This window comes from Chlorocebus sabaeus, chromosome 13, assembly GCF_047675955.1.
Source record: "Chlorocebus sabaeus isolate Y175 chromosome 13, mChlSab1.0.hap1, whole genome shotgun sequence".
Classification (NCBI taxonomy): domain Eukaryota; kingdom Metazoa; phylum Chordata; class Mammalia; order Primates; family Cercopithecidae; genus Chlorocebus; species Chlorocebus sabaeus.
In genome coordinates this window covers 49,329,810-49,575,514 of record NC_132916.1, presented here as the reverse complement: position 1 = coordinate 49,575,514, position 245,705 = coordinate 49,329,810, and the positions used below count along the sequence as shown (strand labels likewise).

At 40.2% G+C, this 245,705-nt stretch overlaps 2 protein-coding genes and 2 long non-coding RNA genes across 7 annotated transcripts; 3 read left to right on the top strand and 1 right to left on the bottom strand.

Annotated features, from left to right (window-relative positions):
* Window positions 1-76,232: 76,232 nt before the first annotated feature.
* Window positions 76,233-84,095, top strand: LOC140713162 (uncharacterized). The gene is made up of 2 exons (XR_012095037.1): window positions 76,233-76,953; window positions 83,030-84,095. It is a non-coding gene; the product is annotated as an uncharacterized lncRNA (long non-coding RNA).
* A 1,817-nt stretch (window positions 84,096-85,912) lies between these two features.
* Window positions 85,913-112,375, top strand: HDDC2 (HD domain containing 2). Its single transcript, XM_008007159.3, has 6 exons — window positions 85,913-86,049; window positions 87,231-87,352; window positions 89,072-89,174; window positions 95,990-96,058; window positions 111,021-111,159; window positions 112,018-112,375. The coding sequence occupies exons 1-6, from the start codon at window positions 85,966-85,968 to the stop codon at window positions 112,113-112,115; spliced, it is 615 nt and encodes a 204-aa protein (XP_008005350.1). The 5' UTR covers window positions 85,913-85,965; the 3' UTR covers window positions 112,116-112,375.
* A 12,306-nt stretch (window positions 112,376-124,681) lies between these two features.
* TPD52L1 (TPD52 like 1) lies at window positions 124,682-236,430 on the bottom strand. 4 transcript variants are annotated; one of them, XM_008007162.3, is made up of 7 exons: window positions 236,229-236,430; window positions 160,673-160,788; window positions 151,624-151,772; window positions 138,547-138,648; window positions 134,355-134,393; window positions 130,907-130,967; window positions 124,682-125,341 (listed from the first exon to the last, which is right to left on the bottom strand). In XM_008007162.3, the coding sequence occupies exons 1-7, from the start codon at window positions 236,245-236,247 to the stop codon at window positions 125,213-125,215; spliced, it is 615 nt and encodes a 204-aa protein (XP_008005353.2). In that variant the 5' UTR covers window positions 236,248-236,430; the 3' UTR covers window positions 124,682-125,212. The 4 variants fall into 4 exon arrangements, with proteins under 4 accessions (XP_008005353.2, XP_008005356.2, XP_008005358.2 ...); XM_008007165.3 differs by lacking the exon at window positions 134,355-134,393 and having other exon boundaries at window positions 236,229-236,429; XM_008007167.3 differs by lacking the exon at window positions 130,907-130,967 and having other exon boundaries at window positions 236,229-236,427.
* On the top strand, window positions 195,854-206,416 carry LOC140713161 (uncharacterized). Its single transcript, XR_012095036.1, has 2 exons — window positions 195,854-195,954; window positions 205,777-206,416. It is a non-coding gene; the product is annotated as an uncharacterized lncRNA (long non-coding RNA).
* Window positions 236,431-245,705: the final 9,275 nt, after the last annotated feature.

Genomic DNA, 245,705 nt, shown 5'->3' with positions numbered 1-245,705 from the left:
CAGGACACTGGGCTGGGCTTTATGAGAGCACAACAGAAATGAAATTAGAAAAGTTGGGGAGAAATGTTTTTAAAAACTTTCCCTCCAATTCCCATCTCTCCTGTGAAATAGGTTGGAAAAATATTTTTCTTCCTTGCTTATATGGCACCTGAACTTTCAATCTCTGATTACCAAAAATTAAAATTTTCTGGAAAAAAATCACGTTTTATATAACCTACTTTTGTTCTTCAAACTAAAAAAATCATTTTAGATTTGCTTTAAAATTACTAAAACTTATATTTTGTATGTATTCCAACTTTCTTAAATGGTCAAGGATCTTTAAAACATTTATTTCCTGCTTCTAGAATTTCAAAAAATCTTATCTTACTCTTAGACTTACTCAATATGCATATATATGAGAGCATTTAAAGCAAATAATATTTGACAAATTAATGATGTTTTAGAGCATCTCCAGTTCATTACCTTTTACTCCAAGAATGTCAAGTTCTTGAGAGCAGAAATTTTCATCTGTTTTGTTTCCTGCTATATCTCCAAGGCCTGGAACAGTGAATGCACAGCACATAGTAGGTGCTCAGTAAATTATGTGTTAATGGAAGGGATGACTGCTCACTTTGGGAGAACAGGGTTGGGATTTTGCTAACATTTTTACTCTCACTATCCTGCCGTCACATGTAGTTGAATGTGGAGTGGATACTCTTTCCTGCTGATATAATGATTCCGACTTTCAACTCCTGTAAAAGATTTATATTTGGCTTTAAACAGAAATAAGTGTGAAAATATTCTCAAAGGCGTGAACTCAAAAGGAAGAAAAAAAAACCTTTTCCCAACCTGTTATTTACCTTAATCTCCTTTAGAGTGAGTCTTTGCGCTCCTCAGTCCCTTAAGCACTTTCTAAAGATGAACTAGATCAGATTCAGGAAGATGAAAGGAAGTCAAAGCCTCAGATTAAAAAACTAGCTAACGCCCAAATCGTGGCGCTGGGCTGCAGTGTGTACATGCAGGATAACAGCAAGTTACTCTTAAGAAGCTAAAAGACGTTTGCTTGTTGGGTCTTATTGTGGCTTTCTTTCCTCCTTTGTTCCTTCTCTCTCCTCCCTTACTTTTCTTTCATCCCCCCTTCTTTTCTCCCTCTTTTCAATCTTTCATCCTGATCTCAGGGCTTTCTAAGAAAATTAGAACCTTTTGGGCAGGGCATTTCTTCCCATATGTTGTATTCCACTGTAAGACACACACATAGAAATCAGTACTGGATTACTTTTCTCTGGAATTTACTTTTAGAAAAAAAAGAATGATTTTTTGTTAAAAGGCTAATGTCAGGATTTTTTTCCTCCAAAAACAACTTTCAAATTTATCTTTAGAGTGATACACGCTTAGGCCAAAAAATCTATCTTTTCCTTTCTTCTATAACCATATCTACACTTCCTGAACAGCAAGAATTAGTTTTCATAATTTGGAAATACAAATTTATATAGTTCTTCAACAGTTTACAAATATCCCATTTTAATCCTCACAATAACCCTATACAATTATAACTCAATACAAGGAAAGAAAATCTTGTTACTACCCCATAGAGAAGTCTCTGCATTTCGCTCATATTTATTAAAGCAAAATGCATCTTGAAAATCACATCTGATGTTCATTGAAATTTCTGTGGTAGTTAGATGTGGGTATGAACTAGGAAATGTGCTTTCTTTGAATTCTGTAGCTCTTCTACTCATTTCTTTATATTCTTTTTATTTCTTAACCATATGTTTTTGTATTGTATTAATGAAAAACTGTGGGATCCCTTGCCGGGGGGATTAGACTTGAGGGAACTTGTTCTGTGTTTAGGGAGGGAGAGGGAATGTTTTCTGCCACATCTTTCTATTGTGCCATCACGTTTCTCGGTGCCAATTCTGGGAAGGGTATGAATTGGTCATAATTGTTTCTATTATAACAAGAATACACTTTCTTTATTACCAACAATATTTTTATTTGTTTAAATGTGGCAAGGTTTATGTTATTTGATCGTGTTAAATTTAATGAATATTATTATGCCTTGAGAAACAAATTTTAGCAAAATGTATAGAAATTATTTCTAAATTCTTTAAATATAAAATGTTAATGAGAATCCACTCAGTGCTGAGACACAAGGTGAGTACTTAAATGAGGTTGAAAAACTTTCAGTTCTTTTTGGAGGGTTATGATTGTATTTAAATTCCTGTGATCCCTCAAGTAGTTCCTTCTGCTGTTCTTCCCTATTTTTCTCTGTCCTTACCTCTCCTTTTCAGGGTAATTTGAGAAGGCGAGTAAAGGAAAAGAAACATTATTCTAATTCTTCACTAAAATTCCATCCACATTTCACTCCCTACTAATCTCCCAAAGAGAACAGCGTTAGCTCAGTCCCTGTTTTCACCAGGACATCTCTGTGATGCTATTTGACCTCTTGCTTTCCAGATGTCATTGGAAGTGAAACCATATGTGGTTTTCTAATGACTCAGATTCAGCCCCTCTTACATGAGAAGTCAGCCTGAGCAGCATGGGGGCCCGTATCCCTCATAAGAAAAGGAACATGAGATAAAACTCAGTCACTCCTCTGCTTCGCCCAAGAAGAAAGGGAGGGGAGTTGCGCCACATCTTGTGGGGTGGCAAAATATTTCTCCTCCAGGGTAAACATTGCGCATCCTCTTTCTCAGGGCCAGCAGCCTCCGTTGTTTGTTGTTGCTGTTGTTTGTGTTTAACATAGCCAGCTACAAGCTTCTGCTGACAGCAAGAGCTTCCAGGGAGGCTATGGAATTTTCAGTACTGCGAAGACACTGGCCTGTGAGATACTGAGATCTGGTTTACAGTAAAGCCCCATATTCTTCTATTTATTCCTTTACTCTTTAGAAAGTTCATACCAAAGCAGCTAGCTCACTGCTTGGTTTTTTAAAAAAAACTTTTTTGAACACCAGTCTCTCACATCTCCACAGTTTCTTTTGTGCTTTTAGCCCCTCATTAGTCTCACCACCTGGTCAAATCATAGGCACTTCCTTCTATTCTTTCTCCTTGATGGAATGTTTCAAAGTCATTACCCCTTTGTGTTTTCCCACCATTTTCTTTGTGTTTTCCCACCATTTTTGTGTCTACTGTTTTTCAAAGTGACTTTATTTTTTGTAGATATAGGGTCTTGCTATGTTGCCCAGGCTGGTCTCAAACTCTTGGCCTCAAGTGATCCTCCCACCTCAGCCTCCTAAAGTGCTGACATTACAGGGGTGAGCCACCACAACCTGCCAGGAGTGACTTTTTACTTTTTAGTCTATTGTTTACAATGGTTTTTATGATTATATTAATTACTTACCTTCCCTTTTTCTCTGCATAGCTCAACACTGATCAATGATGGTGGTCTTCAGCCCTTATTACAGTTCCACCAGCCTTTGACTGTTTTTTCCTTGGCTTTTCAATTACACATGGGACTCAAGGCCTAAGCTGACCCTCATCTCATCTTCCCAGTCAAAGTTGCTGCAAGATCTTGCTAATAAAACATTGGCTAAGCAATGCGCTATCACGCAGTGTCATCTTTTTATTTAACACAACTTGGCTTTTCTAGCCATTTTGTTGTTTTATTGCTTCCAGATTAGCTGTCTCTTTGAAAAAGATCTTTCCTGACTTCCCCAAAGAAACAAAACAGTGTTCTAGGAAAAGCAGTGTGAAAACTCATGTTCTGATTTCACTCCTCAATGATTCACTGAGTGTACCACCATGTTAGAGGCATAAGGATGTTGCTGAATCATCTTCAGAGACTGGATTCTCTTGCTGAGGAAATTCTCGTGTCAAAGTAACAAAAGATACAATGATCTGTTTAGTTCATAAACTCATTTGTTCCCCCTACTCTTTCAAGACAACTCATGAAAATATTGGACAACATTTCATCCCATAATACATTATATCCCACCACACCACTCAACACCACAAACCCATCTTAATGTGGGGATTCTCTTGAATCAAGAAGAGTTCCACAAAGTAAATGGGCAGGTTCCTATGACCCATGTCTATCAGGTAGACTTTTTAAGACAAGGAGCCAACCAATATCCTTTCCCTCCACCTTCTTTCTTAAAGTGAGAACTATTCCTCTCTGGGCCACCTGGCCCATGTTGAATGATCCTCTGAGATAAGTTGACCCTTTTCACAAGATGTCAAACCAGGAGTGCTTAGATGATAAACTGGAGTGGGAAGTATAATAGGAAGAGAGCTTTCACAGAAATTGGAGGGATTTCCATTAGTAAGAGGTGAAATACCCTGTTTTGTCTCTGGTTTAAATTTAAGTTTACTGCCAAAGGTCACATGATGCAACAAGTCGTGCAGGCAGTCTTAAAGTTGCCCAAGGGACAGAGCTTATTCTCTATGAAGTGATGTCCAGGCAAAATGCCCTTTAGAAGCTTGCGGTTTCCACAGCAAGAGGCTGAATTGTGTTGCTGTCTGTAATTCCAGCTCATAAAAGCGTGCAAAAAGATTATCCAAATCCTAGAGTTAAGGAACTATATTAAAGACAGATTTCCTTTGAACATCAGTGGCCAAAATGATGAAGAAGATGAGAGAAGACAGAGGTAGAGAAGAATCAAAATTTCTATCTACACATTATGTGTCTTTAAGATTAAATCATTATTGTTATTCCATTCTACTTTTGTACTCAGCAGATAACTTTTGATCATGTCTGCAAAGAGACCAAAACCTGCAACCTGAAATATGGCAAATTAGCTAAGAACCAGATATTCCTGTTACTATAGAAATCATTCTGATGTTGTCATTGTCTGATATTTTCACTAGAGTCTTGAGATACTCTTCAACTGGAGCCAGTACAAAATCTTTGGTTGTTTGGTAACACCTATTATAGTTCTAATTGGAAATATCCTTCAACATAGTATTTTCACCTTTGAGAATTTGCCCTAAGTATAAGTATACTTACAATATTGAAATAACATATGTTCAAGATTACTCATAAGTGAAAAATACAAAATATATTCTGATATATCTATTTAAAGAAATAGCATACAGCTGCAAAAAATGGCAAAATGCATCACTTATTAGTGTGAAAAAATTTCATATTGGTAAATGAAAAATGTCAAAGGAAAGAACAGTGAGTATAGTATAGTATGTTTAAGAGAGGGAGGGAGGGAAGGAGGGAAGAAGGCAGGCAGGGAGGGAGGAAGGAAGGAAGGGAAAATAAGAAAGGAGGGAAGGGAAAGAAAAAAGGAAATCAATCAAAGGAAGGAGGGAGGAATGAATGGAGAGAAAAAGGAAGAAGGGAAGGAAGGGGGAGAAAATGAAGGGATAAAAGAATAACATTTACTTGTATAATCAGTAAATATCTCCGGAAGACTTGTCTCTTGGGATAGCAACTGTCAGCTGGGGTCATGTACTTTGTAGCTTTTAAATATTTTGAAATGTTTTGTACCTTAAAACAATGTTAAGCCAAGTGAATATATTACTTGTTTTAATATAAACGTGAGAAAGTTGCCCTACTTCCCTGTTTCCCATTAAGGAGCTGGGAATGGGCTGTGGCATTTAGTCTAATACAGAATAAAGCATGAATATGAAAATGGGTATTTTTTACTTTCATCTTGATAATTAGACTGTCTTTTTTTTCTTTCTTTCTTTTTTTTTTTTTTTTTTTACAAGGTCTCACTGCGTTGCTCAGGCTGAATTGTCCCACCTCAGCTTCCCCAGTAACTGGACGTAGCCACCACACTGGCTCACGCTGCCATTTGTCATGCAGTGGAATAGGTGGAGTGGGGGGTATGGGCATTTGAAAATGTGTTTGAAGAAGCAGCTTCAAATGTCCTTCCCTTTGTTTTGTCTGAGTGGTAAATAGTACAGGCAGTCAATCAGCAAAGATACTAATAAGCTGAAGAAGTGACAGTAAAGAAGAAGTAAACAGCAAATTAGTGGTTTAAAAATTCTTATAAGAGGTAATCATGTAAAACTTGAAGCTTAGATAGTCTGAAAATAAGGCACGTATCTGCATCTATGTGCAACTGAGTATAAATTGAATCAACTTCTCCTGTAATTCTTTTTTTAATATGCCTATGATGCCATGCAGCACTGTGATATCTTTATCTATCTACACATTTTTCTGCAATGTGAAACCCTGGAAGGCAAGATCGCCATTCTGGTCCCTTGTGGATATCAGTGCTGAGCTCAGCTTCTGATTCATGGCAGTCAATTAATAAATGATTGTTGCCTGAATAACTGAGCCCCAAAACGATATTACAAGTTTAATATCAGTAAAGGATTTAATGCTTTCTAACATGAAGATACCAGAGTAAGTGTTTACAGTATTCTTCCACTAAATTCCTTTTACGAAGGCAACTACATGTTTCTAAGAAGTAAAAATGTCTAACACTATAGCAAGATTTATTTATGTACTTGGTAGCAAGTATATTTTAAAATGCAAATATTTGATCTGTAAATTTTTAAAATATAAGCAGTAAAAAACATGTAAGCTTGATGAGTTTTTTGCTTTAAATTTCAGCAATTGAAATTGAACATGAACATGTTGCCATTTATTTGTCAACTGATGTCACTTTACACTTTATTTGACACACTTACTGAAATGATTTAACAAATATAGAAAGAAAAGAGAGTTACCAGAGACAATGCTAGTAGTCACACTCTTTCTATAGTATAGCGGCTGTGTTCTCAATGTTTTTATTGTACGTTTAACTCAAAAACCACAGAAGAGTTTTTCTGATCGACTAAATTTATAGTTTAAAAAAAGGAAAATATTAAAAACCGTCTATACTCTTCTGTTTTTGCTAATTGGGTATAATCTCAAACATAAATTAGCATTTGAGGCTTCATTAAATAAATATCTCTTTCTTAATTTAGCTGGTCTAGAAGTTTAGTTCTTTAAATTGAAAGTTTGAATTTAAAAAATATATATATAAAGTCAGGAGTGATTGTTTGAGTATGGGTTTTTTCCCCTATCTTATTCTTTCTTCCTTTTCTTGTCTTTTAAGACAAAATAGTCTTTTCTATTCCTGGTCTTTTAGAGTTGCTGATTTTTGTATAACCCAGAGATGGATTTAAATGTAGACTGTATGAACTTCATTCCTGAGGGAGGGCTTATGATTTTGTGAGAAATGCCCCCGGAAAGGGGCCAGGGAGACTGATGGAGAAGAGTTTGGGAGGCAAGAATGGCTTTCCGTGTGTGCTTTGCAGCCAGACTGCCTAAGTTCCTCTAGTCACGTGGCCCTGGACAAGTTCTTCAACCTCTCTAGACTTAATTTAAAACTTCATAAAATGAGGAAAGGGCTATGTGTCTTCCATTCTAAGACATTGTTAATTGTAAATGCACCATTAATTTATATTTAACTAAGAAAGCAGAATTCAATGACTCCTCTGTTTTGGAAGATGCATCCTAATTTCAGAGATGTCAGCATGTGTGTAGGGTGCATATTAGATCCCTAAAATGTAGTAAAGATACGTACCTCGTAGAATTGTGAGGATTAAATGATCGAATAAATGTGAAGAGTTAGCACACCTCAGAGTGAAATAAGTGCCCAATTACTATTAACTATTGCTATTATTATCCTAAACTTGATTCATGATTTGTCTTTGAAGTAGAGTCTGATTGGACTGAAAGCAATCTGGAACACTGGCAAGGGGCAGAAGGAGATTGAAATGTAAAACACATAGAATGGAGACAGATTTCATGTCTCTTGAGTCTAAGCTCATTTGTAGCCATATATGTATCCACTCATAGATGGTTATGGAGATAGTCACAAGGTTTAAACTATAGAGTAATTCTTATACTGAAGTTCTACCAGTGTTGATGCTATTGCTGCAAATGGGGATTTTTTCCTTCTCACTTGTCATTTCCTAAAGAGTTACTTAAATGTCCGTAATGGTGACAGAAAATCAAATTTTAAACATTATTGTGATTTTTATATAGGCTCAAAGTTATATAGAAACAAAATATATAAGAGAATGAAGTTAATCTAGGTAAAAGCATTATAAAATAACCAAATAATTGCAACAGAAAATAATAACAAGCCCCATTATACCACCATAATTTTGTGCTTGATTAAAATAAAACAAATCTGTGAATTAATGGAGTTAGTTTTCTTAAACAGCTCATGCTTTTTTTTTGTTTTTTTGACACAGCAATTTTGTGGGGCTTTAAAATTTTTTATTGATACATAATAGATGTACATATTTTGGAAGTACATGCTTTCACTTAATAAATTCATGTGATTTATAAAGATCAAATCAGTGTAACTGGGATACCCATCACCTTAAATGTTTGTCTTTTCTTTATTGAGTAGGTTATACTTTTCATTTTTTCAAAAACTCCTCAGGTTCAAACTGCTTAATACATATATCAGTAAGGACAAAGGTGTATTTATCATATTTATGTTATTTTAATCAAACATAAAATGTTGCATAAATTACTTTTTTCATATAATGATATTAAAAAAATAAATAATGAAGTCCCAAGTTTCCTGGGATTCAGAGCGCTTGCATTCAAGTTCTGCTACCTGATTATGCTATTTAATCTTTCTTAAGTTTGCTTCTTTAGCCCTCTCTATCGCAAACTTTAGAATTCAAGAGTTTAAAGTGAGAAAATATGATTTATCTGAATAAATGGCCCAGGGCCAGGTTTATGTAAGAACGTATTAAATGTTTTTGTCCAAATAAGGTCTCGGGCTTTGAAACTTCCTTTGGTAAAGATGAGTGCTATTTATTCCAGCTAAGAAAATTCTTCCCCATTTATCCAGTGTCCATGAGGGTGTCATATGTGTGTGATGCTTTAAGAATCCTAGCTCAGGAACAGAAGTTAACACTCCACACCCCATGCTTACTTGCCAAATACACTGTTTTGTTTTATTCCAAGTTGAAACATTTCCCAGTGGTCTCGAAGTTATTTCCACTGACATTTTTGAGATGGCTTGCTTTCTGCCCATTTTGCTGTCATCTGGGGGTTAAGGTCCATGCTTGGCATTTTTCTTCCTCATAAAGCCACGTAGCAGTTTCAAGGGTAGACGATGTTCTCTTTTATTTGGTACCGTTGGCTTTAGGGAAGCCCGAAGGACCATCTGCTCCATCAGAGTCACACGCAGAGGGTTCTGCTCCTGCCTTTGGAAGTTGGCTTCCTGAGCTGCTGAACGAGCCAGTCCTGCTGACCTACTCTCAGATATCACAGGCACCGGCTGTGTCTGACAGAGACCTTTCTGCAAGTACACATGCAGGTCTGCTCTGTAAAGACTTTATCATTTGCAGATTATTGCACAGAGTGGCTACGAGCTGTGGTGTGATCCTGTCACAGACAGAGTCGGGTCGCGTTTTCAGAACAGCAGGATACAGGTACACCTGTAAACTTATACTTACCAGATTTCAAAAGAAAAAGAAAAATCCATGCTGTTCCATGAAAACCGGGCTCAAATAAACTTAGTCACTGATCTGTGAAGTAAATAATCTGATGGTAATGCATCAGTTGATGCTTCGGCCTGGATTTTTAGGCACAAATGAAAGCCAGGGCAAATAATTTTTAATTTACCGTTATTTCCCTTGATAGTTCAACAAAGTTCTTATGCTAGGAAGTTTTATAAAACTACTTTCTGAGTGTCCTTTGACATTTCCCTGATGATACAAAAAGTCAATATTTAAGAGCTCAAATATCAATATTGACAGAAATATGATTATTTAAATAAGAACACAAATAGTAAAGTAATTTTATATGATACTCCTATATATTAGTATTTTTAAAACTCTTTGGAGCAGAGATGAACTTAACATATGCTAAGTATTAGACATTAAAACATTAGACATCACCCACAAGTTGCTTTGGGCTTTCTCCTTTTATATCCTAGTCATTTAAAAAACTTAAGAGTTTGTGGTCATCCAAATTTCCTTACAGATTTAAACTAGGAAAATGCTTATGCTTCATACAAAGCAGACTTCTTCCTCATTTTCATAGAAGTGTATGGAGTTGCAAGAAGACTTTCCTCTTAGGTACTGGAGAAACTTCTTGAATATTATTTGAATTTATTTTTAAAAATTCTTTTATAACTTTAGATTTTATTTGTTTTTTTTTCATCTTTTCCTCTCACCTCCATTGTATTTAGCTATCTAGTTTTTAAAATATGTACAAAATATCAAACCTGCAAACATACTACCAAACCAGACCAAACAATTACCCATGACGGATGATTTTCCTTATATAATTTCTCCCTTATTTTTTCATTCTCTAATTTGTCTGTCTTTCCTTGCTTATTAGTTGTCTTCTCTTTTCTCTTAATAATAGTGTTTTGATTCCATCATTTAGTTTTTCTAAGAATGTTTATGGTGTCAATCTTCTTCCTAAACCATTTTCTTTGGTGGGTAAATCACCATTCTTTGATATTCTAGTTCTAGAGGCTTCTCATTATGTTTTAACATAACCTATACCCTCGTCCATGCCATTCAAACATTTCTGTATTCCCCATGACTTTTCTCCCCAAAACTCTTACCATATATAACCCTGCTAGTCTCGGGGGCTCTGTGTTTTGTTCTTTGATTTATAATCATTAGACATCCTTCTGATTTCAATTTTCTCAGGATTTCTATTGGGATATTTCCTATCTTCTTAGGACTTCTCAGAATGTATTTAGCATTTTTCTCTTTCAAATTCAAGTTTATTTACATAATTTTCCCTCAAGGTAGCTAGCTGCCTGGGTTATTTTCCATATTTAGGTTTCAATAGCCAGCTATTCATCTGTCTGCCAATGTTATTTCACCACCTTGCCCCTTTCCCTTTTTTTTCCCCCCTTTGGGGGAGAATCAACTCTTTCATCAACATTCCCAGTGAGAAAGTTGAAACACCTCTTTTCACAATGTCCTTTCCCCCTAATTCAAATGGTAGCAAGAACAATAACTCAAAGTCCTTGTAAAGGGAAACTCGGAACCCATTATCTACAGCCTTTTGCTTCCCTAAGGGGAAAATCATTAGGATCCTTCAAAATCTATTCACCCTACCTGTCCAGCAGGCAATAAAACTTCTCAAGATGCCACACTTGAAATTAAAGATAAACTTGTACATATAACCATAAGCATATAGATAAATGAGAAAGAATTTAAATAGAAAAAAGAAAAAATGTAAAACCTTATCTAAACAAGACTTGCCATGTGATTGGCAGGCAGAATATTGTTTTCATGAAGTCTTTTTTTTTAACGTGAATCTGTATAGACCACAAGTATTCTCTTTATCACTTGAGATTTAATAGCATGCTTTGAAAACATGTTTTTAGTTCTGACACAGATTTTGTATGAGAATAATAACAATAAAGGAAAATTATACTATAAAAAGTAAAATCTTTTGTCTAAATACTAAAAGACATTCAAAATAATTTACCCTTGCAAATTTTTAATTTTTTTACAGTCTTTTTACATACTATCTCACAAATTTCCTTAACAACTTTGTGATGCAATGGGGGTCATTATTATTATCCTCCAAACGTTTTAAATAATACAAGAAGCGAAAACCCTATAGGACTTGTCATGCATCACAAAGGAATTTGAGCTGGAACCTGAACAAGTTCTGCTGCAAGTAAATCCAAGGCTCTCTTCACTCTGGGACTGGGGTAGGATGCTGGCCTTTTCGTTCTTATTCCAGTTTTAAGTCGGCATTTCCAGGTGCAAATTCTCTCTTTTCCCCTAACTAGCTATTGATACTTTGGAAGAGAACTTCACCTCTCTCTGTTTCACTTTCTTCCCTCACAAAATTAGCAGGTGCTTCTCAGTGGTTTCTCTGTTCCTTTTGGCCTTCGACGTCTCAAATGCAATACAACCAGTGTTTGTCTCTGAATACCAATAACTTTTATCATTTGGCCTCGGTTCTATTTTTGCGATTAATTACTCATCTCATGCCCATATCATAGATTCTATTTTACTTTATTCCATTTCTTTTCCTGACCTTGGTTCTTGCTTGGAATACATGTTAAGATTTACTTCCACAAATATGAATTGAACTACATACATAGTAGCTACCTCAGATGATGCGCTACGTACCAAGGTGACAGATCTGAACAAGGAACATTTCTCCCCATCAAGTTGAGACAACTATCCAGGTATGAAGCACATCAGCTCTGCTTTCCCCTCTACTTTTCTGCTGGTCCCCAGCTGAGAGGGTGCATTTCCTCTCACCATACTCCTCTTTCCATAGCTTATCAAGCTCAATAGATCCCTTATATATTTATTTATTTATTTATTTATTTATTTATTTATTTATTTGAGATGGGTTCTTGCTCTGTTGCCCAGGCTGAAGTACAGTGGTGTGATCATGGTTCACACCTTGAACCCCTGGCTCCAGCCATCCTCCCTCCTAGGCCTCCTTAAGAGCTGGGGTTATAGGCTTATGCCACCTTGCCCAGCTAGGCCCCCTTAAATTCACCCTCAAGCACAATCCTTCTCATCAGGGAATCTGCCCCACTGCTTTTTATTATCTTTTCCCTTCTCTCACATGTTCTTCCACATTTTCACTTCAGGATGTCTTCCCTGTTCAACTGGTGATTCACAGTTTCTAATACTCCCAGCTTGCTGACCCAAACCGCCTTTTTGCCTGAGTAGTAAATGTTTGTGCTGAGTCCAGGAGGAATGGATAATTGCTTATAAAAGTGAGCAAATGGGGAAAGTAGATGTCACAGCAATGCCGACCTTCTTGTTTTGTTTTTGTAGAGATGGGGATCTTGCTCTGTTGCCCAGGCTGGTCTCCAATTATTGACCTTAAGCTATCGTCTCACTTTGGTCTCCCAAAGTGCTGTGGTTACAGACATGAGTCACTGTGCCTGGCCCCAATTTTCTTTTTGTTATCTGACTGCCGTGGCAGTGCAGTGTGGAGAATGAGCAGTTTCATATCAGAACTAGAATTCCTCCATGGAAAGTGTTCCCAAGAGAACTGGACTTCTGAGGATGTGAGTTCAAGTCTCAGCTCTGAGATTTTCTTCACTAATGACCTTGGGGCAAATGACTTCTTAACATTTCTGTAACATAGGAGTGTTAAAAGCATACATGTTGAATTGCTTGTTGAGGTGTGGCTCAAACAAGCTATTTTACATGGAAGTGTTTTATGAGGGGAGCTAAAGGTATTAGTCTCTGAAAGCAGCATGGGGGTGCTGAGTATCTGGAAGATGGGGAAAGGAGCAAGAGGTAGGAGAGAGATTCCGAAAGGGAGGTAAAAGAAGCACAAAGACCAATTCTGCATATTCTGTAGTTTTGCACAGGAGCTCCCTGTAGCCCACAACCACAGAAGTTGCTGCCTTAGCTCCTGCTGCCTGAAATAAAACATCCTGACTCACTGAAAGGCAGCAAGTTGCCCAGTTCAGACAGATTCAAGGAAAGGGGACTTGCAGCAACATCATCTTAATTCATGTTCACAATAGGGGAGAATTTTCCTTCTTCAACCCTGTCCAGTGTTCTCTTCCAATTCCATCTCCTATAGTGAAAATAAAAGAAAAAGAAAAGGGAGTCATAGTTCTATATCCCCATGTTCTGTCTCTCCTTCTCATGAAGTTTATATTTGTCCATTTTCACATTGCTATGAAGAACACCACGTGAGATGGGGTAAATTGTAAAGAAAGGGAGTTTAATTGATTCACAGTTCTACATGGCTGGGGAGGCCTCAGGAAACTTACAATGATGGTGGAAGGGGAAGCAGGTACGTCTTACATGGTGGCAGGCTAGAGAGAGCGAATATAAAGGAGGAACTGTGGAACACTTATAAAACCAACAAACCTTGTGAGAACTCACTATCACAAGAACAGCATGGAGGAAACCACCTCCACGATCCAATCACCGCCCACCTAGTCCCTCCCTTAACACTTGGAGGTTATAATTGGAGATGAGATTCTGGTGGACACAGAGCTAAACCGTATTAAAGTTGTACATGGGGAGTCCTTTTCAAATAACCATCTTCAGAAGAAGCATCTGAGGGGAATGCAGTGGTTACATCATACCCCTTTGAATTTCTTTTACCTTTGGTCCCTTTCTTCCCTTTGATCTTCAGTGGTCATCCTAAAGAACTTCAATGTGGTTGTCCTTTTATCCCCTTCTTGATTGTCTGATTCTCTCTACTGACTCAGCCGTTCCTTACCAGATGGGACTATTTACCTCACACTTTGTCTCTTTCACGTCCACTGAAATTTGATAGGTTTGCTCTCTCCATTCTAAAAACTTTTTTTTGCCAAAGCATCTTTTCTAGCTTTTTTTTTCTTTAAATTTTTTTTATTTAAACTTCAACCAACATAATGCTGTTTCGCCCTCCCCTGCCCCTGGCAACCATCATTGTACTCTCCGTTTCTGTGAGTTTAATGTTGTTTTTAGATTCCACATATGAGTGAGATCATGCAATGTTTGTCTTCTGTGCCTGGCTTATTTCACTTAGCATAATGTCCACCAGCTTCACCCACATGACCTACCACAGTTATATTTTTCTAACTAAAACAATCAAAAGTCTCACTCGTCCGATTTACATTTTGCAGCATTTCTTTAGCTTCTTGTGGCTGCAGTTTGATTTCTGAATAGTCTGGACACAGACAGTTTTTTATCTGTGACCTACTTGTAATAATAGTATTGCAAAATCAAACCAGAAGTTCTCTTCTTTTTTTCCAGAAAAACTTTCCTAAGCCATCATCTATTACTCTTCTCTTAAAACTGACCTCATAGGCTCTTTTCTGTCCATGGAAATGTCTGTCAGAATTACAGCAAATGCCAGTAAACCAAAGTTTCTAGTTGTTATCTATGTATAGGTGTCACCTACCTCTTTTGTAGGTCTCACTTGTATTTTATAGAGTAGTGGAGTTTCTTATCCCCTTCGTAGCACTAAATTAATCCATATTTATCTTTGCTTATCTCACTTTCTTTCCAGGGATTTTAGAGAAATCAACTTGTTCAGTAGCAGCCATTATTCAGCACCAACTGTATGCAAGGCACAGTTCTCTGTGTCAAGAATAGAGATGTACAGCATAGTCTTGCCTTCTAGAAAATTATAACCTAGCTGAAGAATCAGATCCTGAATAAGCTATATGATACAAACAGAATACTTAATTGGAAATTCAGACTCCTGGGAACCATTTCATTCCAGTTCTGTCCCTAACTTAATTTTGAAAATTTAATGAAGGGTTTCTTCTATGTTCTGTGGAATCTAATCATCACCCCAGTAACAAGGATTTTTGAGACTGACTTGTGTTCAGAAGAATTAGGGTGCACCTGAGGGGTGTGGAAACCAGATTACAGTAAGGCTGTGCTTAAAAGGATAAATAATCTTAAATAAACTGACAATGATCAATTGAATTATTATGTATGTCTTGTTTATTTTACTAGCTCCTGAAGGAACGTTTATAGTTTACTTACTAGTAGTAAATATATGTGTATATGAAAGAATCCTATGAAAATATATATGAATATGTGCATTGTGTGTATGCTTATATTCACGTTGGAAAGTAATTAACAGGATTTTGTTATTTAAAATGGATCGTTCAAAACACTAGCCTTCTCCCAGGGGTAGGAGTCACTGATATTTGGCCAAACATCCCCTGGTTTATGTCGCAGAGGGCATCTGAGTATTGACGAAAATGGGAAATTGAGCATAAGGGCAGTCAAAAGGGACTGTCTGAGGTTAGAGAGCAGGTGAGGGTCAGAGCCAGGAATAGCCCACAGCAGGATTCCTGAGCGATAATCAGGCAGCCTGACCTCCTGCAGGGTCGCCCATGGAGACAATTGCAGGCGAGTTTATCAGTCCTCATGCCCTCCAGCCTCTCTTGAAAGAGGGGCTGTGGGCAGCAGGAGGAGGGCAGGACCCAAGGCCTGGAGTTACGTGAAGGCGATGGCTGCACTTCTTCTGCCTGGGCATCCCCACCCCCCGGGTGTAGTCAGCAGCAAAAGTCGGCCCTGGCTGTTCCTACGCCTTGACCGCGTACGTTCTGGTCAAGAATCGTCCGGCGGCCCTCTGTTGCTGGCTCTTTGCCTAAGAGCAGTGGGAGGTGCACAAGCCAGCCTGGTGGGAAGACAGGACAGACGTGCGCCTCCCTTTCAACCCTCGCTGCCCTATCAGTCACTGGGTGACAGACGCATTGTTCTCCCGAGAGGCCGGCAGCTGGACGGGGCGCGCCGGCCACCCACACTCTCAGTCGGTGCGAGGGGCTGCGCATCCCCCAGCGGCACAGCCGGGAGGGGGCCTCGACTAAGTCCCGGGCGCTCCCTCAACGTTTAACAACGCCAGCTAGGAGTGTCTGTCGGTGACGTGAATGAATGAAGCTGGCTGGCTGTGCGGGGAGGCCTTTATTTTTTTGCCATGAGGCAGGAGCCTGGGAGCTGTCCCCGTGGGACCGGAAAGCAGCAAGAATGTCTGCAGGAGGGAGAAGCGAGTGCAGCTGCAGATAAAGCTCCAGCGCCTGTTAACACTTCTTGGGACAGGGCAGGGCTTGTCCTCTTCTTACCTGGCACGGAAAGACAAAGACAACCCAAATGACTTTGGAAGGTTCATGTTACCTCGTTTGTCACTTTGCAAGGAAACAATTGGCCTCACAGCAATGGAATCTGCAGTTTCCTCCAGGCAGGAGCTTTTCAGTGTGACTCATGCTCACTTTTCCCGGGAGGGAAGGACCCCGAGTGAAGGAAATTTAATTAACTTTGTAAAAAATGGACGCTTAAATTACATTAGGCAAATGCATTTCTAAATGCCTGCCGAAATTTCCTCTTCCAATCACTTAAAATAATACATGTCAAAAACTGAACTTAGTATTTTCTCTCCTCTCACTGATTTCTCTGCACAACTTACTAACAAAAATATTACCATAGTCATCCGGATTTGCAGATCTGAGGTCCTCTTGCCTTTGCTCTCTACCCTGTCTGGCACATCCTACCTGCTATGAAATCCCTTCCTTTACTTCTTCACACCGTTTTTCACAGTGGTCTTTTCCTTTACGTTTTCATGGACACTGTCCTAGCTTAAGCAATGATCTCTCTTCCCCTCACATACAATTGCCACGGGGAAGTCTGTTTTCTCTGGGTCCCCAAGGCCTCCTGTCCTCCAGTCCAGGGGACGTGTTGCTGCCATCTTGTCATACGCTGATCATCTCAATGGTGTGGCAAGATTTTCTATTCTCTATAGCAAAATGTGCAACTCCTTCATCTGACATTCAAGGTTCTACAAGACCTTTATTGACTAACTTTATTTGCCTTTTCTCTATTCAAACTTCTTGCTTCAGTCAAAATAACTACCAAAAATTCCCTGAAAATGCCTCATCATTTTTCTGCCTCTGTACGGTGTGCTCCATAAGACACCTTTCCCCTGTCTATTGAAATTGTATCCATCCTTCAAAGTCCAGGCCAAGTGTCCCTTTAACTATGAATACATTCCCAATCTCTCAGAGAAAAAGTCACATTTCTTCCCTAGAAATACCTAACACTTGCTTACATTGGTTAGGTACTTCTAGGGAAATTATTTCACGTGGTTAATAATTCGTCTATATATCTTATCTCTCCACATCTCCTCTGACATACCCTGAAAAAGGCAAATGAAATGATTAGTTGCTTGCTTAATTGATGCAGCCTTGAAAATACTCATGAAGTGCCTATGAAATCTCCAATAATGTTTGAAACTATTTGTTTATGAATGAGCTTAGAGCAAACTAGGGCACATTTTAAAGTGTCAAAGTAATTATCACATCTGTTCCCCAGCTCCTCTCAGTGTTGACCTTGGCTTTCTTCCTGCCACACCTACTTCTGACCAAGGGCATGCATTTGTGTAGTCCGTAGCCATGGAAAGACTAAGGAGATCAGCTAATATTGGAATACTGGGCTTAGTGGTGCAAGGCAGAAGACAAATGAACTAACCAAACACAAGTAACAAGGGTTTATGGTATGGTCTATAAGCAAAAACATTTAAATCTCAAAGTAGAAACATTTAGGGATACTGAAAAGTCTCTTCAGCTATTAGATTTTATTTAATACAAGCAAAGTAAAAACATGAATGCCTCAATATGAAATGGCTGAACAAAATTTCCAAAGATTGATGTTCTCCCAGAAATGATCATTTTGGGTTAATTTGCTTACCTGAACTTAGAGATAAGACAAAATCTAGAAGTCTCTCTTCAAAATGTGTTGTAACCAGAAAGCTCTGCAAACCAATGTGGAACTAAATGGTGTTTTTTCTGAGTTTAGACTGTCTGTGTGCTTTCTGGGCTAGAAGGTCAAACTTGAGTGATATGTGAAGGAGAGAGGAAGAAGCAGTGCTGCGCAGTGGCCACGGTGATAACCGTGGTCTCCGGGTCAAAGGTGATGGGAATGCTCCATAGAGAGGGGAGCTGTAAGTAAGGCTTTGCAGAAGAGGAGTGAGTGGTTTGACTAAAACAAATAGAGAAACATGCTCTGAGGGCATATCAAGTAGGTTTGCACTGCTAGAGATGAAGGCATGGCCTTGGGTGTGGGAAGAGATAAGAGAGATTAAGTAGAGTGGAGTCATTGAAAAATATTAGAATGGACACTTGGTTATTTTAATTTTACTGGAGCAGTAAGTCATAAAACTTTCTGTAAAAAGACCTAATCACATTCAACCACATCCACTGATGACTATTAACAAAAGTGTGTGAAGAGATAGATGAACTAAACAGATATGCCAAAATTTAAGGAGATACCCCTGGTTCTTTGGAGACATGGAATTTTGTTTGAAGCTTTTATTAGAAAAACATATGCAATTTCAGTAAAATCAAATGTCAGAGCATTATAGAAAATATCTTCATTTTATGCCCCAGGATTGCTGCTGTTAACAGATGCGGGTGCCTACAAAGAGTTCTTCTGCATAAGCAAAGATATATGTCTCTACCATTTGCATGCAAATAGAATCATACTATACATACTTCTCTGAAACTTGCTTTCACACTTTTAAAATATGAGAACAACTTTGTAAACTTGTACATAACAATTTTGCTGTCATTAAAGAAATGATAAAATGAAATTGTATTGAATGAATACTCTGTAGTTCATTTAATTGCAGATTAAGGTGGTACTTTTCTAGGTTTTGCTTTCCAACATTAGGAAAACAATTACAACTTGTATGTTCTTTTCAGTAACATCCATCAAATAGTACAATAAAAATAGGCCTTCATTCCTCTTAGAGGTTTTATTTTTTTCTTTCATGAATAAAAAATAAAAAGAATATAAAAATACATTTGAAGAACAGTTGAGACTAGTGCTAAACAGGTAAACATCAGTAGACATAAATAAGTTTATCATTTTTTAAAGTTAATTAACTTAGGAAAAGCTGATTTAAAAGTGGTAAGACCACTCCAGGATACACAAACCTTCAAAATGTGTGAACTAATGGTGAGAAATTATCATTTTTATCCAGTGAGTTTTCAAACAATTTACAGCACAGACAAAATTCGAAAGAAATTTATAAAAACCTAGTTATATAAGCTAAGCAGATGTAGCTGTCTGAAAATTAGTAGTGCTTTGCTTAATCAAAATTCTTTAAAAAGCGTGGAAGATTAAGAACTGTCCCAGCAGTCACAAAAATGATCAAAACACCCTATAATTTTTATTAATAATGCAAGATGAACATAATACTTACTGGGGAAAATTATAAGTATGTGGAAAAACAGAAATTACAATTATTAAATTTGACCAGCTTATCAGTTTACCAGCTATGAAGTATCTCCTTAAATCAGAATAGCTCAGTGTGGTTGCCACGTGGACTGATTACAACTGCTACAGAGAAAACCTGACATACATCTCACTTACTACTGTTCTGGAGTAGCAAACCAGATGGTGAGCATCGTTTATATCTCAGATGTCCCAAAAGATGTAAATGTACAACCTTGTATTGCTAGAATAGGAGATAGGGGTGTGTACCACAAGGAAGCAAGGAGAGAGATATGATAAATTGATTCTTCTTTTTATTTTTTATCTTCTTCTTTTTCTCCCCCTCCTCCTCTCCCTCCCTGTTCTCCTCTTTCTCTTCCTCCTTCTCCTCCTCCTTCTCCTCCTCCTCCTTCTTCTTCCTCTTCTTTCTCTCATAACCCCTCTGTCTCCCTCTCTCCCTTTGGAGAATAAGAGTATATACGAATTGTTTGTTACTTTTTTTTTTTTTCCTTTGAGTCAGTCTCTTTCTATCACCCAGGTTGGAGTACAGTGGCATGATCTTGGCTCACTGTAGCCTCCGCCTCCTGGGTTCAGTGATTCTCCTGCCTCAGCCTCCCAAGTAGCTGGAATTACAGGTCTATGCTACCATGCCTGGCTAATTTTTGTATTTTTAGTAGAGATGGGGTTTCACCATGTTGGCCAGGCTGGTCTTGAACTCTTGACCTCAAGTGATCCACCCCCCTCGGCCTCCCAAAGTTCTGGGATTACAGGCATGAGTCATGGGGTTCAGCCTGTTCATTATTGTTGATCCTTAAAATTAATAATTCCTTTACAACATTTCTTTTTAAAAACTGTAACCACTTGTCATTTTAGTCATTTCTTTATCCTCATTTTGTTTGGTCTCTACATCTCAGAATGTCTCCTTGCCAAGCCAGCCAAACCTAGAAATTTGGTTTCTTCAATCTGACTCCTATAAGAAAGGTTACAATATCGCTTCATCCCACCAGGCTGGCTGCAATCCAAAAGACAGACAATAGCAAACGTTGATGATCATGTGTATAAACTCTCATCCATTGCTGATGGAAATGTAAAATTGTGCAGTGACTTTGGAAAACAGTCTGGCAATTTTTAAAATGTTGAGCAAAAATTTACAAATGTTGAACAAAAATTTACAAATGACCACTCCTAAGTATCTACCCAAGAGAAATAAAAACATGTTCTCATAAATACTCATACACATGTTCATAGCAGCACTATTTATGGTCCAAAAAGTGGAGTCAATTCAAATGCAAATAAACTGATAAATGGATAAACAACATGTAGTATGTCAATACAAAAGAATATTATTTAGCAATAAAAAGAAACGAAGTACTCACACATGCAACTACATGGATGAACACGGGTGAAACTTAACAACATTATGCTGAGTGAAAGAAGTCAGATACAAACACACCCACTATATAAATGCACACACATATATATATATGATTCTATTTATATGAAATGTCCCATAAAGGTAAATCCATATAGACAGAAAGTGGACTAAGGGTTGCCTGGAGCTGGGAATGGAGAGTGGTTGCTGATAGACAGAAGGGCTGTTTTGAGGGTGATGGAAATATTTTAAAATTGAATTGTGGTATTGGTTGCATAACTCCGTAAAACGTGAATTTATATTATGCAAATTATATCTCACGAAGCTGAATGAAAGAGAGAAAAAATTGACAGAAAGAGAAAGAAAGAAAAGAAAAAGAGATAAAGAAAAGGAAGAGAGAAAGGAGGGAAGAAAGGACGAAGGGAAGAAAGGCAGGAAGAAGGAGCAGCTTGAGTAAAACATCTCTCTAAGGTAGAGCGCGTTGCCTTATAAGCAGTATGTACGATGCACTTAACAACCACAAGTCTCCTATTTCTGGAAAAATGAGCAAGTTATGCACAGGGCTAAGGAAGTTCACAGGCTGAAATGGGTGGAAAAAACAATCTTTCCTTTCATCTATTTTTGTAAAAGTAGCAGAAGCTATAAACGTCTTCTCTTTCCTGGGTTGATAATTTTATCCCTCATGACCTGTCTTTAGCCCCAGGGAAGGAAGTCATTTAATTGGAGCCCTGAGGATGGAGAGGTCCTTGTAGCTCTCTCACACTCTCCTTGTCAGCACACAGCCCCTCACTTGCTCCATCTTCTCTCACCTGCTTCCTGCGTTCATCGTGCCAATCAATGGCAAGAGAGGACAGAAGAATTAGTTGTTGGAGTGGAGATCCAACACCATGGGCTGACCCAGGGGTCTGGGAGCAGTTTATTTGTTTGCTACCATTTCCTCAGAGCTGACAGGCAGCCCTTTCTTCTGAAATCACTCTTGGGCCACCAGCATACTTTGACAGCAAATGTACACAGCTGGGAGGCAGCCAGACGCGTCCTACGTACTTACTACGCGTTGTCCTAGAAACAAATGAAGGACTGTGTGGTTGTTTCGCTTCCTGGCAGTGCCCTGCCAAGATGCTGCTGCTGGGAACATTCTAAGTATATGCAAGGTCAGGACAGGGCCCATTCTCAAGCTAACAAAACCAGTAAAGAAGTAACATCTGAAAACTCTGGTGTCCTTAGAATTAAACACACACACACTTGTTCAAGTCTATACAGGGACAAACTTGTTCTTTGTGACCAATTCTTGTGCACACTGAAAACCTCCAGTAGAATGCAATACACAGTTTATATGCTAACGATGTCACCTTTCAGCCAGAGCAGTGTTTTCTCTTGTGAAGAACAATTTCCAAAAGGATGTGTTTCTTTTTCACAGCAAGTCAAATATCAGACTACGTGTTTCAGAGGAATTGAGAGGTGGGGGATATCAGGCTTTTCCAGATAACTGACTGCTTACCTTCTCATCTTTTGAACCAAATATAGAGATTTATTTAAAGATGCAGATACTGGAAGCTCCATGAATGTAAATGAGCTCATTAGTAAGTGGGAACCTAACCTGTCACCCACCCCCAGGGGAGGACTGCCGAGTGACAGTCAGAGGCTTGAGAATGCCAGTACATTCAGAGCAATCACAACATAGCGAGGAACATCCTAGAAGGCGGTATGCTTGATTTGCATAGAAACTGCATAGGGTGTGTGCCCAAGCCAGACTCTGAGGGCCACGTCAGCCATCCTGGAGGAAGGAGCATGGGATACAGACGTACTCAAGTGACTCCAGTCTGTAGAAGAAGCACCTTTATTTGCTCTACATACTCCTTCAACCACTGCCTCCATTTATCTAATCTTCTGCAGAGCAAAATTGCTAGAGTGTTCTTTCAGTGGTAGCTGCTTCCTTCACCTGTTTACTTTCCACTTCATTCTATCTACTATTTGTTCTTAGCAATCTACTGATCCACTCTCACAAAAGTTGCTAGTGACCTCCTTAGTGTCAAATCCAAAGAATATTGTTTTGACCTCATCCAACTCAGTTTTTTAACAGCATTTGACAGTGGAGTACCACCCTCTTCTTGTAACACTCTTCTCTAGGATTTAGGGCTACTCCACCTCACTAGATTTTTCTTCTACCCCAGTGGCTCTTCATTCTCAGTTTCTGCTATTTGTGTTTCTCTTGTACCTGAACCCTACATTTCAGAGTTCATTGGCTGTCTACCCTGGGTGCTTTCTTTCCCTCTTTAAGTGATCTCATTTACCTTTTTTTTTTTTTTTTTTTCCCGACACAGAGTCTCACTCTGTTGTCCAGGCTGGAATGCAGTGGCATAATCTCGGCTCACTGTAACCTCCATCTCCTGGGTTCAAGAAATTCTCCTTCCTCAACCTCCTGAGTAGCTGCGATTACAGACGTTTGCCACCACACTTGGCTGATTTTTGTATTTTCAGTGGAGACGGGGTTTCGCCATGTTGGTCAGGCTTGTCTCGAACCCCTGACCTCAGGTGATCCGCTCACCTCGGCCTCCCAAAGTGCTGGGATTACAGGCGTGAGCCACCGTGCCTGGCAGATCTCATTTATTCTTATGACTTTTAATATCATCTGAATACTAACAACTCCAGCATTTATTCATTGTAATCTTTAGCTCTTCCCTAATCTCAATGGGCATATCCAAATTCTTATTTGATATCACCTATTGGCTTATCCTCTGGGCAACTCAAATTTTATGTGGCCAATATGGGACTCTCTACTCTCACCCCACTACCAAATCTGCACCAGCCCCAGTTTTCCTCATTGCAGTGGCTATCCCAGGAGCATAACACCAAGCTCACCAAGTGAGGTTGCAGAAAAGTGTCCTGCAGAGGGGTAGGGGGTCTGAACTCCAACCCGCACATTCCTTAATGGACTATATGCTCTGGAGCAGGATAGCTTGCACTTGCCTAGAAGAAGGAAGCTTTTTTACACTGGCACCTCTCCAACAAGCTGAGTGCCCAAGAGGTTGTATCTGCCCAGAAGAGACAACATATTTATCCCCACAGAGGATCTGTGTAGGCGAGCTACAGTGCTGCCATCCACCCAGTTACCAAGGATGGAAACTTAGGGTCACCCTTGGCACCTACCACATCAACTAGCAAGTCCTGTTAATCCCACCTCATCTCCGCAGCCACTACCTTAGTTCGCACCACCATCGTGCAGACTATGACACACACCTCAACAGATTCCCTACTTTCACATGGTCTCTTCTGATGCATTATTTACAAAGTAGCCAAATTAGTTGTTTAACAACAAAATCAGATGTTATTATCTCTTTTCTTCCTTGCATCAAACCTTTTAACCTTCCCCATCATCCTTAGAGTTGAGTTCGATTACCTTGACTGACAAAGCCTTCCAGGGTCTGCGTCTGCCCCACTTCTCTAACCTCCTCCCTTTATGTTCTCTTCTGTCCCCTCCCTCATTTATGCACCAGCAACAACGGCCTTTTGTCAGTTCTTAGAAAGGGTAAGCCACTTTACCACTTCAAGGCCATAGTACTTGCTTTTCCTCTGCCTGAAACATCCTTCCCCAGCTTTCCACAGAGCTGGCTCCTTCTCACCCTTGAGGTTTCAACTTAATCTCTCTAACAATCTAAAATGAGTCACTCTTTTAATGTCCCATTCCAATACCTTGTTTATTTTTTTCATAGAACCACAAACAATCTCTAGTTAATACATCTATTTGTTTATTATCTGCTTTCTACACTAGAGTACAAGTTCCTGAGGACAGATCCCTTGCCTATCCTGTGTTCCATCAAAACTTCTGGGCTGAAACTTTCTGGATGGTAGCCAGCACTTAGTATGTACTTAATGAATGAGCAAATGAATTAGTCTATGTTTGGAAAGATAAAGAAGCTGTCCAAGCGAGGCAGTGTTAGGGTCAGGTTCAAGTGAAAGAAACAAGTGCAGAAACTCAGTAAATAGAACGCACAGCTGTTTGAGGAGGGTCATTGGCCTGTTTGGGTAGATAAGTAAGGTTAAAATGTAAATTATGTAAATTGTAGCGGGAGAGTAATCTAAAATTGGCAGACAGGGCCACTGTGTCTCCAACTGAATTAGAGAGAAGTTCTGTAAGAGGCATAAGAAGGCTACCTTCCTAGAGCTAAGTGCCTCTTGATATCCATACACAACTGGGATCTTCTGACTGGACTATCTATCAATTGGTCTTTGACACAGTTTCAAAACAGTAATAGAACACAGCAGGAGAATATTTCCTGATGATGACAGCATAGTTGGAGCATTCAAGTCACTCATTCTGAGGTTAAATTTCCAAGTGTATTTTTCTCTTAGATTTAATTTCAGGTTGAGAGAACAGTTCCAAATGTAATACAGATCCATTATATGGATACAATGGTGGAATCTATTTTCCTGTTTCACTACTTATTTGTCAGCCATGAATCTTGAGCAAGACAGTTAACATCTCTGACATGGTCATCTTGTTCGTAGATAGGGAGGAGTTAATGATGGTATCTCAGGGATTGGGAGAGTAGCAGGATACCTATACATACTTAAATTATCCAAAAGAAGGTAAATGTGTATTGTTTGCACCATGTGTAGAAATGTAAAAAGGGAAAAAGGAATAAATATAGATATTTTCTTGTATTGATATAGAATACCTCTGGAAAAATACACAATAAATTAGTGACAGTAATTGCCTCCGTGGTGGGGACTGGGGACAGAGGTGAGAGAAAAGATTTTCATAGTATACATGTCCTTTCCTACTTGCTACTCTTCTTTCTTTTCTTTGCCCATTCCTGTCCTTCTTATTGCCAATAATGGCTAATGTAAAGCATATCACTCTTCTGCATATATTACTCTTCTCCCTGACTCTACCGCTGTGTCAGAACTGGGACTTCTACTTCACAGAAAATATAGAGATGATATTCAGATACGTCTCAGTTTTATGATCATATCACTTGCCTTGGCATTTGATTTTACTTTGATTTCTGCCATTTCCGAGGATAATCTCACCTGCTCTCTCTCTCTCCTCTCTTTATTTGTATTTCTGTCTCTGTGTCTCTTTTTGTACGTTCTTGGTGGTATTGAAGTATCCTCGTATTTTTCTTATCCTGAAAAAAACCATTCCTTAGCCTAGACCTTGTTAGCTGCCATTTTCCTTCTCTTTTCCTCTTTATAGCTACATTTCTTAAAGAGTTTTCTGTATTTTCTCTCTCAACTTTATCATTAATATTCACATTTTGCCCCACTGGATTTGATTTCCTGCACTCCCCTGAAACAGTGTTTCCCAAGCTCACTAAAGGTCTCCTTTGTTATTAAACCCAATGAACATATTTTCTATCTTTATCTTATTTGACCTCTGCCAGATATATTGTCTGACCAAAGTCTGCTTCTTTCTTTCCATATTTTTCTTCTGTGGCTTCCATAAAGCCTTCTTCCTTTTCCTCACCCTTGTCTGAGTGGGGAGTTTATCTTACTTGTTCTCATAAAAATCTATGTGTACACCTAGTATGTAATCATCTATGGACATGAACATGTATTTCCTCCATTAGACTGTGATATTCTGAAGACAGGAACTGTGTCATTTCAGTTTTTGAATCCTTAGTGTCTAGGACAGTGACTTCATCAATAAATGTTGTTTTATAGAATGTTAAATGAAAGAGAAAATTTTCTTTTCCAACTTCAGTTTTAATGCTGTGACAGGAACAGCTTCTTGCCTCTAATATCCTTTCTCCTTCTTTTTCTTTATAATGGAAACTTAACTGTGTTCAGCTGTAAAATTACATTTCCCAGCCTCTCTGGTTTGGCCATACAATGAGGCTCAGGGTAACGGGAGGAAAACAAAAGTACCTCCAGAAGGCACTTTAGAAAGGAGGAGCACATCTTCTTTCCTTATTGTTTCTTCTACTGTGGAGTGAATAGTTACAGCTCTATCAGCCCTCTTGTGACCTTTAGAACAGAAGGCAGAACAGCAAGAAATAAGTCTAGGTCTGTGAGATTTTTGTAGAGTTCTATGGTTTGAATGTTTGTACCCTCTCAAACTTATGTTAAATTTTGATTTCCTTTGTAACAGTATTAAAAGGTAGGACCTTTAAGAGGTAATTAGACTGTGAGGGCTCTGCCCTCATGAATAGATTAATGCTGTTATCTATCTCAGAAGTGGATTCCAAAAGGATAAGTTTGGCTCTCTGTTCTCAATCTCTCTCTCTCTCTCTCTCTTTTATCTCTTTTTTCTTTTTCTCTCTCTCATTTTCTTTCTCTCTCTCCCTCTCTCCTGCCCTTTCCTTCTGTCTCCCTCCCTCTCATCCCACTCTTTGCCCTTCCTCCCTAGGATGATGTAGTAAGAAGGCCCTTGCAAGATGCCAGCCCCTCAGCCTCGTACTTCCCAGCCTCCAGAACCATGAGCCAACACATTTTTTGTTCATTATAAATTACTCAGTCTGTTCTATTCTGTTACAGCAGTACAAAATGGGTAAAGACAGGGTTACCACACCGGACCTGTAAAAAATACCCCTCAACTTTTAAAATATAAGATAATATGCCAGGTACTATGGCACATTCCTATAATCTCAGCTACTCAGGAAGCTGAGGCAGGAAGATGGCTTGAACCCAATAGTTTAAGGTTGCAGTGAGCTGTGATTACTCCACTGCCCTCTAGCCTGGGGAGCAGAGAGAGGCCCCGTCTCCTATTTAAAAAACAGAAAAAGTAGGATAATAGACATTTAAACTGTTTAAGTCACTCTCAGTAGATCTCTATTACTGACAGCTGAACTTAATTCTAACCTATACACATCCTAAAATAAAGGTTCTTAACATAAGTTAGCACACCTGAGTGCTAGAGAATCAAGTCTCTAGTTCACTTACACATAGGGGTAGATTTAGGTGAAACACAGAAGTTGGATGACCAGTAGCATGTTTGATGGCCACGGCTTCATGGGTTTGTCCAGAGCAGAGGGCTCTCGTAGGGAAAAAGTGGGAGTTTAGCAGATTAAGATGTGGTTGTTATTTAGGAACCAATTTTTGAGGGTAAAAGTGACTTGATTAAATCTAGATTATTCAAGAAGTGATTGGATTGAACAGGCCAGTTAATTCAGTCCAAATGGCTATCTTCTTTTAAATAAACCTTCAGCTGGATTTTCTGCAAGTTGATAATTCGAAGACCAAATGAAATTTGTTCATAAAACAGGACAATCCAACAGCAATGGAGCATGTCACTGGGGTCTAGGGAGTGCATTAGTTCTAATTATGGAGCTAACAGGAATGGCTGGAGGAACACCATGGATCTAAAAGGCATGGACCACAACAGGTAGAGAGGCAGTCTAGGTAGTGACTAATATTTTAATGTCTTAGAAAAGCCTGCCTTGATTTATCTTCAGGAGCATTCAAAATATTTTGCAACCATAATTTTAAAATATGTTTTGAAATAATTTGAATACCTGAATGTATGTGAAAGAGTCCAGACTCATGTATTTACATGGCAAAGTTTGATAAGGCAGAATTTTTCCCATATAGGCATGCAATTGATTTAACTATAGGCTTGACCCATGGAATTCTCTTGTAAACTGACAGCCATGAGAAAACCCATTCTTGTAGTAGAGCCCCGCTCCTGGAAATAGAGCAGCACTTCTTGCCCTTTCTCACAGTCCTCTTGGCTGCAGGAAAACAAGAATGCTCTTTGTCAAGGCATACCCAGGAGGAGCATTTTAGGGCTCAATTTTCTCATGGTGTATTCAAATAAAAAGGAATGAAGATAATTTAATTTGAACTATGTCCAAGTGTTTCTGGTATCATCCCTGTGCTGTGGCATGTTTCTAAAGCAAATAAGATAGTAAGAAATCAAATATGAAGAAATTCAGATGAGTGTTTCATGTCCTAAAAAATGGGCATTTATAGAGCTTACCATGGCTTTTCTCTTATCCCTTCTTTTCTGAAATAAAATGCTTCATGACTTGGTTTCCTGACAAAGAAACAAGCAGAGATGACTACCAGATCATATTCATAACCTCAACCTATCTCAATATATCATGTAGCATTTCTTCAGTAGTCCTGCTATTTAGCTTCCTTCCAGACACAGTAAATGAATCACGAATTGAAGGAGATCTTAGTTGCATAAAGAGGACCCAGGTTACCGCCCACACAGACTAAGCCTGCAGGACCCTGCACTGGAATCTGCAAAGTAAGGGTGTTCAGTGTCCTGAAGTTATCCCATCCAGGATACTCCACAGGAGGTGGAGCTTCCTCAGAACCTGGCCTAGCAACTTACTGCTGCTCTTGGCTCTGATCCAAGGTGGTACTCTAGTTGGAGGCAGCACATAGTAGGCATTCAGTGAAGCTGAAACAATGAAGGATATGTGAAGTTTTTAGTTTCAATTAGTTTTTAGTTAACACTTTGCTAGATTATCTGGATAAAATGATTTTTGTTTATTTTTCATTTCAACCCATATATTCACCAGTTAAAATCTCTATAACCAGTACTGGTCTAATGCTAGTGACTGCACACTATTTTTAAAGGAACACATGAAGCATTGTAAATTTTGCTGACTGTAACTTCCACACTATTCACATATTAAGAAGGCTAAAATAACAGGTTATGTACTCAGACTACCTAAGATCTAATCCTACATCTGTTACTAATTGTAACAGTATAATATAAAGTTGATGAGGGAACTTTTTGATAAGGGAAAGTTATTTTGCCCAACTGGGCTTCTTTCCTCATTTGTAACAAATGGGAATAAAAATAATAGTGCCTACTGATAGGTAGCAAGTACTCAGTAGACGTGATTATACGTAGCAGAAGCTATCAAATATGCAGGATGGAAATTTAACTGCTACACACTGAAAAAAAATCCAATGTTACAATAAATGTCTGTGAATGAGCTTTAGGCTTTGGAGTAAAAGTAATTTGGCCTGCTGCAAAAATATTATGGTTATAATTACAAAGTAATAGGATGGACTAGAAAAAAAAATTAAGGTCTATGCAGAAATTTACACATAAAAGGGCTGTTGACCCTCAAAGCTGTGAACTTATGAGACATTTCTATACATTTATTCAAATTCTACTATTGTTGCTGAAAATGTTCTTGATTCTTCCTGTTCAGGAAAGGCCATCAGAGACAATTTATAGGCTGCAGGCAAAAATTAATCAAATCCATTTTTGTTTCCCATCGCATCTGATATTGATTTGTGACTATTCTCCAAAATCATATTTAGCTTTAAAAAGTTGTTAACACTAATAGAAATCTAAAGAATAAATAACTGACCCTGAAAGCGATCACATTTAGCCTTAAACAGAATTGTTAACACTAATAGAAGTCCAAAGAATAAATAGATGACCCAGAAAGCAATCATTTTTAGCCCTGAACAGAACTGCTAACACTATGAGAAGTCCAAAGAATGAATAACACCCTGGAAGCAATGAACACATTTATTCCTCACTCATTCTTTTGCACATATTTATTTCAATGCGTTACTAAAGTTGATTTTACAATAGCAACCCCACTGCTTTAAGTCAATTATTTCTTCCAGTGACTGTTTCAACGAGGATGTGTACACGTTCCTGCGTGTGTTTAATTAAATAAAAGCAATTCAAATTGGTTTACAGATACACCTCTGATTGAAAGGGTCCACAACGATGCCACTGCTGAGAGTGTCACAAGAAAATTGTGGTAAGCATAGTCTTTGTTTTTAATAAAAGTGATGTCCTAGATCTTGGTGAAGTAGACATTATTTATATCACAATGTTATTGTGTCCAGAATTGGTGGGTTCTTGGTCTCGCTGACTTCAAGAATGAAGCTGTGGACACTCGTGGTGAGTGTCACAGCTCTTAAAGATGATGTGTCTGGAGTTTGTTCCTTCTTCCCGGTGGGTTCCTGGTCTTGCTGGCTTCAGGAGTGAAGCTGCAGACCTTCGTGGTGAGTGTTACAGCTCATAAAGGCAGCGTGGACCCAAAGAGTGAGCAGCAGCAAAATTCACCGCTAAGAGCAAAAGAACAAAGCACCCACAGTGTGGAAGGCTACTGAGGCATGTTGCCGCTACTCGGGCAGCCTGCTTTTATTCCCTTATCTGGCCCCACCCACATCCTGCTGATTGGTCCATTTTACAGAGAGTTGATTGGTCCATTTTGACAGACTGATTGGTGCATTTACAATCCTCTAGCTAGACATAAAAGTTCTCCAAGTCCCCACTAGGTTAGCTAGATACAGAGTACTGATTGGTGTATTTACAAACCCTGAGCTAGACACAGAGTGCTGATTGGTGTGTTTACGATCCCTTAGCTAGACATAAAAGTTCCCCAAGTCCCCACCAGACTCAGGAGCCCAGATGGCCTTACCCAGTGGATCCCGCGCTGGGGCTGCAGGCTGAGCTGCCCGCTAGTCCCCAGCCACGCCTGCACTCCATCATGGAGCAGGATCAAGGAAAAAAGGCAGAAGGAAATCATCAGGCAGATGCTGAGGGCTGGCGAGAACTCAAGTGCAGCGCCAGTGGGCCGGCAGCTGCTGGCTCAGGTGCTAAGCCCCTCACTGCCCTGGGCTGGCAGCTCAGGCCGGCTGCTAGGAATGCAGGGCCCACAGAGCCCTCGCCCACAGCCGCACCCGTGGTAACTGGCACTGGCCTGGATGCCCACTGCTCGCAGTCCCTGTTCCCGCACGCACCTCTCCCTCCACACCTCCCCGCAAGCAGAGGGACCCGGCTCCGACCTCGGCCAGCCCAGAGAGGGGCTCCCACAGTGCAGTGGTGGGCTGAAGGGCTCCTCAAGCACTGCCAGAGTGGATGCCCAGGCCAAGGAGGCTCCCAGAGCCAGGGCTGCTAGCACGTTGTCACCTCTCATTATTTTTAAGATCCCCGTAGTATTAGTTCCTAGGCCTGCCATGACAAAGGACCACAAACTGGGTAGCTTAAACCAACAGAAATTTATTGTTTCACAGTTCTGGATGCAAGAAGCCCAAAATCAAGGTGTTGGCAGGGTCTTCCTCCTGAAGGCTCTAGGGAAGGAGGCTTCTTTGCCTCTTCATGCCTTCTGGTGGCTTCCACCAGTTCTTGCCATTTCTTGGCTTGGAGATGCATCACTCCAATCTCTGCCTCCATTTCCACACCATTCTACCTGTATGTCTGTGTCTACATTTCCCTTTTCATCTCATAAGGATACTAGTCATATTCAATTAAGGTCTCACCCTACTCTAGTATGACTTCACCTTACCTTCATTTCCTCTGCAATGACCCTATTTCCAATTAAAGTCACATTCACAGATATCAGAGGTTAGGATTTCAACATAAAACTTTGGTCAATGCAATTCAACACTTTATGAGTCAACTTATTAAAGCTATAGGCTCCAGTTATTCAATCAAACACTAATATAGATGTTGCTGTGAAGGTAGGTGTTGTTAAAGTCTGTAATAGTTTGGTTTGTGTAGAAAGATTATCCTAGATAATCTGTGTTGGCCTGATTCAAGTAATTAAAAAGCCTTAAGAACAGAACTTAGGCTTCCTTGAGGAAGAGATTCTGCTTCTGGACTGCAGTGTTAGCCCCTGCTTGAGAGTTTCTGTTGGCCCTTCCTGAGGGTCTGCTGTACAGATTTCAGACTTTTGTAGCCAGCTGCCACAATCACATAAGCCAATTTTCCTTGCAATAAATCAACATATATCCATATATATTTACATTATTTCTAAATATATTTTATTAAAAATACAAATGTGAATTTATTATATATTCATATTAACTATGCCTATTGATTACTAGTTCTGTTTCTTTGGTGGAATCCTAACTGATACAATATGTAAAGCAGTTAATACACTTCTTGACATCAAGATTTCCTCATTTAGAAATCATTTGCTGACACCTGCACTATTACTTCCAGTATGGTCTAGGGATTATGTGCATGGGCTCTGGATTTAGGCAGTCTGGGCTCAAAGCCTGGCTCCACTGCTTACCAGTTCTGTCACCTTATGCAAAGTATTCATTGCCTCAGTTTCCATATCTGTATGACGGTGAATAATAATATCATTTTATAGAGCAAATAAAACTTGTTAATATTTAAAGCAATTAATGCCTGCTAATAACTTATTATAGAACCAATAGTTTGTTGCAGCCAAACTCATACTGGCTCAGGAAAGCCAACTGTGATCATCCCTACTCAACACTACACTTAAATCACAAGCATTCTTATACACCAGTAACAGACAAACAGAGAGCCAAATCAGGAATGAACTTCCATTCACAATTGCTTCAAAGGGAATAAAATACCTAGGAATCCAACTTACAAGGGATGTAAAGGACCTCTTCAAGGAGAACTACAAACCACTGCTCAGTGAAATAAAAGAGGACACAAACAAATGGAAGAACATACCATGCTCATGGATAGGAAGAATCAATATCATGAAAATGGCCATACTGCCCAAGGTAATTTATAGATTCAATGCCATCCCCATCAAGCTACCAATGAACTTCTTCACAGAATTGGAAAAAACTGCTTTAAAGTTCATATGGAACCAAAAAAGAGCCCGCATCTCCAAGACAATCCTAAGTCAAAAGAACAAAGCTGGAGGCATCACGCTACCTGACTTCAAACTATACTACAAGGCTACAGTAACCAAAACAGCGTGGTACTGGTACCAAAACAGAGATATAGACCAATGGAACAGAACAGAGTCCTCAGAAATAATACCACACATCTACAGCAATCTGATCTTTGACAAACCTGAGAGAAACAAGAAATGGGGAAAGGATTCCCTATTTAATAAATGGTGCTGGGATAATTGGCTAGCCATAAGTAGAAAGCTGAAACTGGATCCTTTCCTTACTCCTTATACGAAAATTAATTCAAGATGGATTAGAGACTTAAATGTTAGACCTAATACCATAAAAATCCTAGAGGAAAACCTAGGTAGTACCATTCAGGACATAGGCATGGGCAAAGACTTCATGTCTAAAACACCAAAAGCAATGGCAGCAAAAGCCAAAATTGACAAATGGGATCTCATTAAACTAAAGAGCTTCTGCACAGCAAAAGAAACTACCATCAGAGTGAACAGGCAACCTACAGAATGGGAGAAAATTTTTGCAATCTACTCATCTGACAAAGGGCTAATATCCAGAACCTACAAAGAACTCAAACAAATTTACAAGAAAAAAACAAACAACCCCATCAAAAAGTGGGCAAAGGATATGAACAGACATTTCTCAAAAGAAGACATTCATACAGCCAACAGACACATGAAAAAATGCTCATCATCACTGGCCATCAGAGAAATGCAAATCAAAACCACAATGAGATACCATCTCACACCAGTAGAATGGCGATCATTCAAAAGTCAGGAAACAACAGGTGCTGGAGAGGATGTGGAGAAATAGGAACACTTTTACACTGTTGGTGGGATTGTAAACTAGTTCAACCATTATGGAAAACAGTATGGCGATTCCTCAAGGATCTAGAACTAGATGTACCATATGACCCAGCCATCCCATTACTGGGTATATACCCAAAGGATTATAAATTATGCTGCTATAAAGACACATGCACACGTATGTTTATTGCAGCACTATTCACAATAGCAAAGACTTGGAATCAACCCAAATGTCCATCAGTGACAGATTGGATTAAGAAAATGTGGCACGTATACACCATGGAATACTATGCAGCCATAAAAAAGGATGAGTTTGTGTCCTTTGTAGGGACATGGATGCAGCTGGAAACCATCATTCTTAGCAAACTATCACAAGAACAGAAAACCAAACACCGCATGTTCTCACTCATAGGTGGGAACTGAACAATGAGATCACTTGGACTCGGGAAGGGGAATATCACACACCGGGGCCTATCATGGGGAGGGGGGAGGGGGGAGGGATTGCATTGGGAGTTATACCTGATGTATATGATGAGTTGATGGGTGCAGCACACCAACATGGCACAAGTATACATATGTAACAAACCTGCACGTTGTGCACATGTACCCTACAACTTAAAGTATAATAATAATAAATAAATTTAAAAAAAAAAACAAAAAAAACAAAAAAAAAACTTTCAAGAACTTTGGTAGCCTGAAGGTGGCTATGGTGGGAATATTTACACTATGGAAATTGGCAAGCACAGCAAGTTAGGGCCTCTTTTTTCTTTTTCCAGCTCTATTACCAGCATAACATTGTTTATACCAGTGTCTGATAGAAAGTTAGCTCTCTGTAAATAGTAGTGATTATAACAGGTAAATTGCAATAGGAAAAAAAAAGTGGGTAAGATTCATTCCTATCCTCAATAAAAGTGATTACTAATAGTCCATATGGCCCCTTTGTACAAAAGGGACTCTTCCTTCAAGACATTTCACTAATATATGACAGGAAATCTTCATATTAAATTAAATCTATATTATAGGTGGTGGCACCGAGTTATGTGGTGCATGACCTAGACAACTAACTACACTCAGTGTTCCTACAAGAAACTACCCCCACAGTCGCTATTTCATTTTCCATCCTGTTTTAAAGGTAATTTTTTCCACTCAGTAACTATGTGAGTTGTTCCCCTATTTTCATTTAATCCTCAAAAATAATGTCACTCTTGTGAATAAACTGCTTGAAAATACATCTCTTACGAAATAAAATATTTTCGATTCCAGGACATTTTGAAACATCTTTTCAGTGGTGAAAAGGACGTCAGCAAGGGGATCTGAAAGAGAAATAAACAGTCACTGGAAACACACGCTGAAGGCAGGGATTGGGGCACATATTAATAAAATAGCTTGAGTAAAATTGGGTAATGCACAAGAACAGCAAAAAAAAAAAAAAAAAACCAAAAAAAAAACACACACACACACACACACAATGATGAGGAATTCATCAGTGAAGGGCTCGCGGAATGTTCTGAGAATAATTCTTCCTTGCTAACGCTCTCCAGTTTGCATTAAGATGCCCAGCAGTTCATCCTCCAGTCTGAGCCAGGCCGGTTACACAGGCTGCAAAGTTTCTTAGGCCCTCGATGACGATCCTGGACAGACACCCTGAACACAGCCTCCCTGGTACATTCTTAGTGCACTCACAGAATCTGCTGCTTCCCAGGTCTTTTAGATGTGAAATGAAAGCCCAAGGGCTGCATTAACAAGGAGCAAAAACACATGCAACCAAAGCCAGCAGTTATGGCGAAGCATCCCGGATTCCCATGAGAAAGTCTCTGGATCTAGTTCCTCTACGTCACATGAGTGTGCAAACAGGAGACTACAAGAGTTTAAAAATACTGGGACTGCTGGAGATTTCCCTGGCCATATATAGTTCATTTGTTTCACAGTAAGTTCAAAAGAGACAGGAGAGGGAGGGAGACAAAGAAGGCAACGGGCACTCAGCTTGAGTGAGCTGGGAACCTGAATACAATACTGTGCCACCTTCCTTCACGCCCCCGCCCCGCACTCCCACCCCCAGCCCCCAAGGCTCCCTTGAGCTTGTTTTCTCTCAAGGAAGCTGCAGCCAAGGTACTCCTCCGCCATCCCTGGACATCTGCTTGGCTTGTCTATTTTCTGCTACAGGCAGAGGACAGGAAGGAAGAGTTTGTTTCCTGTAAATAGAGGGAGAGAAAATTACAGCTATTATTGTTTTGACAACGGAAGCCCTCCCTGAAACTTGTACCACGGTTCTTTCCTGACAGGCAGCAGGTCTAAGTTGCCGACTCTCGGCAAAAATTCCTCCCGAGGGGTCCCCGAGGAAAGCTGAAAGCCTTGATGGCTTTGCATTAGATGTCTAATGGCATAAGATGTAATTCTGGGCAATCTTGATATTGGGCTGTGGAAATGGAATGCAGCCTGTGTTTTGATGAATGTTTTGATACAAGCCTCTCCTACTCCAAGTGAGCATGCTGGATCCTGACCCTTAAACACACATGCAGGTTTATGCAAACACACACCCCAGGGTGGAAAATGCCTTGATAAGGCAAATTATTTATGTTTGTCTTTTTAAAATCTCCCCCTGTTCACTGCTCTTCCAAACTTTATTTCTTTTGAAGATTCCTCAACTTTTTACACTAAATATAGATACACACATATTCAATATGAAGCTACAAAATTACCACTATATACAGGGTATCCTACCTTCTACTTTCAATATTTGATGTGTTCACATGTTGTTGGGAATGTATTTGACCATGATCCTCAGATATACATTTGTAATTTTTATACGTTTTAAATTCGTCTTTTACCTGATTGGTATTGGATATCTAAAAAGAAAGGAGGCAAGGAGCTAAGCACTGCTATTGAGTTGGGAAACAGGAAAACCTACTGTTAGTACTGTGTTCACTTACTAACAAGAATGAGATTTGTTACTCCAAGGGATGATTATCTCCTACTGGTGGAGAAGTAAACTTAATTTTGATGATTGAAACAGGATTCTTTTTTTAATCAAATATATTAAGCAGGGGTTGTTTAGATTTCTTTGATGAACTTGCAACAATAATAGAACTCCTGACATAGGATTAATGAGATTATTTTTATTATTGGCTATCTGGACACACCACCCTTTGGTTGTCCTCACTCACTGGCTGCTCCTTTGTAGTATTGATTGCTGGTATCTTATCCTCTGCTCTATCTCCAGATGATAGTATGTCTGAAAGCTCAATGCTGGTCCCCCCTCACTGTTCCATCTAGACCTATGGCTTCAATATCTATATGGTTTCCCAGTTTGTGACTCCAAGCTTCACCTGACACCTGAATTCCAGGCTCTTAGAAGCTACAGCATATCTGACACATCCACTTGGCTGTCTAATGGACATCTCAAACTTGACATGCCTACAACCAGACTCTTGTTTCCCCATCTCCAAAGCTGCATCCCATCTCAATAATTGCTACTGCCATTCACATAGCTACACAATCAGGAAATCATCCCTAATTCTTCTTTCCCCGTATCCCCCTATCCAATCTACCAGCAATTTCTCTTAACTCCACTGCCAGCCTGCATCCTCCATTTATCTGTCTTTCTCCAACCCCACTGCTACTATCCTAATCTAAGCCGCCATTGTCTTTTACCTGGACTACTGCAGTAGCCCCCATCTGATAGCTCCACTTAGATGCTTGCACATCCGAAATCCTTCTACACAGAGCAGCTAGAGTCGTCTTTTGAAAATGTGAATGGGGACATGTAATGTCCTTACTTAAAGCCCTTCAATGGCTTCCCATCAAACCTCAGAATAAAATCCAAACACCTCACCTTGACCTAGTCCTGCCCCTCATTATGTCTTCTGCATAACATAACCCCTTTTACTCACACACGTTATCCATCTTTCTCTTCTCCAGAGAGTCTCTCTCTCCCTAGAACCTCTGCTGAGAATGCTCTTCCCATGGAATTGTATGTCCTTGGCTCCTTTTGATACTCAGGTCTGAGATTAGATCTCATCTTCTAAGAGAAGCCTAATGCTTTTCTCAATTCTTTCTACCATTGAACTTATCACTACTTGGTGATTTCTTATTTATTTACTTGTTTGTTTTCATTTCCCTGCAACCGTATCATAAGCTTATGTGAGCAGAGGCCTTGTCTTCATGTCCAATGTTGCAGCCTAAGTGCCTAGAAGAGCCCCCCCGCCACCCCACATGCAGTGATGCTCAATGACTGTTGAATAAATGACAGAACCAATAAACATACTACTAGGATCCCTGATCTGTTCTGGGATACCTGGAAAGACTTTCTTAAAGAAATGTTGTCTGAATGGAATTCTGAATGATGTATGGTAATTCATGGGAAGAATTCAGGGAGGAAAACAGGAGAGAAAAGTGTTCTAGACAGAGGAAATAATAGGTGCAAAAATCTGGAGTTCAGAGGAGCAAAGTGTATGCGTTACACTTTCACGATAAGAAGGTACCATGTTTGGAGTGCGAGGAGGAGGACAGTAGTGTAAGCTGAAACTTACAGAAGTATTCTGGACTTCTAGGCGAAGTTAAAGATTTCAGGCTTTACTTTGAGGACTTTGGAAAACCATTGCACATTTGAACAGGCAGGTGGCATACTATTTGCTCTCTAAAAATTTGCCTTTGACTGCAGTATGAAAAAGAGAATGGGGTGGAAGTCAGTGTGGCTGTTGTCCTTCCTGCCATTAGATGGCTGCTGCAGTAATCCAGAGGAAAGATCGTAGTGATTTGGACTAAACTACTGGTGAAGGAGATGAAGAACTTAAAATAGATTCCAGAGACATTTAGGAAGTAAAATAAAATAGTGGTGTTTAATTAGATAAAAGTAGAATAGTGAAGATGGAGAGAGATGGAGATGTTAAGCTTGAAACACAGGTTTTTGACTTGGATGGAGGGTGGCACTATTCCTGGAGGCAGGGACATGAAAGAGAATTGGAATGACAAAAAGTATCACCAGGCCGGATGCAGTGGCTCATGCCTGTAATCCCAGCACTTTGGGAGGCTGAGGCGGGTGGATCACAAAGTCAGGAAGTCAAGACCATCCTGGCTAACACGGTAAAAGCCCATCTCTACTAAAAACACAAAAGCAAAATTAGCTGGGTGTGGTGGCAGGCATCTGTAGTCCCAGCTACTCCGGAGGCTGAGGTGGGAGAATGGTCTGAACTCAGGAGTCAGAGCTTGCAGTGAGCTGAGATCGTGCCACTGCACTCCAGCCTGGGCAACAGAGCAAGACTCTGTCTCAAAAATAATAATAATAAAAAATATATACATATATATGTGTGTGTGTATATGTGTGTGTGTGTGTGTGTATATATATATATATCACCAGCTAGGTTTTCTGTATGTTCAGTTTGACTGTCTTTAAGATAGCCAATTGGAGATGTAGAGGCAGACAGTGTGATTCATCAGTAGACACTCAAAGAAAAAGTATGTTGGGAAGGAGGTATAAATTCAAGAACACAGTGTATAGCCTATGAACACTTCGATAACAAAAACCACTTTGTATTGTTTATTTTTTCCATAAAGTTCAACACAAAAATATAAGCTACCGTAACTACTGCAAATAGTAAATACGTATGAAAGCAAATGGTACAGATCATTTTGAAGAAGGAAAATAAATATTCATTGGGAAAGTGTCTTATTTAAAAGATAGTTTTTAAATGATTGATAGGAAGATCATATATTTAAAAGAATTTTTTTAATTTATTTTTTTGAGAGAGAATCTCACTCTGTCACCCACGCAGGACTGCAGTGGTGTAATCTTTGCTCATTGCAACCTCCACTTCCCAGGTTCAAAAGATTCTCATGCCTCAGCCTCCCAAACAGCTAGGACCACAGGCACACACCACCATGCCCTGCTAATTTTTTGTATTTTTAGTAGAGATGGGGGTTTCATCATGTTGACCTGGCTGGTCTCGAACTCCTGACCTCCAGTGATCCACTTGCCTAGGCCTCCAAAAGTGCTGGGATTACAGGCATGAGTCACTGTGCATGGTCTATTTTAAGTTTTCTATGAACATTCTTTCTGCCAAAATTTGAAATTGGTTAAAAATTGCCACATTAAAAACTCCCCCAAAGTCAAATATGGGGGTTCACACCTGTAATCCCAGCACTTTAGGAGGCTGAGTTGGGCAGATCACTGGAGGTCAGGAGTTCGAGACCAGCCTGGTCAACATGGTAAAACCCTGTTTCCACTAAAAGTACAAAAATTGGCCGTGCACAGTGGTGCATACCTGTTGTCCCAGCTACTTGGGAGGTTGAGGCAAGAGAATCTCTTGAACCCGGGAGGTAGAGGTTGCAGTGAGCTGAGATCGCACTATTGTACTCCAGCCTAGGCGATACAGCAAGACTCCCACTCAAAAAAAAAAAAAAATTCCCCCAAAGACAACTTTGTTCACGGGCAAGTTTACTACAGTATCAAAATTAGGTTAGTAAAGAGAAAAATATATGCCAAATAAAAATATTTGCTATAATCTATCACAACTGTCTCTGGGTTGAAGAATCATAATGAAAGAGAACATTTTCCTCACTTCCAACGTAGTGCACAAAGTAGTCATTGTCCACCTTACAATTCTGACTAATCCTCTATGTTACTTAAAACACATACATTGATTACAGTAGGAGAGTAGGAGTGCGTGAGCTTATTGTGCTTGAATTTGAATTGTTGTAAGTGAGACAGAAACCTGAGTGTGAAGGTGTGACAGAAGATACAGGAAGGGTCATAAGTGTGAGGATGTCTATTTCATGAACGTGAACTACAATATTACTTTCCTAGGGTTGCCATACAAAATACCACAATCTGGGTGGCTTAAAATATCAGAAATGTATTCTCTCTCCAGTCTGGAGGGTTGAAGTCCAATGTCAAGGTGGTAGCAGGGCCACACTCCCTCCAAATCCTCTAAGGGAGAATCATTCCTTACCTCTTATATCCCCAGGCATTCCTTGGCTTGTGGCAGCATAACTCCAACGTGTATGCATCATCACATGGCTGTCTTCCCTCTGTGTCTCTGTGTCTTTGTGTCTTCATATAGCATTTTCCTCCCTGTTTCTGTTCTCTCTTTTTATAAGAACGCCAGTCATATTGGATTAGGGCCCACCCTAACCAAGTATGACCTCATCTTAATTTATTACATCTGCAAGTAACCTGTTTCCAAACAAATTCACATTCACAGACACCAGGGTTTAAAACTTTAATATTTCTTTGGGGTGGATGACCAAAATTCAACCTATAACATGAACCATGGATTCTAATGGAAATGTGTGTGTGAAGTTACAAGTGTGGGCTGAGCGTATGAGTGTGTGTGAGTTTTTGTGTGAATGAGTGTGCACATAGTAAAGAACTATAACCAAGTAACCAATTCGTTGATCTCTAATCTGCTTCCAGGTTCTTGCTTTCAGTGGTTGCTCGGCTAGCTTTTATGCTGTCCCATGACTCCATTCACAATGAGTAATGGATCGTTTCCGGGCCCTCACTCCCACTTTTAATGAATACCAATGCTAATTAACTGACAGTAACATGTAGCTGCTCTTGGCTGCATGCATCTCTCACTGAGGTCATAATGGCTGTTGGTAATGTAATTTATTACTGTGTAAGGCACACTCTGGGACTCTCAATGTGAAGACCATTTTTGCAAGTGCCAAAGCATTGCAAAGCAGGCCTTTCATGGTAAGCTAATATGTTCCATAGCTTCTGGGCCTTGGCATAATGACGCATCAAAGTCACTATGGTTCTACAGGAATCCTGTAAAGATTTCCAACCACAGTACCATCTGTTGGGAAGGACAGAAGACCACTGTTTGAAGAAGGACTATTGCTTAGATCCTGGAATCAGAAACAGCAGCAGAACGTCCTAAATGATCAGAACACCACATACCATTATTATTATTATTGTTGTTTGCCTTAGAATTATTTTGACAGTGACAAAATTGCATCTCAAGGAGAAAAAACAACATCAAAGCAATACCAAGAATTTCTGTTTAGGAGAATAGAAGGCACTCAAGCCCTTGTATGTCCTACAACGAGGTCACTCGGGCAGCCTGCTTGAGGACCCAACTCTGTACTCCCCGTGAACTTTACCAAATTAGCTTTACACAACGCAGCCATCTTGCTTCTCTAGAGGATCAAAGTAGCTGGACCCAGGCCCAGTGTTCTGCTGATAACCAGTCACAGGATACGTTTGCACCCTGTTCTGCTCCTAGTACACCATGCTGCAGATTCCTCTGTATTTCCAAGTTTATATCCATACAGGGAACTTGGGTTCACATATTTCCTTCTATTATCTGAACTAATCTGGTGACCTGAGATCATTTATGTACCCTACACTCTTGTTACAACGATCTGGAACTATGTAACTATTTTTTTCTCATGTATGGGGCTACTGTTCCCAACCAAGTCCTTTTATCCTTCTTATAATAACTTTTGTAATAGTAACAGCACCTCCTTGTAACACTTAAAATGCTTGTCTCACAAGGGCAGCCTGACAAGGGAAAGTATGTCAATACAATTTTTAAATGACAGCTGAATAGTGAAAAATCACAAGACTATCTAGTCAAAGTAATAACTAACAATAACAGTGAGAAAGATATATTACCAAAAAAATTTTAAAAATTGGAGAGAATAATATGAGTTAGGATGGAATTTTAGCTGCTCAACAATGGGCATCATTGGTTGATGTGCCACACTTGGCCCACTATATGAATACATAGTAACTGTGACCATAAAATATTGAAACTGACTTTAAAAAAATGCCAGAACTTAAACATCCAAATTATTTTCCTCAACCCTGAAATCCTGTGGTTTTTCCAATGCTACTACATTTATCTAAAAGCCTTGTGAAACTGCTCTTTTAGAAACACTGTTGAATTGAGTTTGTGAAAACTAAGAACAAAAAGCAGACTCATTACTTTGTAGTCACATCTTAAATTTGTCATCAAAGTGTTTAATCATCTTGATTACTCATCATATTCAGAGAGTTGGTTCCAAGTAACCTTGAAAAATCAAGCCAGACCTCTTTGAATGAACATTTACTGTCATATTTTTAACTTTATTAGATATTCTTAATAACACAAGTGATGTATGCTCAGTACAGGTCAAAGACATGTATAAGTAAAAAATAATAATCTCCATTTTCTTTCCTTTTTCTAATCTTGCTCAACTGAGCTAGTATAATATCCATGCTAAAGAATAATAAACAGTTATCTGTATTAACCTGGAGGGATGTCAAGATATATTTTAAATAAAAAATAAAGAATGATATATAGTCAGCACTTCACGTCTACAGGTTCCACATCTGACGATTCAAGCAACCACAAATATTTGGAGAAAAAATAAAATAAAAATGACAATACAATAATAAAAATAATGTAAAGAAGAAAAACAATATTCTGTAACAACTACTTAGAGCATTTACATTGTATTAGTGTTAAAAGTAATCTACAGATGATTTAAAGTATATAGGGAGATGTGTATAGGTTATATGAAAATACTATGCCATTTTATATCAGGGACTTGAGCATTGCAAACTTGGGTATCACACAGGTCCTGAAACCAATCCCTTGTAGATACCAAAGAATGACTGTACACAGTATGACTCCATGTTTTTAAAAAAATTTATCTATACATGTATAGCTCTATAGTATTGATATATCCAATTGTATTCAAACACTGCCCTGTAGATGGACAGTCAGGATATTTGCAATTTGTTGCCTCTACAAGAAATGCTGCCAGAGACTTCCTTAATCATGAGCCTTTATGCCTAGGTGCCTTTATTTCTGTAGAAGATATCCCCTAAGGTAGAATTGCTGTGTCAAAATGTACATACCATTACTCCTAGGAAGAGGAAAAATGCACAGAATTAATAAAACATTACTAAAATTTAATTAATAGAAAAATTAGAAGCCCAATCTGTGTTTCCCTGTGCCCATGACCAGAGAATACTCGTCAGATAATTTAGTGTCTCCAACCATTCAGGAGAGAGAGAATACTCTGAACACTTAACACAATAAGAAAAGTCAAGGTCATTACTGGAGAAAGGTTCTAGTGGGCCTCATAAAGTATATACATACTGAGTACTTCCTCTCTGCCAGGGATAGTCGTAGGTAAAACAGACATAGAAATGGATAAACTGGTCCCTGGTCCCAAGAAGGTTAAGAGTCGGATAGAGGAGACAGACCAGTAATCACATTTATAGTACACTGTGAGAAGAGCTATGACAGAGACATGTACAAGTTGCACTGGAAACCCAGACATGGGTCGCCCACAGTTCTTAAGATTGCCTAATATACATGTCGAGTCACCACATGTGGCCAAGAAAGCACATAGAGCTGAGTTTGCTAAAAAGCTCAGTGATTAAGTACTAAAAACTCAATGATTAAGTCAAGTGGCAAGACACAGGCCAATAAATGATGTAATAGCAAGTTAAAGCTTTACAAGGTTATATTTAAGTTCTTTATTTTGAGAGCCCTAAAGACAGACTTATGTATATTTATAGTGTAACTTTATAATGCTCATATTGGGGATAGGAACAAACACAACTTTCTAACTTGTAAAATCAATTTATTAAATGAAAATTTTTTTGACCCCCAATATATCCACATCCATATAAGAAGAAGACATTGTATAATGGGGTTTGACTGTATTTCTACAATCTTAATAAGCAGAAGTCATTGAAAACACAACTCTTACTTTATGATTTGGTTTTTGTTGACAGGAGTGGATTTCCACATGACACAACAATTACTGTTTAATTTAGCTTTAAAGATGAGCTATAAAATAAAAGAATCCAGGGAATATATTTTTAAATTGATGATGTGTTGGCTTCAAGCATAATCCACTTAAAAGGAAATGGTAAATGATGTGAGTGTAAAGAAGCACTACATAAAACATTTCCATCAATTTTTTTTTTTTTTTTTTTTTTTTTTTAAAGACAGAGTCTCACTCTGTTGCCAGGCTGGGGTGCAGTGGCAAAATCGTGGCTCACTGGAACCTCCTCTGCCTCCCGGGTTCAAGTGATTCTCCTGCCTCAACCTCCTGAGTAGCTGGGATTATAGGCACACACTACCACGCCCAGTTAATTTTTGTGTTTTTAGTAAAGATGGGGTTTCACCATGTTGGCCAGGCTGGTCTTGATCTCTTGACCTGGTGATCCACCTGCCTTGGCCTCCCAAAGTGCTGAGATTACAGGCATGAGCCACGGTGCCCAGCCAATCAATGCTTATTTTTAATCTAAAAATATATACTCTATAAAAGCAAAAATTTAACATCTGGGCTTTTCTTTGGAAAACTCTGGTTTTCTCAACCTCCCTGCCTATGCCCAACAGAGGAGAGGTATTTGCTGGTTTTACATTTGTTTCTATAACATAAAGAATTCTTAAATAGTTTGCTTAAGTGAAATATTGTATACCTTCACTTAGCACCTTCCCACAAAGAAATTAAAAATAAGGGTTTTTTTTTCCCCTGCTAAGGTCATTTTGCAAGGACTACAGTATATCAATGCGTAGCACTTATCTACACACCAGCAAACAATTCCTTCTTCCTTCCATCTCTCCCTTCCTTCCCTCCTGTCTTCCTTGCTTCCTCTTTTTTTCAACAGTATTAACCAGTGACAATTGAATGCTTATCATGGTGCTATCTACACAGATTCCAAAAGCAATCTATTCCATTAAAGGGTTTTATAACACAGTGCAGTATTAGATTGTAAATATACATGATTAAGTTTAGAAGAGTTGAACACTTCTGGTTCAGTGTTGTTTAATAATTGTATCAATAGTATGAATGATTAAATAAAAGTCTGGTTTCCTAGGGACAAAAACTGTTCTTCTGCCTTAGAGGATAAGTTCTGAATCCCAAAAGATCATAGTAAATTGGAAATGTCGTCAGATGAAAATAGATTAAAATCATTGAGAAAAACTGCCTGCTAATTTAGAAGTAGGAAAACTAGACTATTCAAATGAAGTTATTGAGAATAACTTTTTATGTGAAAGAATGACAGAAAAGTATTACTTGCAGTAAATACAAAATTATTATAGTTATGTAGAATAGTCACTTTTTCAGGGTGAACATAATAGTTTGTAGGACCCAGAGGTAGTTATTGCTTGACATTCACTCACAATATTACCAAAGCACACTAATCAGTTGGGATATAGTAATTCAAAGAAACATTGACAAGCTTATAGAAGATTCACAGATATGTCTATATTTGTGATATAAATATTATTAATTTTATTTATAAAGGCATTAAGCAGCCCCTGAGTATATTCACAGCATGACCCCACAGTGCCATTCTCTATCCCCACTGAGGATGGACAAGCAGGTAAAGGAAACAGACAAGGAATAAAAGCTGCCCCTTTGGTTTGAGATCAGATCAATTCCTCATCTTTCTGAAATGTCTGCATGGTCCTTCCTAGAAATGGAAAGGAGCAAAAATCAAAACACTGACTTTAAAGCTAATAAATAAGCAAGCAGCTTGTCAGGAACTGTGAAAGCATAGCTATATTTCTTCCAAATTTTGATTAGAGAAATCTGTATATATGGATTACTTACATATAACAGAGGCTTATAATGTATCTGAGGGAGAGCTTTATGTTTTATTTATTCTTTTGTTTTATAATCTTCCTTCCATCACAATGGGTTTTAAACACTTTTCAAGGATTCTGGGTAGAAGGTAGTGAGAGAGGTATGGTTTTTAAATATTCTTGAGTCCTCTCATAAAGCACAGGCAGAGAAAGTATGATAGCAGAACCATAATCCCTTGCGCAATGTGTGCAGCAAACAGGTGACAAGGTATCCCCTACAAACCCCTAGATACTGGGAGACGAACCACCCACAGCTGCAAGACCGATGTGAGGTCATCCTCAATGAAGGAAGAAGTAAGGTCAACAGGGCATCAGCATCCCTGGGAATAAGAGAACCCAATGAACACTCCCTGGAGGCCCCGTGCCAGCTGAAAGAGTGGCTTAGGTTACTTTTGTTCCACCAAAGTTCCCTTCCAGGACAAAATCCCACAATGAGGAGAAATTGCTAGGGGAGAATCCAAATTGGGCAGGATGTGGCAAAAGGAACAGAAGAAAGATAAGGTCCCAGTATGTTCCATAAAAACAACAGAAAAGGGGACATTAGAGGCCTCAAATTAGAAAAGCTACCCTAACTACCATCCCACTGGAAATGATGGAAAACTCATTTTCCTTAAAAATTAGCATCCAAACAAAAATGAGAGTTGAACTTATACAAAGATATCACATGAGACAGAGAAAGGCAAAACATCCATGCAAACAATTAAAATGAGTCTAAAGGAATACTTACAAAAGATAAAAAGTGTAGTACAATATTTAGCAACCACTTACATGAAACACAAGAAATGATAGAAGACAATAAAGAATAACCAATTAGATTTAAGAAAAACTAAAAAATGTGATAACTGAAGAAAATGAAAATTTGAAAAGAAAGATGACAGAATTTATGAAAGATTTTAAAACAAAAGAAAAATAATATAATAACGTAAGACTAAACTAGAAGGGACACAAGAACAAGTAAATACAATCAATAATACCTTTATGAATTAGATGACCCAACAAACTAGAAATAGAAGGGAACACCCTCAACCTGATGAAAGGCACTGATGAAGAACTCACAGCTAACCATACTTAATGATGAAAGACTAAATGGTTTTCCCCTAAAATAAGAAGTAAGACAGGGACATCTGCTCTTACCACTTCTATTTAACATTGTGCTGGAGGGTTTAGCCGGGCAATTAGGCAAATGAATAGACTAAAAGGTATTCTGATTGGACAAGAAAAAATAAAACTATCTCTATTTGAAGATGACATAGTATAGTATACAGAAAATCTTAAGGAATACATTAAAAAACATGATAGAACTAATATATGAGCATAGTAAAGTTGTATGATACCAATGAGTATACAAAAATCAATTATATTTCTATAGAGTTACAACGAACAATCTAAAAATGAAATTAACAAAAAGCAATCTATTTTATAATACCATCAAAAGAATAAAATGCTCCCAATCAAAATCTGAATGACATGTTTTGCAGAAATAGAAAAAAAATCCTAAAATTCATATGGAACACAAAGACCCTGAATAGCCAACACAATCTTGAAAAAGATGAACAAAGCTGGAGACATCACACTTTCTGATTTCAAAATAGATTGCAAAGTTACAGTAATTAAATCATATGGTACTAGTATAAAGACGAACATGTAGATCAATAGAATCAAATAGCCCAGAAATAAACCATGTATATATAGTCACCTAGTCTTTGACAAAAGTGCAAAGAAAATATAATAAGGAAAAGATAGTCTCTTCAACAAACGGTGCTGGGAAAACTGAATATCCACATGTAAAATAACGAAATTAGATCCTTATCTTACACCATACACAAAAATCAACTCAAAATGGATTAAAGACCTAAATGTAAGACCAGGAATGATAAAACTACCAGAACAAAACATAGGAAAAGTTTCTTGACATTGGTCTTGGCAATGATTTCTTGGATATGACACCAAAAGGACAGACAGACAACAAAAAGCAAAAATAGATATAGGACTACAGCAAAATCAAAAGCTGTGGGAGAGCAAAGGAAACAATCAACAGAATGAAAAGCAATCTATAGAAAAAAAGAATAAAAGAAAATATTTACAAATCATATATCTGATAAGAGGTTAATACCCTAAATATATAAGGTACTACTACAACTCATTAGTAAAAATAAAAAACTCAAAAAATCCCATTTAAAAATGGGCAAAGGACTCTAACGGACATTTTTCCAAAGACATACAAATGGCCAATATGTATGTGGAAAAATGCTGAATATCACTAATCATCAAGGAAATGCAAGCCAAAACCACATTGCAATATAACCTCACACCTTGTTAGGATAGCTATTATCCAAAAAACACAAGATGACAGTGTTGGTGAGGATGTGGAGAACGTTGAAACCCTGTATACTATTGGTGGGAATGCAAAATAGCCACCACGGAAAATATTATGAAGGTTCCTCAATAATTTAAGAATAGAACTACCATATGATCCAGCAATCCCACTTCTGGGTATATATTCAAAAGAAATGAAGTTCGGATCTTAAAGAGGTATCTGCACTACCATGTTTACTGCAACACTATTTACAATAGCCAGGATGTAGAAATAACCTAAATGTCCATTGATGGATAAAAGGATAAAGAAAGTGTGGCAGATGCATACAACGGAATATTATTCAGCATTAAAAAAGAAGGAAATGCTGAAATATGCGACAACATGGATAAACCTGGAAGACATTACGCTAAGTGAAGTAAGCCAAAGAAGGACAAATACTGCATGACTTCACTTACATAAGGCATCTAAAATAATCAAACTCACAGAAGTAGAGAGCAGAACAGTGATTGCCAGAGGCTGAGGGCAGGAAGAAATGGGGAGTGGCTAACCAATGGATATAGAGTTTCAGTTATGCAAGATGAACAACTTCTAGAGATCTGCTATGCAACATACTGTCTATAGTTAGTAATAATGTATTGTACACTTAGAAACCTATTAAGAGGGTAGATCCTGGTAAGTGTTCCTATCACAATAAAATGAAACTTTTTAAAGTTGCTATATCAGCAAATATTTTTGTACTTGAGAATCTAAGTTGAATTCATTAGACACTACTTTCTCTATTTTGTAAGAATATTAATAAACACATATCTGCAAGAATAAATACACTTTTCCTAATTTTGCCCACTTGCAAATTCAAAAAAAAAAAAAAAAAAAACTTAACCAGTGTCAATAAGCTTTCTCAGAGCTTTAACTGAGATTTCTAAATACCATGCCCCACTGAAAATAACCTGTTCTCCCTGGAGAAATGGCCAATTCCAAATCTGCAACAAAACAGTATGACAAGCCTGGAACACCTTGTCATACCAGAATCAAGGTCATGTCAAAAGATGTCAAAATATATCTTAAATAGGCTCCTGCTGGCCAAAGATGGGACATTCTAAACATTACTAAAAATAATATCTGTAATATATCAAATATATGTATATTCATAAGTATATGAAGTATAAAAAACACTGATGGATAACTTCAGAACATGTTCAGTAATCAATTATTATTTTGAAAATTGATGAATAAACAGAAAGAGTCAAGCATTTAAAAGTCAAGCTCTTCCTATATGAATTATACATTAGTTAACCAAATAAGGGGATGTTTTTCTTCATAGAACTATTCCAGCTAAGAAATCATAAAGGAATTCTACAGTCAGATGAGAAGTATGCCAACATTAATAAAGTAATGGATCTAGGAAATACTCATTAATGGTGGCTAGCATGGTGGGAGGGTGGGGTGAATAGAAAGAGAGATTAAGACAGAGAAAAAGAGAGAGGGAGAACTGAACTTAAATACATGGACATATCTATGAGGTAATCTTGCTTAAAAAATAAAATGAATCTGAATATGCTCTAGATTTAACTATCAATCTACAAAAAATACAAGAAACATAGAAACACACACTAAACAACATTTCATGGATGCAATCAACAAAATCCAGACTGCAGGACACTCTACAGTACAAATGACCCAGTTTGTCAACAGAAAATTGCAAGGAAAAGAAAGGAAGATAGAAAAAAGTGGAAGGGGAACCAAGAAGTCAAAGGAGTCTTGAGACACCTATAAAGCAATCTCTATGTATAGACTGTATTTGGATCTTGAACCAAACAAATTGTTAAATACACACACACACACACACATGGCAAACTGCAAAGTGTGAACATTGAATATTTGATGATAAGAAATTTCTTATTTTTAGGCATGAGAATATTATTGTCATTATATATTTTTTGAGTCCCTATCTTTACAGAAACATTCTAAAATATTTATAATTTATATACTGTCTAGATTTTGTTTCAAAATAATCAGCATGAGAGTGAAAATGGGGAGATAGCTGAAACATGATGAGCCATGTGTGGATCACTGTTAACACTAGGTGGCCAGTACATGGGCATTTCTCATACTATTGTCTCCACACTCGGATGTGTTTTAAATTTTGTATAATAAAAAACTTCTAAAAAATAAAATTACTAGAAAATAAAAAATACATTAAATGGCCAAAATATTGCTTACAAGGGTATACAAACGATGAGAAAGCATAATAAAGTTAGACAAACAAATGAAAAACAAGAATGACACAGAAGACAAGCGGGAACAAAGCTTAAAATTATATCATAAGGACCTCCACATAGGCTACTGGTGGGTCATGTATTTGCCCAAAAGTTTTTAGTGGTTAATGTAAAAAGTGAAACTTTTGGCCAGGCATGGTCAGACATGTGCCTGTAATCCCAGCTACTTGGGAGGCTAAAGCGGGAGGATCACCTGAGACCAGGAGGTCAATGCTGCAGTGAGCTATGATTGTGCCACTGCACTCCAGCCTGGGCAACACAGTGAGGCATTGTCTCCAGGAAAAAAAAAAAAAAGTGAAATCTTTGAGTTACAAAGTTTATAATGTCAGATAAATACTAATTGCTCAGAAAAAGTTACTTGCTCAGTAGTTTAAACATGCTTAAAGTTAAGATTCTACCAGAATTTCTCTGGAAGAAGTCTCTTGAAGGGGACATGGTGTGCTCATTCATTCGTACATTCATTCATTCATTCACTCATTCTTTCAGCAAACATTTTTTGAGCACCTAGCACATTCCAAGCTCTATGTTCGAAACTGGAGTCACAATGATGAACATGAAGACAAAATAGACTCCTGCCTTCACAGTGCTCACAGTTCAGTGAAGAAAATGATGAAACAAGGAATTAAGATGAAGCTGTGATAGGCAGAACTCAGGAAGGAGACCTAATCCCAACTAAGGATAAAGGAAGAATTATTCCTTGGAGAAAGCAATAGTTTTCTTATTTGATATATGAATTGAGTGGCAGGAATTAACTAGGAAAGGGTAGTAGGAGGGAAGAAGTTCTCAGACGGTGAGAAAAACCAGGATGTATGGAGAAAGCAGGAAGAATAAGTTAGTGGTGATGAGACTGAGGAGGCGAGCATCAATCCAAATGTGTCCACAACCAACTTCTGATTTTCTCCTAGAATTGGCTCCGCTTCCGGTCTTCTCATGTCAGTAATGACAACTCCATCCTTTTAGTTGCTCAGTCCAAAAATCTCGGGGTCATTTTGGTGCCTGTTTTTTGTGGGGTGGGGTGTGTGTGTGTGTGTGTGTGTGTGTTACAACCAACATTCAATCCTTCAGCAAACCCTATGTGTTCTCAAGTGAATCCAGAATCCAACCCCTTCTCACCACCTCCACTGCTGCAGTCATCCCTTCTCACCTGGATTATTTAAACAGCCCCCTCCCAAGTGATCTTTCTGTTCTATCCTTGATTATCCACCACAATCCCCTAACCCCAGTGGCTGGTGGGATGCTTAATCCAAACATCAATGGCTTCCACGCTCAGAATAAAATCCAAAGTCCTTACAAGGTCCTGTATGTCCCTACACCATTGGGCCCTCACCAGTTTCCTGCTACTCTTCCCCAGCTCGCTAATGGCCTCCTTGCTCTTCTTCAAATGTGCCAAGCACATGTGTCCACTAGAGATAGGATTTGTTCTTGCCAGTCCCCTTGCTTAGAATGCTCTTCTCCTAGATATCCCCAAGCTTTGTTTCTCCTTTCCTCAGGTGTCTGCTTAAATACTTATTTGCAAGTGAAACTTTCTCTAGCCATTGCATATGAAATAGTAATACCCCTTTCCTCGATTTTTCTGTATAGCACTTGCATTAATTGGAGTAGGCCATTTGCTATTGCAACAACTTCAAAATTTCAGTGGTTTAATACAACAAAAGCTTATTTCTTAGTCATGCAACAGTCCAACAGGATGTTTTTTATCAAGCAACATTTCTAAGTAGTTTCTCTTTTAGTAATGATTCAGGTCCCAGGCTCCATTCTTCCATGACTCTTCTATCACTTTGGTTCTCTGAATCCATTGATACTATTTGTTGCATCTGCCATCACATAGGTGAAGAGGAGACAATAGAGGATAACACGGAAGTTCATTTTATCGGCCACACTTAAGAGTGGTACACATCTCTTCTCCCCATATTCCACTGGTTACAGTTACACAGCTGCATTCACTGCAAAAGAAGCTAGAAAATGTAGCCCAGCTCTGTGCCCAGGGGAGAAAAAAGACAGTGTGGTGAACACTTAGCCAATCCTAGTCACAGCCTGTCATTCATTTATGGACACCAAACACTTGTTTTGCTCATCCTGTGATACATAGAACACTTTGCCCTTTTTCCATGGGAGGCAATTCTAGTCCCATTCAGTTACTGTATCCAGCTCAAGTCTGGGTGATGTGAAGTCTTCTCCATAGGGCTCTGTGACCCACAATTTAAATGACAAGTTATCTATGCTTTTCACCTAATATTCAACTGGGAACAGGAATGGGATAATCACAATTTTTTTCCTTTCCTTTGGAGAAAGTAAAGCTTTTAGAGCCTAATTCCTGTTGGTACAAGTATGGGGCCCAAAGATGTTTTCAGTTACAGTCAAAAATTTTGGTTTTTAATCTAGGATCACGCTTTCTTTGGTTATTAATCTTTTCAAAAACTTACTAAGTTTTTGGTTCATTTGCTTCGAATGAGTTCCATATGCAAATAAGGACACTCATCGTTCTTTCTTAGGGATCATTCTCAAGCCTGATTTATTCCCAAGCTTTCTCACCCCATGCCTCTATTTTTCAACATGTTGGCAGTGATCCATGGTTATCTGAAACAATAGGTGGGAAAGCCACATTTTAATTTGATCTTTTCTCTAGTTCTAAGTCATTTTGTTTAATCAAGAAGTTTTACTGGTTCTTTATCTCTCAGAGCCCTTTTTGTTTCTACATCTTGCTGTTGGGTTATTTAGCAACAATTGGTCTTTCCAATGTTTCAGTGCACCAGATTTTAGAACTAAGTTTTTCATTTCTGCTTATAAACAGGTCCTTGTCTCATCTATTAATTGCAATACTTTGTCAAAGGCAGCCAATGGTAGTCAACATACTCCAAACACTGATATCTTCCAATCACTTTCTCCAGAGCTACCAGTTTAGTAGGCACAAGGTTTGTCTTCTAAGTTTTCTTAGGCACTAGCTTTAACAAATGGTGAACCACTGTATAATATGGGTCATCTTAGCTCCTACCTCCCATATCAATGTTAATATTGCCCAGTAACTGACTGCTAGGATAATGCTGCACATTCTAGGTTCTCGGTGATTGCAGCCCCCACTTCCTGGTGCTAATATGTGTATTTGTCAGGGGATATTAACTTTCACAGAAAAAAAAACCTCCAAAATTTAAATGGCCTAACAACATAAAAGTTTACTTCTCACTCCTACAGCAGTCTAAGGTAAGTGTTTTTGGCTAGATGGCTTTTCTTTAGGAGTGATACAGGCTCTTTCTGTATCCAAGCTCTGACATTGTACAGAGCCTCAGAGTCCTTCAATACATTTATCCATCTGACTGGCAGAGAGGGAGAGAGAGAGACAGAGAGAGAGAGAGAGAGTACAGTGGAGGAGGCTTAGACAGGAAGGTTTATGTGGCCCAGGCTAAAAGTTGTGCATATCACTTTAGCCCATCTTTCAGTGGCCTACTACATGGTTTATTATTTAAAATTGAAATTATATATGACAAAACTGCAGAAACTCAATGAAATGATAGACACAAAATTCCAAATGGCAGTTACCTATGGGGATGGGAATGGAAGTGGGTGGGATTTGGAAGGAACACTCAAGGGTCTTGCTAGGGGTTAATAACATTCCATCTCCAAAGTTTGGTCATAGAGATCCAGATGTTTGTATTGTTCATCTTTGTACCTGTCAAATATACTGAAAATATTCTATTGCGAGTGTGTTCAACATTTCTAAAAGCAATTAAATTGAGTAGTACTATGAGGCAGCATCTAATACATATCTAAGAAAGAACACAGACAAAGTGGGGAATATTACCCAGCAGTGAGGGTGTTAGTGTTTGAGCAGTGTAAAATGTCTAATAATTGTTGAGTTCTTATATATAGCAGGCAGTATCTAGAACATCTTATATTTACTAGTTTAATTTTCTGAATGATCCTATGAGGTAGGCACTATTATTTTGCTCATTTTGCAGATCAAGAACCTAAGGTACAAGGTTCAGTGAGCTGTGTAAGGTCACACAGTGGGTTAGTAACAGACTGGAATTTGGATCCAGACCTCCTGGCTTTAGAGTCTATGTCTTTAATTCTCAATATTCCACTCTCTCTGGATCTGCTTAGACAGGCGATGGTGATGGTTGTGCTGTAACAAGGTTGGGAGTCATGCCAGCTATTCACAAGGACCAGACGGGGGAAGGTCAGAAGTCTCATCATTCTTAACTTGCCACAGCCTCCCATTCTCACGGTAAGGCAAGAGCAGCCTGAGAAGGGCAGCTCAGAGATGAGAGCAAGCAGCTGCAAGAGCAAGAGTATCTCTTGAAATGGGCTTAACACATGCCCTCCTGCTACAATCCCATCTCAGGGGACCAGGTCACATGACCCCTCATGGACAGGGACTAGGGAGAGAAGGGCTTCCAGCTGCACCTGCAAGCAGAAGCACTATTGCAGTAGTCAAAACACAGGCAATCTAAACCCCAGTTATAGGGGTGGATATGGGAAGGAAGGACCTAACATGAGATCACAATGACTGATTGGTTATGAGATGGAGCTAAAATCACCAAAAATGAGAGTTTTGAGCCAAAAAAACAGAATAACGGTACTGAGAGAAATATGAAAACCAGAAAGAGATGTTTGCTTTGAGTAGGCTGCTATTGTGCCCCCTTTTTTTGAGGCATGGTGGTATAGCAAAGCTTACAAAATTTAAATAAAATTTCAAGTTCCTGATGTACCACCTTGAAGGTTTCAATGAAGGCTAATGACTCAATATGTAATTTTCCCTATACATTCATGGGGTTTTTTGTTTGTTTGCTTGCTTGTTTTTTGAGACAGGGTCTTACTACGTTGCCTAGGCTGGAGTGCAGTGGTCCGATCTTGGTTTACTGCAACCTCCGTCTCCCAGACTCAAGCCTTCCCCTACATCAGCCTCTGGAGTAGCTAGGATTATAGGCACTCATTACCACACCAGGCTAATTTTTGTATTTTCTGTAGAGACGGGGTTTCTCCATGTTGCTCAGGATAGTCTCAAACTCCTGAGTTCAAGCAATCTGCCCTCCTTGGCCTCCTAAAGTGTTAGGATTACAGAGGTGAGCCACCACGCCTGCCCCACCCAGGTGCTTTTGAGAGATTTTTGTTGCTTGTTGGTATTTGGAAGGGAGTGTATATGTAATCTTCTCATATGCTTTTTCATGGGATGCAATAACTAATGATATGGGCTTCTCAATAAAAATAGTAGTATCTATTGCTTGAGTATTTATTTTGTTCCAAGCATTACATTAAGCACTTTATACACATTCCAGGAATACATGCTGACCATAGCACTGCACAGGTTACTATTGTTCTAATTTTGCTGATGAGGAAATTTCGGCACTGAGGAGTTAAAAATGCTAAGAAACTTGTCCTAAAACACATGACTAGTAAATGGCCAATCCATGCTTTAAGCTCAGGCCCAACTCCAACACACCTTATCCGTGGTTACAAATAGTTTACATTGCTTCTGATTTCACTTTTTTAGTATCTGTATGAAGCTCTTGCTTTTAACTACAAGTTTTTCTCTAAAAATTAGCAGGCGTCCTTTTCACTCACTAGCTATTTAACTGAATTGCTAGTCAACCAGTTTAGTCAGCACCCTGAAGTCCTTCTTTATTTGTGTAAGTCTGTTATTAATTGAACATTTACCATGTGCCAACCTCTTCAATCTGTTGGAGAAATTGAAAACAGGGACTTTCCTTCCATGTCCATAGTTCATTAACTGCAGAGAAACGTATTTTGAGAAATAAAATATAGCACTCTAAAACGATGTGGGCATATCATTACACAGTAAACCAACTGGACCCATATTATAGTAAAAATCTATTCTGGGGTTACCCATTTGATTCCAGTTTGGAGATAAGGCTACACCTTTTACACAAAATGACAGCAAGAACTGGGATGATAATCTAATGTTGTGTATTGTTTCCACCCCCAATCCTTGCAAAGAAACTAAGGCAATAAATTTAAAAATAAAAATAAAAATAAAAATGATATAGTACCTCAATAGATACAAACCAAAAGACAAATAATTGAGATTATTTTTTAGAATTAGTCAGGTAGAAAGCTGTTTTTAAATTGAATCATTCAAGTACTTCAAGTCCCAAATAATTATTTAGGTCCGAATGACACATGTAATTGCCTCAGTTGTCTACCTTGCTTTACCAGTGGAGATTTAGAAAGAGAAGAATTTTTCAGATGAAAGTTTGGGAAATAAAGGCAGAAAGGAAAAGTTACAGACCTGGGTTACTTCATCTTGAACTAGGAACAATAATTCAGTAAGTCCTCAAATACACAAGAGGTTGATGACCACCATTCTCCACCTACACAGAGAACAGAACTAGCATATTACTTGATATGCCAGGGCTACACAAACAAGGCACAGGGAAAGAATTGTCCGTTGATAATAACAAGATTCCTTCCAAACAATGTAGCAAAAGGCAATTCGGTGAGAATTGTCTCTTCCCCGAAGTCTTTAAAAACGAAGAATTTAGGCCAGGTGCAGTGGTTTAATCCTAGCATTCTGGGAGGCCAAAGCAAGAGGATCACTTGAGGCCAGGAGTTCGAGACCAGCCTGGGCAACACTGTAAGACCTTATATCTACAAAAAATTTAAAAATCAGCCAGGTGTCGTGGCACATGCCTGTAGTCCTAACTAGTCAGGAGGCTAAGGATAGAAGATAACTTGAGCCTAAAAGTTTGAGGCTGCAGTGAGCTGTGATCATGCCACTGCATTCCGATGTATGAGACAGAGCCAGACCCTGCCTCTAAAAAAAAAAATAAATTAAGTAGTTAGAATAGTTTAGATTTAGGCATATTTCTTAAAAGCAGGTAAAGGACTTAAAACTAGAGTTTAAATGTTCCTAAAGCAGCATGGGACTAGAGTTTTCTCCCAGATCACAACATTAGCCCTCTCCCTACATCCTTTTATTCCATCAACAGGACTTCTCAAACAGGAGCCAGTTCTGTTCTCAGCCATACCTTAGGCCCTAAGTACGATTCCCTCATGAATATTTGCCACAATGAGCTAGTTACTCCCACCCTTTCCATGTTCTGTCATCTTGAGAAATGAATTCACACTCCAAAATCAATTGTCAGATAGGGATTTTAGATCTAAGTGGCATTAAAACCAAGGAGAAAAAGGATAGTGATTTAACAGTTCTTAGTATTTTTCTCTCCAGCTTTATCTTAAAATTGCACCTCTTAATAATTCAGGATGAATATAGAATACTTAGCAAGCCATTTTATGAATGTTCAGACTTTTGGCATTAAAAATAAAATCAATGTGATAAGGTAAATGGCTTGCTAAGAGATGCGATGACTTAGAAGTAAGTACAATAGCTTACATCTGCCTAGTCTCAACCCAGATAATACTTTAAAAATTGTCTCAGGTTACCAGGAGAACATATCTGGTGACATTGTCCCATTTAATAAGTAATGTATCATTATTCAGAAGCATCACTGAACTAAACTCACATCCTATTATAACGGATCCCAATGTAGCCTTCAAATTAGTCATCCAGAGAAATACACTATGAATTGAAACACTTTTGCATGTGTGGTACAACACAGAAGCTATTTTGTTTCACAAGTACAACATGATGGTTTTTATGGGGGAAGTGAAGAATAATTCATCCAGTGGGGGAGGAATGTAATTAGCTTGAATACAAAGTATGAATTTGGCCAGGACAATAATCCAGTTATTTTTTCTAAAAGACTCCATTATGGATTCTTCCAAGAATTAAACTTAAAATAGTGCCCCCTGTAGAAGATTGTATTCTCATGGTTATTATTATTTTTTTCTTTGTCTTTCAAATATAGCAAGGGAACAGACCCGTAATAGCATTTGCTGAGCATTCATCGTGTGTTAGGCACTTTGCTAAATGTTCTCATTGTTCATGATGCCTATATGCCAGTTTGTACAGCCAAGCTCCTTCTTCATCCTCTGCAAAAACGCCTGCTTTTTGGTCCTCTCTTGAGCCTACAAGTGATCCGCCAGTGATGCAAGGCACTTTCAGAACAGAGATGACAAGAGACCCAAACAGGTCAGGAATAGACTGGACTATTTGGCCAGGAAATTCCACAGTCCCTGGTACCTGGACTGTGGCCTAAAAGGTAAAGTGGGTGCAGGGAGCACAGGCTCCACTGGATGCTGCCCTGCACCCTGCCTGATTCTAAGCCCAGAAGCCAGGAAGTGGAGCCTGGTGCAGGTCCTCATGTGCCTTCTCACCTCCTGCCATGGTCAAAGCCTCGTGTTACCAACTTGAGACTGACTCCAAAGATTTATGCTCTTAACAACTAGGCTAAATAAGCTCCAAAGAACACAATAGGAAAACTGCTAGCTGAACAAGTGATTGCACAAGAGACATGGTACTTGTCCTCTTGGAGTTTCATAGCAAAAGACTTGTATATTATCTATGAAACAAAAGTTTAGGCCAGGCACATTGTCTCATGCCTGTAATCCTAGTATTTTGGGAGGCTGAGGTGGGAGGATCTCTTGAGCCCAGGAGTTAGAGACAGCGGTGAGCTATGATTGCTCTCCAGCCTGGGTGACAGAGTGAGACCCTGACTCAAAATAATAATAATAATAATAATTTAATTTAAAAATAAAAATTTTTTTAAATGCTGGGCTAGAGAAGTAAAATAGCCCTGGCTCTGATTATCACTGGCTTTCATACCTGTGACACTTGGTTAGACTTTCCATGAGGAGCACCTGTGGCTTAGCTATTCGACTAAGACGATTTTTCACAGTACACAGTACAGGCTCCAGCATGCTGGCTTCTCTGCCACAGTTCAGGACTCAGCGTTCTATCCATGATAATCTGTCTCAAACAAGCCCATAGGCAATACTGGGATAACAATATACACAAGAGAAGAATAAACCCAGGTTAGGTTACTTAATCTGCTGTACTCTTTCAGGAACTAAAAATCAGTCTAATCAGCATCAAAAATTATCCTCTGATGATCTCAACAGGGCCTCCTGGTAAAAGGTTAAGGTGTTGAGTCATTGGATTGTATTTAAGTAAAATAACCCCTACGTGTAAGGGAAGTGGAAATTTAGAGTCTTTATTACTCCTTTTACAACAAAAGAAAGAAGTTTTTTGTTTCAACAAAGATTTTATTTTATAATTATAAAAAATGTCATATGCTCTTTGGGAATAATGTTGAAAAATTAATCTCCTAGAGATTTGTTATATCAAATCTCCCTGAGTCCCAAACAATGAAAAATCAACCAAAATCCCACTAACCAAGATCATGACTATAAATATTTTATTGTACTTTTGTAAGCTAAAATCAGTACCAGCCACTCAATTATAGCTTCTCATTTCCACTAATATTTAAATAATTATTCACCCATATTATTAAAAATCTTTGGAAGCATTAATTTTAATAGCTACATAGTATTCAGTCATATACATCTACTTGTTAGTAATTTACTTAACAGTTACTCTGTTAGTCTCATTTTGTTTGGGGCCTTTGTTTCTTCATATTCTTTGGCTTTGCTTTTATTTTCTTTGATGAACGATATTGTATTTATTTTCTTATCTTGCCTGGAATATAATATAGTTAAAACATTTCTATAGGCTGGGTGCAGTGGCTCACGCCTGTAATCCCAGCACTTTGGAAGACAGAGGTGGGCGGATCACAAGGTCAAGAGATTGAGACCATCCTGGCCAACATGGTGGAACCTCGTCTCTACTAAAATTACAAAAATTAGCTGGGCATGGTGACGCACGCTTGTACTCCCAGCTACTTGGGAGGCTGAGGCAGAAGAATTGCTTGAACCCAGGAGGCGGAGATTGTAGTGAGCCAAGATCGTGCCACTGCACTCCAACCTGGACAACAGAGCAAGACTCTGTATCAAAAAAAAAATTCTATAATGAATATACATACATAAAATATAAAAAGAGGATATGAAGTCAAAGAGGTAGACTATTATCAAGGTTCTGCTATACTGCTTTCTAAAATTGTGGATCTAGTTAAACACCATATTCTCATTCCATGTCCCCCACAAGCATGGAATATTATCATTTGTTTGAATATTTGATAACTGAAAGGTAAATGTGGCATTCCATTATTATAACTTGTACTTATAAGGAAAGCAATTTAAATAAATGGAATCATGCCACATTTTTAATTGAAATGTATTAAAAGATCATTTTATCTGATCATTAAAAATATATCCAGCCTGGTCAACACAGTGAAACCCCGTCTCTACTAAAAATACAAAAAATTAGCTGAGCATTGTGGTGGGCATCTGTAATTCCAGCTACTTCGGAGGCTGAGGCAGGAGAATCGCTTGAACCCAGGAGGTGGAGGTTGCAGTGAGCCGAGATTGCACCATTGCACTCCAGCCTGGACAACAAGAGTGAAACTTCATCTCAAAAAAAAAAAAAAAAGCACATCCTGACTTTCAATCAGTGGTAAATACATGATACATACCTCTGAATTTCCTTTGTTCTTAAACATTTTATTTTACTTATTGCTACTTTTTTTCTAAAATAGAGATGAGGTCTCACCATTTTGCCCAGGCTGCTGTCAAACTCCTAGGCTTAGGCAATAATCCTTTCATCTCAACCTCCCAAAGGGTATTGTTACTTTTAAAAATCAGAGTTAGAGATGTCATTGGTTTGGTCCACAGAAAAGGCAGACTTCTTATTGCATATCCAAAATTTGCAACTGAGTTCAAATAATTCCATTTTATAGCTGAAAACTCTATTTTTAGACACCGAAATTTAATTGATTAATAGTCACAGTAGTCTCACACTACGTGGAATTATTGTTTTTTATCCTCAAAACTTGTCTTAATTTTGCTTTACATTTATGGCATTTTATTTTTATTATACATTGTTTTCCAAAGTATTGAATGCTATATTCTTATTTTTTTTAAACTCAAACCTAATTGTTGGTAGGCTTCTACAAGCATTTTGCATTATCATTCAAGCTAATTGTACTTAAAAACAACAAAGAAAACAGGTATGAGGATTACCAGCTTGAAGGCAGACTCACTCCCTAGAAAAGTGTCCACATACCAACTTTAGCAGGATGTGGGATTTTTGCCATTGACTTTTTTCCATTCATGGTCTCACTTGTGAACAGTGTAAGTGAAATGAGCTGGTTGGTGGTCTGCGCCTGTCCGGTCATTGCTGGGAAACCGTCAGGATTACAATGGTCCTTTGTTGGCTGGCTTGGCAGCGATGCCAGGAGCTGAATGGGCCACAGAGACTGAACCAGTTACGACGACTGCTCTGTCCTCTCAAACAACCAGAAGCCCTCCCCATCTCTTAGCCCAACCACCCTGAGATGACAGCATGGATGTGGAGATGCTCCAGTTGCCCCCACCAATATGCTGTACCAAACTGCTCAATGGAAAATTCTGGCTTTCTGATGGTCACTCTCAAATTCAGGAGGAACGCTAATGTCACCAGAAACTTGCAAAAGAATGTAGAAAAGCAAGATAAAAAGTAAATCACACAAAAAAACACGGGTATAATGGTGTGCTAATCAATCTCACTGAAATCGCCTGGTGATTGTTAGCTAAATAGCTGAGAGGAGGGAGAATAAAAGATGAAATAAGAAACAAAAATCAGAAAGAAAAAAAAAAAACAGGGGAAAAAAAAAAAAAAAAAAAAAAAAAAGAAAGCTCCTGGAGGCAGGCAGCCCAAAAGTCTGATCTGACCAATTTAGGTCATAGTGATTTTTTATTTGTTGGTTTTTGTCATATTAGATCTCCGAGAGCCTAGATTTTTAACTTCACATGCAGCCCCTACTGACAGAGAGAAGGAAACTGAAGATTATGAAGCAGGTAGGATAAAAAGATGATTAAATATAAAACAACTTGCTTTCTCTTCTAACAGCTTTCTGCTCACCCAGACTTCTGGTTTTATTTAAAAAGGCACTGCCTTTGGAAACACATAGGGTCTTTTCAATAGGAAAAGATCAAATGATGTTAATCAGGCCATGAGGCCTAATGCTTTAATGCAACTGTCTCTTTACATTATACACATTCCCGCTCTATAAGGGGGAATGATTTTTATCCTAGCATTTCTTTTTTCTCCTCTTCTCTTCCTCCCCCTCCTCCTCCTTCTCTGTCTCTCGCTTTAAATCTTAAGTTTGACCAATCCGTACAGAATATGCTTTATTCTGTAATACTTCCTTTCCAACCCCCAACAAGGAACAATCTATTGTTGTGTCTTACAATGAAGAAAGACAAGATGGTGGGACAATGCGTCCCCCTTCTCTTCTCCACGTTCCTCACATTTTTGGTTGCTCATTTTGGACGACATTTCAGTGCACTGCACGTAGCCCCGGTTTCTGTCTTCTAATCACCTTTTCTCCTGCTCAGCTATGGGTTCTGCCTGATAGATTCAGTTCCATTTAACTACAGATGTAAATGCATTTACAGCTGTTCTCAATAGCTTTTTTTCAGTCAGTCTTTTCTTCAAGAACACAATCATCATAGTTTGAATTCTGTGGCATGTTAAGCCTGAAGTTGCAAAATGATTGTCTTCAGATATTTGACCTGCCACCCTGTTGATGTAGGATTAAACTTCCATAGGAATATAGAGCTATTGGAGCAGTGATTCTGGAAGAGGGGCATGTGGTAAGTAGAGTCACCTGGGGACTTCCTCAGGTTATAATCCCTTTCTCTCCTGAGATGCTAACATCCCTGCTGTAGAGTGCCTCTGTTACAATGGGAATGTGATCTATTTCTTAGGGGCATTAGGATGGAAAAATTCAGAGAACTAGAGAAACGGACTATAAATTCCACAAGATCAGGTAAACTACATATAACTTCCTCGTCTTTTTGTTCCCAAGCCCTCACGGGGACTGGCACATGGCAGATGCTCAAAAAAATCTTAAAGTATTGTCCTGTTTATGAATTAAAATAAAAACTTCAGGGAAACAAATTTTGTTTTAATATAAGAATTATCTAATAGTATGAAGCATTGTCCAAGGTGAGTTATCATGACAGATAGAAACTGGGGGTACTGGTATATCCATAGAGAGTTGACCCGATCTATGGGACTAACAGAAGGGCAGCCAGTTTGTCCCCAGGCCAAGAGAAAACCCTAATATGTTTTATTTCATGGCCATGAAAAGATTCATGATTTGGAGGGCATAAAGAGATGCATGCTGTCATATCATCAGTTTAAATCAGGGAAACAAATCCTTATGCCTTGCTTTCTGAAGATTCTGTTAAATTTGAACTAGAGTTTATTAAATCCTAAAGTTTAAATTTCTATGTATAATAATTTGGAGTTTATTACTAAGAATAATACTTGTACATTTGAAAGTCTCTGCGTACTTGAGTCTCTTTCTCTAGAGCTGGTACATATGAATGCTGGTACATATCAGCACAAAGATGCCTTCAGCCTGCAGACAGCAAAACCTTTTAACCTCACCTCTTTGGCATAGTAATTTGGAAACCAAATTTTGAAATAAGCTTGATAGTGGCGCACAAGAAAAGTCCAACATTTTCTTGAAACATTGGAAGTCTTTTGAGGTTTTGCCCTCTTCCTCTTCCTTTTTCCTGCTCCTGTTGTGTAATTCTGAACGACATTCATCATCCGAGGGAATGGGGTACGGTGATAATCACTTTTTGATATCAATGTGTTGCACAGTCATTTACACTGAACATCTGTGGCCTATTATAAGGAAGTCATAAAGTGGGAAGCCTCAGTGCCCACACAGGGCAAGACCATCAGTGTTGATGTGAAGATATTTTGGTCAAGAGCGCCACCTCTCAGCAGTGAATCAAACTGGCCCCCTGTGGGCCAAAATCCGAGGAACCATTGGCCAGTGGAAGAGTGAATTGTCTAGTCACTAGTATTTTCTCATTGCTCTTCACCCAGTTACTTTTATATTAAATAGTGAGAAAGTGCCTGAGACTGTACATTGTGTCTGTTTTAGTGGAAGCACACAGGAGGTGGATAAACCTGGGCTCTGAAAAATAGCCCTGAGTTTTCCGTGTCAATAGTTTTGCACTATCTGTGAATCCACTACTAAAAGAGGGTAATAGAAAATTCTTAGCTACTTATTTAAAAATGTAGATCCTTACAGAGTAAAACAAGTCTTCAAACTTTATCAAGGTTAAGAATTATTCCTTAGCGTTTTAGAGATCTTTGAGTTCTTCTAAGCCCTTTGTGTTATCGGTGAGGAATGTGGGGTTCAGAGTGGTGCAATGACTTTCTACGACACCCCTGTTGACTCCCCAGCCACTGACTGCTGCCCTCAGGCCCTTTCCTTTGAACCCTTTTCTTTGGATTCTCAGGATTTTACAGCTTAGAGGATACTGGAAAATTGAGACTAAATAAAAACTAATTGTGATATCTTAGATTGTAACTAAATAGATATTTTATCTTTATACATTTGTTGTATGTGGCTAGTGCTAATAAAGTACAAACCTCTCTATCCATAACACACACAAAACACAGATGTTGATTTCTGAATAAACTTATGTAAATCACTGCACATGTCTCTGAATTTATTCATGCAAAAATTTTGAAAAAGCAGTTTTAGATTCTTCTTTATAGGGAGCTTTTAAGTGATTTAAAATATACACCTGTATGTATTAATATGATTTGATGTTCATATAACATTTTCTAAGTAACTTGCCTTTTTATTTATTTATTTATTTTCTGAGACAGGATCTCACTCTGTCACCCAGGCTAGAGTGCAGTGGTGCGATCTCAGCTAACTGCAACCTCTGCCTCCTGGGTTCAAGTGATTCTGCCTCTGCCTCGTGAGTAGCTCGGACTACAGGCATGCACCACCATGCCCAGCTAATTTTTGTGTTTTTAGTGGAGATGGGGTTTCATCATGTTGGCCAGGCTGGTCTCAAACTCATAATCTCAAGTGATCCACCCACCTCGGCCTCCCAAAGTACTGGGATTATAGGTGTGAGCCACTGCACCTGGCCACTTGCCTAACTGACATGTTAGAGGGCAAGTGTGATAATAAGAAAATCTAAACTGCCTTTCTCATTGGATTGTTCTTACCATCAAATTCAATAATGTACTTGAAACTTCTTTGAAACATAAATCAAGTTTAAGTTAGTATTACAATGGCCAGAGCATTTGCTCACCACCATGTAGCATGCCAAGTGGAGGCGGTGTATTTAAAGGTTAAAAGCCAAGCTCTTTGACCTGCCAATTTGGATGGAATCCCAGCTTCACCACTCACTAGCTGTGTGACCTCTGGTGAGTGCTGAACTTGCCTAAGTTCAACATCCTGATGGAATATGAATGTAGTATTATAGATACCTTGTTGGGTTGTTATAAGTACAGTGATGCATGCAAGACACGAAGTGGGAGATCAAGCCCATAACACATCAATGTTAGTTTGTCTTCACATTATGAGATTCCCGGCTCTTGCTTTTCCTATGGTTCTGGGGGATAATCAATCTAGGAGAGTTTGGCCTGTTATCCCTTGAAACATTTACTTAGATCTCCTTTACTTATTTACAGAGCTAAGATGTCACCTCAAATAACATAGAACGAATTAATGTGTCATGAAACAAAAGCATCTTCAGTAAAGATTCAAGAGTTTGAGGGCTAAACCTGAGAATATATATTTTTTATTCTAACTTCCTCACTCTCATCTTCAGAGCTCTGTCCCTTTCAGAAAAATTCTACTTCAAGAGAAGATTTGGTTTCAGGATGTCTCCTGGACTGGAGGGATGTACCTAGTAAGTGTCCCCAATAATTTCAGACCCTTTATAAACTTTATGGATTTCATACATAACTCATTTTTTTTGCATTACAAATAATTTGGTTCATTTACTCTATTTTCCCTTTCTGATTTTGAACTTCACAAAGGGTTAGACTTTTTCTGTCTTTTCTCACTATACCTAATATTTATGTCACATGAATGATTTAAAGATCATTAATGCTCTGACATTATGTAAGCTTGGATTCCTGTTGTGTCTCACATACACTCTCGTTGGGTATCTCTGAAAAGTTTGCTTTAATTCTCTGAATCTCAGCTTTTTTGCTCACAAAATGAAGGCAACCTTACAGAGTGCCGATGAGTTTGGGAAATAATACCTGGAAAGCCCCCAGTATATAAATAAAAGCCTTCAATTAAAGCTCACTATTTTTTACAAATTAAAAAAAAAAATCAGGCTTTGGGGGATTGTTGCAGAAAAAAAAGGCCAAGCGCAGTGGCTCATGCCTGTAATCCCAGGACTTTGGTAGGCTGAGGCAGGATGATCGCTTGCGGCCAGGAATTTGAGATCAGCCTGGAAAACATAGTGGAAACTCATCTCTACAAACAAATTAAAAAGCTCACTATCAGTATTCGTCGTCTTTAAGTTGTCTATTACGGTTATTACCAGTATGATGGCCTTCATCTCTATGCATATGCCTAAGTATTGGCTCAGATTCCCAAGAAAAACATGGGAAAGGAGAAAAAAAAACGGAGGGGCATGTTGAAAGTAGGTCCCTTTTGCTAAACCCAAATCAGCCAACACAGAACAATAAATGTATTCCGTGGTCCAGAAGAGAAGGCCCAGCAGGTTTCGTGAGCCTGATAAAAGAGAACACTAATGAGATGGTGCCACTTAGTGGTCGTCTTGTAATACTACAGGCGGCTACTTAGCAGTGAGGCGTTCACGACCAAAGGGGCCTCCATGTGTTTTCCTTCTTGTCTTTATTGAGTAGGTGAGAAGATAGGCACAATGTTTCCACACTCTTCTCTCTAACCTGCCCTGAGAGGTGCCATGGCCAGCACCCATGATCTGTTTAGCAGCGCTTTGCAACTTTGCATGCTACTCCTATGTCATAGTTAGATCCTCTCTGTGCATATACATTAGCTCATTAGCAACTCGTCAGCAATTAACTATTATATTAATCAATCAAAAATAACAAAGAATGATGAGATTCTTCTTGACATTTGCAAGTTAAAATGTGGCCTTGATCACCATTCAGAATTCTCTTTCCCCAGTCTGAAAAGAAAGGCCGGCAGGGTGGGTGGTGGGGAATGCTTATCATTAATTATGAAAGCATAAGGAACAATGTTTTATCTGATGGTGGCTTCTGAAGCTACTTGCTGAAAATTATCTTTTACACTCAATGGTGTTGAATGAGGAGTCCTAAAGTGCTCTACAGACATTATCTGATGCAGTCCTAAATCCCTAGGAAAGAGAAAATGAGCAGATCTAATTATCCTTGTATTATTCATTCACTTCTTTATAGTAGAATCTATGGAGGGAAACTAAGCCCACCAATAGGGAAAAAAATCCAATAGCCCAAGTATAAAGCCATGTGTGCTTCAACTGTGAGGGGATCTTGTTTTAAAGGTTAGAATTTTAGAATTAGAAGCATTTTTTAAATTAGATGGTCCAGTTCCTTCTTTTATAGATGACAAACAGTTCTATGTTTATCTCACTCAGCTTTTGGTGATTTTGTGTTTTAACCTCGATTGCCATGTTTGGTTTGGTAACAGAATGGTCTGGCTCTATTAACAAGTCAGGCTATAAAACACCTTCTACAATGTGTCATTTATTGGGAGAGAGTGGGCCTGGGAGAGAATTAGAAACAGCTGAAGGCACATACAGGGCCATTGTGGCTCCTGTTTTAAAGGCAGTTTAAAAGCTCAAATGAAGAGAGAATGGGGAGAAACAGAAAGTTAGAAGAGAACAGATGTTGTTCAGCTGTGGCTCTGGCAATAAATGTGCTCTGGCCTTAGAGACAAGGAAGAATCATCTCTGGCAGTGTAACATGCTTTCTCCCTAACTCCCTGCCACCCTAGCCTCACCTGGACATGGGAGAAGAGAGGGACAGGTGTGTCACAATCCTGAATATGCTTGCTTTATAGAAACGTCACAACCTGGCCGAGCACGGTGGCTCATGCCTGTAATCCCAACACTTTGGGAGGTGGAGGTGGGCGGATCACCTGAGGTTAGGAGTTTGAGACCAGCCTGACCAACATGGAGAAACCCCATCTCTACTAAAAATACAAAATTAGCTGGTGTGATGGTGCATGCCTGTAATCCCAGCTACTTGGAAAGCTGAGGCAGGAGAATCGCTTGAACCTGGAAGGTGGAGGTTGTGGTGAGCCAAGATTGTGCCATTGCACTCCACTGTGGGCAACAAGAGCAAAACTCCATCTTAAAAAGAAAAGAAAAGAAAAGTCACAACCCTTGGACCAGTAGCATCTATTTTTATGGAACTTGGGAAACATCTCCCAAATATATTGGTTTTATTCATTAAATGAACTTTTCTTTTTCTTTTTCTTTTTCTTTTTTTTTTTTTTTTTTTTTTTTGAGGCAGAGTCTCACTCTGTTGCCCAGGATGGAGTCCAATGCTGCGATCTCAGCCCACTACAACCTCCGCTTCCCGTGTTCAAGCAATTATCCTGCAATTATCCTGCCTCAGCCTCCCAAGTAGCTGAGATTACAAGTGCCTGCCACCATGGCTGGCTAAGTTTTTGTATTTTTAGTAGAGACACAGTTTTACCATGTTGACCAGGCTGGTATCAAACTCCTGACCTCAGGTGATCCACCCACCTTAGCCTCCCAAAGTGCTGGGATTACAGGAGTGAGCCACTGGGCCTAGCTAAATGAACATTTTTGAGCTCCTGATTTGTGATGCTCTACAAACACCTGATGGTGCACACCTCCTTGCCTTTGGACAAGGTGATTCTGTCCCTGAAATGTGTCTCCTTTCTAAATCCACCACCATCACCATAATTTTCTTATCACCATGTCTAGAGGAGGCCATACTGGGTTCTAGGTTCTGGAGATAAAAGATGGATCAGACACAGTGTCTACCCTTAAGAATCTTTATGTCTAGTATCACCATCATGATAAAACTGCTCGAGAAATCCTCTATGAATCAGAAATGCAGTTCCAAAAAGTGAGAGAATTCTACAACTTTATGGTTTGTCATTTGGTATTTCCACTTTCTAAAGTCAAGTCCCACTTTGAAATGACAAGGGCAGTCATCAAAAATGAAACTTTGCCTAACATATAAGCTAAGAAAATTGTCTTTTCAATTAGGATGAACCAAAGACACACGTATTTCTTGATATGTACTTTATATAGAATAACATTTCTGCTCAGTATTACCTTGCAAGCTCTAAAATATGATTCCTTGGCAAGACAGCCACCTCAGATTCACCCAGTATTTACATGCCAGTATAAAATTCTAGCATAGCTCCTCTCCAATTGAAGTGTTATCCCCACATGGAAGACCCTAATGATTGCCAGAATCTCCACATTTCAATTTTGGAAAATCCAGGAGACCATGCAGGTACTGGAAAATATATAATCCATGGTGTTAACAAAGTTTAAGTCCTGACATAGATGTGGAACATTGGGCAAGTTATTTAACCTTTCTATGCTGTTTCCATACCTGTGGAAAGCAGATAATGCATTCTGCAGGGTTGTATGGATTCAAATGATATGGTAGAGATCCCAGCAAAGGGCCTGGCACAATAGGTGTTGTGTAAAGAAAGATATTATCATTGTCATATAAATACTTCTTGTACTCGCTCCCTGAAACTCTTGGCCACTCCTGCAACTCCTGTCCCTTCAACGAGAGTGCCCAACTATCTTGTACTTTTAGTGCAGCAAACATTGCCATTTTAGTAGCTGCCCTCTTATTTAATTTTTTTCCTTGTGTCAAAATCTGTTACTTGCAATATTCCCCACTTGTTGCCTTTGTTGTTTGCCATTCCCCTTCCTTATTTTCTTCTCTTTTCCACCACACTTCTACACTTCTTGGCTTGCATGCTGACATGGTTTGACTTTTATGACTCTTATAACATTTTAGTGGCTTTATCTTTTCTGGACATCAAACCAAGGGACCACTAAGTGCCAAGTGTCATTTGGGCAAAATTCAAATCCTGTTTTGGTTCGATGGTTTTACTGCTGGATGCTTTAGATTTTTTTTTTCTGTTAGACATAGTTTTAACTCTTCCCCCCCTTTAATTTTCTGGTTTCTATGCCATCCCAGATGCATGATATCACTGGAATTTTGGCCTCTAGGATAACTAAGATTTTGCTGCAAAATATACGTCTACTCTTTAATATTTAGAAATGCACTAGAACAACAACAACAACAGCATTTCCTTTGGTTAGAAGAAGAAATATTCCAAATGATTGGAAACTGAATATTTTCAGAAATTTTTCCTAGTTCTCGTTTCATGTAACTCATTCGGTGTATTACTTAACTTTGCTGCTGTTTTTGAGGAGTAACTATATTCCTTTGTATAACAGGAAAATGCTACTACTGAGTGCATGCCATTGTTTCATTTCTTTTTCTCTGTTTGGAGAAGGATTATGCCACCAGGTCTAAGACACCTGATGATTCATCACATAACAGCTGCCAGAGGCAGTGGCAGACCTCAAAGTCCTCTGTGAAATTCACCTGAAACCCTGCCTTATTCCTTATGATGCATGTAGATAAGCAGAGTCAAACTGTAGCTTTGGTCACTCTGAAAAGATAAAAGTCCAAGTCTATCCCATATAATAAAAATGGGGTTGTAGGGTAGCTAAAGCCTGTTGTACGATTATGAAAATCTGTAGTCTTTGAAGATGGTCATCCATGGAGAATCTCTGAAGTCTCACTAAAACATCGGTGTAAGAGATTATGGACTCAGAAAATTAAAACAAGATAAAACAGTAACGTTGTCTTTATATATGCAGAACCTCTCCACTCTGTAAGTCAGATGTGTCCAGAGGTGGCTCTAACACATCTGTTAATGGTGATTGGTTTCGAGCCTGAAGGCCAAACCGTCCTTGCTTAGCTTCAAGTTAACTGGAAGGAAGACCCGTCTTTTGTAGAGCAAAGTCTTCACCATCACTCTCAGCCACCAGAGACTTGGTTCACTCTGCTGCTGCTCCTTTGAACAGAAAGATTTCCGTTGGCTCTTTAGTGAATGCCTGATTTTACGGGGAAAGTAATATGCACCCTTTGACCTTTTTTTTTTTTTCTGTGCTACAATACTTTGCCACAGGCAAGAAAGTGGCAAAATAGAACAAAGCCCAATCTCTTTCCCTTGAACAAACATTCCTTTTGTAATGTTCCTTTGCTCCCAGACTTAATATCCTACACTTATCTTCTTTGAGCTGAATTTCTCTACTATAACCTAGTTACATAAATGATCAAAGCCATCCTCTAATTCCTCTCATCTTTCCAGTCTCTGTCAGGGGTAAGCTCGAGAGCTTTTCTACACTAATTAAAAGAGGAGATGCTATGTGAAACTTATTTGTTTACCTTATAACTCATTCATTTTAATATAAACATAGCATCAATTTTCTCCTGATTATAATTCATTGATGATGTAAGGAATGTAATTTTAAGCATTTTATTTTTAAACATATAGAGTGCAGTCTCCTAATCTTAGCATTATTGGTGTTTTGTGCTGGATAATTCTTTGTTGCAGAAGGTTGTCATGTGCGCTACAAGAATTTTAACAGCAGCCCTGGCCTCTGCCTCTTATTTGCTCCTCCCCTCCTCTGCCCCATTTCTGTGACAACCAAAAATGTATTCCAATATTGCCAAATGTCCCTTTTGGATAAAAGGAACCTGGGTCGAGAATAACTGATGTAAACCATATTCAACCGTTTTTTATCAAGGAAGATGCAGCAGGCCGGTGCAGCACTTCTTCCTTGCTTAAAGGAAAAAAACAGAACTTGGATTTTTGGTGAGACTTGATCTCTACTCTTTAGTCATCTCCCAGAATGTACTTATGAATTTTTTCTGATAAAATTTCTCAGATCCATCTACCGCTACCTATTTTCTTGCCCAATTCTTCACATAAATAAGTTTACAAAATCCATTTCAGACATGTAATTTCATTGAATTTCCACAACATTAAGAAGTGGGTACTAATAGCCACTGGGGAGTACCAAGTGCCACAAAAAGAAAGATTTGGAAGGAGACAGGCTAGAGCTTCAGTTCTTGCACCGTTTCCTGGCTCTGAAAACTGAGGCCAATTCTTTAGCTTTGGTGCACCTCAGTTTCCTCATCTGAAATGTGGAATCATTAACACCTTGGAGTGATATTGGGAGAATAAAACAAGATGGGAGATGTAACAATGCTTCACACTAACAGAGGCTCAATCAGCTGTACCTTTGATTATTATCACCCTGAGTCCAGAGTTCTGTGTGCTACATCACAGATTCATAGCAGCTTTCCTAATAGTGGCAGATTTTGCCCCTTTTCTGGCCACAGATCACTTTAAGAATCTTCTAAACAAAAAAAATGCTCACAAGCAACACAGTTTGTAGATAATTTCAGGGTATCCACAGGTTCCCCTAAAGTGTATATGGGTCCAAGTAAAGAATCCCTCTAATGAGAGTCTTCTAATTTCAAACATCTTTCCTTCCAATTGACTCAAATACATTGTGCCCAAGCTCCTTCCTTGCTCACTGCTTTAAAGTGGAACCACCTGTGGAAATAAATTGATTCCTATTTCCTCTAACCAAATGCTAGAGGAAGATGCTTGACCAACACATCATTGAAATATGTCTTTGGTTTTGTGAAATAGAAACAGGCTTGCCAATTTCCCTTTCTCAGCAGAAAAGGAAAGGAAGGGTATTTGGTAAAAAGGGATTCAGGACATTCAATATGATTATCCACTGTATTAGTTTCCTATTACTATTGTAACAAATTACCATAAACTTAGCACAAACTTATTATCTTACAGCTCTGGAGGTCAAAATGTGCCTCATTAAGCTAAAATCGAGGGGCAGGCCACACTGCATTCCCTCCTGGAAGCTCTAAGGGACAATCTAATTTTCCTGTCTTTTTCAGCTTTAGAGTCTGCCTGCATTCCTTGGCTTATGGCCCCTTCCATCTTCAAAGCCAGCAATGGTCAGTTGAGTCTTTATCCCATCACATCCCTTTGGCATTCATTCTTCTTCTTCCCTTTTCCACCTTTAAGAACCCTTGAGATTACATCTCACTCATTGGGATAATCCAGGATAATCTCCCTATTTTAAGTTCAGCTGATTAGCAAAGTTAATTCCATTTGCTACCATTCTCCTTTGCCATGTAATATAGAAATATTTACAAGTTCTGGAAAAATTACTGCAGATACCCTTAAGAGGCTACTAGTCTACCTACTAGAGTCAAACATCTTGGTGTCTTTAATGATACAGTAGGAGTAAATCATGTTACAAACCCTGATGTACATATACAGTTTACAAAAGCAAGAAGTTGGCACTGCATTTTGAGTTTTTGCAATAACAATTTATTTTTAGATAGTAATGTCCCCTCCAAAAAACTATATCATCTTTAAATAATGTCCCTCAAAAACTATTTATACTCAATTCATAATTTTTCAGCAACTTGACGTCTTCCAACTTCTGATCAGTTAGGAAACTGGAGAAATTCTTTACAGCTCTCTACACAAAGTTAAGATAACTCACATGCATTTTGCAAAGAAAGTTGCAAATACAGATAGAAATACCCATGGAGACTAAATCAAGCCTGCATGAATCAGGAGGAGCTCAAAGGAAATCAACACATTGCTGGCAAAAGAAGACAAGGCTGCTTAGAAGGAACCATAAGGGTTACACTGCACATTCACCAGTTAGCTTGCAGCCCCATTGCTTCATGGCAGCACTCTCTAGAAAGCCCCTTATTACATCTTTCTGCAAATCCAACATCCTCATCTTCCTTATCCTCCTGGATCTTTTTGGTCATTGCTTTTGTGTTCCTCCAGTGGACTGTCTGACTTTGCTTCTGATTCTTGATCCTTCTTTTTTATCTTTTATCTTTCCATTTTTTAATTTTTAATTTTTTAGAGACAGGTTCTGTTTCCCAAGCTGGAGTGATCATAACTCACTGCAGTTTCAAACTCCTGGCATCAAGTGATCCTCCCATCTAAACCTCCCGAGTAGCTGGGATAAAGTCACAAACCATACCTAGCTTGATATTTCCTTTATTTAGCACCACTTACTATCATAAAAATGGCTTCCAGGTCATTATCCTAACCACGTTTAATACAAGCCCCAATATCCTTGGCATTTATTCGGTTCTTAGTCATATTTAATGTTGTTGCTGAACCAGTCTTCAAAAAAACTATTCCATGCCTTTTTTCTCCTTGTATTAGTCCATTCTTGCATTGCCATAAAGAACTACCTGAGACTAGGTAATTTATAAACAAAAGAGATTTCATTGGTTGTACAGGAAGCATAGATGCAGAAACCTACAATCAGGGTAGAAGGTGAAGGGGAAGCAGGCATCGTCTTCACCTGGTGGAGAAGAGAAAGAGAGCAAAGGGGGAAAGTGCTACACTCCATTAACCAGATCTCATGAGAATTCATTCACTTTCACAAGAACAGCAAGGGGGAAGTCTGCCACCATGATCCAATCACCTCCCACTGAGAAGTGACTACATGTTAACAGCCCTTGCTTGCTCTCGGTGCCTCCTCAGCCTCGGCGTCCACTCTAGTCACGCTTGAGGAGCCCTTCAGCCCACCACTGCGCTGTGGGGGCCCCTCTCTGGGGATGGCCGAGGCTGGAGCCAGCTCCTTCTGCTGGCAGGAAGGTGTGGAGGGAGAGGTGCGGGTAGGAGCCAGGGCTGCACAGCACTCATGGGCTGGTGTGGGTTCTGGGTGGGCGTGGGCTTGGTAGGCCCCGCACTTTTTGTGGCCAGCTGGTGCCTGCTGGGCTTGATCAGGGGACAAGCTCCCTCTGGGCTACCCTAATGCCTGGGCTAGGTGCTGCAAAGTCCTGTGGCAAGTGCCCTTGGGAGGTGAAGCCAGCTGGGCTTCTGGGTTGGGTGGGGACTTGTAGAACTTTTGTGTCTAGCTAAAGGGTTGTAAATGCACCAATCAGCACTCTGTGTCTAGCTAAAGGACTGTAAATGCATCAATCAGCACCCTGTCAAAACGGACCAATCAGCTCTCTGTAAAATGGACCAATCAGCAGGATGTGGGTGGGGTCAGATAAGGGAATAAAAGTAGGCTGCCTGATCCAGCAGCTGCAATCCACTTGGGTCCCCTTCCAAGTTGTGGAAGATTTGTTCTTTGCTGTTCACAATAAATCTCTCAATGCTGCTCACTCTTTGGGTCCGTGCCGCCTTTATGAGCTGTAACACTCACTGCAAAGGTCTGTAGCTTCACTTCTGAAGCCAGCGATACCACGAACCCACTAGGAGGGAAGAACAACTCCAGACAGGAGGGACAAATGACTCCAGATGTGCCGCCTTTAAGAGCTCTAACACTCACTGGGAAGATCTGCAGCTTCACTCCTGAAGCCAGTGAGACCACGAACCCACTGGAAGGAAGAAACTCCGGATGCTTCTGAACATCTGAAGGAACAAACTCTGGTCACACTATCTTTAAGAATGTAACACTCACCACGAGGGTCTGCGGCTTCATTCTTGAAGTCAGCAAGACCAAGAACCCACCAATTCTGTACACATTTTGGTGACCACGAATGGACTATCGCCTATCGCCAAGCGGTGAGACTATCGCCTATCGCCAAACGGTGAGTACCATCGGACCCCTTGTGCTTGCTCTTCTATCCTATTTTTCCTTAGAATTCGGTGGCTAAATACCAGGCATGTGTCAGCCAGTTAAAAGCGATTAGTGCGGCCACTGGACTAAAGACACAGGTGTCAGGCTTTCTGGGAAAGGGCTCTCTAACAACCCCCGACTCTTCGGAGTTGGGATCATTGGTTTGCCTGGAACCGGCTTTTGCTTTTCCTGTATTTCTGGGCTGAGCCAAGGGTCAACAGAGAAGAAAGCCATTCAACTCCGGGGTCCTGACAGCAAGTTGGTTGACCTTGAGGCCATGAGTGGAACTCTCAAAGGCATGTTGGCCAAGCTATGCTCTATTCTATTCTATCTACCCTGACCTTTGCCTCCTGGGTCCTAATGCCTGCCAGACAAACTTCCTCTCACTTCTCTTCTCTGAGGCTAGTCCTGCTTCTAAAAACCACTCCGTCTCTGGTACTTTTCTAGTTTCTCCTGTAAGAATGATTTCTAGTATAAACTCCAGGACTTTGCTACCTTCTTTAGGCACCCGGGCTCGCCAATCAGAAAGACATAATTTTGCCCAAAACCCCGTCATAGGGGGGACTATCTGGAGTTTTAGGATCCCTCCTCAGACAAGCAGGGCTAACAAAAGCTATTCCTGAAGCTAGAATATGGGAAGCCTCAGAAATTTTATCCTTCCTATTCCTATAAGTGTGGACAAAAGGCATCACTCTTCCAACTCTGGAGATCCCTTCCCTCCCTCAGGGTATGGCCCTCCACTTCGTTTTTGGGACCTAACATCTTTACAGGACACGGGTAAGGTTCCAATACTAACAGGAGAATGCTTAGGACTCTTAACAGGTTTTCGAGAATGTGTCAGTAAGGGCCACTAAATCCGATTTTTCTTGGTCCTCCTTGTGGTCTAGGAGGACAGGCAAGGGTGCAGGTTTTTGAGACTGTGTCGGTAAGGGCCACTAAATCCGACTTTCCTTGTTCCTCCTTGTGGGCTGGGAGGAAAACTAGTGTTTCTGCTGCTGCATCAATGAGCTCAACTATTCCGATCAGCAGGGTCCAGGGACCATTGCAGGTTCTTGGGCAAGGGTTGCTGCTGCTTTGGTGAGCGCAACTATTCCGATCAGCAGGGTCCAGGGACCATTGTAGGTTCTTGGGCAGGGGGAGAAAGAAAACAAACCAAAACCACGGGAAGTTCTGTATTTCAGATGGGAAACACTCTAGCATCAACGGGCTCACCCTTGAAACTCATCCTAAGCCATTAAGACCAATTTGACCTGCAAACCCTGAAAAAGAGGCGGCTCATTTTTTTCTGCCTATGGCCTGGCCCCGATATTCTCTCTCTGATGGGGAAAAATGGCCACCTGAGGGAAGTACAAATTACAATACTATCCTGCAGCTTGACCTTTTCTGTAAGAGGGAAGGTAAATGGAGCGAAATATCTTATGTCCAAGCTTTCTTTTCATTGAAGGAGAATACACAACTATGCAAAGCTTGCAATTTACATCCCATAGAAGGACCTCTCAGCTTACCCCCATGTCCTAGCCTCCGTATAGCTCCCCTTCCTATTAATGATAATCTTCCTCTAATCTCCCCTGCCCCAAAGGAAATAAGCAAAGAAATCTCCAAAGGACCACGAAACCTCTGCCCAGGCTATCCGTTATGTGCCCTTCAAGCTGTAGGGGGAGGGGAATTTGGCCCAACCCAGGTACATGTCCCTTTCTCCCTCTCTGATTTAAAGCAGAGCAAGGCAGACCTGGGGAAGTTTTCAGATGATCGTGATTCATACATAGATGTCCTACAGGGTCTAGGGCAAACCTTCAGCCTCGCTTGGAGAGATGTCATGCTACTGTTAGATCAAACCCTGGCCTTTAATGAAAAGAATGCAGCTTTAGCTGCAGCCCGAGAGTTTGGAAATACTTGGTATTTTAGTCAAGTAAATGATAGAATGACAGCCGAAGAAAGGGACAAATTCCCCACCGGTCAGTGGGGATCCCCAGTATGGATCCCCACTGGGGCCTTGACTCCGATCATGGGGACTGCAGTCATAAACATCTGTTGACCTGTGTTCTAGAAGGACTGAGGAGAATTAGGAAGAAGCCTATGAATTATTCAATGATGTCCACCATAACTCAGGGAAAGGAAGAAAATCCTTCTGCCCTCCTTGAGCAGCTACGGGAGGCCTTAAGAAAATATACTCCCTGTCACCTGAATCACTCAAGGGTCAATTGATTCTAAAAGATAAGTTTATTACTCAATCAGCCAAAGATATCAGGAGAAAGCTCCAAAAGCAAGCCCTGGGCCCTGAACAAAATCTGGAGGCATTATTAAACCTGGCAACCTCGGTGTTCTGTAATAGGGACCAAGAGGAACAGGTCCAAAATGAAAAGCGAGATCAGAGAAAGGCCACAGCCTTAGTCATGTCCCTCAGACAAAAAATCCTTGGTGGTTCAGAAAGAACAGAAAATGGAGCAGGCCAATCACCTGGTAGGGCTTGTTATCAGTGTGGTTTACTAGGACACTTTAAAAAAGATTGTCCAATGAGAAACAAGCCACCCCCTCATCCATGTCCACTATGCCAAGGCAATTGCTGGAAGGTGCCACTGCTCCAGAGGACAAAGGTTCTCTGGTTCAGAAGCCCCCAAACAGATGATCCAAAAACAGGACTGAGGGTGCCTGGGGCAAGCGCCAGCTCATGTCATTACCCTCACTGAGCCACGGGTATGCTTAACCACTGAGGGCCAGGAAATTGACTTCCTCCTGGATACTGGTGCAGCCTTCTGAGTGTTAATCTCTTGTCCCGAACAACTATCCTCAAGGTTTGTTACCATCCGAGGAATCCTGGGACAGCCTGTAACCTGGTATTTCTCCCACCTCCTCAGTTGTAATTGGGAGACTTTACTCTTTTCACATGCCTTTCTTGTTATGCCTGAAAGTCCTATACCCTTATTAGGGAGAGACATATTAGCCAAGGCTGGAACTATTATCTACATGAATATGGGGAACAAGTTACCCATTCATTGTCCCCTGCTTGAGGAGGGAATCAACCCTGAAGTCTGGGCATTGGAAGGACAATTCGGTAGGGCAAAAAATGCCCACCCAGTCCAAATCAGGCTAAAAGACCCCACCACTTTTCCTTATCAAAGGCAATATCCCTTAAGACCTGAAGCTCATAAAGGTTTACAGGATATAGTTAAACATTTAAAAGCTCAAGGTTTAGTAAGAAAATGCAGCAGTCCCTGCAACACCCCAATTCTAGGAGTACAAAAACCAAATGGTCAGTGGAGTCTAGTGCAAGATCTTATATTCATCAATGAGTCAGTAATTCCTCTGTATCCAGTTGTACCCAACCCCTATACCTTGTTCTCTCAAATACCAGAGGAAGCAGAATGGTTCACTGTTCTGGACCTCAAGTATGCCTTCTTCTGTATTCCCCTGCACTCTGACTCCCAGTTTCTCTTTGCCTTTGAGGATCCCACAGACCACACATCCCAACTTATGTGGACGGTCTTGCCCCAGGGGTTTAGGGATAGCTCTCACCTGTTTGGTCAGGCACTGACCCAAGATCTAGTCCACTTCTCAAGTCCAGGCACTCTGGTCCTTCAGTATGTGGATGATTTACTTTTGGCTACCGGTTTGGAAGCCTCATGCCAGCAGGCTACTCTAGATCTTTTGAACTTTCTAGCTAATCAAGGGTACAAGGCATCTAGGTCGAAGGCCCAACTTTGCTTACAGCAGGTTAAATATCTAGACCTAATCTTAGCTAGAGGGACCAGGGCCCTCAGCAAGGAATGAATACAGCCTGTACTGGCTTGTCCTCACCCTAAGACATTAAAACAGTTGTGGGAGTTCCTTAGAATCACTGGCTTTTGCCAACTATGGATCCCCAGATACAGTGAGATAGCCAGGTCCCTCTATACTGTAATCAAGGAAACCCAGGGGCAAATACTCATCTAGTAGAGTGGGAACCAGAGGCAGAAACAGCCTTCAAAATCTTAAAGCAGGCCCTAGTACAAGCTCCAGCTTTAAGCCTTCCTACAGGACAAAACTTCTCTTTATAAGTCAGAGAGAGAGCAAGGACAGCTCTTGGAGTCCTTACTCAGACTCGTGGGACAACCCCACAACCAGTGGCATACCTAAGTAAGGAAATTGAGGTAGTAGCAAAAGGCTGGCCTCACTGTTTATGGGTAGTTGCGGTGGTGGCCGTCTTAGTGTCACAGGCTATCAAAACAATACAAGGAAAGCATCTCTCTGTCTGGACTACTCATGATGTAAATGGCATGGTAGGTACCAAAGGAAGTTTATGGTTATCAGACAACCGCCTACTTAGATACCAGGCGCTACTCCTTGAGAGACTGGTGCTTCAAATGCGTACATGCGTGGCCCTCAACCCTGCCACTTTTCTCCCAGAGTATGGGGAACCAATCGAGCATGACTGCCACCAAATTATAGTCCAGACTTATGCTACCCAAGATGATCTCTTAGAAGTCCCCTTAGCTAATCCTGACCCTAACTTATATACCGATGGAAGTTCATTTGTGGAGAATGGGATACGAAGGGCAGGTTATGCCATAGTTAGTGATGTAACTGTACTTGAAAGTAAGCCTCTTCCCCCAGGGACCAGTGCCTGGTTAGCAGAACTAGTGGCACTTACCTGAGCCTTAGAACTGGGAAAGGGAAAAAGAATAAATGTGTATGCAGATAGCAAGTATGCTTATCTAATCCTACATGCCCGTGCTGCAATATGGAAATAAAGGGAGTTCCTAACCTCTGGGGGAACCCCCATTAACTACTACAAGGAAATTATGGAGTTATTGCATGCAGTGCAAAAACCCAAGGAGGTGGCAGTCTTACACTGCCAAAGCCATCAAAATGGAAAAGAGAGGGGAGAACAGCAGCATGAGCAACTGGCAGAGGCAGCAGACAGGAATGAGACGGAAAGTCAGAGAGAGAGAGAGAGAGAGGAAGAAACAGAGAAATAGGAAGGAGTCAGAAAGAGAGAAAGAGAGACAAAGAGGGAGTCAGTAAAAAAGAGAGGAGGAGAGAGACAAAGAGGGAGTCAGAGAGAGAGAAATGAAGAAGTCAAAGAGAAAGAGAGATGGAAGTAGTAAAGAAAAAACAGTGTACCCTATTCCTTTAAAAGCCAGGGTAAAGTTAAAACCTATAATTGATAATTGAAGGCCTTCTCTGTAACCTTAAAACATTCCAATACCGCCTTGTTGTCAGTGTAAACAAGGGCGTAGCCTGAAAGCACTGAGGCCACTGACAACTGGTAGCCTTCCTATCAAAAATCTTTAACCCAGCAGGTTTCCTAATGGGATCTAAATCTGAATGTCCAACCAGACAAAGGAGGAACTCCCTTCAGGACAGGACTATAGATGGTTCCTCCCAGGGGATTAAGGAAAAAGACACAATGGGTATTTAGTAAGTGATAAGGACACTCTTGTAGAAGCAGAATTAGGAAAATTGCCTCATAATTGGTTTGCTCAAACGAGCGAGCTGTTTGCACTCAGCCAAACTTTAAAGTACTTACAGAATCAGGAAAGAGCCATATATACCAATTTTAAGTTAATATGAACTGAACGAGCTCTTATTAATAGCAAAGAATAATTAAAATCCCAAACTTACAAAGTTTTCAACAAAAGTAAAGTTTGCTAAAAGTTAACAGTGTAACATGTGTTATCCTACTACCACACACTTTCTTTCTCATACAGTTTGCAAGAGATAAAGAAATCTATCCTTACTCTACAATCCCAAATAGACTCTTTGGCAGCAGTGACTCTCCAAAACCACCAAGGCCTAGACCTCCTCACTGCTGAGAAAGGAGGACTCTGCACCTTCTTAGGGGAAGAGTGTTGTTTTTACACTAACCAGTGAGGGATAGTATGAGATGCCGCCTGGCATTAACAGGAAAAGGCTTCTGAAATCAGGCAGCGCCTTTCAAATTCTTATACCCACCTCTGGAGTTGAGCAACATGGCTTCTTCCCTTTCTAGGTCCCGTGGCAGCCATCTTGCTGTTGCTTGCCTTTGGACCCTGTATTTTTAATCTCCTTGTTAAATTTGTTTCCTCTAGAATCGAGGCCATCAAGCTACAGATGATCTTATAAATGGAACCCCAAATGAGTTCAACTAACAACTTGTACCGAGGACCCCTGGACCGACCCGCTGGTACTTTCACTGGCCTGGAGAGCTCCCAACTGGAGGACACTACAACTGCAGGGACCTTTCATCACCCCTGTCCAGCAGGAAGTAGCTAGGGCAGTCATCTGCCAAATTCCCAACAGTAGTTGGGGTGTCCTGTTTAGAGGGGGGATTGAGAAGTGACAACATGCTAGCAGCCCTCGCTCGTTCTCAGCGCCTCCTCGGCCTTGGTGTCTGTTCTGGCCACACTTGAGGCGTCCTTCAGCCCACCACTATGCTGCGGGGGCCCCTCTCTGGGGCTGGCTGAGGCCGGAGCTGGTTCCCTCTGCTCCCAGGGAGGTGTGGAGGGAGAGGTGCGGGTGGGAGCTGGGGCTGCACGTGCGCTCACGGGCCAGCATGGGTTCTGGTTGGGCATGGGCTCGGTGGGCCCTGCACTTTTTGCGGCTGGCCGGTGCCAGCTGGACTTGATCAGAGGACAAGCTCCCTCTGGGCTACCAGAGTGCCCAGCCTAGATGATGCAAGGTCCCATGGCAAGTGCCATTGAGAGGTAAAGCTGGCTGGGCTTCTGGGTTGGGTGAAGACTTGGAGAACTTTTGCATCTAGCTAAAGGATTGTAAACGCACCAATCAGCACTCTGTGTCTAGCTAAAGGATTGTAAATTCACCAATCAGCATTCTGTGTCTAGCTAAAGGTTTGTAAACGCACCAATCAGCTCTCTGTGTCTAGCTAATCTGGTAGGGACTTGGAAACCTTTTGCGTCTAACTAAAGGATTGTAAACGCACCAATCAGCACCCTGTCAAAATGGACCAGTCAGCTCTCTGTATAATGGGCCAATCAGCTCTCTGTAAAATGGCCCAATCAGCAGGATGTGGGTGGGTCTAGATAAGGGAATAAAAGCAGGCTGCCTGACCTAGCAGCTGCAAGCTGCTTGGGGTCCCGTTCCATGTTGTGGAAGCTCTGTTCTTTTGCTCTTTGCAATAAATCTTGATGCTGCTCACTCTTTGGGTCTGCCTCTTTGAGCTGTAACACTCACTGTGAAGGTCTGCAGCTTCACTCCTGAAGCCAGCAAGACCATGAACCCACCGGGAGGGACAAACAACTCTGGACAGAAGGAACGAACAACTCCAGATGCGCCGCCTTTACCAGCTGTAACACTCACTGAGAGGGTCCGGTGGCTTCATTCTTGAAGTCAGTGAGACCAAGAACCCACCAATTCTGGACACACCACCAGGACCCTCCTCCAACTTTGAAGATTACAAGTTGACATGATATTTGGTTGGGGTTGCAGAGCCAAACTATATCACTCCTTAAACCTCAAATGCCGCCTCCTCTATTCACAAATATTCTAGCCTCCTTTCTTCCCAGAGGCCTAGCAAGATTGCAGTCCACAGGCCCCCTTTGAAGTTAGATATGACAATGTTACTTATTTTGCCAATGATATGTAGACGATTCCAGAGACAGGCTTTAAGAGTCACAGTGCCACTTTTCTTTTTTTACAATCTTGGCAAAAGAGAGCAAAGAAACCCTCCTAGCTTCCTGAGTGAGGTTAGAGCAAGCAGCATCCTCTAGCTGATCTACAATGGACACTTAGCATGAGAGAGAAATTAACCTTTGAGGTGTTAAACTGCTGAGATACAGGAAATAAGGAGGTTGTTATTATAACATCCCAGCCTATACTTTACTTCCTAAATTGGTGAGAAAATAGAAGCAATCAGAAGATAACTTCTACAACCTCCCATGACCACATCTGTGACTGATTAGTCACCATAAACGCTGTCCTCCTCAATATTTGAATGAATTCTCCATAGTCCTATCTAAAGTCCGTCTTTTATCTTGTACACCAGATGGGAACTACTTTTCCTTACTCAAGGCTGACATTCAAACATTTCTCTCCTTTGTCTTTTATATAATCAATGTTTCCCTTTCTACTAGATGCCCTTCATCAGTAAATAAACATACATAATATCTCCTGTTTTTAAAGAATCTCTCCACTAGTTAACAGCACCTCAACCCCATCTCCAATGTGTTGTAATACTTGCTCCCATTCTCTTCAGAATTACCACACTAGGTTCTGCTTGTCCCACTACACTGAAAACTGCTTTTGTCCGGGTAACCAATAATATGGAATTTACTAAGTCTGCAAGTCAAATCTTGGTCCTGATCTGACATAACATTGACTTGGTTGACTGTATTCCTTCCTTCTTGAAATATTTTTGTACACGGCTTCCAAGATACAACTATCCTACCTACTAATCCTCTTCTACCTCACTGGCTGCTCCGGCTTGATCTCCCAAAGTCTAAATGTTGGGGTTCAGGCCTTGGGTGTCTTTTCTCCTTCATTCACACCCTCTTGCCAGGTTACCTCATCCAGTTTCATGGTTTTACGTTGTCAACTGAAGAATAACGAGGTTCATAAATTTAGAAAGGAGAGCTTTATTTTTCACAAAGAAAAATAAAACTGAGTGTCCAGTATGTGCCAAGCAAGGTGTCTGCCACTGATGGAGCAATGCCCAAGCAGCGGACACCAAGGCCAGGAAGGGGAAGGCTGGACAGAAGGGTCTGAGAAAACCGTGAAAAAATGGAGGAGGGAGATGAGGAATAAGAACAGGAGGAGGAGGAAGAGGAGGGGGAGAAAGGATGAGGGGCAGGAGGAAGAGGGAGAGGAGAAAGCGGAAGGGGGGGAGGAAGAAGAGGATGAGGAGGAGGGAGTTGGAAGGGGAAGAGGAAGGGGGCAGAAGTCAGAAGAAGAGGGGGAGGAGAAAGAGGAAGAACAGTAAGAAGAGGTGGAAGAAAGACAAGGGGGGGAGGAGGAGGGTGGGGAGGAGCTTCGCCGCGGCCTGCTCCGCCCAGCCAGGGTCCGTGGCCGCATGGCTTCGGTCTCCTCTGCGACCTTCTTGGGCCACGGGGCTCGGTCCCTACTGCAGTTCCTGCGGCTGGTGGGGCAGCTCAAGGTGAGCGGGCACCAGGCCCGGAGGCCGCGGCCGAGCGGGTGGGACTGTGGAGCGGCGGAGCTTCCGGCTCCCCGCTGGGCCCGCGGCCTTTCCCCTTCCTGCGCTGGGTCCGCCGCGCCGAATTCGGGAAAGGCCCCAGTCCAGGGGATGTGGCGGCGCCTCGCGGAGGATGGACGGAGGAAGAAGCCGGAGGGGCAGCCGGGCCAGCTGGGACGGCACAAAGTCTGAGCCTAGAGCTCGGAGCCGCGGGGGCCGCGAGCTCCGCCCTGCAGCCGTGCCAGTTCCCAGAGAGTAGCCGGCCTCGCCCTTACTGCACTGAGCTTTTCCGGGGCTCAAGACTCCAGAACCACGTGCGTGTGTGTGTGTGTGTGTGTGTGTGTGTGTGTGTGTGTGTGTAGGGTGGGGGCTGCTTCTGAGCACGGGTGGAAAGAATAGAATCTGTCGGCTCTGCAGATTTTAAGTGGAGCGCTTTACCTCTGTCTCACAGTTACTTCCAGAAACAAGACTTTTCTCAAGGCCACCCCCCAAACAGGATTTAATGTCATACACATGAGTTTCATCATGTGTGTCTTCCCCGTCTCTCTCCCAAGTTCAAAGTAAATTATCTGTTTCATGCCACTCTGACTACTAGTTATAACATTCCTTAGCGATGTAGAATTCTGAGGAAGAAATGCAGTTTCACAAGATGAGGTTATGATGTGAATAAAAGGAAGAGTCCCGGCACGTGGTAGCATCAAGCAATTAGAAGTGCCCTTATCCCTTGTGCCTCAGAATTTGGAAGCCTATCACTCGTTCACGTTCAGAGCCTTCAATACAGTGTTTTCTGCTTGTGTAGGATTATTTGAAGGCAAAAAGCTGCAATTCTTGTAGTTAGGAAAAATGCAGGTTTTTTTTTTTTTTTTTTAAAGAACTTGCATATGTTCCGTCATTATACATCAGTAACAGAGTAATCTGACGAATGGACTTTGTGACTTATCTCTGTCTTCTCCCCCTTTCATTCTCTGAGCTCTCAAGTTCATTTGATTCCAGATGTCTATCATTTTAGCTAGTTTAGCAAAACATTTTGTAATAGGTTCTGAAACTATGACCTGGTTTCTGTGTGTTATATCCTGGACATCTCTTGAAGAGCATAGCAGATAGTATTTGGTTTTTAAAACTTTTTTCTTCTTCATATTTATCAGAGAGTCCCACGGACTGGCTGGGTATACAGAAATGTCCAGAGGCCGGAGAGCGTGTCAGATCACATGTACCGGATGGCAGTTATGGCTATGGTGATCAAAGATGACTGTCTTAACAAAGACCGGTAAGCTGAGCTGGACTTTGATGCTCGTGAGGGATTCTGGTCTATGGGTGTGCACCCGTTTTTACCACTGAGACCCGTGTCAAATCCTGGTAGGTTAGTTTATAGGTCAAGAAAAATTATTTGAAGCAAACCATACATATTTAGGATGTGGGTTGTGTTGCCTCCGTTGTTGTAAACTGCAGTCTGGGTTTTATGTTGGCAAGTGATAGAGCCTGCCTAGGGTATCAGAGAAGACTTAAGTGTGATATTGGGGCCTTGAAGGTGAGTGTGTTGTGTCTAAAATTCTAGCATTGTATTAGTACACTGTGTGCTCTTTTCTAGTGCCTTTTATGGATAGTAGCATACATTGGTGAGGCTCTTTTTGGAGTTGTATGTGCAAGACAGCTGAGAAAGAGGTATCCTCTCCCCCTTCATTCAATTGACAAGTGTTAAAATGCTTTTTGAGCACAGAACAAAAGTAAGTTTACTAGCATATAAGAGAGTAAATAAATCCCAAGTGAATTACACAGGCCCAAAATAACTTCTATAAGAAGTGAAACATAAGTTATAGTTGAAAATGTTAAGTATTTTAAGAGTAGGGGAGATCCCCTGTTCTTGGTTGATCTTTATGGAGGAGGTGCAATCTGAGTTGAGCTCTAGAGGGTTAACATAGGCAGAGAGGTAGGAGAAGGCACTGCATGCAAAGAGAAGGGCAGATAAACCAAAGCCCTGAGTGTAGGAAAGTAAAGGAGTATTTTGCAAATGAGAAATAAATCAACTTGACTGCAGCAAAGGGTTCGTTGGGGAAGCCTGAGTAGTCCTCTGTTACTCAGCAGATGGTGTGGAGCTGAGGAGGTTTTTGGCAAATAGTACAAGGTGAAAGTGAAGTCCAATAGAGATGCAATTTGGAGTAGTCTGGGATTTGAACTGGACCAGAAAGAGAGTAGACGCAGGGAAATCTCATAGGACACTGTTAGGCCTTGTATTGCCTCGGTAGTATGGGAGGCTAAAACATACTGGCCCAATCGGGCATTTATCTCATTACTTGACTTCCTGTTTTGATGATGATTATCAGAACTACTATTCCTTAACCACTAATAATCATAACCACTTATTGAATGATTCACACATGTCAGGAACATGAAAGTTGTTAAATGTAATTTTTTTTTTTTGAGACAGTCTCACTCTGTTGCCCAGGCTGGAGTGCAGTGGTGCAATGTCAGCCCACTGCAACCTCCGCCTCCCAGATTCAAACAATTCTCCTGCCTCAGCCTCCTGAGTAGCTGGGATTACAGGTGTGTGCCACCACACCTGGCTAATTTTTGTATTTTTAGTACAGATGGGGTTTCACCATATTGCTGGGCTGATCTCAAACTCCTGACCTCAGGTGATCCTCCTGCCTTGTCCTCTCAAAGTGCTGGTATTACAGATATCAGCCACCACACCCGGCCTATTTATCAGCCTTTTAAAGTGAGATTTCAGAGACAAACCATTTAAGAAAAAAAATTCATGCTAACAATTTCCCCTATACTCACATGTATTTTATTGAATATGAACTAACAGTTTTGATCAGAACTGTTGTAGGCTGGCAGAATATAACTACTTTAGAAAATACTACATTAAAATACTCTGTTAAGGTGGAGAAAAAAATATATTTTATGCAATTTTGGAAGAATATAGAGAAGGAACTTGTAGTGAATATAATTCTGTGTAATTATTCAACATTTCTTGCCTGATCAGATGTGTACGCCTAGCCCTGGTTCATGATATGGCAGAATGCATCGTTGGGGACATAGCACCAGCAGATAACATCCCCAAGGAAGAAAAACATAGGCGAGAAGAGGTCAGTGTTGACTGTTGACTCTGCAAAAAACCACCAGAAAAACCTGTTGCTGAAGCAAAGCTAAGTTTATGAGACCTGTTGCGGTTAGGGAAAATACTGCCTTGATAGTCTTAGTAGTGTCTTAGGAAGGGGAAGGTCAGGGGAGGATAATTTTAGAGATTCAGGGCCTGGGCTGGAGAGTGTTAAGATGGATCTGACAAGTTAGGCAACTAGCTGGGATTGCACAGTTTAGGACATAATAGATTTAGATTAGTAAACATATGAAGGAAGGTCGTAATGAGTTTTGAAGAGTAAACTGTTAGTGTTGACTCTGTTTTAGGGGGTTTACAGCCTTATCTTCTAGAAGCAGGGATTTTCTGGAGTAAGCAGCAGATTGGATTTTGCTTGTTGTGTTAATCTGTTCTTTCGTAGCTTTTATGAAGAAATACCTGAGGCAGGTAATTTTTATTTTATTTTATTTTTGTTAATTTCAACTTTTATTTTAGATACAGGATATATGTGTAGATTTGTTACATGGGAATATTCTGTGATGCTGAGGTTTGGAGTACAGATCCTGTCACCCTGATAGTAACCCAATAGGTAGTTTTTTTAACCCCCCTCTCCCTCCACCCTCTAGTAGTCCACAGTGTCTGTTGTTCCCTTGATTATGTGTATGTGTGCTTAATACTTAGCTTCCACTTACAAGTGAGAACATCCAGTATTTGATTTTCTGTTCCTGTGTTAATTTACTTAAGATTATGACCTCCAGCTCCATCCACAGTGCTGCAAAGGACATGATTTCATTCTTTTTCATGGCTACATAGTATTCCATGGTATATATGTACCACATTTTCTTTAACCAGTCTACCAGTGATGGGCACCTAGGTTGATTCCATGTCTTTGCTGTTGTTAATAGTGCAACAGTAAAGGTATGAGTACATGTGTCTTTTTGGTAGACTGATTATTTTCTTTTGGGTATATACTCAGTAATGGGATTGATGGATTGAATAGTAGCTGTAAGTTCTTTGAGAAATCTCTAGACTGCTTTCCATACTGGCTGGACTAATTTACATTCATACCAACAGTGTATAATCATTCCCTTTTCCCCACAGCCTCACCAGCTGTGGAGAAAAAAAAGTCTTTTTTTGACTTTTTAATAGTAGAGTAATTTATAAAGAAAAGAGGTTTAATTGGCTCATAGTTCTGCAGGTTGTACGGGAGGCATAGCACAGGCATCTGCTCCTGTTGAGGGCCTCAGGAAGCTTCTAATCATGATGGGAGGCAAAGGGGGAACGGGTGCATCACATGGCAAGAGCGAGAGCAAGAGAGAGAGGGTGGGGAGGTGTCACACTCTTTGAAACAACCACATCTCATTTGAACTAATTGATCAAGAACTCACTCATTATGAAGGGGATGGCGTTAAACTATTCATGAGGGATCCATCCCCGTGATCCAATACCTCCTTCTAGGCCCCACCTCTAACACTGGAGGTCACATTTCGCATGAGATTTGGAGGGGACAAACATCCAAACCCTATCACTTGTCTCATCCTTAACACAATAAGAGGGGTTTATGTCTGCTCCCAGCTTTGTTTAACACAGGGACAGAAAATTGTGTTGGTTTCAGTTCTCCCTAATATGTAGCTGTAGATAGTATAACTTTCATTAGAACAGTAGAAATAGCTGGAATTTAAATGAGGTTGTAGGAAATTCTCCATGCTAAATAAGCTCTTTGGAGAGAAGTTCTATAAATCACAAATTGAATCATTATTATAATTATTATTTAGTAAATTTTAAATTACTCCTTTAACTTAGGGGTTGAAAGTAAAGAAAAATAAAATATTTGTATTAGAAAGAAATGAATAACATCAATAATGTATTAAATTACCATCAATTTGGACTCTAAACCCAGAGCCCAGGGCAAACGAGGAAGATGTGTTTGAAGCAGAAGTTGGAAAATGAAGGAAGCCTTTTTTGAATGCTGAATGGTTGGTTTTCAATTCAAGAGTTATTGCTAGCTACTTTTATTGGAGGCCTAAGAGATTGGTCCTAAACTGCTGAGTAGTAGGAGTCTTTAGTGAGATGGTTTAACAGGGCAAGTAGGCTTAAATGTCTATTCTCAGAGCTGGGGAGACTGGAGCTTGTAGGGAAAGGAAAGAGAGATCAGACTGTTACTGTGTCTATGTAGAAAAGGAAGACATAAGAAACTCCATTTTGATCTGTATTTTGAATACACCTATAGAGTAACAGGGGCTCAGTAGCTAGCAGGATTTTTGCCCTCCAAAGGTAAGAAGAGCCACAAGGAATGAGGGTCCCAGTTTAAGAGTTCCAACCTACCCAAAAGTATAGACACAAGGGGAATCATATAAGGAATGTGTTCGTCCTGCCAAAGTTTAGGTCCAAGATACAGGCTGACCAAGACAGGAAAAGGGGAGGAGTCTAAGGAAATGTTTCTCTATATGAATCTGCACTGCTATGAATAAAGAACTGTTCTGTTGACTGGCCAAATTAATATAAAAAGAAACCAATTAGTTCGAGATTCTGAGTTGCAGAAAGGAATTGGCACCTGAACCAGAGGATGGTGAATAATGAAGTATAACACAGAGGGAAGGGAAGGGAAAAAATTCCTCAATTATACAGCTGATTGCAGGATAGTTTTATTCAAGGGTAAGTCTGGACATTGTGGATGAGAAATCATATTCTGAAGTACCAGTGAGACATCGAAGTCCTTAAAGTGAAGAGAAGGCAAGGAGAAATGGGGCCCAGAGAAAAAAGACAGATTTCCCTCTGGAAGCACACAGTGAATTTGAGATTCACTCCACAGAGGAGCAAGTCAAAACCTTCTGGAGAAGAACCAGTCAGTGTGAACCATCTCCAACAACTGGAAATGAGGAAGATCTACGACTGTTCCTACAAGAGCTGAGTCCTGGCTGGTGACACCCCATGGACAGGCACAGAGGGGACCTGAGCAATCAGAGAGGGTACTGCTGCCTTCCAGGATGCTATTTCCTGGCTTTGATGAAAAACCTTTCTAGCCTCATTAAACCTCCTGACTGCTGCCCACTCCTGCTGATTCACAGGGGATTCAATGTCATAAGCAGAAGGCAATGGGGAAACATCTTAAAGAATCACAAGGTCTTAGACAAGAAACCAAAGGTTTGGAGAGCACTGATGTTCTATTGCCTCTTCCTGCTGCTAGTCAGGATTTGGGAAGAGAGAAGAAAATGAGGGAGGTGAACAATTCTTTATGCAGATGGTGTTTATGAACAAGATTTGGATGTCTGAACCATGCATTAAGATAATTAAATGAGGATTTCTTGGCTCCTGGTGGAATCTGCCTAATGAGAACCAGGAAACCTCATTTGCCCTTGCTGGCTAGATCATTGAGCCTCTGAACTGAAGTAGGAGGGAGAAAAAATACAGTGGTCCCTCAGTATGTATGGAGTATTGGTTCCAGGACCCCCATAGATAACCAAATCTGCAGATGCTCAAGATAAAATGGTGTCATATTTGTATATCACCTGCACATATCCTCCCATATACTTTGTCATCTCTGTTTTACTTATGATACCTAATATAATGCAAATGCTATGTAAATAGTTGGTAACGCTGTATTGTTTTTTATTTGTATCTTTTTTTTTCATTTTTTTTTTTTAAATCTATGGTTGGTTGAATCCATTAATGCAAAACCCGCAGATATGGAGGACCAACTGTACTTGATAAACCTGGAGGACTGATTGTTTTGGAGAAAAGTGGGTATGAAGATGAAAGGGAGAATGAGGGCATAGAAGCAGCAAATTTAGAAAGGGGGCCAAAAGCAATACTTGTAGTCTGGCCTCATTCCTAAACATATTAACATACACTTGATATTATAATGCAAGTTGATAAATGATGTCTGATAAGGATCACCGTGATCTAGTGAGGTGGAACTTGAAGCTGGAATACAGCAGTGGCAGGTCATATTCCTTTGCAAAGGGAAAACCTTATTGAAACAGAAGGCAGAGTCGTGGTATGCATGTGTCTGGGAGGGTTAAAGTTGCTAAAGAACTGGGAGATTACAGCGAGAATGGAACTTTATTATAGAGTGAGCATGACAAGAAGGAGAAAATGAAAAACATAGCAAACATGTATAGAGTGCTTATTATGTGCCAGATTTATAAAGTGCTTAGTATTGGCACATAATAAGCACTTTATGTGTATTAACTGCTTAATCCTTATGATCCTCTTAGGTAGGTACCATTATTTGACCCCATTGTGTAGATGAGAAACCTGAAGGACAAAGAGGTCAAATGACTTGCTCAGGGTTCCACAATTGGTATTAATAAATGGCGAGCCGGGTTTGAAACCCAGTCTGGATCTAGTCTTCAGTTGACTGCTACACTCTTCAGCCTCATCAGTGTCTGAATGATGAATAATACCTTCCAGATACTTGTCACAAAACTGACACAAAATATTTGCCAAAAGCTTCATTCAGCTCAGCACTTTAGGCAGATTTTTGACATATTTTGCTAACAGAGGACGAGGCTAGGGAAGCTGTCACTCTAAATCTATGTCTGAACAACAAGGTGAAACTCAGTATAGAAGTGGAAGTAGCAGGGCACATTGCTTGCCAGGAAGGGAAAGACTGGCATACTTAGCTGTGTGCCCTGGACCCGAGCCATGTTGATTTCAGAGGGTTCAATTAAAAAGGTAGGCGTGATTCTGGTATATGCTGCCAAACAAAGAATATTAACTCTCTACAAGGTTGCAAAAATGCAGTTCTGATTGTGTGATAACAAATTCCAATCAGCCTAGATTCAGAAAATCATAGTTCGGTTTCAGGAAGAGAGCAACAACATAGTTGCTGTTTTGTTTTTTAAAGAATATGGTGATTTTAAACAAGAAGCCTATTAATAACTTAGTAATTGGACATCATCACCAAAAAGCCAAATCAGTCTTACACTGCTCTTAAAGGAATATAGTATCTAGCACGAGGAAGGGGATGATTCCATTTTATTCCACCTTGGTCAGATCATACATAAATCACTGTATGCAGTTCTGGGTGTGTCGTTTTAAAGAGAATAAAGTAGTCTCTTGTCAGAGCAGGACTTTCATATTTGCATTCCAAAGTTGAGATTTTCATATACCTGTATGTACATATGATTTAGTTATTTCTTTTCAACTGGAAGTAGTTGGCAAACTTGTGTTCCTGGAATTATGTAGAGAAAAGCAATCTATAAAGACACAGTTGATTTGTGAAAATATAAAGTATTTTCTCAAGTATTCTTGGCTGAAATTTATGAAAAAGAAACAAGAATGCATGTACAACATAACACTAAATTTCTTCATACTAAGGGTAGTGTGATGCTACCACTCTATAACTCAATAAGCCATTCAAGATGGTGATGTTATTTATAAGAGTGGATTGTTGACATTGGCAAATGTGGTTTGCTCTGGAAGTGGTTGTATTCTGTAACATTTTTTTCTCCCAGTAATAAATAAATATACACACAAATGTCCAATTTTGTTTTCATTGCTTTCCTGCAACTCACTATTTTATGTAAGACCTTTATATTGCCAAAAATGGTTTTTATAGCCATATTCCGTTCAAAGAGCCTAGCCTCTGTGGTTAGAAGGACTGAGGCTGATTAAAAGGTATGGAATGAAGGTGGTGAAGGAATTTGAAGCCATTTGAGAATACTGGAGTAATTCAGAAATAAAGGAAGGATACTAGAGTAACTCATAAATAAAGGAGGAGACTGGAGGATAAGGGTAGCTCCTGAAATCTTTGGGACTACAAAGTACAGAAAGCCTAGAAGTACAGGACAACCTCTACTCTCTTATTTCATCTCTGCTTTTCATTAGGTTTTGGCTAACTCTCATGCTTCTCCTTGTGGTGGGGAATATGGATCCTCTCCTAGCCTCTGCTTGACAAATGCAGATGGCCCCTGAGTGGCCTGGTTTGAATTATAAGGTTATCTCTTGGACCAGTCAGTGTGGCCACAGATAGTCCAGCCCAGTGGGGTCACTGTCCACCTGTTTGACATTGTGTTTGTGGGTGAGAGAGGAAAGCAGGAGGGATGGGTTAGGTGTGGTAGAAAATTTTTAGCTTGATGTAAGAAAGTAATTTCTGCCAGTACTGCCGAAAGCCATGGGGCAGCCTCTTGAGGTACTAGGCTTCCTCCCACTGCATACATTTTTGGAAAGAGAATAGAAGTGTTCCATGATGCTATTGAAGGGTTCAGATACTACATGGATGGTTTAGCTAATTGCTGTTTAATATCCCTTTTCAGCCTGTGAGTCTGTGAGCCTACAAAATTCTATCATGTAACCTCATTTATGTTAATGACAATAATTGCTCATTTGTGTTGTACTTTACATCTTGCAATAAAAACATATTAACAATAGAAAATGAATATACAAAAAATCTCTTTGAGCTTTGTAATTCAGTATTCCTTTCCCATTCTCCCCACTCAGGTTTGTTTTGAACTCTTGTATGCTTATGATTGAAATGTATGTGGGTATGTTGTGATTTATCCACAGATGTAAAATCCTTGGAACACCTCTGATATTTTTGTAATTGTCTCATGACCTCTTCATTGTCCTTTTCTATGTCTGTTGTGTTGTAGACCACAAAATAGGTGCCAAGCAAAGCCCATATGAATGATTACACTTATTTTTTTAAGGTTTACAACTGCCTGCCTTCCTTACAAGTTATAAATATTGTCCAATATAGGCCAGTTTACTCTGCTGCCCCTGTGGGAGTTGTTTGTAAGAATCCGAACCTATTTGTCTTTTGCAGAGTAGTTGTTAACTTTGATAAATGTCAATATAATTAAAGTAATGGTGATATTTCAGGAAGCTATGAAGCAGATAACCCGACTACTACCAGAGGACCTCAGAAAGGAGCTCTATGAACTTTGGGAAGTAAGTATATATAATGCATTACTGTTTTTAATTTGTAACTGAATTTATATGACTCCCTGATGCTGTAGTTGACTTAGATGATCTTAACAGGGGGTCCGTAACTTATTACTGTCTGGTTTGTGTCTGTTTGTCACTTCCCAGCTGCTGCAGAAACTTCTCCTGATGGATAGAAATTTTGTATCTCCCCAAGTTCCCCATTTCCCTCGCCACCCCAACTCCTGGCAGTTGACTCACAGCCCTGGATTTCTTGCTGCTTTGCCCACACCCACCCATTTTTGGTCCTTGAAAAGAACATGGACTTGGGGATAGTTCAGAGCTGGGATTGAATCCCACCTCTCCACTTTGAAGTTCTGTGACCTCGGCACGTTTCCCTCACTGAGTCTGTTGCTCATCTGTAAGACCCTGGAGGGTTGTTAGGGTTGGATGAGGTCAAGGTGAAGTGCCACAGAGATGTGTGACATGGAACAGGGCTCTACCAGTGCTCACTCCCTTCCCAGTGCTGCTGACAGTGAAGGGAGGTTCGGCTGGAAGGAAAGGGCAGGTTCAGCTTTTTTTTCCCATTGCTTCCCTCTTCTGCTGTTGTCTTTCATTTGTGAAGGGGAAAAAAAAATTCCCATTTCCAGTTACAGTTTCTCTCTTCCAGCCAGTCCACACTGGCCCTTCCTTGCTTGAGCCCTAAGCCTCTCTTATTCGTGGATAGCCTTCCCTCCCACTCTTACTTTTCACATTTTCTTCAAAGTCTATATTCATCCTCCTGTCTTAGAGCTTGATCTTCCACCTTCCCCTTCTACACTCAGGCCCCTTCCCACTTTGCCTCTGCCAAAGCTGGCAGAATTTCCTGTCTTACTGCTTCATGTGTTGGGGTCAGGTCGTCCCTTGTCTTAGGAGTGAGAGGGGAAGTGCCCAGGGTTGAAACCCTGTACAACTCCCTCTCCTAGAAATGCCATGTAACACTCAGATTCTGTATGGCACTGCCATTTTCTGTGGTTTGGGTTGATGATGGGATGAAATAGCCATCGTAAGGCTTTCAGGTGTGATGCAGAGACCAGAGCCTTGCAGCCAGAGACCTGAGTTTGAATTCCAACTCCTATTTACACACCCACATGTGAGTTACTTGACTCTATTTAACCTCATTTTCTCCGCTAGAAAATGAGAGTCATACAGGTTCCTACACCCTTATCCCCAGTTATGAAATTTGAAAAGCTCAGAGAACCAGTTTTTAGGAAATTTGACCTGACCTGAACTCATTAGGCAGCAAATCTTACTTGAACCAATGTGAGGCTATTTAGAGTCCTCATCCATCTCTCTTGGCATGAAAATTAGTATTCTTTGATGCAGAAATCTTCATCCAGTAACTGAGTGCTGCCCCAGACCTCACTAGAGGCGTGACTTAGTATATACCGCATGTACTATATTATTTTTCTAAAATAAGAAAATGGTGAAATCTGAAAGCTCTAGCCCCAGGGTTTAAGATGAGAGATTGTAGGCCTTCAATACCTATCTCGTTGAATAACCATGAAAATTAAACCTGGCAAAGTATGTGTGGTATCTAACTTGGAATCTGGCTCAGATGGTACCTGTTACTACTAGGTATAGCAGGGTGTCTTTAGAAAAGTGTGCCTCATCTCAAAGTATATACTTTCAAATGAACTTTCAGAACATTCCTTATATGTTGGGAAATAATGGAGTGGAGTTAGGTTGCATCTCATACATAAAAGAAAAAACAATAGCACCTCATGTATTGTCGCCTAAGGGGGAAACACTCTTGTATTAATAATTTGAAAAACTTCTACAATAATTTGTACCTTTGTGCTTAATTATTGTAAACATGGTGGCAGTTATCTATCAAAGTATTTTCTTAGCTATCAGCAACTGGTGAAAAACTACTGCAAAATTTACTGTAGTGTCTTCCAAAGATAAATGCTACAAAAGCTATTTAGAACGGCTTTGAATTTGAATAAATATAAAACACAGAGAATTAAAACACTTGATAACCCCTAAACAGGTAACAATTTTACTATCTTATAAATGTCATTGGTTGAATTAATGAAGCCTGATAAAGATTTCTCTCCAAAAGCAAAAGGAGGATTCTTCCTTGCCTTTTTGTAGCTTTTGGTTATCGCAGTCCTTGTCTCGCAGACACATCACTCCAGTCTCTTCCCTGTAGTTACATGGTATTGGCCCTATGTCAGAACCCATGTCCAAATTTCCCTCTATTGAATAAGGGTCCACTCTTATCCAGTAAGACCACATCTTAACTTGATCACTTCTGTCGAGACCCTGTTTCCAAATAAGGTCACATTCACAGGTCACCTTTATAGGCTGTAGGTGTACATACATTTTTCAACATAGTATTCAACACAGTACAAGTTTCTGTAATAATTTATGCATTTGATACTTCATGTCTGTTGTTAGTACATAAGCTTCAGACTTCCAAGGTTCAAATAGTGGCTCCCCTGTTTACTAGCTGTGAGATCTTGAGCAATTTACTTAATCTCTATGCCTCAATTTCCTCGTCTGTAAAATGAGGATATAATTGGCAATATATGAGGCAATAATTATAGGGTTATAGGAATTAAAGTAATTAATATACATAAAGCAATGAGGATACTGCCTGGCACATAGTAAGCTCTATTTTTCTCTGTCTCCAGTCCATGTATCAAGGTTTTTGGTTTAAGAAAGTAGGGTCATTCTGTACCCATTGAGCTTAGAATAGCATGTAACTAACATAGAAAATGACAGTTGATTGGTTTTAGAAATGCTAATTACAACTATTTATCACTTTAAAATGTTTCTCAGCCCAGAGGATCACATCTATTTGCAGCCATTAAACATCCTTGATTATAATTTATCTTTTATCATAGAAGGTGAAATCACATTTCACCAAGCCAAGAAAAAACATTTTTTTTTTCTGAAAGTATCACAGAAAGATGTCTACTCCACCACCTGCATTTTGCCTTAAAGAAATGTCCTTTTCAGCCCCAAGGCATGAGGGGAGCCTCTCCTGCACGTGAAATGCCTAGCACTCCCCACCGTCCTTGGATTGTTTCTAACCCCAAGTTTTCTCTCCACATTGTCAGAAGTTCAGGCAATTGGAGATACAGTTAAGTTAACAAGTACCCTTTTAAAAATATCTTCCCCCAATTCATTCTTCAAAGTACAGGTGGGGCTTGATGTAGAGCAGCATGAGGACCCCAGGACCCTGAAGGGAGAGTTGCTAGGAGGTTGGAGAGGGGAAGATGCAAAAGATAAACTTTCAAGAGATCAGCACTTCACTCAGGGCCAACATTTTCCCCAGGAAGGAGAAGGAAATGTTTAATCTCACTGTTTTCCTTTCCTCTGCCTATTTAGTCCTCCATTTTCAGGACCTAGAATTTGAGTCTCCGGCCTGCTTGGACTCCTTGCCCCTCTGTTTCTTCGAAACCCCAATCTGAGTCATTTGGTCACATGTCCTCTCCTGTCCTACCAGAAGGCTGCGAAACACTGATTCAGAGTCTCTGTGCCTGGGGACTGGGGTCACAGCTGCCCTGGCCACCAGGCTCTGCAGAGCCCCAGGGCTGCTAGCACCCCATCAGTGGTCCTCAGGTCACCTCCCTGCTCCTCTCTCCCCATCCCCTGTCTCTGCCCCACATCAGCTGTTCAGCCCTCTCTTCAAGCATCTACCTTGCCACTTCTCCCCTGATTTTATAGCAAGTATTCTTGCCTCTTCCTTCTTTGAGAACATAGACGCTGTCAGATAGGAAGTTTTCCAGCTTTTTAGAAGACTTGCGAGTATGTTCATACAACCCTATTTTGGAATAATTTTCCCTGAATGCCACATTTCCCTACTTCTCTTCACAACTAAACAGGTGAGGTGTTGCCTGCACTTCCTGCTTCTGCTTCCTCATGGCCACCATGCTGTGACTGGCAGGCCCACCAGGCACTGCTCTTGCTAAGTTCACAGCCGGCCTTCATGTGGCTGAATCCGGCAACCCCGCTCTACCTGTGTGCTGCCCGACACTGTGGCAGCCTGAGGTGTTGCCACTGCCTTGATGAAAACCTCATCCCTCAGGTCGTGAGATTGTGCTCTCCTGGTTTTCTCTGTGCCTTTCTGGCTGTTTCTTTTTTCAAATGTTCCCCTCCTTCAACCTACATCTTCAGAATCTGTGTCTTCCTCTCAGGGCCATGTCCTTGGCCTTCTTTTCTCTCCACACACCTCCTGTGCTTCAGCAATCATGTGCTGATTGCTCCATAGATTCTACTGAAAAACCTTCCTCCTAAACCCGAGACACATAAATCCAGCAGCCTCCTGAACAGCTCCACCTAATCATCCACAGGAACCTCGACTCAACAGCTTCACGCCTGTACCTGTTCTCTTCTGCCATTTATATTATTTTTAAAGCCTTTTATTGAGAAATAAAAAACTCAAAACCATGCAAAAGCCCAAGAGTAGCATAATGAGTTATTAGAAAGATAACTTTCTTCTAACTCTACAACTCAGGTAAAGATTTAGAACTTTTTCATTCACCACAGAAGCCCTTCCCCGTGCCCTGATCCAAACACCCTCCCTACCCAAATTAACCACTACCCTGATTTTCACAGATATCCTAGAATGTCTTTAAGGTTTAATCACTTAACTCTTCATTTCTAGATATTTTAGTTTAATCACGCTCACTTTTTTTTAAAGCTTAATGTCTTTTAAATTTCCTTTAATCTACAGTCTCCCCCTTCATTTCTTTCTTTTTCTTATAATTTACCTGTTGAATCTCCAGACCATTTGGCCTTTAGAGTTTCCCATAGTTTCCCAGTTGCACACTTGTGGTGCAGGTCGCGTTTCTCTGTTCTCTTATTTTATACAGATTGGCAGCTGGATCCACAGACTGGATCAGACTCAGGTTGGAACCTTTTGGCAAAACTAGGGGGGCATATTGGATTCTTTTGGTCATGCACTACATAATGACTAGTTTTTCTTCATGCTCACATTCCTTAATACTTCGGGGCTTCAGAATGGTAATATTCTAATATTTTATTTTTGTTTTTATTTATTAGCTGAAATACTTTTGTGCTTCACTCTCATCTACTCTGATTACAGTTCATATAGGAAATAATGCTTCTTCGATAGCAGAAATGGCAGGGTGTTCCAGCTTCATCTTGAGCATATTCCACCCTGACCTCCTGTTTTGCTTTTTGTTTGTTTATTTTAAAATAGAAAATGGTATTTCAAGACCACATAATGAGCATTATAGATGGTCATTGTACATATAATACCTTGTGAGTTCATACTGATGTTTTCAATTCAACTTCAGTACTACAGAGGTTTTACTTAACCACTTCTCTGTTATGGTACATATCCTTTTTTCCACAACAGGAATTCTGGCTATATAGTACAGAGAGGATGCTAGCATTAGAATGTTTTATACATGCTCATTTGCTTTATCCTTCTTTACACATGAACTAGTCTCAGAATGACAGTTGTATACACCACCATCATTAATTCTGATTACTGAAAACAATTTTTAAAACGGTTTTGCCTATACTATCCCTGAGTCACCCTATTTTTTTAAATAGTTCTACTATATCTACATTGTTAAAACATTTCACCATTACACACTATAACCTTTTCTTTTTTAACTGCATTTAGTTTTACTTCTACAGGTAACCGTATAGATATGTTCAGCACCAGTCCTCATGTCAATTTCTCAACAGTTTTGGTTTTCTGAGACTCGTTGCCTAGTAGATTCCTCATGAAAGGCTCACAGAACAGTATTCCTACTTCTTGCATGTTATTAATAGTTTCTCTGTGTTCTTTATACTTGAAAGTCAGTTTCACTGCATGTAAAATCTTTGCTCCCAGTTTCTTTTCTTGAATATCTTAAATCAGATTATTTATATCAAAATAGAAGTAACAGATTGAAGATTTAAGGTCCCGGGATCCTTATACTGCTCTACATCAAGCCCCACCTGTACTTTGAGGGACAGATGGGGAGAGACATTTTTAAAAGGGTACTTGTTAAGCCAACTGTATCTCCAGTTGACTGAACTTCTGACAATACGGAGAAGCTGTTGAAGTCTGATCATAATTTTATTTTCCTTAAATGCTAGATACTCTTTTTACATAGATGTCCAAAGGATTTTTTTTCTTTTAATTCTGGTAATTTTATTAGAATGTGTCTTCATGTTGCTCATTCTGGGTTAATATCCTTAGGTATTTAGCATGCATTTTCAATATATACTTTGAAATTTCTTATAGAAAATTTAATTTTAAGGTTTTCTTGAGGTATAGTTTTCCTTTTGCTTTTCTTTTCTTTTTTCTGGGACTCTTCTGTATCTGTATGTTGGTTCTTCTTTGCCTGTCTTCACTATTTGTCACCTTATTTCAAACTCTTTATATCATCTTCATTTCTGTTCAACTTTTAAACTTATCCTCCTTTTCCATTTCTATTTCTCTTAAGGCATTATTTATCATATTTAATTACCCTTGTGTTCCTTTTTGCTTAGTTTCTAAAACAACCTTTTATCTTACATTTCACTGTTTTTATGTTGTTCTTCTACATCTTATATCATTTTCTTTTTTTTTTTTTTTATATACTTCAAGTTCTGGGATATATGTGGAGAATGTGCAGGTTTGTTACCTAGATATACATGTGGCATGGTGGTTTCCTGCACCCACCAACCCATCATCTACATTAGGTATTTCTCCTAATGCTATCACTCCCCTTGCCCCCCACCCGCTGGCAGGCCCCAGTGTGTGTTGTTCCCCTCCCTGTGCCGATATGTTCTTATTGTTCCATTCCCACTTACAAGTGAGAACATATGGTGGTTGGTTTTCTGTTCCTGTGTTAGTTTGCTGAGAATGATGGTTTCCAGCTTCATCCATGTCCCTGCGAAGGATATGAACTCATTCTTTTTTATGCCTTCATAGTATTCCATGGTGTATATGTACCACATTGTCTTTTTCCAGTCTAACATTGATGGGCATTAGGGTTGGTTCCAAGTCTTTGCTATTGTGACTAGTGCCCCATTAAACGTATGTGTGCATGTGTCTTTATAGCAGCATGATTTATAATCCTTTGGGTATATTCCCAGTAATGGGATGGCTGGGTCAAATGGTATTTCTAGTTCTAGATCCTTGAGAATTTGCCACATTGTCTTCCACAATGGTTGAACTAATTTACACTTCCACCAACAGTGTAGAAGCATTCCTATTTCTCCACATCCTCTCCAGCATCTGTTGTTTCCTGACTTTTAATGATTGCCATTCTAACTGGCGTGATATGGTATCTCATTGTGGTTTTGATTTGCATCTCTCTAATGACCAGTGATGATGAGCTTTCTTTCATATGTTAGTTGGCCACATAAATGTCTTCTTTTGGACAGTGTCTGTTCATATCCTTTGCCCACTTTTTGATGTGGTTGGTTGTTTTTTTCTTGTAAATTTGTTCAAGTTCCTGGTGGATTGTGGATATTAGCCCTTTGTCAGATGCATAAATTGCAGAAATTTTCTCCCATTCTGTAGACTGCCTGTTTACTCTGATGATGGTTTCTTTTGCTGTGCAGAAGCTCTTTAGTTTAATTAGATCCCATTTGTCAATTTTGGCTTTTGTTGCAATTGCTTTTGGTGTTTTAGTCATGAGGTCTTTGCCCATGCCTATGTCCTGAATGGTGTTGCCTAGGTTTTCTTCTAGGTTTTAGGTCTTACGTTTAAATCTTTAATCCATCTTGAGTTAATTTTTGTATAAGGTGAAAGGAAGGGGTCCAGTTTCAGTTTTCTGCATATGACTAGCCATTTTCCCATTTATTAAATATGGAATCCTTTCTGCATTGCTTGTTTTTGTCAGGTTTGTCAAAGATCAGATGGTTGTAGGTGTGTGTCTTGTTATTTCTGAGACCTCTGTTCTGTTCCATTGGTCTAAATGTCTGTTTTGGTACCAGTACCATGCTGTTTTGGTTACTGTAGCCTTATAGTATAGTTTGAAGTCAGGTAGCATGATGCCTCCAGCTTTGTTCTTTTTGCTTGAGATTGTCTTGGCTATATGAGCTCTTTTTTGGTTCCATATGAAAGTAGTTTTTTTCTAATTCTGTGAAGAAAGTCAATGGTCGCTTTATAGGAGTAGCATTGAATATATAAATTACTTTGGCCAGAATGGCCATTTTCACGATATTGATTCTTCCTATCCATGAGCATGGAATGTTTTTCCATTTGTTTGTGTCCTCTCTTATTTCCTTGAGCAGTGGTTTGTAGTTCTTGAAGTGGTCCTTCACATTCCTTGTAAGTTGTATTCCTAGGTATTTTATTCTCTTTCTAGCAATTGTGAATGAGAATTTGCTCATGTTTTGGCTCTCTGTTTGTCTATAATTAATTGGTGTATAGGAATGCTTGTGATTTTTGCACGTTGATTTTTTATCCTGAGACTTTGCTAAAGTTGCTTATCACCTTAAGAGTTTTGGGGCTGAGATGATGGGGTTTTCTAAATAGACAATCATGTCATCTGCAAACAGAGGTAATTTGACTTCCTCTCTTCCTATTTGAATACCCTTTATTTCTTTCTCTTGCCTGATTGCCCTGGCCAGAACTTCTAATACTATGTTGAATAGGAGTGGTGAGAGAGGGCATCCTTATCTTGTGCCAGTTTTCAAAGGGAATTCTTCCAGCTTTCGCCCATTCAGTATAATATTGGCTGTGGGTTTGTCATAAATAGCTCTTGTTATTTTGAGATATGTTCCATCGATACCTAGTTTATTGGGAGTTTTTAGCATGAAGGTGTGTTGAATTTTATCAAAGACCTTTTCTGTATCTGCTGAGATAATCATGTGATTTTTGTCATTGGTTCTGTTTATGTGATGGATTATATTTATTGATTTGCGTATGTTGAACCAGCCTTGCATCCCAAAGATGAAGCCTATATTTAGGATAGTTAGCTGTTCTTGTTGCATTCATCCCTTTACCATTATGTAATGCCCTTCTTTGTCTTTTTTTTATATTTGTTGGCTTAAAGTCTGTTTTATCAGAGACTAGGATTGCAACCCCTGCTTTTTTTTCTTTCCATTTGCTTGGTAAATCTTCCTCCATCCCTTTATTTTGAGCCTATGTGTGTCTTTGCACGTGAGATGGGTCTCCTGAATATAGCACACCAATGGGTCTTGACTCTTTATCCAGTTTTCCAGTCTGTGCCTTTTAATTGGGGCATTTAGCACATTTACATTTAAGGTTGTTATTGTTATGTGTGAATTTGATCATGTCATTATGATACTAGCTGGTTATTTTGCCCATTAGTTGATGTAGTTTCTTCATAGTGTCGATGGTCTTTGCATTTTGGTTTGTTTTTGCAGTGGCTAGTACTGGTTTTCCCTTTGCATATTTAGTGCTTCCTTCAGGAACTCTTGCAAGGCAGGCCTGGTGGTGACAGAATCCCTCAGCATTTGCTTCTATGTAAAGGATTTTATTTCTCCTTCACTTATGAAGCTTAGTTTGACTGGATATGCAACTATGGGTTGAAAATTCTTTTCTTTTTCCTTTTTTTTTTTTTGAGATGGAATCTTGCTCTTATCAGCCCGGGCTGGAGTGCAATGGCACAATCTCGGCTCACTGCAATCTCTGCCTCCTGGGTTTCAGCAATTCTCCTGCCTCAGCCTCCCGAGTAACTGAGATTACAGGTGCCCACCACCCCGCCTGGCTAATTTTTGTATTTTTAATAGAGATGGGGTTTCACCATGTTGGCCAGGCTCATCTTGAACTCCTGACCTCAGATGATCTGCCCACCCGGGCCTCCCAAAATGCTGGGATTACAGGCATAAGCCACTGTGCCCGGCCCATTTTTTTAAAGAATGTTGAGTATTGGCCCCGACTCTCTTCTGACTTGTAGGATTTCTGCAGAGGATCCGCTGTTAGTCTGATGGGCTTCCCTTTGTGGCTAACCCGACCTTTCTCTCTGGCTGCTCTTAACATTTTTTCCTCCATTTCAACTTTGGTGAATCTGACAATTATGTGTCTTGGGGTTGCTTTTCTTTAGGAGTATTGTTGTGGTGGTCTCTGTATTTCGTGAATTTGAATGTTGGCCTGTCTGGCTCAGTTGGGGAAGTTCTCCTGGATAATATCTTGAAGTGTGTTTTCCAACTTGGTTCCATTCTCCTCATCACTTTCAGGTACACCAGTCAAACATTTGGTCTTTTCACATAGTCCCATATTTCTTGGAGGCTTTGTTCATTCTTTTTCATTCTTTTTTCTCTAATCTTGTCTTCACGCTTTATTTCATTAACTTGATCTTCAAAGTCTGATGTGGTTTCTTCCCCTTGATTGATTTGGCTGTTGATACTTGTGTATGCTTCACGAAGTTCTCATGCTGTGTTTTTCAACTCCATTGGGTCATTTATGCTCTTTTCTAAGCTGTTTATTCTAGTTAGCAATTCCTGTAACTTTTTCTCAAGGTTCTTAGCTTCCTTGCATTGGGTTAGAACATGCTCCTTTAGCTCGGAGGAGTTTGTTGTTACCCACCTTCTGAATCCTACTTCTGTCAATTTGTCAAACTCATTCTCCCTCCAATTTTGTTCCCTTGCTGGTGAAGAATTGTGATCCTTTGTAGGAGAAGGGGCATTCTGATTTTTTGAATTTTCAACCTTTTTATGCTGTTTTTTCCTCATCTTTATGGATTTATCTACCTTTGGTCTTTGCTGTTGGTGACCTTTGGATGGAGTTTTTGTGTGGTTGTCCTTTCTGTCAATGTTGATGCTACTCCTTTCTGTTTGTTAGTTTTCCTTCTAACAGGCCCCTCTTCTGCAGGTCTGCTGGAGTTTGCTGGGAGTCCACTCCAGACCCTGTTTGCCTGGGTATCACCAGCAGAGGCTGCAGAACAGCAAAGATTGCTGCCTGTTCCTTCCTCTGGAAGCTTCGTCCCAGAGGGGCACCCCCTAGATGCCAGCTGGAGCTCTCCTGTATATGGTGTCTGTCGACCCCTGCTGGGAGGTATCTCCCAGTCAGGAAGCACGGAGGTCAGGGACCCACTTGAGGAGAGAGTCTTTCCGTTAGCAGAGCTTGAGACTGTGCTAGGAGATCCACTACTGCCTTCAGAGCCAGCAGGCAGGCACATTGAAGTCTGTTGAAGCTGCACCCACAGCCGCCCCTTCCCCCACGTGCTCTGTCCCAAGGAGATGGGAGTTTTATCTATAAGCCCCTGACTAGGGCTGTGGCCTTTCTTTCAGAGATGTCCTGCCCAGAGAGGAGGAATTTGGGAGGTACTCTTGCTACAGCGGGTTTGCAGCACTATGGTGGACTCCACCCAGTTAGAACTTCCAGCAGCTTTGTTTACACTCAAGCCTCAGTAATGGTGGATGCCCCTACCCGCACCAAGCTCGAGCGTCCCACATTGACTTCACGCCGCTGTGCTGGCAGCGAGAATTTCAAGCCAGTGGATCTTAGCTTGCTGGGCTCTGTGGAGGTGGGATGCACTGTGCAAGACCACTTGGCTGCCTGACTTCAGCCCCCTTTCTAGGGGAGTGAGCAGTTGTGTCTCGCTGGCATTCCAGGTACCACTGGGGTATGAAAAAAAAAACTCCTGCAGCTCGCTCACTGTCTGCCCAAACAGCTGCCCAGATTTGTGCTTGAAACCCAGGGCCCTTGTAGTGTAAGTACCTGCGGGAATCTCCTGGTCTGTGGGTTGCAAAGACTGTGGGAAAAGCATAGTATCTGGGCCAGAATGCACCATTCCTCACAGCACAGTCCCTCACGGCTTCCCTTGGCTAGGGGAGGCAGTTCCCTGACTCCTTGCGTTTCCTGGGAGAGATGAAGCCTCATCCTGCTTCGCCTCACCCTCCATGGGCTGTACCCACTGTCTAACCAGTCCCAATGAGATGAGCCGGGTACCCTAGTTGGAAATGCAGAAATCACCCGCCGTCTGCTTTGGTCTTGCTGGGAGCTGCAGACCAGAGCTATTCCTATTAGGCCATCTTGCCCAGGGAATCTCGTCTTGTATCATTTTTTAAATGTCTTTTATCTGTTTCTGAAATACAGATTCGAGTTCTCTTTTAAAAATGTAGCATCTTTTTTTTTTTTTTTTTTTTTTTTTTTTGATACGGAGTCTGGCTCTGTCGCCCAGGCTGGAGTGCAGTGGCCGGATCTCAGCTCACTGCAAGCTCTGCCTCCCGGGTTTAAGCCATTCTCCTGCCTCAGCCTCCTGAGTAGCTGGGACTACAGGTGCCCGCCACCTCACCCGGCTAGTTTTTTGTATTTTTTTTTAGTAGAGACGGGGTTTCACCGTGTTAGCCAGGATGGTCTCGATCTCCTGACCTCGTGATCCGCCCGTCCGGGCCTCCGAAGGTGCTGGGATTACAGGCTTGAGCCACCGCGCCCGGCCAAATGTAGTATCTTTTTGATATGTCTTTTTGACACAAATTGGCTGTAAGATGTTATTTTGCTTCTTATTCTTTTTATCTTATGGGATAGCTATATAGGATATGACCTTTCTGCCTTTCTGTTGCTTATTTTGATTGGCAGTTAGTTTTACTGAACTTTGAAGGGAAATTTGGTTCAAGTTGCTCTTTTTCTTTGTTTTTTCATTTTTATTTATTTTTAAATTGACAAAAATTGTTTATATTTATGGCACACAACATGATATTTTGAAATATATAAATATGGAATGGCTAATCAAGCTAATTAACATATGCGTTACCTCACATACTATATTTTGTGGTGAGAACAGGTTGCATTTTTAACTTCAGAGCTGCTTCTGCTTTTGTTGTTGTTGTTGTGTTTTTTTAAATGTAGCATTAAAAAAAATGTGGTGGCTTGCTTTTAGAGATGTCCTCCTGGCTTTGTTCCCCTTCCCCTTTTTTATCTGGGTCTTTTTTTCATCTGTGTTATTTGTATCCCACTCAATTTTGATTTTCTTCCCAGAAGTTTCTCCTCATGTGGGCCCTCTCCTGGAAAGGAGCCCCAGCAGGTCAGATTGGAAAATTCACTAGGGCTGGGCTGTCTTTGATGTAAGCTCCTTGTGCTCATCCACTATTGGAGTGGGCAAGATCCCTCCCAGTGTCAACTACTGTTCTTAAAATGTGAGATGTCTAGAGAAAACCTTTTGGCCCTTTTGAGATTCTCCTATTCTCGGGTCCGTCAGACATTAATCCTCTTACTCCCATGCTGATGTCATGCAGGGCTTATGGCTGGAGGTAGTTGTCTCTACTTGCATATATTTGAACTTGATTGGAATGTCATGTCCCCCAGTTTTTGATTGGGTTTTGCTGTTTCTTTGCTGTGTCAGTTTTTGTCTGTTTCTTCTCTTTTGCTGACCCTTTTATCGTGAACCTAGTTACTCAAACCAGAAACTAGGCAGTCATTTTCAGTTTTCCTTCTCGTTTACTTTTCTATTTTAGTTCACTTCTTTATCCTTAATATTTCTTAAATCCTACCACTTCTTTCCATTTTCACTGTTACTATCTTACACCAGATTCCTATAACATCTCTGCTAGTGCTACAGTCTTAGAATCTGATCTCTCTGTTTCCAGTCTAGATATTATCCACCTGTAGTTAGTGACCTTTCTGAAATGCAAATCTGAACCCAACTCTTCCTGATATTAAGAGCTACTTGCAATAATTTCTCCAAATGCCAATCTTTTTTCTCACCCCTAGAGTTCTGTCTGTAGTATTATTTTGTGTGCTTTGCCTTTTTATTGGAGAATGCCTATATCATTATTTTTTGAGGGAAAATTTCAATAATTTATATTTCTTTTAAAAGAAATCTGTAAGTTCACAAGAATTTGTTATAAGATGTATTGTATTTCCTAATGGTCTTTAAATATTTTTCTCACTTTCAACTTTCAACAGAAAAAAATAAATTCTAGACTGCTATGCCTGGAGTATTCCATTTCCTTTTGTGAAATCATGAACTTGAATTTATTAAACATAAATATATAACTGTAAATGTGAATAAACAAATAAAATGAAATTATTTTTAAGTGCCTTTGAGATAAAGCAAAGTGTGTTTGGTTCCATATTTAAATGATTCCCCTGTATAGTTCTCAGCTTTATCAAATCCAAGTAGCTGCCTTTATAAGAATAAGCATGTAATAAAAACTAAGAAACCTTTAAGTGATTCATATCACATCACCCTGCCAAGAAACCATGACAGGTTTATTATCTGAACACATCTGGGGTAGAATTACAAACAAGAACTTGGCAGGGAAACCATTTGGGAGCACTTTGGTCTTAATAGAAGAATGAATCTATATAGTATTAATTGGGACTTGCAGTTGGGTGGCAAGCATCATTCTATAAGAAGCAGACCTCCTGGAGCTTCTTGTTCGAAGTCTGCACTGCAGAGGGAGGGACCAGTGGGAAGAGAAAGGTAAAGAAACTGCTCCCACCCACCACATTCACCACCCTCCCGCTGCAACACATGCACACACCAGTGCATGCAAACCTCAGATCTTGGCTGTGTCCTCAATAGTCTTAACCCAGAGAAACTTAATTAAATCTACCCTATGTGGAAAGTAAGCAGAGAGATTCCCAGGTGAAGTGGTAACCAAAAGTAAATGATAAAGCTAGAAATTCACTTACAAATGACAAGAAAACCTGACATGAAATGGAGAGGGAAATATATGTTTGAGAGGCATAAGATGAAATATCAGCTTGAAGTTAAAAATATCTGAACTACTTAGGTAGATTAAAGAATAATGATCTGAAAATGAAGACAGGTATTAAACAGGAAGAAAAGATCTTGGAAGTACGTAAGATGAATATATGAGACTTCCATGGCTTCTGGTAGAATACTTAGAATAGAGAGACTCTATACTCTTTCTTGTATAGAGTCCTGGTGTTAGGCTGTGAAATTACAAGAGAAGCATCTCTGAAGGATTTCTAAACAGTAGAGAAATGGGGCCGATACAGAATGTACTTGTAGCTGTCACTCTGATTTCTGGTGCCAGAGTCAGAATTTTCCCGGGATACCCTATTATGCAGTGCTAATCATGCTGCTTTAATTGTCCCTTTACTTAGGAGTACGAGACCCAATCTAGTGCAGAAGCCAAATTTGTGAAGCAGCTAGACCAATGTGAGATGATTCTTCAGGCATCTGAATATGAAGACCTTGAACACGAACCTGGAAGACTGCAAGACTTCTATGATTCCACAGCAGGTACTCAACACCATTTTCAACAAGAGTCCGTTTTAGTTTGGCTTACTCAGTGTAGTGACCAATGTTAACATTAGGGAAACCCACTGTTAGTACCCTTATCTGACCCTTTCACGTGGAGCATCTAAAAAGAAAGGGAAGGAAGCGTTCGGGTAAGAGGTTGAGGATAGGAAATAAATGGAATAGAGTTTAATGTGGAATGAACAGTAAGCAACAACAGACACAGGCAAGAACAGACTGTGAGAGAAGAGATGTTGGGGTGAACAGTCCCCCGTGCTAGCCGTCATGGACCTACGATAGCTTAGAGCTTGGTTGCTACCAAAGCAGAAATCTGGGGAGGTCTGAGGAGCAGGGATGACAGTACAGATCAGCCAATTGAAGTGTAGAGGTGTTTACAAGAGAGACACCTGCATCCTTGTTTACATCCTGAGCCGGCCTAGCCCCTCTGATCTTCCTCCTTGTCTTTTCATATATAGGTGCTTCATTCTCCTTACTTAATTGCAGGTTTGGGATGGGCAGAGATTGTCGTCAGCTTTCTGAGCTCTCACACCTGAGTTTTCCCATAGTTCCTGGTAGAGGCACCCAGGAGCCTGGTGAACTTTCCCCTAGCTCTGCCTAATTGATGATTCCTTGCCTGAGTCTCATCCTTATTCTCAGTTGCACCTGGGGTGACAGAGAGTAAATGCCAAGTGGTCCCCTTTGGCCCCTTCCCAGGACCTGCAATCTCCTTCTGCTTTGGAGTGAAGCATGGGTCAGATCACAGACTAGAGCCCCCAGTGAACCCTGGGATCAAGCTGGGGAAATGAATGTACTCTCTTGTCAATATGGGAATGTATTTTTTGCTGTTCTTTTGCTTTGCAGGAAAATTCAATCACCCTGAGATAGTCCAGCTTGTTTCTGAACTTGAGGCAGAAAGAAACGCTAACATAGCTGCAGCTGCCAGTGAGCCACACTCCTGAGACACTCTCTAGATTGCTGCACTCCTGTAAAAAACATTATTTTTCCATTTCATTGTATTGTGTTTTGCCATTGTTGGTCTGTTGATTTCCCTAGATGTGAGTCTGTTTGTTTTCAGTTGTCTGGACTTCAGCAAGAAATGTGATATAACTTGGGCACTAAAGCCACAGAACAGGAAGCGGTTATGAAAGTGCCATGGATGAAGACTGGAGGGGGCAGTGCCTGTTTATGAACTAAATAAATAAATATTAAACACCTAAAACTTTGGAGTATTTATTGGAGATTTGAAATCATCTTATTCTGACTTAATTACCAATATCCCGGAAGGCCAGATTCATTGAACAATAGAAAATTTCATTATGATTGCTTTTAAGAACAGATTCTTCAGCTGATTTAGTGATAAAAATCCAGAAAAGAAAATGTACTAGTAATGTATTCTCTCCCCAGATGAAATTGCTGCCTTATTCAGATTCACTGTCTTGAGCCAGATTTTGAATTTCACTGCAGACTGGTTCAGACTCCTAATCATAGGCTTGTAAACCTACTAATAAATAGGCTCTTCCCCTCTTCCCAGTACTTTTTGTCATTTAGAGATATAAACTTGGGCATATAAAAATGCAACTTGTATTCCTCTGTATATTTCTCCCTGACTTATAAATCTTGAGACTTTGATTGTAAGAGCATGTATCATCAGATGAGAAATATAAATAGGAACTGGGGTCATTGAGCCTTAGGTAGGGAATATATCAACCCAATTTCTTCCTCTCTTCTCCCTTTTATAGGATAAATAATCCACCTCATCTGCTCTTACATTGAATAGTGCAAAAAGGAATACGATTTCCACAAACCTGCCACATATTTTGGTGTGGAGCAATGATGCTTGTCCCTTTAATTCAAATGTCACTTTCCATTTGAAGGCCTTTGAGGCTGGCATGCTGAAAATTCTAGGCAGCGTTTCTTTGGAAACTCTTTGCAGTATCCATGGATACCCAATCTGCAGGAAGCAAGGTGCATGATCTTTTCAGAAGCAACACACATATGTATGTGTAAATGATCTGTATCAAAGAGAAGAAAGAGGGTAAAGTCTGTTACTGGATATATGGTTAGTAGGAAAACAACTCCATCTATTAGGAATGTGGAGTTTTTGCCTTGGCATGAAAACATACACACAAAATAACCCCAGATAAAGTTCAAGTATTTCTAACCAGAAGGTGTTCTGTGGCCTCACAGTTTTATTTTCAATGTTTTGTCTATCATGATTTTCATAAATAGCTAACAACACAGTTCACAGAGAGACTTTGGAAACTTCTGCTGGGTTAAACTTTATAACTAGTCACTTAACCATTATCTCAGTTCATCATCTACCTGCCAAATGGGAGTTTTCAATTAATCCTAAACCTTACTTCCTGAGGAAATACACCTTTTAAAGGAATAAAGAAAAAATATTGTAGTGTTATAAATAAAACATTTGATAAGATAACAAAATGAAGATCAATAAAATAACAGCTCCTGAGTCTGCCAGCAATGTCTATAAATATTTGAGCATTATTACTTAAAAATGTTTTCCTTAGAAGATACCTGCCACTTACCTAGAATTTGTCTTCTGAATGACAACCCTATCATTACAATGCAGAGTAAATAATTATTCATGGTTTGAACTCAAGAAAAAAGAATTATTTGTTACTGTTTGTCAGATTCTAGCTCAAACTGAGGTATAAGGGGAGTTGGTGGGCTGGTGGCGGGTAGCTGGAAAAACTTGAGGAATCGTAGGCAGTTTTGACATGGCCTTATTCTCTCTCTGGGTGCGAGCCATATGTACAGCATCAGGGGGGTAGTTAAACCTTTTACAGACAATAGTGAATCCAAGCCAAGCACAAGCTTCTGTGAATGGTCACCTAATGTGCCTCATGTGGCGTGGTTACATAATGTGTAGAGTTGTGCGCCTGCGTTCCAGACCCACTGAGTCATCCTGTGCCTCAGGATGAGAAGGCTGCCTCAGCCTACTCCTGACTAAAATGCAGCCATTTCCCTTACACTCCATCCCCTAGGCTGAGGGGAGTCTTTCAGGTAGGGATACGTGCCCATAGGGTGGAGCCCTGAATTCATAACCCACAACAACAATACAGAGAGCGACAGCTCATTACTAGGATCCCAGCTATGCTACTTAGGACTATTAGGGCCCGACGTAGGCCAGAGCCCAGAGATGTCCACCATCTCTGTAGGGGGTTACCAGTAAGGCTCTCAACCACCCTGATCTCCCATGAGACCTCTTGCAGGGCTGCTGTTATGTTCTGCCAATTGTCAGGGATAAAGGTACAACACTGTGTTCTTAAAAGAGCACAGGTGCCTCCTTGTGCAGCAGGTTACTGTGTCTAAGCACATTCAGTTTTGCAACACCACGTTTCTCATCTGATGAGCCTCATCCATTAACAGGAGGAGGGCCACTTGGGTGTAATTCAGAGCCCAAGTGGTGTGCTCTGCAAGAGAGGTAACTCGTGCTTCTACACTTGTGACACCCACTCCAGGGATAGTCACTGTCAAGGGGTAGAACCACCAAGGGGCTCGTCGCACTCAGAAACAGAGTGTAGCGCCTCCCAGTTATGCAGTGTCTGGGCAATGTGGACAGAACAGTGGCAGGTACATAAGACCACCCCCAGGTCCAACATTTAGTCCAGTTCACTGGTAGATAAGGCCACCCTGTGTCCCCACAGACCCATAAACTCCCAGGGGGCACAAAGTCCATTGGGGCCCAACCTTGGTGGGGCTGCTTGTTCCACCATACCTTCAGTATGGTGACATGTGTTATGTTTACACAGGCCATGATGGGTACCCATCCCACAGTAGTGTTAGCCCAATGTTGTTCTATGCACTGTGACACCTGGGCTGGGGGTACTATGTGTTCCCCCACTAGCCAGCCCTAGCCATCATAAATGCTATGGGCCAGTCAGGTGATGGGAGCACCATGGATCTTGCAGCGTCCTTTGTCTAAAGCTTGCCGCGTTGCATTCCAGTTGTCAACCATGGGACCCCAAGTCTCCAGCCAGGTCCAGTTCTCTGCAGTCACTGAATGTATATGCTAAGGCAAGTCATCTGCAGCTGCTGCTGGAAGGGCAGTGCAGACCCAAAAGTTGGAAACATTGGTCACCTCAGCATAGGTGTGGGCGCAGTTTACAATGCAGTTTGGAACATTTTAACCTATGGCCAAAATGGTAGAGCAGGCACAGCTATGAACAGGTAAATCATGTCCCTCAGGCAAAATACAGGCTAACTTTTCATCCATGGATAACAATGCAGCTGCCAAGAGCTTCTGCCCTGGGCGATGGTACCACACCTTCTCAGCTCCCCATGGTTCCTATGGGTCCAGTGTCTATGCCAAAGTCAAGCAAAGTCAAGGAGGAGCTCATAGTAGGCCATGCAGACAGTACTTATGTCCCCCAGAGGAGTGTTTCTTCCCTGGCCATTGCCCTAAGAACAGTCAACCAAGGGTGACATGCATTGAACGCCCAAGGAGTGACATGCAAGTCATACTGTAGGCCCTCCCCACAGGGAGCTACAATGGTCAACCACCAGCAGTGGGGAGCCTGGAGGGTCCATGGCCACAGCCAGGTTTTCTGTTCCCCTCCCTTCAGGGGCGTTGGGGCAGGCAAAAAAAGGTTACCGTTCGTCCCCATACCTGGTCGGAGGAGGTCATCCTTAGTGTGTATCTGCAACTGAATAGGGGTGGTGGCCCAGTATAACAAAGCCTCCGCAAGGGCCGGGCCATCTTTCCATGGCCATTCATTCAAGGTTTGAACCACCAGGTCCAACTTGGAACTCCAGCCCTGCAAAGACAGGGGTGTGACATGCAAGCATAACCCATTCTTCAAGAGCCCTTTATATCCCTCAATCATACCTACAGCTTGTGGGTTGTATGGCACATGGAATCCCCACTTTATGTCCATTTGTTGTGCCCATTGTTGTACCTGTTGTCCAGTGAAATGGGTTCCCCTATCACTCTCTACAGCAGAGGGCAAACATACAGGGCACATAAGTGTTGCAAGACCCGGAGGATGTGCTGTTGATTGGCCACCCTGCAAGGGTAGATGTACAACAGTCAGGCCTGTGACCATGTCCACAGCTGTTAGCACATGTGTATATCCTTGCAATTTTGGCAGCAGCCCGATGTAGTCTACTTACCACCTGGTCAAGGTCACTCGAACTATTGTCACTTGTGTAACAGTGGGCAGTGCCTCCATCTAGGGTATGACTGAGTACATGCTGGGCATTTCTGATGAGCCTCCCAAATATCTTGCATCGGAAGGGACAGACTCCAACGCTTATTGCTCTGTTACATCAGTTTGCCCCACCTTGTGTAGGTGCCGACTAACCATTGGACCTCGGCCAAGACATCTCCCTCAGCATTACCAAGAGGGGCCAAAGGCTCATGGCCTGACACATGATAAATAGTTACATCTTTCTGATGACCCATTTCCCAGAGGTCTTGCCACATCACTTGGCTCCACATAGGCCAGTGGCCGACTAGCCAATTTTGTATTTTCCAAGTAGTTAACCACAAGGTTAAGCCTAGAGAGACTGCCCAACTATTGGTACAGATTACCATAGATGTCTGCTCCTTAGTGATCACCATCTATACTGCTCTAAGTTCAGCCCATTGGCTACTTTGCCCACACCCGGTTTCAAACCATATGGTGTCTGTACTAGGGTTGGACTGCAGCAGTGGTCCAGGCAGCATTAGATCCTAGTCTAGATCCATCTGTGTACCATGCCCCATGGGGAATGGGGGTTACCTTTCCTTAAACAGTGATGGCTTGGGGTCTAGGGGTGCCTCAGGCCCTATGGCCTCTTGCATTAGGTCTATGGGTTCCAAGACCTCTTGCAACTCTGCTGCTAAGGGTCTTGTACTCAGCAAACTTCGCTGCTCCAAGTAGGTGCCCCACTTTGCCAAAGTGGATGTCTGTGCCATCCCAGTCCAGGGGGACATTACCCATGAATGCACCCACCCTGCTATTGAGTAAGCCATCCACGTGATGACTGTAGCCCATTCTGTCACACTCTCACAAGACTGAAGTGCAGCATATACAGCTGCTAGCTGTTTCTCTATCAAGGACTGTTGGAGCCCAGCTCCTTTCCAGAGTTGGGACCAAAAGCCTACTAGTGTTCTCAGGCACTCTGTGTGCTGCCACAGGCCCCAACCGAAACCATCTGTGGTCACATGCCCATCCAGCTCAAACAGGCGCCCCTGGTCAACTACCTATAGGGCTTGTGCCTGCTGAATAGCCTGCTTGGCTGCCAGGAAAGCAGTCTCAGCCATATCATCCCAATTCCAGGTAGCTCCCTTCTTTGTTAACCATGCAACGGTTTTATTATTTGAGCTAAATGGGGTAGAAATGCCCACCAATATCCCAGGAGGCCCACAAAAGTTTGCAGCTGCTTCACTGTGGTCAGCCAGGGCTATGCCTGAGTTTTGTCAGTAATAGCTTCTCGTATGGGCATCATCTTACCCAACCAGGTAACTCCCAAGAATTTGGCAGATAATCCAGACCCTTGGACCTTGGATTCATTGATGGCCCAACTGCATGCTGCCAAATGTCACGAGAGGAGCACCACCACATCTAAATCTACAAGAGAATCAGAGGTTAACATAATATCATCAATATAATGGAATAGGCGAATCCCTTCTGGACATTGCCAAGTGACTAAATCCATGACAACAAGACTATAACATATGGTGGGGCTATGCACATAGCACTGTGGCAACATTGTAAAAGTCCGTTGTTGCCCTTCCCACGTGCAGGCAAACTGTTCCTGGCTCTTGGAGCAACGTTGGTGGAGAAAAATGAATTGACCAAGTTCACTACATAGTGGTACTGTCCCAGTTCCACTGTCAAGCATTCCATCAAATCCATGATTGACGGTACAGCTGCACGCAAAGTTACTTTATTCAGTTCCTGATAGTTTACCGTCATCTGCCAAGTTCCATCAAACTTTGTAACTGGCCACACTGGAGAATTGTAGGAGCTGTGGATGCCACATACTATCTGCACCTCCTCCAGCTTTTTAGTTTTCTCAGTTATCTTCATATGCCCACCCAGCAAATGGCATTGGTGGGTAGAAGTGACCAGTTGGGGTTGTGGCGGGACCTGAGGCTGGTGATGCTTATGTCCACGCAGCACCAGCTTCACCAGATGCACTCGAAGTCTGAATTCCCTGGCCGGGGTTTGTAACGTCAGGCCATGTAAAATGTCCACCCCCAGGATGTATTCAGGTCTGGGGGAGACATACACAGTATATAAATAGGGAGCCAAACGGCCAATGCTGAGGTACAGAGACACAGGTTTCACTTTCAGTGACCAGCCTCCACAACCATCAGTGTAACAGCATTACCCAGAAACCTATCTGATTCCCATACACAAGGCTAAAATCTGTGTCAATATTTACCAGCACTGGCACCTGCTCTAAGTTAGTAGGGGACCAGTGAATTGCTAATTCTACATGTGGCCACTGGTCATCTGGTGTCCCCCCAAGATGGGCACTTTGGCCAGTTCCCTAATAAAACAGGAAAGGTGCTACATTTCAACCTGGCTGCAGCAAATAGTCCTTGAGTTGGAGCACCTGGGAGGGAATGGGTCACGCAGCAATGTCCTTCTTCCCCTTGGTGTTTTCCAGAATTGCTTCTCTGGAGACAACTGTCTCCACAAAGTTAAGACTACTTCATTGGGCAGCTTATTGATTTTTTTCTCAGTCAACCCTGGCCAAAATCAAATCCATCCACATCTGTGGGCATGTCACTCGCTGGGGCCCCCTTTATGCCCATGGGGGAGCCCTCTGTGGGCAGGGCACCTTCCTCTTCTTTATGGTGTGGATCCCTCAGTACCACCGACAGCCTTCTGCTTCCCAGAGAGCTGCCATAGCAGTGGTCACTTCATTTACGTGGTGCCCTCCCTACAGGGTGAGGACAGCAGCTAGGAAGCCAAAGGCACTCGGAGGTGCAGAGGTAAACGTTCATCATCTGGCCCCGGATATTCAGGTCACACATAGCCTGCCACATAACCACTGCCCAGATGACTTGCACTAAATCAGCACATGACTGCCATTTACTCACAGTTTCAGATATTTCACCAATGTCATTTCACACAGTCCATATGGCTGCCCAAAGCCACTCAATCAGGGTGTGGTCACCTTGTCCTGCCACTAACCACCTGCTCACTTGCAACCACTGAAGGAAGGAGGGGAGTCATGATGAAGGCGAGTCATGATAGAGGCCAGCTTTTCCATCCCAGAGGCAGAACAGGAGATACTATCTACTCCCTCATCCCACAAATGAAGCCTCCAGGTAGGCAGGGGTTCCCCTGGACGCTGGCAGCCCTACTTGCCTAATTCTTGCAACTCAGTTGGGATATAGGCAGTATATGAACTGTGTTGTGTTACCACTCTGGGAGGGGGTCCCTGAGCCCACCCTTGGGGCTCCAATGGCTGTTCATGATCTACCATCTGATGGACCACTGAGCAAGTCCACAACAGAGGTCCCTCTTCCACTGTATCAGACTGAGTGGGGATCTTCAGCCAAGACAACAGACCCAGGCCTTGAAGCCTCACTCCTTGTTGGTGCTCTGTGCTTCCAGCTGCTTCAGTGCCTTCTCTATGTGCTGAAGCATGACCCATCTAACACTGCCCAGGTTTCCAACAGATCCCATCTGAGCAGTACAGCTGCCACTGGGTACCACAGCCCATGTTCTGTCCACATGGCCGACCCAGAATCAGCAGGGACCAAAGGCTCACTCACCTCACGATCCTGCTCACCGCATCAATTGTCAGGTTCTAGCCCAAGCTAAGGCCTGAAGGGAGCCGGTGGGCAGGTGGTGGGTAGCTGGAAAAACACTCAAGGAATCACTCATGGCAGTTTTGACATGGCTTTATTCTTTCTCTGGGTGCGAGCTATATGTACAGCATCAGCAGGATAGTTGTACCTTTTATAGGTCAAGCACAAGCTCATGTGAGTGGTCACCTAATGTGCCTCATGTGGGGTTACATAATGTGTGGAGTTGTGTGCCTGTGCTCCAAACCTGCTGAGTCATGGTGCGCCAGAAGGCCACCTTGGCTTACTCCCGACAAAAGCACAACCATTTCCCTTACACTCTACCGCTAGGCCAAGGAGAGTCTTTCAGGTAGGGCTACATGCCTATAGGGCAGAGCCCTGGATCCATAACCCACAACAATACAGAGAGCAACAGCTCACTACTAGGATCCCAGCTATACTACTTATGACTTTTAGGGCCCAGCATAGGCCAGAGTCCAGGAATGTCCACCATCTCTGCAAGGGGCCATCCGTAAGGCTCTCAACCACCTTAATTTCCCATGAGACTGCTTGCAGAGCTGCTGTTATGTTCTGCCAATTGTCAGGGATAAAGATACAACATTGTGTTCCTAAAAGGATACAGGTGCCTCCTTGGGTAGCAGTTAGTATGTCTAAGGCCATTCAGTTTTGCAGCACCACCTCAGCTTTCTCCTGATTAAAGTGCAGCCATTTTCCTTACACTGTTTTTCCCTTATGGATTGGTATTTTACCAGCTATTACATAATTCTCAATGCCCTTGTATTTGAAAATGTTGATTCACCTCAAAGCCTTGTGGTGGTGATACATGCTCTGGGGTAAATGACTGATGAAGAGCTTTGTTAAAAAGCATCTCTGTACTCAGCATTTTCATTTAAGCAATTTGTCAATATTCACATTCAAAGGTGAAATGGGATGATTTCTGTGAAAGACATGATTTTGTTATTTTTGGTTTGCTTTAATTTGTGTATATATATATTATATATATGATGGATGATATATGTATTATATATATTTTATATATAATGTGTGTGTACATAATATACCCTCTGGTGTGAACTGAAAGTCAAGTAGAAATGTAGCATAAAGAATTTTACCATGCTCAGAGGTTATCAAAAGTCGCCATAAATAGCAAATATAACAATATTTGCCAAATAATATTATAGTTTGAAGTTACATTTGAATGCCAGGTTTGAAGAAGTTGTTTCATATTTCATATTAAGTCACTTTTTAACCTTATCACCATCTTCCTTTATCACGCTACTTCTACTCAAATTGAATACTAAGTGAGAGGAGAACGATGGGGTTGATGTTCAACAACTTTCAAGCTTACATGTAATTTTGGAACAATGAACAGTGACAGAAGAGCCATGTAGATCCCTGGGTTCCCTCCACACTGGCCACTGTGAATGGCATGGCATATCATCACATTACATCCTAAAGCATGCAGTTTGTTCTGTTTGCTATGATTCAAGAACAGATTTCTAACAAAATTTGTAATTTGGAGTAAGATATGCAGATTGCATTGCTAAAATGACCTGCCAACAGTTGTAATCTAATTTTTTTTTTTTTTTTTTTTTTTTTTTTTGAGACAGCATCTCATCTCTCTGTTACCCAGGCTGGAATGCAGTGGCATGATCTCGGCTCACTGTAGCCTCTGCCTCCCTGGTTCAAGAGATTCTCCCATCTCAGCCTCCCAAGTAGTTGGGATTACAGGGATGTGCCACCACGCACAGCTAATTTTTGCATTTTTAGTAGAGACAGGGTTTCACCATGTTGGGCAGGCTGGTCTCAAACTCCTGATCTCAGGTGATCCACCCACCTTGGACTCCGAAAGTTCTGGGAATACAGGCGTGAGCCACCACGCCCAGCCAATAGTCATAATCTTTGTGTGATGTGAGTTGTGAGATAAAGTTAGCATTATAAATTTACAAATATGTTCATCATGGCAACAGTATTTAAAATGTGGTAAATGGTTAAATTTCATAATGACTTACTTTTTTTAAAAGCTAGTTTGTTTTGTAATGACAATTACATCAGAATTTTTGATAATTTAACGAACTGACCCTTGAACAACTCGGGGGTTAGGCCTGCACTTCAAAAATCCGATTCTAGTCTGGGTGCGGTGGCTCATGCCTGTAATCCTAGCACTTTGGGAGGCCAAGGCAGGTGGATCACAAGGTCAGGAGTTCAAGACCAGCCTGGTCAAGATGGTGACACCCTCTCTCTACTAAACACACAAAAATTAGCTGGGTGTGGTGGTAGGCACCTGTAATCCCAGCTACTCGGGAGGCTGAGGCAGAGAATTGCTTGAACCCAGGAGGCAGAGGTTGCAGTGAGCCAAGATTGCGCCACTGTACTCCAGCCTGGGCAACAGGGCAAGACTCAGTCTCAAAAATAAATAAATAAATAAATAAAACAAAAACCCGATTCTAACTTTGACTCCCCACAAACTTAACTACCAACAGCTACTGTTGACCATAAGCCTTACTGATAACATAAATGGTCAATTAACACATATTTTTATGCTATATGCATTACATATGGTATTCTTACAATAAAGTAAGCTCTGGAAAGAAAATGTTTAAAAAACCCAAAGAGATAATATATGTACTATTCATTAAGTGGAAGCAGATGATCATAAAGGTCTTTATCCTCATTGTCTTCGTGTTGAGTAGGCTGCAGAAGGGGAGAGGTTGGTATCACTGTCTCAGATGTGGCAGAGGCAGAAGAAGATCTGCACATAAGTGGACCCTCACAGTTCAAACTCCTGTTGTTCAAGGGTCAACTGTACATTTTCTGTGGAGGTATCCTTTCATACACACATGGTGTTGACCTGAAGTCATTTTGGTTTGTTCATAAAAGGTTATGTTCATTGTGTGCAATTACTTTTTAGGACTTGTGAAACATTTTAAACTACTGCTTGTGAACTGAGCCCTACTAGATGTCATTGAGAAGTTCAGCAATCAATTGCATCAGGATGAGCTTGCACACCCATGGTGAGGGAGAACCAGACAGCTCTTAGTGATGCTCCTGAGGCTAAAAGTAGGCTCACTGCCCAAACTAGGCAAGACTGCCCACCTACCAACAAGTGTTTGATTTATCTAATCTGAGTTATTCACACACATTTTATGACAAAAAGAAAAAATGTTACTTATGCCATGACCATTATGAATATCAGTTCTAGGTCAGAGTGAATAATGAAAAGCTTTTAGATGAATAGAGATGATGTGAATAAGATTCTTTCCAAACTAATGAAATCAGAATTTTGATGAATGGAATAAAATAAATAGCTAAAATATATTGGAGGCTTTAAGATATTACCACTAAGTTTTCTTGATTGTTTTTCTATCCAATTCTAATATTGTGTTTTCAGATTGTAAGGCTGAGACTAATGTGTGCAGAAACTGGTTGGTGAATGGAGATATTTGTTTAAAGTACCATAACTTTATCTAATACAATGTGGTGTGCCGAGTATGGTAAAAAAAGAAGGTGGCAGGGAGTTTTCACAAGTTGGCCACTTCACACTCAAAAGGCAACTACAGATTGGGCACAGAGATTGAGTACCTGCGTGCTGTGGTGGGCGGGCCAGCACGGCCTGCGAGTCAGCTGGGCAGGGTTGGCTTCCTGCCTCTACTTCAACCAACAGACTGGAAGCACAAGTATGGGAGAATTCCAGCATCCCTGCTAGTGAACCTTCTTCATTTACATTCATCCACTGTGGTTCAAGTTTACAGTCTCATTCCCTGTGCTAAGATTCCAGGCATCAGAGATGATGTTGTCCTGAACCACCTTGGTTTTCGGTTAGGTGTACAGATTGTACAGATTGTCATGCTCCATTAATTTGAGTAGAATTTTTCAGATGTGCTTTACTTCAAAATGTCGTCTATATCTACTTCTATTTAATAAACACAAAAAATGAACAATTAGCATGCTAACAAATATGTATATATTATATGGGCTTTCTAAAATAGTGATTTTTTTTTAGGTTGGATGTCTGTTCAGTGTGCATTTTACAAATATATCTTAAGTCTATATCCCTGATACCTAATAACAAATATATGTTCCCATTTAGAAAAAGAAAAGAGATACATATGATACGGAAGATAAAAGTTAGTGCAGAAATCTGAGTGGATTGATAAATACCATTTTCATACATGTGAACAATTTACAAACTGAAAGGGGTTGCAGAACTCTGCTTCTCCCATTTTCTAGCTCTCTCTTTTCTGGATATCCTTTATCTAACTACTACTCTATGTAGATTGGAGAGAATTTTAAAATTGGAGATTGTTTTAACATCCTAGGACAGCTGAGGTAATATTTATTTTCATATCCTCTCTCATGTTCACCAAACCAGCATAAAAGTTGACTACTTATTATTTTTGGAGACAATGTCTCACTCTGTCACCCAGGCTGGAGTAGTGCAATCATAGCTCAGTGCAGTTTCAAATCCCTAGGCTCAAGCAATCCTCCTGCCTCAGCCTCTATTGTAGCTGGGACTACAGGCAAGCAACACTATGTCTGGCTAATTTTTTTCTTTTTTTTGTAGAGACAGGGTCTGTGTTGCCCAGGCTGATCTTTAACTCCTGGCCTCAAGCAATCCTCTTACCTTGGCATCCAAAAGAGTTGGGATTACAGGTGTGAACCACCACACCTGGGTAAAAGTTGATTTAAAATTGCATCTGTAAAATCATAACTAGCAACTTTTAAGACAAAGAAATTAAGAATTCAAAGTCATTAAAATCAATTATTTTAATTGCTGAAATTAACATACATAATTGATGTAGGTGAGAGAGATCACAAGTAGTTGGATGAAATTTATAGTAAATCATCCTATTGCTGGAGACAGTCATGAAGAGCTCCATCCTGTTGATCTGCTGAACTGAAAGGGACTGTTCATTCAGCCTTCAAGGACATGCACATCATAAAGGAGGCCAAGCAAAAATCAAAGCAAACAATAGCTACATGTTTGGAAAAATATACATCGAATTACACAGACAAGAGTTATGACCAGTTGTGTACCTGCTCAAGTGGGAACATTTTAAAATGTGACAGTCATCTACGAATACTGAAATGTGATGGTCAAGTGGTCCATCATCAACACAAATACAAATGGAAATCATTAAACTTTCTTGGGGGCCATTTGAATAACAATGTCAAAGCCTGGGTTTTTCCCAGCGGGATTTTGGTCTTCTTATCTGGATAAGCACGGGCAGAGATGGGCTGGGTAGTGGCCGGTTTCTGGATGCAGCCACACGCTGGCTGGACTTAGCACTGCAGCTCCTCCTCCTTGGTCCGCCGGGAGCCTCCTGCCAAGCTCTGGGCGCTGGCATGGGCCGTGGAGCTGAGGACCTCCTCAAAACTGCCTCCATTAGGGTTCGTCCCGCCTACTTTCGTCTGAAATGAGCAGATCCACAAAAATGCAGTGAGTTGTTACTATCATTTTTGTAATGTCTTTATAAGAATGCCAAAGGCTGGATTCCTTTCAAATTCAGAAATACTTTCTATCTTTAGAGACAAAAGAATGTACAGAAGTTTGTTTCCTTTTGCAGAGTGCTAGAATGTTATTCATACTTGGGTTCTGGGATAGGATTCCAAACTTTAATTTTGTACTATTTTAGCAACCCTCTTTTTATCTCTTCTACATCCAAGATTTTAATTCCTTCAGGAGCATAATCGGATTCATGGACTTGGCACATCTATCCCCACTTACCCAGATAACTGATCTAATCAAAATGGAATTTGATTTTTTATTAATTCCTCCAATTTTACAATGTATAAACATCCTTACATGACATAAACTTAGATTTTTCTACTTGGGAGTTAGCAGGGCAAACTGGATTTCTGACAAATGTCTTTTGAAAAGTCAGAGTGGCTCAATGGAAAATGATTTCTGGTTTCTGCTTTGAAAGTTGAAGATGGATCAAGTCTTAATCACTGGTGATTTCACATCATCTTAGACAACTGCCTTTTGATACGGTTTGGCTGTGTCCTCACCCAAATCTCATCTTGAATTGTAGTTCCCATAGTCCTCATAATCCTACCAGGGAGGAACCTGGTAGGAGGTAATTGAATCATAGGGGCGGTGACCTCCATGCTGTTCTCCTAATAGTGAGTGACTTCTCACAAGATCTGATGATTTTACAAGGGGCTTTCCACCTTTTGTTCTGCACTTCTCCTTCTTGCCACTGTGTGAAGAAGGACATGTTTACTTCCCCTTCTGCCATTATTGTAAGTTTCCTGAGGTCCCCTCAGCCTTGTGGAACTATGAGTCAACTAAATCTCTTTCCTTTATAAATTACCCAGTCTCAGGTATTTCTTCACAGCAGCGTGAAATGGAATTAATACATGCTTACAGTAGGAATATTCTTTACAATGCAGTTATGATGTTTTACAAGGCCTTTTTCTCGTGTATTTGTTATTGACTAAGAATGGAAACCTGAAGGAATTAACTTACAATTTAAAAATATGGTTAAGTATTTTGAAACATTCCTTATTAAAACTGCTGTATATTTGATGATGCAAAATGCTTAGTGCAAGTCCATTAATAGTCACATTTGCCTTCCCTCCCATTGTTTTTCATAATGTAGAAAAACACTTTGAAGAAAAAAAAAAGATATAGAATAGATAATGTTGTTATTGCCAAACTGATGTTGATGTCTCACTGTCACCGAAGTAATCACTCACAGACACCAACAACACTGGGGAGTGTGTCCGTGCTGCCTGGCCCGCCCTTTTAAAAATGTAACCAGGGTTCAAAGGCAGTGCCATCATTACAAAACACACTTTTCTCCAATTGTCACTAAAATCTCTCTCTGCATCTTAAATTTATTTATTATATTGAATTTTTGTACTCTGCTTGGTGTCAGAAAACTCTACTTGTAAAGGGCCAGACAGTAAATACTACAGACTTGGGAACCACATTGTCACTCTCACAGATACTCAAATCAGTTCTTGTAGGAAAAAGCCACAGTCAATACCTAAGTGAATGAGCATGACTTTTCTTTTCTTTTCTTTTCTTTTCTTTTTTCTTTCCTTTCCTTTTCTTTCCTTCCTTCCTTCCTTCCTTCCTTCCTTCCTTCCTTCCTTCCTTTTTCTTTCTTTCTTTCTTTCTTTCTTTCTTTCTTTCTTTCTTTCTTTCTTTCTTTCTTTCTTTCTTTCTTTCTTTCTTTCTTTCTCTCTCTCTCTCTCTCTTTCTTTCCTTTCTTTCTTTCTTTTCCTTCTTTCTTTCTCTTTCTTTCTTTCTTTCTCCTCCCTCCCTCCCTCCCTCTTTCTTTCGTTCATTCATTCGTTTGTTCTTCTTTCGTCCTTTCTTTCTTTCCTTCTCTTTCTTTGGGACGGAGTCTTGCTCCATGGCCCAGGCTGGAGTGCAGTGGTGCAATCTTGGCTTACTGCAACCTCTGCCTCCTGGGTTCAAGCAATTATTTCTGTCTCCGCCTCTTGAGTAGCTGATGTTATAGGCGCCCACCACTATACCCAGGTAATTTTTGTATTTTTAGCAGAGATGGGGTTTCACCATATTGGCCAGGCTGGTCTCAAACTCCTGACCTCTGGTGACCTGCCCACCTTGGCCTCCCAAAGTGCTGGGATTACAGGCAAGAGCCACCAGGCTTGGCCAAGGCTGTATTTCAGTAAGACTAATGTATGGACACTGAAATGTGAATTTATGTAATTTAATTTTCAAATGTCAAAAAATTATTTTTATTTTGATTTTTTTCAACCATTAAAAAATGTAAAGCCATTCTCAGCTTATGTACCATTCAAAAGAAAGGGGTCAGCTTAGTTTGTGGACCTCTGGCAGCGCACTGATTCTGCCTTCCCTCTGTTATCTTAACACTGGGAACTGGTGGGGGAAAGGGATGGTTTCCACTGTGTGATTTTTCACTATGCTTATTTCTTCCCTGAGATAAACAAATAAGATTAATTCCATGTAATCTACTCTATTAATAGTTCCCTCTCTCTTTTTTCTTCCATTCACATTCTCTTTTGCAATAGAAGTAACACACAATATTGAATTCAGTGAATAACAATTACTGATGTTTTCTTCTGTGCTTTGTTTCATTATTCTTCCCTGTTTCTTGATTTCCTCAAAACAGAGTAGTAAAATGAAGAAGGAAGGAACGGCTTTGTAAGAAATCAATTTGGCAAAGAAGGAATGGAATCAAAGACATTCCCAACCACGTAGGTTTAATGACTGCCTACCGCAATACCTTAGGTAAGGACCTCCTTAAGCAAAGATGTGAATGATAAAAATCTCCTGGACCCTTCTCTTCGTAATTGTTTTTCATACAAGTGTTTGTCACTTTGTCCCCAAATTATAATCATTCTTTGCATAGAATTTCATTTGAATTGCCGAGTTGGGCTTCCTAATCTCTCATAATACAAAAAGAAACAAAACATGTAATGTAACTTGGCCCCCCCCTTTTTTTTTAAGGTTTTGGTCCAGGCCGTGTGATGTATTTATCAAAAAATAGGTGCACTAAAAATATGGTCTGCTTGACATGGATGCAAAATGGTTGGAAGAGATGTAGTTACTCATGACTCATTGGGAGATGGTAGAAGATACCAAAAGTGGTTTCACAGAAGTTGGTTCTGCATTTGCTTGTTTGTTTTGGATGAAATAGAAAGCATGCTCAGTGACTATACAGGTGACATCAGCTGAGGTGTCAAGGAATACATTGTAAGGGCATAGGCAGAACTAAATTTTATAGGATTGGAAAAGTGTTTCATGGAAAAACAAACTACAGAGTTGGGTATAAAGAACGAACCATAGATTTGGTACAAGTGCCACATGGTACATGACAGATTGTGTGAGAAGATGGCAGGAGTGGACCTTTACAGTGGAACCTATTTTCTCACAGAACATAAATATGACTATGATTCCTCATCAGCAGTGTCTTCAAAAATCAAATTGAAAACCGGGTATGTGAATGGAAATGCAGCTCATAGACCTGCAAGAAATTCCACTCATCTTTACCGATTCATTCCCTCAGCAGAAAACAGTCTAAGGATCCTTAATTAAAGAACAATATAGACATTTTGGAGATTTAGAACACAAAAGTAAACTGCAAAAAATAAGCTATATAAAAAAAGTATTATACATATCTATTATTTAGTCTAGTGGGAAAAAAAGGACTGAGAAATTTGTAATTATTGAGGAAGTGGGAGGTTCGACACAAAGCATAATTATCAGCTATTCTCCATTGCCTGAGTGGACAGAAAAAGAGGAATTAGACTTTGGCCATGAGATAGGAGGTGTGTGGGATGTGCGTCTTGTTAAACCACAATCAATCATACAAGCATAGAATCACTTTCAGGAGGTCTTCACAAAGGCTGGTATCTGGTGGGCTGGGTTAGTTATGTGCATATCTGAAGGAGGTGGCAGGCTATATCTTCTATCCCAATGAGGTGAGAAAAGTGAGAAGCTGAGCATGTGGATTAAACACTTAAATCCTTTGGGAGCCATGAGCTTACCAGAGTTTCCTAAAAGCAAATGAAAATAGGTTTTTCTTTATTCTTCTTTTGCTTCTTCATAGCTCCTTCTTCTAAAGAAAACCTAAAAAGTACAACTTCTCCTCTGTCAGAACTTGTGTAAAAAGCAATGGAACCTGTCCTCACTGGGTCATCTAAGGCTGAAAACCAAATGTTTAGAAACTGACTCCTGGGATTTTTTGAGCCTTTCATTTTTATCTTCTAGCAAGCGAAATGTTCATACATTGGATGCTCCTCTCTTTAAAAAAAATTTTCCTACCCATGGGGCAGTTTAACAGCTCCCACTTGTTCCTGTACGCTCAATAAGGGATGATGTTGGCATGCAGAGCGGTGAAACTGCAACTGGAAACTTCTGGTGAATGAAACTGATGAAAGCATGGTAATGCTGAGTAATAATTTCATTCCTGGGCCTTAAACACCTAATTATGCGTCTAATAAAGTAGAAGTAGACTATGTGAAAGACCCTGCCCTAAGAAAAAGACTCTCCAGGTCAAAATCCACAAGAGCACCTGGAACCGCGAGTAAGGAATAACTTACAACCTCACATACACTTATCAGGCAGCACACATGATAGCAGCGTGGAGACACAGGATTCAGAGGCAGCTGAATAATCAGCATGGGATATGAAGGTTTTTGATCTGGTTAAAGATCACATATATTCTTAATTTTCCCAGTTATGGTAAAATACGGAAATGGATTGTATATGAAATAGAGATAATGATAGCAAGATGTAATTAAGTCATTAAGTGATACCTTTAAAAAATAATCTTAGTAGTTTTAATGATTTTTCTTGTTTTAAAAATTCAGTTTTAAAACTAGACTGGTTTCATTTTACTCTTTTTATTCAAACTTACCTATGCTGACACAATAATTCCAGTGAATTTTAAAAACACTTACCCTGTAATAGGCACATTTTCAATTTACATGCAGGGATGAAATGCATTATTGTGTTATTATAAAATGCATTTTGTGACTCAGTTTAATTTTCCCTCTATGATAGCCATACTGTGCTGTGCTCTGTACCTGAATTTATAAACAAGTCTAGGTAGCTGATGTAGTGGATACATAGTCCTGAGTTTGTTTTTGCTGTTCCATGTCCAAACCAGAGAAGCTATGTGCTGTTATTGAACTTTCACTCACACTCTAAATTCAGAATTCATATAGCCTTTATTCTATCCAGTCATCTCTCACATATCTACTTTTGGAGGGATAGCATTAAGAGATTAAGTGGTAAACACATACCCCAATTCACTTTAATGAGCAATTCACCCCTGAATGGTTTATACAAACAACTCTAAGGATACAGTAACACTGTTCAATAGTGGTTTTATTCATAGGTTTATATGTGAAGGAAAAGGTCTGACTTGATGCAAGCCTGCCTTCTTGGCCCTGCCTCAACTTTAACCACAGCAATGGCTAAGCTGTCCTGAGTCAATGGACCCACTCACACAGAATTCACTTCATCTGTACCTTGAGGCTTGTGACAGTTGTCTCAACCCTCTCCTCAAATGATTTGAAAGTAGGAGAATTCCTAAAATAACAAAAAGAGAGAGGTCAGCTCCAAAGGCCTAGCTGTCTTAGCAACCATGCTGTTTGGTTTTCTGCTCATATTTGTAAACATGGCCTCTGCAACAGAGCTACCTGTCAGCTTGCCATGTACACCAACTACGTTTAAAATGTATGTCACTTCTGTTAGGTTAGGTTCAGAAACCATAAACTGACATGGAGTTTTTCTAGGTAAAATGATCAGATACTCAACTATACAGTAAATAATATGGTATTTGGCAATGACACAACTGTAATAATTCCATGGTACACTGTAAATCATCTCCAATGAGCCAGTGGAGCAATAGGTACCTTAAGTTTTCATTTAGCATTTATTGTCTCTATCACAACACTCCTCTTCCTGACTCAGGATTTTTAGTAAGCAATGGAAAATCCATATGAAGAATGTCATGTTTGAGTTTTGCCACTTGGCAGTATTTAAAGTTATTTATTTCAGCAAATGTGAGACAATTCAGAAATAGTGCAAGGAAAAAAATGTTCATATATTTTTTCTTTTCCATGCCTTAGAAAAATAATCATTTTGACAATTTACATGAAGTGGTGTTTTGGAAAGTTAATGCTTTCATTATTTTAAGACGAAACATACCTATTACCTACCTAACGCCCAATCAGAATGGTGTTATTAGCACGCGTTATTTTTCCTACCAAATAGGATATACCTATTTGTTCTCTTACCAAACAGAACCTTTGCAGCCTAATGGCTTTTTTTTTTTTTCTTTCTTTCTTTATTATTATTATTATTTTTTGATACAGAGTCTTGCTTTGTTGCCCAGGCTGGAGTGCAGTGGTGTGATCTTGACTCACTGCAACCTCTGCCTCCAGGGTTCAAACGATTCTCCTGCTTCACCCTCCTGGGTAGCTGGGACTACAGGTCCCCACCACCACATCCAGCTATTTTTTTTTTTTGAATTTTTAGTAGAGACGGGGTTTCACCGTGTTGGCCGGGCTGGTCTCGAAGTCTGACCTCAGGTAGTCCACCTGCCTCGGCCTCCAAATGTGCTGGGATTACAGGTGTGAGCCACCATGCCTGGCCCCAATGGCATTTTATTTGTGACTCATTCATTGTGTTAAATAATCTATACATCATTTTGTTGCTTTAAGCTGAAAAACTTCATTTGGTGCTTCCTGGTGTTCTATATTGGATTTGGCCCCATAATATAATTTAATGATATCACTACCATTAAAAATATCACCAACTCCTATTAAGAAACAGGAACTGAACTCAGTGTATTTAAATCTTGTATCCACGTCAGCTTTTAGCAGCAACAACTGCCATCATTTTCAGATCAAATAATTTCACTAAATGTTGAATTAATAAGGCATTTGTTATTCTCTCTTGAGTGCAAAAAAAAAAAAGTAAAATAAGAGGAATGGCCTAGAAAAACTTTATAAAGGAGAACGGCTATAGAATATAGGTTTTATTGTATGGTGCAGAATGAAGTATCACTCTTATACCACTAGAAGGTAATGAACATAGATGTTCATGAGTGAATTTGGGAATTGTCTCCTGAGTCTTTGGTGCTCCACAGGGTCAGAAATGTACTTGCATTCAGGCTGCACAGATTAACAATGGTGAGTTCAGAGGGTCCTGACATGGCATCACATTTTGTGTATGACTCAAACACGAGTCAAATTCCTATGAGTGATCCTCCATAATCCTGTTCCATGATGAAATATTAGTAAAATTATACTTGCACGACTCAAAAAGTATATAGTTATTGGCACTTCATTTCCATTGCAGATTTTACTTGGCCAAGCCTGCACACATGACTGCCTGTCATCCATCAGTTACACAGGCCCACAGTGAGGAAATGGTTCATGGGTGTATGTTAGACAGGCAAAATAATTTTTTTTCAAGTTAGTTTCAGGCAAGCTCATGCAGATTGCGTTTGACCCATAAGCCACTACCAGATGAATTCCTGGTCCACAGGGGAAAACCATGTTAATTTTTCCAAGTCGTCTTCTGACACCCAGATTCAAAATTTGACAGGTAAAGGGGAACAGAGCTTTAGGTTCCACTACCCACCTTGGGTATTCTTATGCTAGGGAGAGCAAGCCATTCAAAGATGAACTAAGCAATCTTGAATCTGTACTCTCTGTTTACCACCAAATACAGAGAACTAAATACTGTGGTTAAATTTCCAAATCAACCAATTAACCACATAACCCCAGTGCAGAAGAGCCTTCCTTCATAAAATATAATAGAACAGACATTCATCTAATTAAATTATACTAGGATACATGCTGGAGAACAGGGAGAAACTCTTTAATCAGATTTAATCAGATGTACAACTTTAATCAGATTTGATCAGATGTACAAACTTTTAGCGCTGCAAATGACCCTAGGAAGAATTTGGTTTCATGACAGTTAAAAAACAGAGGAAAAGATTATATATATAAAGAATCTGGCTTCAGCGGTCTCAAACTTTTGAAAGTAACTGAACTCCTTCTATAATGCACTCAAACCACAACATTAATATAAAGCAGGTAGAAGAGGCATAGGTCTGACTGAAGTGGGGGAAGATCCCAAAGGCTTCATCTCTAGGCAGCCTTAGGGCTCAGTGGGTGGAGGGGCACCTTTGGCAAGCAGCTGATCTGGTTATAGCCTCTTATTCTAAACATGATGAAGCTGATACCGTTGAGGTGATTTTCCCATGAGTGCAAAGTTAATCCTTGGCAGAGCTGGGCTAGAGCCTGCATTTTCTGATTTTCAATTTAACACTCATTCCTGCCTTGCTGTTAGTTTAATTTTATCTGACTGCATCACTATGCCATGCAAACTTGAAGTGAGGAATGTCTTTCTCACCAGTTTTTATCTGGTCAGTAATTATACTGGCATTTTATTGTTTAACAAACATCTCACCTTAATATCTACCTTAAAAAATCCTAATGATATCCTTTCTAGAACTTTAGCCTTCTTAGTCTTCAATCCTTTCATTTAAACTTTCCCCCAGGCTGGCATTTAATTCTGCTGCAATGAGAAACCCAAGGTTACCTTTGCAAGATTGCTTGGCATGTTCAGACACTGTGCTAAGTGCTTTATGGAGGTTCCTTTGTTTATGCCTCACAAACATCATATGAAGTAGGTCTTATTTCTTGTAATATATGGATAAAAGAATTGAGGTTAGGTCACTTGTCTTGAGTCACACAGGAAAAGCTAGATTTAAGCCAGGATGTCTGGTCAAAAGCCCAAGCTACACAATTCTTCTACAGAATTGTCAACCTTTTCTTCTGAAGACCATGAGCAATTTCCTTTCGCATAAAGCAGGGAACCCCATAAGTAAATATAAATAAAGTAACACCTTAAACACATTCCATATTAATATTACATAAAAGATTTTACACACATTACCTCATAGCAGGCATACTTATGGAATGGCGAATGGAGTAGCTTCAGAGCAAAAGCAGATTAAAGGGGAAAAAAGAAAAAAGAAGAGAGCATACATAAGTACAAGAAAAACTCCCTATTTGTAGTTCTAAAACAGCAATTCCAAATATCTGAAATATTCCCTGCCCATCCAACCAAGATGATATTTGTTTTTGTTGGGTATAATAGGCATAGTCAGCTTTCAAGGGTATAAATGAAAAGTAGATGGTGGATCCACAGTTGCATATTATTTTACTTTCTGCAGCCTCCTTTTGCCAGGAAATTTGAGAATGTCTGGTTTCTCCCAGGTCAGCCCAGTAGCCCATGGGCATCTTCTCCAGGCCCAGCCTAGGTCTCTACTCCCTTCTGCTCAGGAAGACAGTAAGGAGCAAAAGGCAGTACCCAGGAAATAGAGCCAGGCAGGTAGAAGCTATTCATTCTATGGTAGAGAAACTGGCCAAAGGAAAGCAAGAAGTTAACATAAGACTTTCAAGGAAGCACATGCGAGGCAAACACAGTTCTCATAGGCCAATGTGAGGGCAGGGACTTCTGCATCCATTCTGGTTTGATTGTCAGGATGATTGATTTGTACCAGATGATTGTCAAGAACATCTGGTGCAAATACAAACATTCCTGAGAATTTTAAGAGATTTAGACTTCTCATCCTATTAATCCTAGTAGCTGATTCATCTTCCCTCTGGTTGATTGCCTGTTACTTTCTATTGAGTTCCACTCAGAAATCAGGCTGGGTAGGGGGAGGAGTACAATGGGTCCATTTTCCTGGCCTAGTGCTGGATCCCACCTCACACTTTTCAACAGCACCCCTGCTTTCTCTTCTCTCAAGAAGCTAATAGTTCAGGGACCAAATCTGTCACCCTTCACTGATAATATCCACTGAGGGCATTAGTATGGGTAGCACTTTGCTAGAACACAGAAAGAAAAGGACAAAGAAATTCATGGGATACTTACGGTCTTACCCTAGACACTCGATTTAGAAACTATTAGGCCGATATTGCCTCAGAAATTACACTTAAAAAGCATCACTGAAAGAGCCTAATCTGCATTACCAATTGGTGTATCTCTGTAAACATAGACCACTTTCTTAGAAAAAAATTAAAAAAAATAAAAGTGTATAATAAGATTCCAGCTAAAAGAAGGCTTAATTCGGGGACTTGGGACTAACAATTGCAAACTTCTTAACATATGCGCTTTTCCAGTAGCCTTTCTTCCCTTCAACTTCAGAAGGCACAGAAAGTTGAAGGTGAAACATCAACACAAATTACAGGTACAAGAAATTCACAGAAATATGACAATCTACAGAAAATCTGTTTTTGTTTCTCAACTTTACTTTCTAGAAGCTTTAGAAAACATACATAACTTTCAATCTCCACGTTGTTTTTTCTTCTTCTTTTAATTCTATGGACCTCTGTCAACACCAGAAGAAATGGTGTAGAGAAAGAGACTCCTGAGAGATTGTTCAGCTAGTGAGATGGTGTCAATGATTCAGAAATGAGATACAGACGTACTTCAATAAGTTCAAATGTATTAAGTGCCCTATAAACTATCTTCCTGGTCATGGACACTCTCTGGAAAATAGAGTGTAGTTTTGTTGGTTCAGGCACAGGGTGAAAGAAACAGGGAGCCCTGGGAAGCAAGGAGGCAGCAAGGCAGTGGGCAGAGCCCCACATGCAGCCCCGTGGCGCTTACCCGATGGAGTGAGACCTGCAGCCAGGAAGCACAGGAGAGAAGAGCAGGAGCAGAGTTAGCAAATAGTAGGCGGGGAAACACCGCACTGCCCTTGGTGGTCCCCTTCCAAGGGCCCCAGGGCAGAGACGGGGTAGCTTCATTTACCGCTCTTGATTACACTTTTTAATGTCTCTGACAAATCATTTTACCAACTCAGGTTTTGCTTCTAACTGTTATTCCTATAAGTATATAACATTGATTGCACTGTAATAAAATGACATGCCTTCCCCAAACATTTTGTCCCCACTGGATCACAGTTTGAACAAATTAATTGAGAAGATCCCAGAAGATGCCAATGCTATTAGAAAAATGATTCCAACCACTTGGATTTCTTCAGAGTACTTTCCTAAGTGTGACCTCATTTTAACTTTACAGGAAATATTTGGTTAAGTGGGTATTAACAATGTTACTTTATGGATGGAGAAAGGGAGTGGAAAATTCCATGACAATCAGGTTAAAATGAGAATCTTACTTAGCTCAGAAAAATACAACTAATTTTTACAAAACATACAAATTAAATCCTAACATAATGCTTTTTTTTCCCCAGCTATTAAAAGGTCCAAATTCTAGGTTTTACAAAATCTGTAAATATTAATTTGTAGTAATTTTAAAGAAAAACTGAGAGGTGCTGTTTTTCTTCCAAGGTATCTGAATTTTGCTGGTGATGTTTTTGAATAAATTCAGAAATTTGTTATCAGAATGCACAAAAATGTTATAACATAACTAATAAAAATGTAGACTAATAGGACACTTTTAAACAAAAAGAAGTTTAAAATAAAAGGTCTGTGACCAAATTTTAACATATCCCCCATATTTACAAATTGTCACATTAGTTTTTGAACAAAAAATCAAAGCTTACTAATTTTTCTCATTTAAGGGCTTTTATTAAATTAAGCTTAAACACTTTTAAAATGACTTTTATGTATATTACTTGTTTTGGCATAATTTAAAAGTAAAAATCTTTGTAAAACTTGTTGCTTTCACAGAGAGTTATTCTCATTTATATACAAGTGTTAGATATAGTTTGAGAGAAATATACACATAAAATATTATGAAAATAAAGCTCTGAAATTTTCAAACTCTTCAAAATATTTCAGGATTGCATTTGATTATCTAGCAACAGAGACTATATTTTCCAATATTTTTAGCCACAGTGTATAATGAACATTTTGTATCCTTTACATAGGGTAATAACAAATGGAAAGTTTGGAAGTCCTGGAAAATAGGCCATCCACTATACTATACAAAGCCACATTGAAACAGGAGGAAAGGCAGTCAATACAGCCTTGACATTATACCCAATTAGTGTTTGAATATGAATGTCAACATATTGCATATGCTTCATTCTTCACGATTGAGAAAAACAATTTATGAAATACAGTGGGCTCCTGTTAATGTCCTCTCCCTAATTTTTACCATCTTGTAACCAAGCAGGTCATTTAAAGATAAAAAACTGCTATTTTTTTGAGTGCATAATACATGTCAGTGTTTCTTCTGCTACTTTTGTAATAGTCCAATGACATTGTTATTCTTATCTCCATTTTATTAGTGAGAACCCACGTACAGGTGAACTAAGTTATGTCTGTCTTCCTCATAAATTGACCCTCTGAGGTCAGATTATTCGGAAGCTTGTTATAAATGCAGATTCCTAGACTCCACCCCAGACTTACTGAGCACAACCTCTGAGAGGTGCAACCTAAGAATACGTATTTTAAGCAAGCTTCAGAGGTGTTTGTAAGGTCTCCTAAAGATGCAGAGGCACTATTCTAGTTAGCAGTATCATGCTGGAGTTCCCAGGGTTCAAGGGAAAGATTTCAACACAGTATGAAGAGAATCAGTTTTATAAACATGAGAAAATATGTTTTCTTGGGTATAACAGGAGAGTTATATATATATACACAGAGTGTTTCCTATTTTAAAGGATTATTTAATTTTGTTTAGATAAATGTTATAATGCCATTAAAATTATTACAAATTTTATCTGTAATAAAATTAGGGGTAATGAATAATCCAGAAGGTTTACCTGTTTATCACACCTGCTTCTGAAGAATTTCAATTACTTTCTATTATTGTGGCATTAGTAAAAATGAAGATAAAACAATGTACTCAGATTCATGCACATGTCCTTGTGAATGCCTAATTGTTAAAATAGTGAATGAATATTGTGGACAGTCCAGCAATTTTTGAAGTGAATAAAATTTAATAATATAATTTATAAGGATATATCTATAAATGTAAAGATAGAAAGATATTTGCCTCTGTGTCAAAGCTTTTCCTTCTTTTTTTTTTTTTTTGAGACAGAGTCTCAACATTTTTATCCATTAAAATAAAAAAAAATACATATGCTGAGATGACCAGCTAATCGCTAGTGCTCCCTTCAAACGGAAAGCCAAGGGCTTAGCACTGTTCCCATGGTATTTTCCCACAGTACCTCATGTCTCCGAACTTCTTGCTGATGGCTGTTCCAACATTGCTGAAAGCTGCAGTTGCCTTCTGCCCTGCGTGACTCAGGGTTTCATGTGTTTTCTTGTAGCTAGAAGTAAAACAGAACAACATGGTTTTTATATCATGATCTCCCATAAACAATTCATCTTCCTTCTCACTCCTTACTTTGAAAACGTTCTTTCCTCAATAGATTTAGGAAGAAGATCCACAGAACCAACTGTTTCCATTCATTGTCTGGGGATGACGGGTTGGCGGCTGTTCATCAGAAGGAAAGTCAGACCATTAAATCTGAATTTAGGAAGTATATACAGATACAAATACAAATACACATCTGAATGTGCAGATCTTTCATGACAAATAACGGAACTGCCCAGAGAGCAGAATGTTGTTCTTGAAGTGTATTAGTTCTAAAACAGACACTTGTCAATGAAAGCTCTAGGCACCAAAGGTGACACAGAAATTAGAGAATGCAGGTTTAGGTTTTGAAGGGACATCTAAGCTTATACTGTTAATTTGGGTAAAAGAAAACCCAGAAAAAGGCAAACTACAGCTAGTTATTTAGGTTACTTTTCTAGTATTTATAGCTGGGAATAATAAAAGCACATCATCTGAAGATGATATAGTGACTTTTTTCCAAAACAGTTTTAGGAATATAGTGCTGTGAATATTTGTTGATAAGCTTATGTCACACTAGACTTGACTACTTGAGGGCAAGGAAGCCATTCATCTTTGTGTCCCTAGTCTCTGACAAAGGGATAAAGGAGAAGCTCAATAAAAAGTAGATGAACGAGTGGGTGATATCAAAAGGGACAACCTTTTGTGACTCTAAACTGGGAGCAGTGGCACTAGGAAAAGAAAGAGGTATGATGGATTACAGGGATCAAATGGATAGATTCAACAGGAGATGGTAAGTGACAAATTAGAGCAAGACAAAAGATTGTCCTGAGGATGTGAGCATCATGACAAGAAGGACAATGGTGCTACCTATAGGGCTGAGAAATTTGAAATTTCTGAGTTGGTTATTAAAGTGGGAAATAAAAGGTACATAACTTGAGGAATAATAGTACATCAGCAAAATTTTTATACACATTAAAAAAATAAACTCAAATCTTAAAATGCATATGCTGTCTTCTTCTGATTTATGCTGCTCCCAGGTAAGTTCTTCCAAAACCCTGTTACACTTGCATGCATATGGTACCTGTAAGAAAACATTATACCCTATGAAATCAGCTGTGTAGGAACTGCCCTTTTCCCTCCACCCCCTTCCATCTCCCACAAGTCATCCAGTCCTAAGTATGATCTCAGGCTCTAGTGAATGTTTTAAAATATGTGCCTTGGTCTTCCCTAGGACAGAAATAACTTTATAAATGTGGTATTCTTTTTGTCAGCAGGATGGAATCTGTCTATAATATTGTTAGCATTATATGTTATTTATTAACACAATGCCTGTTTTTTTAGGAAGTATGAAAGACATACATTAACTAGATCATAAAACCAAATGTTCATTTACTAAACAGACATTTCCTATCAAAAATGAAAAGACCGAGGGGAATAAGGTCAAAGAAGAATCTGGTGACTAGGGTGTAATTTGTGTCTCTGGAGGGGACTGTGTGAGGAGAACAAGGAATGTGGATGCCAGATGGCACTGGGTCAAACAGCAAATGAGACAAGATGAAAGAAATGAACAGCTTTGAGGAAGTTTGCTTAATTTATTTTTTTTCTGTGAAGGTCCAAAAAATATCAGCTGATTCAAATTAAATTTCATTTTTACATGTTGCTACATGATTTTGGGTTTTAATTTTGGAAAAACATTTTTTGACTACATGAAACCATGGAATTTCAGGCAGTTTGTACATGAAATCAAATATCATCATCAAGGAGACAAGAGGAAGATGGCAGATAGGAGGCAGATAGGCTAACGTGCATCTTGCACTTGCTCAGACAGAACAATGTGTGGAGACTCACATCATGAACTTTTGCTCCAAGAAGCACCACAGGAACTTAACAGGAACACCAAAAGAATTCACAGATCCTTTGAAAGGAGTGGCACACTGCTGCAAATTCTGAGAGACAGGTGAAAAACTGAGTTCCTACAGTGTGAGAGGAGAAAACCTGCCTCTGAACCCACATCTCCACTAGGGAATCTGAAAATCCAGATCACAGGAGAAGGATTTAACCTAACTTAGAGCTGGCACGGATTTAGGTATCTGGGTGAAATATAGCAGTAGCAGCAATGGGAAAAGCCTTATAGGCACTCCAGTCTCTCTAGCTTGAGCCCAGGGAATATATATAACCGTATCTCACAGAGCGCCTCAAGGAAGGCAGCCAGTGGAATTAAGGAGGGGTCATGGGGGGAAAGAAGTTTCCAACTGAATTTTATAATAATTTCCACTGGGCATGAACTTTCTTAAGCAGAATCTGGGGGGTGACTGGAAACTGCTGCAGATAAGAGTGCAGGAGCTACCAACACTGTGGGCAGACAGGGAAGGGTGCGGCCTGAAAGCTGTGCTTGCTTTCTCAGCAGGGAAGCCTATGGCCTGGGGCAGGTCTGAGTTCAGTGTGCGCAGACAGACGGCCTGGATGGAAACTCACTGCAGGAGTGAGACTGGCCTCGCCAACTGCGTGGGTGCTGGTGAGGCCTTTTGCTACCAGGTATCTGCCACTTCCCTGATGAACTATATGACACAGCAGAGGCAGCCATAATCCCCTTTGGAACGTAACCTCATTGGCCTGAGAACCACACCTCCCAACCCCCAACAGTGGCTGCAGCAAGCCCCACCCAAGGAGAGTCTGACCCGCTCAAGGAGAGTCTATCCCTGCCCCCACTTGATGGTATTTCTCTACCTGTCCTGGTAGCAGAACACAGAAGACATAAACTCTTGAGAGCTTTATGGACTCACCTATCTCCTGAGAAACCAGAATATCTCTCTTGGACACTTTAGGGCAAGCTTAAATCCTACTGTTACTGCTGCAGCTGGTGCCTTCTTGAAAACACCACCTCCTGGCTGGAGGCGGACCAACTCAGGCCATTACTGCAACTCGTGACAGAATAACCCTGATCCCAGGAAGAAGAAAAGAACAGCTAATACTGCTGCCTGTAACATCCTGGCTAAGCAGAGGTCCTGAGTCTGTCCACATGACAACTTCACTGCTAGCATAACCAGCATCTGAGAAAGCCGGCACATTAAACCTATCTACAACCAAGGATTCTCACAGAGTCTACTTCACTCCCTTGCCACCTCCACCAGAGCAAGTACTGGTATCCACAGCTGGGAGACCTGAAGACTGGTCATATCACAGGACTCTTTGCAGACATTTGCCAGCACCAGCCTGGAGCCTGGTAGTCCTGCTGGGCAGTTAGACTAAGAAGAGAAATAACAATCACTGCAGCCCAGCTCTCAGGATGTCCCATTTCTAAGGGAAGGGGGTGAGCACTACATCAGAGGATCACCCTATGGAACAAAAGAATGTGAACAACAGGCCTTGAGTTCCAGATCTTTCCACTGGTGGGAAGTTTCTCATAGCATAGACACAATTGCAGTGCTGGGCACAGTAGGGAAAGTCTGCACCTCTACCCCAAATGGCAGGCAGCCTCTGTGATTGTAGGGACTTGAAGAAGGGGTCCTTGTTACCCCCGGCACTCTACTGTAGACACAGCTGGACTTCCCCCAGAGGAATGGAGGCACCTATAGACAGCCTTTCTGGAAGAATCCAGGGTGAGTGCAACCCCACAGGAGGAACACACCCCAGATTCAGGCCTGCATGAGAGGCAAAGTCACAATTCCTCCCTACTTGGAACATCAACATTTCCATAGATGAAAAGAGGCGCCTGTCTGATCTGAATAGCCAGAACACTGGGACAGGAATGAGGCTATGAGGTGAGTAGCTTTCCTGCTGACCTGGTAGGAGAGCTGAGGTAGCTCCCACTCTTCACCCTGATAAAACCTCAGCACATCTAATTGAGAGCTCCTCTAGGCACCTTCATCAAGGCTGGGTATTACCCATCAGGTATTACACCTACCCACCTGCCTTAGCCACAACCAGTGCCTAACCAGGGATACCTCTCTTAGTAGCCTAAAGCCTGAATCATCAACTCAGTAAATAAAACAGTGGGAAAAAAGTTAAATAAATAAATGAAGGGTACACCATGAGAGAACGAGATAAGCTTCAAGAGATACCTGCCATTCCAACTCCATAAGAGGCAGTGAACTTGCCCACACACCAAGAATGTAATGACTACAAACAGCATAAGGGAAAGCTAGCTCACAAAAAAACTTTCTGTAACTAAGGATCTCATACAGAGTCTTCACCCCTACAAGCACCAAGAATTAAATTAGGCTAAAATAAACATTAAAGTCTAATCCTTAAGTGGGAAAAAATAAATTTAAGTTTAAAAAAATTCAAGCAAAAATAAATTCAAGAACAATTTTAAGAAATAGCCTATCCAAATGAGAAGAAACCAGAAAAGTAATTCTAGTAATATAACAAACCAGGGTTCTATAACACCCATGAAAGGTCACACTAGCTCCCAAGGAATAGATCCAAACCAAGAAGAAATCTCTGAATTGCCAGATAAAGAATTCAGAAGGCTGATTACTGTGCTACTCAAGGACATACCAGAGAAAGGTAAGTTGGCTGAAAACTAATTTAAAGAAACATAAAAAAAAATACAGGACATCAATAAAAAAATTTTTCATAAGGAAAAAACAATCATAACTTCTGGAAATGAAAGATTTGCTTAGGGAAATAAAAAATGCAGTGGAAAGTTTCAACAATAGACTAGAACAAGTAGAAAAAAGAACTTTAGAGGTCAAAGACAAGGTTTTCAAATTAACACAATCCAACAAAGACAAAGAAAACAAAAATGAACAAAGCCTCCAAGAAATTTGGGATTATGTTAAATGGCCAAATCTAAGAATAATTGCTGTTTCTGAGGAAGAAGAACAATTTTAGTTTGGAAAATGTATTTGAAGAAATAATTGGGGAAAACTTCCCTGGCCTTGCTAGAGATCTAGACAACCAAATACAAGAAGCTCAAAGAACTCCTGTGAAATTATTCACAAAAAGATCATCACCCAGGCACACAGTCATCAGGTTATCTAAAAATCAAGACCTCCTACCTTAGGGCCTCTGCTCTAGCTGTTCAGCTTTGTGATGCCATAAAATATGGCACGAAAAGGGTTGTACTATACTTTATTTTTATTTATTTATTTATTTATTTATTTATTTATTTATTTATTTATTTATTTGAAACGGAGTCTCGCTCTGTAGCCCAGGCTGGAGTGCAGTGGCCGGATCTCAGCTCACTGCAAGCTCCGCCTCCCGCGTTCACGCCATTCTCCTGCCTCAGCCTACCCGAGTAGCTGGGACTACCGGCGCCCGCTACCTTGCCCGGCTAGTTTTTTTTATTTTTTTTAAGTAGAGACGGGGTTTCACCGTGTTAGCCAGGATGGTCTCAATCTCCTGACCTTGTGGTCTGCCGGTCTTGGCCTCCCAAAGTGCTGGTATTACAGGCTTGAGCCACCGTGCCCGGCCTGTGCTATATTTTAAATGTCCCATTTTGAAGAATTAAAAAGACTTAAGCCTGCACCCTTGGGAAGACTGTAAAAGCAACCTCTTTCTGTCCAATCAAGGCCAGAGGTCCCTGGGGCCTTGGCCACTTGGTGCCTACAAAATGGACTGAGCCCTAGGGAGAAGGGAGTGATAACGGTAAAAAGGAAACCAGGGAAGGGTGGAGGAAAGGAAGAAAGTCTATTGAGCAACCACCTGCCACTGACTCTGTGTGGCCTGAAAGGTGACTCAAGGGAAAAGTAAATAAATAGTCTGCAGTATCTGTGGCTTTTGCATGAAGTTGGGTACTAGTTAGAGAATTCATTCTTGTGTTGGTTCCACATTTCTTCAATAATTCTTACAATTAGACCCAATATTTAATTTTCTTTTAAGCTTTTCCATGTAGTTTAACTTTATATATTTGAGAATATTTTGAATTAAGATATGATTTTTAAAACACTTTTCTTGGTGTGTGTGACAATATGAATTTAATGCATAATTTAAATATAGCTAGCTAGAGAGAAGTATATATTGAAAATAGGTGATAGCTACGTTGTGTTTTAAACACATTTCTATAGCAAAATGGGAGGTGAGCCTGTGCAGTGATCTGATTACTTTAGTGTGGATTAATATTATTTATGTCCCCACCATGAAAAATGCAAGTCTATTTCTATGTGAAATTTTATAGTTAAAATTCAGCTCTACAGGTACTTTAATGCAGTGTTAAAGATTTTAGGACTCCTTATTTCCAGTAATTATTTAATGTTTAATCTGAAGGGCATTGGAGCCGAATTCCTTCAGATTACAGATGATGAAACTGAGGCCCAAAAGAGTTATGTGACTCTTAGTGACACAGGTAAGTCTAGGGCCTCGTCCAGGGTGCCTGCTTTCCATTAAAATATCTTGTTGCCTTGAAGATGATCGACATTTAAAGGTGAGTTGGGTCAGCTTTCTATAGCACCAGTGTTCAGAGAGAGAAACAATATTGCATTTCAAGAATGCTGAAATGCACATTTTTTCCCCCACATTTTTACACCTCTTCCCTAAGCTAAACATCATATTCCTTTTATATATATGTATAGACTTGGGATCTCACTATGTTATCCAAGCTGGCCTCAAATTCCTAGACTCTGGAAAACCTTCTTCCTCAGCCTCCCCAGCAGCTGGGATTAGAGGCAAGCACCACTGAGCCCAGCTAACCATCACATTTCTTGAAAACAGTTAGTTGCTATTTTATATACATTCCTTGGAAATCAACAATTGAAAGAAATTTCAAAAGGGGTAAACAGTGAGAAAGGGTTATATGTAGGGAAACGATTTCCAAGAACACGGTAACCAGAGACCCCAAGAGAAATAGGCCATTGGGCTCCAAGACTTAAAAGCACCGAGGAGCACCACTCACACTATAGCCTAAGCCAAGCTTGTCCCACCTGTGGCCTGTAGGTCTCATGTGGCCCAGGACAGCTTTGAATGCAGCCCAACACAAATTCATAAACTTTCTTAAATCATTATGAGATTTTTTTTTTTTTTTTGCAACTTTTTTTTCTTTTTAGTTCATCAGCTATCTTTAGTGTATTTTATGTGTGGCCCAAGGAAGCCCAGATATTGGACATGCCTGGTCTAAGCAAATAGTGCCTCAGGAGTTATGTATTGGACAGGCCCTGTAACGTTATGCTGCATCCTGATTGAACTTGATCTTAAAATTGCCTGAGTAATGTAGATCCCCATCCAGAAGTTAGGAGTCTGAGTCTTGGGAAAAAAAAAAACCAAAAACCCTCCTATCCGCCCAAAGAAGTTGGTGCTTTATTATTATTATTATTATTATTATTGTTTTATTTTATTTTTTTTGTAGACAGGGTATCACTTGGTCACCCAGGCTGTAGTGCAGTGGTGTGAACACGGCTCACTGCAGCCTCCATCTCCTGGGCTTAAGCAATCCTCCCAGTTCAGCCCCCTAAGTAGCTGGGACTACAGGCACATGCCACCGTACCTGGCTAATTTTTTGCATTTTTTGTAAAGACAGGGTTTCACCATGCTGCCCAGGCTGATCTTGAACTCGTGAGCTCAAGCAATTCTCTCACCTCGGCCTCCTGAAGGGCTAGGATTATAAGTGTGAGCCACAGCCCTCGATGATGTATTGCATTTTATTATGCCATGGAATGTGGCACATTTTTAATACTTAAGATTGTTTTTCAACCCTATCATATAGAAGTATGTGCTATAATATTCAAATAATGAAAAACAACTTAAATACTAATACCCTGATTGACTTGACAATCTTGTAATTTAAATACAAATAGTATTTAGCATTTCAGATTGCTAGCTCTCTTACTTTAAGCTAAATGTAGGTTCACCATTGCTGACTTACACAATTGATAAAGCAGAAGAACAATACGTTTTCCTTACGTAAAAGCATGAATGTGTAAGATATCTTTGAGTTGCTGTCAGTTGTGCATTAGGTGGCAGAAACGTTGAAAGTATATGCTTCGAGTCTGTGTTGTGTGCCTGTCCTCACTTCAGCTAGAGGAGCAGAATCAGGAGTTTCCAGTGTGAAGCTTCTAACTCAAGAGAACAACGGAAGCTTTCAGGTGAGTGAAGAGAAATCTGCCCCTGTGTGTTCTAAAGCCATTCCAGCAAACAACACCGCTGTAGGGACCTGCACTTCTGAAAGGGTCAAATCTGGTCTAGGGCTGAACATTAGCTGCCATTACTTTCATAGTTAAACATTTGCCTTTCTTTGGCAGCAGTGGCAATAGCAGCTCATGTTTTTGAAAGCAATGGCAGCTAATGTTTATAGAGCACCTCATATGCATTAAGTCATTTAAGACTGTTTACTGAGAGATGTTTGGTTTTGAGTACACATAAACTTCCTGTTTTTCAAAGAAAGTCAACAGGAAAGTGGACTTTACTTTTCAGATACTCAATTTAGCTGGAATGGATAGCATTTATTGGCAAGGACAGGTTAGCTGTTTGGCCAGCACGCCAACCGGGGATCTTCAGTAGTGTGAGGTAAGGGTCCCTGCAAGCCAAATAAAAAGCATTCTGTTGACTTTGCATGCAAAATCCACTTGACATGTTTTACTAATTTGAACATCAGTATTAATAATCAAAAGGAGAAAGCATGTTGTTTTCTAAATTGTTTTGACTTAAAGCATTTTTCTACAAACAACTAGAAGAAATAAAAAGTTCATCTTTTTAGAAGAAGGTATTTTATACCACGAATATATTTCCTCTTATGAGATTTAAAAGAGAGTATTCCTTTAATGGTTGAATATGCACATTTCACCAAAGATACAAAAAAATTCATTTAGGATTATTTTATTCCAACGGCTCCCTAAATATGTTATCAGAACATAAATTTACTACTTGAATCTAGAAAAAAAGAATCTACTTCCTGCCTTGTGTAATAAGATGAAAGCCTGAAGGTAAAAAGAATGAACAACCATGTGAGAGACCGGGTATGTACATCTTTTAAAATTAGGTCTTTAATCTTCACTGGCACTCCTGAACTCAATAGCGCTACAACCAGGCTCCCTCGTAAAAAGAGATAATAAGAATTCTTGACCATAATGGCCTGGAAGTCTTAGAAGCACAAAATCAAAGAGTAAATAAATCATAAACTAACCTTCAATTTTTGAGCACTGTGCATTTTAAAAATGCTGAATGTGAGGCTTTTAGTCCTCTTTATATAAGATAAAGTTATTAAGCTTTCAAAAAGATAGAATAGTTTAAATTCCTTTCCAAAACCTCTGCCCTCTGTCGACTTACCATTTAGATTGTGGCACAATTCAGAGGGGTTTATTAGTGGGGGGATTTCATGGGTTAGAAAGCAGAACACTTGTTGAATAAATGAAGCCCACTGCTTTGAATAGCCCACCATAAAGTTGCATTTCCTGATTCTACTTCTGCCTACAGAAGAGATTGGATTTCTCCTCCTTTACCCCAAAGTCACCCACCTCTCTCATGTCTCCTTGAAGTCTAATGACAACATAAAAAGGCAGCAGAAAATCAAAAAATGGGGAGGACTTTTTTGTATGTTCTTAGACACAAATCTAGGCAAGTAAAATCTATGACAAGAATGACAGCAACAAGAAACCCTGGATACCGATGATCCCTTGACCTGTTCCTGTATTCCTGGAATCTTTCTGTAAAGGAGATAATTTCAGTCTGCTGTGTAATTATTCCTGCTTATCAAGGCCTATTTCGGTTTGAATCTTACTGCAGACTGAAATATGCCAAGATCTTTCATTAACATACCATAGATTTTCTTTTCATTATAAATCAAACTAAATAGGTCATGATTGCTTAATCAGTATGCAAAGTATTGCCTCTGGGAATCACACACATCCTCTGACAACTAAAATTTTTTTTACTGCTTTGAAATCTAATTCTACCCAACCTAAACTGATTATAGTTCATCATTTCTTCAAGTCAAATTTTTCATCATATGAGGTGTAGATTTTGTCCTGGAATGGGTATCATGAACAGCACTAAGAGCAGGGGTTTAATTAATTCAGAGGGATACAGATTTTATTGCTCCTCCAAATATGTGATTAAGATCTACTGCCTTCCCTCAGCAACCAAGAAGAAAAGGTTGGAGACAGACCCTTTCTCCAAATTATAAGGTTGATAGACTTATGCCTCCTCCTAAAGATGGGGATTGGTTCTTCCCTACGAAGGAAAGTTCACTTCACTCCTAAAGGTTAGTGAGTTCATGACCATTTGTATTTATTAAGTAATCCCCAAGGAAATCTCATCTAGTCATCTAGTTTTCAATGTTATCTATATGCAGATGAGTCCCAAATGTCCATCTCTGCGTTAAACTTTTCCACTGAGTTGTCCTCTCAGTCTATAAATCTGTTTATCTATCGGGCATTTCAGACTTTATGGAGCCAAAACGAATTATTGGGCCTCTCCTCCAGACTTGTTTCTCAATCTTTCTCACAGCAGCAAATAATCACTGCATGCCTGCAAAGAGTCAGATGCTCTCCTGCAGGCTTTACAAACATTAACTTACTGAATCTTCACTACCTATGGGATCGGTATTAAGATGATCTCACTTTATGAATGCAGCAAGGCCTAGATTTCAACCCAAGCAACCATTAGCCTAACCACAATGCTCGTAAACAGTTCCAACACTCAGTAGCCCAAGTCAAAGGCCTAGACATCACACTTGGTTCTATTTCTTTCATCATCCACCTGCAAACCACTGTTGATCTGTTCTCCAAATCCTTTCTATCCTCCGTGTCCATGATTTTGTCGAGTAAACAAACAACAGCAACAACAAAACTCAAACTCTGTCTTCCTAACTAGACTCTAAACTCCATAACCCCAGGGAATAAATCTGGGCTATTCATCCAACAAAATGCTTTACATTAAGTAGACTAGCTGGCTATAAAACCTATTAGTTTTTCAAACATGGAAAAACACAAAGTAGACATTATCCTCTGTGGGAAGAGGCTAGAAGCCTTCCTTGAAGTTGCCAGTTCTATTTCCAGTCCCAGGAGGGAATATGAGTCTCTCCCCTCCCTTCCCCTAGCAGACCTTGCACAAACTTGACACTCCCTCTGGCTCAGACATTCCCACCTCCCTGCCAGGCACCTCTTTCCTTCAGCAACAGAACTGCCAGCATTGCCCCGCCTTGCATTTGGGTAGTTTACCTGTGCAATGTGATTAGGAAGGCCATGCAGGAAGGTCTTCCTGGTACTTATACACCACGGGGAAGTTCAGACCAATGTAATATGAAGCCCTTAGGCCACAGTGTGAAACTACTGACAGATAAACTTAATTTAATGTCTAAAACCCTGTTATCCTTTCAGGAGCTTGTTCATATGGTGTTGCAATTTATCTTTTAAATTGCTGCACATCAGTGCATGATTTCTTATTTTTTCCCGTAATTGTCATCATTAGGTTGGGGAAGGTTGGTTAACTTCTGGAGATAAACTGACAAGCTCCCTGGCTCCATCCTGCCTGACTCTGGGCTGTGCCCTGAACCTATCTGGTTGAGTCCTTAGGGTGCACAAGCATAGAGCCCAGTAGGACTGCTAGGCCATATTTAGAGGGAGAGAAACATTCTCATTCTTATGGAAACTAAGGAAGTTGGGGAGATGTCATGCTCATTTTAGACCCAATTCCTCATACAAAGGACATCTTCACATAGCAGCAAAAAGTCTTACACTTTAGTTCTTAGGAACCAGCAGGCAAAGTTGGCTGCTGGCAAAACTGAAATAATTGCTGTCAATCATTGGTACCTCTTCCTACCATCAGGTCTCTCTATGCCTAGGAGAAAGAGAGAAAAATTGGCTCCAACTTAGTTATTAGGAATGCAATATCTTTACCTTCCAAAGTGTGATAGTAGAGAAGAAAATGCATAACCCGAAGACAATTTCTTAATGGTGAAATTTGGGACTAAAGTTAGGGCTAGGGATAAAGCCTCTGTGATTTCCTCACCAGCCCCTAACCGCCAATACACAAAAAGAAGAAAAATTACATCACATATGTGGAGTACTCTTCTTTGGTACAAGACCCCCTGGCAGGTAAAATACTTTGCAACATTAGAAAAGCACCATCATCATTAAATGTTTCATGCAACTTAAGAATAATAAAAAAAGTGTGATTGTAGAATAATCGAGATTATTCTGTACCTTGCCTAACATAAGACAGGAAGATAATGGCAAAGCAAAATCCATTTCTTCTTTTTTTTCTTCTTTTGAGACAGTCTTCCTCTGTCGCCAGGGTGGAGTGCAGTGGTGCCATCTCGGCTCATTGCAACCTCTGCCTCCTAGGTTCAAGTGATTCGCCTGCCTCAGCCTCCCGAGTAGCTGGGATTACAGGGGCGTTCCACCACATCTAGCTATTTTTTTGTATTTTTTAGTAGAGGCAGGGTTTCACCATGTTGGCCAGGATGGTCTTGATCTCCTGATCTCGTGATCCACCCACCTCAGCTTCCCAAAGTGCTGGGATTACAGGGCCAAAACCATTTCTACTGGTCTAAACCCAACTCTAAATACTCCCTAGAATAGTGAGAATGAAAAGTACAAAACAAAAGACGAGAAGTACAAGGTTTTCTTTGTAAATCAATTGCCAACAAGTCAGTACTGAAACTGCCAACCAGTTTTGGAAGACATACGTAATGAGTGTCAAGTGTGCTGAGGAGAAAACACCTTCTCATTTATAGTTTTTATGAGAAGAAGTTTAAAAAAAGTATATCTGACAAATGTTTAAAAATATAAAGAGAAAAACATTCAAACAATAAAACCTAATGAAAGTAGTCTGAGTGAAAATAGAGTTTCAGTGAATAAAGTTTTATTTCATGAAGCTGCTTCATAGAATCTGCTTCACATGAAACATACTTAATGATTATTCACATTTCTTTGCTTTGCTTTTAGAGAAAGCATTGTTTTTTCCCTAGCTTCATGCACCAAATCAGCCTTGTAGGAAAAATGAAACAAAACACAATAAAGTGAGGAGCCAGCAGGCTGGGTTAATAAAACACTGTTCATATGATACTTACGCAGTGGTAGTCTGCATGTCATGCCAGCTTTTGCTGAAGTTCTGTTTTAATTCATTCATCAGGTTCATGCCGAGTTTTTGTTTTATCTCAACTAGATGCCTTTCTTTCGCTGACAAAACTTGTCGTAGTGTTGTAATTTCGTCTTCTAGCTATAAGGTAAAGGGGAAATGGAGGGGAAAAATGTCAGACCAGCAAAAAAGGATACTTACAGAAGCTCTGGGTGTTCCAAAGCAGCCTCTGACCCACCTGTTCATACAACCCCACGTGTGGGTTTGCCAAACACACTCCCTACAGATGATAGTCTAATATCTCAAAGTAGAAACAGAATTTTTCATTTTAATAATTATAGAAGTAATCAGTGCTGCTTGTTTTAAAAAAAAAGACAGATTGTACAGAAAAACATAAACAAGAAAATAAAAATCACCTGTATCCTACTAGGAAATAGTCACTGCTTATTTTTTGGTTTCTAAACTTGCAAATGTTCTTTCTATAAGTTGTATATAGACATAATTTTGAACAAAAATTGGTTTTCTACTGTACCCTTATTTTATATAACTTCTTCTCAAGCGTCACTTTATTTATTTATTTTAAAGAGACAGGGTCTCACTATGTTGACCAGGCTGGTCTCAAACTCTTGGCCTCAAGGGATTCTCCTGTCTTGGCCTCCGAAAGTTTCGGGATTACAGACGTGAGCCACCATGCCTGGCCTCAGTGTAGTTTATTTTTTGCCAACCACACACAGTTGCATTCGTGCAGGAATGGAATTGGCAGACAATGGGGTTTTGCCAAGCTAATGCCTTAAGAAAGGGAGGAACAAGGGAATAGAGGATATATGTAAAGGAGTGATTTGTGTTGATTTTTCTTTTTAACAGTTTTATTGACCTGTAACTGTCATACAATAAGCTGCAGACATTTAAAGTGTACATGTATAATTCATAAGTTCTAACATATGTATCTACCCATGAAGCCATTATCACAATCAAAGTAGTGAATATATTCATCACCTTTTACTTGCTTTTTGTCATTCCTCCCTCCCTCTTCTTTCCTCTCCCCCAATTCACTCTCACCAGACAGCCACTGACTTACTTTCTTTCCCTAGGGTTTAGTTTGCAGATATTTCCTAGAATTTTACATAAATTGAATCATAGCATATATACTTATTTTTGCTTGGCTTTGCAGATAGTTATTTTACATTCATCTATGTTGCTGCATTATCAATGGTTCTTCCCCTTTTTCTGCAGAGTAGTATTCCGTTGTATGGATATACCACAGTGTGTTGTTTATTTGCCTGTTGAAAGGGCATTTAGGTTTGGCTAATGCAAATAAAGCTGCTATGAACATTCATGTACAAGGCTTCGTATGGACATATTTCCTCTTTCCCCTGTGCCACAGAAAAGCAGATCTCTTCAGCACCATAAAATTGCTCTTGCAAATGCAATTTCTAACACAAGAACTCTGTAAAGTACTCAGATTTTGGAAAGTGCTGCTCTATCCTGTGAAAATAAATCTGAATAAATCACAAAGTCTTTGATTTTAATTAGTTACCATACTCTATAATATATTGCTTTGGTAACAGTGCTTACATTTACATCTTTGTTTTCTGAAAAACAAAAAACAAATTTTATGACTTTTCCTTGTTAAGCCAGAAAAGAATCATTAGAACTACCTTAGTATCCCACATGCATGGAGGTAATAAAAGTCTGTCACTTTAGTAGATTTCTCACTGCATTTTTTAAAAAAGGAGCAACTGTGGCTCATTTACATGTAAAGTGTCACTCTACTTTGGACCACAAGCTGTATCACACCAACCCTGTCAGCCTGTCAGTCATCTTGCAAATGCATTCCTTGGATCTCCAGAGTCAGAGCTCCTAGGAAAGCACCTCAAGAAGGGCATCTGCCTTTGCAAAAACAAAACATACAATAAAACCCCCAGTCTTTTACCAGCCCCAACAGTGAACAGACAGAAATGGTTCTGTGAACCTTTATATATACAAATAATCATGTAAGCAAACCAAGCAGAAATACTGAAGCACAAGCATCTTAAGCATCCACAGTAAGAAGTAGAAATATCTTGGGGTTTTTAATATCAGCAAAATGTCCTGGCAATTTAACATTATCCATTTCTTTATGTTCATAGAACATTTTTCATATGTATATGGACACCTTTCTAAAATCTAAAGTGAATTACTTATTCTATAAACATAGTATAATCAATAGAACCCTGTCTTTCCTTGATGAGCAAGAGTCTTCAGTGTACACACATACACTGATGACTGTAAAAGGAGTATATTTAGGGACCACCAAAGAGAATGATGCTTTTAGTCTCTCCATTAAATGAGAATACACTGCTATTTTAAAATTAAGCTCTTCTATTCTTTTGTTATCATGTCATATTTCTCTTTTTCATCTTTGTCAATGTATCCTCCTGCATTTAATCTACTGCCCAATATTTCTCATGCTTGTATCTCTTGTTCTTTTACCACAGAAAATGTTTGGGGTTCATGTCAGCCTTTTATGCTCTATTAAAAAGGCCGTTTCTGCTTTCTTTCATTTAGAGTGACTGAAGTTACTGAGAGTCTGTTTTTTGTTTGTTTTTGTTTTTTGTTTGTTTGTTTTTTGTTTTGGTATATTGAGTGTTACAGTATTTCCCACTATGTAAAAAAAAAATGGGAAAAATTTTAACTTGCTGAAATAAATTACAGATGTACACAAGGAGAAAGAGACTTGAACACCTTAATATTCTCAACCTCATAGCCATGGAGCTCCGTAAGTGTATCGAAAATCACAGGGGGCTATGGATTATTCATTTGTTATCTGGAGGTGGGGAGAAAGTAAAGGATTCAGAGCTACCATTAAATTTTTAATAAAATCTTGATCCCGAAAAAGCGATAGAAACATTAACTGACCAATTAACAAAAATCATTCTAAAAAAAAAAAAAGAAATATAAAGTCCCACATTTAATAATTTAAAAATTCAGGCACACTTTGAAAGACACACATGGGGAAGAGACCTCTAATAAGAAGACTTGATGTCAGCTATTTAAGTTGGATGTATTCTCAGGTTCTATAATAAAATTCTAACCATTTCAGTGCAATATTTATCAGATATCTAAATATATGCCAAAAACTCTATTAAGCAAATCCCTGAAGTTGGAAAAACAGACACTCTTTAATTACATTAACTTGTAAGGTTCCAAAGGACCAACCACCTCTCTTTGTACAGAGCCAAGAGTCCTGCCACAATGAGGTCTTTAATTACAAATACCTTACAGGCTGCTGCTGATGAACTTCAATCCTTTATTTGACTGAGATCGTTCGGTCTAGTTATCTCAGTGGTTCTCAACTTCAGTTTCAATAAGAGAGCGTAGTTAAAATGCAGATTCCCAGGCATCTGCTGCCTTTTAATGCCCTGAGAGTTCAAGGCCTTAGATATGGTGGAGCCAGACTACTTATGTTATTTAGCAAAAGCATCCTCAGATATTCCGATACAAGTAGTATGGAAACTCTATATTGTAAGTGCTTCTGTAAGCCACATCCAATTTGGAATGAGATGAAGTGCAAGTAAATCACGTTAATGAATGAAAGAATTTAATATATCTTTTCCTTTTAATTTTGAATAATTATTTCTTCATTCCAAATTAATGGTCTAGTTTTTTGGTTTCTTGACTCCCTAGAAGATCTCCTTGTTGGATGAATATTTATGCCCAAGATTAGATATTTAAGTTTGATTATTTAAATATGAATTAACAGGAAAATAACAAGTGTTGACAAAGATGTGGAGGCATTGGAACCTCTGTACATTACTGGTAGGAATGTAAAATAGTTCCACCACTGTGGAAAACAGTCACGCAGTTTCTCAGAAAGTTAAACACAGAATTAATTTCCTCAGGACTCAGCAATTCCACTCTTAGGTATATACCCCAAAGAATTGAGAACAGGTACTCAAACAAATACATGAACACACATGTTCATAGCAGCACTATTCACAATAGACCAAAGATGACTACAGCCCAAATGTCCATCAAGAGGTGAATGGATAAACAAATTGTAGTAGATAAATAAAATGGAATGTTATTCAGCCATAAAAACAATGAAGTACAAAAACATGCTACAACATGGATGAACCTCAAAAACATCAGGCTAAGTGAAAGAAGCCAGACACAAAAGCTCACATATTGTATGATTTCATTTATATGAAATATCAAGAATAGGTAAGCCCATAGAGACAGAATGAAGACTAGTGGCTGCCAGAGACTGGGGAGTGGGAAATGGAAGCAACTGCTTAATGAGTACCAGTTTCCTTTCATATGTGGTGGTTACACAACACAACATTGTGAGTGTACTAAATGCCACTGCATCGGTCGCTTTAAAATGGGTAAGTTTACGTTATACAAATTTATCTAAAGAAAAATGCAAAAAAGTGAACTAACTAGTCTGAATTAGCTAATGAATTAGCTTCAGTATGAAATTTATAAAATTTGTTTTTCTGTTTTATCTCCTAGATTACATAAAATTTCTAACTGCAACCCAGAAGGAAAAATACTTTCATAAACTAGGCATCATCAGTGTGTTGCTTAGGAGTCACCACATTTGGTCTCATGTGCACGTGGCTTCAAGGCCTGCCTCTCTGGGCTACTCCTCCTGCTTTTGGCTAAGAGACCCAAGATTAAAATGCAGATACTGTCTGAGAGGGGCATAACAATAAGATATTATGGTTATGAACACATTAGCTGTCCACTAGCTCAGTCCAGAAAGAGTTAAGTTCTGTTAAGCTCTTCAGGAAGGAGCAGAGAGAGAGAGAGAGAGAGGCAGGCCCAGAGCCTAAGGCACTTTTTTGCAAGTGTAAGACACAGTTAGCTTGAGGGCACTGTGTGTTCGTGGGGACTGCACAGACGAAAGGAAGAGGAAAGAGCCAAAGGAGAGATTGAGAGAGCATGAAAATAGGCTTTACTTGCTTGATAATGCTGTCTGGTATTTTTCCTATTTCTATTAATGCCTATTTCTCTTAAGTCATCTTATCTCAGGGACATTGGCAGTACTTGATTGTTATATAATCACAAATTTACAGTACTAATGCCAAAACTTTATCCTTTTCAAAAGGCAAGAAACATTATGAAATACTAAACATAAAATGCAGCTTAGTGAAATTAAAGTGGGAGTGGGATGATAGTGGTACAGAATTTTGGGCAAGTGTGTTTAAGGAGAGAGAGAGAAAAAAAAACAGATGTGTAAAGACCTCAGAAAAGGTGTCTGGTAATAAGACTAATGAGAATAAATATCTGAAACAGAAGATTACTTCTTTATTTATTGACAAGATTTGTAAAAAAAAAAAAAAAAGCGTATTCTACTTTTGGCATTTACAAATATAAATGTTTGCTTAAAATATAAAATAACTCAAGCTAATTATAAATATTAATTACCTTCCTTTTATGCATGAACCAGTGCACTAGATCAGAGGTGATACTGGCCTCACATTTGACGAACTTTAAAAAAGATACATAATGCATGACCACAACAATAAATTAAAGATCAAGTTATGTTAAAAGAGATTCCTCTTTTATTTTTTGAAATGGAGTCTTACTCTGTTGCCTAGCTGGAGTGCAGTGGTACAATCTTGACTCACTACAACCTCTGCCTCCTGGGTTCAAGCAATTCTTGTGCCTTAGCCTCCCGAGTAGCTGGGATTATAGGTATGTGCCACCATGCCTGACTAATTTTTGTATTTTTAGTAGAGACAGGGTTTCTTCATGCTGGCCAGGCTGGTCTCGAACTCCTGACCTCCGGTGACCCCCGACCTTGGCCTCCCAAAGTGCTTGGATTACAGGCGTGAGCCACCACGGCTGGCCAAGAGATTCCTCTTTTAAAATGCCGAATTTGTCCAAGATGTAAGCCTTTTGGACACTACTGGCTTATTTTACATCTCCTACCAAAAGAGGAAGTCTTCCTCTTGCCAGCACTTGGTAAGCAGACAAAAATACGTTGGCTGTGTGGGAGAACGGAGTTATGAGATTGGTTGAAGTCTAAGGGCAATCTCATGGGAATATTATCAACAAGATAATGCAGGATAAGACAGAGGGGAGGGAAGAGAAAGAGAACTGGGAGGAAGGAATCCAGCATAGCCAAAAAGCTGTAGGAGGTGTCAACCTGAAATAATAAAGTGGATCAGAATCCAGTTTAAGAGTTAATTCAAGTGAAAAGCTAAGGATAGACATCTGGGAAACACAGACTCTGAAGGAATGTGGCTAGTGCTATGAAGTTGAAAAGTTAAAGTCTGATGTACATAGGCAAAAAACAAAGAAATTTAATAGGATTACAGCATCTTCCATATATTGCTGGTTTATGAGTTACAGCAATTTGATTAGTTATAGCTTGTTTAATTTTTCTTTTCCAATTTAAAAGTATATGTTTAACATTCCATCTTAAACAATCTAAGGTGTTTGTGTAAGAGAATAAAGAGGGAAGTTAATCTATAATAAAAGAGGTCTTCTGTGGTGCCCTTTAGTCTTTTATAGCATTTTACAAAACAATGTAGGTAACGAAAAGGCTAGTCTATAATCAGAGAAACTGGTTACAGCTGCCTAGGTTACAGCTGCCTGTTATGTGACTCAGGTCCCATAATCACATTCCTTTAAGACTCAAAATAATTTAAAGTTCCAACAGCTTTTATTTTGAATTATTTATTTCACAGAGGAGGTGAGGAAAGTAGGGAGAGGAAGGAAACAAAGAGGAGGCTGGACACCTGGCACACTCAAGACCTCTTTTCAGCAAAGCAGTCAGGGGTCAGAAGTCCTTGTACACACAAGTCTTGCTTTGGATCATGACCACAACTGAGTGCCTGACTCCAAGGCCGTCATCTAATAGGCTGGTCTCCGAGGTATCTTCAGTACCCAAGGAGCTAACAGACCCGGTAGGATCTTTCCTCAGATAGAAAGAGGAGTTGTTTGTGACCAGGGGCCCGTAAAGAATCTCTGTGGAGATTTGGGGCAGAGGATGCCTCAGTTCTCCATAAGGCCAGCAGTGAGACTGCAGAGATGGCTTTCTGTGTGTCCTTGTTAAAAATAAATCCTAGCATTGAAGGTAGAATCCGAATGCATATGTGATATCAAAGAACTCGAGTGCCTGTGTCCACACATCTGCATGCAGACTTGTAAAAGGGTAAGGAAAGTTGTTTTAAAAACAGAATGAGCATAAAGCAGAGGTGGCCTGACGCAGAGAAAGAGAAATGTGAAGAAGAAAAATTACAAAGATACACTTCCTCTGCTTTTCACCGGGCCTGGGGCAGACAGCTGTGTTCATGTGCCGCTGGAAGTCAGGATGCTACCTTTGGCAGCATGTGGTACTTCTTCATCTCTGAAAAACCCAGAAATAAGAGCCAGGAAGCATGGAGGCTAGTGCAAAACATGAATCCTAGTAACTTGAACACAGTAACAGAGAGTCTGGTGTTATTTCCAGAAGTCAGGCTCAAAAACTCTCAGGAAGGAAATGTGCTGGAAGTGTATTACTGTGGTCAAATGAGACAGGAATTTCTGAAAACACTTCTAGTTCTTTATATTCATGTGGCATCCATTTAAAACCAATACTTTTTTTCTTGATTATAAAAGTAATATCATGCTCACTGTTGACATTTAGAAAATAGAGAATGTACAAAAATCAACATATATTAGTGTATGTATGTATGTATACCCCAGTAATCCTAGAGCTCAGAAAAATAAAAATCAAGGCATTTTATAGAAATTGGTCTGTTACAAATATTGTGCCTGAACTTAAACTAGCATTATTACCGTGATGGAGTGAAGCTTTAGCTTAGACTCAGTTGGCTTACCCCACTCTGCAGAATATGACATTTGGACCCTGCAGTTAGCATGAACTAGTCATGGGCCAGAATTTCAGGCCATAAGAATATGTGGAGTCAGTCCATTATCTGTTAATGCTAACTTTGGTCTGTGTACTCTGGTATGTGCAGCCACTCAGTGGCCACAGACAGACCCAGCTAAAGATTTGAGGCACTGTGCTTACTGAAATAATTTTTGGTTGTACCAGAGGAATGTGCTGCTCTTTTATTTTGAAATGAAATTAACTTGGGGGTGTGTCTTGTAAAAGCACCTGAAAGTCTTTAATATTATTCTGAGCTGTTATAGACAAACACTATCAGGAGGTTAGAACTCAGAGTTCAAAGTGGACAAAGTGGGGAGAGGGTAAGCTGAAGCTCAGAGCTGTGTCCTCAGCCTGTGGAGAGGCCAAAGCAGGAAGGCCAAGCCTTGCTTCTGTGGGAACAGGATCTTCCTGGCCTATGAGCCAGGACAGAGAATGGGGAGGGAATGTTGGCCTCGGCTCCTCTGGCTCTGATGCTTCCTCCTACTCAAGGAGCCCTTTCTACAACACTCTCCTCCCAGAAAGTAAAGGCTTCTCAATAAAGTGTCTAAAGTGGGTATTGCAAGCAAAAGACTTGAACAAAGACTTGTATTCATAATGAACCTGATCTCCTCCTCCTCCCTAGGTCCAGATCCCCAGAGCAGCTCCACAAGATCTAATTATGCCTCGATGAAGCATAGCTTTCCTCTCTACCCCCAGCTTTATTTTTCTGCCAAAAAAGTACACAACTTACAAATTCAGTTGCTTCTATGATTGACTTTTTCATTTAAAAAATCATTTCAAAGTAATTGTTGAGCTAAGTTGCTGATCTAAAACCAGAACTGGTCTTCAAAAGGATCTTGCGCCTATAACATGGTCTGGAATGAATTCTATCAAGCGTGTCACTAATTTATTATTCCCATAGTATTCTAATAGTAAAAAGAATAAGAAGTGCATATTTAAAACCAGTTATGATTGTTGCTTAGGCAGCACAACGATTCATTCTACAACTGTAACCAACAGGTAATAGATAACATTAGAAAAATACCCTGGAAAAATGAATCATCTTGTAATGTATTCGTTTAGAAATTTTATTAAATGAAAGACAACATAATTACAATATGGGACTTACATCAAACTAATAATAACTCTCAAGATCCAGAGATAGAAATAGCAACAATAAGATTACTAAACATACCTGAACTAACTCTGCTTTTAACTCTTCCTTTTCCTCCTCAGAGAGCATGCTAGAGAAGTCAGCACTGGCTACTGCATCTTCATCTCTTCCTTGCAATGGTTCAGTCTCCAGCAAACCTTTAGGCAAAATTGATAAAAGAGAGTGCAATTTTTAAAGTGAATTTAAACCAACTTCTGCTTCCATAGTGTGAAGGACTAGATGCACTGACAGACCCTCCCACTGAAAAACAACTAAAAATTCCAGAAAAGACAAAAATCATCCTAAATGTTTGATGAGCTCCAAGAAAGCAAAGAATACCAAGAAGCCAAAACATTTAAGAGAAAATGAGAAGGCAGAGATGTAAACAAGACAAGCTTTCAGGGAGGTCTACATTTACCACCTTGGTGAATTCCAGCTTAGCTCTTCACTGTCTGGTGGGGTGTAAGGGCAGAGGACAAAGCCTAAGGCCCACCCATGGAGAGGGGTTTAATGTGAGATTCCTGTGTAAATTGGAGGCCCCAAGGGCTGCACCCTGAGAGTCAGGTGAACTAGAAATAAATACCTTCATTCTTCACACATCTTGCAACTCAGCACTGAATGGACAGAGAAAAAAAATCCTCCCCTGAGAACTCGTGACCCTGAGTGGGATTGCATGGGAAAGCAGCTTGCAACTTGAATGCACACCACCTGGGTGGTCCAGAATTTAAAATATGAAGGCCTTTTTTCCACTGCAGATGTGGCTCGAAGCAGCTGGAGCTGTGAGGAACCATCACTGACAAACTGACTCTGGCAGAGGAAAATACGAGAAGAGCCGGGTTCTTGATGCCATCATTGTGCTTCGGGATAATCCAGAATAGCTTCTAACTTGGTATGTGAGATAAATGACTTATTATTTAAAATATAAAGAAGTTCCCTGGTAGGGGCCCTCAACATCTGGCTGACTCAAATGCCTGTGTTCTCCGGGGAACCCAGGAAACAGTCCCACACTCAGAGGGAAACTTCATCTATGACATGATTCAAGTCAGAGCTGGCATTTACACCTCTGTAGGGAAAGGAAATGAGACATTCAAGTACAAAGTGGTCCCTGGAGAAACTCCCACCGGCCTGAGCACTGGGACAACAGGTTAAGCCATGGAAGTTTGTGCTGTTTTTAGGGGGTAGGAGTCTGACCTTTCCCGTTCCGGGGTGGTAACTGGGAATTCTATCTGTGAGATGGGGGCTTGTTAACAGGAAGCTCTCTTGCTTTGCTGAGTTTTTTTCCTTTTCACCCAATAAATTCCATTTTTCTCACCCTTCAAATTGTCTGCAAGCCTAATCTTTCACGGTTGTGTGACAAGGACCCCATTTTCAGTTGAACTAAGGAGAAAGTCCTGCAACAGAAGGGTTTTTAATAAATTGTCCTGGAACAGTTATCTCTATAGAAAAAAAACACACTGGACACCTTTAAACCATTCACAGGGACAAAACTATAAACATTTTAGAAGACAATCTAGGAGTTTGTGTTTATGAACCTCCGGTTAGGAAGGGACTTGTTAAGACACAAAAAGGCAAACCATGAAAAAAGGATGAATAAGATTAAGAATGTCTCTTTATCAAAGACGCTATATGGAAAATGAAAAGACAAGCCACTAATTGGAAGATGATATCTCTCACATATATAAGTAAAAAGATTTGTTCCCAATATATACAGAATTCCTACAGACCCACTTTAAAACCAGAAATAATCCAATAGAAATATGGGTCAAAAGACCTGAACAGATGATTTATAGGCAGAAATCACAAATGTTAATAAACCCAAGAAAACATCCTTGACTTCACTGATGCTTAGGGAAATACAAATTAAATTAGTTCATGCTCAGTAGAGGAGCAAAAATTTGCAAGTCTGACATTACTAAATGTTGGTGACTATGCAAAGGATAGAAACTCTCATATACTGCTGGCAAGAATATAAATAGATAAAAATAATTGGAAAATGATTAAGCATGATCTACATTATCTATTAAAATTGAACATGCACATATCCTATAACCCAGTAATTACACTATGTATAGACCTGAGACAATCTACATGAGCATTAGATGTTATACATGCACATCAGACACCATTAATAAAAGCTTTCACAGTACCAACAAACTGTGAGTCACACAAAAGTTCATAAACAGAACAATACATAAGTATACTGTGGTGCATTTCCATGATAAAGACTTGACAATAGAAAAATGAGTGAACTATCACTATACATACTAAATGGCTAAAACTTAGAAATAAGACATTGAGTGAAAAACTCAAGTTGCAGAGGAATAAGTATAATTCCACTTAATGAAGTACAAAAGCATACAAAACTAAAATATTACTTAGGAATTAAATTATAAAGAAAAGCAAGGCAATAATAAAAAATTCAGGACTGTGGTCTTCTCAAGGCAGAGAGGAAAGGAGAAAGGAATGGAGGATCCCACAGGGCAGGGGTCCCCGACTCCTGCGCCACGAACCAGTACCGGTCTGTTACCTGTCAGGAACCAGACCACACCGCGGGAGGTGAGAGGTGTGCGAGCTGGCAAAGCTTCGTCTGTATTTATGGCCACTCCCCATTGCTTGCATTACCACCTGAGCTCTGCCTCCCGTCAGATCAGTAGCAGCATTAGATTCTCACAGGAGCACAAACCTTATTGTGAACTGCGTATGCGCAAGATCTTGGTTGCGCGCTCCTTGTGAGAATCTAGTGCCTGATGATCTGTCACTGTCTCTCGTTTCCCTCAGATAGGACCGTCTAGTTGTAGGAAAACAAGCTCAGAGCTCCCACTGATTCTACGTTATGGTGAGTTGTATAATTGTTTCATTATATATTACAATGTAATAATAATAGAAATACAATGCACAATAAAAGTAATGTGCTTGAATCATACCAAAAACATCACCGTCACCCTGTGTCTGTCTGGGGAAAAGTTACCTTCCACGAAACCAGTTCCTGGTACCAAAAAGGTTGGGGACTGCCGCCTTAGGGAACTCTTACAGGATCAATGGTCATACTCCATTTCTGGACACTGACTTTCTGTTCATGAGTATTTTCTCCACTTTACCTTTATATTGTAAATATTCTTTTGTATACTTATAATTATTTCATAAACAAATGAAAGTGCATTTTGTCTAAAGTCAAAAGAGAAAGGTAAATCATTAACTTACAAAATCAGAACATTTTAGATAAAAAGAAGAAAAATATGGCTCAAGTGTGTATAGTTCTGAAGCTGTCCCTTCTCTTGAGTCCCTGGTATTCTCATCCTTATGCCTGAATCAATAAGGTGCCATTGGCACCCTGATGTCACCGCCAACATGGTAACAAACATTAGTAAACATGGCATATTGCTGATCCATGTTCATCAGATCCTCATCCCTTCTCTCTATGCCAGAAGACAGTTTCAGTGCTAAGTAATTTCCTTTTTCATAAGTATAATATCTGGTCATCATAGAAGACAGTAAGATAAAATTATCCATTATTAATTAAAATCAACATTAATCATATTACCCAGAAATTGGTATTTTGATCCTTCCTTTCTGGTACTTCTTCTGAGCATAGGTATATTAATATTTTCATATATAGATATATAGATATATATACTGGATTAACTGTTGCAAACTTGGTTTATTTATTCAATAGGATATTAATATCTTTTCATGTCTAAAGACACATATATACATTTATGTATTTTCAATGGTTGTGCATTATTTTGTCTTATGGATGATTAATAATTTACCCTGTTTGCTGGGAAGCTGCAGTGAACATCTCCTAGCTAAGTCATTAGGTACTTCATGATGACTTCCTATCCATTGGATTACTCAGTCAAATCGCATAGATGTTTTGTAACCTACTGCCAAACTATCACCCAGAAAGGCTGTACCAGTTTTATGCAACATCAGCAACCTATGAGACTACAGACTCAAGAGAAAGGAGAGAACAGACTCTTGGTAAAACAATGTAACTTACAGGTCATTTGAAGTTTTAATCAGTGCTCTACGATAACTATCTAAACCAGGAATCAGCAGCAATTCCAAGCACAGCTATGAGAGATAGACCCAGAAGGTAAGCTCTGCCCCCACGCATTGGGGGTCAGGAGACAGTCCTAGGGGTACTGCAACACACTGTGGACTTCTCCCCACTCAGCCTGGCCCAAGAATTTACGGATATTGCTCAAACTTAGCTGGAACCCAAATTCTCAATCTTCCCTATCTTCATAGCGTGAAAAGACATGGTCCAGGGAATAAACAATAGTTCCAGGTCCTTAGACTTTTCAAGACATCAAACATCTTTAGTACCTTCTATATTCTAGGAAGAAAAGAAAGTTCAAAATCCTATTTAACTGGTAATACATGAATTGGGAAGCTTCGAGTGAATCTAGGGAAAGGCAGACGCAGCACCCAGCCGGTAGCTTCCATTTTTCAGAGGAGGAGGTGCATAAACCTTATAAAGTGAGAAACTCTGAACTGGCCTTCAGCTCTGATGGGCCCAACATCCCACTCCTCAGAGACATCATGAATCTTTCAAAGTCTCACTGCCAGAAGCCACCCATTCAAGAAATCTGCCCAGAGACCAGTTACTAGTTAGTCTAGGTCTAAGTTCCCCTCATCCTTTCTCCACTTAGGCATATATTTTTCTCAGTTGCATCTTGTCCCAGTGGTGCTCTCTGAGTTATACACAGGGTGTCACACAAACACAGACAAAATGAAAACAAGACCTGCTGTTTTCAGCAGAATATGTTCAACTCACTGAGTTATGAAAGCAGCAATCAAATGATGAGGTCAAAGGATAATTCAAGAATCAAGAAGTAGTTTAAAAGAGGAGGTGGATTAAAAAGGTAACTAACCAGTGAAATGAAGTCAAAACCAGGAATGAAAAAAGCAAATGGTAAAAGATACCAAGTGACAGATGATAATGCAAGAAGGGCAATAAAATAAGTATAAAATTACCTAGTTACCATGGAAGTGGATATTAGAAAAAATTAAAAACATATTTTTCAATGAAAGCAATTATCACTGGGCAAATGCTCGAGTCACCATTTTTAGCAAGTACAGTATATTATGAACCAATTTCATGAACTTGGTTCTCTTTTCCAAATGTGCAAACTGCGGCCCCCTGTCTGGCAGAGAAGAAAGAGCACTCTAATGGGAGTCAGGAGATCTGGAATTCTACCTGTGGGTTTCCTGTTAACTAGCAGAGTATATTTGACCTCAATTATCTCATCTGTAAAATGGATACCTTGTAGGAGTGTTGCTAAGGTTAAATGATGTTAAATCAGATAATATACTTGAAAATGCTATAAAATTTTAAAATTTCCATACAAACTACAGCAGCATGAAATTGGGGAGTAATAGCTTTTAAAAGTATTAACGTGCTGTATTCTCTTTGCCTCTCCCAAAATGTAATATGTTCCTAGCTGGTCTAAGGCATCCATCTGCCAGCAGCAGGACAGAGAAGTTAAAGAAACACAAAGAAAAGGTTAATATTTAAGATTTTGGCATTTAAAATTGGATTTATCAGCAAGAAAACAGATTTACAAAAATAAATTTTTTTTAGGCAATATTCTACATATCATTATTTCTCTCTTGGCATAGCAAAAGCCAAGCCCAGGACATCCAGCCCAAGCAGTTCCCCTTAGATACCCTTTAGATATCTAGGGCTTACCAAGGAGGTGTGTGCCTTTGGCTCTATCCCTGGTAGATGGTGGGAAGAGGAAAGGGGGGACAATGAGGAGAGCTAAGCCCTGACATGTATATGTCCCACTTTTCTCTTTGGGCATGGCCCAGAGAGTATGAAATGTGTTACATTTATAGAGGAATCTGTTGGAGATTCTGTTTGCTCCTTCAGACCCACCCTCTACCCTCCTAAACTCTTCCCTGTGCCCAGGAGATGACCTAAGGATTATATCAACATGATTCCGTTGCCCTTGGCCAATGGGAAGCCCCTGCAGGACACTGGAGGGCAGAAGCAAGTGGTTAGCAAATGTCTAGTCCTGCCTGACTCCCTCCCTGCCAGGCTGCGTCTTGTAGTTTCAGCTTTCAGCTTTCAACTACCATAGGCCAAAGCTCCCATTAGATAGCTCCCTTCTACAGCTCAGCCACTGTCTGGTTCCAAGAACTCTCCTCTGGCCTAAGGACTGTATTGACTTCCTACTGTGGCTGTTCCAAGGTGCTTCAACACCCCTGTTCGACACCCTTAATTCTTGCCATTTTTCTGATAGCCCATTCATTAAGCTTTCTGGAAGCAGGCATCCCTTTTGGGCATGCCACTCATTTACATCTTTCCTCGTCCCTGACCGGTACAGGAAGACTGCCCCAATTTCCTTTTTGAACTCTAGGAAGGAATATCTTTCAGGCTATCGCACACCAATCTGGTACACAGTCACATCACTGTAACCGTGGCAGGTCCAGGGGTGTTGGGCAGAGAGGCCCCTGGTGTTTAATTCTCCAGCTCACTCTTCTGCAGTCAGTTAACCATGGATAGGATTCAGAACATCTCACAGTACTTAGGGAGAAACTCACTGCCTTGGCAAGAGGTTGGCGCCCCTGCATCAGGGGCTGGGGTTACCAGCGCTGGCCAGAGGACAAATGGAGGAAGTGGAAAGAATCTCCCTCCAATGAGAGCCAAGGCAAAGCTGAATGAGCTCGGAGGGGCTACTGAACCGAAACTCAGCTGAAGAGGACAAGATCATGAGTAGTATCTGCAAAAGCTTCAGCACCAGGGCACATCATGTTCTCAGCTGCCTGAAGAGCCATACAAGCAGAATACAAGGCACTGCATAGTCCTTCAGGCTTCCATATACCAGACACACCAGATGCTTCCTTAGCTAGGACAAAGGAAAGGGGGATATGAAAAAGAAGAAATCTGAATTAGAAGATAACTTTACTGAGGAAATGAGTAATATTTAAAGAGGTTTTTAAAATAATTGCATTGGAATGTACTAGGCCTAATGTTTTTTTCCCACTACTCAAAGCCTAGGTGCTCATACTCATACAAGTACAGGTTAAAAAAAATTGAGCACATATACATATACCAAGTTGTAGTGTAAATAAATGTTGCTACCCTGCTATTGGAGTATTTGGCACTTAAAGACAGCCATTTTACTCTTTTACATGCAATAAAATATATGGAATTGTTTTAATAAAGGTAAATAATCAAAGATCTGATTATAATCGAGTAATTGCACGTCTCCGTTAGCCAGGTGAGGTCTGTGGAAAACAGGTAGGCCTTAAAATATTTGTCAAATGTTGCTATGTGCCTGTTTTCACTATACCTACAGTTAGCCAGTGATGACTCCATTTAAATCTCCCATGCAGAGCTGAACAACACCACAAATTAAACTGGCTCCAACTGAGAAGTCACAATGGTCACTGTGGTCTGCTCCCAGCCTTGCTGATGAAGACCTGCTTTCATGGGACCTGCGGCTCAGTCCCAAATTGCTGGGCTTTAACTAAAGCTAGTCTGGCTCCAAAGCCTATGCCCTTCCTTGTCTTAAGCCATCTGAAGAATGTAGGCAAAATTTTGGCAAGTATGAATCCAGGGATCAGCTTTAAAGTGTCTCCTTCAACCTTACAATGAAATCACTCATTGGCATCCACACACTTACAGTTCATGCTGGCAAGTTCTCCTGTGGAGTAGGTGATGGCTTCATGGCCATGATTGAAACAATACAGAGGGCTGGGAGTTAAAATGATTACAAACTATGATTTTGGATCAGTGGTCATACCCTGCATTGTTGGCAAATATGTAAAAGTTGCAGAGTTGCTTTTAAATTGTAAAATAATCTTGCACTGTATTAGATAATTAAACAAATCCAACTGTATAATCAAGCAAAGGGAGAAAAGCATACACTTTCAAAAAGAATACAAAATTATCCTAAGACTTAATAAAAGAAGGAATGCAATAAAGTAGCTTACAGGAAAATTTTCCATGTTTTAAATAATAGATTTAAGACCGTAATATTTATTACTTAATTATATTTTCTTCATGATGTTTGGTGAAAATAACCTCAGGCATTCCTAAACATAAAACTTCAAAATATCTACATGTATTCCCCAAGGGAAAAATTATTGAGTTAATCGTATTACTGTTGGATTTATGATTATCTTTAAGACCACAAAAATTCTAACACGAGTCAATTCTAGATGGAAATTAAAAATATAAAACAAGTTTATTTATTAGAATTGTACTTTCTGTGCATTTACTAGATGTATCACATTAACCTAGATATTATTTCTGAAGAACTTCCATCATTGAACAGGATGCTTTTCCTTCATTTGCTAACAACTCATATCTTGCCTATTATTGAATCAGGCATGTAGTAAAAAGGTCTTTAAAGTGTGTTTTATTCCTGTTAGCTCTGAAGTTTTGGCAGAGTCTCCAAATGCCAAGATCAATACCACGGGAGATGTATATCCCCAAATTCTAAAGCCATGCAAACAATCTCATGCGTGAACGCTAATGTGTGACATGCTGAAAGAGTTTAAAAGTGGTTCTCCTGGGGCTGGGGATCACCTACTTGAACCTTTGAGAGTGGGATAAGAGTGGAGCAGGGAAATCTGCATGCACAGATGAACAATCATAAAACACAAGCCATACTCTCACCTCCCAGAGGTCACCACTGCAACGCTCGAGCACATTTCTCTGGATCTTTTCCTACATATTGCAGCACAGACTTTTTTTTTCCCTCACATTTAACATCTTTGAAATCAGGATGACTTTCGTAATCAATTATGTCTTGCAATTAATTGACAGCACTTTTTCTTTCTTAGTGATATATAAAACAATGGGTATTTTACATCTTTAACATATATGTTGCATGATAGATGATAGATAGATCCATATATCTAAAAGTGAAATCGCAGGATTTTGTAACTTGATTTTTTTCAAACAAATTTCTCCTGTTATCCTTCTCATCTCATCTAAAACCTGACCATATCAAAGGTTCCTCATTGGTCCCATAATTTATTTAGAGCTACTTTGCTCAAACCAATGTTCAATAAAAAACTACATGCTTGCCTAATTATGTGCCTTAAGTGTCTTTACCTGACTAATGACTCGTGGAAGAGACTTGGCTCTGTCCTGCAGAATTCATCCCAATATTTTACTTAATGATCCGTCAGGTGATTGCAAGATAGTATAGTGATATTGGAAAGGGTATAATTTTGGGGAACAAACCAATCTCAGGAAGAATTCCAGCTCCACCCCTTTTCAACTTTGTAACTATGATAGTTGAAATCTCATTCTTTTCATCAGTAAAATGGGGATAATAATGCCTACCCACAAGAACAAGTTGTGAGAGATTACAGTTTTGTAAAATGCCTACCACAGTGTCTGGCATATAATAGTACATTAGCTCCCAATCTGGTCATACTTGAGTAACATTCTTCCTTGGTCAGAATTATTTATAAAATTGAAGCCCTATAGAAGAAAAAGCAGAAGCTATTATTCTGTCCTCAAGAAGCAAAAATATTTCACTGTGGTGCCACCCACATGTATACCTAAAGTAACACCCATACATGGTAGTCTGCAATTACATACAAAATGAATGACTTAGAGAAATACAAACCCACAGGCCACGTTCAGCTTCTTATTCTGGCTTAATCTGTCTGACCCTTAGAAGTAAGCCCTACATTCATTTGGCATTACTTTCTCTGGCTATTGCTTAATGGACTGAGATGGGCATCTGACCCAGGGGTATTCTCTGGATTCCTCTCTTGAGATTTTGGGCCAAGAGACACAGGAGAGTTAAGTGCAGTAAGATTAAGTCAGGTATTGGTAGGACAGTAGTGTAGGCCTCAGTGTTTCTCTGAGCTCTCTTAGGTCATTTGTGAGTTCATTCGTTCATTCATTCATTCATTCAACGAACATTTATTAAGAGTCTATTAAGTGCTATGCAGGTCTCTGAGCTCACTGGAATTTATAATTCAGCCTGGCCTGAGGCCTGATTATTTGACTTCTCTGAATGTCCATGAGCTTTGTCTTTATCCTTAAAATAAGCCTCATTTTTCATTGGCACTAGTCTGAATGTCATGTTCTTTTTCTTCAGAGAAGAGCTCTGAGTTAAACAGAGACTAATAATATCACAGAATTCAGGTGAAAGAGAGATCATTATGAACTCTCTATTAAGTTTCATCTCTATGACTTCAATGACTTGCCATGCTCTCAAATTAAATTAATTAAAAATTCAATAAATTATTTGTTGCCCCAATCTGGCTTCCTCTAAGCCTGAAGAGGTCACTTTGTCCTCTGTACAGTTCTTAAGATCTTGTCTGTAATAAATGGTCTAGGAGTCTAAACCATACTTGAACAATATGACAATTTCCTTCTTTGCTTTCCCTGAGCCCAGCCCCCTTCACTCTGAAGAGGGCCAGGTGTGGGGCCCTAGTGAACAGGCCACACAGTGCCCCCAGCATACCTCAACACAGTGGCATTGTTAAGGCATTTGGATTCTCTGAGACAGATGGGACTGTACCTACCAGTTGTTGGTCTGTGGTCTCTATTTGGATTCTGAAGATAGGTCCGGTAGTTAAGATGTGGCCTTTCAATAGTTTATCTGGAAACATTCTCTACATGTATACAAAGAAGTTCAGGGATGCTGGCTCAACCACAAAAGCCAGGGACCCTTCTGGGACTATAGTGAATATCCCTGGATTGACCAACCAGGAATTTCCTGGAGGTGAGGGTACAGGACTGGTTTCCTGGAGTCTCCTGAAGCTTGGCATAGACCTCATGACTGTGGGCTTGTCTTTAAGCTATGTTTGTCTTCATCTGCCCTGAGAAATGCCAGATGGGCGTTCTCTACTCCAATGTTTGAGGCTGAGTTCAATATGCCTGGCCCTTCATGGCTAGGGCCTCCTGAGAGCATAGGCCAAGCTGGAACCCATGATTTCATTTGGGTCGTGTGGCCATAGATGGCAGTCAAGGGTTATATGTCTCCAGGTTGATGATAGCAGTCACTAGGGATTAAGCCTGAAGTCAAAGATCTAAAACAAGTTGGGCTGCCAGTATCAGAGTTCAAGGCTGTGTATGGGAAATAAATAAATCTGTGTCAGAGGCACATGGTGGAGATAAGATTTTGAGACTCTGAAGACAGTGCTCAGCATTGCTTGCCTCAACAGCTCAGCATAAGCTTCTACAGCTTTGAGCTACACCTTGGGCCTGCTGGCTCATTCCTGCCCTTGGGATCGAAAGGCTCTCTTCACTGGTGTGAGGGCTCAGGACCCAGACTCTCCCTGGGAGTGCTGTCAACACACAGCACTCTCTCAGCACCTGGCCCACTCTCAGGCATTTGCAACTTTTTCTCCGAGGTTATGTCTATTTGCTTACGTGTCTTACCTCCCTTACTTACAATGTAAGTAACTGAATGATAGAAAATCAGTTTTATTCACCTTGAAACCTCCACATGTCCTAGCATGAGGGCGTAAGGGCAGACCACAGCTAAGGGCAAATGTACTCACTGTGCCTGGAGCCACCAACAAGAAAATGTCTCTAAAAACTGAAACCCAGCATCAGCCACCTGAATGTCATACTAAAGTGTTCAAAAAAAAAAAAAAAACAAACAAACGAAAAAAAAAGGCATTAGGTGATAACACGTGTCAAGAGACTACAAGGATGATGCTCCTTCCTCCACCAGTCCCTTCTGGGAACTATCCATCCTTCTTATAAGAACAGTTGCTTGCATCTTCTCCTTCAGATTGATGTTCTCTGAGAGACAGCAGTTTTTCTCCTCTTCCCCAGGCCCTAATCCTTTTTCCTCTGTCCTAGGAAACTATCTTAGATGACTATGTTTATTCCTCCTCAACCCCAACTGAATCCTAGTAACATGGATAAAGAATTGCTATCAGGTTACTCTTTGTTGCTCTCTAATGATATTTCTTGGTCTTGGGAGAAGTTAATGAGGGACTCAAGACCTTGAATTGCAACCAAGTAGCATAATAATCTACTGTTCTTAAACTTTGTTGAGTTCTTCTCTATGAGTCATGCCCAAATGTATCCTGAAACTCAGACAAAGGATCTGCCCTGACTCTGAAACTATATTGAAAAAGGGATAACTGCTGCTACCACTGCAGGAACTTTCTTGAAGCAGCTGCTCAGTTACTCTATTAAGGGAAGAAGTGGAATAAATGTGTATGTTTCTTTTTAACCACATGCTGTTCTCCAGGTGTGTTACATATCTTATCTTGCCTCATCCTCCCCAGAAACACATTAGGCAGGTGGCATCAAGCACTATTAAGGGTCTGAGATTTTACTCAACTTGCAAGCTAACAAGTTAATCCGCAATAGTGTCATGGATGCCAGCAGAAGATTCCAGACTCCTAGATCAGATACTCATGGCACAGCAAATAGCATGAACATCATGTTCCAGTGAGTTCCCCTTGCTACCAAGTCCCATGGAGGGTGCAATGGAAGGACCTAGGTGGATACTGCACAAGCAATGGGTTTGCATCTCAGCTGAAGAAACTTGGGCTCAGGGAATCTGAATATTTTCTAATAGGCAGTAAGTAAACCTGTTGGCCCTTTGCTCTGGAGGAAGAAGCAAAACTGACTACTCTAGAAAGAGACACTGCCTCTGTCTTCCAACGTTGTTCACTATAAATGAATTTGAAGAATAGTCCAGAAAAAAAGACCATCAGTGTCTCTGCTTACAAAATGTGTAGAAACACAAGAGATCTATGGAGAATCATCTTCCATAGGTGGCATTTCCTCATTTTCCAAAAGGGAAATGATGGTTCAGAAAGTTAAATAAATTGCCCAAACTCACATAGCTGATGAGTGGTGAATTTGAGATCTTAATGCAAATCTATTAGGTTGCAGAATTCATGCTATTTTGACTTTACCACAACACCTCATGCAGAAATTTGACAGGAACTGAAATGTCTCCCAATCCCACTCAAGACCCCAATCAAACAATCTGGACTTACTGAAGACCTAAGCCTGGAGCTTTAATAGCTGCAGTTTCTCCACATTGACCACTGGGAAGTGTCCAGGGTGGCTTACGTCTCCCAAACTGTTTCTGATAGGACTTGCTCAACCAATGTTTGTTGAATGAATCCCCTAAGATAAAAACAACAAAGTCTTCTTGATGCTCTTTTCATAGTATCTGTCATGTCTGTTTGTCAATAGCAAAAAATAGTTAATATTCTTGATGCATCGACTCCAGGAACTTCCTTCTCTGAACAAACTCCCAGACTGCATGAGGAAAAATAAATAACCCTTTAAATTTCATTTCCATATGACAGCAACATAGGGGTTTCATCACTACATACTCAGACCACTGAAGTCTTAGCCAAATTTCATCTTCCTGCTTGTATTCTCTTTCCCCTCCACCCAATCTACACAACACTCAGTATTTTGAACACATTGCTTTCATCATGCCAAAACCCTATTCAAAAAATATTCAATGGATGGATTCTCCATTGCTTCCAGTGTAGATTTGAAAATTCTCATATAATAATTCAAAGCCCTCCATAGCTGGCTGTAAGTGGTGATTCCACCTAGACTGCCTGTGATGTCCCCACCAAAGCCTCTATGCCAGGTAGGCTGTCATACTTACAGCATTCTTCAGTCATGTTCTATTCAGTCCTAGCTTTTAGTGCCATCTGTCACTCTGGAAAACTTCTTTTTCCTCTGTTTCTCCTCTAAGAATCCTACCAAATTGCCAACAGCACTAGAATAATGAGTATCATGTTCTGTGCCTTAATTTGATCTAAAATATTTTTCATCTCATATATATATATAATATTATATACATTACTAGATACCTTACCACTATATACTATATATGGTATAAATGACATTACAAATTGCATTATAAATTGCACTAAGACACATAATATTACATGTTACTATAATTATGGTTAAATACTTCATGAAGAAAATATTTCAGACACTGTCCTATAAACATTTATTGTCCTTCTGAAAATATAAAGAACATATGAGTCACCACTATTAATAGTACTGTTTTCTAAAACTTTGGTTTCATTTAATACTGTGGCTAAAAAAAGAAGTTATGTCCATAATGCTTAGCCTGAGAATGTACTAATCAGTTGACTATAGAAAGAGCTTAGAAGATGCTTCTGAAGTTGTAGCCGACTAAATTAAACATCTTTTCCTTTTTCTAAAAAAAAAATATGCTGCTTAGGTGACAATCCAAATAGTTAGATGTTGATTAAAATGAACTCTAGTCTCGAAAGAAAGATTTGTGGCTGTCCAAAACCTAATTTGGGCTAAAAATGGAAGTGATATGCTATTACATATAGAGGTCCACAAATATATGGAACTCCTTCCTTCCCTTTCTCATTCATCCATATGTACAAGGTGGCCATCTTCTGACATCCAGGAAAAAAATATACCATTGATACAACAATCTCAGGTTAACTGTGTATTACTGAAGTAACTAAAATTCAATGTAATACTAAAGATAGCAGAAAGTATACGGTACTCAACAGTTGACCAGGTACCACATGGTCCAAAAGAGTAGGGAATCTTCCAGGAGCTCAAACCAATTAAAGGTTTCAGGAATATACATAAGCCTAAATTATTATCTCTGTGGTCAAGACCTAACCAAGGACTCCTATTCACCTCCAAAGAGAAGAATCTGAGAGCCTGAATTGGCTGCTTTTACCCAAGGCCTCCCTGGTCCCATCCCTAGCTTGTGCCTATACAGTATGCTCTTGAAGGCACTGGAAGCTGTGGAAATTTGGAGTGATGGGAAGGACCATTGGAGGTGACACTGCTCAGAAGCATGGGAGTGGTTGGCTTGGGACATCATTTCACTGGGCTAACTACAGAAAATGTCCCTGCATTAAGACCCAGCTTTCATTACCATATAAGATCAGCTGGCCTTTCAGGTTGGGGTCACCAAGTTGGCTGCATATTTGAGAGATAACATATTCCAAGCCTTCACTTGTGTTTTCTCAGGTCCAGAAATTATATTCCACCAGTTTACACAATGGTGATTAGCCTCTTGGATGATAATTTCTACGACCAAATCTGCTGGGAGATTGGTTTGACTAGTAGGCCAAATACCTTAAGGTAAATTCTGTGCTCTCTTTCCTTCCTCAGAACAAAATCCACTTGAAAAAACAAATGAACAGTAAAAGATGATTTGCTAAACATTGTGGAGAATAAAGAGAGTTAGGTGACTTAATATTGAAGCACTTACTATGCTGTATTTTAATTCCACAATTCATTGTCTTTTTCTTCCTCTAGATTGTGAGATGCTCCATTCTTTGTGTCACTGCTGCCTTGTTCATACTAGGTGCCCAATAAATATTTGTGGAATAATTTAGTTAGCTATCATGCCCTTACATTTGCACTATTCAAATGCCTATAAATTAAATCTGATAACTAGCGAAGGAAGCACATTTCTTCTTAAAGTGTTGAAGATAAAATAACCAAGACTTACAACCAATGCAAAGACCATTAACAAGTGTGGCAAATAACATGTGATAGAGAAGTAACAATCAGCACACATCAGTATACCAGCTCTACTGGGACCATCACTCCATTTTTGTTAATGCATCTTGTTCCTTCAAGGACTACATTAAGCCAGAGTCTAGCTTTCATTCCATCAATATTCTGCTTGAGTTTATACCTTTATATGCTCAGGTAAAATGAATGCTAAATCCACAGTTTCTCAGGAAAGTAATAAGTAAAGTGAAAAAGATCAAGATGAATCAGGCTCTTCATTACATTGCAGGTAACACTAGAATGTTAGTTCCACTTGGTAATTAAAGACACCTACAGCAGAATCTTATCCACCATCCTGACAAGTTGAAAACTGATGTCTATCTGGGACCATCTGCAGGAGAAAGGTGTCTCTTCATGTCATTAGGACATAGTTGTGTTATATTTTCCAAGCTCCATCTTAATTTATGTTGTTTAGAATATATCAGTAAAAGACAGCTGTACTTGACTGTAATATTGTTGAAATTATTTAAAAACTGTTTTAGAAGTAGGTCAAGGGAACAAGTATAGAAAGCATCAGGTTTTCTGCAATGAAAGTCAGAAATACAGAAACTTAGGTTCCTTACAGATGGGGTGGTTCCTCCACAGTCTGTGTAGAACTTCACTCCAGGGGAGCCAACTCGATTCCCAACCAAAGGGTGAGCTGCTCAGCCCTGAGCTTTTATTCCTGACCTGAGGTCACATGGCCTTACGCACACACCAAGGGCTTCTGTTGTGTCATTAGCATGTCAGTGACCACACTCAAAACCATGCAATCAACAGCTCTATTTTCAATGAAAAGATGTAAAATATGTGTCACAAATCTCCTCAGCTCCTCCGATCGCCTACATTTCAAATATAAGATTAAAGCATTTGGGATACTCTTCCTTTTTCAAACTATTACTTGCTACTCTTGAAAGGAACTGTTTAATACACATGAAACAGATGCATTGTGGGTAATACTGCAAGCCAGATCAAAACAACTCCCCAAAAATGTCACAAGAATACCGCAGCCACAAATTTGTGAAAAGACTAAACACATAGTTATGCAAAAAAAAAACAAAAGATAGTTAATGTTCCTGACGGATAGACTCCAGGAACTTCCTTCTGTGAATAAATAAACTCCCATAGTGTGTGAGAAAAAATAAAAACTACTGCAGAAATGGGAATAGACAAACTAAAAATAACCAGACCATCTAAACCTTTAAATCATCCTTCTCTCTGTATCCCACCCTCATTTCCCAACACTCTCACTGACCACACAAACACATATTCAAATTCACATTTCATGGACCGGGAAAAGGAAGCCAAACCTGACAAGATAAACCTCTACTGGGAGGCTGAAGTGGGTGGATCACCTGAGGTCAGGAGTTTGAGACCAGCCTGACCAACATGGTGAAACTCCATCTCTACTAAAAGTACAAAAATTAGCCAGGCGTGGTGGTGGGCGCCTGTAGTCCCAGCTACTCAGGAGGCTGAGGCAGCAGAATTGCTTGAACCAGGGAGGCAGAGTTTTCAGTGAGCAGAGATCAGGCCACTGCACTCCAGCCTCGGTGACAAGAGCAAGGCTCTGTCTCAAAAAAAAAAAAAAAAGATAAACCCCAAATTTAACACCCAGCCTCCTTACATTTTTGCCCTAAGCAAAAAGGAAAATGGTCTCACTTATTATATTATAAGAAAATTCCAGGTAATAAATTATTCTGAATTCAAACTCATTAATAAAAAGTCGCTCATTTCAATTAAAATGAGAAGTAATCTCTTCTTCTTCTCCTTCTCCTCCTCAGCCTCCTTCTTCTCACACCATCAAAAATAGACCAGAAAACTGATTTTCCACTCATTTCTTTGGTTAGCTGAGTAGTTGCGAGACACCCTAGCTAGAGTTGAGGGCTCTGGGACCAGTTTCTCATCTTCTTCAACTCCCGAGGGAGTGAGATGAACACAGCCTGTGCATGCCTTGAGCTTCCCTGGACAAGATACATTCCATCTTATGTCACTCCTTAAAGGTTTACTGATCTTAGAAAGTGCTGGGTCATCCTTTAGAGCTAGTTCAGGAAAAAGTTTTCTTGGCAATGAAAGATATTCACTATGAACACAAAGCAGGACAAAATGAAGCCTTTTTTTTTTTTTTTTTTTTTGCAGGTCATGTTTAAAGAAAGGGATAGATAGTAAGAAATACTTCCTCAGACAGGCCTGAGATTTTTACAGTTCTCTAATCTTTGCACAACTTCAAAGCTATGGCGAGGGTTAGAGAGTGATGCCATGATGCAACCACCAACACATCAAGCCTGGACCCATGCCTACTGGGACTGCAGCCAGATTCAGGAGCCTGAACATTCGAAAAGCATTGGTCAGAGGTATAGACAGTCTTCCCTTTACTTTAAGCAAAACGGTTCAGTAATATTCACATTTCTTCAATGTCTCTTATCAAATCTTTAGCATTCCAAACAGCTACTACTGACAATGCCCAGGAAAAAAATCCTTTTTCCTCCTGAAATCTGAGCAGCAAAATAAATGCTAAAAGAAATGGAAATATGTATTTCTGAGTCGTGACATGTTTAGCAAGAATAAAATATGCAAGAATTAGAAAAGTTTCACTCAAGTCACAGACAAGAAAATGCAATAGTGAGATGAAATATGAAGACACTTATCCTCACTAGCAATAGGGAAAGTACAAATTAGAATCACAGAGATACTGTTTTTCATCTAAGATATTTGCAAAGAAGCCAAAATGGGATAAGAGCCTGTGTTGGTAAGGTTGTGAAAAAAATGGATCCTCTAACCACACATTGTTGGCTTTTGCACTGTGACACCTGACTGGGAGAGCCTTTGACAGTGCCATCCCACTTTTGAGAATCGATCTTACAGAAAAAAAGGTGCAAACCTAAGGAGAGAGTATAAATCATTGTTGGTAGTGGTAGAAAACTACAAAAACCTAAACGTCCATCAGTAGGGTACCAGTATTCAAGTATAATATACCCACCCTGTATACTATTTTTCAGTTCTTAAAATTTTTGAAAATAAATATAATGCTAAAGCTATTGGAACCCCCAAAGCACTTAAAGCCTTGAGAAAGATGTGACTGTGATCTGAATCACATATGGTTATAATTTCTGTTTCTCAGATTATACATTAACTCACTTTCTTATTTTTCTTGTTCTCTACAATGGCTAGAGATAATTAAATGTCCAGGACAAAAATCTCCTGCCTTCTTAATGACCCTTGCTATAGATTGACTTCATCTTTGGTACCTTGCTTTGCTAAGACCACATGACAGAAAACCCATGACTACTATGCCCTCTGTAATGAATGTTAAATGTACCCTTTCCAAAGAGAAACACTGCCTATAAACCAATCAAATTGCTGTAACTATGTGCCAACCCTGTCTGAAAAATGAAATACTGCTAAAAACTTCCCTGTCTCTGACTATATAAATGAAACCTTAATTTCCCTACTTTAGAACGCTGACTCTATTCCTTTGGAGTTGGCATGTTTGAGTTGGCCATCCTCACAATATGCACTTAAATAACCTCTCCTTAAATTGGATTCTGACACTTCTGACTAGGTTAGGTTGACAAAATAATAAATTAGATTGACATGTATTGACTAGGAGGAATTTTCATTGTATATTGTTGAATGCAAAAATCAAGTTGCTGAGTCATATTTGCATCTGCACCATTTGGGGGAGGAATAAAACACCATTTTTATGTGAACACGAACGTCCATGCATTTGTATGAGCATTGAGAAAGGTGAGAAAGGATATGCACCAAATTGTTAATGTTGGCTGCTGCAAAAGGGTGAGGTTGGACAGGGAGAAGATGATTCACTCTGTTTTATATTCCTCTGTATTACTTGACTGGTTACAATAAGTACATACATAACTGTTAATTTTTTTTTTTAATTTGTATTTACTCGCTTTGGAGATAAATGACTACTGAGGAACATTTAAAAATTAGGACATGCTAAATTATTCAAAAAACCAGGTATATCTTTTGTATCTAGTTCTTGAAAACATTTCCAATATTTCAAATAGATTTTTTTACAAAGAAAATACCTATGTAAATCTGTTTGTGGCTAGTGCAATTATAGACAATCTTGAACACATTTTTTTAAACAACTGACTGAATCTAGAGATATTTTTTTAAACAGATCAAACGATCTTAAGAATTCATTAATGAAATTTATGGCGTGCTGAACATAAAAGCAGGAAGAGGCCTATGTTCTCTTTTAAAATCCTTCCCATATGGCAAAAAAAGCTCAAAAATGAAAGTCTGCAAATAAGATGACTGAAAGAGGGGCTTAATAATCAGTGGCTTTGAAAACGTTATGTTCCCTTTTAAAAGGTGACTCTTCAGAAGTTTAGCACAGTAAAGCAACTACGAAAGGTAGCAATGACCCTGTGTCCCCACTTACCTAGTCTAGGCAATGACCCTGTGTCCCCGCTTACCCAGTCTAGGCAATGAGGGAAGCCACGAAGGAGGCTTTCCCGAATGTAATGGAACAACATGGAAATACAATGAAAGTCGAGCTTTAAAAGTGCTCTATGACTCCAAAGCATTTTTATGTATTTTCTGCATTTTAATAACCTAAGTAATTTTTAATTTTTCACCATCTTATTTCCTATAATTTGTGCTGTAAGTGCTCAATTCTAGCACATTTAATTTGTATATTGCAGGCAAGCTAAACATAATATCTCCTTTACTTTTATTTTTTTATTTTTATTTTTTTTTGAGATGGAGTTTCGCTCTTGTTGCCCAGGCTAGAGTGCAATGGCGCAATCTTGGCTCACTGCAACCTCCACCTCCCAGGTTCAAGCGATTCTCTGGCCTCAGTCTCCCAAGTAGCTGGGATTACAGGCATGCACCACCACGCCTGGCTAATTTTGTATTTTTAGTAGAGATGGGGTTTCACCACGTTGGTCAGGCTGATCTTGAACTCCTGACCTCAGGTGATTCTTCCTGCCACAGCCTTCCAAAGTGTTGGGATTATAGGCGTGAGCCACTGCACCTGGAATCCTTTACTTTCATTTGACTGAAAATAATTATCTCTGTACATAGAATTTAACATGTGACTTTTTCTTGATCCTACATGATATGCAAATATCAATAATTATTTAGTAAATCATACAAGTCTAGCAAAACATTTTTTATACTACATTATTGGTAAAAATTAAAATCAATAAAATCCAGCCTTAGGTCCTTCAATCTATTGTTCAATAAACAAATTGAGTCATTAGAATTATTTAAGTCAAAACCACAAAAATCTTTTACTTTCTCTTGAGAATCAAGGAAGACTTTTCTCTCACCAGAATCAGATTTTGTTTCATAGCAGGGTTTAGATTCTATAGGCTCTTTCTCTCTTTAAGTGCTGGTAGAGGTCAATAATGTTAATATGTTTTTATTCCTAAGGATGAAGGAAAATCAGCTAAACTCATCTCATCTTGCTATGACCATTTCGCCGGGTTTCTCGGCCTCAGCACTATGGAATTTTGGGTAGGGGAACTCTTTGTTGTGATTGTGGGGAAGTGTCCCGTTCACTGTACAATGCTCAGCAGTATATCTGGCCTCTGCCAACTAGATACGAGGAGTACTCATCCCCCCATTTGTGGCAATCAGCACTGTCTCTAGACATTGACCATTTCCAAAATTGAGCCATTGACAACGCATTGAGGAAGCTCTGCTCATCAGACACAGAGACAGCTGCATGCCCATAATTTTGGCTGACACTTGTGTTCACAATGCGTTAGGCACTGTGCCGAAGATTTTATGCACATTATTTCATATGCATCCCTAATTTATAAAGAGAAAAATTGATGTTCACAGAGAGAAAGTGGTCGAGCTGGGTTTCCCTGCTTTTTCTATACTCAGGTGACCAATAACCCCTGTGTGCCCCTGGCACTCTCAGCTTTGGAAGCTGGTCATGTGTTTGTGGTCACGTGTTTGTAAATAGATCTCCCTTACCCAATGCATGCAAGCATGTATGCAGGGATAGAACTGGGTATAACTCTACCCAAATGAGTAGAGATGGACAATGAAGGAAAGAACTTTGGAATTCTCCCATCTCTAGTAAGTAGCTGAAAATCACTTATCACTATAGGTTTCCAACGCTATACAAGATGACTGTGAAGACAATAGACACAGAAGACTCAAATTGCCTGAAAGGGTTTAGAGCACTGTAAGAGCTTCCCAATATCTGATGGTCTCTTGGGTTGTTCCTGCTGTAATCAGGAAACTAACTGCAGACCTCTGTCCCTGAAGGTAGACAGAGCTCCGTCTCCTTCTCTCAGAGGGCAAAGCAGAGTTCAAGATCACACTCAGATCAGCCAGAGTGCCCTGGTCTTGGCTTGAAGCCCAGGGTACAATCCTAGTTCCTGGTAGGGCTTTGACTGTGTTGACCTTCCCAGATCCTGGCTGCTTCTTATTTAACTGGAGCCAAGGACTCACTCAGAAGTTCCAGGGCTAACCGATCCCTTGGCCTGCCTCACACTGACCTTGAGCTGCAGCATTTACCCAGCCTCTTGTGAGTGAACTCCAGCAGTGAGCTGCTATTCATCACATCTTGTGGTAACATCCCCTGCATCCCTCTTCCATTTCCTTTTCTCTGGAGACACTAGTGTCTGTGCTGTTTCAGGTAATGGACACTCAAATGCCTCTTTTAGACTCTGAAAATCGGATGGGGCAAGCCCTCACCTCTGAGGCTTAGTGGGCTGTTATTTTATAAATAACATGTTTGTATAACTGATTAGTGCTTTATATTATATTCCACCTTGGGTGAAAAATAGACTTTGCTTTAAAAAAAAAAAAATCCTTCTGACTATACTTCCTCTTAGAGTTCTAAACTCTGCACTTTTCAAAAGAGTCTGTACTTTTGGGCCTAGCAAGCAGAAAGAGGGGAGTGTCTCTTGATCTGGGGACAAACATTTCCCTAAAATTCTCCTGGTAGAAAAAGAACTCGAAATAGAAGTGAAAGTGAGTTGCCGAAAAATAAGAAAAGTTATATTTCTTGCCCTTCTGAGTTTGTGAACTCACTGGCTACCTGCTTGATATTGAACTAGATATATGGTGGATATGTGCAGATTAGAGCTATTAAACTAGAGTATAGAGAGAACAGACTCACCAAGATGAAAAAGTAAAATCATTGAAGGGGTTGGAAGGTCAACATAATAACACATAAAACAGATTTTCATCTGGAAAAGGGACATCTCTAGAGACTGTTCATACAAGGGGGCTTATTCAAAGAGAAAGGACAGTCAGCTCTTTTCTCAGCAAGCAAGAAGGCTGGGCTAAAATTTCAGCAAGCATGATTATGAGTCTGTTTTAGGGGATACTTTCAGGTTATAAATTAAATGTAGCTCTCCGTGGTGTAGAAAAGCTTGGAAAAAATCTTTTCTGACAACCCCGGTGGGAGATTCAGGACATGATTATTCTGATGAAAGGCACAGATCCGGCCAGATGTCTCTGAGTAGTTTTTCTTTTCTTTTCTCTTTTTCCTGCCTAATGATCTAGGAATATGACTACAATTTTGATACTATGGGAGAGGAATTCCAATGCTGGGTCTGTAACTAATTGGCTCTGAGCAAGATTCTTATTCACTCTCACCTCCATGCCTCATGTATAAGTAAAGGTGACAGCATGTCATACATATAAATCCGTAGACACCATGGTGATGAGTGAGGTGGAGACTCTAAGAATAGTCTGATATCAAATACAGGAATGTGAGGAAAAAAGAAAGTTCTATTTTCAAGGAAATTTGCTACACAATTTGAACAGAATCTGATAAACACCAAAGTATATATTATAGATAAAATAAGCATTTCTTTTTAAGTTATTAAATGTCATATGCTTTATATAAGCTAACAGAAAACATAATTCAATAACCATTTAAATGTAGTCCGCGTCTTAAAAATAATTTGGCGATCATTGGTCTCGTGTTGAGACAGGAGCCAGGATAATAATTACTTAGACTTTTTTGTATTTGTAGGGCACATGCCAAAAGTTGTTTATACATTAAAGCTATAATTAAGCTTTTACATTAATGAAGCAGTAATTAAAACTTTGGAACTGCCCCAGGTGTTTCTGTGGCTAATGTAAGCTCATGTTTGATCTTATTTTTCTCTCCGTGGCAGTCACAAGGCTTAAGGATATGGGATGAGGGTTTAAAAGAAAATATAAACAATTTTAAAAACAGCTACAACTTCGGAAGCTATGCAAAGCTTATCTTCCCTTGTTTTCCTGAGTCTTTGATGATTAATACATTTAGAGCCAAATTTAAGGGCATCGCTCTAGTCCTACTGAATCAGAATCTTTGAGGTTAACTTCGCACATCTGTGTTTTGTTAATCTCCACCAGTGACAATGATGGGCAGCCAATGTCAAAACCCACTGATTTTAAATAATATAGTGTGATGTAAGGGGCATTACTGTGAGCTCCGCACTATTCTAGGTCCTGGAGAGACAATGATTATCAGAGCAGACAGGGCTCTGCTCTCCTGAAGCTTAAGAGACACATGATGAGCAGGTGAGCAACAACTGACCTGGCTGTGATAGCGCAAACAGGGCAATGTGATGGAGTGACTGGAGACAGGCTTTGTCACCATGCAAGACGAACAATGGTCCAAGAAGTTGCAGAAAGCCTCTCTAAGATGGGTCAGTACACTCGGCCTTAAGAAGGAGTTGCTATGTGACATTCCAGAATAAAAGAGATTTCCAGGGAGCTGTAACAGCTCGGTCAGATGCCCTAAGGGTAAAACCTGCTTGGTACATCAAAGGATCAAAAAGATGCCTGTTGACTGGAGCAAGACAACAATGCGATTTGTTCAGTACCATCAGAGAATTTCACGTAAGTGCCTTTTCCATAGATCTAAAATTTACTTAATCTTATACCACTCAAAAATTTACTCATTTTGTATAAAACCTTCCTCTCATGGATGGGTGACACAAAATGCATAAGACATGCTTCTTAATCTCAAAAGACTTAGAGGTCCGTGATGTACCCACTGTGAAAATAAATATGATTTAAAAGCTGTTGGAACCCTGAAGACACTTTAAGCCTTGAGAGGGATGTGACTGTGATCTGAGCCACACAGGGTTGTGACTTTTGTTTCTCAGATCGTAGAACAACTTGTTTCTTATTGTTCTTGTTCTGTACAATGACTAGAGACGCTTAAACAACAACAGGGACAAAAACTTGCTGCCATCTTAATGACACTTGTTATGGATTAACTTCCCCTTTCTTGTCCTGCTTTGCTTAGGCCAGTTGACAGAAAACCCATAACTACTATACCCTCTGTAACAAATGTTAAATGTATCCTTCCCAAAGGAAACACAGCCCATACAACCAAACAAATTGCTGCAACTGTGTGCCAACTTTGTCTGAAAAATGTTGTAATCCTGCCAAAAACTCCCTGGTCTCTGACCATACGTAAATGAAACTTGAACTTCCCTACTTCGGAACGCTGACTCCATTCCTTTGGAGCTGGTGTTTCCAGGTGGGCTATCTGCAAACTTTGCCCTGAAAAAACTCTCTTTAAGTCAGATTCTGACCCTTTTGATTATTTTAGGTTGACACCAACTAACGATAAATAAGAAAAGAAGACATTAAATGCTTTAACCAAGGTTTAAACTATGTGCTGTTAACACAAATAAGGAATGTTTAATTCCAATGGTTGATACCAAAGATCTTCATAGAGATAATATTGTCTGAGTTTGGTCTTACAAAGTAGGAAGATTTCATTCTCGTTTCGGCAGCACATATATTAAAACAAGATTTTGACAGATAGGGGTAGGGAGGGCATCTTATATGGAAGGTCGTTGGCAAAGTATCAGACACGTTAAAAGAACCAAGAGTTGCTTAATTGTGTAGGGTCAGGGTTCTAGGGCATCCTAAAGATAGTAGGAAATACGCCAAAAAGGACATTTGGTCCAGATCATAGAGGACGTTGAATCACACAGTAAGGAGTCTGGAAGTAGTAGAGAAGCACATATTTTTGAGCAGAGGAATGATAGGATAAGAGATGTGTTTAAGGAAGAAAACACTACTTTCTTGGTGCTATGATGTATTTCATGCATGACCTGAGGGGTTGTTGAGTTATAAACGTCCTTAACCTTTAAACAAAAAGCTCAGTAATGCTGAGACTGTAGAGTTAATGGTTCTTCTGGATCTTAGCCTGCTGTCAGCTGGCATTTCTAATTTATTGTAAACTAGAAGCTTCCAAAGGAAATGGAAAAATCACACCTAATACTAATCCTATAATTAAGCAAAACAAAAACAAAAACTCGAAATCCATAAGTAGTTCCAGTCCAGTGCTATTAGAAACTAAAAAGCATGGGGCCTTGTCCTTTTATTGGCTGTTTTTTTAAGGAAAAAAAAAACCCAAAAAAACAAAAAAACAACTTTTCAGAAGACTTTTCCACAAAATTCTCTATCTGAATCATTATGATTTAAGAGACTTGATCTATAAATTGAACCATCAGTGTTAGCCTCAAGAAAAGCAAAAAATCATTGGGTTGTGAGCTCCTTGAAGACTTGGGCCAGGGCTTCATGACCACCAAGGCCCCAGCTCACTCTGCAAGGCTCCTAGCAGTTGCTCAATGAAAACTGGTTGCATAATGAATGCATAACAGCTTGCATTCTTACTAACACTGATGCTGGAATTGGGAGAGGAGGACATATATACACACATGAATTCATATATGTGTTTTTCATATATTTTTCATCTATATGTGTTTTGCATATGTATATTTTTCATGTATATGTTTTCATATTTGTAACAGTCATATGTTTTCCATATATATGGCTATTTTCTGTCCTTCCTCAGCACCCGCAGCAGTGTGGTGGCCTGTGAAGTTCTGCCATCACAGAGAGAGCACCAAAGGCAATAATTCACAGAAAAGCTGCTTGGGACTTTTGCAGCCATTCTTCAGTCCACTGGTTCTCAGCTATTTTTCCACCCCAATATTCCTGAGGACTATGGCACACCTATGAGGAACAGTGACTCCGTGTGACAGCAACAGACACACCCACACCCCACCCTACCCAGAAAGCATATCAGAAGAGGGAAAAGGAAAGGATGAGGGAAAGGAAAGGGGAATATAAACATAAGCAGTTTGAACAAAAAAGTTCCTAAGTCCTTCTGCTATACCCTACCAGGACAGATCTTAGCCACAGCCTCCATTCCCCCAACTTGAAAATCAAGTATCATTTAAGTGGATGGCTTTCAGAGTTAGAGGGGCCTGAACCTAGTCCTAGCAACACAATTATCAGTGGAGTGATCTCGGTCATCACACTTAGCTTCTCTAAGCTTCACTTTCCTCATCTGCAAAACACAGAAGATAATAGTAACTATCTCAAATAGCTACTTGGAGGATTAAATGAGACTAAATTGTATAAACCGTTGGGCACAATGTTTAACACATGAGGATAATAAATAGATGTGAACAATGATTATTAACAACCAGCCCTTATAATTAAATATTTGCCAAGGAGGACAAGGATGCTAATCAAAGCTTCCAAGAAATCAGGTGGGACACTTGTGATAGATCCAACTGTCATTGGGATTTATCAACAAAGTATATGTGCAAGTCAGGTGCAGATGTGAGAGAAGTGAGTCCATGCGGGTCAGTGCAGACTCAGGCCCCCCACCAAAGCTAAGTGTTTGGTTGGTATTTGGAACCAACGACTAATGTTCCCTTTTCTTTCTGGGTTCTTATTAATTCAGAAAAGGGGGCGCAGCCCTAGTTGGAAAGTCAACACAGGGAACAAAAAACTGATGCTGATTGTCTTAGGAGTTAAGATGGGGCTCTCTGTTAAGGGACTACTTCCTGCCCCAGGACTTGCTGGCAGGTAAAATCAAGGGCTCTCTGGCAACAGCACATCCCCTGGTGGCCAGATGATGTCACTGCAAGTTTTTCTCCATTAAAAGAACAGAGTATGAATGAGTCACATCACGGCTGCAATTTTATTTCTCCTACCCGGGATAGACTATGCTCTAAGCTACCAGCAAGTACATTCTGGGATCCTGCTGTGGCAACACCAGATTAAAAAAAAAAGTTTTTTATGTTGTTCTCAAAACTCTGATTGCTGCAGATTGAACCCAAAGAACTTTATTCTGCTCAGGTCAGCCGGGTTCTGAAACTCTTGGCATTAAAAGCAGGTGTCAGTATGACTGGGTGACAATCATAAACCTACAGTTAAATGTCTGGTGTCCTGAGTGCCAGGCTCATCAGGAAAACAAAAATTTCCACTTGTAGTCAAAGCCAACCTCAGCCCCTCCCACTATTCTCCTACAACAAAGGCCCTAAGGGAACAGTGAGGAGAGAACATGGCTTTCTTTCCCCAGGCATCTACAGAAGCTATCACGAAAGCTGATATGTTAGGGTCCTTCATTCATAATTTTGTTCAAATCTTTTGATTCTACTTAGATTATGCTTTAGAATAGCAAGGTCCATATGCTATCATACGGTATGAATACTGGCTCTTTTTAATTTCTTCTTGAACTTACCTTGTTAAAAATAATAATAGCTCGTAATGACAACGTATATCAGTGCCCAATGAACAGAAGGGAGGGGGAGAAAAAACAGAGGTATCTGGAGGCCACTGAGGACAGGGAGACATTCCATAGTTGTTCACTTCTTCCTTCGCTCCCAGCTCTCTCTCCTCAGATGATAGGGAGGTAAACATGCTTAGAGTTCATTTGGTCTAATACTCAGAATGTCTGCACCCTTTTTCTCTATTTTGATGAACTATATGCCAGGATAGCCAGCCAAGTAGAAAACACTGCTGTTCTTGCACATCTACAATGCTGTACAAGCAACATTACACAATGGGTAAGTTTCTCTGCACTGTTTCAGTTAGAAGAAAGAACACAATTCACCCAATTTTAAACACATCATTATCTCTTCACCATTTCTTTTCAAAGTCAAAGAAAAGGAATTAAGTCCATATTTTGATGGGAGCTGGAAAAAAGAAACCACACATTTGGCCTCTCTCTTCTTCATTTAGAAAAGGAAAAGTTTCTCCCTTTCACAGAAACACATCAAGCAAGTGGACAATGAGCAACACACAGGTGCAAAAGCCAAAGGACAATTTGTTCTTCTGCAAAATCATCCACCAGGAAATAAGGCTAAGAGTATTACTGAGAATAAAGAAAACATGGCTGGAACAAAATAAACAACAACACGACTCCACAGCAAGAAAAGAAAACCCAAGATCAGCAAGGAATGATTCAGTGTAAGAGAGAAATGTTAACTGTAGTTGTGAGGACAAGTGAATTTAAAATCATATTAAGATTCCACATAATGTTATATGATATACAAATCACTATAGTCAATATATAGAGTGAAGACAAGACAACCTTATTGCTATTGCAATAATGGTGCCATTGTTTCCTTGATGTAGCAACAGAGAATGATATATTCAGTACAACATACTCTAAAGCAGGGGTCCCCAATCCCTGGGTTACAGACAGTCAGGAACTAGGCCGCGTAGCAGGAGGTGAGTGGCGGGCAAGCCAGCAAGGCTTCATCTGTATTTACAGTGGCTCCCCATTGCTTGCATTATAGCCTGACCTCTGCCTCCTATGGGATCACTGGCAGCATTTGATTCTCAAAGGAGCACGAATCTTATTGTAAACTGCACATCAGGAGATCTAGGTTGTTTGCTCCCTGTGAAAATCTAATGCCTGATGATGTCACTGGCTTCCATCACCCTCAGATGAGACCATCTAGATGCAGAAAAACAAGCTCAGGACTCCCACTGACTCTACATTTTGGTGAGTGGTATAATTATTTCATTATACATTACACTATAATAATAATAGAAATAAAGTGCACAATAAATACAATGTGCCTGAATCATCCCAAAACCATCCCCCGACCTTGGTCTGTGGAAAAACTGTCTTCCACAAAACCAGTCCCTGGTGTCCAAAAGGTTGGGGACTGCTGCTGTAAAGCCTGCTGCACAGTCTTCATGGCTCTGAGTCTCATGGGTTCCTGTCATCAGTTTGGTTGTTGTAGTGACTCCTGCATGCCACCAACTTCAGTAGTGTTTTCAGAAAAAATAACTTAGAACCTATGCAGAAAATGGAGCACCAGGGACAACAGTCAGCTTCATTTGAGGCTGGTCACAAAATTGGGGTCATATTTTGAGAGTTCTACAAACTAAGAAAGGTATTACTGCCATTCACAATGTCACAGCTGGTAGAAATTATTCAAATTATGATCAATATAGTTCACAGGAACTATTTCCAGTGGCACTTTTAGTTACTTGGAAGTTGTCTTCGGCCATAGAAAGACACGGCAAATGTCTTAGAAGCAGATAGCTATATCTATACTTCCTTCTATCCTAACCACCAACACTCCAATGTTGGCAGAGAATTCTAGTAAAGAAAGGAAAGTGGAAGGATGAGTTTTAGGAGTACCTACAATTTGACTTTCTGTGTCTCAATATACCCTTTTTGGTTTTGTGTTTTGTCAAACCTAAGTTATTATTGCTATTGCTTTTACTTTATATTCTTCTCTGTGTGGTGTATACTAAACAAACCTAAAAGCAAAAATGGCTCAATTTACTTCAAATACTCCTGTAAAATAAAATCGACTTCCTTCAGTATCAGATTTGGAACTACTTCAGAGTGAAAGGAAATAACAATGAGAATAGTGAAAGGAGGCTCATGGAAAAGTACCAGGCAGAGAGAGGTTGCCAACCTTTCCCCTTGTGATGAACTATCTTTTGACAACACCCACACAATCAAAGGCATCAGTGTTAATCATTCAGAAAAATAAGTTAGGTTAAAAAATAAAGTAAATGGCAGAATAGAAAAGGCTTTGTTTCCCTAGTGAATATTTAAAAATGTTTCTTATACACATCTTAAATTAGGTATATTGTAAAAGAGGCCATAGGCAGAGTCCAATTTCCACTGGTTTTTTGAAATTCTTTGCTCCCAAATCCGGTTAGATATAACACACATCATTTTACTTTGCAGTCAAAGTATGTCAGATTTTCAAACACTTTCACTTTAAATACCTGTATATAAGTCACCTGTGTTCTTATGATCCACACAAATCCTGTATTTGGAACAGTGTACAACTGATCTCTACTGACTCTATGAAGAATTAATTAGGCAATATGCCCAACTGGGGTTATTATTATAAAAGAATATACTTAAGTGTTGCTTAGTTTCATATGGAAATTCTTTTTCCAACTTCAGCATATTATTTTAAAGCCTAAATGCGATTGGAATCCAAGAAAGCTTAGGGCAGAGTTGAAATCAACTGAGATGCCTTCTATTTATACCAAGATAACCAGTCTTCTCATGACAGTCCCAACTGTAGGAGAAACATCATTAGCTAAGGCATCTACCACAGCAGTTAAAATTTATTTGCCTCTAGCTTAAGCTAATTCTTTAAAAGTATTGCAATGCTTTTGCCCAAGGCAAACTTAAAACTACCTTAAGGAACCTGCTATCAGAAAGTCTTTCACATAAGCTGACCTTATTGGCATATGTGAAATGAAGTAAAACATGCCTAGGTCTGTATTTGACCTCACTGAGCAACTGTCTCTGCAGTCCAGTGAAAATCTTCTGACCATGGAATGCCATGCATGCCGCTTTGATAGGAGTCCTTTGATGCAGTATGTTTTCAAACTGCAGGTCACTACCCCATTTAGTGGGTCACTAAGTCAACTCAGTGTGCTGTGATCAGTATTTTTTAAATGAAATAAAATAAAGTAGACTAGAAGACAGTAGAAATTGTTTGGAGTGCATATGATAAGAACAAGTAATGTTTCATAAAATTTTGTTCATTATTTTATATGCACACACACAAGCATCCACACACCAACACAACTCAATGTGATGTAAAACGTATTTGTTACCCTGTGTCAATTTTTGAGAAGTCTGAAAACCACTTCTAAGAAGGATATTTAATTTTATTGTTTCACATAATCTCTAAATGTTCACATACTACCAATCTATTCTCTCTTTTCAAGAAGGTAAGGGTGGGAGTAAACAGGATGGGTGCACCCACTTTTAGCTACACTAAGAACACAGCCGTGGGAGGAAGAATCAACTCTTACTAGGTGAAGAAGACAGATCCACTGAAGGATAAAAATGTGCCTTTCCACTTGGATAACAAGCTGATGACGTGGATATCTTAACAGAGGAGAGAAGCGCTGTAAAGTTTCCATTTGAGTCATTGATTTTTTCCAAATATGGTAACTGGCTCCAAAACCTAAGAAGCTGAAGGCTTTGGTAGAATGTACTAATTAATATATGCTTGGCTAACTATGAGATACTCCCATTCAATAGGTGATGCCATAAAACCAGGGCCTCTTCTCAATAGAAACTTCTAAAACAAGATCTCTATTAATTATTCTTAAATGTAAACGCTCCCCCACTCTCCACCACACCCCAGCTAATACTGTGTTCCTTGACATCATGAAAAAAAAATCTGAGCTTAATTTCCCAGTGTTTGAGAGGGTAGTTTAACTAATATCTTCTCTTTAAGGGGGGGGTTACAAATAAAAGTGCATCTGACACTTTCTGGATTTAAAATAAAATAAGATTTCATTTATTCTTTGGCAATGTGTGCGTGTATGTGTGTACATATACATTTACAATATAATTATACATATACACTACAGTATATATAATTATACATACACATACCAGAGTCTTTGCCACTGTTTGACAAAAATGATTTCATATTCTATAAACTCCTCTCCATCTTGTTAATCTTCACAATTCATACTAAGTGTATATGCCAAATGTTGGAGTTATAACTCATTCTTTTAAAAGACTGCTGAATATTTCATGGTAAGCAAATACTGCATGTATTCAAACATTGCTCTTTTCATGGACATTTATTTTATTTTGTTTTTTCTGAGGAGGGGGTCTGCCTACTATAATCAGTGCTGCAATGCATAATTTTTGTACATGTGTCATTACTTAAGCTAATTTTAGTTCCAGGAGAAGAATTTACATTTTAATAGCTGTTGCCTGATTATTTCCCCAAAAGAGTGTAGTAATTCAGATTTCTACCAGCAACACATGAAACTACTCTTTCTCTATCCTCGTCAGCAATTGGAATTATCATACTTTTAATATTTTGCCTGTCCAAGGGATATAGCATAATATTATATTGTTACTTAAATCTGCATTTCCTTAGCATAGTTAAGACTATTTTCATACATGGTTGGTCAGTTATTTTTGCTCTTCTATAAATTGCTCATTCAAATTATCTGCCTATTTTTCTATTGCTCTATCAAATTATTAGATTTTTTCATGTTTTGTTGATATTAATTTATTAACTGCTATATGTGATGAAATTCTTTCTCCGATCTATTGTTTGTCTATTAAATTTGATGATATATTTTTCCATGCAAATATTTAACATTTTCATAAAGGATAAAATGCCTATTTTTTTCTTTTGTACCTTTGCATTTCCAATCCCTTGGCTGAAAGAGTCGCCCCAATTACTACATTGTATTTAATCATCTCATTTTTTTCTGTGAATATTTGCATTGTTTTATAATTTTTGGTTAAGATTTTAATTTATAGAAAATTAACTTTATAAGGCATGCAATAAAAGTCACATTTTATTTTTTTAAGTAGATGGGTCAGTTATTACTAAATAAAGCCTATTTGCCACAGAATCACAAATATTAAATTCCAGAGTCTCACAGTTTATTCTTCAACAGATGCTCTAGGAGCACTTAATCTAATTTCAAAATATCTTTGTTGGGACTTTAAATGAAATTACACTAAATATAATATTAATTCATGTATTCAAGTTTTCAGTTCTCCTTGGCTCAATTTTGGTAGTTTGTATTTTGCTATACTGGGTTCCTCCGGTTCAGGGTTTGACAAACTATAACCTGCGGGCCAAATCCACTCATGGCCTATTTTTGTAAATAAAGTTTGTTGGATCACAGTCATACCCATTTGATCCATTTGATATAATAATGTCTAAGGCTCCTTTTGTGCTACAATGATTGAGTTGGGTGGTTGTGACAGAGGCGGTATGGTCCACAAAGCCTAAATCGTTTACTCTCTGATCTTTAGAGAGAAAGTTTGCAGATCCCTGCTCTAGGTTTAAAAAGCTAGTTTCCAGGCCAGGCACGGTGGCTCACACTTGTAATCCCAGCACTTTAGGAGGCCGGGGCAGGTGGATCAGGAGTTCGAAACCAGCCTGAACAATATAGTGAAACACTGTCTCTACTAAAAATGCAAAAATTAGCTGGTCGTGGTGGCATGCATCTATAATCTCAGCTACTCTGGAGGCTGAGGCAGGAGAATTGCTTGAACCTGGGAGGTGGAGGTTGCAGTGAGTTGAGATCGCGCCACTGCACTCCAACCTGGGTGACAGAGTGAGACTCTGTCTCAAAAAAAAAAAAAAGAAAAGAAAAAGAAAAAATCGAGTTTCCAAAAAGTTATACGTGGTATCTCCATCTTCTAGAATTTCTTCAATATTTTGGTTATGTTTGTTTTCTCATTTCTAACTTTTCTCCAGAGAAAGGTTTCAGAGGGGATTTGTATGTTACCACAAATTAACTTTTGAATTTATTTATCCATTCTGCTATTTTAGTTTTTGCTATTTTCTATTTTATTAACCTCTGCTTCCATCTTTTTAAATTCTCTTCTCTTTTGGTGTATTTTTTTTTCTAGTTTCTTATGTATTAACTTTTATTATTGGCAGTCTCTCTTTGTCTCATAGATTTTGAAGTGTTCTCTTTGTCATTGTTTTCTAGGTAGTTCAGAATTTCATTCTGATTTTACCTTTGTCCCAAGTGTGTTTCTTAATTTCCAAGTTGTTAAAAATTTTTGGTTATATTTTAATACTTATTTCTAGTTTTATTGGGCAATACTTAAAGAATGTGGCCTATAAAAGCTCTTTTGAATTTTTCTAGCCAAGAAAATTGGCTAGAATAGTCAAGTACTCTAGGCCAAGTACTTGACTAATTTTTCTAAATGTTTCATGGCACTAGGAGGCTAGAGAAAGGACATGAAATTCTATATAAAATTCTGTGATATATACCTAGTAAGTCAGTTTCTAAATTGGATCATTAAGCCTCTCTGTCCTAACCTGTGATCTACTATCTACTCATTAAAATATACCACCATAAAACCAAATTATCAATCAATTCTTCCTGCATTGTGACAGTTTTTAAAAGTGCATTTATACTTGCTATGTTATTTCGACATGCAAGTTTATGACTTTACAAATTGCTCCTCTTTCTACTATTTTATGCTTCCTTTCTAACACAAATTGCTTTTAGTGTTATTTTGTTTGCTCTTTGTCTTGTATATTTCTGTTCATCTTTTCACTTCCCTAACCTTTAAGAAATATTGCTTAAAGTTTTTGTAAGCAACTCATGTGTGTTTTTATTTTTATCCAACATATTCCTAATCTTTCTTTACATAGGGGTATTTAGTTCTTTTACATTTTAATGTAGCAATGGTGCACTTGATTTTTTCCTTTTTTTTAATTTTATATTTACAATTTAGTTTACTTTGTTGGTTTCTCCTTTTTTCCTCTACTATTTGCTGGCTTGGTAGAGTTTCAGCTTATTACCTTTTCTTCTCTTGTTAATGTAAATGTTCTATCATTGTTTTCAATTCTGTAAGTTGTTACCCTCCCTTCACAAATAATTATATTAAAGTGTTCTGAAAACAAAATGCCTAATACTAGGAATCAAATGAAACCAAATGTTTGTTATCATATGCAAACAAAATACCAACTATTTCTTCCTTCCAGATACTTGCTGCTACATTGCTTCTCCCTCTCTGTGTGGACAAACCTGCCTTGGCTGCAAAGTGCTGGAAGCTGGCCTCTTTGGAGCCAGAGACTGAAAGGTAACTTTGGCCTGGTCAGTGAAATGCCTTCTAAGAGATTTGTGAGAGAGCAGCCACTTCTGCTGTTCCCATAGTCAAGCACAGTCGTGGAGGCATCAGTTTTCTGTGGTTGAGGTCCCAGTTTTCTGCCCCTAACTACGTGGTGTCAAAAATATCCCATCCATTTTGCTGGTGCAGACAGGAGCAGTTATGGAGCCAATGAAAGGAGCCACTGCTTGGTGCTGAGGCAGGTCTCGATGGCAGTGCCTTCCTGATCCTAATAGCTTCTTAATAAGTTGCCATGGCAGCAGCAATGTGGGCCCCCAGTTCTGGGAGCAGCTTTGAGTTTGAGAGTTGTTCCTGAAAGTTTAGTTTAGGATCTACTACTTCAGCTGTGCAATGATTCTGAGGCCCACTTACCATGGCTCTGTAACAAATTCCTTCTTGTTTAAAATAGATGGTTGGATTCCGTCCTCTGCAACTGGAACCTGATTGAGAGATGTTCTCCCTATCTCCCCATAGAATCTCCAGATTTTACTGAGATAATAATAACTGAATATTTTTAATTTTAGAAAAAGTTTTTCTTTCAATATGTCTCTTCTGTATCAAGAATCTATATTTAGCCCATATCTTATACATTCCCAGTCACTATCATAATCCATTTATTCCATTTATGTTTATCCAACATTTCAGTGTCAACCACATTGCCGGGAATTGGACTTTGCAGGAAAAAAGCTAAAAGTCTTATTGTTCTATATTAGTTACCTTCACAGATTTTATGTTTTCCAGTTCTAATCTCATGTAATCCAGTGATGCTTTTTGTTCATCATTTTCATTAAAAATACTTCCCTTAAGATCTTGGGGAGTCATAAAGAGAAATATCAACTACATCATGTGCTTCTACTCAAGGCCCTTCACTGACTGGGCACTCTTCATATATCTATGCTTCTTCTGAATACATATAGCCTATCATTTCTTTTCTTTTCTTTTTTTTTTTGAGATGGAGTCTCGCTCTGTCACCCAGGCTGGACTGAAGTGGCGTGATCTCAGCTCACTGAAACACCCGCCTCCTGGGTTCAGGCCATTCTCCTGCCTCAGCCTCCCATGTAGCTATGATTACTGGCACACACCACTATGTCCAGCTGATGTTTTGTATTTTTAGCAGAGACAGGGTTTTGCCATGTTGGCTAGGCTGGGCTTTTACTCCTGACCTCAAGTGATCCACCCACCTCAGCTACCCAAAGTGCTGGGATTACAGGTGTGAGCCACCACGCCTGGCCTTCATTTCTAACTACAAAACCCGGCTCCAATCTCACCACCCAAAAGTTATCCTGCATAGCCCTGTCCCAGGCTGGCCACTCTGAAATCTTCTGGGTGCTTCAGTATTCTTCACGCATTTTATTTTTATTTTTTTTATTTTTTATTTTTTGAGACAGAGTCTCGCTCTGTCACCCAGGCTGGAGTGCAGTGGCGCAATCTCGGCTCACTGCAAGCTCTGCCTCCCGGGTTCACACCATTCTCCTGCCTCAGCCTCGTGAGTAACTGGGACCACAGGTGCCTGCCACCACGTCTCGTGAATTTTTTGTATTTTTAGTAGAGATGGAGTTTCACTGTGTTAGCCAGGATGGTCTCAATCTTCTGATCTTGTGATCCGCCCGCTTTGGCCTCCCAAAGTGCTGGGAGTACAGGTGAACCATCGCCCGGGGTGCCTGCACCCCCGGCGATGTGGCTCCCAGAAGCCAGGAGGGCGGGCCGGGGGTGGCGGCTGGGAGCCCGATCGTGGGGGGTGCCTGCACCCCTGGCAATGGGGCTCCCAGAAGCCAGGGGGGCAGGCCGGGGGTGGCGGCTGGGAGCCCGATCGCGGGGGGTGCCTGCACCCCTGGTGATGGGGCTCCCAGAAGCCAGGGGGGCGGGCCGGGGGTGGCGGCTGGATCGAACCGGTTTTGACCGGATCAAACCGGATCAGTCAGGATCGAACCGGTTTTGACTGGATCAAACCGGAGCAGACCGGATCAAACCGGTTTTGACCAGATCAGACCGGATCAGACCGGAACAGACCGGATAAAAGCGGATCAAACCAGATCAGACCGGTTCAGCCCGGATCAGACTGGATCAGACTGGGCCAGACCGGATCAGACCTGATCAAACCGTATCAAACCGGATCAGACTGGATCAAACCGCATCAGACCAGATCAGACCGGTTCAAACCGGTTTTGACCGGCGCAGACCGGATCAGACCAGAATAGACCGGATCAAACCTTATCAGACCAGTTCAAGCCGGTTGTGACCGGATCAGACCGGATCAAACCGGATCAGACCGGTTCAAACCGGATCAAACTGGATCAGACCGAATCAGACCGGATCCAACCGGTTTTTACCGGATCAAACCGGATCAGACCGGATCAAACCGGTTTTGACTGGATCAGACCGGATAAAAGCAGATCAACCCGGATCAGACTGGTTCAGGCCGGATCAGACTGGATCAGACCGGGCAGACCGGATCAGATCTGATCAAACCGGATCAAACCGGATCAAACCGCATCAGACCGGATCAGACCGGTTCAAACCGGTTTTGACCGGATCAGACCGGATCAAACCGGATCAGACTGAATCGGTCCAGATCAAACCGGATCAGACCGGATCTAACTGGGTTGGACCGGATCGAACCGGATCGAACCGGATCAGACCGGTTCAAACTGGATCAGACCGGATCAAAGAGGATCAACCGGATCAAACCAGATCAGACTGGTTCAAGCCGGTTGTGACCGGATCAGACTGGATCAAATCGGATCAGACCGGATCAGACCAGATCAAACTGGATCAGACCGGTTCCAACCGGAGTCCCGGAGTCCCGGATTCAGATTTGGTTTCAGAACCAGAGGACCAGGCACCCAGGCCAGGGTGACAGGGCACCGGCGCATGCAGGTGGCCTGGGCGACGCGGCCCCCGGCGGGTGTCCCTCCGCTCCCTCGCCGGTGGCCTTCGCCCACACCGGGGCGTGGGGAATGGGGCTTCCCGCGCCCCACGTGCCCTGCGCGCCCTGGACTCTCCCACCGGGGGCTTTTGTGAGCCAGGGAGCAGGGACCGTCGCCCTGCTGCAGCCCAGCCAGGCCGCGCAGGCAGCAGGGATCCCCCATCCAGCCCCGGCAGGCGGGGATTGGGAACTTTCCTACACTGCCCTGGCAACCCCGGAAGGGGCGCTCTCCCACCCTCAGACTCCTCGGGGGTGGCCTCCGCGCTTGAGCCAATGGCGGGGGGATGAGGACCCACAGCACCATAGCCTGCCGGATCAAACCAGTTTTTACCGGATCAAACCGGGCCTCACCCGATCAAACCTAGACCGGATCAAACCAGATAGACCGGATCAAACCGGTTTTGACCGGATCAAACCGGGCCGCACCGGATCAAACCTAGACTGGATCAAACCGGATAGACCGGATCGAACCCGTTTTGACCGAATCAAACCGGCCCTCAACGGATCAAACCTAGACCGGATCAATCCGGATTAGACCGGATCTAACTGGTTTCAACCGGATCAAACTGGTTTTGACTAGATCAAACTGGATTATCCCGGATCAAACCGGGCCTCACCAGATCAAACCAGATCGGACTGGATCAAACCAGGCCTCACCGGATCAAACCGTATTGGACCGAATCAAATCGGTTTAGACCGGATCAAACTGGACCAGACCGGATCGAACCGGTTTTGGCCGGATGAAACCGGAGCAGACAGGATTAAACGGGACCAGACCGGATCGAAACGGATCAGACTGGATGAAACCTGATTGGACCAGATCAAACCGGACCAGACCGGATCGAACCTGATGAGACCAGATGAAACTGGATCAGATCAGATAAAACCGGATCAAACAGGATCAGACTGGTTCAAGCAGGTTGTGACCGGATCAGACTGGATCAATCCGGATCAGAACGGTTCAAACCGGATCAAACCGGATCAGACCAGATCAAACCGGTTCAGACCGGATCGAACCGGTTTTGACCGGATCAATCTGGATCAAACCGGATCAGACCGGATCGGACCGGATCGAACTGGTTTTGACCGGATCAAACCGGATCGGACCGGTTCAAACCGGTTTTGACCGGATCAAACCGGATCAGACTGGTTCAGACCGGATCAAACCGGATCAGACCGGATAAAAGCGGATCAAACCGGATCAGACCGGTTCAGACCGGATCAGACTGGATCAAACTGGATCAGTTCTGATCATACCGGTTTTGACCGGATCAAACTGGATCGGGCCGGATCAAACTGGATCAAACCGGATCAGACCGGTTCCAACCGGTTTTGCCCGGATCAGACCGGTTAAAACCGGATCAAACCGGATCAGACTAGACTAGATCATATCAGACTACACCAGACCAGACCAGACTAGACCAGACCAGACCAGACTAGACCAGACCAGACCACACTAAACACGACCAGATCAGACTTGACCAAACCGGACCAGACTAGACTAGACCATATCAGACTAGACTAGACTAGACCGGATCAGACTGCATCAAACCGGATCAAACTGGATCAGACCGGATCAGACCGGATCAAATCGGATCAGACCGGATCTGACCGGATCAAATCGGATCAGACCGGATCAAACTGGATAAAACCGGATCGGACCGGATCACACCAGATCAGACCATATCAAACCAGATAAAACCATATCAGACCGGATCAGACCGGATGAAACCGTATCAAACCGGATCGGACCGGATCGGATCGGATCAAACCAGGTCAGACCGTATTTGACCGGATCAAACCGGACCAGACCAGACCAGACTAAACCGGACCAGATCAACCGGATCGGACTGGATCGGATCAGATCAAACCGGATCAGACCGTATCTGACTGGATCAAACCGGACCAGACCAGACCAGACTAAACCGGACCAGATCAGACTTGACCAAACCGGATCAGACTAGACTAGACCATATCAGACTAGACCAGACCAGAACAGACGAGACCAGATAAGGCTAGACCAAACCGGACCAGAACAGACGAAACCGGACCAGACCGGATCAAACTGGACCAGACCGGATCAGACCGGATAAAACTGGACCACACCGGATCAGACCGGATAAAACCGGACCAGACTGCATCAAACCGGACTGAACCAGAGCAAACCGGATCAGATCAGATCAAACCAGATCAGACCGGATCGAATCGGGTCGCACCGGATTAAACCGGATAAAACCGGATCAGACCGGATCAGACCAGATCAAATCGCATTAGACTGGATCAAACAGGTTTTGACCGGATCAAACCGGATCAGACCAGATCAAACCGGATTAGACCGGATCAAACCGGTTTAAGCCGGTCTTGACCGGATCAAACCGGATCAGACCGGATCAAACCGGTCTTAACCGGATCAGACAGGATAAAACCGGTTTTGACTGGATCAAACCGGACCAGAACGGATCGAACTGGATTAGACCGGATCAGACCAGATCAGACCGGACCAGACTAGACTAGACCATATCAGACTAGACTAGATCATATCAGACTAGACTAGACTAGACCATCAGAGTAGACTAGACCATCAGACTAGTCTAGATCATATCAGACTAGAATAGACTAGACCATCAGACTAGACTACATCATATCATACTAGACTAGACTAGACCATCAGACTAGACTAGATCATATCATACTAGACTAGAATCCATTTATGGCTTTGGACTAGGGGTTCTGACCTCTTATTTGTTGATGTTCTACCAATCTCTTGTTTCATTGGTCCGGTTTGGTCTAGCCTTATCTGGTCTCGTCTGGTCAGGTCCAGTCTAGTCTGATATGATCTAGTGTAGTCTGATGGTCTAGTCTAGTCTAGTCTGATATGATCTAGTCTAGTCCGATATGGTCTAGCCTAGTCTGGTTCGGTTTCGTTAAGTCTGATCTGGTCCGGTTTAGTCTGGTCTGGTCTGGTCCGGTTTTACCCGGTTTGATCCGGTCTGATCTGGTTTGATCCGGTCTGATCCGGTTTGATCCAGTTGGATCCGGTTGGATCCGGTTGGATCGGTATGCTTCAGTCTATTCTGGTTTGATCCGGTCTGATCTGGTTCGCTCTGCTTCGGTCTGGTTTGATGCAGTCTGGTCTGGTTTTATCCGGTTTCATCCAGTCTGGTCCAGTTTTATCTGGTCTGATCTGGTCTGGTCCGGTTTTATCCGGTCTGATCCTGTCTGGTCCAGTTTGATCCGGTCTGGTCCAGTTTCGTCTGTTCTGGTCCGGTTTGGTCTAGCCTTACCTGGTCTCGTCTGGTCTGGTCCGGTCTAGTCTAATATGATGTAGTCTAGTCTAGTCTGATATGGTCTAGTCTAGTCTGGTCCGGTTTGGTCACGTCTAATCTGCTCTGGTTTGATCCGATCTGATCCGGTTTTATCCGGACTGATCCGGTTTTATCCGGTCTGTCCCAGTTCGATCCGGTCTGATCTGGTTTGATCCATCCAGTCTGGCCCAGTTCGATCCGGTCTGATCCGGTTTGAACTGGTCTGATCCGGACTGATCCAGTCTAAACCGGTTTGAACCGGCCTGATCCGGTTTCATCCTGTTTGATCCGGTCTGATCTGGTTGGAACCGGTCTGATCCAGTCTGATCCGGTCAGATCCAGTTCGATCTGGTCAAAACCGGTTTGAACCGGTCTTATCCGGTTTGATCCGGTCTGATTCGGTCAAAACGGGTTTGAACCGGTCTGATCCGGTTTGATCCGGTCAAAACCGGTTTGAACCGGTCTGATCCGGTTTCATCCAGTTTGAACCTGTCTGATCCGTTTTGATCCGGTCAAAACCGGTTTGAACCGCTCTGATCCAGTTTGATCCGGTCTGATTCGGTCAAAACGGGTTTGAACCGGTCTGATCCGGTTTGATCCGGTCTGATCCGGTCACAACCGGCCTGAACCAGTCTGATCCGGTTTGATCCACTTTTATCCGGTCTGATCCAGTTTAATCCGGTCTGATTTGGTCAAAACCGGTTTGAACCGGTCTGATCCGGTTTCGTCCGGTTTGAACCTGTCTGATCCGGTTTGATCCGGTCAAAACCGGTTTGAACCAGTCTGATCCGGTTTGATCCGGTCTGATCCAGTCAAAACCGGTTTGAACTGGTCTGATCCGGTTTCATACGGCTCGATCCGGTCTGATCCGGTCAAAACTGGTTTGATCCGGTCTGATCCGGTTTGATCCGGTCTGGCCCGGTTTGATCCGGTCTGGCCCGGTTCGATCCACTCTGATTCGGTCTGAACCGGTCTGATCCGGTTTGATCCGGTCTGATCCTGTCAAAACCGGTTTGAACCGTTCTGATCCGGTTTGATCCGTTCTGATCCGGTTTGATCCGGTTTGATCTGGTCTGGCCTGGTTTGATCCACTCTGATCCGGTCTGAACCGGTCTGATCCGGTTTGATCCGGTCTGATCCGGTTTGATCCGCTTTTATCTGGTCTGATCCGGTTCGATCCGGTGTGGTCTGGTCAAAACCGGTTTGAACCGGTCTGATCCGGTCTGATCCGGTCTGATCCGGTCTGAACCAGTCTGATCCGGTTTGATCCTGTCTGATCCGGTCTGATCCGGTTTGATCTGGTCTGATCCAGTCTGATCCGGTCAGATCCGGTTCGATCCAGTCTGATCTGCTTTGATCCAGTCAAAACCGATCCAGTTCGATCCGGTCTTATCCGGTTTGATCCAGTCAAAACCGGTTTGAAGCGGTCTGATCCGGTTTGATCCGGTCTGATCCGGTTTGATCCAGTCTGATCCGATCGCTCGGTGGTTAATGTTGCTTTTATGCTTTTCATCCTACTTATTGTATAAAGACTGGTTGTATTGGAAATTCCTCAAAAAAGAGAAATTTGTCTTTTGGCTCTACTCACAGTTTATAATACTGTGACTGGCCTAAAGGACTCAAAAAATAACATTCCTTGCATTCATAATCCCCACCATCTACGTGTGTGCGAATTCATATGTGATATGTAAACACACAGTAATTTTTAAATACTTGGCACACAAGCTGCTTAAGTTCTCTGGGCCTCTGTTTGCTCGTCTGTAAAATGATGATGCCATCACCTACTGCACAGTTGTGTTTTGGAAAAGATTAAATGGAATCGATCCTGTATGGCAATATTTGCTGACAGTTCTTCAGGGCTGGGAGGCCAGAAAGCTGTATGGAGAATGGTATCTGACAGCTAATCAAGTGCTCTCAACTGCCCAGCTCTCTCAGCTTTTCTCAGTCAAATTAACTAAATGTCCCCTTTTTTCATTTACTCCAGAAGCAAAGGCTACTTTAAGAAGCTGTACCCAATGCCTGGAACATCGTCACACTTCCAGATGGCAGGTTCCCTCCCTTTCTACCTTAAACCAACTCTCAAAAACCACCCCCTCAATGATCCTCTCCTGACTATCAGAGAGGGTAACACTCATCAGCACCTCACTCTCCTGAAAAATGCAACTCCTACAACATTTTGCTCACGACTCCAGCTCACGACTGCTGAAAAAGGCAGCTGTGCTTATACATCATGAAAAGTGACAAAAGTCCACAGCGCTGTGCACTTGATCCGTGTTTGCATGCTTTTTCTGGGCTCTACATGCTTATGATGTTTGCACATCTGCCCTAGAGAAAGCACAGAATTGGTTTAAATCGATTTGTACGATGCCCAGCCAAGTAATACACGTTTATAAATATTAGCTTTTGAAAGGCCCCAGGCAGTTACTCATCATCTATACCTACCTGCCTTTCAAGTGGCTCTTGGTCATTATCTTTACCTGATTTTTAGAAAGTACAGCTGCAGAGAAGTACACTTATGCCTCCTTAATACCAGAGGTATCTGAGGGGAAGCCTTGTCCATAAGCACTGACATGAAGGGGTGATCTAGACAAGGGCCACCTGGGGAGTGGCTGTGCAAAGCCAACTTTCCAAATGAAACTCCAATGCCCTAAAATTATCATAATATCCCTGAGACACCTTAGTTCCTGGAGTCAGTGCAGAATCTACTACTGACTTGCTCCCAGTTATCCTGGAAAATCTTGGCCTTTGAAGATTTGGGAGAAGACAGAATATGTCTGAAGATCTATGGCTTGCACTATGCCAATGTAAACTGGCAAGTCCTAGTAATTCAGAGTTGTCTGTGCTGACACAAGTTAGCATCCATTCTAGTTCATCAGACAAACACTATGTATCCCCAGAATCTATGCATGGCCTAGCACAAGGAAGATGTTTACCAAATGTTTGTGAGTAAATAAATATAACACATGCTTCAATTTAGGTCTTTCTGCAGTACTTGTGTAAAACACATACATTCTTTATCTGTTCATAGTTTGATATTTAAATCCCATGATGCTGATTAAGTCTCAGTTTTGCTTCCTCTCTCTCTATGCTCTCTAGAAAATGGACAGCATACATATAATAATGTAAAACAGCAAGCACCTCTTCACACCATTGCTGAACCCCCCCCAAATGCCTTAGTTCTTTGTGTATCCTGGCGTAAATGTTTCTTGGTGCTCTTAGAGAGGTCATTCAGTTCTCTTGGTTATTCCTACATCCTTCTGAATGGGTATCTTGTGTTCTGACCTCTTAGTCATCATGAATTTTGATCTTGACATAGTTCTTTATGCTAATCATTTAGATCAGATATTATCAGGTTTACTACTTAATTACTATAAATTAATTACCATAGCATATAAGTAAATAAAATAAATAACATTATAATATTAACATCATATTCATTACTGGGTTCACTGCCATCAGATTCTTCATCTTTCCAGATCTTAAAGAGAAAAGCAAACTGTAGGCTTGAACCCAACTTCTAAGAATGCCTTAAGCCATCATTTTTCCCCCTTTTTCTGGTTCTAGCTTTGTAATCTGCATGAGAGCAACACCAGCCTCCTTCACATCACCAGAAAGGGCTGTGAATACTCACAATCAAATGTACTGAAAAGCATTCAGCAAATATAAAGACCTATGGTAATAGCAAGTCATTTGGCTGCAACTCTGTGGGCCTCCAAAGCAGGAAGCTGCTGTGGTTCTCTTCCTTTATTAAAATAATTCTGAACAAGTAAATAGAAAACATTTTTCATACCTGAATGCATCATTAGAAGGACCAGGAAACAAGTGTTTTATGCAGATGTTAAACAGCTCTCCTTCATGTTTTCCATTGTAAGTTGAATTATCCAGAATGGGGTAATTAACACTCTCCTTTACGTCCTCTATCAAGAACAGACTAAATAACTCTCTGTGTGTGTGTGTGTGTATATAAAATATATATTATGTGTGTGTGTATCTTAAATATATATTTAAAAACTATGTACCACATTTAAGTTGCAAATTCTTATATGTGTCAGTAATTTCAGGACCTTAAAAGTTAGGGTAAATTTTTGATCAATTTTAAAATGTTATAAACCGTGTTTGGCATTAACTGTCTCCAACTGACCTTAAGAAGTGGTGGATAATTCTGGGAAAGACTCACTTTTCAAATAAATCTGTGAAAATGTAATAGTACAAGCCTGCCTATCTTTTCCTATCTCCCCTCCCTTCCACTTTCCCCCCATAAAAGAATCAAATTGACTTAAAACATCATATATGATGAAGTAATAATTACATAGAAATAAACAAGGGCTGTGCGGCAGTTATTCAAAATGACAGAAGGAAAGAGAGACATTTGAGTACTCCCAAAGCCTCTGAGTACAACAGTTACCCATGTGATAGAGTGAGAACTGAGGAACAGTGATGACCAGAGCCACAGGTTAGGGTCATGAAAAGGCACTGTCAGGACAGCATCAGAGTTCTGTCCAGTGATGGATACAGGTGCACTCAGACTCCAGGTAGAAAGTAACTTTTCTAGTTGAAGTGGCTTTCAAACACCCTCCTTTAACAAGATGTTCCCCAGAGCAACACGGCCCTCTTAAAAACCACTCCTGAATTTTCCATAGAATGCTCAAATAATGGTATAGTGCATGAGAGCAGGAAAAAACTCCTTTAAGTAAGAGCTGCCTTCTTCACATTTCCATCTATAAAGAGAACACTGGTGTTTAGAGTGGGATAACTGAATGAACAGAAAAAAGAAGTTAGTTCTATTGAGTGAAAATAAACAAATGAAAGTTCATCCTGATACATTGAAGCTATCCTGTGAAAAAGAACTTACGCCTGAATATACACCAGGCACAACAAAATGATCAGCATTGTGAAAATAAAACAGTGGTACCACTCATAGTATCGTAAAGCCTAAATACAAAGGGAAAGGGATTATCTGCTTGTGAAATGCTTTGAGGGATTTTTAAAATAAGCATTCAACCATTAATAGTAAGGAAAACTAGCATTCTTATAGTGGTTCTTAGTTTAGACAGTGCTTTGGGACACATAGGGATTCTTACAATTCCTTTTCACACTTGAGGAAGTCCAGTCTTTGAGCCACTGCCTGCAACCAAGAGGCTGAGTGGGACATGACCCTATGTCATTGAGCTGCACTGTTCTGCTTTAAACATGTATTGAGGGACTGCTTGGGTAACCCGTTGTGTTCTGCAGGACACAGTAATAAATGAGAAACAAAACAGAGCTAAGACATAATAGTATTTATCCTCCTGAAGTTCTCTATCCTCTTGGAGAGCTAAAATTGATCAAGAAAGTGGGAAAATTGTGTCCACATTTCAGGACAAAACCATGAGGGATGCCCAGAACTCAGCCAGATGTGTCTGTTTAGACTGAATGGTCTGAAGAATCTGAAGGACTTCAGGGCTGTGTCAAAGGTTGTTCTACTTGGGTGGGAAGTCTGTTTACATATTATTTTAAGAGCCAAAGACATATAAAATCCAATCAAGTGATGTGGGGGCTACAGGTTTCCCTTTGGAAGTCCGGGAGTTGTGGACAAACAATAATAAATTCAGAGTATTCACCAGAGTCACCAGTGAGAATCCAGTCAATGTAACAAGCCAAATCTCTGGTCCTGGTATAACCTCAAGTGTACTCAGAAGGTAACACCTCTCTGTTGGAAAGTAGCCTTAATTAATTAACAAGGTATTTGTGCAGAGTATTAATCCTAGAAAAAGGCAGCATCATCTGCAACCACCATTCCACCCATCCCTCACATTTCACATCCTGTCTTCATTGATTTTTTTCTTTAACATTTACCAAAATCTAGCATATATATATTTAGATGGAGTCTCACTCTGTCACCCAGGCTGGAGTGCAGTGGCGTGATCTTGGCTCACCACAACCTCCACTTCCCGGGTTGAAGCGATTCTCCCACCTCAGCCTCCCAAGTAGCTGGGACCACAGGCATGCGCCACCACAGCTGGCTAATTTTTGATTTTTAGTAGAGACAAGGTTTCACCATATTGGCCAGGTTGGTCTTGAACTCCTGACCTTGTGATCCTCCTACTTCAGCCTCCCAAAGGGCTGGGATTACAGGCATAAGCCACTGCGCCTGGCCTGTATTTTTTACTAATTTATGTTGCTTACTATTTGCCGCTTCCCTAGAATTTGAACCTCACAAGAACAGAAATTTTTATTTTGTTTGCTAACGTTTTTCTAGAGCCTGGCACACAGGTATATTTTAGATAATTACTGAATGAAGAAATAAATAAGGCAAAATCATAGAACTAATGTTTTTGTGAGAAGGCACCTGAATATTTGGTGTTTTATATTATGATGGAAAGAATATGGTCTATTGAGAGACTATCAGGCTTATAATTATAATTTTAAATGTTTAATTAGGTTAGTGACTTAAACTTGGGATTTTTAAGTGGAAATCTTACTAAATTTGTAAGTAATATTGAAACAGCTAAAGAGAATTTTTAGATTCACTTCTTATATATTTAGCTTTTAAATTTATAAGATTTAAGTACTTAGGAAGGCTATTCAAATAGAAAATTGAAGTGCTTAAATATGAAATTGAGTATATTAGTTGAATTTGTATATCAGTTAATATCATACTATTTATGCATCATATTTATCAAAGTTGCTTTAAAAGTAATGGTTTGCTAATTTTATAAATAGTATAAGACTTGCAAGCGTCACTTAAAAGTGGAAGTTTTGTAAACCTAAACTTTAATTAATAAAACGTTAACTTTTAAATTAAAAATAAGCCTCTAAACAGTCTGTTTAATAAGACATATGGATGAATAACTGCAAAGTGCTGGAGAAGGTGAAGGGCTGATAATACAGAGAAAGGATCACTGGGCTGTAGTTAGAAAACCTCAGTTCTTTTTCTGGTTTTCCCATATATAAGATATTAGCTCAGGCCAATCCCCTGATCCCTCAAGTGCTTTCAGCTACAAAATGTGGAGACTGTATTAGGACATTTATTAAGTCCTCTCCAACTTTGAATTATGATGCTGTTTTTTAAGGACACTAAAAAGATTCATAATGCTGTGAGAGTTGAGAAAAAAAAGGAGGATGACTTCCAGGGGGAAAATCAGGAGTTCACCGTCAACAATACGGGTGAGATCTGACAAGCTGAAATGAGGGTAACAGCAGTGCAGGTGGACAAAACCAGCTGAGCAAATGCTCTAAATTAGGAAACATAGAAAATGGGTTTGGAAAATTGGAAATCTGAGAAAATGGTCAATGGTGAGCTAGCCATCAAGTCTGATCAAGAGTGGACTTCACCAATGTACTGGTGAATGTATCTCAAAACTCAAAAAGCTAAGGTACCAGTACCAGCTGTTACTGTATCCATTAAGATGATAGATATTCTTTTTATTTTTACATTTATTTATTTATTTATTTATGAGACAGGGTCTGGCTCTGTCTCCCAGGCTGGAGTGCAGTAGCATGATCACAGCTCACTGCAGCCTCGTTCTCTTAGGCTCAAGTGATCCTCCCGCCTCAGGCAGCTGGGACTTCAGGCACACACCATCACACCTAACTAATTTTTAATTTTTTTGTAGAGATGGGGTTTCACCACATTGCCCAGGCTGGTCTCAAACTCTGGGCTCAAGTGATCCACCTACCTCGGCTTCCCACAGTTGCTGGGATTACAGGTGTGAGTCACCACACCAGGCTGCCAGAGATAGTTTAATAATATATGATAGTATTCACACAGGACCTAAACAGTTGATTATCATAATTCTAACATCTATTTGTATTAAGATTAGATTTTGCAGAAAGGATATGCTCTTAAATTACTCTCACGGTTACTTACACAAAAATGATCTTATACTACTGTATTAGTATAAGGCCAACAAGGATTCAAAGATTCATTTTACAGATTCCATCTCAAGTTCTATAAAACTAAAAGAATAATCTGCTATTTCTGAAAGTGATTTACTCTGCCCCAAATTCTCAACAAAGCTAAAAATACTCTCCATTGAAAGGCCACTGAAATTTGGAGATGAATGGATTTGTACTCATCAATATTTCAAACCCTAGCAGGCTATAAGTGAGGACTTGGGGAGATGGCACATACAGGGAAGGAAATCAGCATTTTACGGGTTTAGTTCAGTAACTACTTGCAACATGAAGAATAATGTTTTTAAGCAACAAGAATACGGATTTATGTTTTCTCATAAATCTCTATGAACTAGCTAAGTAGAGCAGGCCGCATGTGCATTATAAAAGAAAATGCCACCAAATTATTGTCATTTTTATTTCTGTAAATGAGACTTTGATTTGCCAGGTTAAAATAACTTGAACAGGTGTTGCCAATCCAAGGTCTGTGATCACCCTGAAAATCACCCTGAAGACAATTTTAAGCTTAAGAGTCCATGGCAATCTAAGAGACCATCCCCATGGGATTTGGCTACATTCTCCCCTTCCATCTCTTCTACTATGTTGGAACCTCCAAATCAGGACAGCAGAAGAACAGGGACACGCAAAACATATGGCTCAGCTGCATATCTCATGCTGATAGTCTATAAGAATTTCCTCAATATTTGTTTAGTGGAGACAGGGAGAAAATGAATACCTATTTCTTTGTAAAATATGTATCAGCTGTCCAGTGACCTCTTTCCTTTTAACCACTCCCATAATAAAACTCTAATCCCACAAAAGTTTGAATGAGCAATGCAAAATTTACTAATTATTTCATAGAGGAAGCTAGGAGTTGGTTTATAGCATTTTCTGGGAAAACATTAGAAGCATCTCTTGTCCTACGTTTCTCTCCCTAGCCTCCAGGCATATTGTCCTCTCTCCCTATTTATTTTTCTCCTTCTGGAGCTCACTCTTTGTGAATAATTTCCTCTCCAATTCCCATATTTTCCCCTTCCTCTCACTCTTTCTTAAGAAGGGTAATTTAGTTCTACCCTAGATTCTATCTTTATGTTGACACACTTGGACTCTTAAGCTTAAAGTTGTCTTCAGGATTTCAGTGTTGGGAACAACATTTAATACCAGTGGTGGAGTACTGAAAATTCTATCGTCCTAGCATTTCTTTAATTTTAGGAGCTTTTATAATAATTTATAAAATTTTTAAACTATTCATTTCTTACAGAAGTTGAAATGTCCATGCTGCTACCACCTGCCTGGTTGGATATAATGCTATATGCACTCAATACTAATTCATTCATTTATTAATTCATTCATTGTTTTCCCCACATGTATTTATAGAGTGCTCTCCATGAACAGTCCTTGTTTTAGATATGGGGATATGGCAATAAAGAAAACGATCAAAGCCACTGCCCTCAAGGAGCTTAAATGCTAGCTAGGAGAAAAAGTAAATGATTATGCATAATATAAAATATTTATGAAGAAAAATAAAGCAGAGTAAAGGTGATAGATGATAGGATACACACACACACACGTATATATGTAAATATACACAAACATATTAAAAGCTTTCATTTTGTGCCTTATTTATTTTTTGAAATACCTAAAATGGCAAGAGCTGAAATCAGAACAGTTGGAGGTCTCAAGCATGGTGTTAAGTAACAGACACCAGGATTGTCAAAGTCCTGCCATGGAGGACATGCACCCTTCTCCATGCACTTTGCACCCCTTTCAGCAAGTCTGTCTTGTTATCAGCAATATCCAAGCCACAAGAGACCGGAAATAGGATCTGCTAACTGAAGAGGTAAGCACTGTTGGCATTTTCCCTGGTGCTCTACTAAGTTATTTCAAAAGAAGCAATGGAAATGTAAGCAAAACATTTAACCTGTTCTTCCTCAAAATGTAACCAAACAATGAACATTGCTTTGTATATCTGCTATGCAAATCTTTAAGCTTTCATCGTAGTAAATAAAGAAGGACCAAAAGCAGCAACCATTTAAAACACTTATTGTCTCATTAGCAAAATTTCGGTATTTTTTAGTAGGTACAATTTATGCTTCAGATTTGCATGCAGGCCAGATAGCCAAATTCCATCAACTTACATATTTATTTCTATCTTCAACCTACTCATCTTTCCTTAGCTCCAGAAAGCTATTTTTAACTTTGTGGTAAGTAGCATACCAAAATCCAATGAATTTTTGGGTAAAATAATGCATTACAAATAGTTACTTGACACCTAACTGCTATAACAAAAATAGGGTGGTAAACTCACAAAGGAAAGGACTTTGGTTTTTTCTTTTTTTTTTTTTTTTTTTTTTTTTTTAAATTTATTTATTATTATTAAACTTCAAGTTGTAGGGTACATGTGCACAACGTGCAGGTTTGCTACATATGTATACTTGTGCCATGTTGGTGTGCTGCACCCATCAACTCGTCATTTACATCAGGTATAACTCCCAATGCAATCCCTCCCCCCTCCCCCCTTCCCATGATAGGCCCCGGTGTGTGATGTTCCCCTTCCCGAGTCCAAGTGATCTCATTGTTCAGTTCCCACCTACGAGTGAGAACATGCGGTGTTTGGTTTTCTGTTCTTGTGATAGTTTGCTAAGAATGATGGTTTCCAGCTGCATCCATGTCCCTACAAAGGACACAAACTCATCCTTTTTTATGGCTGCATAGTATTCCATGGTGTATATGTGCCACATTTTCTTAATCCAATCTGTCACTGATGGACATTTGGGTTGATTCCAAGTCTTTGCTATTGTGAATAGTGCTGCAATAAACATACGTGTGCATGTGTCCTTATAGCAGCATAATTTATAATCCTTTGGGTATATACCCAGTAATGGGATGGCTGGGTCATATGGTACATCTAGTTCTAGATCCTTGAGGAATCGCCATACTGTTTTCCATAATGGTTGAACTAGTTTACACTCCCACCAACAGTGTAAAAGTGTTCCTATTTCTCCACATCCTCTCCAGCACCTGTTGTTTCCTGACTTTTGAATGATCGCCATTCTAACTGGTGTGAGATGGTATCTCATTGTGGTTTTGATTTGCATTTCTCTGATGGCCAGTGATGATGAGCATTTTTTCATGTGTCTGTTGGCTGTATGAATGTCTTCTTTTGAGAAATGTCTGTTCATATCCTTTGCCCACTTTTGGATGGGGTTGTTTGTTTTTTTCTTGTAAATTTGTTTGAGTTCTTTGTAGGTTCTGGATATTAGCCCTTTGTCAGATGAGTAGATTGCAAAAATTTTCTCCCATTCTGTAGGCTGCCTGCTCACTCTGATGGTAGTTTCTTTTGCTGTGCAGAAGCTCTTTAGTTTGATGAGATCCCATTTGTCAATTTTGGCTTTTGCTGCCGTTGCTTTTGGTGTTTTAGACATGAAGTCTTTGCCCATGCCTATGTCCTGAATGGTACTACCTAGGTTTTCCTCTAGGATTTTTATGGTATTAGGTCTAACATTTAAGTCTCTAATCCATCTTGAATTAATTTTCGTATAAGGAGTAAGGAAAGGATCCAGTTTCAGCTTTCTACTTATGGCTAGCCAGTTTTCCCAGCACCATTTATTAAATAGGGAATCCTTTCCCCATTTCTTGTTTCTCTCAGGTTTGTCAAAGATCAGATGGCTGTAGATGTCTGGTATTATTTCTGAGGACTCTGTTCTGTTCCATTGGTCTATATCTCTGTTTTGGTACCAGTACCATGCTGTTTTGGTTACTGTAGCCTTGTAGTATAGTTTGAAGTCAGGTAGCGTGATGCCTCCAGCTTTGTTCTTTTGACTTAGGATTGTCTTGGAGATGCGGGCTCTTTTTTGGTTCCATATGAACTTTAAAGCAGTTTTTTCCAATTCTGTGAAGAAGCTCATTGGTAGCTTGATGGGGATGGCATTGAATCTATAAATTACCTTGGGCAGTATGGCCATTTTCACGATATTGATTCTTCCTATCCATGAGCATGGTATGTTCTTCCATTTGTTTGTGTCCTCTTTGATTTCACTGAGCAGTGGTTTGTAGTTCTCCTTGAAGAGGTCCTTTACATCCCTTGTAAGTTGGATTCCTAGGTATTTTATTCTCTTTGAAGCAATTGTGAATGGAAGTTCATTCCTGATTTGGCTCTCTGCTTGACTGTCACTGGTGTATAAGAATGCTTGTGATTTTTGCACATTAATTTTGTATCCTGAGACTTTGCTGAAGTTGCTGATCAGCTTAAGGAGATTTTGGGCTGAGACAATGGGGTTTTCTAAATATACAATCATGTCGTCTGCAAACAGGGACAATTTGACTTCTTCTTTTCCTAACTGAATCCCCTTGATTTCTTTCTCTTGCCTGATTGCCCTAGCCAGAACTTCCAACACTATGTTGAATAGGAGTGGTGAGAGAGGGCATCCCTGTCTTGTGCCAGTTTTCAAAGGGAATTTTTCCAGTTTTTGCCCATTCAGTATGATATTGGCTGTGGGTTTGTCATAAATAGCTCTTATTATTTTGAGGTACGTTCCATCAATACCGAATTTATTGAGCGTTTTTAGCATGAAGGGCTGTTGAATTTTGTCAAAAGCCTTTTCTGCATCTATTGAGATAATGATGTGGTTCTTGTCTTTGATTCTGTTTATATGCTGGATTATGTTTATTGATTTGCGAATGTTGAACCAGCCTTGCATCCCAGGGATGAAGCCCACTTGATCATGGTGGATAAGCTTTTTGATGTGCTGCTGAATCCGGTTTGCCAGTATTTTATTGAGGATTTTTGCATCGATGTTCATCAGGGATATTGGTCTAAAATTCTCTTTTTTTGTTGTGTCTCTGCCAGGCTTTGGTATCAGGATGATGTTGGCCTCATAAAATGAGTTAGGGAGGATTCCCTCTTTTTCTATTGATTGGAATAGTTTCAGAAGGAATGGTACCAGCTCCTCCTTGTACCTCTGGTAGAATTCAGCTGTGAATCCATCTGGTCCTGGACTTTTTTTGGTTGGTAGGCTATTAATTATTGCCTCAATTTCAGAGCCTACTATTGGTCTATTCAGGGATTCAACTTCTTCCTGGTTTAGTCTTGGAAGAGTGTAAGTGTCCAGGAAATTATCCATTTCTTCTAGATTTTCCAGTTTATTTGCGTAGAGGTGTTTATAGTATTCCCTGATGGTGGTTTGTATTTCTGTGGGGTTGGTGGTGATATCCCCTTTATCATTTTTAATTGCGTCGATTTGATTCTTCTCTCTTTTCTTCTTTATTAGTCTTGCTAGTGGTCTGTCAATTTTGTTGATCTTTTCAAAAAACCAACTCCTGGATTCATTGATTTTTTGGAGGGTTTTTTGTGTCTCTATCTCCTTCAGTTCTGCTCTGATCTTAGTTATTTCTTGCCTTCTGCTAGCTTTCGAATGTGTTTGCTCTTGCTTCTCTAGTTCTTTTAATTGCGATGTTAGAGTGTCAATTTTAGATCTTTCCTGCTTTCTCTTGTGGGCATTTAGTGCTATAAATTTCCCTCTACACACTGCTTTAAATGTGTCCCAGAGATTCTGGTATGTTGTATCTTTGTTCTCATTGGTTTCAAAGAACATCTTTATTTCTGCCTTCATTTCGTTATGTACCCAGTAGTCATTCAGGAGCAGGTTGTTCAGTTTCCATGTAGTTGAGCGGTTTTGATTGAGTTTCTTAGTCCTGAGTTCTAATTTGATTGCACTGTGGTCTGAGAGACAGTTTGTTATAATTTCTGTTCTTGTACATTTGCTGAGGAGTGCTTTACTTCCGATTACGTGGTCAATTTTGGAGTAAGTACGATGTGGTGCTGAGAAGAATGTATATTCTGTTGATTTGGGGTGGAGAGTTCTATAGATGTCTATTAGGTCTGCTTGCTGCAGAGATGAGTTCAATTCCTGGATATCCTTGTTAACTTTCTGTCTCGTTGATCTGTCTAATGTTGACAGTGGAGTGTTGAAGTCTCCCATGACTTTGGTTTTTTCATGTCTGTTTCACTAGTGCCTAATTTAGGGCCCACCACAGGGAATGTTAAATGTATATTTCATGAGAAATTGATAAATGAATCTCGCTTTTCTCTTTCATTGCCATAATAGTACCCAAGCACAGTCGTAAGCAATTCATCTGCATCATGTCATTCAATCATCACAAGATCCATTGGGGGCCCTGCATTTCCACCATTTTGTAGATGAGCAAACTGAGACTTGGGGAAGTTAAAGTCACATCGCTGATAAGGGACTGCACTGGGAAATGAATCCAAATCTTTGTGACGACATGTAGGCTCTTTGTCACTACACTAGGATCCCTTTATGTGACAGACCCTTTACTTTACTTTCTTCTGTGTTCTTCTTCCTGACTTCCTTCCCTATGACCACAGTCATCTCAGACTGGAGGAATTACTTATATGAGCATGCAGAGTCATTCCTTAAACGAGAAGTATCAGCATCTAGAGTAACATTCTAGGACTTACTTAAAAAAATGCAAATATCTAACTTGACTGCAGACTTTCCTCATAGGAAATAAAAAAGCAAACATAGTTTAAGGAATAGCTTAATACATGTATTTGTAGGTATGTATGTACGCGTGTATATATATTTAAAAAGCATCACCTATTGAAGGAGTTTAAACAGGTTTTTTAAGAATAAGCTGGGCAGGATCTCAAAGGGCAACTAATCCAACCCTCTTGGGTAAGAAAGAGGTGAGCAAACAGAGGACCTGAGAAGGGAGTGGCAGAGTGGTGGTGAAACCAAGATCAGAAGCTGCACCTCCTGGGTCTTGGGCCAGGACACTCTCTGCATCAGGCTGCCTCTCCAAAGGGTTTGATCAAAAGAAAAATGGCAGAGAACAACAGAAAAGAACTACCAGAGAAAAATTTAGATTTACAATGGGGAGGACAACCAAGCTGCTCTACAAAACTATTCCTTGGACCGTGTGACTGACTCAAAGTGGAAAGTTCTTTAGCTTAAATGCCTGAGCCAGGAACAGCCTTGTAATTAAGAAAAGAGAGACAGAAAAACGGGGCACAGGTTAACAGGAAGTTGGACTTTTCTTCCTCTTGGATTCCTTCTGTGAGCATGTGCTCACATACGCACAAACACACAGCAGTCAGGCCGCCAGGAGTGAGAAGAGACAGGCTGATAGAAATTAAGGGTTACATTCAATTGCAATATTGGTCGATAAACCAATTGGTCTTGTAAAAACAGCAAACCCAGAGTCAATTTATTATTTTTAACGGGGGAAGGGCAGGGAATGAAGTAAATTTTTTCATTTGCTTACTCCTTTGTTGAAATTATTTCCTTCTCATTTATTTTTATCATTCATGCAATTTCCTAATAATGAGGAAAGATAGTAGGAAAAACCTGTTGATTTCAGTGAAGCATTTGCCAGGATCCAGTGGACTTTCAAAAACATTATAGCTTACTTTATTTATTCAATAAAGTCTGATTGAACCTCTACTGTGTGTCAAGCCCTGTTCTAGGTGCTGGAGAGTAAGCAGTGACCAACAGCAAAATATCTTGGGCCTGCAGGACTTACATTTAGAAGGGGTGGGAAGAGACAATGAAGAAAATAAATTAGGTATATACATACATAGCATGATAGAGGGGAATAGCTGCTAAAAATAAAAACAAAACACACACACACACACACACACACACACAAATCTAGGCCAGATGTGGTGGCTAATGCCTATAATCCCAATACTTCAGGAGGCTGCCATGGGAGGATCATTTAAGGCCAGAAGTTTAACACTAGCAGGATTGCACCACTGCACTCTAGTCTGGGTGACTAGAAAGACTCTGTCTAAGGAAGAAAGAAAAAAGAAAGAAAGAAAGAAGGAAGGATGGATGGAGGGAAGGAAGGAAAAGAAAGGAAGAAAGAAAAGAAGGAAGGAAGGAAGGAAGGAAGGAAGGAAGGAAGGAAGGAAGGAAGGAAGGAAGGAAGGAGGGAGGGAAAGAAAGAGGAAAGGAAAGGAAAGGAAGGCAAGAAAGAAAGAGAGGGAAGGCGGGAGGCGGGGAGGGAGGGAAGGAGGCAGCGGGGGAAGGGTACCATTTTAAATAGAGGGGCCATGACAGACCATCACCAACATTTGCAGGACCCAAGGCAAGGCAAGAGCACAAAGAAAAATATACATTCCATCCTCTCCTCCCACACAGAGCCCTGCCCTGTGTTAGCTCTCGAATGCTGCTGCATAACAAATGACCACAGAGTTAGCTACTTAAAACAACACACATTTATTATCTCAGAGTTTCTGTGGATCAGAAATCCAGGCACAGCTTAGCTGGGTCCTCTGCCCAGGGTCTCATGAATCTGCAATCAAAGTGTCAGCCATACTGCACTCTCATCTAGAGGCTGGACAGGAGGAGAACTGTTTCAAGGCTCATGCAGACTGTTGGCAGAACTCACTTTCTGGCAGCACAAAACTAAAGAACCAGGTTTTTGTTGCCTTCCTTATGTCCTAAAAGACACCCAGTTTCTAGAAGCTGCCCACAGTTCCTGGTCATGTGGATTTCTCCAACTCAACTGTTTACTTCATCAACCCACAAGGAGGGCCTCAGCTCCAGTCTGCTAAAAAGAAGTCTTATTAATGTAATGTAATCATGGGAGTTACATCCCATCAATTTGTCATATTCTATTGGTTGGAAGCAAGTTACTGTCTTGCCCACAGTCTAACTAGGGAGATTATACAAGAATATCAATAACAGAAGCTGGAAATCACTGGGGGTCACCTTAGGGTCTGTCTGCCACAAGCATTGATAGGCACCTTATGCACATGTATGTGGATAACCTAGTCTGTTGAGTGTGCATCATATCATCAAACATAAGTGGGCATCAGAATCTCCTAGAGTGCATGTTAAAACACAAATGATTCATTCTCAAAGTTTCCGATTTGGTAGAAACAGAAATGGCTGGGGCCTAAGAATCTGCATTTCTAACAAGTTCCTCTAGGCGAAGCTAATGATGCTGGTCAAGGAATCACAACTGAGAACTAGTTTCCTAGCCTCTATGTTCAAGCTAATTTCATTGCCACCCCCAAAATCAGTCAGCCCTTGGTCATCTCTTGGGGTGAGGAATACACATTCTGGCAGCATAGTCTGCCCATGAAAGGCTCATGGACACCTGGTAACACACTCAGGGTTATTTGGATAGGGGATTCTGAAGTCTCAGATACCCAGAGCATGGTCTAGAAGAGGAGGCACAGGTTCTATGTGAGCCTACAAGCTGCTCACTCTAAACAAAGGTTCAGCCAGAAGAGGGCTAAAGTGGGGCTCTCTAAAACCAAAGGCTCTGAACAGGTGTCAGAAATGTGAAGGGTCAGAATTTTACCCTATTTGCAAGCCAAGACATTAGTCTGCCAGTTTCATGGATGTTGGCAGAAGACACAAGACTTCCGGGTCATAGACAAAAGACAACTTATTACTCACAACAATAGCAGTAGCCAGAGAAACATCCTTGTTCTAGTTCTCTGAGCCTCAATTCCAAAAGGATGATGTGACAAGGGCCAGGTATTACCTGTTCATGCAGTCAGGTGTGTTACTGGAGAGTAACACTGAGATTAGGAAACTCCAATTTACATGAGAGTTACTAGCAAATCTGCCCAACATCTGGTCTTTATCACCTTTATTATCCTAGACAGTAAATAAATCTGCCCCTAAGAGAGAAAGTTTCTATTTTTCAAGGCTACACCACAGCCCCTATACAACCTAATCTCAGTGTTTCCTAACCCCAGTGTTACTCTCCTGTAACACACCTGACTGCATTAATGGGCAACACCTGCCCCTTGTCACATCATCCTTCTGGAATTGAGCCTCAGAGAACTGATAGAATGACGTTACTGTGGCTACTGCTATTGCTCTGAGTGACATGCAAACATCTGGAAAAGAGAATCCAGAGAAAATTATCTGTTCACACCTTTGATCAGAAGACGTGTTGTGCAGAAACTTGACAAAACCCAGGGATAACTGTCTGTCCCAACAGATCTGGGTCCAGTTGCCAGATCTAAGGGTGGTAGTGACCAGCAACATTTAGGTAAGAAACCAAAGAAGGTGAGGAAACAGGCCCAGAAGACATCTGAGGAAGCGTTTTGAAGAAGAGGGATTAATAAACTCAAAGGCTCCTAAGAGGAAGCAAAGGGAATTAAGGGAAAGAACATTAGGAAATTGAGGTCCAGGAAATAAAAGGGGAAGAAGCAAAGGCCATTGTAAGGTCTTTGCCCTTTATTCTGAGTGAACTGAGGAACTACTGGAGAACTTCAAAGGAAGGAGTGTCATGATACACCATGATTGAGAGAACCACTCTGATTACTAGGTTGAGAATGGAGTGAAGCCAGTCCAGGGCCAAGGCAGGGAGACCTGCTAGGAGACTCCTGCGGTAATGCACATTGAAGATAAAGAAGGCTGGGAGCAAGGCAATACCAGCAGAGGTGGTAGGAAGCTGTGCCATCCTGGATACATTTTGAAAGTAGAACTGGCATGACAGACTGGAAATGGGGTACAATGGGGGGAAACAAAGCTAAACCATGGAGGATAGGTTTTGGGCTTCTGCATTTGAAATGGAGTTGTCATGAACTGAAATCAGGATGAATTTAGGAGGACTAGGGACATTTTGGAGGAGGTGAATGTTAGACATGGTGAGTTCAAGATATTTATTAGACACTCATGCAGACACATCATGTAGGCAGTCTGAAGTTGAGAAGCGAGGTCCAGGCAGGAAAAATAAATTTTGGAGTTGTAAGCACATGGATCCAATTCAAAACCATGAGTCATGAGATGGTGAACAGAGCTAGCGTAGATAGAAAGAAGAAGCAGGCCAAGGACGGATCCCTGGGGCAAGCCAGCAGCTAGCAAAGGAGCCTGAGAAGGAGAACTGTTCAGTATCCTGAAAACCAAGTGAACAAAGTGCTCTGAGGAGCAGATAGTGGGCAACCCTGCCACGACATACTAACAGGTCAATGAAGATGAGCACTAAGAATATAGCACTGGACTTGGTACTTTGAGAGAGAGAAAGGGAGGTGGAAAGGAGTACAGAGAGGAAGGGGAGGGCACAAAGAAAGAGGGAATAAGAAAGCGACCACGTGCAAGTGAGTGCTGACTTTCTCTTTTTCCAAATCTAATGGAATCCAAATTCAAGCTATTATATGGGACCATTATGTTTGAAACATACATAACAAGTCCCATTACATTAAACCAAAACATTTATTTTCCCTCAGTTTGGGAGAAGGGATAAAAAGAAAAAATAAAAATCTGAGATGGTCTTAATCCCAGCACTTTGGGAGGCCGAGGTGGGTGGAGCAAGAGGTCAAGAGATTGAGACCATCCTGGCCAACATGGTGAAACCCCATCCCTACTAAAAATACAAAAATTAGCTGGGCATGGTGGCGGGCGCCTGTAGTCCCAGCTACTCCGGAGACTGGGGTGGGAGAATGGTGTGCACCCAGGAGGAGGAGTTTGCAGTGAGCCAAGATTGTGCCACTGCACTCCAGTCTGGTGACAGAGCAAGACTCCGTCTCAAAAAAAAACCAAAAAACAAAAAACCCTGAGAAGGACAGGACAGAAGCCAGTTCTACAGAGGCAGGTGTAGGACACCATCTGAGAGGAGAGGGGACTGAGAGGAGAGGATACCCCTTGAGGTGGGTCTCAGGATATCATTTGAGGGGAGAGGGTACTGAGAGAAGAGGATACTGAGAAGAGAAGATACCCCTGTGATGGGTCTCGGAATCATCTCAGGGGAGAGGTTACTGAGTCCCTTATGATGGGTTAAGAGTCGAAGAACACTGGCACCAAGTTCTTTCTCTTCCTGAGGCCAGATGTCACAATAAGGTAGGTTTTGTATTTTCATATGTTGTGAATTCCTGGGTCATTGAAAACAAGCATATTTAATAGTAAGTACCCCAAACGTGGGATGAATAATTTTCTACTGTTGCTCTCCATTAGCAAAGGTCGTACAAAGTTCTATTTGTGTCTAATTGAAAGATTTGAGATAGTAAGTGATAACCTGGCAGTGCTTGATAGAACCGATCTATTTTCCCATTACTTAATGAAAGGAGTCGCCAACCCCATAACCAAATGAATTTAATTCAAGGTGGCAAATATATTGTGACTTTAATTCTTTTCAAAAGTATGTCTGAATCTCTTTTCAGATGTATGTTTTATGATAGTTTACTGTTACTCAATTCACCCTGTTGTTTTTTTTTTTGTTTTTTTGTTTTGTGTTTTCAGTATAAGATTTGCTTTGCAAATGTATAAAGTTGCTCACTGCTGAGTATGGGGCTTTCCTACCCTGTGGATGCCACAGTGACTTCTGTAAAGGAGGGGCCAGCGCCTTGGTGTCTTCTCCTACATGTAGGAGGAACTATAAAGTGCACATGTTATGCACTGCACGATGTAATCGCATGTCTTCTGACCGATGAATAGCACTCTCATATTTTCTACATGCAGGTTTTTTTGAAAATTGTAAAAATTCAAAAACATTTGTAACAATATTTCAAACACTTTCCGAATGTGTATTCTTATTTCTACATGTTCTCTAAATTGTCATGTGAAAATTACAAGTCCTAATCTCAGAATATACTTCCTGCTTTGAAGGCTACTGTTGTTGAGAATGGGCTACGAGAGCCTGGTGGAACATCTTAGAAATGAATGAAGCCACACCAGATACACAGTAGGCCAACAGTAAACAGGTATTTTCCTTTCCAGTAATGCCCTTCATATAGTGGGTAAAATATGAGCAAATGATGAGTGCTGAAAGGGATCAGCATTTTCCATGCCAAAATATGCCACTTTGCCATAAGAGGTGTTTTTTTCGTTGTTTTGTTTTGTTTTTTTCGAGACAGGGTCTTGCTCTGTCACCCAGGCTGGAGTGCAGTGGGACGAACGCCTCCTAAGCTCAAGTCACCCTCCCACCTCGTCTCTTAAGTAGTGGGACTACAGGCATGCACTACCATGTGTGGCTAATTTTTAAAAATTATTATTTTTAGTAGAAGCGAAGTATTGCTATGTTGCCTGGGCTGGTCTTAAGCTCCTGGGTTCAAGCAGTCCTCCTGCCTCAGCCTCCAAAAGTGCTGGAATTACAGGCATGAGCCACCCTACCCAGCACATAAGAGTTATTTTGAGCTGAAGGCATTTGAGTTCCTGAAATCCTTTATCTGACTAAAAGCAGAGGTTCCCAAAAGAACTCAGCTGTCAGAAATTCCTCCCACTGGGAGCAACTCTTTCTTCTCTTCTAGACATTGTCACAAACTGTCATATCTCCCATCTATTCTCCTAAGGGCCCATTTATATTTAAAAAAAAAAAAAAAGGAAGAAGTCATTTGCTCTCTCAATATTGCCTTTTCTCCACCTCTCTTTCCTGTAGTAAAATGATACAGAAAATCAAATCTCATCACTCCTTGGGGTATTCATTTCTTTCCATGACACCCTTGTACAAGTAAAATTTAAAATAAGTAACTTTGTAAGCTTTTTCTCCTGTTAATCTGTCTGCTATATGTTTAATTCACAGGCTCTTAGGCACTTCACCTAAGAGGGTAGAAAAAAAGTTTTTCCTCCCATCCAATGCTTATGAGAGCCTTCCTATCATTTAAAATAAACTTTACAGGTAGTGCAGGTATCTTGTAACTTCCTGTTGGAACCCTGGGATATCTAAAGAGGAATAACAGGAGCCAAGGTCTATACTTCTTTCCAGGGCTGACCTAACCCTTCAGTAAGAAAAAACATCTTTTCATGATGTCTTTATGTACAAATGAGTCTATTTTGGAAAACAAAATGTTGGAAAATATTTATAGACAATGAACTATTAGCTCTTTGCTCATTCATGTGCAAGGGAGAAAAATCAGTGAAAAACTACAAATATCCAACCATCAGAGACTTTAAAACAGAGATGTGAAGAGATCTCCTCCCACTACCCCCATCCCAAATTGGCTTTTTCTTTTGAATGAATCAGTTCTGCTTCCGTGAATATGCTTGGGAGATGGTTAAATGAATAAAACATATCCATGTAAACAAGTAATTATAATACTCATGAGGCAATAAAAAGCTTTCTTTTTTTAGGTACTCATTGAAATTAGTCCTTTCAGCCAACATCTAAAGGATACAAATCCTACTTTCTGGAAACAAGCACGCAGATCCTATGACTTATTTATTTTAAAATCCTGAGATTACTGGGTATGGACTAACACCAAGTAGAATAACATATTTGAACTATTCCATATTTGAACTGACTTTTCCTAGCAGCTGGTGATAAAATTCTATACTGGTTCTAAGAATTACATGTCATATGACTTTTACAGATCTCTTTAATCTTGAATCAGTTCTGCTTCCATGATCCTTGACAAGACGCTCTTGCTATTAATGGACAAAAGAAACATCTAATTATAAGAAAAATGTATTTCCAAGGAGTTGAAGAGTTTTCTATATTTTAGATATATGTCAGGGAAACTGTAATTTGTATAAGATACAAATAACCGTAAGTAAGTTTGGAGATGAGGTGTAACATATACATACATTTTTTGTGTGTGGTACATGGTCTGGCTAGAGCAAAGTGCTAGATTTTTGCCTTTTGAGAAAGAAGCAATATGTTGGTGACTAAGGGTATTCTTGGAGATTTGTGGTTTTATTCTGGGAACTTCACTTCCTCTGCATCAAAATGCATCACTTATAAACGATTCACACTGTGAGAAACTGCTTAAAATTCATCTTTCCTTGAGGACCCAAAGCTTCCTTTTAGCCATTTCAAATTCATTAAAATATTCTCCTGCCTTCCCTGGTACATTAACAATGCTTCTCAATTTAATGCATATATTTTAAATCGTTACACTTTATTGCTTAAATATTCAATGAAAAATAGGATGACAGATGCGAATATCCACATTTTGAGGTCATCTTTTACATGTTCTTAACTGCATAGTAACTCAGTAAATTTTTTCTTGTTTTGCTTTTTTCTTTTAGTTATATATATATATTTATATATAAAAATATATACAATTTATATACCTATATATATATATATATTTAAAGAGACAGGGATTTTGCTTAGCCTGGGTTTGAGCTCTGGAGCTCAAGTGATCCCACTACCTCAGCACCTTGATTAGTTGGGACTATAAGCACTCACCACCACGATCAGCTTAACTCAGTAAGTTGAAGAAGTAACTAGGTTTACGGTGTTGTTGGGGACATTTCGCGACAGCAGTAATGGTGAACCTCTGCCTGCATGGAGAGCATGCCAGCTGATCAATGACTGAGGCAGATGCCCTCTTTTCTGCACTTGCCTCTTCAAACCATGAAAATTCAACACAGAGATGGCTAGAGTAGCTTAAGGACAAATCCACTGATGGCTCATTTTTTTCAACAGTTTTATTAGATATTTTCTTAAAGTAGATATTGTGCTAATATGATTGGGAGATGGTGAGATGAATAAAACATATTCATGTAAGCAACTAATTATAATGTTCATGAGGCAATAAAATGCTTTCTTTTTTGGGGTACTCATTGCAATTAGCCCTTTCAGCTAGCATTGAAGAATACAGATTATGCGTTCTGGAAAGAAGCATGCAGATCCTGTGACTTTTATTTATTTTAAAGTCCTGAGATGACTGAATATGGATGAACACCAAGAGGAATAACATATTTGAACTGACTTTTGTTTGAGCTGGTGATAAAACTCTGTATTGATTTAAGAATCACATGTCATGTGATGTTTATAGAATTTTTCTTCTTGAAAACAGAACAAAAACAGCAAGCTGTTGATAAATGAACATCCTCTACCTGCAATTTGACATGTCACAAGGATTATTCTTAAAGATCTCCAGTCCCATTCATATTCCCAGACTTAGACCCTGCCCACATATGAAATGAACTGTACAATTAAATTCTGCCCCTTTAAAGCGTCTTTGATAGTATAGAAAATAAAGCAAAACCATTATTTAAAACTTTGCACACTGACTGCTTGTGCGTACGAAGTACCTATAGAATGGTAATTGAAATCTCGAGGTATGAAGTCAAACCTTCTGATTTCAAATCCCAACTCCAACACTTCCAAGTTGTATGAGTTGGAGAATGTTGTGGAACTAGTCTGTCAATCAGTTTCATCATCTGTAAAATCAAAATGTTACCTTCCTTGTGAGTGTGTTATGATTATTGTAGGTTTTATTTATTTATTTTTTTTGAGACAGAGTGTCACTCTGTCACCCAGGCTGGAGTGTAAAGGCATGATCTCGGCTCACTGCAACTTCCGCCTCCTGGGTTCAAGTGATTCTCCTGCCTTAGCCTCCCAAGTAGCTGGAATTACAGGTGCCCACCAGCTAATTTTTGTATTTTCAGTAGAGATGGGGTTTCACCATGTTGATCAGGCTGGTCTTCAACTCCTGACCTCAGGTCATCCGCCCACCTCGGGCTCCCAGAATGCTGGGATTACAAGTGTAAGCCACCATGCCCCCACTGTTGTACTTATTAAATAACATGTTTGGAATATTTTTTTTTTTTTTTTTTAAAGACAGGGTCTTACTTTGTCCAGCCCAGACTAGAGTGCGATGATGCAATCATAGCTCACTGCAACCTCAAACTCCTGGGCTCAAGCAATCCTCCCACCTCAGCCTCCCAAGCAGCTGGGAATATAGGCATGCATCACCATGCCCAATTTATTTATTTCTATTTTTTGTAGAAGCAGGGTTTTGCTATGTTGTCTGGGCTGGTCTTGAACTCCTGCGCTCAAGTGATCCTCCCGCCTTGGCCTCCCAAAGTTCCAGGAACCACTGCACCTGGCTAAATAACATGCTTTTTAAAAAAGCGCATGCCATGGTATTTGACATTTGTAAAAACACTAAAATATTATTATCACCCTCAATGTGAATTAGCTCTAATTAGCACTTTAGCACTCAAAAAATCCCACTAGGATGGAAATATGTCCTCTTATTAGTTCTAGGTGTTAACCCACAGGCACAACTCTCAACTCTTTTTTGCCTATCCTCCTGAAAAGATGACACCATGTCAAGTTCATCTTAGCTTCCCCTTTGCACATGTGGCACAGCACACATTAAGGCACAGTGCAGTATAGCAGTTAAGCTCATTCTCCTGGACCCAATTAAACTTGGAGTTGAATCCTGTCTTCTTCATTTAATTTTTCTGACTCTTAGTTTCCCTGTTTATAAAATGAGTTAAAAGTAATTGATGTTATTATAAGATTTTGATAAAATAATGGATGCAAAGTTTTCAGCATATGCTAATAAAAGCAACAGCAAACATTTTATTATTATTATTATTATACTTTAAGTTCTAGGGTACATGTGCATAATGTGCAGGTTTGTTACATATGTATACTTGTGCCATATTGGTGTGCTGCACCCATCAACTACTTACCATGTGCTGGTCCCTGCTTTAAGCACTCTGCATGTATTAACATGTTAAATCTCCATGTCAATCCTATGATATTGGAGCTATTACTATCTTCACTTTGCATATGTAGAAACCAAGATAGAGAGAAATCAATAACTTGTTCATGGTCATATTAATGGTAGGTAACTTGGCAGAATTAAAATCCAGGCAGTTGACCTTCATCCTGGGATCTTAATCACTATGTCCTTTTCCTTCCCAATAGTATGTGCTTGTCAAATATTTGCTATTACTACAGTAATCAATAAGTATTTGTTAAAATATTTAATGAATCGATATCTGCTGAAGTATTTGTTTATTATTTACTATACATTATTAAGTAGCACATTTTATTATAGGCCACAAAAATGGACTCCTTTGCTTACAAGATTTTGAAGAAATTCTCAGATTCTGCCTACCCAGATAATTAATAAAGTGTATACTAGGGAAGGCAATTCAAAATATGTTCCCATGTACTATAATAGCTGCCATTTGTATAATTAGATTTTAAAATAATTTAAAATAAAACAATGGTATATGATTTGTTGCAAATGACTGACTTCATCTAAAATATACATCATCACCTATTTCAAAACCTTTACTTAACTAAGAAATAAAACTACAGGAGGCAACTTTGAAAATAGTATGAATAGTCTTAATAATACTCTTAAAAATCATAAATCAAAATATATAACAGCTTGCTTTCATAGTTTGAGGTTTATTATTATGTTGCCTAAACTGCAATGTAACATTTTAAATATGAAACATAAAATACAAAATAATTTTTTCCTTGGATAATTTAATAGTTAGACATACCTCACTGCACTTCACTTTATTGTACTTCACAGATATTGTTATTTTTACAAATTGAAGGTTTGTGGCAACTCCAGGTTGTGAAAGTCTATTGGTGCCATTTTTCCAACATGTGCTCATGTCTTGTCTCTGTGTCACATTTTAGTAACTCTCACAACATTTCAAACTTTTTCATTATTATTATATCTGTTATGGTGATCTGTGATTGGTGATCTTCGATGTTACCATCATAATTGTTTTGGGGAACCATGAACTATGCCCACATAAGATGGTGACCTTAATCAGTAAACCTTGTGTGTGTTCTGACTGCTCTGCCAGCCACCCATTTCCCCATCTCTCTCCCTGTCCCTGGCCCTCTCCACTCTCTGAGACACAACAACATTGTTAGTGTGACAATTTACCCTATAATAGTCTCTAAGTATTCAAGTGAAACGTAGAGACACATATCTCTCACCTTAAGTCAAAAGCTAGAAACTATTAAACTTAGCGAGGAAGGCACATTGAAAGCCAAGATAGATCAAAAGCAGGCCTCTTGATTCAAGTTGTGAATGTGAAGGAAAAGTTCTTGAAAGAAACGTAACATGCTATTCCACTGAACACACAAATGATAAGAAAGTGAAATAGACTTACTGCTGATAGGGAGAAAGTTTGAGTGGTCTGGATAGATCAAACCAGCCACAACATTCCTTTAAGTGAAAGCTTAATTCAGAGAAGGTCCTAAGTCTCCTCAATTTACGAAGGCTGAGAGAAATGAGAAAGCTGTGCAAGAAAAGTTGGAAGCTAGCAGAAATTTGTTCATGAGGTTTAATGAAAGAAGTCATCTCAGGTCAGGCATGGTGGCTCATGCCTGTAATCCCAGCACTTTGGGAGGCTGAAGCAGGTGAATCACCTTAGGTCAGGAGTTCAAGACCAGTCTGGACAACATGGTGAAACCCCATCTCTACTAAAAATACAAAAATTAGCTGGGTGTGGTGGCAGTCACCTGTAATCCCTGCTACTCAGGAAGTGGAGGCAGGAGAATTTGCTTGAACCCTGGAGGTGGAGGTTGCAGTGAGCCAAGATCATGACACTCACTTCAACCTGGGTGACAGAGCAAGACTTCATCTCAAAAAAAAAAAAAAAAGTCATCTCTGTAACATAAAAGTACAAGATGAAGCACCAAGGGCTGATGCCAAAGCTGCAGCAAGCTCTCCAGAAGATCTGGCTAAGATCATTCATGAAAGTGGCTACACTAAACAACACATTTTCAATATAGATGAAACAGCTTTACGCTGGAAGAAGATGTCAGCTAGGACTTTCATAGCTAGAGAGGAGGAGTCGATGCTTGGCTTCAAAGCTTCGAAGGGCAGGTTGACTCTCTCGTTAGGGGCTAATGCAGCTGGTGACTTTAAGTTACATGTTCACTTACTATTCGAAAAATTCTAAGGTCCTTATGAATTATTCTAACTGTAACCAGACGCAATGGCTCATGACTGTAATCCCAACACTTTGTGAGGCTAAGGCATGAGGATTGCTTGAGCCTAGGAGTTCAAGGCTTCAGTGAGCTATGATGATCTCACTGTACTTCAGCCTAGGCAACAGAGCAAGACCCTTCATCTATGAAAATGCAAATACAAATAAATAAATAAATAAGTGTACTAAATCTATAGATTTAGAAAATGCGCTCTATAAATGGAATAACAAAGTCTGGGTAACTGTTTACAGCATGATTTATTGAATATTTTAAGTCCACTATTAACACCTACTGCTCAGGAAAAAATGTTTCTTTTTGAATATTACTTCTGGTTGATAACATAACTGTATTAGTCCATTCTCATGCTGCTAATAAAGATATACCCGAGACTAGGAAATTTATTTTTTAAAAAAAAGAGGTTTAATGGACTCACAGTTCCACATGCCTGGGGAGGCCTCATGATCATGATGGAAGGCACATCTCACATGGTGGCATGCAAGAGGACATGTTCAGGGTAACTCCCCTTTATAAAACCATCACCTGTCCTGAGACTTACCATCATGAGAACAGCATGGGAAAAACCTGCACCCATGATTCAATTACCTCCCAGTGACTCCCTCCCATGACATGTGGGAATTATGGGAGGTACAATTCAAGATGAGATTTGGGTGGGGACACAGCCAAACAATATCATACATGGTCACCCAAGAGTTCTGATGGAGATGTACAAAGGGATTAACATTGCTAACACACGTCTACTAACATGATATCCACTCTTCAGCTTGTGGATCCAGGAGAAATTCTGACTTTCAAGTCTTATTATTTAAGAAATACACCTCATAAGAATACAGCTGCCATAGACAGTGATTTTTCTGTTGGAACTAGGCAAAGTAAATTGAAAACATTCTGGAAAGGATTCACCATTCTAGATGTCATTAAGAACATTCGTAATTCATGGGAAGTGGTCAAAATATCAACATTAACAGGAGTTTGGAAGATGTGGACTCCAACCGTCCTAAATGAGTTTGAGGAGTTCAAGATGTCAGTGGAGGAAATGAAGTGCAGATGTGTTAGAAATAGCAAGAGACCTAGAAGTGGAGCCCGAAGATGTAACTAAATTTATGACATTTTAATCTCACACTAACACTTGAATGAATGAGGTGTTGCTTCTTATGGATGAGCAAAGGGTGGTTTCTTGAGATGGAATCTACTCCCGATGAAGATGTTCACAGCATTGTGGAAATGACAACAAAGAATTTAGAATTATATAAACTTAGTCGATAAAGTAGTGGCAGGGCTTGAGAGGATTGATTCCAATATTGAAAGAAGTTCTACCACAGATAAAATGCTACCAAACAGCATTACATGCAATATATAAATCTTCTTGAAAGGAATAGTCAACCTATGTGACAAATGTCCTTGTTTTCTTACTTTAATAAATTGCCACAGCCACCTCAGCCTTCAGCAAACACCATCTGGATCAGTCAGCAGCCATTGATATCCAGGCAAGACCCTCCACCAGTAAGACAGTTATCATTCAGTGAAGGCACAAATGATCGTTAGCAATTTTTAGCAAAAAGGATCTTTTACATAAAGGTATGTACCTTTTCTTAGATATCATGCTATTGTACATTTAGTAAACTACAGTATACTATAAACATAACTTTTATATGCACTAGAAAACCAAAACACTTGTGTGACTCACTGTATTCCAATATTCACTTCTTTGGGGTAATCTGGAACTGAACCCACACTATCTCCAAGGTATGCCTGTATAAGAGACTGAACCTGCTGCTGTTTGACAGAGGGAAGAATGATTCTTTTATTGTTTTATATCAAAATGCCATACTTCCTTTACAAAGCAATAATTTGTTTTCCATGCAATATCAATAAAAGTAATGCGATTATATTCATTTTTCTAGAGCTTCATCCCTTGCTTCCTTTTATCTTCTTATCCTCATTTATTTTCTTTCATCTATTTTTAATTTACATTATCTTGTTGCATTTCAAGTATCCATATAAACTGCCTTATGTACTTCCTGAAACAAGATACAGTTATATAAATGTTCTGTGAGCAAAGTGCAATGAAAGGTATATATGACATTTTCTTTTAAAGGGCTTTGCAAACAGTAGGATGCATCTGATGTTTGTTGCTTTATTTCATTCATGGACATCTGAGAATCTTCTTGAGTGGATGTCTGAATATAAAAAATAATTATTATACTAAACTGAATAATGGCTCCTAAATATATCCTAACTCCTGGAACCTGGAAATGTTACCTTGTGTGGAAAAGAGTCTTTTGCAGATGTGATTAAGTTAAAGGTCTTGAGAGAGAGAGAGATTATCCTGGATTATCCAGGTAGGCGCTAAATGAAATCACAAGTGTCCTTATAAGAGAGAGGCAGAGGGAGGTTTGACGCTAATAGAAGAGAAAGCAGTGTAACCGTGGAGGCAGAGAGATTGGAGTGATGCAGCCCGAGAAGGTCGGCAGCCACCAGAAGCTGAAAGAGGCAAAGACCTCCAGAGGAAGGGCAGCCCTGCCGATACCTCGATTTCAGCCTAGTGATAGTGATTTTGGAATTCTAACCTTCAAACTATGAGACAGTACATTTTTATTGTTTTAAGCCACAAAGTTTGTGGTAATTTTTACAGTGGCAATGAGAAACTAACACAGTTATTAATTTGAATATATGCAAATGTTAAAAAGAGACAGTTTTCCTTCTAACATTAAAGACATTGGGAAAGGCAAAAACAACAAAGTTATTTCCATTTAGAATAATAAAATATTGAAGGGTAGTTTAAAAGGATCAGGAAGTTTTTATTTTAAACGACTACCATATGTTTCAGGAAAATGCTATGTTTCTAACCCAATTCCCTCTCTAACACATCAATTATCTTAAAGCAAAATTATCTGGTACCAGTGGAAAGCAAATAGGAATGCCATTCTGTGGATATCTCTCTCCACATTGTTTTCCAGCCCTCCTCAGTGAACCGCTCCACTCATAATCCCACTTGCTGTTTTCTGTCCTACCACCGCCCCTGAAAGTCCTCTTGTTTTGCTGGAAGTAATCTATTATTTTACAAAGCCAAAGAACATATTTGCATAATTTCACTTATGGGAAAGTTTCTAGCACACTAAGTTGCTGCACTTACTGAGCTATATGGGCGAATCATGTCCATAACACCTTGGGGGCTTCCTGGACAATGTGAGGTACAACTCATCAGCACCTGCCTGCTTAACCTCACTTATCTTTACCTGTCTCTAGATTAGCGAGCAGAAAGGTAAGCCATCTCTGCTCTAGATAATTCTAAAATAAACTGTGCCGAAGGTGAAAACTTACACTTTGAAAATCACAGAACTGTCTTATCTGGAATCTAAGAGGGAAATCATTCATTTAGCCAGAAAAATGTGCAAGTGGAAAAAAAGATTTATCTTTAATATATGCTATAAACAGTTTGTGAGAAGTTTTTTCTTAAAGAACTCAATATGTCTGCTTTCTAAATAACAAAAACTCTGAAAATGAAAATCTTAAAATGCTAGGCAAATGAAGATTTAAGAGGTAAGTATCTTCCATTTGATTGTACAAGTAGGAAGCTGGGGTCATCCTTGACACTGCCCTCCTTCACATTCAATCCAATTTTGACTTTTCTTAAGTTTTGTTGTTGTTGTTGTTGTTGTTCTCTTTCTGTTTATCTTTTTTGAGACAGAGTCTTGCCCTCTCACCCAAGCTGGAGTGCAGTGGTGTAATCACAGCTCACGGCTGCCTCGACCTGCTGGGCTCAGGTGATCCTCCCACCTCAACCTCCCAAATAGCTGGGATACAACACGCACCACCACACCTGGCTAATTTTTGTATTTTTTTTTGTGGAGACAGGGTTTCACCATGTTGCCCAGGCCGGTCTCAAACTCCTGGGCTCAAAAAAATCTGTCTCCTCCAGCCTCCCAAAGTGCTGGAATTACAGGTGTGACTGGCCTTTTTTGTCTTTTTTTTTTTTTTTTTGAAACAAGGTCTCACTCACTCATGTCCAAACTAGAGTGCAGTGATGGGATTTTGGCTCACTGCAGTCTCAAACTTCTGATCTCAAGCAATCCTCCCACTCCAGCCTTCCAAGTAGCTAGGCCTATAGGCACATGCTACCACACTCAGCAAATTTTGTTTATTTTTTGTAGAGACGAGGTCTCTTTATGTTGTCCAGGCTGGTCTCGAACTCCTGGGCTCTAAGTGATCCTCCTACCTTGGCCTCCCAAAGTGCTGGGATTACAGGTGTAAGCCACTGCACCTGGCCTCTTATTTCTTAAATCTGTTCACTTTTCTCATATCCATTTGCCTTTTTACTAGTCCTCTTTACACCCAAAGTTTCCATCCAGTCATGAGGGGAAAGGAAGGGCATCACAGGGCAGCTGGAGATTCAGGTGGGGACTGAAGTTTACCTTTCCTCCAAAAGTCATAAGCTTTGAGTGAGAATGAGTCCCTCACAGCATCAACTTTGCTACTTTTTACCTATCTGGCTGTAAGCAAGGAATTTATTAAAAAGTCATGGCAAAAATTGCAACTACTTTTGCACCAATCTAATACTTTCCATGCTTGTTTCCTCTCTTAGAATGGGAATGAGAACATGAACTATCTCATGGGACTGCTGTGCACAGGAAATGAGTCCATCAATACATGCAAAGCACAAAGAACAGAGACAGGCACACAATAAACAATCTGCTCTTCTGATTATTGCATACTAGGGTTATAGTTTTTCAGGCTCTCACTGCACTATGAGGCCCTTTCTTAGCATTAGCATGCAGTGATTTTACACGTTATTTTTCAAATAGCTATCAAATTAATACTTGTCTCTTCCTCTACTGCAAATTTTATGAAGCAGATACCAAGTCTGTCTTTGCTCTTCTTAGCACAGTGCTTGGCAAAGGAAAGCACTGAAATATTTGTTAAGTAAATCTTGGAACTAAAGCAAAGCAATAAAGCAAACCAGTGACACCAGTGGTTACCAGTCTGTAGTTTCGGATGTCTTCAGAAGTTGTATGAATGCTTCCCATCTGCTATAGTTCTTCTCCAACCTCACTAACATAATTACCCCGGAAGCTTTCAAATATACCCATGTTCAGGCTCCAAAGATTCTAGTTTGATTGGGATGGGGTTGGCCAAGGCCAGTATTGAAGACTCTCTAAATTCTAATCTGCAAGTCAGGTTGGAAAGCTCCGGTGCTGCTCCCACCAGCTTCAGTTCTGGTGTGAAGGCCTCCAACCTGACCTCTGCTTTTGAATTTGACCAACAGCCCGCACCCTCGGTTGAATTATCCTTTCCTATCTACATAATAGAGGAAAGAATATGGGTAGCGGCAGCTTTATGGGCAGGACCTAGGCAGATGGAACAAACGAGTAAGGTTCGTGCTATTCAGACAATTGTAATCCTGGCAGCAAATCTGTTGGGCGACTCCAGGCCCACGCACTCGCCAACCCACACTCATTCAGGGCATTCTGCCCCTAGAGGGCGAGCGCATCAGGTCATGAACCTCTTTCTTTTTCTTTTTTTTTTTTAAATGGGATTTTATTTATATTAAGAGCCAACACAAAGTTTCCTACAGTGCAAAAGAGTGGTGGCGATGGCTGCCTTAAAGGCTGAACTCCGCAAGCCATACCTTCTGGGCGTTGCTCCCCAAGGTAGATCACTGAGTCCGCTTCCTTCCCAACTGTCTCTCGCTCCACATCCGCCCACCTCTGCCCCTTTCCACGGTCCGTTTACCCCCATTCTTGAACAGTGTCATCGGAATTCCCCATCCCCGTTCAAGTGTGACCCCAAGATATGAGGCCGCCCTTCGTGAAGCCACCGCAGGTTCCTCCAGCGGGCAGCCCCGGGAGCAGGGAGCTGGGTTGCCGGGGGCCCCGCGCGCCACGGGAGGCAGAGGTCGCGCCCCGATCGCGGGAAACCGGACTCATGTGTGGATCTGCTGGAGGTCGGGGGCCGGTAACGTTCACCTGGCCTCCGAAGGCAGGTCCCCGCACGGGAAGCCTCTGGCGTAGCCAGGCTGCGGAGCCACCCCCTCGGCTGACGATCCCCTCACTCCCCAACTTGGGACCCACAAGCCGCGAGTCCACAGCCCTGGGCGAAAAGAGTCACATTTCCTCCCCACACCCTCAAGGGAAAGGGAGCGAAACACGCTTTCCGGACCCGGCACAACAGGTCCTTTGGACACCCGCGAGGTTGGGAAGGCCGGGGGCGACTGGCTGCGGAAGAGGGTAGAGCATTCCACCGGCGCATTTCCTGAGGAGGGGCCTCTCCACTTACGGATCCCCTGTCACTTTACTGATCCCCAGACCCACAGCAAATCCTGAGTTTGGGGAGCAGGCATTATACCGAAGGCGCGGGTGGGAGTAGAGTTCTAGACGCGTAGCATGGCACCAGTCTGTTCTGTCCGAGAGCTAAGTTAGGAGGTGCAGGAAAAGAGCAGTTATGCGCGCCCCAGGACCTGACTCTCGGGGCGATCGGCGTCCACTCACCTTGTGCCTGCGCCTCCATGGTGGCTGACTTCGAGCTGAGGGCGGCGGGGACACCCCAGTGCTTCCCAGAGCAGATGGCAGCTGTGCTCAGCCTCAGAACGCAGCTGGCCCCGCCGCTCTCTCCCACTCCTGGCACGCGTGTCGCGAGCGCTGCGCGGAGGGGGTTGGGGACGCAGGCAGCAGCCACTGGCCGCTTCTGGTTACCTCCGCCCCTTCCAGTCCACCTGGCCCAAACCAAGCTGGAAAGAGCTCGCCGCTGGGCGCCACCTGCTGACGCTCTGCACAGCGGGCGGAAGGCATCCACTCCCGGCGCTGTAGGGACATACCGCAGAGATATTGCAGATTAGGTTCCAGACTCCCGCAATAAAGCGGGTATTGCAACAAAACGAGTTGCACTAATTTTTCAGTTTCCTAATGCATATAGTTACACTACGTAAAAGTTACGTTTACACTATGTGTAGTCTATTAAGTATGCAATAGCATGATGTCTAAAATGAGCAATGTACATACCTTAATTTAAAAAGATATTTTATTTCTAAAAAATGTTAAAGATCATCTTTACCTAATGGGAATCTTTTTGTTGGTGGAGGGCATTGCTTGGATGTTGATGGCTGCTGACTGATCCCGGTGGTGATTGCTGAAGGCTGGAATAGCTGTGTCAATTTCTTAAAATGGGACAATGAAGTTTGCTGCATCAATTGACTCTTCCTTTTATGAAAGATTTTTTCTGTACCATGCAATGCTGGTTGATAGCATTTTATCCACAATATAACTTTTTGCAAAATTGGAGTCAATCATCTCAACCTCTGCCATTGCTTTATCAACTAAGTGTATATAATTATAAATCCTTTGCTGTCATTTCAACAATGCTGTGAACAACTTCACCAGGAGTAGATTCTATCTCGAGTGACCACTTTCTTTGTTTGTCTAAAAGAAGCAACTCCTAAACCATTCAAGTCTTATGAAATTGAGCAATTTACTCATATATTCAGGCTCCACTTGTAATTCTAATTCTCTTGCTATTTTTACCACACCTGCAATTACTTCCTGCTTTGAAGTTTGAACCCCCCGAGTCATTCAGGAGGGTTGGAACCAACTTCTTCCAAACTCCTGCTAATGTTGACTTTTTGATCTCCTCCCATGAATTATGAATGTTCTTAATGGCATGTACAAATGTGAATCTTTTCCAGAAGGTTATCAATTTACTTTGCCCAGATCCAACAGAAGAATCACTATTTATGGCAGCTATATCCTTACAAAATTTATTTCTTAAATAATAAAGCTTGAAAGTTAAAATTACTCCTTTATTCATGGGCCGCAAGATGGATGTTGTTTTGCCAGGCATGAAAACATTAATCTCTTCTTACATCTCCATCAACTCCTGAGTGACAAAGTGTGACATTAACCAGCAATAATAATTAGAAAGAAACATTTTTTTTGAGCAGTAGGTCTTAATAGTGGACTTAAAATGTTCAATAAACCATGCTGTAAACAGATGTGCTGTCATTCAAGTTTTGTTGTTCCATTTATAGAGCACAGGCGGAATATATTTAGCGTAATTCTTAAGGGCTCTAAAATTTTCAGAATGGTAAATGAGCATTGGCTTCAGTGTAAAGTCACCAGCTACTTTTGCCCCTAACAAGAGAGTCAGTTTGTCCTTTGAAGCTTTGCAACCAGGTATTGACTTCTTTGTAGCTATGAAAATCCTTGATAGCATCTTGTTCCAGTATAAAGCTGTTTCGTCCGTATTGAAAATGCATTGTTTAGTGTAGCCACCTTCATCAGTGATCTTAGCCAGATCTTCTGGAGAACTTGCTGCAACTTTGGCATCAGCCCTTGCTGCTTCACCTTACATTCATGTTATGGAGATGACTTCTTTCTTTAAACCTCATGAGCCAGTCTCTGCTAGCTTCCAACTTTTCTTCTGCAGATTCCTTACCTCTCTCAGGCTTTATAGAATTGAAGGGAGTTAGGGCTTTGCCCCGGATTAGGCTGTGGTTAAGGGAAGGTTGTGACTGCTTTGATCAGGTTTGATCCAGACCACTCAAACTTTCCCCATATCAGCAAGAAGACTGTTTCACTTCCTTATCATTTGTGGGTTCACTGAAGTAGCACTTCTAATCTCCTTCAAGAAGTTTTCTTTTGCATTCACAGCTTGAATAACTTGCACAAGAGACCTAGCTTTTGGCCTATCTCAGCTTTCAACATGCCTTCCTCACTAAATTTAATCATTTCTAGCTTTTGATTTAAGGTGAGAGACAAGTGACTCTTCCTTTCATGTGAATACTTGGAGGCCATTGTAGGGTTATTAATACAATATTGTTGTGTCTCAGAGAATGGAGAGGCCTAAGAAGAGGGAGAGAGGTGGGGAAATGGCTGGCTGGTGGAGCAGTCAGAACACACACAAGATTTATTGATTCAATTCACTGTCTTATATGGGCATGGTTCACGGTTCCCCAAAATAATTACAATGGTGATATCAAAGATCATTGATCACAGATCACCATAACAGATATAATATAATGAAAAAGTTTGAAATATTGTGAGAATTACCAAAATGTGACACAGAGACATCAAGTGAGCACATGGCATTGGAAAAATGGCACCAATAGATTTGCTCAACACGGGGATGCCACAAACCTCCAATTTGTTAAAAATGCAGTAGCTCACACCTGTAATTCCAGCACTTTGAGAGGCCGAGGCAGGCGGGCAAATCACGAGGTCAGGAGATCAAGACCATTCTGGTTAACGTGGTGAAACCCTGTCTTTACTAAAATACAAAACATTGGCCGGGTGTGGTGGTGGGTGCCTGTAGCCCCAGCTATTCAGGAGGCTGAGGCAGGAGAATCGCTTGAACCTGGGAGGCAGAGGTTGCAGTGAGCCGAGATTAGCCTGGGCAACACAGAGAGATTCCGTCAAAAAAAAAAAAAAGTGAAGAGAAGCACAATAAGATGAGGTGTGCCTGTAAAGGTCTGATGCTATGCCATGGACAGGTGGACAGAGGAAGAGAACATGGTTTTACCATACTGAGCCATCACTCTTAGTGGAGATATGAAGGTAAGTTTCCACAAGCCGTGGTTCCAACATTTTTGTCAATTCATCAATACACAATTTTATGTATATTTTAGTTTAAAGACACTTTATTTCATGTAATTGTTGCTTCATTAACATTGAGCTCACAGTCAATAGCACTAGAACTCATACCAGAATCAAGTTTATTAAGCTTATTTCATGTATATATTTTCTCTCTAAGGCACATCACAACCTTTTTGCACCTAGAAACACTAGACAGTACTTCAATGCTATCCCTGGGGGCCCAGAAAAATCACCAAAAAAAAGGTTTGCTTGTAGACTAGAGGACAAAACAAGAAGGCAGAGCCGCCTTGCTTTTCCTCAGCGGGAAACTTGAGTTTTCTGGGGTCTCTGTCCATGAGTCCCTGTAGGTTGTACTTGTAGGTCGATGAGGCAGTCATGTTTTCAGACGGGACTAGAAATTCACAGCCCTGTTCCAAGGCTTGCCTGGTAATGAGATTAGAAAGCATGACAAGGAGTAAGAAATATCAACTCCCATCTCTACTCCACTGCCTTTTGGGTGTTACAGATCTCCCCTTTTTCTCAACATCTACACAATCTTCATCTGTAAAATACAATGTGGTACTTATTTACATTTGGTCTTGAATAGTTTGCCATTTGGGTTTTGTTTCCTCTTCCTTTCTTAAAACAGATGTTAAAGTCTGTCAGAGTTGAGTGTGGATATTATGTTAAACCTCCCATAATTCCTGCAAAAAAGTCTTATAAAAATTTCGTAGCTCAAAAGATTTATTGAATAAACAATTAAGTAACCAGTAGGTTATATTTTATCCATGCCCAAGTTTGCACAGTATAGACTAATAAACATAAATGGAGTCTTACATTTTTTTCTTGAAAGAAAGAATGCTATTCATGGTTTCCTGGCACATGTACAAGCATCTCAGTGTGTTTTTTGTTATGTTGAAGATCTCGCTGATTTGTAATCATTGCCATTAAAATTACTGTGTAGAACACTAAGCATAGGGCTTTTAAATGACTTTTGGTAATAGTGACCAGGGATGCATGAAGTGAAGAATCAGTGCTTAAATCACTTTTAGAGTCTATTCAGTTGTTCTGGTCTTCTATACCCTGGAAATTAAACACCAGGTTAGGGTTGACTCCCAGCTGCTAAAATGAGCTAAAAATAGTTAATGATTTTCCAGCTTAAGTCATCTAACCATCTATACTCTGACTAATTTTTTCTGATTTATAACATTTTAAGTTACTACCCTTTTAATTTTTCAATCATTATTTATACCAATAATAAAATATTGGTATTCATTCCGAAATAGTTATTGAACATCTATATGCCAGGGACTGTGCTAGATGCTAAGGGTGTGGGTAAAGGACATGATCCTTCCTTACCAGGGAGTTCATGATCTGGTGAGAAGGAGGGAGAAACAGGTTTTTATAAAGCAGCACCTCGTGGTAAGTGCTGTGCATAGAGGGTAAGCCCAGTGCGTCTGTTAGCACTGAGGGAAGCCTCCTAACTCAGGCTGGTGAGAAGACGCAGAAATGTTTCTTTTAAAATGCTTGCCTCAACTGTGTCTTAAGAGTAAAGGAATTAGCTGGGTAAGTTTGTGTTATCCCCCAAATAACGGTTTAGCCAAAGAAGACTATTATTGAAGTTAACATTTTATAAAAATGAATATTTTTCTATTTTGTCTTTTCTGTCTTTGTCTTTTCCTTGTCACTTAAGATGGTGAACTTTCTTAACTTCTTTAAAGGTTAGTAAAACAGCCACCTTCACCCCTTCCTTCATCTCTATAGCCACTCCACATGGAAAATGCTGGGCAAGTGGTTGATTAAATCAATGAAATTCTGTTTAAAAATACCTTACTTAATGTATTTCGTTGCTTTAACATTAACATTGGCGTTGACATTAACATTAACATGAGACAGTTATGTTTTCAGACAAGACTAGAAGCTCGTAGTCCTGTTCCATGGCTTGCCTGGTCATGCGATTAGAAAGCATGACAAGGAGTAAGAAATATCAGCTCACGTCTCTACCAACAGCACTCTAACTCATATAAGTATGAAGTTTGTTTAGAAAGTTGATCATTCTGTAGGGGTGAAATGCAGTGGAAATCTCAACTGTCCAAAGGAAAAGTGTATTCAACAGTTTTTACTTACACCAGTTCCCGGTCACTTATAATGTATGGGTGTGAAGGCATCTTGGGAAGTGGAAGGGGCACAGAAATGAGAGGAACGAGTAGAAAGGACAGGTGAAGTGTGCTGCTCTGGCCTATGAACCTTACAAATACATTGAAAGAGAACATGAGCTTTGGGGCTCTGTTAGATTCCCACTCTGAAAACTATCAGCTGTATCACCTAAAGGAAGTGTCTCAGCCTCTCTGCGCCTGGCTTTCTGCATTTGGGTCAGGATGTTATTGGACGTGTTCTTTCCCTCCTCTTCCACTGGGCACCTGTACTTTTAAAGCAGTGGTTTCCAGTCGTCTTCTACTTTAGCACCACATGAGTGGCTTTTAAACATTTCTAATACCTGGGTTCTAACCCCCAAGTATTCTGATTTGTCTTTTGAAATCTCTCTCGGTGATACTGATGTGCTTCCAAGATTTACAATGACCATTTTAGAAATTGTCCACAACAAAGATGAAAGGATCTATATTCTCAGCTTTTAAATTAAAACGTTGTCACCCAAGAAAGCAGACAATAATGAAAAAGAAATATGAGCAGGCAGCACAAGAATTTTCACCCCTAATTACAGGGGAGTTGGAGAGATAAAAAACGTTGGGGAGGACAGAGAAGTATGAAATACTTAGACATGGTTCTGCCTAGAGATTTCACCCTTCCTCTCCCTACTCCCATGAGAGCAAAGAGGACCTGGCCTCGACAGTTGCACTGGGAACTCTGATGCCCAGAGAGTTTTGAGAACCTTAGGGATAGAACAAGTGCTCTTTGTCACTTTGAATTTCTCACCCTCTCAAGTGGTGTAGGAAGGCAGAGAGGAGTTTCCTTGAAGCCCCAGGAGGGGTGTGGAAGTTAGCGGGAGAGAGAACTAGCTAGTAAGTCAATACTACCAGGAGGCTGGAAAAGGCAACTTCCATTTCCTGAAGCCACATGAAGAAAAGGGTGCAACAGAATCATTCATGAGGGTAGGAGGGGCTGCACAAAGGGAGAGGCACTCAGAACTCAGCCTAGCTGGAGGACTTACTGACTTCACCCCACATCATGCTACTAAGCTGGGCAAAAGGAATGAAGAGAGATAGTTTGCTCAGAAAGGTGGCCAGCACCACCTTTTTTCCACCTCTACCAACTTTCCAGTTCTCAGGAAACTTGGAAATTGGAGTCTACCCACCAGAGAGTTGGCTTTGGTGGTGGCACACACCTGTAGTCCCAGCTACTTGGGAGGCTGAGGCAGGAGAACTGCTTGAACCCATGAAGCGGAGGTTGCAGTGAGCCAAGATCATGCCACTTCACTCCAGCCTGGATGGCAGAGTGAGATTCAGTATCAAAAAAAAAAAAAAGTTTTTTACTTATTTATTCAAAGATGCTTTTTTTTTTTTTTCTTTACAGCTCCAGGATGGCTTTTTGCTGATTAGAGTATTATTATGTTGGTGGTAATGTTTTCCATGACTCCCCTTGCATAGTTTGACCTCTAAGTAAATGAATACTACTATACCGTTCTCATAAAATAAAAGCAGAAAGTTATATGTCATCAGGTTCCTTTCAAACACAAATGTGCACTTCTGGACTCATTGTTTACAGGTGACATAGACAAATTAAAGAAAGTTTAAGTAGAATGTCACAAAGATTATTGATAATGTCCTTAGGGAAACTTAAAGGAGTCTGAAGGCTCATTAATTTTTGAAAGCAGAAATCTGGGTGATAGCTTGATCATGGCAAACACATCTATTGTTCATGATCACAGAGTAGACCATAAGCAACACTGCAAACTGCAAATAATTGTTTAGTGACAACAATAGCCAGTTTCTAAATCTTCGATGTGACTTTCACATGTTGACATAGCCTAAACTGAATCTTAAATAAACATGATGGACAATATAAAAATAAAAAAAAATCTTTGTAGTAGGTCAATAGGAACATGGCACAGTAAGCTCTGTTACACTAGCTAATGTCAAATTCAAGGACCTGGCCTAGTAGGTAGACTTTGTCTCAGTTAAGACCCAATGAGAATGTCAGCTCTGCTAGGGATGTAAATAAGTGAATTAATTTTTGATTTGGCAAACCATAAAATAGAATGAAACAATTTAAACTTGAATTTGAATTACTGCATATTACCCAATGTTTCAGCATATTGTGGAAGAAGGAAAAATGTCTAGCATAAATAATTATTTAAGGAATCATTTTGCAATTTAAAAATTCTTATGAGCACTACAAAATTCAGTTCTTCAAATATTCTATTATTAAACTTTTGAATAAAAGCCAGCAAAGAAAATGCACTTATAGAATTTTGCAGAGAAAAACGTTTTCATGAGCTATCTCTTAGGAGTTGTTTTTTGGTGGTAAGTTCCTTCTCATGGTAATAGTTGAAGCACAGAACTCAATTTTTCAGGAAATATTCCTACAATCAGTTTATGAAGCAAATTTGTATCAGAAAAATTAGAAGTCAAGTATATCCCATATAATACTGTTGGGGCTCAGAGAACAATACCCCAAAGTGTGGTACTTTGACATGCTGAGTACTTTGAACCAAAGAAGGAAGTCCTGGAAGGGCTCGGAAGCAGTCTCAGATGCAGTCTCCCTCTGATCTTCTCCTACCTTCCTGTCTCCCATTCCTTTTTCTCACCAAAAGCAAGTTATGGAAACCAGAATTCCTCTTCCCCATGGTGAGTGTATTCGTCTGTTCTCACACTGCTATGAAGAGATACCTGAGACTGGGTGATTTATAAGAAAAGAGATCTGATGGACTCACAGTTCCACATGGCTGGGGAGGCCTCAGGAGACTTACAATCAAGGCGGAAGGCACCTCTTCTTAGGGCAGCAGGAGAGAAAATGAGTGCCAGCAGGGGAAATGCCACACTCTTATAAAACCAGCAGGACCAGGCATGGTGGCTCACACCTGTAATCCCAGCACTTTGGGAGGCCGATATGGGTGGATCACCTGAGGTCAGGAGTTTGAGACCAGCCTGGGTAACATGGTGAAACCCTGTTTCTACTAAAAATACAAACAATTAGCTGGGTGTGGTGGCTCTTGCCTATAATCTGAGCTACTCGGGAGGCTGAGGCAGAAGAATTGCTTGAACTTGGTAGGTAGAGGTTGCAGTGAGCCAAGATCACACCATTGCACTCTAGTTTGGGCAACAAGAGTGAAACTCCATCTCAAAAAATAAAAAATAAAACCATCAGATCAGGTGAGAACTCACTCACTATCATGAGAACAGCAAGGGGGACACTGCCCCCCATGATTCAATTACCTTTCACCAGGTTCCCCCCATGACACTTGGGGATTACAGGGATTAAAATTCATGATGAGATTTGGGTGGGGACGAAGCCAAACCACATCAGTGGGTCATAGAAATTAGAACCACTCAATCCCAAAGGCAGTCATAAAACCTAGAAACATTATTCTAACCTTAACCTGCCTTTCAGTATACCAGTTGGCCATAAGGAAAATGTCTAATCTACCTTGTCTGATAGTAGATCATAAGACTCATTCCGGAGGGGCCCTGCTTCATATCCAGGAGGAAGGAATGCCACACAGAAAGACAGAGAAGAATCTGAGCAGTGAGGCCTTGCTGGGTTTCCCTCCTCAGTCTATTACCATAAGATGATTCCCTTTTGTCCAATCACATTTCTACATAGCTGTCTATTCTTCAATGAATGTAAGCATTAAAATAGACTGTTTTACCTGGATCTTTGTTTGTGAAGTATCCCGTATCACGACAAACTTTGATTGCATAAATTTGTTGTGCTTTTGCCTTGTTAACTTGTCTTTTGTTATAGTAATGTTGGCTGTGACCCTTATGATGGGTGAGGAAAGGTGTCACACCTTTGCCTCCCCTACATTACTAGGTTATAATTAATTCAGGAATTATTTACATTTTACATTCACTAATTCCAATCAATCACACAATCTATGTAAAAATAATTCTGTAAGTTTTATTTTGTTGCTCATGTTTACAGAATTGTTATATTAGTTTATTAATTTCAAAACTTCAAACAATTGTTTAAGCATAAAACAATCATGTTCTCTTAGTGAAAATCTGTGAGTTACTTTTAAGAAGACTAAACAAAAAATTTATAAATTTTATTTAAAAATGAGAAAAAGGATCCAAGAATTTCCATCATTCATTTAAGTTTCTGATTTGGAACTTTGAAAAAAATCAATTTATGCATTCATTTCACTCCATACATCAAAATTAATTCCATAGAAATTAAAATATTGAATATTTTTAAAATGTAGAAAAACTGGAAGAGAATATA

What these genes read in the sequence shown, in the direction of transcription:
- TPD52L1 (XM_008007162.3), bottom strand. An exon ending in AAGAAGTTCGGAGACATGAG is followed by an intron (nt 134,394 to 138,546) that starts GTACTGTGGGAA and finishes TTTGCTCTGAAG; the next exon opens with CTACTCCATTCGCCATTCCA. An exon ending in CAACTGTCACAAGCCTCAAG is followed by an intron (nt 125,342 to 130,906) that starts GTACAGATGAAG and finishes TGCTCATTTCAG; the next exon opens with ACGAAAGTAGGCGGGACGAA.
- HDDC2 (XM_008007159.3), top strand. Translation starts at nt 85,966, where the DNA reads ATGGCTTCGGTCTCCTCTGCGACCTTCTTGGGCCACGGGGCTCGGTCC. An exon ending in AAAAACATAGGCGAGAAGAG is followed by an intron (nt 89,175 to 95,989) that starts GTCAGTGTTGAC and finishes GTGATATTTCAG; the next exon opens with GAAGCTATGAAGCAGATAAC. An exon ending in CTTCTATGATTCCACAGCAG is followed by an intron (nt 111,160 to 112,017) that starts GTACTCAACACC and finishes TTTGCTTTGCAG; the next exon opens with GAAAATTCAATCACCCTGAG.